The 288,358-nt window shown below is 38.8% G+C and overlaps 3 protein-coding genes and 1 long non-coding RNA gene across 12 annotated transcripts in view; 3 read left to right on the top strand and 1 right to left on the bottom strand.

Moving 5' to 3' along the window:
• kif14l (kinesin family member 14 like) overlaps positions 1-42,996 on the top strand; it is a 55,375-nt gene extending 12,379 nt beyond the window's left edge. For 2 of the 4 annotated variants that reach the window (XM_031891495.1, XM_002938751.5), the window contains exons 6-30: positions 395-447; positions 3,875-3,905; positions 7,746-7,853; positions 8,017-8,133; positions 8,858-8,976; positions 9,785-9,957; positions 10,052-10,199; positions 10,434-10,497; positions 13,982-14,166; positions 16,835-16,937; positions 18,948-19,105; positions 19,477-19,624; positions 20,068-20,169; positions 21,617-21,737; positions 23,021-23,114; positions 25,020-25,155; positions 25,337-25,422; positions 26,907-26,956; positions 27,113-27,295; positions 29,835-30,010; positions 35,453-35,611; positions 36,115-36,249; positions 37,938-38,018; positions 39,374-39,530; positions 40,710-42,996. In XM_031891495.1, the coding sequence (XP_031747355.1) occupies positions 395-447; positions 3,875-3,905; positions 7,746-7,853; positions 8,017-8,133; positions 8,858-8,976; positions 9,785-9,957; positions 10,052-10,199; positions 10,434-10,497; positions 13,982-14,166; positions 16,835-16,937; positions 18,948-19,105; positions 19,477-19,624; positions 20,068-20,169; positions 21,617-21,737; positions 23,021-23,114; positions 25,020-25,155; positions 25,337-25,422; positions 26,907-26,956; positions 27,113-27,295; positions 29,835-30,010; positions 35,453-35,611; positions 36,115-36,249; positions 37,938-38,018; positions 39,374-39,530; positions 40,710-41,116 (3,294 nt within the window). In that variant the 3' untranslated portion in view covers positions 41,117-42,996. The remainder of the gene's footprint in view (positions 1-394; positions 448-3,874; positions 3,906-7,745; positions 7,854-8,016; positions 8,134-8,857; positions 8,977-9,784; positions 9,958-10,051; positions 10,200-10,433; positions 10,498-13,981; positions 14,167-16,834; positions 16,938-18,947; positions 19,106-19,476; positions 19,625-20,067; positions 20,170-21,616; positions 21,738-23,020; positions 23,115-25,019; positions 25,156-25,336; positions 25,423-26,906; positions 26,957-27,112; positions 27,296-29,834; positions 30,011-35,452; positions 35,612-36,114; positions 36,250-37,937; positions 38,019-39,373; positions 39,531-40,709) is intronic. The other 2 variants (XR_001168918.3, XM_018089405.2) reach the window with 2 other exon arrangements.
• A 5,978-nt stretch (positions 42,997-48,974) lies between these two features.
• On the top strand, positions 48,975-140,670 carry adgrd2 (adhesion G protein-coupled receptor D2). 4 transcript variants are annotated; one of them, XM_031891609.1, is made up of 27 exons: positions 48,975-49,218; positions 56,608-56,674; positions 57,066-57,120; positions 58,497-58,589; positions 59,158-59,793; positions 60,993-61,091; positions 61,223-61,311; positions 65,579-65,851; positions 66,629-66,740; positions 67,128-67,247; positions 72,674-72,794; positions 77,075-77,186; positions 78,842-78,900; positions 81,115-81,244; positions 84,057-84,160; positions 84,999-85,101; positions 87,139-87,292; positions 90,073-90,206; positions 93,001-93,116; positions 95,971-96,091; positions 103,644-103,685; positions 105,786-105,839; positions 106,191-106,317; positions 107,194-107,252; positions 116,105-116,135; positions 136,222-136,270; positions 140,388-140,670. In XM_031891609.1, the coding sequence occupies exons 2-26, from the start codon at positions 56,621-56,623 to the stop codon at positions 136,242-136,244; spliced, it is 3,021 nt and encodes a 1,006-aa protein (XP_031747469.1). In that variant the 5' UTR covers positions 48,975-49,218; positions 56,608-56,620; the 3' UTR covers positions 136,245-136,270; positions 140,388-140,670. The 4 variants fall into 4 exon arrangements, with proteins under 4 accessions (XP_031747469.1, XP_012808476.2, XP_031747467.1 ...); XM_012953022.2 differs by having other exon boundaries at positions 58,497-58,715; XM_031891607.1 differs by lacking the exons at positions 136,222-136,270; positions 140,388-140,670 and adding an exon at positions 126,092-126,158 and having other exon boundaries at positions 58,497-58,715.
• Positions 140,671-163,457: 22,787 nt separating this feature from the next.
• Positions 163,458-280,141, bottom strand: nr5a1 (nuclear receptor subfamily 5 group A member 1). 3 transcript variants are annotated; one of them, XM_031890258.1, is made up of 7 exons: positions 279,939-280,141; positions 248,081-248,199; positions 236,913-237,054; positions 224,870-225,516; positions 195,404-195,523; positions 181,717-181,864; positions 163,458-163,931 (listed from the first exon to the last, which is right to left on the bottom strand). In XM_031890258.1, exons 2-7 carry the CDS (start codon positions 248,180-248,182, stop codon positions 163,684-163,686), a joined length of 1,407 nt encoding a protein of 468 aa, XP_031746118.1. In that variant the 5' UTR covers positions 248,183-248,199; positions 279,939-280,141; the 3' UTR covers positions 163,458-163,683.
• Positions 208,393-288,111, top strand: LOC116406769. Its single transcript, XR_004219808.1, has 3 exons — positions 208,393-208,495; positions 208,599-208,795; positions 287,901-288,111. It is a non-coding gene; the product is annotated as an uncharacterized LOC116406769 (long non-coding RNA).
• The last annotated feature ends 247 nt before the right edge of the window (positions 288,112-288,358 follow it).

The raw sequence follows: 288,358 nt of genomic DNA, 5'->3' as shown, positions 1-288,358 counted from the left end.
TTCATCATTATAATTTATTTATGGAACAAGCAAGTTACAGAGCGGTTTACATTAATATATAACAAATGGGGCTTACAGCAATTTCACAAACAAGGATTACGGAATACATGGAACCAATGGGCTCTGCACAAGAGCTTACAGTCTACAAGGGTGGGGGAGCAGTAAGCATAATGATGTTTCAATAAATTGGTCATTCTTTATTGCTGTGTTTTACTACTTATATATATTTATAAATATTTTATATAATGTATACATTTTGATTTTTAGTTATGACACTGTCTTTGGAAACAAATGGCCAAGCACACTAGAGCTGATATATGAAGTCAAAGTATGCCATGATCCTACAGCAGAGTTATGAGCTATAATGATAAAGTGATTTTTATTATTTCTGCAGCTTAAAGTGCGAGAACACCCTACGTTTGGACCCTATGTTGCAGGCCTTTCTACGTAAGTTTACGCAGAGTTTTTTCTGTAATCTATTATCTATTGACACTATGGCAGAGGATTACAAAACAAGAGTAAATTAGAAAGAATGTGGTCAATAATTTCTCTTAGCAGGCCACTCGTGTGGGCACACAAAGTTGGATTCCACCACGCAACACATTGTGATCATACAGTGAACGTGTTGCATGCAGATTTCACAAGTTATCCTTCGTATGCACTTCTAAAGATCAATGGGATTGCTCCATTTAGTTTAAACACATATTACTGGGCTGATATGTCTATTTTTGAAGTCGCTGTTGTATTGAAGTTCTACATGGGAATTGGTGACTTTACATCTAAGGGAGATGAAATAGTTAAAGCTGGTGTGCATATTGTCCCACCAAAAATATGCATGCAGGAGTCACCGGCCACAATGGCTAGTGAACTCAATATTGCAGTAAAAATGGGACCCCTGCCCCTCTTGCCAAATTACATTATAATGTGGGAGCTCTATAGGAATGAGAGGGAAGGAAAATTATGAGAATGACAGGGAAATATTACATGTACTGTAAATAAAAAGGTGCTTTTCAATAGGTGACCAGAAACTGTTAATTCCCTATTAGTAGACAATATCAGAAGGTATCCAACATGCTTCCAACATCTTTGGAAACATGGCTCATACATGGAACAGTATATAAGATGAATAGTGTTTGGTACAACCCCTCTAGTAACATTTGGGAAGAGGACAGATTCTTTTGCTTGATTTTCGGGCTCCATATATGAATGGGGCTGTGTCTAAGGTGTGGTGGCTCCGTGGGAGGGATGCAGCTACACCTTCATTGTGCTCTAAAATGGATTCTTTATTTAGAATGTGGAACTAGTGGTGGATCACATATGCACCCTTAATACCGGTACCTGCTCCTTTATCTGTTCTGGTGCTATAACGCATATCTTAATGTGCCTGGCTAAGATGTTGTATGTCTGTAGCAAGGTGCTAGGATCCAGAAACCATCTAACCCCCTATTCTTATGTTCAGCAGAGAAGATTGACTGTCCTTCTCCAGTGTCCTTGATAACAAATGGGTAACCTATACCAACCACATAAAACTTTCATTATTTAATTATTTTCAGCTACACTGATGCTAATTATTGACTCTGGGAAAGTTATTTTAAAATTATTTGCATGAATAGTACGTTAGGTTACAGGGCTGGCTCACACAGACACCTAAATGTTGCTGAGCTTTCTCTTGCACTTGAAATTCTCCCCCTCCCGACATGTCACTGTAACTTTACATGATAATGGGTGAGATCGCAGTACAGGAGGTGTGATAATTGTACAGTAAAAAGCTGCATACATCTTTTATTGCAACTCCTCCTTCTCTCCTGTCTAAACTGAGCACAGGGCACTGACTTGTGAAATAAGGTTTATAAGCAGATAGGCAAGGCAATAAATGTGGAAGAAACAGCTTCCTTGCCTTCCATGCCTCTTGCTATCACTGTAAATAAAGCTAGCACCTTCCACTGCTCCAGTCATCTGTAATTACTGATTGCTATAAACCACTAATATGTGCGCTTGATGTTGCTACCCCTAAACCTGCAAGAAAAAGTATAAAAAGTAAGTTTATAAAGTATAGGAAAGGTTACTTTATTGTAAAGGAAATAAATAAGAATTTTCTAAATATCACGATGAGGGGATTGTTGAAAGGTTTTCTAGCAATTAGAACAGTTTGGTGAATAAATCAGTACAGGCATGAGATCTGTTATCTAGTATACTTGGGGTTTTCCACATAAGGGGTCTTTTTGTAATTTGGGTCTCCATGTCTTGGAGACTAAAAAATCATTTTAACTTTAAATACGATTTTTGCCTACAGTAAGGATGATATATCTTAGTTGTGTTTTATTAAAAGAAATGTAGTGTTTTCCCATAATTCAGAAATTTCTGGATAACTGGTTTCCGGATAACGAATATTAGAACATAATTTTAACAGTTTTTACCAATCCCATTTTTATATTCTAAATTATTGTAGTTAAGTGAAATGGTAAAGGTATATGGGATTCATTATCCAGAAAGTCTTCTCCCAAAGAATCCATTCTAAGCAAATCTAATAATCATAACAGTTCCTTGGTTCCTTGTACTTGATCTGAATTAAGATATAATTAATCCTTATTGGTGGCAAAACAATCCTATTGGGTTTAATTAATATTTCAATGGTTTTTTTTTTACTGTTTAAAATAATATTGTTTTTTAATATAAGAGTTCAGGGCTTTTGGACCTAAAAGGCTCCCTGGATTAAGTACAAATATGGGATTTGTTATCTGGAAATTAATTACTCAGAAATTTCCAAATTATGGGAATGTCATCTCGGCTTGCAAATTCGGCTTTTAGCAAATAAGGAGATGCAGAAGCGGCACCTAGGAGAAAACTGAACCAGCCCATGGCTAACAAGAGGGCCAGCGATCTATATAACTGGTGGGTGCCTAACATTTTGACACCCCCCCAGAAAAAGACTTTACATGTCCTTTCAGGTAGGGAGATTAAATTATGAAAACCCCTATTCCGGAAAACCCCAAGTCCCAAGATTTCTGGATAATGGGTCCCATACCTGTATATGAAATAGTAACTGTGATTTACAAATTAATTGGTCACAGTTAAGAACATATACACGGATGTGAGAATGGGGATTATCTGGGTCGTGTTTAAGTATAGCAGGGCATTAATAGAACACAATGTGCAGACTATATGGTCCTATGATTTCTAAAGGCAGCCCTTAAGGATGAATTTTGGATAAAGTATCTATTGTTTTCTAATTTATCCCTCTAAATAACATCTGAGTATCCTAATACTGCTATTCAGACACTGGATGTGGCAATTGTGAGTGCACTTAGTCATGAAATAATATGCATATAAGTAAGGCTCCCTAAGTATGTATATATCCAGTTTCCTGCACTAATGTTGCACCCCAAAATGAAGGAAAATGCACAGTAGCTCCATGCCAAGAGGAATTAAAATAACCTACATTTGTAGCCCTACATCTTTACTTGTCTTATGAAACTGAAACTTATAAAAAAAAAAAAAAAATAGTGCCTATTTAAGATATTATTGTTAAATGTGGAATGGAATATGTTTTATGCTATTCTCCAGCCCCCTCTGCATAGTAAAGTAATCTCCTACTAGCAGATGTGTTTTCTTTTTTTATTTTTACTAACACAGTTGTTTCTCTATACTTGATAAAGTTTAAAATAAACAGGTCCCGGGGTGAATTACAGGCATCGCAACTGGATTGGCATCTAAACCATAAAGCAGTTGGTGCAACTGCGCCAGGGGACAGCAAACAGCAGGTTTTTGCTGGAGGGGACAACTACGTTATTTCCCTCTTGGTCTTCAACAACTAAGCAGATGTCCTAGAATTATTATTTTTCCTTCTAGTAATTTTGTCTCTTTATCCTCCCAGGTATGTGATTGCCTCCTTCGCAGATGTGCAGGTACGTTGTGTGGATCCTGAGTGGCCAGCACCATCTGCTGGTGATTTGTATTATCCGTAGAATCACTTTTTAATGGGGCATACAACTTAAATACAATAAGATAATACAGGTAAAGCATAAGGTAACAATTAAGCATAAATACAGAGGAGAACTCTCTGTTAACTATGATATTTCCCATATTGGGCTCTTAGTTCGTAGTACTGCCCTCTTCTGAACTACCCTAATAAGTCTGGATATGGTTGGTACACTGTCATTTTTCCATGTAGCATTGCAGTGATGGTACCGGGATAGGACTTGTAATCTGGAATGCTTGGCATCTGAGTTTTTCTGTAAAAGGGATCTTTCCATAATTTAAGTCAACAGACCTAAAGACTGCTAAAACTCATTAAAACATGAAATAAAACCCAATAGGATTATTTTGCCACGGATATGGATTGATGCAGATTAGTTAGGACCATGTTTTATTAGGAGGAAAATTATTTTTTTTTTAAAAAATTATAATTATTTGCTTAATGAAGTCTATTAAAGACCTTTCTATTAATTGGAACTTTCTGGATAAGGGGTGCCATAACAGATTTTTTTTTTAGGGGGTGCCCCCAATAATATCGGTTTAGCTGCACATTTGCCTAAAATTGTTACACAATTGTTAAACCACCCTTATGCTTACTATTTCATACACACTGTCCAATCCAAATTATATTTCAAGACTGTCTTCAGTCAAAAAAAAAAAAATTAAACATCCAAACACAAAAGGCATATTTACTTTATGGAGCTGTGTTGTGATTTTATGTAATTGTGTAGCCTTGTCTTAAAGTGATACTGACACTAAAAAACTACTATTCAAAATATTAATGTACTTAAAAAGTTCCCTATAGGTCACATTTTTCACTGATAGGTTTGCTTTTGTAAGTATTTGTTACTTGAAGTCCCTAAACCTGACTGTCCCTTCTCAACGGACTCCTGCTGCACAAATATGGCCGCCCCCTCATAGAGGAACATGGGGGATCAGATAGGTAAGGTAAAAGCATTGGGCAATACATTTATGGCAAAATTATTAAGCATATGCAAAGATAGTGTTCTGACAATTGTAAAAAGGGTTCAATTTTTCGTGTCCGTATCTCTTTAATGAAAAACTATACCTCCAGAATAAATACTTAACCAGTACATCCTTTATATCATATTAAGTGGCCTATTAAAAAAATCTTACCAAACAGGAATATATACTCGACACTGATATTCACTAGAAGGCCACATGTTCGACAGCCTGCTCTAGACTAATTGTCACAAGTTCATTGTGTATTACTGGAACCATTAGCGTTCTCTAAGGCTGAAGCCAAAAACGGCTTGGTGAAAATAGCGCCATACGCTCCTGCCTGTGCCTGCACTCCAATGAATGGAATTCGCTCGGGTACAGGCACATGTAGCCGATATTCGCCGAAGATAAAAAGTCTCACGTTTTTTTGGCGGATATCGGCTACATGTGCCTGCACCCGAGCGTATTCCATTCATTTGGGCACAGGGTAGGGTAAGTGTACAGTAGCGGGGCGTATTCCCGGCAAGCGTTTTTCGGCTTGCAGAGAATACGACTGTGTGATATTAGGCTAATTTGTCCACCTTTTTGCCAGAGGAATATCCCTGATTAGCAGTTTCTACTCTGTTTCTGTTTCTACTTTTTGTGCCATCTCGTAAAACTGCACCTTTTTAGCCACCACACCGTTGTTCCCATTTTGGTATATCAGCTGCTATATTGTTGCCAGGGTCTAAATTATCCTAGCAACCAGGCAGTGGTTAGAACAAGATTCTGGTATATGAATAGAGAGGGCCTGCCTGTGCCTGCACCCGAATAAATGGAACACACTCGGATACAGGCACATGTAGCCGATATTCACTGAAGATACAAAGTCTCGTGTTATTTGGCGGATATCGGCTACATATGCCTACACCCGAGCGTATTCCATTCATTCGGGTGCAGGCACAGGGTAGGGTAAGTGTACAGTAGCGGGGCATATTCTCGGCAAGCGTTTTTCGGCTTGCAGAGAATACGACTGTGTGGTATTAGGCTAATTTGGAATATCCCTGATTAGCAGTTTCTACTCTGTTTCTGTTTCTACTTTTCTCGTAAAACTGCACCCTTTTAGCCACCACGCCATTGTCTTCTTCCCAGACCTGGCATTTCCGCTTTTTTGCTTTTAGTTGGCCAGTAATTAAAACTAAGCTGTTATGGACCTTGAACTACTGTTTGTTTGTTTGTTCAGATTTACTTTTTACTTGAATGGTTGCTGCTCAAATGTGCAGCACTATAAATTGCCCAAGCTCCATAAATAATAGATATTGAATTGTAAACGTGTCTATATATTCATCAATTCAAGCTGAAACCTTAATAGATCGAATAGTCTGAAGTTTTATAGGAAGCAGCAAAAGGACCAGAGCCATGGGACTTGGCTTGCTTCTCATCTGTTGTCAAATTGTTCTAAGGCAATGTTGTTCTGGGAGAGCCTGTAGACGGAGTAGCCCACAGAGAGTGGATTAATGTGTCCTGCTTGCCCTGTGCTAGGAAACTGGAATTCCCCGGCTCTGCAGTTGATCTCCACTCTCCTCATTTTGTACTGAATGACAGCCGTGAAGGTTGCTTCCTATGTTAGTAAAAACGTAGCCACGGGCATCCTTCCAGCAGCACCCCATAATGCACTGGACTGGCCATCACACGTTGCTGGAGGGAATCAGGGGATGGGTTGAACTCTTAAAACTTTTAAGAGCCAGAAGGAAAAAAAATACGTGTGACAGATGCCTCAAATGTAACTGGTTGTTAACTCTTAAGGTACTATGTACAGCAAATCTAAATGAAACCCTGTCTGGTGGTATTTGGCCCTTTTCACCAGTGTTCATTTTTTTTTGGGGGGGGGGGCAACTTATATTTTTATTGAAAGGCATCAATAAAAAAAGGTGTTTTATAAAGATGCGCATGTTCATATTATAACACTTTTTTTTTTCAACCAAGATCACGCACATTACAGTAGTAAAGAGTATAAACTCTTAATGAAGAAAATGATTCGAAATATAATATAAAGATAATAAAACACATCTTAATCCACTGTTTGTATTAATGTATTCTACTGTACAGCACTGCGTACAAACGTAACGCTTTATAAATAAAGATATACATACATACATACATACATCTTCTAGGTGTAATTAATTAGAAATGGTTTCTATTATGAATATAGTTGCTGGGTTTTTAAGTGAGTACTAGGTTCTAAGGTATACTTTGGTTTTTCCACAGAGACCAGATTAAAACTAAAAACTAGTAATTAAGGGGTAGTTCATCTTTAAATTAACTCTAAGTATGATGTAGACATTCTGAGACTGTTTGCAACTAACTGGTCTTCATTTTTTATGGTTTCAGTAATTTAGCTATTTGTTTAGCAGCTCTCCATTTTGGTATATCAGCTGCTATATTGTTGCCAGGGTCTAAATTATCCTATCAAACAGGCAGTGGTTTGAACAAGATACTGGTATATGAATAGAAGAGGGCCTGCATAGAAAGATAAAAAATAAAAAGTAACAATAAAATTGTAGCCTCACAGACCAATAGTTTTTGGCTGCTGAGGTCACTGACCCTTATTTGAAAGCTGGAAAGTGGCAAAAGATGATAGCAAATAATTAAAAAACTATAAAATATAATGGAAAACAGTAATATAATGGAAAACAGTTGCAAAGTTGCTAGGAATATTGAGTTTAGGACAGTGTAAACACTATCCTGAAATGGCAGACCCGGTAGAAATGTTCACCCAAAACAAAAGTGTTCCATGCTAGTTCTGCAATCATTTATTTTTCTTCCAGACGTGGCTAGAGCTAGGAAATAAGCAGAGAGCAACGGCAGCTACAGGAATGAATGAGAAGAGCTCACGTTCCCACTCTGTGTTCATTCTGTCTGTTTCACAGACCATGGTAAGACCCATTTTTTTTTTTGACTGCAAGAAAATTTTGTTCATTAAAAAATTATCTTTGATGTCAAATACACAATTGGCATATTGTGCAAAGGCAATGTGAACACATACTTAAGCATCTGAACATCCCTGATATGTAATTGGTTAATATGTCTTGTCTACAGAGAGAGCTACTGGAAGGCGAAGTTCATGATCATACAAGGACAAGCCGTGTTAATCTTGTAGATCTGGCTGGAAGCGAGCGATGTAATTCTGCACAAACTAGTGGTGTCCGACTGAAGGTTAGTCTTACCTGGAACTGGATAATGGTGCAATGCAGAAATAATGTTTGTGGCCAATTATTTTTCTTCTGCACATTGCTTGTCCCTTTTCCAGTCATTACTGCTTCTTTTTTGTTTTAACTTTCTCCTACACCCCTCTTTGCTTCCTGTAACCTTCATTATCCCCACAATAATCATTTGTAAGGCTTACCAACCATGCTTTCATCTATATTTCTGTCCTCTGTCACCCAGCCAAAGCATCTCTGTATATGTGCTGTGTCTGGATAATATTTAATATACAGGATAATGATCTCTCTTGAAAATGTTTATCAATATATATCAATCAGCAATGAATTTTACAATTCTATAAAGGCATTAGTATGTGTTGTATGTAATAATCATGGAATGCAGAGGGACAGAGCTGTCATTGGGGAAGATTCTCCAATCAGGCGGATATTTCACAGATAGGGGCCATCATCAGAGAGACTTAAAGGTGCCACAGGTCGCTCAAGAGGTAGTGCTACTAGTGGGTGACCATGTGTAAATCTTTTTTTCCCCAATCTACTTGGCAGTGCCCATCACCCAGAGATTGAGAAGTGTCTAGTGGGCATACTGCTAATTTCATAGTAGGGTGGCCGTGCTGAGATTTTCTACTATCCTTATAAAATACAGAAGTACCGAAAAGTACCTGTAGAATTTATTTGAAAGTCTTGTCCAACAAAAATAACTGTCTTAATGTCTTTAGGAAGGAGCCAGTATTAACAAGTCTTTGCTGACCCTGGGAAAAGTGATTTCAGCCCTTTCAGAGATGTCAGAAGTTAAAAAAAGAAGCTTCATCCCTTATAGAGATTCTTTGTTGACGTGGTGAGTGTTTTAGCATAGCCAAGGCTGTGCCCACACAGGTTGGTGTATCTTTAGCATACAGCCGTCCGTATATAGATTGAAAAGTGCCTGCTCCTTACCCAGAGCACTCTTGCTTTTTTTATGGTTTTGCTGCCCTTAGTGGTATCTTTATTTATTGCCATCACTGAGTTGTAATATTGTGTGTGAGCTATGCAACATCGTACAGTAGAACAATACATTAATACAACAGGGGGTTATTAAAATAATAAATACAAAGTATAATAATACAAGGTACAGTTGCAATAAGTTAAGAATCGGAGACAAGAGGATGGAGGTCCCTGCCCTGTAGAGCTTACAGTCTAAATGGGAGGGTAACTTACAGACATAAATAGGAGGGTATTAAGTGATGTAGGTTACAGTGTAATATATGTTCTAGTTCCCAGATCAGGTGCTGTGAAAGTGCTTCAATAGGTAGTCTTTGAGCTTAGTTCTAAAAAGACTGAGGGAGGATTCTCTCCGGAGGAAATTGGGGAGGGCATTCCAAATGTAAGGGGCAGAAAGGTTTAAGGCTGGAAACAGCAGTAGTAGTAGGGGGTGCAACCAGGCGGTTCCTCTGTGAGGAGCGGAGGAGTCGGCCAGGATCATATGGAACCGATGCGGTCCCCAATCCGACTAAATTTTTTAACCTGGTTGGCAGGCCCATTGAATCGGTGTATGGCCACCTTTATTCTCCCTCTTTCTTTATCTCTCTTGTTTTCCATTTTTCTTTCTCTTTCATTCTTTCTCTTTTTTTTCCTCTTTCCTTGACACCTCTCTCTCATATATCCAGGCTGCTGAGAGAGAGCCTTGGTGGGAATTCGAAAACAGCCATGATTGCCACAGTCAGCCCAGCAACTGTGAACCTGGAGGAAAGTCTTAGCACCTTACGGTATGCTAGCCAGGCAAGAAACATAATTAATGTGGCCAGGGTAAACGAGGATTCCACTGCTGCACTAATAAGAGGTAACTAGTGGATTGCTTTGCCATTGTCCTCTCGTGTCATGTCCATCACTGTAATTTGGAAAAACTGGTTTCCTTTTTTCATGTCTAATTTCAGAACTTAAGGCAGAGATTGATAAGCTTAAGGCAGCTCAGCAGTGTGTACAGGGCGTGGATCAGGAAACGTATGATGCCAGTTTGCATGAAATCCAGTCTTTGAGGGAGAGACTTTTTATCCAGGAGAAGGAGTTGACCGAGACCCAGAAGTAAGATGGAGTCATTCTTTATTATATTATTTATATGTTGCAAATCAACTCTAGAATATGGCTGTCGATGAACAATGAGGGACTTGAACAGAAAAGTACACTAGGTTGTAATGCTGAACTGATTTTGTAGAATTCCAGTATTCCAATATATCTTCATAGTGCCAAGGATTTAATATAAAAAAAACAAGGTATAATAAGGACAATACACTGCAATACTTTGTCTTTTTCTGGCAGGTCTTGGGAAGAGAAACTTGAACTAGCCAAACAACAAAAAGAAGAAGAAGCCAAAGAACTACAGGTATAAATGATATCTACGACCCTATAATGTGTGCAATAATGATCCGCATGCAAGTTTCCCTTGTATTACTGTCATTAAAAAGCCAATTCTCAGAAACATCTTTCACTTTGTGCTTTGTATCCTTTACCCTGTGCTTTATGTTCTGTATTCTTAAAGGGGTTGTTCTTGAATGTCCAAATCGTTTTAAACCACAACAATGCTCACAGAGTGGTAGAAAATGCATTTTCCATAAAAAAGAGTAAAATGGCCACTATAAGAGCTACTTTGTATACCTGTTAAATCAGTCCTCCTGTCTCTCTGATCAGTTTTCTGAAGGGATGGGAGTGGCCTATTTTGAACCTGACACATTGAAAACTTCCTATATGCTTACATCATCATGTCCAGGCTTTGCTCTTACTTCTTACCTATTGGACCAATTCATTGGTTGCTTGTGCATTATAGCAAGTTGGGTCATTGGTTAATTTCTCCCTTGCAATGTAGTAAATCACCAATCTAACCATTATGTTAGAGTTGCAGCTCTTGGTTTGACATTACTTCCTGTGCCAGACTGGAGACACAGCCAATTGGAGTTAAGTCGCCTGCCAGTACTATGAGTGACATCATACAAGAAAGTAAAAGTGTAGTTTTATGGGGGTCACTTACCCCCCCCCCCAATCCCACGCACAGAGTGAAGGATCAGCAGAGAAATATCTCTTCAGCTGCACATTTGTTTTTTGTTAACTATGTATATGGCAAAGATTGTTGTATTACTGTGAACTGTTAGATTTGTGAATGTTGTACAAAGGTGAACAGCCCCCTTAAGACTATTCCTGCCCTAGGTCAGTCTGATTATAGTTACTGTTTTAGTCACTCATCCGACAGGTAGTCTATGTTTGGTCAGAATCCTCACATCTGCAACATCATCTTGCTGTTTTCTAAAACTGAATTTTGGAAGTCAGAGCAAGGTCTTCTACGTCTAACCCTAGACAAACCTTTCACCCTATAATTTCTCAGGCTGAATAATCAAGAAAGCTACAAATTACAGAGAGGTTATCTCCCGTGGACTCATTTTAATTCAAAATTCAATTCAAAAACTTCTTCTCTTAACCTTCAAAGCCCTCCATTCCTCTGCTCCTCACTACATTTCTTCTCTTGTGTCTCCGTACGTTCCTGGCCGACTCCTTCGTTCCTCGCAGAGCAACTGCTTGGTTGCACCCCTCACTACTACTGCTGTTTCCCGCCTTAAACCTTTCTGCCTTGCTGCCCCTTACATTTGGAATTCCCTCCCTGATTTCCTCCGGAGAGAATCCTCCCTCAGTCTTATTAAGACTAAACTTAAAGACTTCCTTTTGGAGCAATCGCCCAGCACCTGATCTGGGAACTGGCACTTATATTGTATTGTCACCCACTGTGACCTACAGCACTTATATTTGCCTATTTGTGTCTGAGTTACCCTCCCATATAGATTGTAAGCTCTACGGGGCTCCATCCTCTTGTGTCTTTGACTCTTAACTTATTGCAACTGTACCTTGTATTTATTTGTATTTATTGTTATACTTTGTATTTATCTATTATCTTAATAATCCCCTGTCTTAATCTAGTCTATTGTAAAGCGCTGCGTACATATGTAGCGCTTTATAAATATATACTGTGAGGACAGGTTTAAATATAGGTGTTTAAGCGTCAGGCCTACTAGTAAATTTAAGGCCTAAAACTAGCACAAATTACAGTAAAAGTTTAGACATTTAAAATAAGTTGTTTTGTACACTTATGTAAGTTGTTTACAGATAAGGAATGATTAATTGCTATATGCTGAATCATACATCGTCACCCCATGCTATCGAAGGGCCCCAGATGTCCAGAAACTTCTAGTATCACGCGTGGTCAAACGTGAGGAGAAGATTCCCGAATGATGGATAGATAACAGGGGAACATTGGACTCTGATTGGACAATACTTGGGGGCAGTGGGGGCCTTTGGAAATCCCCCACTGAAGGGTATAAAAAGGCATGATACAGTGTAAACAACTTGGAGGTTTTATGCACAATATTCCTTTGTACATTGTCTCCCCATCGATGTAAAAGATTAAATCTCTTCTGATATCTGAAGAACGAAGTCTAGGTGGTGTTCTTGCATTGTTACATAATTGGTGGGCCTTACAGTTGGTGCCGAAACCCGGGATCGAACCAGGGACGTTTAGATTGGAGGGATTAGGGATGCACCAAATCCACTTTTTTGAATTAGACCAAACCCCTGAATCCTTCGTAAAGGATTTGGCTGAATACCGAACCGAATCTGAATCCTAATTAGCATATTAGGTTTTGGAAGGTTTAAATGTTCCATGTTTACGTGACAAAAAGTTACACGATTTTTAGGATTCGGTTCGGCCAGGACCATGGATTCGGCCGAATCCTGCGAAAAAGGATGAATCTTGGCTGAATCCTGTATTTGGTGCATCCCTAATATACTGTATATACATACATACATGCATACATACACATTTTAAAAGATGATTTCCTTTTTTTTGTAATAACAGTGCCATATTGGTTTGTTGGGTTTATTTTAAGTCTAAATTTTTTTTTTTTTAATAGACGTCCAGATTATGGAAAGACCCCATTCCTGTTCTGAAATTATTGATGATGGATTTGTTCACACTACATGCTTTAGCCTGTATTTATGTTGCATCACTACAATCAATCAATTTTTTCTGTGTTTATTTTCCTTCTCTCTATTCATGTCTTTGGTTAAAGAGACTAACCCTTATGGGCTGTTATTAGCGATGAGCAAATTTTTTCGCCAGGCATAGATTCGCAGCAAATTGTTTTGCTAAACTTCAGAGACAATTCACCACGCATCATAAAATAGGCCAACAAACACGTTTTGCGGATTTTTAGTTGTTTCATGAATTTTTTGCTGTTGCACAAATTTTTCGCCGAAGCAAAACAGGGCAGATTCGCTCATCACTAGCGGTTATCCATGCAGTGTATAAATCTTCCTTGGGCTGCATGATCGATTCCCTCTTGTACCCAAATCTCAGTTGTACCCCGTTTTGTATGTAACTGATCTGGTTTCTTCTGCCACGACATCGCTGTGCACAGACGGTTACATAGGGTTGAAAAGACCCATCAAGTAAACCCAGCACACACACAGCATCATCCAGGGTGGATTTCAGCACAGATGAGCAGAAGCATTTTTTTTTTTTTATACCGATATCCACCCAGCTAGACAATAGCCCAATGTAATGCCTGTCACTGCTCAGTGATATTGGGTAAAAGTACTGTAGATTTGTGTTTTCCCCCCAGGATAAATACAGTGAAGAAAACGGCTCATTTAACATGGCCCTTACTGCAGTTTTGAAAATTACATCACCTCATCATAGGCAATGTCTTTAATTCTTATCCTCTTTTTTTCTTTTCATATTTGCAAATGTTTAATTCTATTCAACTTGTTGGATTAGCCAGGCTGTTATTATATAATAATAATTACCTCACTCTCCACTTATTCAGAAAGCTGGCGTTTGTTTTAAAGTTGACAACATGCTTCCAAATCTGGTCAATCTGAATGAGGATCCACAGCTTTCTGAAGTGCTTCTTTATATAATCAAAAAGGGTCAGACTATGGTGGGCAAGCAGCATCCAGGATCTGACCATGAGATACAGCTGACTGGAGCCCTTATAGCTGAAAACCATTGGTAAGTTCTTCATGGGGTGTATTTTAATACATTAATCCGTGGCTCAAATTACCTAAATACTCTGATAGCATCAACTTTAACTACATGTTTTTATACTTTTAAAAATGCAGCATCTAAACGTTTGAGGGTGTCGATGCCTAGTAAACAATAAACTTGGCTATAAGCAGGCAAATTCACCTCCAAAGACTTAGAATTTCAAATACTAGAATATAAGGTATAAACAAAATGAACAGTCTGTTAGCAATTAATTGAGAGTTATAGTAAAATATATTTAACCTTTATTCATGGACCTTTGCTTTAGAAACTAAAATTCCCAAAGATAATGAATGAATGATAATGATAGTATTAGAAATTAAGTGACATCAAAAGGCCTATGTTGGTCTAGTTTTATAGACTATAAGGAAACAGTCAGCAAACTACATGTCAGATCTGCTCCACTAATCTTAAAACAAATACACTATATTCAGTTTATATTTTATTCTTGAGGTGCAGCTTCCCAACCTAATCAAAAACAAAATATCATTTAATTATTTTTAGGGTTAGCGCTTTTTTCACAAAACACTCCACAATATTAAAAATTCCCTTTTCACATTTCTTAACTCTTGCCGAATACAATATTTACTAAGAATAAACTCAGCCAATATAATATTCAACTTTCAAATTCTGGATCAGTAACTCCAATATCTGATTTAAATACAGTAAAGTAGATCAGACGAGTCACATCGTACACCAAACAAAAAACGTGAAGAGCTCGCAGTACAAGGGGGAGATGCCAGTATATTGATTTTATGTAAAAAAGAAAAGATATTTCAATATTTAGTAAGGGTAAAAGGGTCACTGGCTGTGTGTTGCAGCATAATATGCTCTGTATACATACTAAAGCTTAATATTCTTTGGGTCATTAGCCATGTGCTGCACATTTAAGCTCAATATACCTTTGTATATTCACTGCTCGTATTCCCTTTACTATCTTATGCTTAGCATTTTAATATGCTTAGCATTTTAATATATAGTACACTGGATATGGACATAAGGTATTTACCATATTGTGTGTGTTGTGAATGTGTCCTTTATATGCCTGTAATGTAAATCTAGAATACAATACAATTACTGTATTTTTATATATTTTTATAAATTTCAAATTCTGGATCAATTTATTTATTTATATATATATATATATCTGTTCCACTGACGGTCCCTTGTGGATCGAAACGCGTCGATGTGAGTGTGGAGCAATAAAACTTTTTTGATACTTTTGAACAATTGGAGCCGTGAGTGCTTTCTACTGCAGCTATGTATATATATACATATACATATATATACATATATATATATACATATACACATATATATATATATACATACATACATATATATATATATATATATATATATATATATATATATATATATATATATATATATATATATATATATATATATATATATATATACTTTCGGCAGGGATCCTGTGTGGAACTGAAACGAACGTTGGTTCAAATAAACCTCTGATTATTTTTTCTGCAAAACTCTTCAACTGTGTGTGTAAATCCTGTGTGTGCCGTCACTTCTATGCCTGTTTAACCACTTTTTTGCACAGGCACCCAGGTATTGTCACCTTGTATGGTGTGCAGCATATATATATATGGCGATCCTATTGGGATCGAAACGCGTTGATGCGATGAGCTAATAAACAAAAAACTTTTTTTAGTTTTATCTCTATATGCCGTGAGTGCTTTCTATTAATCCATTATATATATATATATATATATATAAATTGATCCAGAATTTGAAATGTAAATATTGGCTGATTTTTATATTAATGAACGTGAAAGGTGGATTTTTAATATATTGTGGAGTATTTTAGAAATAAGTTCTAACCCTAAAAATTAACCCCTAAGTAACAGCAAGCTCAGCTGAGCCAGTAACACCTTTATAGAAACTAGTAAAAAGCTAGACGTGAAAACCCTATTTCCTTTGGCAAAATCCAAAGGACAGCAATGAAAAATTTAATAGAAATAATATGTGAGAAATTTTAGAAACCTATCTGGTAGTTGAAAAATGATTGGAGGTTTTATAGTTTGTACAGGATGCAGTGTATGGGATAAAACACCTTTTAAGCAGGTGTTAAAATGCCTTGTGTGCTTTTTAAATATTTGTCCGGATTGCAAAATGGTTTTTTTTTTTGTTCTTTTTTTTTTTTTACATTTATGACTTTTATTACATTACCCTATTTGTGTCTAAGACCAGACATACATATAAGTGTGGGTAGAGAGGGTCAAATACTCCAAAAAAACAAAAAAAAATATCCATTTAAAGGGATACCCAAATCCAGTCAATATCACTGACCCTGGGCTTTTAAAAGAGCACCTGAAAATTTAGAACTGATACCCACAGGGAGGTAGGGAGCACGCAGCCCATCACTAAATGGTTAATTAAGGGAAAGGATGTAAAAGGGCAATATTTACTGTTTGGCAAGATTTTTTCAATAGGTCACTTAGTTTATATCATTTTATCTGTGGGTTAAGTATTCATTCAGGGGGTATAGTTTTCCTTTAAATACACAGATCCACTGTCCAATGACTGAGGGGACAGAAAAGAGAAAATATGTTCTGAATTAAGTTGTGTTTGCATTTTCACATTGTGCTTATTCTTGTATCTTGCATAGCCTCATCAATAATAAAGCGGGTCAAGTGTCTTTAACCCCATTGCCTGATGCAGAGACCTTTATCAATGGAAACCTTGTTCGAAATCCAATCGTTCTACACCACGTAAGAGACACACGTTCATCAAGTCAACCTTAATGCCTATATACATTATAACCTGCCTAACTGCTAGTTGATCCAGAGGAAGGCAAAACCCCATCTGAAGCCTCTATAATTTGCCGCAGAGGGGAAAAAATCCTTCCTGATTCCAAGATGGCAATCGGACCAGTCCCTGGATCAACTTGTACTGAGAGCTACCTCCCCTACCCCTGTATTCCCTCACTTGTACTGAGAGCTATCTCCCCTACCCCTGTATTCCCTCACTTGTACCGAGAGCTATCTCCCCTACCCCTGTATTCCCTCACTTGTACTGAGAGCTATCTCCCATACCCCTGTATTCCCTCACTTGTACTGAGAGCTATCTCCCATACCCCTGTATTCCCTCACTTGTACTGAGAGCTATCTCCCATAACCCTGTATTCCCTCACTTGTACTGAGAGCTATCTCCCATACCCCTGTATTCCCTCACTTGTACTGAGAGCTATCTCCCCTACCCCTGTATTCCCTCACTTGTACTGAGAGCTATCTCCCCTACCCCTGTATTCCCTCACTTGCTAAAAAGCCATCCAACTTCTTCTTGAAGCTATATAATGTATCGGCCAGTACAATCCCCCTTAAGCACCTCTTCTCCAGTGTACACAACCCTAACTTGGCCAGTCTTGGCTTTCTTCATAACTGAGACTTTCCATACCCTTTACCAGCTTAGTTGCCCTTCTCTGTACCCTCTCTAACCAAATAATATTCAGTTTTAGCACTGGAGACCAAAACTGAACAGCATATTCTGGATGGGGCCTTACCAGCGCTCTGTAAAGGGGAAGAATAACCCCCTCCTCCCGTGAATCTATACCCCTTTTAATACAGCTCAAAACCTTGTTTGCCCTTGCAGCTGCTGCCTGGCATTGCTTGCTACAGCCAAGTTTATTATCTACAAGTCCCCCAGGGGCCTTTTATATTATGGATTTGCCAAGTGCAGTCCCATTAAGGGTATAAGTGGCTGCATATTTTTACAGGTTATTATTTTTACAGGTTATATTATTTTACAGACCTTACATATATCCATGTTAAATCTCATCTGCCACTTAGCCGCCCAGATTGTCAGTTGGTCAAGATCCTGCTGCAGGGATGTCACATCCTGGATAGAATTGACTGGGCTGCAGAGTTTTGTGTCATCTGCAAACACTGATACATTACTCATAATACCCTCCCCTAAGTCATTAATGAACAAATTAAACAAAGTTGGCCCCAGTACAGAACCCTGAGGGACCCCACTGAGAACCTTATTCCAAGTAGAGAATGTACCATTAACAACCACCCTCTGTACCCGATCCTGTAGCCAGTTTCCTATCCATGTGCAAAGTTGTTTTTGTGGGCACAGTATCAAATGCTTTGGCAAAATCCAAATAGATCACATCTACTGCCCTTCCACTGTCCAGCTTCTTCTCATCTAACCTCATCAGAAAAAGCAATCAAATTGGTCCGACATGACCTGTCCTTTATAAAACCATGCTGATTACTGCTCATATTGCCATTCTCTTACTGCTCATAATGCAAAAAAAGGTGGAAAAACTTAAAATAAGGATGCCGCTGAGCATTATGAATGAGTGCATCAAAGACTGTATTGATCAGATATTATCTGGTTTGTGCCACAATTCGGGATTTGCTTTTGTGGATAATGTAGTGTTGAATTTTCGAAGGAGGCATAGGCGAAAGGATTTGTATAAGCTTAGCCTCAATTCCCATTATCACAAACTGGCTTCTAAGCTAAACATTTTACAAGATATATTATAAAGCTACTGATATACAGATTGAGACACAATAAATTGTGCTTTTGAGACCTCAGATCTGTAGAGATCTGCTTGTATGCACCATCAGCTGGTCAAGCAGCTCATTAATATGTGGATGACCAAATGCACACACTATCATTTAGATCATGGACCAGTTAGTTGGGTAGTCCAAATATTGGCTCTTATGTAGCCACCAAGAGATTGCTGTCTGAATATAAACTTTCTTTTTTAGGGAGATAGAGTGATCCTTGGTGGCAACCATTACTTCCGTTTCAACCATCCCACAGAGGTTGACAGTGTTAGGCGTTCTGTGATGCCTCACACAAACCAGGAGGGCCCCAGAGACTTTGAATTTGCCAAAAATGAACTGATTGAGGCACAGACACAGAGGTTTGGATATATATCTTTAAATACAATAGCACTTTTTTTTAATCCAATGATTTTATTCATTGCTCAGCTACAGGTGAAGTAACTGTAACATTCCCATACACGTACAATAATAGTCTTTTTGGCCACTAGTTTTTGCATTTTGCTTCAATTTACTTTACCATTCTAAAATGATATGGCAATGTATTGGGCAACTAAAGGACCTCAATGATTAATTGATTCATATCTTTAGCTGAGTCTTTTGCTTGGAGATCTAATTATGCCTGTAGCATGTTGCCAATATTTTTGACTGTGGCAGATAACCTGTTGTAAATATGCGGTGGCAAAATTAGAAGTCATACCACTTTTTTTTTTTTTCTCTCTCAATTTTTCAGGATTGAAAATGAAATAGAGGATGCAAGACTGCAAGCACAGACTGATATGATGAAGGAACTCCAAGCTGCCAAGGAAATGGCCCAAATGGAGCTCACACAGCAAAAAAATTTGTATGAAAATCGAATCCGCCAGCTTGAAAGAGAACTGGTTAGTCAGGGCTTAAAGTTGGATGGGGGTTATATAGTCTGATGATTTAGCAGCTACCGTGATCATCAGTGCAGGGTAATGGAATCTCGTCCCAAGTAAGAATATAGAAAGATTGACACAACAGAGTTTGGGAAAGATTAATTTTAACGTCGCCTGCCCTGTGCACATAAATTTCAAAGTTTAGGTTATCTATTGCCCTTCTGGAGCCAAAGTTTATTATACTGTTGTAGTAACCCATAACAAGCAGTCAAATATTTGAAAAGTTTGCTAAAAGTCAAAAACTGAGCTAATTGGCTCTTAGCTCACTGGTTGCTAAGGGTTACTGCACAAAATAGGGTAGTGTTTGTAAAGAAACCCTACTATTTTGTGTTCTACATCTAATATGTAGGGGAGGTGATACATCCCTTACGTCATTCTAATATACATTTTGTTTGGAATTACAGGAGGAAGAGCTGGAAAGGAAGAGGAGTATAAAAAGGAGCCTAAAGGAAAGCAGGCCAGCCACTGGCAGGGATCATCTTCCCCCATCTGGACTATATAGCCAGGTATAATTTTACCTGTATTTATCAAATGACAATATACTTGTAGCCCACTTTATAAACAGATGTGGCACTACCTGCTGATATGTCACTATACTTGGCGCTTTCAGGAGTCCTGAGCCCCGCTTACTTTGGGGAACAGCTATTACTTTGTACTTTGGCGTGCCTCCACCCAGGATAGGGATAGACTGAACTATAACTCCCCTCCTGAGACTTAATATACTGCTCCTTTTGTGGGGACTCCCAGCACTCCTGGTACCTTGCCCCCTCCCTGGGGTAGTTGCTTACCAGGCAGGTGGATCCTCCAGGAGAGATACACACACACTGATGTAATGCTGAACAAAGTGTTGTGTTTATTGGCAGAGTGGTAGACAGCTTTGGCATACAGGATACACAGGATATGTCAGGATACTTTCTCTTTCCCTCAGGAGTCCCTCTCTCCTGGGATACCGGTAACACTCCAGCCAAATGACCCTCCCTTTGGGGTTCCCTCCGGTACTTCTCGCCAGAAGCCCCTCTCTAGGGCACTTCCCGGTACTCCCGCCAAGCGGACACCCCGTGGAGACCTCACTCCGGAAATATCACCCGGCTATCCCCCGGATTAGGCAAACTCCTATTCCTCACTCTTGTATCCCTGACTCCAGCTATCAGTGCTGGAAGATCTTAATCTCATCTGCCTCCTGGTGGGGCCAAGCTGCCCAGCTAAATAATCCTGTCTACCACTCCTAGAATGGTCTATAACACACATCTAACTCACTAGACCCAGCCTGTCACTATCCTCTAGCCAGAGGGGTCCCAGGCTTAAGACCTGAAGGCACATGGCTGCACAGCCTTATATATCTGTGTGCACCCTGTGGCCTAACTACTGAACTGCAGGGAAGCTAAATCCCAGTTAACCCTTAGTGCCAAACCAACCAAGGTATCCCACTACCAGAGTGTTACCCTCCCTTGGGGTCTATCCTGGGGGCAACCATCCTAAGGGACCCAAATTTTGGGGAACCCTACATACTGTACATATCACACTGCAACTAGTGATGAGCAAATCTGCCCTGTTTGTTTGTGAAATGCATTTAAGACCATGGGTGGTTTTTACAGTGGGTTTTTTTAAACCCCACAACTGTGAAACCAGGAGAAAAATGTATCTCATCACTAACTACTACTATGTTTGAATCAAAACCGTGTTTGAATAGCATTTTGCCACTTTCCATAACTTTTTTTTCTCTTTACTATTTACTAATGCATAAAGTATTTGACATGGTTAAGCGCCCAGTCTAATTGACCACATGGAATTGCACACACAGCCATGTTTAAAAAATGACATATTGCCATACAAACTCATCTTTAAATAAGCCCCATCCTTGTCAGGATATATTTTTTGTTTGTTTGTTTAAATTGGCTTTTTATAGCAGTTTCTTCTTAGCTGATGTGGTGCATTGTGGGTAACTTCCTGCAGGGTGTTGAAATGGGAATAAAGCACAGCAAATTCATGCAGGTTCTGGAACTGGAGAAGGAGACCCTTGTGAGCCAAGTGGAAAAGATGCAGCAGCAAGGAAAGAAAAGCATTTCTGCGGAAAGTAAGATGCACTTTACTAGACTTGATGGACTTTGGTCTTTTTTCAACCAAACTACTATGTAACTTTGTGTGGTTCCTCTTTTATCTAAAAAATTTATGAAGAAATTCTGCATGTTTTCTGTATATCTATAATTTGATACATTTTCACAATTTTAATGTGACATACTGATTTTTATTAAGTTTGGGAAAGTTTCTAAGCTGAATTTGTAGGGGAATCGTGTATCTTGTAACTACCACAAATGGGTGCTGACCTATACTGCAGTGGTTCTCAACTTTTTCCCCTGAGGTATTTTATGACTATCACAATAAACACCAAGGTTTCACCCATTTCAACTGCAGTTGCATTTCAGGAGTCTGCAACAAGAACAGATATGTAAAATATAGCATGACCGTCGTAGTAAAAGTTTTAACCAGAACAGGAATTTTGTTTTTGGTATGTGTATTAGATCTGTTATCATTGTAATAATAAAACAGTACCTTTTACTTGGTCCCAACTAAGATGATTTTTTTTTAATGGAGGAAAAATAATCCTATTGGGTTTATTTAATGTTTAAATGTATGTATGTATAACTTTATTTATAAAGCGCTACTTATGGACGCAGCGCTGTACAGTGGAATACATTAATATAAACGGGTATTAAAATAGATAAATACAAAGTATTACAATAAGCACAAATAAATACAAGATGCAGTTGCAATAAGTTAAGAGTCAAAGACACAAGAGGATGGAGGTCCCTGCCTCGTTGAGCTTACAGTCTATATGGGAAGGTAACTTACAGACACAAATAGGCTGTAGGTCACAGTGGGTGACACTACAATATAAGTGCTGGGCGAGTGCTCCAAAAGGTAGTCTATTAGTTTGATGATAACTGATTTTAAGTGGACTTAAGACATGGGACAAACCAAGTATCCAAAGCCAGTCATATTTGGACTTTTTTGACAGGCCATATTAAATTAACAAATACCAGTGATACTATTGGTATAACTGGTATGAGGAGTCCTCATGTGAACTGTCACCCCTATATTGGCTTTCACTCCCTCACATGGCATGGCTCTTGTCATTCTGTTAACAGCCAGGGCTTAGATCAGGGCATGGCAGGTTGCAAGACCTTTACACATGGCTGATTTCAGGCCCTAGTGAAGATTGTCCTGCTAGGAATCTGTTTTCTGGTTCTGGCAGAATGATTTTTGAATACCTCGGCCTGCTTTATTAACGCCTACAGGCCTGTATCATGACAGTGTGTTTGTAACACTGCATTTGTTTTTTGTCTTTTCCCTTTTAAGAGCAAGCACAATGGACAGCCTTGCAGCTATCAATTGCTCTGCAAGAAGCCAACACGATCAGCAAAAGTATGAACAAACATACAGTGTTTTCAAGGTGATGTATGAGCAGTTAAATACCATCTGTGCTTCGGGGTGGGTGATTATTCTTTGAAGTTTAGCATGGATTCTTTCTATAGATGGTTTATCTGAACCGCTTAGTCTCCTATTATGTTATGATTAAAAAAATTCTTTCGGATTCATTGCCTTACCTAGGCTGTTTTCTATTCCAAATAAAAAAAACAATTTCCCAGAATTGCAGGAAGGCCACCTCCCATAGAGTCAATTTTAGGCAAATAACTGTACCTTGCATTTGATCCTAAGTGAGCACCAATCCATATTTGTGGATCATATTGTCAGCGGTGTAACTATCGGGATCGCACCCGGGCCTGCTGGAGCCGCGGATGGCAGGACATGGGAAATTTTTGTTCAGAGGACACCAGAGCACGGCCATGGCTTGTTACGCCACTGCATATTGTTTATGCCTAAATGTTTATGTTTATGCCTAAATGTTTTTTCAGTAGACTAAAGACACGGCGATCAAAATTATGGAGAACTGCTTATCCAGAATTCCCCCCAAAAAATAAATCATATACCACTAGTTTCATTGTGCTCATATTGGAACATTTTAAGGAACCCTTGAACATAAGAAAAGAGACATGCGCGTATGCAACTAATATAGTAATATAATAAGACTTCAATCTACCAGTCTCAAAGACTTTTGTAAAGGTAGCCATATACAAACAGATTTTAGCTTCCGTTTTAGCTCCTTCAAGGAGCAGATTATTTTATGGCCAGCCTAAATCCTGAAGATCAGAGCTATATTTAAATAATGCAGATATTAAGAGAGATTTCACAATTCATTTTAATAAGTTATATATACTAATTATATAATTTATAATAAGTTATATATAGTTTCAGAGATGAAAGTGTTGTGCTCTCTGTTCAAATGCACGAACATATTAGAATATATTAGAATATATGTGTGCATAAAAGCGAACAAATATTTTTCAATGATTTTGGTTTGTTGTGCAATATCCTAAGAACCCACTAGAGTGCACTAGAGTTACAAAGGTTTTATATTTAGGCGTGCTCTCTTTCTGTGTGTGTGTGTGTGTGTGTGTATATAGATAGATATAGATATATAGATATAGATAGAGATAGATAGAGATAGAGAGAGATAGAGAGAGATAGAGAGAGATAGAGAGAGATAGAGAGAGATAGAGAGAGATAGAGAGAGATAGAGAGAGATAGAGAGAGATAGAGAGAGATAGAGAGAGATAGAGAGAGATAGAGAGAGATAGAGAGAGATAGAGAGAGATAGAGAGAGATAGAGAGAGATAGATAGATAGATAGATAGATAGATAGAGATAGATATGTAGATATATAGATATATAAAATTTAACTTCAAGTTCAACTTTTTCGTTATTACAGAGAAAAAGAAAATAATATTTTTAAATATTTGAGTGAAATTATTTATTAAAATGGACTCTCTGGGAGATTACCTTCTAGTAATTTGGAGCTTTCTGGATAACTGGTTCCCTGATAATGGATCCCCTACCCCTATGTATGTATAATACACCTACTACTTATCTTTCCATGTGTCCTAGAGCATAAACAAATTTACTTCAATGGGATAGTCATTGTTGTACATATAGATCCAAAATATGGTATAGTCATTGTCGTACATATAGATCCAAACTTATAGGTGCAAATTAACCCCTCTAGTGGCCAATGAGGGGAACAACAGGCTCCTATGATTAAGTGCTGGGTAAGCATGAAATGCTTAGCTAAAGCATAAGCAAGCCTAAAATGCTATTTACAGATAACAAGTTCAAATTAATCTTGCAGGATCCTAGGTTTGCAACATTTGAAAATGACCACACATTTCTTTACAAACAATTTTTTTTTTTTAATATAATTCATAATGTGCTGGGCCCTTTATATATTGGCTGTTTTACAGGTACGACTTGCCTGTGCTGAGCGGAGAAGAACAGGCTGTATATGTCCGAGTCACAAACACAAAACTTGGTATATCTACTATGTGGAGCCAGGGGAAGTTTGAAGAGAAATTGGTGTGCATGAGAGAACTGTACCAAGTGAGCCACCGTACTGCTTATGAATTTGATAGCTTTGGAAGAATTTGTGGCCAAGTTGTTTGTGCTTTTATTTTATTTACTTGGGTTTATGATATTTTGTACAAAGTATCTCCCCCTATTTTAGTAGGCTGGTAAATCAGAGCAGATAAACAATCGTATATCTTTCATGAATGTATTGCAGGGATCCTTTGAAGGCAATGCTGATGATCTGTTTTATGACCCAACGGATACATGGGAAGCTGAATCCAAGCAACCATCACCCAAGAGGTAGTGTTTAGCACCACTTTAATGAACTTCTGTGTTTTCATTCTTGCCATGGAGCTAGGGGCTTTAAACTTTTCTCTCCTCACAAACTTACTCATTTAAACAACTCATTTAAAATCCATCAAATTCACAAATATTATCACAGCCTTCTGAAAGAATTACTATTACAGGTATAGGACCTTTTATCCAGAATGCTCTGGACCTGGATAAGGGATCTTTCCCTATTTTGGATCCCCTTGTTTTAAGTCTTCTAAGAGATCATTCAAACATTAAATAAACCTCCAGGAATCCAGGGATTAATTATATGTTAGTATCAAGCTATAGTTTTATTATTAATAGAAATTAAATGGTATATATGCTCTGCTCAAAGACTTCAATAAATCAAAATAATCAAGTCTTTTATAATAGTAAAAAATAAATGGTACTGTTTGCAAAACCCTCAGTCAAGGGTTGACTAATTATCAGTTTAGGAACAACTTAAATGCAAAAATACCGTCAAGTCAAATTCAAAAAATCTTCATGCCTTATGGGGCATTTACTCATAGGCTAGTGGTCACACCCCATTGCAAACTATTTATATGGGTGGTGACCAATCAAAGTGAATCCCAAAAGGACTACTAATCAGAAATATAAAACTGCAATGAAGTGAATCAGATCTGTGAAACATGTGAAATGTTCTAAATGATAGAACATAATGCACTTAAGCATATATTTATCTATCCAGAAGAACATCAGACCAACCCTCTTTCTTTCTCCTGACAATTTTCTTTACTGGCACATGGTAGGAAACTGACCAGCAGGTGACGCTGTTGTAACAAAATTCATTCATATTAACATTACATATTCTGCTTAATGTCTTTGAATTTTGAAAAAAAAGGATGTAAACTGCAAATATGCAATTATTAGGTTTGCGTTCACTTAAAGGTTCACTTAGCTCGGGTGATCATGGAGTTTCTGGGGCATTGATCAAAATATAATCTTTTACTATGTTATGTCTGATAATTAGCAATGTACATATATAGGCTATTCTAATTGTTTTTCCTACTCTAGTTATAGATCCAATGTGATATGCTTTTGGCCATAAATGAACTATTTCCAGGATTAGGTTCATCTACTTCCCTGTGCATTTCATGTTTATTGGATTGAACTGGCCCATGCCATGAATTGGTGATGATCACATGGTCATTATGTCTCTTCGCCCGTCCAATAAAAGTTATTGTCAAACTTTTCCCATAAAAGCAGTAACAAGGTGAAGGTATATTTGGTATATATGTTGACATTCCAGTAAGGTAGGGTACTACTTCTTGATCCACCGTCACACTTTATATTAAAATTACCTTGTTTTTACACAATACCTGAGCAGTAATTCTACCTTTTTGGGATTCCGGAGTGCCTGCCTGTCTCACTACTTGACACTTAATATGTGCCAATCCATTTTTTTTTTTTTTTAATTTCATTGGCTTTGTACATTTTTTTTTCTTTTCTAGAACAAGAAATTCACTTTCCAGACAAACATCTGGCTTACTACTTGGAAAAGGTATAATGTCAGTGTGCCTTGGCGCCATCCTCATCCTGTAGAATCCTAAAAAGGCTGTCTGTTATTCTAGGTGGCAGACAAAAAGCCCATTGAACTTTATTTATTTTTTTTTTATACATGTTCATTATGGAGTAGTTATTATCAGTTTATTTGCAGTGCCCACAGATGTGGCTGTTTCCAGTGCCACATTCTCCTCTGTCTGCAAGCAGCTGGTAATCTCTGAAGCAGAGTTACTGGGCAAAGAGAAAGATTTTCCAGGGCTCATCCTTCAACTTCTCACACACCTTCATGAAGTCTGGACCTCAACCAATGATGTCTTACTGGGGTATGAGCAGCTGGGTGAGTAAGGACAGCTTCTAAAAACCCTCTTATGAAAAAGTAAGGTAAGACATGTCTGTCTCCATCAACATGACAAATTTTCCATTGAACCAAATAATTATATCAAGTGGGCAAGTGAAGGTGATTGTGTGTGTGTGTGTGTGTATAGTGAATAATGTACACCCTGTTGTAAAATATGAGGATATTAGAAGTCAACAATGAGTTCCATGACTATATAAAGGCTTCAAACCAAAGGCCAAGTGCTTTTATACTCTTGGCTTTTATAATACAAACGTTTCAGTGTCATGTGACAGAAATTACATCACCAAGCACCAGTCAGAACTGATGACATCACTAAGCACCGTTTTTACGTTTGTATTTATCTGATACTGTCTCTTATATGGAATTAACGAGCAAGGTGCTATTTTAAGTGTAATTGTCATGTTTTTCCCTATAATGCAGCATTATTTTCCCAGTATTCTAGCATTATCACAGTTGCAAGGAGACGATGCACATAACATGATCTGCGCAATCTTATCTGATTTAGAAAAATTAACACAACTGCGTGCATTTTTTCACAAATTGAAAGCAATTGCATGGAAGACTCTGCTGTCATTTCCTGTGTTCAGTGTGCAAGTGAGGTCTGCGCACAATTCTTTAGGCCCAAGTGTGCTGCCATGGGCACAAAAAGAATCCTCTAGCTACTGCCCGCTTCAGGGTTGCCCTGGATCAATAGGCTCAGCAGCGTTTGACTCAGAAGTGACACTGAGCGCAACTAAATGGAAGTGCGAGGACCATATTATCAATTTTCCTCCTCATAGAATAGAAGCAAATTTCTTGAGCTACCCCTGGCAAACTGTAATCACCTACCAAAAGTTTTGTATGTCTGTATGACTAAGAAGATTTTCATTTATCCAGGTCATAGTATATATATATATATATATATATATATCTAGTATAGGCAAATGTAAAGCAACTGGACTTTCTAAGTAATGGTTCAGTTTAATGATTATTTAGCAAGTCCAGTTGCTTTAGATTTTACCAATACTAGATACTGTATGTCTGTATGGTTTCCTTTATACTATAGCAAGCCTGATTTGTCTTTTATTGCATGGGAGTAAATTAAGCTTGCAAAGGAGGGGGAGTTGGGGGTAGCTGCCCGGAAGGATGTCAGGAGAATTGGGAAAGATCTGCACCCTGAGCCCTATAAATCTATTATAATGATATTTATCCAAAATCTACTTTTAAAGTGGCCACTTAGACATGAAAAGCTTTTTCAAACTAAACCCAAATTTCCTTTTTTATTAACACATCCATTCCCATTGTAAAGCCATTTAAAAGTAACAGCTGTCATATATTGCCTGCCCGTCTCTATGCCTTAGGCAGGTCAGACAATTACTTTTGCTTTCCATTTACCACTTGCTAGATATTGCTGTGCTCCTTACTTCCCCCCCCCCCACCCTTCCTCACCATCTAATTCTGTAGCCAGTGCATGGGCACATTAGGCATTAGGTCCTCTATTCTGGCACATAAACAAGATTTTGGGGTGATACAAAGCTTGCCTTATGTTCACCTGCCTGCTTGCTGTGATTGGGAGTAACAAGATGTGTGTAATTTATGTAGTTAGTATATAGTAAGTGAAGTTTATTTTGCTCGACCAACACAATAGAAATACATTTGGAATTATTTCTTATAGTGTAAGGTCCCCTTTAATGGTAAAAACATTGTATCCTATATATGCTAACACGTGTTTAGAAGGGATATTTTTAATGTCAAATATTCCATTTTTATATGTGCCTTAGTAGTCCATAAGACCTACCTGCCTAAATGTTAGGCCTGGCCTGGCAGTCTGTGGATTCTGGCAAATGCCAGAGGGGCTGCTGTAAGATGCCATAGTCAGTCACTATTTATTGGGACTGTTTGGACCTCTGTGTACTTGAAATCCCTAGCTAGACCTGGTTATATGAATGGTGCCCTCCTTTCTGTACAGGCATGGCATTTCTGACGGGACTAGTTTTAGGGTATATTACACCTTTTAGTATAAGGGGTCAAGGTGCCCAAACCTCAAAAACACCCTCAGCTCACAGGCAAACATCAAAACAAAATCTCTCAAAATGAGAAAGGCTGGCACTAGAAAAAACTGCACCAGTTAGTCAAAAAGTGGTGCAACTATAAATGTTCATTTTTTTTAATTTATTTTATTTAACTGGTCCAGTTTTTTCTAGTGCCAGCCTTGGTTTTTCATTTTAAGATATTTTGTTTTGGTTTTACTCCAGTCTCACTGTCACTGCAATCTGATCTGAGAAAACTGCAATAAAGTGAGTTCTGGTTCAGTGCATTCTATTGTGGTCATGCCTGCTTTCTCCATAAAGGCCTACATTGGTCCCAGCAAGAGTAACAAGTGCGAACAAGTAATAATTAATATACAAAGTAAACCTTTTCATTTAAAATATTCTTTGAAACCAGTTACTCCCTGACACTGGGATTTAGTTTTCATATTGTTAAAGGTGGTAATGCGAGCATATCTGATATTGGGGTTTTTTTGTTTTTTTTTTTAAAGAATTCGGAGATTTGGCTGTTCAGCCTCACTTAATAAAGGTGTCCACTGCCTTCAGCCGTATGACCACATCAGCCCAGTTCCTTGATGCCTACCCAGAACACCCAGTCCCCTGTCCTCAGCGCCAACTCCTAGATGAACTGAAGAAGCTTGGAGGCAGTATAGCCTTTCTCCTACACGTATGTTTTCTCCCCCAGTTTTTCTTTCTTACAAGAGACTTGCCTCACAGCTCTGAGAAAAGTCATATTGGTTTCCATGGCTGTGAAAGAGTGTGTGTAATAGCAATAAAAAAAGTGAATGGGCTTTTAGGGGCTCTGCTCGTAAATATTTTACATGCTGTGACTCTGAATGAAGATGGGAAAATAGCAGCTAGGGGAATTTATCTAATGAGCTTTTGTTGTTTTCCTTTCTTTAGCACATTTTCTTCCTAATGTTGTAACATTTGCACATCACCACTTGATTAAATGTCCTTGTTACGCCTCAACAATTTTTTTTTTTTTTGCCAAGACTTTGTTTCTGTGTCTGTTATCAACAAATATTATGCCTAACACTTTGCTCTTAAGTGTGTGTTTCATTGTTTTCTCTTAAATATGGTACAAATATGGTTTACTAGTTTTTTCATTAGTTTATTCTTTAACATCAAGAAATAAAAGATATCTTGGGGGGCTGGGGCTTATTGTACACAGAACTCGCACCCTACTAAGTGAATCTGTTCAGTGCTTATTGAGTATCATGTATATTACACCAAGCAAATGTTTTTTGTGTTTTTTTTATTTGGTTTCATTTGGGAAACCCTTACCTAGGACAGTATATATTGATTCTTTTAAGACACAGTTGAGTGTCTGGAATATGTATTAGTAGACCAGTGATCCCCAACCAGTGGCTCATGAGCAATATGTTGCTCACCACCCCATTTGATATCGTTCCCAGTGGTCTAAAAGCAGGTGGCCATTTTTAAAATTCTGGCTTAGGGGCATTTTTTGGAAGAGACAGACAGACAGTTTTACTCTAAGCAGAGCCTCCTGCAGGCTAGCAGTCCACATGGAGCTACCAAATAGCCAATCACACTCCTTATTTGGCATCCCCAGAGAACGTTTTGGTGTGGCTCACCAACACTTAGTACATCTGAGTGTGTCTTACTAGTAAAAAAAGGTTGGGGATCCCTGTAGTAGACTGTATAAAGATGTCACATTGGCAGTAGACTGATTTTTCAGCTTCATAACCTGTATGTCAGCAGAAGACATAAAGTTTAGCACCAAATATTTTATAATATGGTATCATACTGTAGTAAAAAAAAGGGGGAGAAAATAATCGTTGTGAAAATATATAAATTATACATAAAAAGCTGCAGAAAGGTTGTTACAGTCGCTTTATGCAAAAGGAAAATTCCCCATGTGCCAGACTACATTTTCTCAATAAGAATGAGGAGCACTATGGACCACTCTTGGTGGCTAACAAAGCAGGCAGCTTGGGATGAGCTGCTCCGCAATTGATTTCAGTGGTAAGCGACTGGTAGAGGGTAATGGCTGGCTTGACCTTGGGCAGTTGCTCTGAACATTTGAGACAATAGGTTTATTGCTAGGTCACAAAAATCAAAGTGGTTTTGTTCTTGTATGTTACTGTTATGATGTCACAACTGAAGGAATTCTGGGAAGGAAGCCCAAGAATACTCATAAACTTTCTATTTTCGTGGAATACCCTACTGGGTTTTAGAGCAAAGCCAGGGCAGTATGCTAATTGCATTTCCCAAGGTTTTGCAAGGCTACTGGCAATGTAGAGCCAGGAAAGTGGGTCCACTAAAAGACAATTTGGTTGAGGAGAGATGTCCTTATTCGTGTGCAAAGCAGAAGGAATTATAGAAAGTAAACCTAGGATCTCTCCTAAAAGTTCCCATTTATATGGATGTCACGGTTGTAACATTAAAATTTTTAAAAAATGTGAAATGCAGGAAAGTTTAGAAATATTTTTCAGGCAACTTAGATGATTTGCAAATTATTTTTCAGGCACGGTATCCTTTATAAATTTTCTCTTCTCATGCTGATTAGAAAACTTGCATTGCCAGATCAGATCAGCTTACTAATACTGAGCATGACTCCATTGAATTATGGTAACAATATGGTTATGACAGATACAGAAAAGGCAGATGTTCTAAACTTTTTTTTTTTTTCAGTGTGTACAATAGAGGAGCCATTGTGCCAAGACCCACCCAATAGCTGCCATCAGGGTCGGACTGGGCCGCCGGGACACTGGGAAAAATCCCGGTGGGCCCCGGCCCAATCCGACCTTTGCCGGCGCTCCCCCTACTTGACAGTTCCTCCCCGACGCGTTCAATTTATACGCGCTCGGGGAGGACGTCAGGTTAGGGGATGCGGCTGGGGCACCTGCAGGGCCCCTGGGGCGGGAGCCCCGGTGGGCCCTGCACCCCCCAGTCCGACCCTGGCTGCCATGTTGGCTCAGCTTAATCTAGTCAGTGGTTGATGCAGGATATGGTACATAAAAATACACCAGGACCAAAAGGAATATACCCTTGGGTATTGAGAAAGCTAAGTTAAGTTTTAGCCAGTCCTCTGTTTCTGGTATTCTCAGACTCGCTTTCATCTGGTATGGTACCTATGGATTGGTGGAAAGCTGATGTCATTCCTATATTTAAAAAGGATTGGGATCTCAGCCTGACAATAATAGGCCAGTAAGTTTGATATCTCTAGTGGGCAAGTTATTTTAAAATTTTGTGAAGGACGGGCCATGTCAGACAAATTTAATTGCTTTTTATGATGAGGTTAGTAAGCTGGACAGTGGGGATGCAGTAGATGTGATCTATTTGGATTTTGCCAAAGCATTTGATACCGTTCCCCACAAACGACTGCTTTTTAAACTAGGGTCTATTGGTCTTAGTGAAGTTTGCACATGGATTGGATACTGGCTACAAGATGGAGTACAAAGTGGTTATTGGTGCATATTCTGCTTGGGCTAAGGTTCTTAGTGGGGTTCTTCAGGGTTCTTTTTGGGCTTCACTTTTAATTAACTTGTTCATTAACTTAATGGATATTAGAAGTAATCTATCAGTGTTTGCAGATGACACAAAACTCTGCAGCCCGATCAATTATATTCAGGATATGACATCCTTGCAGCAGGATCTTAACAAACTGGCAATCTGGGCAGCTAAGTGGCAGATGAGATTTAATGTGGATAAATGTAAGGTCATGCACCTGGGATGTAAAAATATGCAAGCCCCTTATACCCTTAATGGGACTGCACTAGGCAAATCCATAATGGAGAAGGACCTTGGAGTCCTTGTAGATAATAAACTTGGCTGTAGCAAGCAATGCCAGGCAGCAGCTGCAAGGGCAAACAAGGTTTTGAGCTGTATTAAAAGGGGTATAGATTCACGGGAAGAGGGGGTTATTCTTCCACTTTACAGAGCGCTGGTAAGGCCATGCATCTCTTGCCATGCAGTTTTGGTCTCCAGTGCTCAAATAGGATATTATTGAGTTAGAGGGGTCCAGAGAAGAGTAACTAAGCTGGTAAAGGAAAGTATGGTATTGTAAGCTGGTATGGAAAGTCTCTGTTATGAAAGAGACTGCCCAAGTTGGGGTTGTTTACATTGGAGAAGAGGCACTTAAGGGGTGATATTATAACTATGCATAAATATATAAAGGGATCATATAATAACCTTTCTAATGCTTTATTTACCAGTAGGTCCTTCAGCAGACACAAGGGCACCCATTCCAGTTAGAAGAAAGGAGGTTCCATCTAAATATTCGGAAAGGGTTTTTGACAGTGAGAGCTGTGAAGTTGTGGATTTCTCTCTCTGAATCATTTGTACTGGCTGATACATTATATAGCTTCAAGAAGGGGTTGAATGATTTTAGCAAGTGAGGGAATACAGGGGTAGGGGAGATAGCTCTCAGTACAAGTGAGGGAATACAGGGGTATGGGAGATAGCTCTCAGTACAAGTGAGGGAATACAGGGGTATGGGGGATAGCTCTCAGTACAAGTGAGGGAATACAGGGGTAGGGGAGATAGCTCTCAGTACAAGTGAGGGAATACAGGGGTAGGGGAGATAGCTCTCAGTACAAGTGAGGGAATACAGGGGTAGGGGAGATAGCTCTCAGTACAAGTGAGGGAATACAGGGCTAGGGGAGATAGCTCTCAGTACAAGTGAGGGAATACAGGGGTAGGGGAGATAGCTCCCAGTACAAGTGAGGGAATACAGGGTTATGGGAGATAGCTCTCAGTACAAGTGAGGGAATACAGGGTTATGGGAGATAGCTCTCAGTACAAGTGAGGGAATACAGGGGTATGGGAGATAGCTCTCAGTACAAGTGAGGGAATACAGGGGTAGGGGAGATAGCTCTCAGTACAAGTGAGGGAATACAGGGTTATGGGAGATAGCTCTCAGTACAAGTGAGGGAATACAGGGGTAGGGGACATAGCTCTCAGTACAAGTGAGGGAATACAGGGGTAGGGGACATAGCTCTCAGTACAAGTGAGGGAATACAGGGGTAGGGGACATAGCTCTCAGTACAAGTGAGGGAATACAGGGGTAGGGGACATAGCTCTCAGTACAAGTGAGGGAATACAGGGTTATGGGAGATAGCTCTCAGTACAAGTGAGGGAATACAGGGGTAGGTTAGATAGCTCTCAGTACAAGTGAGGGAATACAGGGGTAGGTTAGATAGCTCTCAGTACAAGTGAGGGAATACAGGGTTATGGGAGATAGCTCTCAGTACAAGTGAGGGAATACAGGGGTAGGTTAGATAGCTCTCAGTACAAGTGAGGGAATACAGGGGTAGGGGAGATAGCTCTCAGTACAAGTGAGGGAATACAGGGGTAGGGGAGATAGCTCTCAGTACAAGTGAGGGAATACAGGGGTAGGGGAGATAGCTCTCAGTACAAGTGAGGGAATACAGGGGTAGGGGAGATAGCTCTCAGTACAAGTGAGGGAATACAGGGGTAGGGGAGATAGCTCTCAGTACAAGTGAGGGAATACAGGGGTAGGGGAGATAGCTCTCAGTACAAGTGAGGGAATACAGGGTTATGGGAGATAGCTCTCAGTACAAGTTGATTCAGGGACTGGTCCGATTGACATTTTGGAGTCAGGGAGAATTATATTTCCCCTCTGCAGCAAATTTAGGCTTCAAAATGGTTTTTTTTTGCCTTCCTCTGGATCAACTAGCAGTTAGGCAGGTTATATATAGGCATAAATGGTTGAACTTGGTTGACTTGTGTCTTTTTTTCAACCTAACTTACTACTACTGTGAGTGAGAAATTCTAAACTGCATACTATTTATGTAAACATAATTTGTTGACACTGTGCTGTTTCTAGCTAAAATGTAAAATATGGTAGGAAACTTACGTGGCTCTCCCAAGCTATAACTTTTGAATAAAGTTCATACAAAAGAATTTTTATGTATTTGGGCAATATAATGCTTCTTCAGTGCTGCAAATGGACTATATGGGTTTAGATTGGACTATGGAGAAAGTCACCTTTTGATGCAGACTTCTGATATGCAGAAGCCAAAAATAACTTTCTCTTATCAAAAGCTGCCACCCGTGGCTGCATCTAAGCGCCAGCTTAAAACTTGCTGCTTATCTGCCAACTGCTCTTTTATGTACACAGGGATGTGAATGTGACATTACCTCAATGATAAAGTCGTCCAAGAAGCAGATTAACCAATCTGTCACTGCCATTGCTGCAAGGCTCGGCCAGCTTTCTGTCTCCCAGCGACTGAATTTTAGTCGAGGCCCGGAGGAAAAATGTGGTATGGAGCATACAGAGGTAAATGTGCAACAGTCTCACTTCTGTATCTCTCATGATATGGAAAAACAGGGTTACAGATGAAACTGCTGAAGGTTCATATTTGAGACAGAGAATATTAGCTGCCCACAACCATACTACCAGCTTAAAGCTATCTTTGATATTTTCTGTAAGAATTGTGGGATCTGGTATGTAACTATCAAGTTTATTGCTCTGGGCTCAGTAATCTAGAAAGGAGTATGTTATTACTTTTAGGGGCACATTTACTAATCCACGAATCCAAATCCCAAATGGGAAAAAATCAGATTGGAAAGAAACATTTTGCGACTTTTTTGTGAATTGTCGCAACTTTTTCGTAGCCGTTACGACTTGCGCGAATTGTCGCGACTTTTTCGTATTGAGCGCTAGTAAACGGCGGGCAAACCTTTCTGATTTTTCCGCGACGGCTACATCTGCGGAATGGTATGTTCATATACATACATACTTAATTCTATTTTACTATTTTTGTTATTTTTATCCCCAAGCTCATTTCTCAAAAGATTACAGAAACTTTTATTGGTGCAGTAGAAGAATCCATTGGGTCCCAAATAGATTTCCATCTCAAAGAGGTTATATCTCTTGAAGAACAGTGCCAGAAGGTATCTGCCGAAAGCCACAAGGTATTGTCCAATAATGTTTTCATTAAGGATGCACCAAATCCAGGATTCGGTTCGGGATTCGGCCAAATCTGCGCTCCTGGCCAAATTGTATCTTTAAAATCATGTGACTTTTTGTCACCTAAACATGAAAGTTGAAAAATTTTTGCCCAGCATGCAGTTCTCTTTCTGCCTTCCTCATCCTAATTTGTGCTTGCAAATTTGGATTCGGTTTGGTATTTGACTGAATCCTTCGCAAAGGATTTGGGGTTTGGCCCCAAAAATAGTTGATTTGGTGCATCCTTTGTTTTTCCATTTATTTGGCTGTTCTCTTTTGTTTGTGGTAATGTTGTTGCTTTGAAACTGTAACGGTAATCCTATACTGCATGAAATAATCTGTTGAAGCTTTATGAAATATTTCTGTAGGATGGTTTAGTATTAGCTTGGGTTTTGTTTAATATATATATACTAAATCATAAACGAAGCATATTTACTACAAATACTGCATTCATGCCTATGCTATACCTTTATTCACTATGCAATGGAGTTTATTAGCTTGATCTAGATATCAATTATTCAAATTTTAGAACACCTGCAGGGGTCTCTTTCTGATCTGTTGACCTACTGCTTACAGATTTCATCATGCTAGTTGTTTCTACATGAAACATATACCCATAATGGAACAGCACCAAATTTTTGGGTAGAAAGGTGACTAATCCTTAGATCTTGCAAGCCAGTTCCATCTGAATAGAATCATTACAGACTGAAGAAGACAATTGTATATTTCATTGGTCGAAACCCATCCTCGGTATTAGTTGTGAATCACAAAATTACACTTTAAAACTAGACAAAGTACAGAGACTGGCATCTATATTTATTACTGACTTTATTTAACAGTACAGTGTGCTTCTATTAAAGTATATTGTGTGCCACCCATTAATTATTTTTTATGGTGCTCTGTTCACTGGCCTTGAAAAGTACAGGCAAGGGATCCCTTATCTGGAAACCTGTTGTCCAGAAAGATCCAAATTACAGAAAGGCCATACATTCAATTATAAGCAAATCTAATTTTTAAAAATAAGTTTCCTTTTTTCCTCAGTAATAATAAAACATTACCTGTACTTGATCCCAACTAAGATATAATTACCCCTTATTGGGGCAGAACAGCCCTATTGGGTTTATTTAATGGTTAAATGATTCCCTTTTCTCTGTAATAATAAAACAGTACCTGTACTTAATCCCTGATAAGATATAATTTATCCTTATTGGAGGCAGAACAGCCCTATTGGGTTTATTTAATGGTTAAATGATTCCCTTTTCTCTGTAATAATAAAACAGTACCTGTACTTGATCCCAACTAAGATATAATTACCCCTTATTGGATGCAAAACAATCCTATTGGGTTTATTCAATATTTAATTGATTTTTAGTAGATTTAAGTTATGGAGATCCAAATTACGGAAAGATTCCCTATCCGGAAAACCCCAAGTCCTGAGCATTCTGGATCACAGGTCCTATACCTGTACATACTTAGACAGAAACGTACACCCTTCTCCCAGGTTCTGCTTATTTATAAAATTATTTTTCTGCTTTATTATAAAAATGTTGATTGCTTTAAACCCAACAATTAATCTACTGTTGTTAGACTTTTGTACTGCCTACTCTTCCAGTGTCAAGCATATTCATTTGTGCCATCCCTGTTTCTCTTACAGCTTGCCGAAGATCTCCGGAAGTCTCTGCTCCCAGTTGGAAACTGTTTAAAAAACTTCCTGAACAAAATTAAGTGGTTTTGGGTAAAAGGCAATTTTAAATATCTAGTACTCTAGATACGAGAATGAGAATATGAGAACACATGGAGGCTTGGTGCTGCTCCTAAGTGCATGTTCCCAAGCCACATATTTTATCTTTTATAAAATTCTGTGCAAGTACATGTATTTTCAGAAATAGGGCAGACATACCTTATAATGCTTATCCCTAAATAGTAGGAAAAAACTGATTTCATAATAAATATTTTATCAGGAAATGGTATTGCTAGCAATGTATTACTGGGCGTTTGAACTATGCAGATCTGTCTCGGTAGGAAGTTTGTTTAGTACCTAACCCCACCAACAGGCCGTTACGCCATTATTTTACGTAAGTTCCAGCGGGAGAAAATGCGTGTAAAAAATGATGCCGATTTTACGCCGTTTTTTACACAACAAAGCCTGGTGATGTGTGGCGAATTTTCTTGCTGGTTTTTACACCGCATAATAAATATGTCCCTCACTGTTAATATCAGTAGCTATATACGTTTACCCAATGTAGGTTTATGTGGTGCTTAAATCATGGAAATTTTTACCAAAGCCTAATCTTAAACGTGATGTCTTAACAAACCTCCCTATAATTCCCCACTACAATGGCAAATTGCAAGTCTTGTGTATAAATAAAGTGGTTTTTCACCTTCAACTTAAATTTTAGTATGTTTGCAGAGATTCTCCTTAATCCAGGTCATCCGATGACTGGCAAACGTCTTCAAGAAAAACACAGGAAGTCAAGTCGATTTGACTTATTACTACAGATTAACTTTCAGTATGTTATAGAATGGCCTATTCTTAGTAACTTTGCAATTGGCCTTCATTTTATATTTTTTATTGTTTTTGAATTGTCGTATTCTACCTTTTTCCGATGGGTGTCACTGACCCCTCAAGCCAAAAAAAAACCTCTTGCTCTGTAAGGCTACAATGTTATTGTCATTTTTCATTACCTATCTTTCTATTCAGACCCTCTCCTATTCATCTTCCAGTCTTTAGTTTAAACCACTACCTGGTTGCTAGGGTAAGCTGTGCCCAAGCAACTAACTGCTGAAATTCTTCACTGAGCTTCTGAACACAACACTAAATAATTCAAAAACCATAAAAAATAAAAACAGACTTTTAATACAGAATCAGAAATAACAATAGACTTTTAATATGATTTTCTACATCATACTAAGAGTTAAGTAAAAGGTAAACCCATATAAAGTATTTACAGTAGAGCAGAGTTGTTGAGGTTTAATAGAAAGGGAGTTGACTTTCTTTATAAGCAAGGAGAACAGTTTGTCACCTGACCTGACCTGTGAGTTTATTTGGTATTCTCGGCAAGTCTCGATTTCACTCATCTTTATTTCCAGGCCCAATACCAGACCCTTAAGGCTGAAAAGACAGAAGATGCCCAAGATCCTGCAATCCATGAGCTCTACTATTTTTATTCAACTATTGCATATCATCTTACTAGCCTTACTGGGGCATGGAAGCAACTCTCTCACAAGGGGCTACAATTCATAGCAGGTAAAATGTTTCTGCTAATGTTGCACCATGTAATACCAGGGGGATGAATAGGCACTAGTTGGATTTGAAACGAGTTCATCTATACGAATAAGATGATTTGTAACAAGAAGAGCTATCTCATGAATCAACATGAATCTAGGTTTGGAATTTAAAAGGGAGCAGCTCTGTTTATTATTATTATTATTTATTATTATTATTAATCATCTTGTATTTATAAAGCGCCAACATATTCCGCAGCAATAAGAGTAACCTATAAAGCAACCAATAACCAGTACAAGAGGTGAAGAGAGCCCTGCCCAAAAGAGCTTACAATCCTATTGATAAATAAACCCTAGTGTTGCATTAATACAATATGGCTTGCCTCTTTGTTGTTTTGTTCCCAGGAAATAAGAGGATATTCTGTGCACCATATATTGGCAGATTAGATTTTCAAACATAGCCGATTATTGAACCAACCATTATTCATAGTATAGGTATAGATTCTATGATCCAGAATGCTTGGGATCTTGGGGTTTCTGAATAAGGGGTCTTCCTGTAATTTAGATCACCATAACTTTAGTCTGCTAAAATTCATTGTTCATTCATTCAATGTTCTTATTGTTTTAACACCAGTATGGATCCATGCTATCAACTACAAGGCACTGTGTTATTATTAAATAGTAAAAGGAATTATTTATTAAGAATTAGAATTATTGGTTTAAATGGACTTTATCTGCGATGGCCTTTATGTAATTTGATGATTTTTGGATAACAGATTTTTAGGTCCTAGCCTGGTTGGTTAGCTGCTATACAGTAAGTGTATGATATTATTAGTATATCAATGGCCAGCTTTTGTTCTTATTGCCCATTCTAGCTAACATGGCTATAATAAAACTGTACCTACCTTTACTTACATGATGTGGGTTTTGGTATATAAGACTGAAAGCAACTCTTAAGGAAAAGAACTTACAGAAAGTTAATTCTACATTTCTTTTTTTTAAATAAAATAATATATTGGAAAATAACCAGACCCTTGGTACAGTTTATTTGGCTTTGTGAATACTGTGCCTAATAGGACATTGGTATATTCCTTTTTTTTTTTTTTTTTTTTTTTTTTTTGACTGCACTGGACGTGGTGCCTGATGATGCAGATAAGGCCTGTAAAACAAACTTATATGGTCACTTTGTTTTGTTTTACAGAAAGAGGTGTGGACTTTACAACAATGAGGACAGATCTGGAGGTGTTTTCCAAAAATGCTCCACTTTTAGCCAAAGCATTTTACTCTCTGTACCAAGATACTGCTGATCAGCATCCTGGCTATGACCTCTCTTTGGTGACAAAGGACTTTGGGACAGCTGTCCATGAGCTGCATTCCTCTGCCAGAGATTTATTGAGGCTTGTGGAGGTGCTAGGGGGGGTTAATTGCTTCAGTTCCGGGATGTTCCTCCCTCCCAACAATAGACAGTTGCCTGGGGGTTCGAAAGCTGACTTGGGATTTCACATTTGGGGGAGAAGTAGAGATTCTGTGCGAGTGGCTGTGGCCAAATGGAATCATGAAGCTCTGCTAAGGGAGAAAATAAATTTAGAAAGAAAAAGGACTGTGTAAATCATCTGCATCACCCTTGTTCAACCCTACTGCAAAGTGGGATGCACTATAATACAAATCTGATTTATGTGATTCCAAAGGCACTCATCATATCCCAATGGCTAATTTATAAATGGCTTAAATAAGCAATTTGCGAGGGTTGCAAAATGTTCCATTGTGCAGGTTTTTCTTTTTATGTCAGGATTTTGCAGACAAGATAACTGCCCATCCTTGGAATGGGCAGAATCAAGTAAATGTAAATTGTTTTGGGGTCTTGCATCTGTTTTGCTCTGCTGTACTTCTTTGTGCTCTATTCCATAATGTAATAATGTAAACAGTTCAAACCTTCTTTGTTGCATTACCTACAAAACTTTCCTTGTGTGACCTATGTTTATACTTGTATGTAAAATGTCTTTTCTTGTGCTTTATACTGTACTTCTATAATGTAATGCAATTGAATAAATTGTCTGGCTCTATATGTATTTGTACTGGGGCAGTATCTGTATTTGGAATGGCAGTGCATTTAGCCCCAGCACCATTATCTTCATGCCTTTCATGCCACCATGCAGTTTATTGAATGGTACTTTTTGGTGTGTTGACGCAACCTGGTTCTGGGTTTTGAATGGACTGCATTAAAGTAATGCATAAATTCATACACCTAAACTATATAAATACCCAATTCTAATTTACCTCATGTTTGTTTTGTGGCAGACTGCACTAAATAAGCTAACAGGTCCTCTATGGTGTAATGCATTGGTTTAGCTCAGGTTTTCTTTGGTGCAACCCCATATGTACTCTGTATTATCTCACAGGTCCTCTATGGTGTAATCCATTGGTTTAGCTCAGGTTTTCTTTGGTGCAACCCCATATATACTCTGTATTATCTCACAGGTTCTCTATGGCTGAACACACTTGGTTACTTACTAAAGGACACATTGGATTGGTTGTCAAGTCCTTTATGTTGCTATGCACTGATTGTTTTTTACAAATCCTCCATGTCACACCTCACAAGTCCACTATGGCATAATTTTATGTAGCGTGCACATACATTTAGAGACATTATAAGTCTCTATGCTAGGTAGAGTTTTCTGGCATGAATAGTATACACTAGGTTAGAATTTAATGTTTTGAAAGTCGATACTTCACTATACTACACTACATTAAGATAATTCACTACACTACATTATGGTGGAATGCACCAGGCATTAGAAAACACTGAATTACTATACAAGCACTTACCTTCTGTGTTGTCTGTAGTGGAATTTGTAGATCCAGTTGTGAATTTACAATACCCTTGACCTTTTGCAATAATTACTACCTTTTTTCATTGCATGTAAACTTGAAACAGTAGAACAGCCTCCAGAGCAGTTTAAAAACAAAATGGGTACGGGCTAGTACTGTTACTAGAAACACTGCCATTGATGTCACTAAACAAATCTTGCACGAATCTCTGCATAGAAAGTGGTTTAGTATATAAATACCCTCCCAAAGCACAAATTTACATTGCTAAATATCGCCATATACAAATGCCGTTTCCATTACTGGTGCTTTTTTCTTTTCACGCTTTATGGAGTTGCTTTCTGTAGATACAGACACATGGTGGTCATTTTCTTTCTTTACTTCATTCAGACACCTGGTTATTGTACTGTAATCATTGTTGTAATCACCACCTTTTATAGCTCATGTCTGTTTAATGATCACAGTTTGGCACCTTTATATAATTCTCCAGCAATTAAAATGTTACTGATGTGGTTTTATGGACAGTAGCTTCAACAGGTTTGCATTATTAAGAACAGATCTTCTGTAGTAGGTCACTTGGGTATATGTGTAAACACAGAGGCTGTGAATAGAAAGCTGGCTATTAACTACAAATGTGTTGAATTAAATGTTCTTGTGTTTTATTTGCCTTTTGTGGTTGCTTTCTTTACCTGTTTCTCCTCCTTGCTAAAGACGGACTAATTGTTATACTGGCAAGAAAATACTGAGGTTCCTTACTATATACAGTATAGGGCAGTATATACTATATGCTTTCAGTGGGAGCAACATGGCAGTTAATAAATAGGCAAAGGTGGCATTGCCCAGGGCCCTCTGGCACGCATTTAACCTGAGAACTTTTGCCAGAAGCATCCTGTAGAAATTTTAATTATATGGAAGAGCTCTACATTATCAATTTGTCATATTTCTGCTCGCAGGGCTGTTGGTTCAGGCTGGCACATCTGGGGATCGTATGTACTTCAGTAAGCGCAGACCATTTCTTCACTGCCTGCTTTACTATATTGAAAGACACATGCTTGAGGGCTATTCTATTACAAATTTCTTGGGGCAGTAAGAGCCCACCAATGAAAAATTGCCCAGGGCCCACTGGTACTTTAAAGCAGGCTGTGGAGCAAGTTTGCTATACAGCGCCCAGTTTGTCATACTACTTTTACATGCTATGTTTAAACAGTTTGTAGTCTGAATCAGAACATTCTTTTGTGCTATCATCTGTTCTGGAGTTGGAAGGTTTGTAAAAGTTGACCACTTTTTGGGCCAGTGGTTCTCCATGTAAGGGATCTTTCTGTTATTTGGATTCCCATACCTTATAGGAACAGTGATTAAAAGTGTTTTAAAGTGATTAAAATATAATGTACTGCTGCCCTGCACTGGTAAAACTGGCATGTTTGCTACAGAAACACTACTATAGATTATATATACAAAGCTGCTGTGTATCAATGGGGGCAGCCATTCAAGCTAGAAGAAAGGGAACAGGTTACATAGCAGATAAGCTCTGGATAATATAATAAGGTTTATCTATTATCTGCTAAGTTACTGCTTCATTCCCTTAAAAATGTCAGTACTCAATTTTTTTTCCATGCAAACCCATGTGGGTGATCTAAATATCATACTCTGGCTTAATCCCCTACTCACCAGATGCATATACACTCACCTAAAGGTTTATTAGGAACACCTGTTCAATTTCTCATTAATGCAATTATCTAATCAACCAATCACATGGCAGTTGCTTCAATGCATTTAGGGCTGTGGTCCTGGTCAAGACAATCTCCTGAACTCCAACTGAATGGGAAAGAAAGGTGATTTAAGCAATTTTGAGCATGGCATGGTTGTTGGTGCCAGACGGGCCGGTCTGAGTATTTCACAATCTGCTCGGTTACTGGGATTTTCACGCACAACCATTTCTAGGGTTTACAAAGGGAAAAACATCCAGTATGCGGCAGTCCTGTGGGCAAAAATGCCTTGTTGATGCTAGAGGTCAGAGAAGGGTATTAGTATGGTGTTCCTAATAATCCTTTAGGTGAGTGTATATAGCCAGGCCAAACATCAATCTTTCATCAGGGACCTTCTGTGTATTCTATATGGATACTAGGGTTGCCACCTTTTTTTTTTTGCCTTGGACAGCCTGGTTTTCAGTAGGGCTGTCCGGTCAAAACTACCCAATTTGGAAAACCAGGCAGGATTCTCGGTGATCGGCCAATAGCCCTACCCCCTGTGATGTCACGCCCGCCTCCCTGCCCGGTGTTCCTGGGCAGGAGAGGTGAATACCCACTGAAAACAAAGTGTACCAAAATAGTGTAATAAAGTTTTAATAAGAAATAAACAGAAACGCAAATGGCACACTCACAAACAGAGATTCATATAAGCATCTCTAAAATCTTGGAAACTTGTCAGATCCTCAACGTGGTACGCCACACTTCCTTGTGAAGTATAAAATCACATATACTGCATGGCTTTTAAAATGGTTAAAAATGGTTTAAAAAATGGTTTAAAAAAGAGGCACCTGCCTAGGGTGTAATGTTGGGGTGGGGGGCGCTAGGCATGTACCTATCCTGCCTTCTCCTAGTCTTGGTTGTCTTTTCCCCAGCGCCACCGATCTGAACTGCCTTCTCCGCCCCCTGCTGTGACCTGTGCATGCGTGCATTCACTCGCACAGGTATGGGCTGGGCATGTTCGTTCTTCGGTTGCGCCATTGCTTGGAGGAGAGGTGACTAGGGTGCCCAACCAGCTTGGCCCACCCCTGGACATAATGAATAATGTGCAAATGCACCTACTGGTCCAGGGGAAGCCTTTAGCTTCCACCAGCAGTAATGTGTGGTTCAACAAAAAGCCTCCCAATCCCCCTCTATTTCTAGACCCCAGCTGGCCTTGGCCATCTTTTCCCCAGCGCCACCGATCTGAACTCTCCTTCACTGCACCCCGCTGTGAACTATGCATGCGTGTGCTTGCTTACATTGGTGGTGGGCTATGCATGTTCGTTCGTCAGTTGCGCCAGTGCATGGAGGGCGAGATGACTGGTTGGGTTGCCTAGGGCGCGCAGCTGGCTTGGCCCACCCCTGGACATAATGAATAGTGTGCAAATGCACCTACTGACCCTGGGGAAGCCTTAAGCTACCACCAGCAGTGATGTGTGGTTCGACAAAAAGCCAATCCCACCTGGCAATTGCCCTCTATAAATAAATATATTTATAGACCCCCCCCCCCCATCTTTGATGTCTAATGGCCCAGTAAGGTCGTGAGTGGGTAGGACAGAAGGGAAACCTTGGCCTGAATCCACCTGCGATCTGCAAATCTTGTATGAATGTCTGCCTGAACCCATCTGACCAGCAGGAAAAAGATGTGGGTTTTAGGTCGGCCGCGCATCACTAACCTGGACCTGGTGGTAGCTCCAGTGTTCCCACAGTCCATTGCATGAATAGGTGCTCTAGGCCTGCACCTAGCAAGTCACATGAAATAATCAAAATGTTACATGCAACTTTTCTGAATTGGACTTAATTGCAGTGGATTTTGGGGAAAACAGCTGCATTATGGTAAAAAAACAGAGCAGTTTGCATACTTGTATTGATAAATTGATCCCTCTAGTTGTATTTGGCACAATAACATGATATAGCCTTTGTATACTTACATACAGTACCGCTCTGATTTGACTTTTGTATATACAGGTCCTTTTCAAAAAATTAGCATATTGTGATAAAGTTCATTATTTTCTGTAATGTACTGATAAACATTAGACTTTCATATATTTTAGATTCATTACACACAACTGAAGTAGTTCAAGCCTTTTCTTGTTTTAATATTGATGATTGTGGCATACAGCTCATGAAAACCCAAAATTCCTATCTCAAAAAATTAGCATATCATGAAAAGGTTCTATTAACCTAATCATCTGAATCAACAAATTAACTCTAAAAACCTGCAAAAGATTCCTGAGGCTTTTAAAAACTCCCAGCCTGGTTCATTACTCAAAACCGCAATCATGGGTAAGACTGCCGACCTGACTGCTGTCCAGAAGGCCATCATTGACACCCTCAAGCAAGAGGGTAAGACCCAAAAAGAAATTTCTGAACAAATAGGCTGTTCCCAGAGTGCTGTATCAAGGCACCTCAGTGGGAAGTCTGTGGGAAGGAAAAAGTGTGGCAGAAAACGCTGCACAACGAGAAGAGGTGACCGGGCCCTGAGGAAGATTGTGGAGAAGGACCGATTCCTGACCTTGGGGGACCTGCGGAAGCAGTGGACTGAGTCTGGAGTAGAAACATCCAGAGCCACCGTGTACAGGCGTGTGCAGGAAATGGGCTACAGGTGCCGCATTCCCCAGGTCAAGCCACTTTTGAACCAGAAACAGCGGCAGAAGCGCCTGACCTTGGCTACAGAGAAGCAGCACTGGACTGTTGCTCAGTGGTCCAAAGTATGTCATTCGGAAATCAAGGTGCCAGAGTCTGGAGGAAGACTGGGGAGAGGGAAATGCCAAAATGCCTGAAGTCCAGTGTCAAGTACCCACAGTCAGTGATGGTCTGGGGTGCCATGTCAGCTGCTGGTGTTGGTCCACTGTGTTTTATCAAGGGCAGGGTCAATGCAGCTAGCTATCAGGAGATTTTGGAGCACTTCATGCTTCCATCTGCTGAAAAGCTTTATGGAGATGAAGATTTCATTTTTCAGCACAACCTGGCACCTGCTCACAGTGCCAAAACCACTGGTAAATGGTTTACTGACCATGGTATTACTGTGCTCAATTGGCCTGCCAACTCTCCTGACCTGAACCCCATAGAGAATCTGTGGGATATTGTGAAGAGAAAGTTGAGAGACACAAGACCCAACACTCTGGATGAGCTTAAGGCCGCTATTGAAGCATCCTGGGCCTCCATAACACCTGAGCAGTGCCACAGGCTGATTGCCTCCATGCCACGCCACATTGAAGCAGTCATTTCTGCAAAAGGATTCCCGACCAAGTATTGAGTGCATAACTGAACATAATTATTTGAAGGTTGACTTTTTTTGTATTAAAAACACTTTTCTTTTATTGGGCGGATGAAATATGCTAATTTTTTGAGATAGGAATTTTGGGTTTTCATGAGCTGTATGCCACAATCATCAATATTAAAACAAGAAAAGGCTTGAACTACTTCAGTTGTGTGTAATGAATCTAAAATATATGAAAGTCTAATGTTTATCAGTACATTACAGAAAATAATGAACTTTATCACAATATGCTAATTTTTTGAAAAGGACCTGTATTGTATACAGGTATGGGATCCATTATCCGGAAACCCGCTATCCAGAAAGCTCTGAATTACAGAAAGCCTTTTTTAAATTGATTTCCTTTTTCTCTGTAATAATAAAACAGTACCTTATATTTGATCCCAACTAAGATATAATTAAATCTTATTGGATGCAAAACAATCCTATTGGGTTTAATTACTGTTTTATTGATTTTTTAGTAGACTTAAGGTATGAAGATCTAAATTACAGAAAGACCCCTTATCTGGAAAACCCTTGGTCCCGAGCAGAGGGACTTATTATCCAGAATGCTCAGGACCTGGGGTTTTCCGGATAAGGGGTCTCTCTGTAATTCAGCTCTCCTACCTTAAGTCTAAAAATGTATTTAAACAGTAATTAAACCCAATAGGATTGTTTTGGCTCCAATAAGGATTAATTATATCTTTGTTGGAATCAAGTAGAAGGTACTGTTTTATTATTACAGAGAAAAGGGAATCATTTAACCATTAAATAAACCCAATAGGACTGTTCTGCCCCAATAAGGGGTAATTATATCTTAGTTGGGATCAAGTACAGGTACTGTTTTATTATTACAGAGAAAAGGGAATTATTTAACCATTAAATAAACCCAATAGGGCTGTTCTGCCCCCAATAAGGGGTAATTATATCTTAGTTGGGATCAAGTACAGGTACTGTTTTATTATTACAGAGAAAAGGGAATCATTTAACCATGAAATAAACCCAATAGGACTGTTCTGCCCCCAATAAGGGGTAATTATATCTTAGTTGGGATCAAGTACAGGTACTGTTTTATTATTACAGAGAAAAGGGAATCATTTAACCATGAAATAAACCCAATAGGGCTGTTCTGCCCCCAATAAGGGGTAATTATATCTTAGTTGGGATCAAGTACAGGTACTGTTTTATTATTACAGAGAAAAGGGAATCATTTAACCATGAAATAAACCCAATAGGGCTGTTCTGCCCCAATAAGGGGTAATTATATCTTAGTTTGGATCAAGTACAGGTACTGTTTTATTATTACAGAGAAAAAGGAAACCATTTTTGAACATTTGAATTATTTGATTAAAATGGAGTCTATGGGAGATGGCCTTTCTGTAATTCGGAACTTTCTGGATAATGGGTTCCCGGATAAGAGGTCCGATACCTGTACTGGCAATATACTAACTGTTGCACGACTACAATTTCTAGCCTTCCCCTAGCAAAAGAAAGATTATTGGAGCTGTTCTAGCTTGCTTACTCCGTCTCACAATGAGTGGGCTGAATAAGAGCCAGAGCAGTTTAAATGCAATTAGTTTGCTGTGGGAGTAAGGTTATAACTGGGTCTTGTATTTTCATCCATGCAGGGAGGGTTAAAGAAGAGCTATAACCCTATGGAATGAAGCCTGCATGGGACAGAGGCCACTCACTGGTTTCCCATGCTGTTCCTTTTAATCAGGCACTGAGCTGCCCTGAAAGAATGCCATTTGCATGACAAATGAGTGAAAAGACAGAGAGAAGGCAGTGTGCTGCTTGGGACCACATGAGCAGGACTGATGGCTTCTAAATATAGGACTTTCACTTCTCTTGAGGTATACTAAGCGCAAAACAGCCCTCCTGAAGGAAACATCCTCAGGGTAAGTTGACTGCACGTTTCCTGAATTTGGTTGAGGTTTCATTTTTATTAAACAGATCACTGTCCTTTAGCAAGAAACCTTATAATTCAGTTCTGCAGTATCCGCTTGTTGCCTTATTTCAGTGCCCAGTGCACAACCAGTTTTTATATTGAATCCATTTCCAAGGCCAATTTTCACATAAAGCAGGACCATTAGACTGTATATTTTATTCATTAATGTGGTAAGCATGTTTAAACTTTCTTTTGTATTTTTTTTTGCAACTGTCAAATGTGCTTTTAATATTGATGGGTTATTTAGAATTCTCGGGATCTGGGGTTTTCTAGATAAGGGGTCTCTCCATAATTTGGATCTCCATACTTTGTATACTAAAAATCATTTAAACATTAGATAAATCCAATAGGATTGCTTTGCCTCCAGAAAGGATTAATTATATATTTGTTAGGATCAAGTATAAGGTACTGTTTTGTTATAGCAGAGAAAAAATTATTTGGAAATACCTCATATATGTGCATAATTATTGGTGTGTCTTTGGGCAATCAGTATGGCAATTTTTAACTGAATAAAGCAAAACTGTACCTCTAAGTATGGTTTTTGGTGCATGATATGCTATGACAATACATAAAATATACTGTTAACCTTACTTTGGGTATGTTTATCATTTTAACAGCAAATAATACATAGTAAAATAGTAAGTTAGGTTAAAAAAAGACATACATTACGTCGATCAAGTTCAACCTTAATGCCTATATATAACCTGCCTAACTGCTAATTGATCCAGAGGGGGAAAAATAATAAATCCTCCCATATGTTGTTGCTTTGTGTACTTTGGAGCAGATTGTTCAGTAGGGTAATAGAGCAGCCCTAGAAAATGTACACTAAATGCAGAACTATTAAGTAATAATAATCGAAAAAATGAGGCACTAAGCCCTCTAGTTACAAACCTCTGTCTAGGCAAGGAATAGTGCACTGAATACCTAATATAAGCCTGCATTAAGTCAGTTTACTGTGTATTCAAATCCAAAGTAATAATGTTGAATTTATAAAACATCCAAAATAGAAGGGGGCATAACTGGCAGAGGGTCGCTTGGGTAAAGCCCACAACTCTGCATGCACAATGCTGCAACCAAAGACTTTGTATGACGTATGCATTCTTCTGTGCTATACATAAAGAAACCCAGGATTGTTTTTAAGGTTAGTGGGACATTAAGAATGCAGTGCTTTGTTGGTTAGCAAACTGCTTAGGCTGTTTATGTAACTGTTTATCTGGTAATGCAGCGTGTGCGTCTTTGCTATTGTGCAAAGTACAATGGCACTTGATTAATGGGAATTTAGTAGGTTTGTGCAGGACAAGAGATCAATATGTGACAGTGATGTAACAGGTCCTCATATATCTAAATAATTGCTCTGTGAACATGGGGGTAGCTTGTTGCAAGCACGCTAGGGGTTTTGGCATGTTCCTAGTGAGACCTGCGGACAGCTGTCCCAGGATTCCTCATCAAGATATATTGGACTAGTTGCTAGGTACCACACATGTGGATGGCCATTAAGAACTGGCTGCATTACGGGAGATTAAATATATATAAACTGTGGCTTTCATGGGAAGTGAAATATGGGCAGAAATAATTCTGTGCCAAGATACTTATTTAACAAGGGCAAAACTAACTTAAGAGTTGCAGTAGAACATTAAGAGACCTTAAATAAATATTTTTTACAGTTTATCTGATACACATTGTAACAATGCACTCAACTGGTTAAAATAAATGGTAAAATAAAATCAAAATAGAATTAACCCCCAAGACAATTGCACACCTCTTATCCAAGAGCTATCCCTCTCAAGCCCCTTTTTGATGGAAACATGTCAAGGTCTCCAATGACAAGGTGTACCACCTTATATCACATGGAGAGGTGGGCAAACTAACATCTCACCCAGTGCTTATTACATCACAACTAATGGAAAAGCATGGAAAAAGTTCCTGGGGGTGCAAATAAGAGCTATAATTGGCTATTAAGTAGACCCTATTTGGACTGGCAGCCTATAGAAGGCTCTGTTTGGCTTTACATTGGGTTTTATGCAACCAAAACTTGCCTCCAAGCCAGAAATGAAAAAATAAGCACCTGCTTTGAGGCCACTGGGAGCAACTTCCATGGGGTTGGTGAGCAACATGTTGCCCCTGAGCCACTGGTTGGGGATCACTGTTCTAGGGTATGGAAATGGCCCATGCATTATGCAAGAATTGTACAATTTGTTTCCGGTAGTCCTATATATGTTGGCACTGCCCTATCAAGTGGAACTCTCACTTCATTACTACATACAGTATACTTTTTAGAAGTGGAAACTGCCCTGTCATTATGCAAGTTGCTTTTCTAGTGATAGTCATTAAAATGTGAAGTAAATTTAAGAAGTTATTTTGTTTTCTCTGCAAGAAGATATACATATAGCTTTGTAATCTATAAGTGGTCACTGTAACATCCCTTTAATTCCAAAATGCAAAGGCCAGTTAGTGTTATTCAAACAAGGTCAAAACAAGGTTTCAGAAACTGATTTTTCTGTCAAGCCTCTTTTTTAAAGGTAAACACAGAGCTGGATTCGATATATTTTTCCATTACCCTTGAAAAAAAAAGCATGTTTGTATCATCCCTTTCTCAGGTCTTTTGTTGCTCTGAAAAAGAAAAGGCATCTGGTTGCTGGGAGATAGGGCTGTCCAGTCCAGCAGCCAGGCGAGATTTATTATTAAAAACAATCAAGCTTTGTTTTTTGTTTTCACATGGGCTCAGTGAGATCTCCCCATATTCTATGAAATGTGGCGTCCTTTTGCTTTTTGTTCTGACTGAACCCTTTAAGATTAACCTATTTTAGAGCTTAAGAGTATTTTTCTTGTAGGTCTAACCCAGGGATGCTCAAACTAGGGATCCAGCCCCCCAGTGTGGGGGCAGGGGTGTTTCGGCCCCTAGTGCCTCCCTGAGGCAGCCTAGGCAATGCTGCTAACACTCGCCCCTCTGTGCTTAGTTTTTTTTGCATTGGAGGGGGCAATGGACCATAGTGTGTGTGAATGTGATAGGGACCTTATATTTTAACCTCCACTAGGGCCGGCTTGATATGAATAATCTCTATAAAGCACTGTGTTAAATGTGTCTTTGCTATATAAATTCCAAAAAATAAAACATTTATTCATAAAGTTGACATGGGGTGCAAGGTGCACTACTGAGGGTAATAAAGCATTGCATAGAAGAGATTTGCATCATAATAATTAGCACTTTGCAGATTTGGTGCACCTAAAGATTCTTGGCCAAAATAAATAAAGTGCAAGGTTAAGATGAAAGGGAGCCCTCTATCTAAAATGTGGTTGAAGCCAGATGTAAAGAACAGGGTCACACTGGGAGGATTGTCAGCCTGCGGATAAGCAAAGGCTAACAATCCATCTGTGCACTTGAAAATTCTTCTCTTTGTGCCTGCACCCAAAAGCACTGAATCCGCTTGTGTGCAGGCACACACAGGTAAGACCTGCCAAAAACAAGAGACTTGGCATTTGTTGGCGGATATCGGCTGTGTGTGCCTCCATCTAGGTGGATTAAATGCTTCCGGGTGCAGGCACAACCTGAAGAATTTTAAAGTGTACTGGCAGATTGTCAGCCTGCGCTTATCCGCAGACTGACGATCTGGCCAGTGTGACCTTGCCTTAAGTCTTTAGTTTTTTAGGGCTCTGTACCTGTACCTGCACCCAAATTGTTTTATGCCAACTGAACCTCCATTTTACATTTTTCAGGGACCAGCAAAAAGGCGTTAAGCCCAAGAAAATGTTAAATCAGGGAAATGCATTATGCATTATATATTGGTGGCACCACTCAAATCAGTGTAAAATTGAGGTTTCACAGGAAGCTAAGGATGAGTAAAGCTCACAAGACTAATCGGCATAGGCTAAGTTATTGGCTTGAATCAGATCAATATGGCCAACTGTATGGGTGGTAAAGCTTTGTTCATTTGGTGATCTCGCCAAAAGGAATGGATCTATCTGTGTAAGGTGAGGTTAATGAAATGTCAATAGCATGCCCACATGAAATTGATACTGATGCATAAAAATACAGACTGGTGCTTTTACCTAATGTGTTAGTTTAACTGTAATACAGTGAAGTAAGCGGTGACCATAAGTGTTGAGGGAATTGACCTAAAAACCTGTGGGACCCCTGAGTTTACCCACTCTTGGGCTGTTTTGGTGCAAGAAGGTAAGTCCTAGGTGCAAGTCCAGGTGGATGACATGTCAAGCTCCCCTCTCCTTCAGTGATGCAGTATTGTGGAAAGGATCGTTTCCTTTGGTGGCTGATCCCACTCATAGGAAGCATCAGAGGGAAGTTGGATTGGGTGATCGTCATAATGTAGAAGAGTTTCCATCTATTAATAAAGCGGGGTACACTAAGACATCTTACTCCACCACTGGGATACACAACTCATAAGGAATAGCAGGGAAACTATTACAGTTAATCTAAAAGAAACATTTTCAGAGTAATGTGATCAAAGTCTTAAGTTTGCCAACATCCCCTCACAACAAATCGGATGTGTGCTTGAATGTATGCATGTATAACTTTATTTATAAAGTGGTACAAGGATACGCAGCAATGTAAAATCTTACATTATATTCAACTACACACAGAGAGGACAAGTGTCATAATAAATACAGGTATGGGATCCCTTATCCGGAAACCCGTTATCCAGAAAGCTCCAAATTACGGACAGCCCGTCTCCCATTGACTCCATTTTAATCAAATAATTAATAATTTTAAAACTGATTTCCTTTTCTCTGTAAGAATAAAACAGTACCTTGTACTTGATCCCAACTAGGATATAATTACCCCTTATTGGGGCAGAACAGCCCTATTGGGTTTATTTAATGGTTAAATGATTCCCTTTTCTCTGTAATAATAAAACAGTACCTGTACTTGATCCCAACTAAGATATAATTACCCCTTATTGGGGCAGAACAGCCCTATTGGGTTTATTTAATGGTTAAATGATTCCCTTTTCTCTGTAATAATAAAACAGTACCTGTACTTGATCCCAACTAAGATATAATTACCCCTTATTGGGGGCAGAACAGCCCTATTGGGTTTATTTCATGGTTAAATGATTCCCTTTTCTCTGTAATAATAAAACAGTACCTGTACTTGATCCCAACTAAGATATAATTACCCCTTATTGGGGGCAGAACAGCCCTATTGGGTTTATTTAATGGTTAAATGATTCCTTTTTCTCTGTAATAATAAAACAGTACCTGTACTTGATCCCAACTAAGATATAATTACCCCTTATTGGGGCAGAACAGCCCTATTGGGTTTATTTAATGGTTAAATGATTCCCTTTTCTCTGTAATAATAAAACAGTACCTGTACTTGATCCCAACTAAGATATAATTAATCCTTCTTGGGGGCAGAACAGCCCTATTGGGTTTATTTAATGGTTAAATGATTCCTTTTTCTCTGTAATAATAAAACAGTACCTTGTAACTGATCCCAACTAAGATATAAATAATCCTTATTGGATGCAAAGCAATCCTATTGGATTTATTCAATGTTTTATTGATTTTATAGTAGACTTAAGGTATGGAGATCCAAATTATGGAAAGACCCCTTATCCGGAATACCCTTGGCCCCAAGAATTCTGAATAACAGGTCCTATACAATAAATAAGTATTAATACAGAGAGATTAAGTGCCCTGTGGTATGAAACACAGTAGCAACCAGCCAGTTAAAACCTGCTGATTTGTTACTATGGGTTAATGAGTATATAGCAAAGCTGCTGAGCATATAGGGAAATGTACAGTATTTTATGTGTGGGGGAGCTTATCGGGTTAACTGGCAGAAAAGGAACCGCTACTCTTGAGAGCGGAACCTGCATGAAACTGATGACAGAGTTGCTGCCACCTGTGTGGAGAGTTTGAGACTCTCTGGTTTCTGTGTGAGACTCTCTAGTCTCTGTGTGTTGAAGAGAGAAGACTGTGCCTGGAGGAAGGCCATGTTTAAGAAAGTGCTGTCAGTAAATACAACTTGGAATGAAGAGTTGATCCCTGGCGGTGAAATTAGTGACCGTGTGCTTACCTTGTGGTGATCCAGTGTCTGTGAGGGGACCTCAGGTAGTCCGGAAGACTACAATCTCAGATGTGAGAGACTGCTATATTTTTCTATTGCCTTGTGAAGAAAAGGCATTTTTTATTTTCCTGTGTGGAATAAAGTGAAGGCAAAGTACTGTTCACTGCATTTTCATGTCGTGTTTCTTCTCTGGATAAGAGAAAGAATGAAATGAAAGGAATCCACTGAATATAATCCTATGACTTTTTAGCAATAGAAAATAGCTAGTAAAGTCATTTTTGTGCCAATAATATAACTGCGGGATTTAATCTGCCACCCCCCCCAATGAAAACTGCATACACCTCTATGTTCAGCATTGGGCACATTTAATTTGTAGTATAAATGTACACGTGCTCCTAAATTAGTGTATAGATGTATAATGGTATAATGTTTTTTTCTCAAATAAGCCTTAATATTTAAATTATATGCATGCACATTTTAGATTTTTTTGGCTATACTATTGGGTCCATTCTGACAAATATATAAAAATTGCTTTTAGTACCAAGCTGATCCAATTGCCATCTTAAAGACAGGAAAGAATTTTTACCCCTCTGAGGCAAATTGGAGAGAATTCAGAAGGTTTGTTTGCCTGGTGCCTGGATCAACTAAGCAGTTTTATATAGACATAAAAGGGGTATCGGACCCCTTATCCGGAAACCCATTATCCAGAAAGTTCAGAATTACGGAAAGGCCATCTCCCATAGACTCCATTTTAATCAAATAATTCACATTTTTAAAAATGGTTTCCTTTTTCTCTGTAATAATAAAACAGTACCTTGTAATTGATCCCAACTAAGGTATAATTAATCCTTATTGGGGCAGAACAGCCCTATTGGGTTTATTAAATGGTTAAATGATTCCCTTTTCTCTGTAATAATAAAACAGTACCTGTACTTGATCCCAACTAAGATATAATTACCCCTTATTGGGGCAGAACAATCCTATTGGGTTTAATTATTGTTTAAATCATTTTTTTTAGCAGACTTAAGGTAGGAGATCCAAATTACGGAAAGACCCCTTATCCAGAAAACCCCAGGGCCCGATCAGTCTGGATAATGGGTCCCGTACCTGAACTAAATGTATGTGTGTCTTTTTTCAACCTAACTTTGTTACTATGTTACACCACTAGTGTATGATCCACTCGGCTGATCCTTCACCGAGTGTGTTTTTTTGAGAAATTGACACCTTGAAACAACATACAAGCCAATGTTATATTTCCAATCCACATTTTTCTGCACAGTACCACCTGACAAATATTCATTGTGTTTTTAGAGACTTTAAGGAAATGAACATATTCTGGGCTCCAGCACCAACATGCTGCTTACTTCCCATCCTATTGGTAAGTGTTTTCTCTTAAACCCTTTGTTACTGCCAGTCTAATTTTCAAGGCATTTTCGGGGAGATTTGTAGCCATTGGTATTGATTTTTTAGATCAGGGCTGTCCAACTTATTTTTAGTTAGCCGGGTGATTATTTCTAATATAGCATGATCGAGGGCTGGATTGAACTGATTATGTCATATAGAGAAGTCTGTGGAGCCTTCAAGCAGACTGAGTAATATAGAAATTATTTGTAGGGCCACATCTGCGTGCGTCCAGTTGGACAGCTGTAATTTTATATGGTTATGTTCCAGATCTTACATATGGTAGGGGAATTTGCAGTTTGCTTGCATGGCTCATAGGCCAACTGTTAATTTATGTAGTCCATTGCCTTGTTTCTTCTCTATCAAAGGTGTGTGGCTGGTATAGCTGCTGGGCAGCACCTGAGATAAATCAGACGCATCAAGGTAGGTATATCTTCTTAAGCTTCTACACATTTTGTCACCCACAAGGGGTCCATATAATTCTGTGTGGAGGTAAGTCCATTATTTGATCTTTCTGCTCTATTGCTATGCTGGCTACAGGTGAGCAATGGAGATCTGCACCTCACTTTCATAAACGAGAGGTGATTGTCAAATGTGGACAACATTTTTTCCCCTATTATAGCCCTGATTCTGCCCACTTGCTCTAGACTTGGGTCTTCATGATCTTATAGCACAAAAATGTGACATGGGACATATTTATCGAAGGGTGAACTTTCACTTATTCACCCATTGATAAATACTCTTTTAATAATACCATAGTAATGAATGGAGTGGCAGAATTTCACTCTGGGGACTGTGGTAAGCTCTAACTATACTCTTTTATAAATATGCCCCATGAAGGTGTTGTTTCAGTGCCTCAATCCATAACACTTCTCAAACGGAAAATATACCCCCCTTCTTTTTTTACATGAGCTCATTCTAAGCTAATGTAGGAAAGTTGCAAAAACAACATCTGAATCCTGCAAAATAAAACATGATACTAATACAAATTATTTACCAACCATTCCTCACTTTGTTCCAATGTGAAGTGATGGATTATGGGACTCAAAGTCCCTCTGCTTTCCATAAGGGGTGGTTCACAGATTCTCTGGAAACTTAAAAGACTTAAGGTGGCCATAGACAGGCCGATTCTAACTGCCCATATCAGTCCCTTAGACTGATTCGGCAGCTTATCAGCCCATGTATGGGCACTAACGATGGGCATGCCCGACCAACATCTCTCAATCGGGCAGGTTTGATTTTTAGTTGGATCAGGAACTGCATCAACTCAATGATGCGGTCCCTGAACCGACAGACGCCTATACCCGTTGTTCTATTTCGATCGTTTGGCCCCAAGGCCAAACGACCGAATTAGCCTGATATCGCCCATCCGTAGGTGGGGATATCGGGAGAAGATCCACTCACTTGGCAACCTCGCTAAGCGAGCGGATCTTAGCATGTATGGCCACCTTTAGATTCTAGAATCCATCACTTCACAATGAAACAAGGGACATTGACCATGGAGTTAAAGTGAGGAAGACTCACTTTGTTTTGATAACATATTTTGATAACTAAATATTTTCTAGATTAGTAATAAGAACTTTTCAGAAAAGCTTGCATACATCCAATCCAATTGTATTCTTTTATAGTTAAATAATATTGAAGAAACCTGTATTACAGTACATACATCTTTGTCCAGACATAACAAATTGATGAACTTGAAAATGCAAACATGAAGTGCATATATGCCAGATCTAAAATATAGTGTAAAGAGGGATAATTTTTTGTCTTTCATTCTTAATAATGTTATGTGGTTTCAGGGTTAGACTCCACTGCTGCTTTCATTGAAACCTCTGAGGGTGTGTATGAGTATGTGAGTCAACCCCTTGACCGGTGGCAGTCTGAGAAGGCATGTGAGTATAAATTTGCTTCTTTGCTGTCTGAGTCAAAAGACGGCCAAAAGATCCCGGAAAAACTTCTGCATTTAAAACAGATTAACTTCCCTATTTGGCTGAAAGAGGACGGGCCAACTGAACCACGTGAGTTCTAAAAATCTTTTTTTGTGGTTTACTGTGCATCTGTTATCTAAGGAAGATTTAGACACACACACACACACAGATATTGTAATGTTGTTATTGTCATTTTATCATAAAAGACCACTCTTTACAATATGCCTTTTTATACGTAGCTCAGCTTAGCTTAGTGCTGCACTGGGTTCAGGGTTGCTGCTCCATCCCTCCATAGTCTAGCACAGCGGTTTGTCAGCAGTCAGGCCCAGACTGGCGATCTGTGGATTCTGTCACATGCCAGAGGGGCTGCTGTAAGATGCCAAAGACAGTCACTGTTTAATGGGCTGATTGGGGCTGTTTGGGCCTCTGCACACTTGAAATGCCAGGGTCTATTTTGAATCCCAGTCCTGGTCTGAGCAGAATACTGTTATTTTAAACACTTCAACTAAATATGTATTATGCTTTATTTCAGGGACCCGGCCACTTACCGTCCTAGTGTTTGAAAACAGGACAGATGTTAAATATGCCAAGTTGCTGGTTGATTTCCCACATCTGCCAGAAATCACAGTATGTGCTTTTATCCAGTGGGAAAATACGTATAAAGATTTTGCCACCGTCTTCTCCTATGCTGTTCCAGGCTTCTTCAATGAATTCCAGTTGCGCGGTATCACTAGTGAGAAAGGATATGTTCAGTTTGCTATCATAGTACATGGGCACCACACACCATACTCCACCTTGTTCCTCAGCGATGGGCAGTGGCATCATGTCTGTGTCACATGGCAAAAACTGAACGGCACTTGGGCATTTTATGCAGATGGAAAAAAAGCTGCCTCAAGTGTGATCTCGACCACCCAGGATATCATTGAGGGAGGATCGTTTATTATTGGCCAAGACCAGGATTCATTTGGTGGAACTTTTAAAGCAAAGGAGTCCTTCAGTGGTAACATCACCAATTTGAATGTTTGGATGAAAGTCCTCAGTGACGAGCAAATAGAAGTGGTCAGATCCTGCAATGTAATAGAGCAGGGTATTATATATAGCTGGAAGTCACACAAGCTTCAAATTGATCCTTCTCTGCTACAAATGGACATTCAGTTTGTTTGCCCAGGTAAGTGTATTTTTTGCCAATGAGAGTGGACAGGGCACTCCATCTGACCATCTATGTAATAATAGTGTATAGGGGCTGTAACCGCCACTCTGGTTACCAGACACAAAAACCTAGCTGGAAGGTGATTAAACTGCTCTAAGGAATGCCAGGCCCTCTTAACCAAAACTATGCTACTTATTCCTGCCATAATGACCATGCTGCCTGATTTTCACAGTGAGATGTATATGAGGTACATGGTACACCATTGTATCGCTGCTTCAATTTACCTTTATGCAAAATTGCTACAAAACATGATCTGAGCTATGCTTTGTTTATTCCCAGTGTTTTTGTAGTCCCGAGTACAAAATGTTTAAAAGCGATAATGGACATATAAAAACACTGGATACAAACTGACAAGCAGAGCCCCATTGGTATGTCCTTGGTTATGTCTGATGGCTGTATTGTTTGTCTTTTTCCATCAATTTTTCAACTGTATTGTTGACTGGGATTCATTTATAAAATATAACCCTCTTGATAGTAAATTAAAAACTTTTAAAGACCTGGGGACTTAATGCAGGTGTTATATTACAAGTGTATAATCTAGAGAGTGACCTAAGTAAATATATAACATAAGAACATAAAAGCCTTTATTATATGTTCTGGGGTTCCAGGCTTTGCTCACAAATAAAATACAATTCTGAAATATTCCTTCCAATGGACTGGGGGCATACAAGCTACACAGTTATTATATGAAGAATTAGTTTTTAGAGATTTGGGACAAAGTGGTATATGCAGGGTGTGGAACATGGAGGACATTACAAATGTCAGTAGTACAAACAGGATCTCAAATAATACAGTCCAGATTAGTAGCCCAACGCGATTCGATGAAGTCCGAATCAAGATGAAACGCGTTGGGCTTCTAATCTGGACTGTATTATTTGAGATGCTGATTGTACTACTGAAATTTGTAAGTGCAATATATTTTATTTAATAATTTTTATCATTGATTTTATACTATGGGAGTGCGCCCCTCTCTTTTCTTTTAATTGTTCACATGGAGGCCATTGTCATATTAACTATAGCATATTGGGTCAGTGATGGCTGCCTCTGAAGTAGTTCTTGGCAGTTTGGGGTGGTGCACCTCTTTTGCAATAGCAAATTAAATTAAATTGCTTTCAACTTTTCATTAATCAAATATGTATGTTCTTGTGTTTTTTAAGGCTCTTCTATGGAATGCCAGATTTTACAAACCAGGGACAGAGCAGTAGATTACACTCCCTGTGAAAATAAATTGCCCTTCATCTGCTACTATACAAACGGTATGTTATGATCAAGAAAGCACGCAGTTCTTTAGTTATGAACCCCTGGTACAATATATATAATGTGATTCAGCAAAATAATATTTAACTATAACAAGCAAATAATTTGATATTTGGTTCTCAACTTTTAGATTTGTATCAGAGACTGAAAAATACCAATAGGGTAAATCGCCAACGAACATTTTCCAGCAGAGTAAATGCAATTGCAAACAGAACTCTGGTAAGTCTATTCATAACTCATTCATAATTTCTTTGTAGTTTAATGCACAGAATGTCCAATATATATTGATAATGGGTGAGTGCAGATGATCTCTTGTTGTTGTCTACATGTATTTTGTGGTCACAGCCTCATTGCACCCCCATCTAATGGTTTAAAATGTAGTGGTTGAGCACAACTTTCCCTTTTTTATTATAGCTCATTCATAATTCATTGTAATCTTTTGGTCACTGGCTTTACTAGGGGTCACAGGGCCCCACAATAAATAAAGAAAAGTAAGTATCTGCAATGGCCCCTCTGCTTGTGGACCACCAGAAGTTTGCAAGATGTCTGTTGTCTTTGTACAGTATGCTTCTAGTTCCCTGTCTGTCTGCTCAATATTGTTGTTGGTGCCAATGAAGAGAAGGCAGTTATTACAACTGGTTAATATTTTTTGTTACATTCTAATCCTTGAAAAGAGATAAAAATAAAAGAGTTAGAATTTGACCTGATCTGACAGATACTAGTGAGAAATGATATGATAAAGATGTTATTGGTTCATGCAAAGAATATGACCCTGTATTAGTAACCCCAGCCAAAGGTTTCTAAAAAAAACAAAATTTTTTAACAAAAAAAAAGTTCTGTGCATATTGATTTATTTAGACCCAATACAAAACACAGGGCCTCATTTACAACGGAGGGTATAGATGCACCTTATAACCATGTTATGTGCAAGCACCCTTTGGAGACACTCTCCATGCCATATTTTACGTTGCGCTACATGCAACAACTGCAGCTCTTGTATTACATATATAACTATAAGGGGCAGATTTACTAATCCATGAATCCGAATCCCGAAAGGGAAAAAATCGTATTGGAAACGAAAATGTTGCGACTTTTTCGCCGCTGTCAAGATTTTTCGTATTTGTCGCGACTTTTTCATTGCCATCGCGACTTTATCGTATTTTGCGCGACTATTTCATCGCCGTCGAAATTTTTTCGTATTAAGCGATAGTAAACGCCGGAAAAACCAATCCGATTTTTTCGAGACAGCGTCAAAAAAGTTGCGGAAAATATACGAAAAAGTTGCGACGGTGACGAAAAAATCGCGGGACATACGGAAAAAGTCACGACGGCGACGAAAAAGTCGCAAAAATACCAGTCATTGCGAAAAAACGCATTCGGATGCCTTCGGACCGTTCGTGGATTAGTAAATCTCCCCCTAAGTGTAAGGCAACCAATGGCAAACCTCCTACCTTATTCATTATTTTGGAACTAATCAGATTCAAGGTGCTTAGCATGGCTTGCATGAAAGATAAGCAGTACCGAAAGTCTAAAGTGCCTGGGTTCTAAGGGGCACACATTTGCACACTATTGCACTCTAGCTCATCATAAATGGGCCCGTGTTGTTTTTTTCAGAGACTGTTACATGGATGTGCATTCAAGAAGTACAGAGCAGTACACCTCCCAACAGTCCACTGGAGAGACTTATTAGACTTCTAGCACATGGTCATTTTGTTTGGCACTGCCCTCAGATGGAGAGCAGTAACAGACAAAACACCCCCTATGCCTATTACCACTATGTACTACTTTGCACAATAGTGAAGGCAAGCTGAACTAAGTGGACATGGTGGTGACAAGTGAACCTCTGCATTAAATGCCCCAGGGTATGTCTGTTTCTGGTTTGTTTGTGTATGGATGAGTACTTTCCTTGTAAACATTAAAAACTGGAAACTGCGCTGTTCTTCACCTGAGGGCTTTGACAGACAAAACGCCCTGACTGTGTATCAGCAGTCTAATAAATTAGTACTTAGCAATAACGTAACTAGTCATCCGCTCACCCCCATTAGTTCAGCCACTGGTACTTAGCTTGGTATAGTAGGGTTTGGCCAAGGATCAATTGTGTAGCCTACCTTGTACCTATTTTCCAGATTGTGTTACTAAAACATTTTGAGTAACTAACACATTTACCCAACCATCCATAAAACTCTAGTGTCATTTCTGAGGGTTTCTGGATTTTAGAATTGCATGCTGTACATTTCTTTTTAGGGTTCTGAATAACAACACCTACTGTACAGCGCTGCGTACATAAGTAGCGCTTTATAAATAAAGATATACATACATACATATGTCAACTGAAAATACTGACTCCACAGATTTTTTTGGTCAAAAGTGGGATATTCTTCATAATATTCATTCTTCAAAATGGTCATGTTTACTGAATGTGAATTAAACTTGTATTCTGCGATAAAAAGAACTGACTGTATATCAGGGCCCCCACTGAAAAAAGGGTTTGTGGCCAACAAATAGTTTTTGTGGTTAATCACCTTTCAGCAAACCCATTTGCCACCTTGTGGATATTTGTTCTTTTAAGTAATGGTGTGGGTAACTGAGAGGAGTGTGTGCACTAGGTAAGCATTGTTAAAGAGGCATGTCTCTCCTGGGCAATGTTTTTTGAATGAAAATGATCTATTTTAGAAATATCTGGCAAGCTGAAGGCTGTTGTAGGGCAGCGATCAGGTTGGATAGTTTTGAATTACTGAAATAATAAAAGTGCATGGTGGTTTTAAGTGCATTTCTAAAGTGGAAATATTTACCTTTAATAATGTTTCCTTTATTTCCTTTCCTTTATTTTTTTTTGTGTGGAGACATAACCCCGTGGGTGTTAAGTGGCTAAGAGAATTTATCAGCCTACTTATTTAGAAAGTAACATTTTAGGACTATAGTGGTGAATAGATGCTATGTTGTCATTATGGTGCCCTATAAAAAGCCTTAATGTGGTCAGGTTACTTTTGTTCTGTGTTCCTATGCAACATTCAGCTACTTTGGCATAAGGCCGCATTTAATAATACAATGAGTACCTATATGCAACCTTCATATAAATTCTTCAGTGTATGAACAAATGTATAAATGCATTCCAAAGCCGTTATTATATTGTTTACTTAAAAGAAAGCCTTGTTTTTGTTTTATTTTTGACGAATAGAGAAAAACTTATTTGGTTTCATCTTTCCACTTAGCAAGGCTGATACTTGTGCCCAAACAACAGTTCCAGACATTAAATATTCCCCATTTTCACAGTAAAAAAAAACGCCCATAGACTCCAATGACCACAAAAGAAAGTTTAAAAAAGTTGCATGGTATGGAAACGTTCTCAGCGAAAATGGCTATTGACTTCAATGCAAATGTTTTCCATTTTACAAATTTTTTGGCAAAGCAAAATGTGATAGATTCGCTCATCACTAAATAATATAAATATACTGTTTTCTAGATATAAAAAGTGTGTAACTGTGCAGAAATCCTTCTTTTTGAGATAGGTAAGAAGGAAACTTTTACCCAGTTATTAGTGTTTTCTAGGAAAATAAAGAGCTAATAAAGATAGTCTCAATGGCTTTTGTCATTCATATTGTGGAAGCACAAAAGATAGGTCTCAAAGTCAGTTGCTTCTCTCTTATAACAATATATAAAAGGCTTCAGTCTTTTTTGGCTCCCCTCTTGGTGAGTAAAATGCTGCCAGCTTGTCCCTGAGGTGTAGCCAGAAATAGTACTAAAACAGCCAACAAGGTTTGTTTATGTATGTTTTATGGTGAGGAAAGTTAGTTGCCAGGAAAGAGTACTAGTGATGAGTAAATCTGTCCCACTTTGCTTTGCTAAAAAATTCATAAAACAGCAAAAGATTGAATTCAATGGACAGTTTTTCGAGGGTACCACGTAACTTTTTTTTTTTTTGCTCAATTGTCTGAGGTGCAGCCTAGTTTGCCCAAGTTGGTGAATAGGCTTGACAATAGCCTTGAAGTAATGTTACTTTGAAAAGGGGTGTATGCTTAAAAAAAAATTCATACACAATACTGATATTTAATATTTTTAGTAGACCCTCTCTGGCACTTCAGCAGTAGAGTTGACGACACCAGGTGGTACAAACTTTAGGAGACATGGCTCAGATGGTTTCCATATTCCCTACTAAGCCATTTAAATCACTATCATAACGTTTTCCACTGAAATTAATGCTGTGACTTAGGAAGCTTTGTGCACCATGTGATGATAGAACAAAGTTGGTTCCCTATTGGTCCATTTCTTTCCTTCTATGCCCACAGTGAGCTGAAGGACCCTGTGCAAAGTGTGCAAATAGTTACTGATAAATCCAGTATGGTGTTGTATCCAAAAGTTTTATTTCCATGGGTCTATAAATATGCAGACAGTATATCATTCAAGGTTCCCATGATGTACATAACATTTCCTGTAGATCCCCGACAAGGCTCTTTTTTGCTGCATAATCTATATATTCCTGTTCCAGATTTCTGAGAATCTTCTAGACGGTGGTGTCCAACAATTAAACGTCTCAGAAGCATCAGCATCTTTGCAGGCTATTGAGAGAGTGATGGAGACAGATGGAAGTCTGGAGGACCCAGCCGATCTTCTCAGTGTCATCCAGTTTCTGAAGGGAGTTGCTGATATCGAAGCAGAAAGTGGCACAGAGGATTTTGAGGAACTGAGTTATCATTTTGTGAAAGTCACTGGGGCCATACTTGAGCAACCGGATGCAATTTTGTGGTCTGAAGTTAACCCAGTATGTGACAAAGACAAACCTTTTTCATTTAACAGTTGAATTTTGCATATCTCTGATTTGAATAGAGTTCTTTCCTTTTCTCTTCAGAAAGTGATACAGTGATTTAATATGTATGTAAATATAGGGTTTGGGCTGGGTAACAAATCAGTGCCACCTTTTTCCACTGTTTTTGAGATATTACATACACAGATATAAAATGAAAATGAGAATCTTTTCTGCTAGAAGAGCATAATCACTTCCCCAGGGCACAGTTCTCTTATACATTCTTGGTAACTCCACTACATTTTGTCACAACGTTGCTGTTGGTTCACTGCAGCACCAAAAGATGAACCAGTGAATTGGGTCATATGTTTTCTCATGGAAGAAGCCTGCTACATATTTTGATATTCCATAGGGCAGTGATCCCCAAGCAGTGGCTCAGGGGCAACATGTTGCTCCCCAACCCCTTGGATGTTGCTCTCAGTGCCCCCAAACCAGGTAGTTATTTTTGAATTCCTTACTTGGGGGCAAGTTTTGGTTGAATAAAAACAAGATTTACTACCAAATAAAGCCTCCTGTAAGCTGATAGTGTGCATAGAGGCTGCCTTATAGCCAATCTTAGCTCTTATTTGTACTTTTATGATGCTTGTGTTGCTCTCCAAGTCTTTTTACATTTGACTGTGGCTCATGAGTAAGAAAGGTTGGGGATCCCTGCCATAGGGTGTAGTCACAGCAAAATGATCACAATCTTCATCCTGCCACGAGAAAGGTGCTGACAAATGAAGTTTTCTGTTTAAGATCATCAGAGGACCCATGACCCTGGTACTTAATGTGGATAAAATGGCCTCCACTCTGTCACGGATTCTATCAGATGAGAAGAAAGAGATTTCTATTCACCACAGGAATATTGGTTAGTTATTCTTCTACTTTCAAAGAAGTGTAAATAGAACAATGTGATCCCCCTATTTAGGGCAAAATATTCAGCAGTCCCTTCTGTTTCTCAAAGAGTACTGGCCTTGCCAGTAGAACAAAGTTCTAGCATGTGATTGTTTGTCACTTTGTCACCATGTTCCTTTGTGTCATTTAAACCATTGTAACTGCCACCTCTGTAAAGTGTAAATTTGTGAGTGCTGGTATGAGACTAGGACTGGTTTGATGCTTTACTTTTGTACAATACCCAGTGGATTAAGTTACTAATTACCGTAATACCATGTTAAGCACAATAATGCTTATAACTGCCAACAAATCGTAATTCATAGGGAAGCTAAACAGTGTATTTCTTGTATTCTTTTTTTAGAAGTTGGAGTGAGACAAGTTGATCTGGATGCCAACAGTCATTTTTACAGGGAGCAGAGCACCAATAAAGTGGATCAAATCACAGTTCCCATGAAAGAACTTAAAGGAATTGCAAAAGGAGGTATGAAAGTTGTATTATACAGGTATCGGACCCCTTATCCGGAAACCCGTTATCCAGAAAGCTCCGAATTACGGAAAGCCCGTCTCCCATAGACTCCATTTTAATCAAATAATTCAGAATTTTTAAACTGATTTCCTTTTTCTCTGTAATAATAAATAAATCCTTATTGGGGGCAGAACAGCCCTATTGGGTTTATTTAATGGTTAAATGATTCCCTTTTCTCTGTAATAATAAAACAGTACCTGTACTTGATCCCAACTAAGATATAATTACCCCTTATTGGAGGCAGAACAGCTGTATTGGGTTTATTTAATGGTTAAATGATTCCCTTTTCTCTGTAATAATAAAACAGTACCTGTTCTTGATCCCAACTAAGATATAATTACCCCTTATTGGGGCAGAACAGCCCTATTGGGTTTATTTAATGGTTAAATGATTCCCTTTTCTCTGTAATAATAAAACAGTACCTGTACTTGATCCCAACTAAGATATAATTACCCCTTATTGGGGGCAGAACAGCCCTATTGGGTTTATTTAATGGTTAAATGATTCCCTTTTTCTCTGTAATAATAAAACAGTACCTTGTAATTGATCCCAACTAAGATATAAATAATCCTTATTGGGGGCAGAACAGCCCTATTGGGTTTATTTAATGGTTAAATGATTTCCTTTTTCTCTGTAATAATAAAACAGTACCTTGTAATTGATCCCAACTAAGATATAAATAATCCTTATTGGATGCAAAACAATCCTATTGAGGTTAATGTTTTATTGATTTTTTAGCAGACTTAGGGGCTGATTTACTTACCAACGAACGGGTCGAAATGAGTCCGATTTAGTTTTTTTCGTAATGATCGGTATTTTGCGATTTTTTCGTATGTTTTGCGATTTTTTCGGATTCTTTACGAATTTTTCGTTACCAATACGATTTTTGCGTAAAAACGCGAGTTTTTCGTATCCATTACGAAAGTTGCGTAAAAAGTTGCGCATTTTTCGTAGCGTTAAAACTTACGCGAAAAGTTGCGCATTTTTCGTAGCGTTAAAACTTACGCGAAAAGTTGCGCATTTTTCGCGTAAGTTTTAACGCTACGAAAAATGCGCAACTTTTTACGCAACTTTCGTAATGGATACGAAAAACTCGCGTTTTTACGCAAAAATCGTATTGGTAACGAAAAATTCGTAAAGAATCCGAAAAAATCGCAAAACATACGAAAAAGTCGCAAAATGTTCGTTTTCAAGTCGGAACTTTTCCAATTCGGGTCGGATTCGTGGGTTAGTAAATCAGCCCCTTAAGGTATGGAGATCCAAATTACAGAAAGATCCCTTATCCGGAATACCCTTGGTCCCGAGCATTCTGGATAATGGGTCCTATACCTGTATTTCTAATAAGATGAAAGGCCATAAAAACCTTGTGATTTTCTATTATATTAATATATATGGCTGTTGCACTGCCTCCCATGTACAGCAGTTCTTTGCTACTTAAACCGTTGGCTGTTAATGATGAGGGAAACATAATGGATCAGTTAGTGGGTCAGGTTAGTCTTATTTAATTTTCTGGGTTCCATTGGGTAAGGCTGTTTAGGGACAATGGCACACAGGGCATTCTGCCATCCATGTTGAAATACAGAGCCATGGATATGACATAACAGTCATATTGTGGAAATTCACAAAAATGCTTGTTGATGTACTTTTGCACAATTATGAAACATGAATGACATACCCATGGCTATTTTGATGCTTGCAAAGACAGAGTATTTTTAGGCGTTTTGTCATACACATTTTAACATGGGCAACAAAATACCCTGTGTGTCAATGCCCTACTTTACTTAAGATGTTGTGTATCGGTTCTAGGACTTAACACCCTTTGACAAAGCTTTGTTTTGTAAATGGTGGGGTCCAGCCTCCAGCTTATTGCCTATACAGCATTGCAGAGTTGGTATTTTAATGGCTAATGCTGTGCATAAGCTTCATGAAATATTTCATGGCATCTTTTGTCTTTTTATCATGGAATTTTCCAGGTAATTTTGATGATTATTCTTTAGGTCTAATAAAAAACACCAATACTGATTTATGTAGCTTGGTTGGGATCAGGTAGCAGGTACTGTTTTATTATTACAGAAAAGAAAATAATTTTACAAAATTTGAAGTAGCTGCTTAAAAGACTCTAAGGGAGAGATCCTTTCTGGGTATCAGGTTATAGGATAAGGTTTTCCATACCTGTAACCTATAAATAAGATTAGCATCAAGCCTTATTATACTGGATGGGCTCCAACAATAAGTACAAAAGAATGGTCTAAATTACAAAATATATGTGGTATAATTTTGCATTTAAATCTGGGCTACATTTCATTCTGCTCAGATGGGCTTATACTAAGACTTTCCCCAGGCCATTTCCATTGCAGATTTATTGCTTTGCAGTTGGAAATTTAGCCCATTTCTTCAACCCTTTTTTAACATTGTCTGGTCTAAAAGAAAACATTACAACTGAACAAAAAGACAAAAAAGAGAGAGCTGTTAGAAATTTCTTCCATTTGGCCCATTTCTTCAGCCCATTTAAACATTTAGACGTCATTCATTATTATGCTGGATGGGCTGGTAAATTATTGGCCTATTGACAACTGTATACATCAAAGAATGTATGCATTATTTTTTGGAGTGTGGGGCTGATTAGTATAAAATATATATTCAGAAAGCTTTCTATATGTACAGGTATGGGACCTGTTATCCAGAATGCTCGGGACCTGGGGTTTTCTGGATAAAGGGATCTTTCCGTAATTTGGAGCTCCATAACTTAAGTCTGCTAAAAATGATTTAAACCCAATAGGATTGTTTTGCCTCCAATAAGAATTAATTATATCTTAGTTGGGATCAAGTACAGGTACTGTTTTATTATTACAGAGAAAAGGGAATCATTTAACCATTAAATAAACCCAATAGGGTTGTTCTGCCCCAATAAGGGGTAATTATATCTTAGTTGGGATCAAGTACAGGTACTGTTTTATTATTACAGAGAAAAGGGAATCATTTAACCATTAAATAAACCCAATAGGGCTGTTCTGCCCCCAATAAGGGGTAATTATATCTTAGTTGGGATCAAGTACAGGTACTGTTTTATTATTACAGAGAAAAGGGAATCATTTAACCATTAAATAAACCCAATAGGGCTGTTCTGCCCCCAATAAGGGGTAATTATATCTTAGTTGGGATCAAGTACAGGTACTGTTTTATTATTACAGAGAAAAGGGAATCATTTAACCATTAAATAAACCCAATAGGGCTGTTCTGCCCCCAATAAGGGGTAATTATATCTTAGTTGGGATCAAGTACAGGTACTGTTTTATTATTACAGAGAAAAGGGAATCATTTAACCATTAAATAAACCCAATAGGGCTGTTCTGCCCCCAATAAGGGGTAATTATATCTTAGTTATTATTACAGAGAAAAGGGAATCATTTTTAAACATTAGAATTATTTGCTTATAATGGAGTCTATGGAAGACAGGCGTTCCGTAATTCAGACCTTTCTGGATAATGGGTTTCTGGATAAGGGATCCCATACCTATGCTAGACTTCCAGTTATAAATACAACAAAAAAACTGTAGTTTAGCACCCATAATAAGTACAAACAGTGGTCTAAATTACAAACAACTTATGGCATAATTTTGCAGTTAAACGTGGGCTACATTTCATTCTGCTCAGCTGGGCTTGGGCACCCTTATACTGTGATTTTCCCTTAGGCCATTTCCATTGCAGATTTATTGCTTTGCTGTTGGAAATTAAGCCCATTTCTTCAACCCTTTTAAACATTGTCTGGTCTAAAAGAAAACATTACAACTGAACAAAAAGACAAAAAAAGAGAGGACCGGTTGTTTCTGGCTTGCATTTAAGCTAGCTGTTTCATGTTACCCATAGCAACGCCAATTAAATTCACATCCAAAACAGCTTTATCATTGGGTCATTAACAACACGGCAGTTAAGATATGCTAGGATAGGGAACGTTACACTGCAATAAATGCAAAAAATACAAATGAAATGAGTATGATAAGAAATGAATGCTGTATTTATTTGTTATGGGCTCAGTACGTGCTACTTCCTGCACTTTATGTGTTAGTAAGTGCAGTATAAAAAGCATTTAACACTCTTTTATTATGAAAAGAAACTTTAATGGTTGTAAGGTGACACCTTTAAAGGCATTATACCAAAGCATTTCAGAGGGAATGTTTATGCTAGTTTTATGTCCATCGTAAAGAGGATGAACACAAATACGTGGTTACTACTGCTTCTTTCTAGCTCATTCCTAACCATCTGCAATGAAGCTTGTATACTCTTCCCATGCTTACATGGGTTTACTCTAGGTGCTCCGAGTATATAGTGCTGCCCCCCTAAAACTGCCCCTAGGCACAGACCCTTAGGTGCCAATATATAAATACTGCCCTGGGCTGTGTATTGTAGGATAAACTGAATATATGGACCAGTTTGTTCCTCGTTAGTTTCCGCATAGCCCAATTGATAACCTAAATGACTGCTCAGATATTGACTTGAAGGAAGGACATGGCAGACGGCTGCAACTACAATATTTTTATGCAATCTGCCAGGCCCTAGTGTAGTGTATCTAGTGTATCTGCTGGACGTTCTGGCAAGTACCAGAGAGATCAGAGTTGTAAAATGTCACAGACAGCCACTACATACTGGCCCTGTGTACTTGTTTAAATAAAGCTTATTTTGAATGCCAGCTTTGGGCAGAGACTCTGATTTCAAATGAAAGCAAAATCTGGTTGAGTTGGGGAAGTATTTGTAGTGGCCAAGGCAAGTTACTTGACATGAGTAACATGAGAAAATGCCATCCAGACTGTCACCCCCGTGGTGAATGGGTTTGCACAGACCCCCAAAGGATGTAACCATTGTGCACAGGACCAAATGAATGGATCAGCCCACCACTTTGGTGGTCAAATTAGGTTGCTCACCTTTAGTCAACTGTTAGTATGACACAGAACATTAATATTCTGAGACAGTCTACAATTGCTTTTGATTATTTATTTTGATTATTTATTTTTTGTGATTTTTCAGTTATTTAGCTTTTTGTTCGACAGCTCTTCACCTTGGAATTTCAGACGCTATAGGGTCTTTTTTACCATAGAAACTAGTGGTTTGAATGAGAGCTTGGAATATAAATAGGAGAAAGAATGAATAGAAAGCTAAGAAAGAAAAAGTAACAATATTAATAATATTGCTCACAGAGCAATAGTTTTTGGCTGCCAGGATCCCCATTTGAAAGCTTGAAGGTTTTGAAGATGAAGGCAAACAATTAAAAAAAACTATAAAAAAATAAATAAGACCAAAATTGCTAAAAGAGGTGATCCGCCCCTTTAACTGCCGTAGAACCAAACTGTTTAAAAATCACCTTGGGATGTTTTTAATTTATTTCAGATGAAGTGGATATTAAAGTGGTGAACACCTGGTTTGATTTTGATGCGTTCCAACATTTATTTGGAGGGAACACCTATAACTTCTTACCTGAAGATTCTGCAGTATCTGATGGAGGAAACAAGTGAGTCTCTTGCTACTGTACCCAGAATAAAATCAGTGTATTAGGGAGAAGGGCTAAACTTCACAGGAGATTTTGATCAGATTTGGTCAGACTTTATCTGTTCTTGTCATGCAAGAGTACACAACACCACGCAGGATTCTACAAAATCTAACCTCCATAGGTTGTAATGTAAAGTTGGATCAGATAAAGTTAGCTATGTGCTTTGTTCCTGCATTTACATCTGACAGTCAATGTATTTTCAGTTTCAAAAAGTCTGTCAGACACCATCAGATTTATCTCATCGTCATTTACACATTTTTGTATCAGTCCCATTACATCTTAACCCATGTAATTATATCCAACTTGTAGGACACATTTTATTGATTCGGCACTCTCCTACAAAAGCTTCCGTGGAGTTTAGCCCTAGATACAAGTTGCTACACAGAAATGACAATTATCTATTGCAATGCATACTATCATCAAATGGCTACAGTGCATGCAGCGTTAATTGTGGTTGCTTTTTAGGAGTGTTTTTAAAATATGGATTATTGAGGAGTAATTTATGAAATCACTTGCTGCAAGTGCTACAGCATAAAGGGGCACATACATACACCCCTTATAATCATTTACAGGACACTTGCAGAAGGAGATTTAAGTACAACTAGCATTTTGCTCTAAATCGAGCTCAAGATGCAGTGCTGCCTGAACAACATAGGCCTATACTCCTTTCCTGGGGCATGCAGAAAGACTTTCCCGGCAAACTGCACACAGCAGCGCCACCCAACTTGTACAGTATGTCTATATGACAAGCAACATAGAAGATGCCTATGTGACACCCCTCAGCCTGATTCCCATGAATGTATTGCTGCTGCCTGTAGGCAGTGCTGTATTCATCCAAACATTGCAGGACTTTGTGAAAAACATGGTGGTTTGTGCTGGTTTTTGGTTTTTTTTTTGCACTTTGCTCTTAGATGTTTGATGGCAGAAAGCTAAAGAGATTGGGTGATGTTTAAGAACTGAAGAACTGAAATTCAAAATAGGCCCTAGAATTTTATATCCACAGGACCAAACAGTCCTCCTCAGGCCCAATAAATAGTGACTGACTGAAGTATTTTACAGCAGCTCCTCTAGTATTTGGCAGAATCTACAGTTTGACAGTCTAGGCCTTGTTAAGAAACATGTTGGAAAGTATTGACAGGGTCGGGCTGGGGGTGCAGGGCCCACCGCAGCTGCCGCCCCAGGGGCCCTGCACTTGCCCCCACTGGCCAAGTCCCCTGCATCCCCAAAGGGCCCCCGCTGTACCCCCTAACCCCCCACTGAGCCTCCCTAACCCCCCGCAGGGGCCCCCACCCGACGTCCCCCCCTGAGTGCATGTAAATTTAACACCGTCAGCCGCAGGAACGCCGGCAAGGGTTGTGTCTGGGCCGCCAGGGTTTTTCCCCTGTGTCCTGGCAGCATAGTCCGACCCTGAGTATTGATGTGGAATTCATGAGTAACAGTGACCAGCTTTAAATTACATAAACATTTTATACAGGGCAGACTTTGGATTTTGATGATGGAGGCAATTATTAAAAGAAGAAGATCAAATGATAAGCAAGAAGGTCAATTTTGTGGACTAAGCAGTCGATATTGGTGGTTGTGTAACCAGGGTATAGCTTACAGCCACAGAAAAAGAAATCAAGACAAGTGTAGAAGATTTTAATAAACAGTTTGGTAGGGCTTTGGCCTGTATCATTGAATTAAAAAGTGGGGTTAGATATGATATTCAGTCAGTGGGCAAAAGGAACAAGATGAATTGTTGAGCATTATTGAAAGGGAGAGAATGAGGTATTGTTTGGGATAATAACGGAGGCATCATCATATATTCAGACTTTGGTTTGTTCAGTTCCAGGTATTCTTGTGCTAACACAACACAAACCTGGAAATGTTCTCAGATTGAAAGTTTAGGCGCAATCAGCATAAAGATGATAATTTTGGTGTAAGACCCTGAAGGAACTCTAAGATTAATTAATAATGTATATGCCATTCCTGAAGCACAGCTAACCTGGCAAGAAAAGGGGCAAGTAAACAGAAAGCTATTGTTTTGAGCTCTAGCACACAGTTACAACAATGACTAGATGTCTAATCCAATAAGAATTTCTGAGGGTACAGCTGGTCTACAGTTGTTGATTGGTTGCCAAACTTGCCATCTCAAAATCCAGCAGATCTTGTCTTAGCTGTGGCATGTCAGGTATATCTATGTTGTAGGCTTTCAATTTTTATTTCAGACACTAGAGGGCACTGTGATACCAAAAAGCAAAGTTAGATTGACTACACTGTAATTTGTAGTTGAAATCCAGTACTATTTGCTAATTTGACCATCAGTAATAAAAGGTTAAACAAACATGTGGAAATAGAATAGAGAACAACATCTGCAATCCCAATGCAAAAATATTATGCCTTGATTCAATTAAAGCCCAAGGTGGAATAACACCAGTTACAATATAAATTGCATTTGTATTACATTAGGGTATATTTACTGAAAAATATCGCACACTACCCTATGATTTATACCCCTATTTACAGCCATGCATAATGAGGTGATTTGATGGCAATTAAGTGGTTGCATCTTCTCACTATGTAGATTCCCTGCAGTCGTAGTTTCCAATAAACTCAATAACAATAAATAAACAATAAACGTTTGCAACAAACTTGATCTGCCTTGATTGCTGGCGCTTATTTATTGTTTCCACCTTTGCATCATCCCATCCTTCTTGGGCACAAGGTGCCAGTCTTTATTCTTCTGGTGCAAGGCTCAAAATTTAGCACCAAGTTGTTGCCAGCACAGTTTTCATGGGAGGTCTTGGAAGGGGGGATGTTGCATTGTGGTAAAAAAAACATGGTGAATTATTCTGGATTTTCCACATTGGGCTCCTTATGATTTAATGAGTGAATTGCTGATTTTCTGGATAAGGGATGTTTCAGTAATTTGGATCACCATACCTTAAAGGTGCCCATACGCGGGCCGACTATAGCTGCCGATATCGGTCCCTTGGACCGATTCGGCAGCTAATCGGCCCGTGTATGGGCAGAACAGAGCTGCCTGGCCGACCGATATCTGGCCTGAAATTGGCCAGATCTCGATCGGCCAGGTTATAAAATCCGGTCGGATCGGGGACCGCATCGGCTCGTTGATGCGGTCCCCGAACCGACTGCCCCATAAACTCAAATGTAATCCGATCGTTTGGCCCCAGGGCCCCAAGTCCCTTGCTACCCGATATCGCCCACCCGTAGGTGGGGATATCGGTGAAGATCTTATAGTGTATGGGCACCTTAAGTCTACTTTAAACATTAATTAAAACCAATTGTTTTGCCTCAAATAAGGATTAATTATAACTTATTCGGGATCAAGTAAAAAAAACAGGCATGGGACCTGTTATCTTGAATGCCCAGGGCCTGCCTTTTACGGATAAGGGATGTTTCAATAATCTGGATCACTATACTTTAATTCCACCAAAAAATAATTTAACAATAAAACTAAACCCAATAGGATTGTTTTGCATCCAATAAGGATTAATTAAATCTTAGTTGGGGGTCAAATATAAGCTATTCTTTTATAATTACAGAGGAAAAGAAAATCATTTGTTAACATTTAAATTATTTGATTAAAAATTCCCATAATTTGGAGAAATCTGGATAACGGGTTTCCAGATAATGAGTCCCATACTCATTTTAAAAATGTAAATTATTTTATAAAATTGGAGCCTGTGGGAGAAGGTCTTCCCGCAATTTAGAGCTTTCTGGATAACAAGTTTACAGGTAACAGTCCCCATAACTCTGTATAGTAAACAAGTTTATTATTATTTTCCCGAATCGACCTTTATAGCACTAAAACTGTGCGCTTAGGTAATTACTCTAAAATCATTTTTTTGTAATTTATCAAGTGTAAAAAAACAAGAAAAACTCAAATACAAAACGTTGCCATGTAAAAGCTGGCAAGGTCATGTAGCAGTCAGTGGGAGCTGTCCTTGTAGAATATTATTTAATTCAGTGTTTTGGAGACAAAAATTCTTATGAGGATTTTAAGTTTTTTGTGTTCTTATTTGTATTTGTTTATAAATGAGTAGACAAAAAACTACCCAAATTACACAAATACAAATATTAATAATTCTAAATTAAACTAAATGCTGGTTGGATATTATAGGCAATTGACTCCCCTCTTTTTGTTTTGCAACCTACTGTGTGAATGTTTGTGTGATGATATTGGAGGCAAAAGTGATTTCATTCAATATAAATGTTTTTCTATCATTACTTTCCCCAAGGTACGTGGGCACCTACCTTGGATCAGCCGTTATTTCTTCCACTGTATTTGTTGGATTCCAAGAAGTCGGCACTTCTGTACAATACCGACTGTGGCAAAGAAGCAAAATACCGGTAAGTAGACACAGCCATAAAATTAAAAAAATGGAACTGGTGAGAGGGTTTGACTAAATATATGAAAAAAGCACACATAACGATTGTAATTGCTAAATAAAAGTATATTCAAGGCCAGTACAGAGACCCTGTACGTTTAATAGTAACGTATGAAGGCACAGCTTACTGTGTGCAATGAATATTCTTTATTTATACTGACATGGGAGCTGTCATGCTTTGTTTCTTTATACATTATGAGGTATTCTATAAAGTTACCTGGGTCTGGCTAAAGCATCTTGTCCCTTTAATGCCAACAGTCCACTGAATAAAGCATTAAACAAAAGGTCTGTAACCTCTTGTTTGATTAAAATCCACATTTTTGTGTAAGTGCTGAGAAACACCAGGGTTTATATTCTGAATCTTCAGTGTGAGTTCTGATGCACTTCAGAGAACATACACATATATCTAATTGCTCCATCGCCAAACAAAAGGCGTGTATTAAGTATGTGTATGGGTTTTAAAGAGGTCAGGTAACAAGGCAGGGAGCTCCATCCAATATTTATAGATGTAAAAGAAACTGTATGACTAGAACAGTCTGCTTCCCTTATAAAAAAAAAAAAAGAATGTTAGAATGTTAACCATTACTAAAAGCATAGTTGCTTTAACACTACTGACAGCAGCAGTTATTGTAACAGGTATTGGATCCCTTATCTGGAGCCCTGGTATTCAGAAAGCTCAGAGAACTGTTCCCAGCTTTGGAGACCATTTTGCAAGATTTGTCATCATGTTATTACCTCGTTTTTTCCAATCCTCCTGCTTTAAGACATGAATCTAAGGGAAGGAGGAGGTGGTAGATTTCTTACTTATCCCCTTTTTAGTCCTCAACCATGTTCCCTTAAATTAGTTTTGACACTTTATGGACTGAAATTAACATTAATGATTAATTATAAAAATGACCAGCAAGCTTCATTTTATGTGTGCGTGAGGATTTTGGTGGGGATTTTGTGACTCAAGATTTTATATTGCTCTTTCCTTTGTGTACCTTTTACCAGGATTGGTAAACCAGAGGTAAAGTGAAAAGATTCCAAGGGGTACTCAGGACACCCTTCTTTCAATTAACAGATAAAAATAGTGATTGTTAAAACAGGTGCCCAGTTTACCAGGTTTACTGCACAACAGCAGGGATGGTATGATCCAGAGTATGGTATGAATGGTATGATCCCAGGTATGGTATAAGCCATATATGTCAAACACAAGGCCCGGGGGTTTTATGTGGCCCTTGGTGAGTGTCTGACCATCCAGCCTGATCAATTTCCATTTTCCTCACATAGTAACTAAGACTAAGGGGTATATTTATCATGCTGTGTAAAAAGTGGAGTGAAGCATTACCAGTAATGTTGCCCAAGGCATCCAATCAGTAATCAGATTTCAATAATAGCAAAGCATCTATTGGCTGCTATGAGCAACATCACCGGTAATGTCTTACTCCACTTTTTACACATTGTGATAAATATACCCCTTAGTATCTTACTAACTATATTAATAAAAAAATTGGCCCGTGACTTAGCCTGTGTTTTAGATTTCGGCCCCCTTATGTGATTGAGTTTGAGACCCCTGGTATAAGCTGATTCTTATTAAAATAATTATTCATTATCCTGGTTTCTCTTGTGTTGCAGAATGATTCTAGAACGCTTGAACAAAGACCTGTGTGTGCATTCTGGAATTTCAGCATCAAGTAAGAAAATGTATAAGGAAATTCTATGTACACCTATGTTTAAAGAAATATGCTGCTATGTTATTAATTCCAGTTAGTATTTTTGCACTGGAAGCCTTTCCTTTTTTACCATCACAGTTGGATGCGAAGCTCATTCAAATGTGAGCTGTGTTTAATTGATCTCCATCCTATCCATCTCTGCTGCCTGAGATCTTAACCAGTAAGCAGGACCTTGCTATGAATTGTGGATGTGGATTTTAAAAACATTGTAATATTCCTTCCAAATATTAAAACATTTAGGGGCACATTCATTAAAGTACGACAGGTCCAATTACAAAAAATCGTGTTTTTTCTAAAGTTTACAATTTTTGCGTATTTTCTGCGATATTTTCATTAATCTGCGCAACTTTTTCATACATTGTGACAATTTCTGCGACAAAATCGTATTTGTCGCAATGAGTGCGAAACTTTCTGATTCATTCAAGCTTTAGTATTGTGACTTGGGCCAGGTTGGAGCTGCAGAGTGCCATAGAGTCTTGTGGGAGGCTTCCAAAATCTTGCACTGAAGGTTCATATTTAGAACGGTTTTCGTGACAATTACGATCGTTCGGATACGAAAATTGCGTAACTTTCGGATCGTACCACAATATTTTTCTTCAAAGCACGACGCAACTTTACGCAAAATTACACACATCAGAAATTCTCATTTAATGCGGATTATCGCAGATCGTACTCTTAATTCGTACTTTATTGAATCTGGACCTTAGTATTCCCAAATTCAAACTTTCATTGCCAGAAGGTATATTCTGTGCAAGTCCTCTTGAAAGTGTCAAGCCTTCAGGGATGGATGAATATGAAAGAGGACTTAAACTAACAAAATACTTATAAGTATTTAAAAATATTAGCAGTTTTAAAATAGTACATACTTCATTATCAGCCACAAATAAAGAAGGTTTCCTGCTCAGGGACTGTATACTGATGGGTCTTCAAGAGGCCAACCCAGGTCATCATATTTTGGGACAGTTTGGACAAGGGTAAATGGCGGTTTGAGTTGTTCATTCCCTCATTTCGTAACTGACACTTTGGCGCAGCAGAGGTCCTATTTATGTAGCATGAGGTCCATGTGAGACTGCTGAATTAACCCAGTTGCAAGTAAGAGGCTAATTTAGAAGGCTGTGCCAACTGGAGGGAAGCAGCTCCTTCAGTCTGATTGCAATTACACCTGTTAGTTCTCTGGCGACTAAGAAGTCTCTACTCAGAGCTCATTAGAGCTGCAACATGCACATTTAATTAAATTTTGAACTACTGGCCCAGTGACCCCCGGGGAGAGCCGCTCAACCAAAATTCCCAATGAACAGCTTTAAACTGCTGATATCTTTTAAAGAGTTCAAATCAGAAAATTAAATCACATTTCAAAAGTAATTAGAAAAGTAAACTAAGGGGAAGATTTACTAATCCACGAATCCGAATCCCGAAAGGGAAAAAATCGTCACGATTTTTCGTATTTGTCACAACAGATTTACTAATCCACGAACGGACCGAAAGCGGCCGAACGCGTTTTTTGTAATGATCGGTATGTTTTGCGTCTTTTTCGGCACCGTTGCGACTTTTCCGTATATACCCCGCGATTTTTTCGTTGCCATCGCGACTTTATTGTATTTTGCACAAATTTTTCGCCGCCGTCCCGATTTTTTCGTATTGAGCGATAGTAAACGGCGGAAAAACCAATCTGACAGCGCCGAAAAAGTCACGGAAAATATACGAAAAGGTCGCAACGGCAACGAAAAAATCGCGGGGTATACGGAAAAGTCGCAACGGCGCCGAAAAAGACGCAAACATACCGATCATTACAAAAAACGCGTTCGCCCGCTTTCGGTCCGTTCGTGGATTAGTAAATCTGCCCCTATGAGTTACATACCCTTTAAGCTATTAGTACACACATAATAGACTGAAGCTCTGTTATGAGCTCAGAAGTACAGGTTACAGGTACAGGTTTAGTACAGCTAAAACAATTAACTATTTATTTCCTTATTGACTCATTTGATTTATACTGTGCCCCACATTTTGCACAGTGCAAATTAATATAAGATACTGCTCACACATTTTGAAGCAAGTGGTGGATCTTGAAAATGATAGACGCAGGAAACAAATCCAATCTAAATATGCACTAATCTAAATCCACTTTCATTAATCCAATCTAAATCCACTTTCATTAATTTTGCCATTTATTTTTAGCCCAGAAAATGGTGGTGGCTGGTCCACCTCTGGGTGCCATATGAAGAAGAGCATCCACCCAGGAGAAACAGTCTGCTTCTGTAACCACACCACTAATTTTGCTGTCCTTCTGCAACTTTATGATGTCCAGGTAAGGGAAGAAAGTTGGTGGCAAAGTAGGTGGTAAATGAGCACAAGATGTCCAAAAAATGTCCAAATAATTTGTTTAGACATCATGGATTTTTTTGGCAGTTTACAGAGAATTTGGTTAACAAAGACCTAGGTGGCATTGTCTTCTGTTAGCTGAACTAATTCTTCCTTTCCTCAGTTTACTTATACAGGTATGGGACCTGTTATTCAGAATGCTCGGGACCTGGGGTTTTCTGGATAAGGGATCTTTCCAGATCTCCACACCTTAAGTCTACTAAAAATGATTTAAATATTAAATAAACCCAATAGGATTGTTCTGCCTCCAATAAGGATTCATTATATCTTAGTTGGGATCAAGTACAGGTACTGTTTTATTATTACAGAGAAAAGGGAATCATTTAACCATTAAATAAACCCAATAGGGCTGTTCTGCCCCCAATAAGGGGTAATTATATCTTAGTTGGGATCAAGTACAGGTACTGTTTTATTATTACAGAGAAAAGGGAATCATTTAACCATTAAATAAACCCAATAGGGCTGTTCTGCCCCCAATAAGGGGTAATTATATCTTAGTTGGGATCAAGTACAGGTACTGTTTTATTATTACAGAGAAAAGGGAATTATTTAACCATTAAATAAACCCAATAGGGCTGTTCTGCCCCCAATAAGGGGTAATTATATCTTAGTTGGGATCAAGTACAGGTACTGTTTTATTATTACAGAGAAAAGGGAATTATTTAACCATTAAATAAACCCAATAGGGCTGTTCTGCCCCCAATAAGGGGTAATTATATCTTAGTTGGGATCAAGTACAGGTACTGTTTTATTATTACAGAGAAAAGGGAATCATTTAACCATTAAATAAACCCAATAGGGCTGTTCTGCCCCCAATAAGGGGTAATTATATCTTAGTTGGGATCAAGTACAGGTACTGTTTTATTATTACAGAGAAAAGGGAATCATTTAACCATTAAATAAACCCAATAGGGCTGTTCTGCCCCCAATAAGGGGTAATTATATCTTAGTTGGGATCAAGTACAGGTAATGTTTTATTATTACAGAGAAAAGGGAATCATTTAACCATTAAATAAACCCAATAGGGCTGTTCTGCCCCCAATAAGGGGTAATTATATCTTAGTTGGGATCAAGTACAAGGTACTGTATTATTATTACAGAGAAAAAAGAAATCATTTTTAAATATTAGAATTATTTGCTTATAATGGAGTCTATGGGAGACAGGCTTTCCGTAATTCGGAGCTTTCTGAATAATTGGTTTCCGGATAAGGGATCCCATACCTGTAACACCAACTTTCTTATTTTCCTCTTCTAAGGTGTTCATTCATAATAACATATATCTGTAGGTATTAAATCATTGCTATGATATCTATTCAGATTTAGTTTTGAGAATATCTAGTAGAGTAATCCCTTCAGAGTGGGATTTCAGGAATATCTATAATAATAGACAGACACTGTCACCAAATGTTACTCCAAATGTCCTTCAGAATGAAAGCCCCAAGACTCTGCTCTGGTTAAACTAGATGATGCCAGGCTTCAAAGTTTGGAAATGTAGATTACAATTAGTAGGCTTTCAGTGACTGTTTAGTAGATACAGGTATAGGACCCATTATCCAGAATGCTCTGGACCAAGGCTATTCCGGATAAGGGGTCTGTACGTAATTATCTCCATACCTTAAGTTGACTAAAAAAATCAATAAAACATTAATTAAACTAATAGGATTGTTTTGCGTCCAATAAGGATTATTTATATCTTAGTTGGAATCAGTTGGGTTCTGTTTCATTACTACAGAGAAAAAATTCTGAATCATTTGATTAAAATGGGGGCTATGGGAGACGGGCTTTCCATAATTCAGAGCTTTCTGGATAACGGGTTTCCAGATAACGGATCCCATACCTGTATTTGGTCTTTTATACTAATGTTCTAGGAACCACACTCATATTGTATATTTTTCTTACAATTATGAACAATAAATAAGGGGATTGGTCAGTAACACAACTCATGAAAACATGGGCATGCTATGAAACATACTCAATTCATTGAGTCAGATGCTAAGGATTCATCTAAATGCTAAAGTTTTTTGTCATAAAGCCTATTCTAAGGGGCTGATTTACTTACCCACGAACGGGTCGAATGGAGTCCGATTGCGTTTTTTTCGTAATGATCGGTATTTTGCGATTTTTTCGTATGTTTTGCGATTTTTTCGGATTCTTTACAAATTTTTCGTTACCAATACGATTTTTGCGTAAAAACGCGAGTTTTCCTATCCATTACGAAAGTTGCGTAAAAAGTTGCGCATTTTTCGTAGCGTTAAAACTTACGCGAAAAGTTGCGCATTTTTCGTAGCGTTAAAACTTACGCGAAAAATGCGCAACTTTTTGCGTAAGTTTTAACGCTACGAAAAATGCGCAACTTTTTACGCAACTTTCGTAATGGATACGAAAAACTCGCGTTTTTACGCAAAAATCGTATTGGTAACGAAAAATTCGTACAGAATCCGAAAAAATCGCAAAACATACGAAAAAGTCGCAAAATGTTCGTTTTCAAGTCGGAACTTTTCCAATTCGGGTCGGATTCGTGGGTTAGTAAATCAGCCCCTAGGTGTTACAATATTACATTTTGATGTATTTATGACTGCTTCAGGAGGCAATGTTAATTGCACAAATAATGAAATGAAATGACTTGTAATGTTGCAGACCATTGTAACCTTCTATATAAAACAACACAGTACATATTTCCCTTGATAAACATACAGACACAGATTTAATTAAGAGATTGTTTATTCCTGTCCACACAGAGAAATCCAGATGAAGAGTGGACTCTAAGGACATTAACATTTATTGGCTGTGGAGTATCTCTGTGTGCTTTGCTGGTGACATTTATTCTCTTTCTAGCGGTTGGGTAAGCCTATATGTTCAAATGGTTATGAAAAGGCCAGGTTCATTTTAAAATCTAATCATTACGCACTTTTAGAAAAGACAGTTAGGGTTGGACTAATTGCATTTAATTTAATGAAAGTCATTGTGGCCCATTACATTTCCTTTACTAGAAGTGTCTCTAATTTGTCAAATAATATAAATGATCTTTATATTTTTTCAGCTTTTGGATCATTAAACACAGCTATTCTGGAAAACTCTATTTCCACTGGCTGATATGTAGCTCTCTTGTTGCCTGGGTTAATGTCCCCTACAACCAGGCAGTAGTTTGAAATACAGAGGGTAGGATGACTATGAGAGGGCATGAATTCAAAAATAAGAACTTAAAAAAAAATGATAATAGTCTAACTCTGCAATCAGTTTGCATTCTGGTTGCTAGCTTCAATGGCTCCATCATCTTGCACAGAAGTATACCTGTCACACCTTATGAAGGGCTCTGTCCTGAAATACTGCATGTTAGATAAAGGCAAGCATCCTTTGCACCTTCCTTTATAGGGTTACTCTCAATTGCCTATTAATAAATTGAGTTAGAAGCAAGCAAGGCCTTTAAAAATCAAGGAGCAGAACAGAAAAACACCCCCACACTCTTACCTTTCCAAGAATACATCTGTCCTTGCCTTGAAAGGGGCATCTGCTTAAAGGAGATTTAAAGTGTGTTTATTCATAGTGGTGTCATATACTGTATGCATGGGTAGCAAAACCTAAGGTTACAGTGGTTGCAGAGGAGAATTTTTTGTTGTTGTTTGCTTTTCTTGCATTTCAACTAATCTTTTTTTACTTCTGACAACATTTCTATGTTTCAGGGTTCCTAAGTCAGAAAGAACGACTGTTCACAAGAACCTGATATTTGCGCTTGCTGCTGCAGAGTCGTTGTTAATGTTCAGTGAACTGGCGAAAAACAATGAGGTACCAAATCAGAATCAGATCATGCAAATAATTACACTTGAGCCTCCACCACATAGAGACTATAAGTGTGTAGGCACTAATCCCCTTTTGATTATGTCCCCCACAACACACACAATGTTTATTCCAACTTTGTACATGCATGCAGAACAGGCAAAGAGCTTTCTTCACATACAAGCAGCAGGTGTTAATTCCACCAAGCAACATGCCTCTGTACACAATTGGTCCCAAGTAATCACACACACACTGCCCTTCCCTCTGTTCCTTCGCCCCTTCCACCTTCAGCCTCCAGTACCTTTCCTCAGGGGGCTCCACACACTGTATCACAGGGCTTAGCCCAATGGTACCAGACTTGCCAGGTGCTCTTGGGTCCCTCTGAACAACCTTGCTATACCCTGAACTAAATACTTCAGCCCTAACTTCTTTCTCCTTGGTGGGGCGCGTGCTGCCTGTACTAACGGGCCATGCTTGCCTCACATACCCTAGCATAAGCTCTTACAAAAACGAACCCTATTTCTAGCTACCCAGCAACACTCACACCTAGGGGCACATTTACTAATCCACGAATCCGAATCACGAATGGGAAAAAATCATATTGGAAACAAAATTTCGGAAGATCGCAAATATCACGAAAATGCTTACGAAAAAATCGTATTAGTCACGCTAATATCGTATTGGCGATCCGAAAGTCACGAAATTTTCGTACCGAACAATTGTAAACAACGGTAAAACCTTTACAATGTTTTTGTGCAAACGTCCGAAAAAGTCGTGCGCCGTACGAAGAAGTCGTGCGCCGTACGAAAAAGTCGTGCGGACGCCCGAAAAAATCGGCGACAATACGCTCGGAGCGTTCGCATGAACGCTCGAGCGTTTGTGCTTTTGTAAATGTGCCCCCTAGTGTCTGCCTTCTTGTTTGCTGTTCCTTCTCTCTCTGGTATCCTCAGGCCCCATTTTGCTGCTACAGATGTTTCCCATTGCCCAAAGGCAGCTGCACCCTGTCCTACTCTCGTTTTTATACCCTCTAACCACATCCGCCAGAACTTCTAGGTGTCTCCCTTCTTTCTAGTGGTCAGGCACTAAAACTACAACTAAATCTACTTTACCTAACTTAACATTATCCAATACTACCACCTAATGGCTAAACATTGCAAGTACCCAAAAATAACTACAATGATCCCACACTAATTTTGGTGAACCCTTTCACCCCTCTTACAAGTAGTCCACAGTGCAGTGGTCTGTGGATAATCTAAGGGTCTTTTTGGCATTATCATGTCTTATTGCATGATAGAATTTCACATTTAGGCCTATAACACAATGCATTAAGTCCCATTTAATGGCTCAGGGGGAACTGCATCAGTCAAAGCATTTTTTTCAGCATATGCTTTCTCTTCAAATGAAAAGTAAATGCTCAGATGAACTGCAATGGACACCACTGAACCAACCATTTACTGTATGTGTAGACCCCAACAAAGATCTCCAGCATTTGTCCATTTGATCTTAAGCAACTGAATGTGTGAAAAGTTGTTTTGACCATTGCAGCCCTCGCAATGTAAGCACCAGTGTTGTTACACTATCACACAAATTACAGGTTTTTCTAAAGCATGTAGAAATGATGCCTTTTTTTTTTTGCTATGGATCATATTGTTCCTCAAGCAATAAGAGGCGACACTTATACAAAAGAACACACTCATCGCACACACTTGATGTGAAGATCCTAAGTACCTGGTATACCACTACTTGAGAAAGGAGACAAATAATTCAAAAACTATGAAAAATTAAAGACCAGAGTTGCTAAGAATACACTATTCAATAACATACTAAAAGTTAGCATAAAGATGAACTACCTCTTTAAACCTTAATCTTGTCATAACCATGAAATTGCTCCATCATTATATTAAATAGCATAAAAATATTAGCATTTGAAAACTTAAGCATTTGAATCATTTAACAGCTCAGGGTCATTACTCGATTGTAAATTCCAGCCTGTGTGCATAAAATAAGTTATACATTATTAAGTGAAAGTGTATCTAATGTCAATAGGTTGTCTGTATCACTGTTACGGCCTCCCTACATTTATTCTTCATGGCTGCCTTTGCTTGGATGCTGGTCGAAGGACTTCTTTTGTGGAGCAAAGTTGTTGCAGTGAACATGAGTGAAGATCGGAGAATGAGGTTTTATTATATCACAGGATGGGGTGAGTCAATTTCCAACCATCATATAATAAGCTTCTTATAGGTAAAATAAGGCTATTAATTCATTTTTTATTATCCTGGCTTTTAATAATAAAAAAACAAGAGTACTTATGTAGGCCTAAAAGATGTGTGTTGACATCTTTGTATGGATATTGTAAATAAACAACTGTTTAACACGTATTACATATTGTGTAGTTGATGAAATTACGAGGAAACTCAGACTGACTGGTGGGTGCCAAAAGTGACAGACTAGGGTGTCTGGGGCACACTGGGGCTGCCACCTTGGAGGGCCACCCATCCTAGTTGCAAACCTACCAAACTGCAGACGTGCCTCCTCCACCCCCCGCCCCCCCATACACATGCTGCGTCATATCGCACACGTTGCTTTCTTTAACTTGCTGCACATTCTTAGGGGTGAGGGCTAAATTGCTGGCGGGGTTCAGGGCTGTGTCAGTGGGGCCTATAAGGGGAGGGTACATGGGTTTTTTACCGGTGTCCAGTCCAACCCTGGGTACCAATATATTAGGCACCCCTCAGTGAATAATATCGCTACTTGTTTTGCCCTGGGCCAGTGCTCACAATATATGTGCAATAGAGTGAAAATTCAAAATATTTACTTTACTGCTCATGTGCAAGTCTGAGCGTGGACCCCTGGGCTAGTGGTGCTCCATTGCTTCCTAAAAGGAGCGCCTGCAAAGAGAAAAAAAAATATATAGTGAATCAATTCCCTGGGGGTGCATAAGATGTTCACACCCACCAATTTCCTTGTACTTTAAAAAGTTCCCCTTTCTGCCCCCCTCAAGTCCATGCCTAACAAAATTTCTTTATAACTCCTGCTTAATCAAAAGCAGCAGCACATCACAATGCTAACATTCCCAGTGTTGTAGCCCCCAACTCTAAATTGACACCAGGCCATGATTTCCCACTTTCCACCAACTCCCTTTGTTGACCCCTTCTTGTTTGACCCATGCCGACATTATAGCAACACATTATCCAGACAAAAACACCCTTTCCACTACTCTTTCAATAGACTTAGGTGTCTCATAGCTGCTCTGGGACAAAATGACTTACCACCAGCCTCACACAAATATTTCCAATGAGCCAAGCACTAACTAAGGTGAATGAAGTGTCCCCTATGTGGGGTCCTATTGGTAGCTTTAAAACGTTTGTTCCAACACCACTTTATCAGAATGAAACATCTGGCTTTTCAATTTTATTTATAAAAAAAAGTTTAGGATCTTTCTGTGGTTCTTTAGTTATTTTGGTGAACTGTGGCCTGCTGATTTATGGTTATATATCTTCACTTATTCCCTTCCCTTGTAGCAGAGCCTCTTAACTATATACAATTGTGCATGAATTAATTCAGCTTGCATGCTGGAACTTCTATTCTGTTTTCATTTAGAGATACAGTATATGTACATTTCTGAGAAGAAATGCTTTACCACAGTTTAATAGAAGATAAAATAGTTATCTATTTTAGTTATTGAGACTTAAACAATAGACCTGGCCATCTCCTTTGAGACATATCTACAAACAAAACTATCCGCAGATCAGATAATAATTTAATATCACAGTAAAAAAAAAAGCCTGGTCAGTTACATTTGATTGCTTACATACCCTTTCTTGCTAGAAAGCCCTCTTATTTTGATCCTTATTAATGATTTACTTAATGTATATGTACTGGGATTTCTGTAATTGGTCAGCCCTTACACTAAAGAAACCCTTGATATGTTGATACCTCATTTTCTTTGCTCTTATTGGATCCTGTTTCTTGTAACAGTGACACCCAGGGAAGTAATGCTACTTGCAGGGCTTTGACAAGGGAGGAGGTGGAGGCTAAAGGTCCCCATACACAGGCTGATTGTAGCTGCCGGTATTGGTCCCTTGGCCGTGTAGGGGCAGAAATGAGGGGCCTGCCCGACCGATATCGGGCATAAAATTGGCCAGATATCGATTGGCCAGGTTAAAAAATTCAGTCGGATTGGGGACCGCATCGGCTCGTTGATGCGGCCCCAAAACCGACTGCCCCATTGCCGCCAATATAATTCAATCGTTTGGCTCCAGGGTCAAAATAGGAAAAAAGACTTGCTCTTCAATCTGAAGTTCTTAGTAGTATGAAGTCCTTGACAAAAGAAACAATGTATAGCAACAGATCTTTGTTCGGGGGAAGGAACCCCATGTTTATAATGCAATCTCTTGCCTAATATTTGTAACCTTGCTGCTATAATTATACTTGTTGCTCTTACTGTATTATTTTATAAGAAATCTTAGCACCTACTAGTTTTCCTTCTAAATGAAGGTCTTTGGCCTTTGTCAAACGATGTACTTATTATAATTTATTATGTTCTTATCATAAAGAGTCCTGAAGGTGAGGTTGCTTCATTTGTATATAATTTATATGAATTGTGGGTTTTCTATGCTCTTTTCTGTGCTTTAATTGATGCAGTGATGGAAGTATTTTCCATGTCATAGAAATTTTTGTACTTTTGTCTACTAGTAATGATGCAATGATGATACCATTGCCAGTGTTAGGCACTCTCCCTTGTAATAATGTAATGGACTTTCTTTTTTTAATGCTCCCGATGACAAAGCTGTGAATGTTTTGTTTTCTGGACAAGACTCTTCATATAATTGAATCATTTGCCTGTAGCTTACGGTCTTTCAATACACTTGACTAGGAACTGAAGCGCATGTCAGTTTAAGGCCACTTCTGCTCTTTCGCTGAATTAATAGGTGCACAGGCATCTTATATTCATGATGGACTTTCTTCTTTCTTTTCCAGGGCTGCCAATCATAATTGTAAGTGTGACCTTGGCAACTTCTTTTAATAAATATGTTGCAGACAGTCACTGCTGGCTGAACGTTCAAACAGACATCATTTGGGCATTCGTGGGCCCAGTTCTCTTCATATTAACGGTATGTATTAGTCACTCAAAGCCTACTCTTCACCATTTATGTTTTTCCTTGGTTGCAAACTGGTGAATCTACATTGCTTTCTAAATTAAAAGGCTTCTTGTTGTACATGCAACCTTGATGCACAAAGGCATATTAAGTATACATTTTAATAACATCAGTCATTAGCTCATGAGTAGAAGTGTGCATTGTGCTCTCTTTCATCATTAGGAGCATTATGTGTGGGTACAATTCTAAGAAACATATGTGTTTCTTCCCATTGAAAAATGGAAAAAATAAAACCCACTTCCTTTCAGAGAAATCATTACAGAAGAATCTAAACAACTTTATTTTCTAATATTCACTCATATCTGGCATTACCATATAGCTTCTGTCCGGAGTCATAATACACAATACAGCGCTCAGAATCATAGGCATTCATTTTAATATCTCAAAGAGATATAACTATGATGCAACCAAACGGTATTCAGGTTCTAAATATGCTAGTGACCTATATAAAATAACTGAAAAGCAATATAGTGTTGGCAACTTATCTTTGGACTCTTCAGGTCACTGTTCAAATCAGCTTGTACATAGTGTATGGGTCATTTATGGTGGCCAAATTCGGTCCTATAAGTCGGAGTCAGCAGTTTACCAGCCCTTGTATGGGGCCCTCAGACAGGCCTTCCCAACCCATATCAGGCCAAAAAAATCAGACATGGTTCAAAAATCCCCTTGAACCATCCCGTTAATGTAATCCAGTCATTTGGGTCAGGGACCGAACAATCAGGTCAATTTGATATCGTCCATGTTAAGGTGGGGGAAATATCTGTTCCCCGCCAAACAAGCGGACCTTTTAGTGTATGACCAGCTTAAAAGTACAGAAACCCAGGTCTGGCTAATCTGCTATCTAGCTTCTGCCAGACACCAGCTGCTTCTTATAAATTTGTGTGGCTTAGGAACATTTGTTTCATATATCAGCACATTATGTTACACACATACATATATTATTATTTGACACAGCAGTGAAACACTGAACATGCCTTTGTAATGACAACATAGTAACATGCAAGTGTAACACTTGTTTGGCTTAGATATAGCAAAACCCAGGATAGTGATAGGTATAGAGCATGTGTTACATGCGACCTTAATGCACAGGAGTGGGCCTCCGCTACATGAGAGGTATTAATGGAGCTGAGGGTGTAGTTGAACTACAACTAGATAAGCTTGTGTGGTGCAGATAGAATATAGACCTTTCAGAAGGGAGTGTTCCGGCTGACTGTGGTCCAGGGGAGAGCTCCTAACACTGGTACCTGGCGGTCCCTAAAGAACGACAACAGAGCCGGGGTAGGCTAAACCCTTTTACAACTCCTGGTTGGGGCTATTAACTGCCCTTTCTAGATAAGCTGACTATGCTCACCACTTCTAGAAGGTGCTATTAATAAATCTGACTGTGCTGGCTTTACCTCGTTCACGGGGCCCTGTCCCCGACTTATCACTAGGGTATGAGGTCCTCTAGGGCACAAAATGGCTTCTGGGCCTATGTCCGGTCCAGGCTCAGTTGGAGCTCTGTCCAGAACACAGCATGCAGCCAAAAGAGGAAGACACTTCCTTGTGCAAGACACTATATAGTCTGCCAAGGGGAGTGGTCAACCTGGGCTAAACCTATAGGGGGTAGCCTAAGAACTGTAACCTGAGTGTAGAGGGCTCTGCCCTATAACAGTACAGATAAGAATAGATAAGGGATAACACCATAGGGAGCTTAACCCTATGGGTCCCTACACAAGTTAGGTTGAAAAAAGACATACGTCCATCAAGTTCAACCTTAATGTTCATATATAACCTGCCTAACTGCTAGTTGATCCAGAGGAAGCCAAAAACCCCATCTGAAGCCTCTCTAATTTGCCGCAGAGGGGAAATAATTCCTTCCTGACTCCAAGATGGCAATCGGACCAGCACTTAGTCACTTTGCCACTTTGAATAGCCACATAAATTCCTTCAGTGTTTTCAGTTTAATGACAAATAGAATTAGGTATATAGGGTTAGGTATATTCAGGTTCCATCCATAAATGGAGAGGCAATGATAGGTTAAGTGGAATGGTAATAGCACCACATGATACCCTGTTTTCAAATTAAGCTGTTCTGTTCTCTTGGTGCCATATTCCAGTCTTTAAAATGAATAGTACTTTTATGTTTTTATGCTTTTATTATTATTATTTTATTATTAACATTTATTTATAAAGCGCCAACATATTGCCTAATTCCACAAGTAGTCCATTGTGAGATAGGGATATGCAGTATAAGTCTAGTTAATGCAGCTAGCGGCATCCCAGACCCCCAGAGCGCCAGAAAGGTCTGTGAGTATTGTATTATTTTATTTATTATTAACATTTATTAATAAAGCGACAACATATTCCGCAGCGCTGTACAATAAGTGGGTTTCATACATTGGACATACAGAGTAACATAAAGCAATCAATAACCGATACAAGAGGTGAAGAGAGCCCTGCCCAAAAGAGCTTACAATCTACAAGGAGAAAGGGTTGAGACACAAGGTGTGGGAATGGGCATGACAGAGTTGTGAGAGGTGAGGCACAGGGTATTGCTTTTAGCAGCACACTGAGGTTATTTTAAACAAGATTAGGGTAAGCTTCTCTAAATAAATGCCTTTTTAAAGATCTTTTGAAGGCAGAGAGATTGGGAGAAAGTCTGATAGTTTGTGGGAGCGAATTCCAGAGAAGGGGGGCAGCCCAAAAGCTTTCCCAAAGAATCTAATCTCTAGAGGTTTCTTAACACTTTATGAATTAATTTTCTGCAGGTAAACACCTTTGTTTTGTTTCGGGTGGTGATGGTGACTATATCCAGTGCCCGCAGGCGCTCTAAGATGCTGACCCCCAACTGCAGCCTAGAGAAGCAGATTGGGATCCAGGTTTGGTAAGTCATCTGATACACACAAAAGTTGATTTAGGAATGCCACATTTAAACATGAAGCAAGGTGCGAAATATGTGTGCAATCTGTCATTTTATACCCACAATGCTGTGTTATTTTCCAGACATCTGTCATAGTTTCAGGCTAGGACAAAGAAGTGTGAATCCAAGTTTGAGCACAATTTACCAATGCAATGGATAATTTGCTCCTGATTTAGTAATTCTACAATTACAGCTGCATTTTATTGCAGTATATCAGTTTATTTCAGTGTGAGTGGTGTTTGCATCATTTCTGGTGTGGTGATGTACGTGGCCTCATAAACAGCATTATAGTGCAAGCCATAACATCTCTTTAAGGCAAGTGTCAGTTCCAGGTCTCCTGTGTCTCCATCTACCCACTACTGTGCACCTTGCTACCAAAAAAGCAAAGTGAATGTAATCAACATTTTGTTGTACGAATAGAGGAGCGCAAGTAGAAGCAAGAACTATAAATGGGGTCTTGCAGGCCTTTGCCTTGCCTCCATTTGTTGTAGTTTTCATCATAGGCTGGGGCAGAGATTCCTACTGAAACAACCAATGAAGTACCGATGAAGGTTGTCTTTGAAAAATCTTCGACTATGTGAACAAAATGTGCTTTAGGCACAGTTTTAGGGGCTGATTTACTAAGACACGAATTCGAATCCGAATTGGAAAAATTCTGATTGTAAAACGAACATTTTGCGACTTTTTCGTATTTTTTGCAATTTTTTCGGCGCCTTTACGACTTTTCGGAAATTGTCGCGACTTTTTCGTTACCAATACGATTTGCGCGAAAAAACGAGTTTTTCGTAGCCATTACGATGCGCTCGTATCTTGTCGCAACTTTTTCGTATTGAGCGCTCGTAAGCGGCGGGCAAAACTTTCAGACTTAGCATGATTTTGGAAGCCTCCCATAGGACTCAATGGCACCCTGCAGCTCCAACCCGGCCCGAGGAAAGTCTCCCATAGGGCTCAATGGCACTCTGCAGCTCCAACCCGGCCCAAGGAAAGTCTCCCATAGGGCTCAATGGCACTCTGCAGCTCCAACCCGGCCCAAGGAAAGTCTCCCATAGGGCTCAATGGCACTCTGCAGCTCCAACCCGGCCCAAGGAAAGTCTCCCATAGGGCTCAATGGCACTCTGCAGCTCCAACCCGGCCCAAGGAAAGTCTCCCATAGGGCTCAATGGCACTCTGCAGCTCCAACCCGGCCCAAGGAAAGTCTCCCATAGGGCTCAATGGCACTCAGCAGCTCCAACCCGGCCCAAGGAAAGTCTCCCATAGGGCTCAATGGCACTCTGCCGCTCCAACCCGGCCCAAGGAAAGCCTCCCATAGGGCTCAATGGCACTCTGCAGCTCCAACCCGGCCCAAGGAAAGTCTCCCATAGGGCTCAATGGCACTCTGCAGCTCCAACCCGGCCCAAGGAAAGTCTCCCATAGGGCTCAATGGCACTCTGCAGCTCCAACCCGGCCCAAGGAAAGTCTCCCATAGGGCTCAATGGCACTCTGCAGCTCCAACCCGGCCCAAGGAAAGTCTCCCATAGGGCTCAATGGCACTCTGCAGCTCCAACCCGGCCCAAGGAAAGTCTCCCATAGGGCTCAATGGCACTCTGCAGCTCCAACCCGGCCCAAGGAAAGTCTCCCATAGGGCTCAATGGCACTCTGCAGCTCCAACCCGGCCCAAGGAAAGTCTCCCATAGGGCTCAATGGCACTCTGCAGCTCCAACCTGGCCCAAGGAAAGTCTCCCATAGGGCTCAATGGCACCCTGCAGCTCCAACCCGGGCCAAGAAAAGTCACCATACTGAAGCTTGAATGAATCCGAATCTTTCGTACTCGGCGCGAAGGCTACGAAAAAGTCGCGACTTTTCGCACAAGTAGTAACGCTACGAAAAAAACCCAGATTTTGCGCAACATTCGGAATGGCAACAAAAATTTTTTTGTATTGAGCAATTGTAAATGGCAGAAAAACCAATCCAATTTTTTCACAACGGCGACGAAAAAGTCGTGGAAAATATACGATAAAGTCGTAATGGCGACGGAAAAATCGCGGGACATACGAAAAAGTTGCGAAGGCGAAGGAAAAGGCGCATAAATACCGATCATTGCGAAAAAATGCGTTCGGACGCTTTCGGTCCGTTCGTGGATTAGTAAATCTAGTAAAATTATTCCAGCATTTAAGGGACATCTACACCTGTGTTCTATGGTATGTATGTGGTTAGGCAGAGAAAGCTAATACAATATTTGTAGTTCAGATTCTCTATTCACCATTGGTTTTATTTTGGCTTTTTTACTTTAAAGTTTTTGTCACTCCGTATTATTATGACTAAAGTTGAGTTCTAAAGCTTTTTTCTGATAGCTATACTCCTGTGTCCTCACTCACCAATATATGGCTTGAAGGTGCACTTTCTTTATAAGCTATTACATTTCTGTGTTAACAATCTGTTATGAGAGAAAGCTGAACTTTAAGTGGCCAAATAATTTCTTTTGTATCTCAATGGTGACTGACTAATCTTGCATGATCTGTTCATGGATGAGCTGGCTTAAGTCAAGTGCTGCTTTTCTATGTTTGAGGAATCTCCTCAACATCTCCACGCAGCTAAGTTGATTTCTAGATCCAGCGCCGCTGTCCCTTCTGGTAACTTCTGCTCTACTAATGTTCTTGACTGCAGCAAGCTCAGACAGAGCCCTTCCAGACAACAAGTCACAAATGTGGTCCTGGACTTGGTTATATTTCAGTAACAACTTGAGAGTTGCTGATTTAAATATCCATCTTTAATCTAATCAAGTTCTTTGTATTCATTTTCATTCATATAATTTAAATAATGAAATATTTACATTTTACAGGGCCACGGCCAAACCCATTGTAGTACTTCTTCCTGTGCTTGGACTGACCTGGTTGTGTGGTGTTTTGGTTCATCTCAGTGTAGTCTGGGCATACGTCTTCATTGCGCTAAACTCATTTCAGGTAAGAAATCCTCTTTTGAATTTTATCCAGACTTACACAAACAAGTCAAAATAATAAAAGTGCATAATATCAAAGAAAAAGTTGCATAGATTCATAGGGTTAATACATATCTAACAAAATAGGTGCCAAGCATCACAAGGGATGCCTACTGACTATGGCCACTGCAAACCAGACACCTATGTCAATGTCAATATAGCAACTCCTTTTACACATTTTAGCACAAAGACACACTTTGTGGACCACTTTTTGAACTTAACCTGTAAAATATATCCTTGTAATATGTCTTTTAAAGTCTTGCAAATGGTACATAGTGATGTCAATTGTTATCATCAGTGCTCATTAATGTCTCATGTCTTTATGTTCCATATCATCTATAAAACCTTTATATGGTCATTAAATTACCTGTTGAAATGACATATCCTTATATTTTACAATAGGTAGTGTATGAAACATTTTCTAATAAGTTTTTAATTATATATATATATATGGCATGGGATCAGCTATCTGGAAGCCTGTTCTCCAGAAAGCTCTGAATTACAGGAATGCCATCTCCCATTTTATTCTTATAATTTAAATTTTAAAAAAATGATTTATTTTTTCTATGTAATAAAAATCCTTTATCAGGAAAACCTTAGGTCCTAAACATTATGAAAAACTGGTCCCATACCTATATAAATATACACAATATATATATAATATACATGGTATGGGATCCCTTATCCGGAAACCCTTTATCCAGAAAGCTCAGAATTACGGATGCCTGTCTCCCATAGACTCCATTTTAATCAAATAATTCTGAATTTTAAAACTGATTTCCTTTTTCTCTGTAATAATAAAACAGAACCTTGTACTTGATCCCAACTAATATAGAAATAATCCTTATTTTATGCAAAACAATCCTATTGGGTTTAATTAATGTTTTATTGATTTTTTAGTAGACTTAAAGTATGGAGATCCAAATTACAGAAAGACCCGTTATCCAGAATACCCTTGGTCCCGAGCATTCTGGATAATGGGTCCTATACCTGTATATATATATATATATATATATATATATATATTCATGCACAAATTTAATGAAAGAGATAACAACTTCCGAGTTATTTTGCACTCTCTTATCTCCTTAGAAAACAAGCCGAACATATTACACAGCTGTGACTGGTCCTGCCTATGTTCTGCACCATTACCAGAGCTTTGGCAGCTTAACAGGAAATGTGTTGTGTAGGAGTAGGCAACGTTTGAAGGCTGAGAGTGCTGTGGTCATGGAAAACATTTCCCAATGTGCCTACCAAAAGGGGCATGGTTTAATTGTTGATGGGATTCATTACTTTGCAGGCTGCAGCTGATTTATTTAGCAGGATTTAGAAAAAAAAAAAAAATCACATAAATCAGTTTGGAAACAAAAGTCAGTTTTCATTTAAAAAAGTAATTAATTTGTGATGTATGGCACCCTTTAACCTGCAGAAGGGCCTATATGTGTGCTATATGTGTGCTCTTCTACTCAAACACAATTTATCAACACAATTTGTCTTATTCAAACCTTTGTGCTATTATAAAGTGCAGTATACCTTTTATTTAAAAAACGCATATTAAAGGTAACCTTGTAGTTCTGTGACCATATAAAGGCACGCAACCTGCTGCCCTGTGCATTTATGTTGACATGTAACTCCTTGGTGACTTCCAATATTCTTCTGGCAGTAAGGCTGATGGCCCATGGGGAGATTAGTTGCCGGAAAGGTGTACAGCATCTTCCTGCAGGAAATTTTGCTCAACTGGAAAATGAAGCGACACGTCTGCCTTTTCAGTGCTGATTCACCTTATTTTTGGTGGAAAGGCATTTTGGTGAGATTTGTCTCCATGGCAGCCAAGATTAACTGGGTGACATGTATCCCCATGGCCCATTATGGAGAGTAGTAGTCAGCACCAAGCCTTGTGATTAGTTAGAAGTAGTGCAGGTTCCCCAATGGCCACTTTCCATCGGCATATCCTGGTACAGAAGAACAGGAACAGCACCTCTTGTCTTTGTAGATTAAAATGCCTTTATTGCGACATTTTTTGGAGGCAAACAACAATAGCAGCAACGTTTCAGGTCACAAGACCTTTTATCAAGCTTGATAAAAGGTCTTGTGACCTGAAACGTTGCTGCTATTGTTGTTTGCCCCAAAAAAATGTCGCAATAAAGGCATTTTAATCTACAAAGACAAGAGGTGCTGTTCCTGTTCCCCATGGCCCATTACCCTAAGGGAATATATTGTTTTCCATGTGTAATATTCTCTTGATATGAAGAGCCACTTTATAAACATATTGGACTTTTTGGTTTATGTCCTCTCCCTTAGTTCCTGGAAAAAGTCAAGGACCTATAAACAAACCATGCACCAGAGTTCCTGCAATAGTTAAAGAAAATAAGCAGTCACTCTAACTTTCATTTGGACCTCATCGTCACACTGATTGGAATGTTCCTTGGAAGACTCTGTTATAGAGGCTTTGTGTTAGTATTATCAGTCTGCTCTAAGAATTATCATGGGTTGCCTTTGTCTATCAGTCTATTCTAAAGGTGGCCGTAAACAGGCCTAAAAAAGCTGCTGACTCAGTCTCTCCAGACCAAAACCGAAGCTTATTGGCCCTTGTGTGAGGCCTAGCAATGGATGAGGACTGTATTAATGTATTTTATTTTACCAGTCCTCCAACTGGTCTTTGTAAGCCCCAATGTGCAGGGCATTAGGCTTATCCGATCATTGACCCTAGGGCCAGTGAGTAAATCTGGTAATGTATGCCCACCTTTACTAGTATAGGTATGGGACCTGTTATTGAGTCCAGGTTAGTTTGCAGTTACTGGAACTCGCTCACCAGCTTTTGAGCCAAAATAGCTAATAAAAATACAAGTTATGCAAAGTCGGTTTAAAAGAATAAGAGCACATCACACATCACAAGCATGTTTATTTTTCAAAGCTTTCAAGATATGAATTTCAGTTTTTTTCTTGACTTTTCAGTCAGATAATAGTGACTCATATGCTCTTGTCTCATAGACTTTTCAACAACAAAATGGCATTAATATGTTTTCCATAGATGTGTTATACAGACAGAGTCACAAGTTAATAAAGACGTGTGTATTCTTTATCTAAGTGGTACTTTAATCATACTATACATCTAACTGCAAAGCCCAAGAGATGAATGCAAATATAAAGAGAAATAAATATTTTTCAGAGCAGAATAAAAATCTCAAGTTATAGTTATTGTTACAGTTAAGGAAAAGGTGTTACATTGCCTGAACTACTACAGTGGGGCCATAACATCATTAATTGTAAATAAAATATTCTTACTTAATGCTTGGCCCACACCTGTAACCCTCTTAGGCTTTTATAACCCCACCCTCACTTTGTTGCATTTTAAAGTGATGGATTATGGGTAGCGAGGGGAACTTCAGACAGGGGGAGGGGAAGTACAAACGGGCTATTAGGGCGAAGACACGAAGGATGGTTGAGGCGACTAATCGCATTGATTTTGCCGCCATAGACTAATGTATAAGTCGTAACTAATAGCAGCTCTATTTGCGACACGCCAATTAGTCACCGCAACCGTGTGTCTTAATCGCCCTGTGTGTCCTTGACCTTATGGTTTCCTTTCAATCTGTGGAATCAGGTATGTCTGTGTGTAATAGCTGAATTAATACACCTCTTCTATATAAACCCAACCAAATGAGCTCATATCTAAAAAGAGGGGGTATGTATTCCCTTTTAAATCAAAGGTGATAGCAATGAAGAACGCATGCTTTAAAGGAACACTATGCCAGTTTTGTATTTATCCTTTGTATTTAGAAGATGGAAATATTAAGAAGTGAATGTTTAACCATTCTCCTTTTGTTTCCCGGCCAAGTTTTTGTTGAATGTGCACATTGCATTTCCAATACCTGCATAGTGCACTCTGTATCACATAACCGCTTCTCTGTCAGGAATTGGCAATCTCCCAGCATGCTATTCACATAATGTGGCACAGCATCTAGAAGCAAATTATTTATAGAAAGAGCACTTGTGTTTTTCCCGAACACTTTCTGTATGTTGTACAGTGGTCAACATGGACTTGCCAACAAAACATACTTAGTTGATGACACTTTTTGTTACTGTTGTTTATGCCTCAGCAAGACTGAATCAATGTTTCACATATTGTGTACTCTTTTATATAGTGAGCGGATCTACACAAAAGAGGTATAGGCCGTCCCTGAACTTAGATGGGTGAATATGCACACTAGTTAATATGTAAGCAGTGGTTTTATTGTATGGCCTGTTCTTTACAGAAGCATATATACATATGCTATGCTGATAAAATAATATAGCACCCATTGAAAAATAAAAATATAAAAAAAAAATCTTATGAGGGAGTTCTGTGACTATCAAGGCACAAGGCTGCATGTCTTGAAAGCCTGAGCACACTTGTAGTTGGACCAGTAATACTTGAGTGGTTGCCATGGGATACTGCCCAGGTTAAAATTTGCATGGTATTATTATAATATGAGTACGAAAGAGTATTGTTTTTCCACCACTGCAGTAAAAATAGACAAGAAATACTCAGAACAGAAATGGATGTTGTGTTTCCTACACAGACACTTTGAAGTCCATTAGCTTTGCCCTTTTTAAAACAGTTCAGTTTTGTTCTTGTAAAGAACATATGCTAACGGCAATTTTCAAATATTCAATCAACTCTGGAAACATACACTTTAAATAAAGTGTCATCCTGCTATAGTAACAGAGAGTAGAGATAAGTAGGGAGCAGACAAAGAACTGTATGGCTAAAAAGCATTGGAAATGCAAGCAGGAATCAAAGCAAAAGATAGCTTTGTGCTGAAAAAGAAGTGTTGTTAAGCTCATAACCCCACCAGCAATTAGCACATGCAAAACAACAGCATATGATTGTTCTGGGTTTTTTTTTTTGTTTTTTTTATGTTCTGTTATGGTTCAAAGTGTGACATAAACACTGACATAACAAGTAACCGAATGACACCCACACTGACAGTTTTCATGAGTTTCGTGAGTTTAGAGCTTAATACATAAAAACACACCCACTATTCATTCCTATGGGAGTTTTAGAAGTCTATTTATCTAATGGTGAATTCTAATTTTCACCCATTGATAAATACGCTTCTAAAAATCCCATAGGAATGAATGGATCATGGGTGAGTTTTTATGTGTTGAGCTCTAAGCTCACATTTTGATAAATTTGCCCCTTAGTGATGTTTGACATTTAACGAGAAACTCATGAAATTACATCATTAATTTATGCCGCACCATCTTTTGTTTATACAATAGAAAAACCTTGTCTGTAAGTTCATTTGGGTTGTAAATACTTCACCTTTCTTAAGTGGGGCTATTCAGATTTTTATGCTGGGACTCCATGATATACGTGGTACGAGGTATAGTGGAATAAGGCAAATATTCTGGCCACATCCACAATTTTACAGGCACATAAATAGTGTAAAGCTACACTTGCCCAAAATGTATTTTTGTAAATTAGAGCAAGTATACTGGCAGTATACTGACATTATACAGTAAGATCAAGGCAGATGACAATATCAGCAGGTGAAAGTGGCAGGTTCTAGCAACCCTGGCACCTTACACATACATAACTTTTTGGGAGAAGTGGGTAGAAGAAGAAGAAGAGCACCCAATCACATTATGCAATAAAATCAGTGTATAGAGCAATATTCCAGAATGCCCCCTCTTATGTCCTCTTACTCCCCCCCCCTCACCCCATTCCCCCTTAATTACCATTAACATTGCCACATTGTCTGGAAAAAATGCCCGACATTCGTCTCTATTACTTTTCTTCCCTTGCTATATATTTGTGCCAGGGCTTTACTTGCCCTGGTTGAGCCTTTGTAGAAAAATCAGGGGTTTGAATCATTGCTCAATTTTAGGTTGACTACCGTATATACTCGAGTATAAGCCGATCCCAATATAAGCCGAGGTACCTAATTTTACCCAAGAAAACTGGAAAAACTTATTGACTCGAGTATAAGCCTAGGGTGGGAAATGCAGCAGCTACTGCTAAGTTTCAATAATCAAAATGAATACCAATAAAATTACATTAATTGAGGCATCAGTGGGGTATATGTTTTTCAAAATTTATTTCAAAGAAAAACAGTAAACTAGCTGTGTAAGCGGAGAAGAGGATCAACAAAAACTGGCAAACTGGCAGCAGACCCAGTCCCTGAGAAGATATAAGGGGAAATAAGTATTGCTAGTGGGAGCCTAGGCCAGGGCACTGGAGGGTCTGGTTGCAGGTGGCCTAATTTGCACACAAAGGACAGAGGGTGGTAGTCTAGAGGGACCCATGGCACCCGACTCGAGTATAAGCCGAGGGTGACTTTTTTCAGCACATTTTGGGTACTCGAGTATATACAGTAAGTCTTTGCATCTGCCATTTCCATCTGTCATGGGAGCTAGTCAACTGGACTAAAACCTTCTTTTATCTTAAATGTTCTTATATCTTTTATCTCAACTGAAAATACTTTCCTTGTACCTAACATTAATCATAAGCAGATCTGTCCCGTTTCGTTTCCCCAGAAAATTTGCGAAACTGCCAAAAGATTTGCAAATTGTGGCTACCTCTCAACTTTTTTTTGATGTGACCGCAACTTATTTGACTTATTTTGACATGACAGCGACTTTTTGCTTTCTCAGTGAATTTTTGCTGCAGTTTCATAAATAAATTTGCTAATGCAGAATTTTGCAGCAGATCCACGCCTAGTGAAACAATTTGCTCATCACTATCCACCATAGAGATTCCTCGAAAATAGAACTGACTATTCACAGAAAGTAGCTGAACATATGCTGTAGGTCTCAGCTATAGCATGTCAATTAAACAAATTCAGAAAAGTACAACACAATAAAGAGGTGCTGGATAAATAGACCTCAGTGTGCATTTTAGAGACTGCAGTATAAATGTATTAGAAAGTTATTTATCTGGCTCCTATAGTATACACAAATTTGGTTATTAAAATACAGTATTTTGCTATGGCTCATCTAAAGAGATTGCAAATGTCTGGTTAAGAGCATTTGAAAACTCTATTATAAGCATGCTTGCTACAATTGTATTGAAAATGTATACATAATATGTTACTCTACCTATTTAAAAATAAAATATAAAACCCTAATTGGCTTTCAAGGCTATCTGGAGAAGCAAATGAACATTAATCTCATAATGTACTCTACCAAGCCTTCAGACTGGATCATACCATTTATGGCTTAAGGCCCCTGTAGAAAGAACAGCTTTACTACCCTCCAGTGAACAGGCATAGATAATAATCATTGATTAATACTATTAAAAAATAGTCCCCACATCATACACACAACCCAAAGTCTTCTACATAGAGCAGATTTCTAAAATTCTAAACAGAGTCAAAGTTGGGACTTTTAAGTGGCTGTTTTGCCCAAACAATTTAACATGAACAAATTGTAGCAATGCCATTGAGATGGCTTGTCTAAATCTGACCCTGCATTTTTATTACTATGGATATATTATCAATTTATTCCTCATACCTTTTTGTTTTGTCTAACAGGGGCTGTATATATTCCTAATCTATGCCATCTACAATAGTGAGGTAAGGTATTTGGTATTTTAATTACTTCTATCAGATGTCTTCCCTTACCCTACCCTCTCTCTAATAAGCTATGTCCCTTAAATAGAGAACATTGTAATAAGATATTCATTTTAAAAAATCCTTGTTATGTTTTTGTTTTCACTTCTGAGTTTTATATCCTTCTTTAATATACGTTTACATGATTTGTAATGTTTTATTTTTCAACTGTTGCCTTTATCTCTTTTCCTTTCTACTCTTAGCTTCCAGCTTGTGCTTCTTTTACACATTTTCTTCCCCTGTTATCTTTTTCTTTGTGTTATTATCTATTATCCCCCTTGGTTTCAGGTTTCAGCTCTTCTGCTTTTTTTTGTTATCCTATTTTGTCTGCTAATGTACAGTATTTTATTCCCAATTACATTATCTCTTATTTCCCTGTTAGGACCATATGTCCTGTGTTCTTCTTTTAGGTTTTTTTTTTCTTTCTATTCTGTCAATCTTTTATCCTGTGGGAAAGGAATATGAAAAATGTACTCACCCCAAGTGATTTTTTTAGCTTCAGTTTTATTAAGCTATTAAAATGGTGCAAAGTTCACAATATATCAACTATGTTAATGAGAAAAAGAAACATAAAGCTCCCCACATGGGATATGTTTAGGGTTGCCACCTGGCCAGTATTTTACTGGCCTGGTTGGTAAAAACTATGTTTGATACCAATGTTATTAAAAGTTGGCAACCATAGATAACCTATTGATCAGCTATTCAGATCCTGTCCAGTCTGACACTTACTATTACATTACATACTATTAAACCCAAAATATATAACATTTTTACACAATTACACACTCCCTATGTGTAATTGTGTATATTGTAAGATTGTGCAGAGTTGAGTATCCTTGTAGCGCTTTATAAAGTTATACATACATACATAAATGGATAAATCAGCTATCATGTAATAAGAGAGTGTTGCATCAAATTTCTTGGTGGAAGCTGGCCATGTAGTACCTGAAAGCAATACCAGGTGTGCCAGATTTTGTGATATTGATCTAGTGTGTCTTCTTTCTCTGCTATCACCCATTCCATACAATTTCTGTTGAACATCTGAAATAATAATTTCCTGGTAGTTTTAGGGCAGTTTGTTGGATATATTTGCAGTAAAGCTATAACCGGGTCTTTGGGTAACTGCTGTTGTATTAATTGTGATCTCATTTGGAAGAGGTCTTGCCAAAAAGTCTTCTGCAGTTCTTGTTCCCTTTGGTGCATATAAGAAAGTTTAGTTTCAGGATATTTGTCTGTAGGTTTAACTGTATATTTTTCAGACAATCTCTCAAATGTTTTGAGAGTAGTGATGAGCGAATCTCACCCATTTCGCTTTGCCTAAAAATTTGCAAAACAACAGCAAAATTTGCGACTTTTTTTGACGCACAAATATTTAGTCTGCAAATTTTCTCTGAAGTTTCATGAAACAATTTCGCCAAGGGCGAAATGTGGAAGTTCGCTGCAAATCTATGCGTGGCGAAAAAATTCGCTCATCACTATTTGAGAGTATTGCAGAGTACAGATCTTTTAGTTGCCTAATTCCACAAGTAGTCCATTGTGAGATAGGGATATGCAGTATAAGTCTAGTTAATGCAGCTAGCGGCATCCCAGACCCCCAGAGCGCCAGAAAGGTCTGTGAGTATTGTATTATTTTATTTATTATTAACATTTATTAATAAAGCGACAACATATTCCGCAGCGCTGTACAATAAGTGGGTTTCATACATTGGACATACAGAGTAACATATAAAGCAATCAATAACCGATACAAGAGGTGAAGAGGGCCCTGCCCAAAAGAGCTTACAATCTACAAGTACTCTTTGGAACTTCATTCTTGGAGGTTCATCTACTCCTGTTTCAAACATGTGTATAAAACAGACTATATATCTATATAAGTAGGAAACCCTAAAGATCTTGCTGTAGAGTCCAACTGACTTCTTACCACTGTTATAAACAAATAAAATATCCATAAGGCTTTGTAAAGGAAGTCTTTCGAATATGTTTTATCACTGCCTATATCCAAAGGGAACCAAATTACTGAATAATGTTTTCTTCTATTTAAAGCAAATGACTTTCTTTCTGTAGGTGCGAAATGCCATTCAAAGAATGAAAGACAAGAAGAAAGCTTTGTCTTTTACGGTGAGTTTCAACAAAAAGGTTGAACTTGATGGATATGTTACTTTTTTCAACCTAATTTACAGTGTTACTGTGTAAAAATATTCAATATATCACAAAAACGTGTCCATACTTTGGGACCGGCATAAGAGCAATAAGGAGTTGGAGTCCTGAGGTTGAACCTATGTAGGAAACTTCTCTAATCAAAAACCTGCCTGCGTGGGCTCTAGCCACAGTCAGTTTCTTGCTCTGCTGGAACTTGATTGGTTGCCTTGAATGGTTGTGTTCCATGCTGATGTAGGTCCCACTTTATATGCTGTCTGGGGACTTTCAGATACCTGATTCCTAACCTTCATTCTAATTCTACTGTTCTAGAACTGTTCAAATCCAACAAACTACGTGTCCAGCCAAAGGAACACTATATGGGAAACCGGGAAATCAAGTCTGACTCCACCTTCAAGTATTTCATCACACCCCCCTCTGAAAAACACAGTAAGCAATGGTAAGTATTTCTACCACTAAGCACAAGTGGGACTAGTGCTGTTTCATAGATAGATACTGTAGCTATCCACTAGTAAGAAAATAATATAAATCAATTTCATATATTTAAAAGACCTTGTACAGTATCTTGTAGACAAATGTCATGCAGCAAACAATACACTCTTTGTATCACTGGGGAGGAGAAACATTATGCTCTGCAAGTTGTTGCTAGATGTGATGTAGAAGACTTATTTTTGTTCCTGCTTATGAAGTTACTACCAACAAGGATCCAATCATCCTGAAGATTATTTTGATGGGGTTAAAAGAGTTTGATGCCCATTAAATGTTCATTATGCCACTGTTAAAGCTTGGAAACTCTCTGTGGCCTAATTCCTAAATTAATAAAATATTAATGTAAGTCTAAGCTACTTTCCTTGACACTATGACCTATAATAAATAATTGCTATCAAAAGCAGTGTCTGTCTATGTACATATTCTACACTCCTGCTCCTGTTCTGACTCCTGAAACAATGTTACAAGCCAGCTGATGAAAGCTGATTAAAAGACCTAGAGCAGCGGTTCTCAACCTTTGGGTTGGGACCCTTTTGGGGGTCGAACAACCCTTTCACAGGGGTCGCCTAAGACCATCGGAAAACACATATTTCCAATGGTCTTAGGAATAATTTTATGGGTGGGGGTCACCACAACATGAGGAACTGTATAAAAGGGTCATGGCATTAGGAAGGTTGAGAACCACTGACCTAGAGGGAACATAAGTCCTTTTATGTTATTTTAAGAGTCAAAGCCAAAGACCAGGGAGGTTTAATCATACTGCTTTGTCTCCAGTTACATTTAGAAATAGTTTTAAAACCACTGAAAATAATATTTTTCTCTTTAGGAAACCTGGTTGCCAAAAACCCTGTTAACATATCTTCCATCTTGTCAACTGACACAACAGTAAGTAGAGAATGGTTCCATGTATAGGGTGGTTCCATTTGTTACGTTTGCACATTCATTTGGGATAAAATCATACATTAACTACTGTGCTGTCTTTATATGTGTTTTTGCTTGCCAGATCAGTAACACTCTGAAATGTAATTAACTGTAATAGTTTCCTAAGTACACTTCATGTTTATATCATATTACCTCTCTATGGTCTCTTTTCCAAGTATGTTAACATCTCAGATTTATCAAAATGTGTGATAGATTGGAAAAAAATTGCAAAAAAATTTTCTTCCAAATGGAATTTGCATTTTTCTGTGTTTAAAAAAGTAGCAGGTTGCGGATCACATGGTTCCTTACAATATGTTTTTTGGGATTGCCCCATAATCCAACCCATCTGGAAGGAAATAGCAAACCTCCTGGGTCGACTATTTTCCCGTGAGGTCCCCTTGGACCGTTCCATAATGCTATTGGGGAAACCATTCCCGAAAATGCGCAACAGTGGTCAAGCGCTAATTAACCAGATACTTACAGCCACCCGATTGGCTATTGCAGTCAAATGGAAAACATCTGCTGCACCCACTGTGACTGAGATAATTAACCGGGTAAATTCCAATAGGAAGTTTGAATATGGAATAGTTACCCTCCATAACAATTTCCCCTAATACCCTGGGACATTTGGGAATTACACGGTCTGGCTACCTAACTTAACTAAGCTTCTGCAGGGGACACCCACCCGCCTATTCCTTTTGATCACAATTTGCCATCTCTGTTGGCCTTCTGCATCAAATACTCGAACAAATCACCCCCATGCCCTATGATCTAGCATCCACCATTTAACCTGAAAACTATGGTTACAGTTTTCGCTTTTTCCTCTTAGAGCTTACATTACTGTTTATTATACTTTGTTTTTCTGGTAAGATTTTTTATAGAAAAAGAAGATATAATACTCATGAATTATCACTGGTAATAATGCTTTATTTTTTTTACTTCTTTTATTGACAATTGGCACTCAACACATGCTTTTATACTATACTGTATTGTGTTCTTTCTGCATTATTGAAAAATAAAATATAAGTTACAAAAAAAAAAAAAGTAGCAGGTCAATGAGAATTATATTGTTCCGTTTATTTTCACATTTTTCCATTAATAAGTCGCGACTTTTCAAGGTTTCAGAAAATACTTTTATTTATACTTATAATTATACAATTATTTGCATTTGTGTTTTTTCAATTATGTTTTTTAAAATTAAGAAAAAAACACAAAATTGATTTTCAGTAAATATCCTGCATAGCCACTGGACAGTTAGGGGCCCAATTGCTAATGTTCAATTTTTCTGCTATTCAACATTCATGCCACAAATGTAAAAATGTTCCATCTAAAGCTGTCAAGGTCATGACGTTGTCCTAGTTGTCTTTAGTTTGTGGTTTTAGAGCTTTTCGGTGGGTTTTTGGTTTGTAAATGCATGAAAGATCTTACAAAAACAAAAAATGTAAGGTGTTCCTTTCATTTTCAGTCTTAATATGCGTTTTTTATATTCGGATCTTTTAATAAATGACTAGACATTTGTGGTTTTAGTGGAAACAAGTTTATTCGTGGTTTCCAAAACCTCTAAAAACACAAAGATCCAAATGCTGATAAATGTGTGGTCAAAACTTTTAGGGTAAGAACCCACAGAGCGAGTTACTTACCCTGGTAGATCTCTGCTATCACGGGCAAGTAACCACTCCGAAAAGGCTTTCCACCACCAACAATAGAAGTCACCTTCGCATCACTTTGATTTCCGAAGTCAAGCGAAGTTGCCTGCAGGAGGAAACATGATTGCGTGATTTAGGATTACTGAAGCGTTGTGAAGGGCTTACAACCGGCGACTTCTGTTGTTGCTGGTGAAAAGCCTTTTCGAGCGGTTACTCACCCACGAAAGCAGAGATTTATCGTGGGCGAGTAACTCCTTGGGTTCTTACCCTAAAATGGTAAATGTAAGGATAACAGACTAAAGAAGGGGGCATTGGTACAAAAAAAAAAAAAAAAGGTTTTCTGTGCAAAATTGTAAAGATTATGAACCACAACCAAAAAGTACAGCAAGAAAATTCCAGACCTTAGACCAGTGATCACCAACCCCTTGGATGTTGCTCTCAGTGCCCCCAAACCAGGGAGTTATTTTTGAATTCCTGACTTGGTGGCAAGTTTTGGTTGAATAAAAACAAGATTTCCTACCAAATAAAGCCTCTGTAAGCTGATAGTGTGCATAGAGGCTGCCTAATAGCCAATCACAGCCTTTATTTGGCACCTCCATGAACGTTTATGATGCTTGTGTTGCTCTCCAAGTCTTTTTACATTTGACTGTGGCTATGATTAAACCAATATTTAATCATAGAAATTATCCTCCCCCTCCAGGGAAAAATAAAAATCATTTTACATACACCTACAGGCTAAATGAAAGCCTCCAGACCACAAAAAATAAGAAGAGCGAAAAGATTTTGAAATTCAGACTTTCTATAGCAAGGCACCTAGGTTGCCAAGGTGATGATGGTGCCTCAAACATAACATCATCCGCATGAAGCAGTCCAGATGTTGTGAGGAAACAATAGCAAAGGGTAATCTTACAGCATAATCTACCAGCAGTTAACCACAACATATAAACCATAAAATCGCACCTTCTGTGTACAAAAGTTTGTTAATGTTTTATTTCCAGAGGTTTAAAGTCACATGATTTTAAAGATTCAGATACCATTTGGCAAATCAATTAGGACTTGGCCAAAATCCTTCAGAAAGTGCTGGCATTTAGCCAAAATCTGAACCAAGCCCTGGATTCAATGCATCCCTAAAAAGAATGAATCAAATGTGATCCCAGGACTGGTCCGATTGGCATCTTGGAGTCAGGAAGGAATTTTTTCCCCTCTGCGGCAAATTAGAGAGGCTTCAGATGGGGTTTTTTGCCTCTTCTTGATCAACTAGCAGTTAGGCAGGTTATAAATAGGCATTAAGGTTGAACGTGATGGATATATGTCTTTTTTCAGCCTAACTTACTATGTTACTATGTAAATAGAAATAACCATTGCCCTCCTCCTTTTTTCCTTGTACTCAAGTCACTCTTTTTTACCTTTAAAATGTTACATTGATATACATAACTATATAGTAATGACAGGTTGGGTCATACCAAAGTCATTGAATACTTCATCTCCTCATCTCCTACCACTTATATTCAGAGTGGACCCATCAGGGCAAATCATTATCAAGTAATCCAATAGGTCACGATGACATGAAAAACAAATATGTGCACGTGGACCAAGTATTTATTTCAATTAGTGCATAGACAGTTATGTACAAGTATGGGATCCCTTATCTGGAAACCTGTTATCCAGAAATCTCCGAATTACGGAATGCCCGTCTCCCATAGACGGGCATTCAGAATTTAAAATTTCCTTTTTCTCTGTAGAAATAAAACACAACCTTGTAATTGATCCCAACTAAGATATAAATAATCCTTATTGGATGCAAAACAATCCTATTGGGTTTAATTAATGTTTTATTGATTTTTTAATAGATTTAAGGAATGGAGATCCAAATTACGGAAAGACCCCTTATCCGGAATACCTTTGGTCCCGAGAATTCTGGATAACAGGTCCTATACCTGTACTAAGCTATGTACAATGGCAACATTTATATCTTACTGTTAGCATTATCATCAATGTTCACACTTTTTTGTGTATTCAGGAATTTTATTCTCTTTAAATTTGCATTAATACACACAGAGCAAAAGGTTTGCCTCAGTTTAATGAATTGGTACTATTTGTTATCCCTTACAGCCTAATTAGGCAACATAAATGGATAAAGTCCAGCATTCGGAATAGAACGTATTTTCTCTTTAAATTTTACAAACCTGTTCAACTTGTAGTTTTCCACCAGCCTAGCCTAGCAGGTTCTAAATCCTATTTCCAGGGAACTCGTTAAGCTAAAAAGACTGCGTTGAAACAATTTTTGCTTTATAAAAAAAACAGGAGGATTTTCGGCAGCGCCTCTATCAATGATTAAATTAATCTTCCAAAAGCTGCCCATGCCACCTACTGCTTAGTTACTCGCTTTGAACATGTGAAACTGACTTAAGAGCTTACAGATTGGGCCGGTGTTGTAGGAGGAACGTAAAATCCCTAAAATATAAAGTTCAGCCAGTCCAAATGCCAAGGTCATGCTGCTTCCTAGCTAGATACAAGCAGCTAATTCCTCCTGTGGTTCTCTGCAGTTTTTCCATATAGAGCACCTTGTACGAGCAGGGTATTTTACTGATGAATTTCTATGTATAGAATAAACAAAGAAATCACATTTCTTCTTATAGCTTCACAGAAATCAAGAAAATATTGCTGGATGTGTAACTGCATACTAGAGGAGTATTAAAGAACCCTTGCCAGCATTTTGCTGATCTGCTATTATAAAAATAAAATGAATATTAACAATTACCAGAAAGTTCAGTAACCATATAAAGACATGTTTCCTTGCAAGTGCTCCTAATGCATATAGAAACCAGAAGTTTCCTATCATCTCCCACACAACAAAGCTGACATCTCAAATAGCAAGAACCTCAGTAGTCAAAACAGCATGTGTTGCCTCCCACCATTTCCCTTTCAATTAATTTACTGGAAATTGAAATTATAGGTAGAGGCAAAATTAAAAGTACAGGTATAGGATACGTTATATGGAAACCCGGTATACAGAAAGTTCCGAATTACTGGCAGCCCATCTCCCATAGACTCCATTATAAGCAAATAATTATAATTTTTAAAAATGATTTCCTTTTTCTCTGTAATAATAAAACAGTACCTTGTACTTGATCCCAACTAAGATATAATTACCCCTTATTGGGGGCAGAACAGCCCTATTGGGTTTATTTAATGGTTAAATGATTCCCTTTTCTCTGTAATAATAAAACAGTACCTGTACTTGATCCCAACTAAGATATAATTACCCCTTATTGGGGGCAGAACAGCCCTATTGGGTTTATTTAATGGTTAAATGATTCCCTTTTCTCTGTAATAATAAAACAGTACCTGTACTTGATCCCAACTAAGATATAATTACCCCTTATTGGGGGCAGAACAGCCCTATTGGGTTTATTTAATGGTTAAATGATTCCCTTTTCTCTGTAATAATAAAACAGTACCTTGTACTTGATCCCAACTAAGGTATAATATATCCTTATTGGAGGAAATTCAATCATATTGGGTTTATTTAATGTTTGAATAATATTTTAGTGGATTTAAGATATGGAGATCCAAATTACAGAAAAATCCCTTATCCAGAAAACCCCAGGTCCCAAGCATTCTGGATAATGGGTTCCATACCTGTACCACTTCATTAACCTGTAAAATGGCATTTCCTTGCACAAATAGGATGCCTATTAAAATCTCCAGAACTAGTGATGAGCGAATCTGTTCCGTTTCGTTTTGTCATAAAATTCGCAAAATGGCACGAATATTTGTGAAATGGCGAAAAAGTTGAGAACCACATTTGTTGCGCAATATTTTTTTGTTGCCCGCATCTTTTTTAGTCGCCCGTGCCCTTTTTGGACGTGACCGCGCCCTTTTTTGATGCGACCGTGCCCAATTTGATGCGTGACAAAAAGTTTTTATGCACAACTAATTTTTCACAGCGAATTTTCACAAAACAATTCACCAATGGCAAGATATGGAAATTCGCTGCGAATCCATGCCTGCCGAAAAAAATTCAGAACATATAACTAGGAGATAAAGGCCCCCAGAGAAAATGAATTGTTCATAGATGCCTTATCAATATCCCATTTGTCACCCTATAACTCCTAGAAGTGTGGTCTGCTCCTGTCATACCTCTGATTTCATAGAATGGACACACACAAAAGTACATAGTGTAGTTACAAAATATATGTTCCACCAGCACCTTTTATTCATGCAATATGTATCTTTAAAAAAAAAAAAAAAACAAGTCAAATATCAGTAAGCTCCAGAAAATATAACAAAGGTTAAAGCTGTATGCTTTCTCTTACACTTGCACACCCAGGGATCGTAAATGATTCCTATAGTTTTAAACAATTTTGTATCATCAGCAAAAACAGAGGTAGTGCGTACAATGTCAACCCCATTAATAAAAAATTGAAAAAGCAAAGAACCAAGGATAGACCCCTGTGGTATTTCACTAATACTGGTCCAGTTAGAAAGTATCCCATTTACCACCACTCTTTGCAGTTCTCTATCCAAGTAAAAAAATTATGTTCTAGGCTATTATTTCTTAATTTAATTAGTAACCTTCTGTTACTAAAGCTGGCCATACACGTGGCGATCTGACGATGTTTTGTGCGACCATCGGTCGCACGAAACATCGTCAGATGTGCCACACACCATTCAGGGCTGAATCGGCAGGTAAGGAGGTAGAAACAATAGGATTTCTACCTCCTTCTGCCGATTCAGCGCTGAAGGGAGATTTTGATCAGGCGCCTTCTATGGCGCCCGATCAAAATTTTCCAACTGGTCGGATCGGCGAGTTGACTGATATCAGCAGCTTCCTGCGATATCGGTCGACTCGCCGACATACCATACACGCACCGAATATCGTACGAAACGAGGTTTCGTACGATATTATCGGTGCGTGTATGGCCACCTTTAGGTAGATAACATCCACTGCCATCCCTGAACACTAAACAGAAGGAGCACAGGTATGTTGCTATTGACAAGAATTCCGTAGTAAGGAAATAAACTTAGGAAAAGAGTATAGTAGTAGGAGTATAGATGGTAAAAAGATGGCTTTCACCTTCAAGTGGGCTAGTCCATTATTGCAATCTATCTCTGAACTAAAACAATAACACTAAAGTGCTCTACTTTACACTGTGTGGAAGGGATTTACAATAAAATCTTATAAGAAGGGATTGCAACAAAGAACCCATCAGAAATGAACAGAGCTCTATACATCTTCCTCCATATTAACCATTACTGATATTTCTGCCATTGTTTTAGTGATGTAGTTCTGTAAACTAGGATGTTTTTTTTCAGATATATTTTCTAATGCAAGTATACCTGCTTCAAAAGATTAGTCTCAATACGAGCAAGTAAGTCAGTAAAGAAGAAACCTTGAAAATTTCTATAGCCATTTTGTGAAGCTGCAGAAATAAGAGGAGCATTCACTCAATGAGCTTGATAGAAATAACTGCCATTTAATATGTTTAAATGCTCAGAATGTTTCTAATTTATTTGTTCCATTGTCATTTCCTCTTTGCTTAAACACATGACAATAGACAATCATTAGATATACATTCAACAAACAGGACATTGTTATTAGTAGCATTGAGTTGACTCAATTTTAGTTGGAAAATATTTCTTTTTTTATATGAATATACATACATACACACTCATCTATGTGTATACCTTCTGTTGAATGTTGCCCTTGATGTTTATTATTTGATCTATTTTATATGTATATTAATAATACTACAGAAGAGAATACATTGTGTAGGGGGGACTATAATAATGCTGAAGATGGAATGAAAATCATCTTCAGTGATTTGGTGTCAGAATGTAGGCTCAGTCTTAGATTAATGAAAGTAAACAAATAAACAGAATTCTGCACAGGTATAGGCTTGGGATCGGATCTGGGGTTTTCTGGATAACAGAAATTCTGAAATGTCTAAATATCATTTTAACATGAAATAAACCAAATGGGATTATTTGTCCACCAATATGGAATCACGCAGCGTACAAGCTACTGTTTTATTATTACAGAGAAAAAGGGAAAATGGCAAATTTATTGCTATTTTGCAATTTTTCAGTAGTTTTGTGAATATTTCTGTGAAGCAAAATGGGACAGAATTGCTCATCACTACTATTGGGTTTATTTAATGTGTAAATGATTTTTGAGGATTCTTTTGACGCGCATCATTTATTTCACGCAACAATTTTTTGGACGTACACGACAATTCCTTTTGATGCAAACGACAATTTTTTGACACGTGCCAGATTCTTCCGCGGCCAATTTTTGTGCCAGTTTCGCAATTGAATCCGCCAATGACAAAAATCACAAATCCATGCCTGGTAAATCATTTTTCTCATCACTAGGGATGGTGCTTTAAATAGTGCATGTAACAGCGCATGACTATATTTAATTGTTTTTCAACAAACATTTTTTTTTTCTACTTGCCACACATATATAAGATGAATCTCAATTTAAAACCTATAACCTCCACAAATCCAACCTCTAGCCCTCTGCTCTCAGAGCACTGGATTATAACATGTCGCTGTCAGACAGACTAATGCCAGAGACCTGGCTGCATTGTGCGAGCACATACATTTTGCAAAGTATGCCTGTACATTAGCTGGAATGCATTTGCTTAATAAATTCAGTGACCTTAACTTGAGACTTTTAAGGAATGCATTTCTAGCTGGCACTATAGAATATCATTGTTAGACAGATACAGTTTGGTTTGTGTTAAAAAGGAGATATTTGTATTGAAATAGCACAATAAGTTATGAGTCTATTGTCCTCTGTGCAACATCAATTAGCTTCAGTAATATTATGAATTCTGTATACCTTATATATATATTTTTTATTTTTTTTTAACATTCTATCACATAGGGATATGTTTTAGGGTCTGTGACCTCACATTGTTTCCATCATACATTTATTGTTAATTTCCAAGTCTTGTGAAAGAAATTAACCTACTGTTTCCTTTGTGATATTTAAGGGAACCAATGCAAGGACAATGTATAGCTACATAGAAAGCTATGTTAGCAGACAAATCCGAGCTCCCATTCTGCAGATATTCATTGCAGCGTTTGCTTTATGTTTGTAAACTACCGCTGATAAAATGGAAATATATTTAAACTCAAATTTTCTTTTTTTTTTTTTAGGTTGTTGAACTTACTGCCTTCAAAACATCAGGTATGTTTCTATAATTTATATAAGATCACAAATTATAGCATGATATGTGTATTTGTTACTATCTATTATCTATCATTATGGCTCATTTACATCCACAAGTGCAGTGAGCAAAGTGCAGTTGTTTCCCACAATGCAGCGTTTATTTTTTTACCAGAATTACAGGGTAATTGTAGTAAAAAGGGGGCAATAAGACCAGTGCAACTGAGGCCATTTGACACAATTAAGGCAACTGCATTTTGTCACAAATCAGATGTAATTAGGGTGAAGACACACAGAGCAACTAGTAGCAGCTGCTTGTCGTGGCTACAGAAATACACAAAGCTGATCATTTACTGATAACTGTCTCTACATGTGTTTTAGCAGAGGCAATTCTCGTATTGTCTATGGCAGGGTTTTTTCTGGCATTTAGTAGCCGTGACAAGTAGCTGCTACTATGTAGCTCTGTGTGTCTTCACCCTTATACAGAAGAATGCCTGCTGTCATTTCTGGTGTTCAACATGCAAGTGACCCCTGTGCCCGATTCTTAAGTGTGCTGTGCTTATTGGCGCTGGGCACAAAGGGAACTCTGGAGCTAACACTTGGTCGGGAGGTGACTGCAGCTTCAGGGTTCTTCTGTGTCAGTAGCTGCAGCAGCACTTGATTTGGAATGGAACGTAGGAAAGAGAGCGTCGCTGAGTGAACCTATATGGAAGTACAAGGAGCACATTCTGACACAAGTACAGGTATAGGACCTGTTATCCAGAATGCTCGGAACCAAGGGTATTCCGAATAAGGGGTCTTTCCGTAATATGGATCTCCATACCTTAAGGGGCACATTTACTAATCCATGAATCCGAATCCCGGAAGGGAAAAAATCGGATTGGAAACGAACATTCTGCGACTTTTTCGTATTTTTTGCGATTTTTTCGTCACCGTCGCGACTTTTCCGCAAATTGTTGCGACTTTTTCGTACTGGGCGTGACAGTACAATTATTTCACGACGGCGCCGGAAAAGTTGCGACAATACACGTAAAAAATGTTACGGCAACGAAAAAGTCGCGACGGCGACGGAAAAAACGCAAAAAAAAGATCATAACGAAAAAAACGCATTCGGACACTTTTCAGACGTTCGTGGATTAGTAAATGTGCCCCTAAGTCTACTAAAAAATCAATAAAACATTAATCAAACCCAATAGGATTGTTTTGCATCCAATAAGGGGTAATTATATCTTAGTTGGGATCAAGTACAGGTACTGTTTTATTATTACAGAGAAAAGGGAATCATTTAACCATTAAATAAACCCAATAGGGCTGTTCTGCCCCAATAAGGGGTAATTATATCTTAGTTGGGATCAAGTACAGGTACTGTTTTATTATTACAGAGAAAAGGGAATCATTTAACCATTAAATAAACCCAATAGGGCTGTTCTGCCCCCAATAAGGGGTAATTATATCTTAGTTGGGATCAAGTACAGGTACTGTTTTATTATTACAGAGAAATGGGAATCATTTAACCATTAAATAAACCCAATAGGGCTGTTCTGCCCCAATAAGGGGTAATTATATCTTAGTTGGGATCAAGTACAGGTACTGTTTTATTATTACAGAGAAAAGGGAATCATTTAACCATTAAATAAACCCAATAGGACTGTTCTGCCCCCAATAAGGGGTAATTATATCTTAGTTGGGATAAAGTACAAGGTACTGTTTTATTATTACAGAGAAAAGGGAATCATTTAACCATTAAATAAACCCAATAGGGCTGTTCTGCCCCCAATAAGGGGTAATTATATCTTAGTTGGGATCAAGTACAAGGTACTGTTTTATTATTACAGAGAAAAGGGAATCATTTAACCATGGAATAAACCCAATAGGGCTGTTCTGCCCCCAATAAGGGGTAATTATATCTTAGTTGGGATCAAGTACAGGTACTGTTTTATTATTACAGAGAAAAGGGAATCATTTAACCATTAAATAAACCCAATAGGGCTGTTCTGCCCCCAATAAGGGGTAATTATATCTTAGTTGGGATCAAGTACAGGTACTGTTTTATTATTACAGAGAAAAGGGAATCATTTAACCATTAAATAAACCCAATAGGGCTGTTCTGCCCCCAATAAGGGGTAATTATATCTTAGTTGGGATCAAGTACAGGTACTGTTTTATTATTACAGAGAAAAGGGAATCATTTAACCATTAAATAAACCCAATAGGGCTGTTCTGCCCCCAATAAGGGGTAATTATATCTTAGTTGGGATCAAGTACAAGGTACTGTTTTATTATTACAGAGAAAAGGGAATCATTTAACCATGGAATAAACCCAATAGGGCTGTTCTGCCCCCAATAAGGGGTAATTATATCTTAGTTGGGATCAAGTACAGGTACTGTTTTATTATTACAGAGAAAAGGGAATCATTTAACCATTAAATAAACCCAATAGGGCTGTTCTGCCCCAAATAAGGGGTAATTATATCTTAGTTGGGATCAAGTACAGGTACTGTTTTATTATTACAGAGAAAAGGGAATCATTTAACCATTAAATAAACCCAATAGGGCTGTTCTGCCCCCAATAAGGGGTAATTATATCTTAGTTGGGATCAAGTACAGGTACTGTTTTATTATTACAGAGAAAAGGGAATCATTTAACCATTAAATAAACCCAATAGGGCTGTTCTGCCCCCAATAAGGGGTAATTATATCTTAGTTGGGATCAAGTACAGGTACTGTTTTATTATTACAGAGAAAAGGGAATCATTTAACCATTAAATAAACCCAATAGGACTGTTCTGCCCCCAATAAGGGGTAATTATATCTTAGTTGGGATCAAGTACAGGTACTGTTTTATTATTACAGAGAAAAGGGAATCATTTAACCATTAAATAAACCCAATAGGACTGTTCTGCCCCCAATAAGGGGTAATTATATCTTAGTTGGGATCAAGTACAGGTACTGTTTTATTATTGCAGAGAAAAAGGAAAATATGTTTAAAATTTTTGAATGATTTAATTCAATTCATTATTTAGTTAAATTGGAGTCTGTGGGAGATAACCTTCCTGTAATTCAGAACCTTCTGAATAATGAATCCCATACCTGTATATACATACATTGCATTTTGTGCATGCTTTTATCAATGAGCTATAAGGTGTTTCCTGTAAATATCAAAAAGAGAATTGCGTTTAACGTTTAATTGGTAAAATGATTTTGGAAACAATGTTAAATTATTTCTTTTTGTGTTTGGAATATGTTCATGATTCATATTTAGTTTTCTGCTGTAGATGAAAAGCTCTTTTCAGTAAAAATGCTAAATCTGTATTACAGCAGCAGCAGCCAATCTACTTAAAAAAGACAAGGGTACAATAGTTTGTAGATTTATTAATAGTGCTTTGTGGCTTCAGATTCATTTATTTACCAGTTGGTGGCACAGAGAAAGATCATTTGCAGAAGTTATTTGTGTGAAATATTAAACACTGCACAAAAGCTGCTACTCCGCTTCTCTGTGTACCTGAATAATTGTTGTTATGAATACAAAATCGTATCTGAATGGTTCATACTAAATAAAAGAAATTAATTTGTGTTCCCTTTTGATTTTTTTTCTTACCGTTTTTGCACTTGGGTTTTCCATAATCTGCTGCTAGAATGAAAAGAGAATCGGCATTATGAATACAGAACCCTGTCTGGTTTTTGTTTTTTTTTCCTTTTCATTGTGTAGTAAAATGAATCTTTTTCTAATTATCAGTTTCTAAAGCCAGCATAGATACTTATCCCACATATATAAACTGGCAATTTTAAAAATCTCCACAATAGAAAAGCAAATGTTATAGATTTACCGTATATACTGGAGTATAAGTCGAGTTTTTCAGCACCCAAAATGTGCTGAAAAAGTCACCCTTGGCTTATACTCGAGTCAGGTGCAATACATAATACAAGGTTTCTAAGACACACAAAGCGGCTGGTTCTCTTTGCTGGAAGAAGCCAGCCGCACAGTGCAAAACTCATCCCCTACCGAGAGAAGAAAAGCAGACGTTCAGATCTGTCTGCTATTCATTGCCTGCTTCTCTCCTGGAAATGGGGGGCCCACCGCCGGTTCCTGCTCCCACCGCCAAACCCACAGACTGCCTTTTCACGCTCTTTTGCGTGCTGCAGTAGTGTCTGGGCGGACGTGACGTCACGTGCCCCTGCAGATAATCCCAGACTCGACTGCCACGGTCCTAGTACTAGATACTGGTATGTATAGATATGTATATATCCTAATTATAGTTGATCATAATTGATTTAAGTTAAACACATATCATGTTTTCCAGTTTTCTTAGGTAAAATTATGTACCTCGGTTTATATTCGGATCGGCTTATACTCGAGTATATACGGTATATATATATATATATATATATATATATATATATCATATCCACATAGCTATATTTATTATAAATAACCCAAGGCTTCAATTTTAATGCTGAAAATGTGTCAAAAGTTGAAACCTCTGAAAGTTTGACCTTAAAATGGATTAGAAATTTCATAACGATTTTTAGTCGTAGTAGCCTGTTCAAGTTAAAATTTCCCTTTCCTTTGTGTTCTTCTTTCTCCTTGAGCCTGTCAATCTCAGGACTTGAGACTTCTTTCTTCCTCTTTAATGCCTTTTCAAACGAACACCTGCAATTTATTATATGACATTCACCTTATGGTGTTCACCTTGTAAAAAATAAATCATTGAACAGAAAATGGATTTGGCCCAAAGAATTGTCCATGCAGATGCCAAAGTAGGTACCCAGACAAAAGGCAAAGAAGCACAGTGTAATAGGCAATGTTATTATTATTTATTTATTTATAAAGCGCCAACATATTCCGCAGCGCTGTACAATAAGTAGGTTTCATACATTGGACATACAGAGTAACATATAAAGCAGGAATTACAGGAATGTGACATTCCGTCCTGACCAGTTGTCCCTACTTAGGTTGAACCAAGATTTTGGTACAGGTATGGGACCCATTATCCAGAATGCTCGGGACCTGGGGTTTTCCGGATAGGGGTCTTTCCGTAATTCGAATCTCCCATCTTAATTCTACTAAAAAAAATGTTTAAACAGTAATTAAACCCAAAAGGATTGTTTTGGTTTCAGTAAGGATTAAGTCTATTATTACAGAGAAAAAGTAAATCATTTTTACAAATATCTAGTATAAATAAATTTAAAGCAACTGGACTTGTTTGGTAATCATTGAAGACGTTTCACTACTCATCTGAGCAGCTTCTTCAGTTCAACTGAAGTTGATCTGAAGAAGCTGCTCGGATGAGTAGTGAAACATCTTCAATGATTACCAAACAAGTCCAGTAGTATAAATTTATTTATACTAGATATACCATGACCTGGATGAATGAAAATCTTCATAGACATTTTTACAAATGTGAATTATTTGATTAAAATGGAGTCTATGGGAGATGGCCTTTCCGTAATTCTGAACTTTCTGGATAATGGTTTCCAGATAAGGGGTCCGATACCTGTAATTATTTACATCAATGTATTCACTGGGAATAACTTTTCCCCTTTATTTCCTTTGGACGTTGAGTCAATATCCTGTGGTAGTTATTTAGCACTTCGCTTGCCTGTCTTGCATGTCTGTTTTATGGAATTTCAGCTTGCCTTGACAAAAGTCCAAAATATAGGAAATACACCGAGGGTCATGTTGTATATGTACTGTATGTTTTGTTAAGAAACAGCAAACTAGAATGAAAACACTTTTTAAATGCACTTTTCAGTATTCTTTGCAGCGTGAAAGCATCTTGATTTTCAATAACAAAATACATTATGCAGTCTATTCCCGAAATTAGGTTTTCTCGGGGGCCACATAATTTCAGGAAAAACTATGGGGCAGATTTATTAATCCACGAATGGACCGAAAGTGTCGAAACGCTTTTTTTCGTAATGATCTGTATTTTTGCGACTTTTTCGTCGCCGTCGCGACTTTTTCGGATGTCCCGCGATTTTTACGGCGCCATTACGACTTTATCGTATATTTTCCGCAACGTTTTCATCGCCGTCGCGAAAAAATCCGATTGGTTTTTCCGCCGTTTACAATTGCTCAATATGAAAAAATTGCGACGGCAACGAAAAAAGTCGCAAAATTTTCGTTTCCAATCTGATTTTTTCCCATTCGGGATTCGGATTCGTGGATTAGTAAATGTGCCCCTTTGTCATTGCTGGAAAACCGTAATTTCCGGGCATGTAAAATCAGCTTTGACTGTATTTCCAAAAATATCTGGACACCTACCTGTCCAGCATTAAGTTCTGGAACAAAGGGGCATGTTCTGAAACTTTGAAATTAGAAAAAAATTGAAAACTTGAAAATTGAGCATTGAAAAAGTTGAATCTCTAAAATGTGATTCCTCCTCTGCTGGATACAATTTGAAGCAGCAGCTAAAGTATTTTTGGTTGGCTTATGGCAGTATATTACATGTGAAATTGGTTATGGTTGCTTATAATTCATGTACAGCAGTGGTTCTCAACCTTCCTAATGCTGCAACCCTTTAATACAGTTCCTCATGTTGTGGTGACCCCCAACCATATAGGAGCAGTGTCTCGGTTCCTATGTGTTTTCCGATGGTCGTAGGCGACCCCTGTGGAAGGGTTGTTCGACCCCCCAAAGGGGTCCCGACCCACAGGTTGAGAACTGCTGATGTACAGCATCCTATGTTGACATCATTTTCCCAACATTCTTAGAAAATTAAAAGAAAAGGATTCATCTTCCTACCTTGTTTAAGAAAATCAAGGTAGGAAAATGCCACAAAAATATGTAGCTGAATAATAATAAATATGCAAACACCTATAGCATGTTGTAAATTATCTAAACAATTTAGGAAACTAGATAAAATAATGTGAAATACAATAAAAAAAAGATACAGACCCAAAAATACCACGACTTAAATTGTTGAAAAGGGTGTTAATAAAAAAGTTAGTGAAATGCAAACAAGAAACAAGTTCCTAGGTAGCCCTATGTGGACTGGCAAACTACAGGTGGCTCTGTTTGGGAGGACAGGTGTTGGACCCCTTATCCGGAAACCCGTTATCCAGAAAGTTTCAAATTACGGACAGGTCATCTCTCATAGACTCCATTTTAATTAAATCATTCACATTTTTAAAAATGGTTTCCTGTTCCTCTGTAATAATAAAACAGTGCCTTCTACTTGATCCCAACTTAAGGTCCCCATACGCGGGCCGATAGAAGCTGCCGATATTGGTCCCTTGGACCGACTCGGCAGCTTATCGGCCCGTGTAGGGGGAGAACCGAGGGGCCCGGCCAACCGATATCTGGCCTGTAATTGGCCAGATATCGATTGGGCAGGTTAGAAAATCCAGTCGGATCGGGGACCACATCGGCTCGTTGATGCGGTCCCCGAACCGACTGGCCCATTGCCGCGTGCAGAATTCGATCGTTGGGCCCTTTGCCTACATGCCTCCCCGATATCCCCACCCGTAGGTGGGGATGGTATCGGGTGAAGATCCGCTCGTTTGGCGATATCGCCAAGCGAGCGGATCTGCCCGTGTATGGCCAGCTTAAGATATAATTAATCATTATAAGTGCATCTGTCCCGTTTCAATTCGGCAATAAATTTGCAATCTTTGAAAAGATTCACACGGCAAAAATTTCGCACTTAAAAAAAAATTGTCGGGTATGTCATTCTTTGACGTGCATGATTTTTTTTGTTGCACGTCATTTTGTCATCCATTTCGCGGAAAATCGCCCATCACTACTTAAGTCTGCTAAATCATTTAAACATTAAATAAACCCAATAAGATTGTTTTGGCATCAATATGGATTTATGCGGCTTAGGTAGGATCAAACACAGTGGCCAGCCAGGTTGTGGGTCACAGACACACTGCCACCTGTAGCACCCCACATTGGTTATAATAGCCCTCCACACAATTATGGTACATTTATACAAATCCTAAAGATTTTTGTGGATCGGGGGCCCAGCAAGAGTTGTATTTTCCCCTGATGTATGTTACATATATATGTTTTCGCTATTTATAAAATCAGGAACTATTGCACCTAATTTTTTCTATTTTATTTTTAAAATGTATTGCCTAAATTTCATTTATCAAAAGGTAAAAGTACAGGTATGGGACCTGTTATCCAGAATGCTTGGGACCTGGGGTTTTCCGGATAAGAGGTCTTTTCGTAATTTAGATCTCCATAACTTAAGTCTGCTAAAAAATCATTTAAATATGGAATAAACCCAATAGGATTGTTTTGCCTCCTGTAAGGATTCATTATATCGTTACAAGTACAAGGTACTGTTTTATTATTACAGAGAAAAAGGAAATCATTTTTAAAAATGTGAATTATTTGATTAAAATGGAGTCTATGGGAGATGGCCTTTCTGTAATTCGGAACTTTCTGGATAATGGGCTTCCAGATAAGGTGTCTGATACCTGTACTAGAAAAGAACAAGATGGAAAGTGTTGAAGTATTAATGTGTGCTTGATACAGATTCATGGCAAAATCCACAGTTTTGCAAGTACAGGTATGGGAACCCTTATCCGGAAACCTGTTATCCAGAAAGCTCCGAATTACGGAAAGCCCGTCTCCCATAGACTCCATTTTAATTAAATAATTCAGAATTTTAAAACTGATTTCCTTTTTCTCTGTAGTAATAAAACAGAACCTTGTAATTGATCCCAACTAAGATATAATTACCCCTTATTGGGGGCAGAACAGCCCTATTGGGTTTATTTAATGGTTAAATGATTCCCTTTTCTCTGTAATAATAAAACAGTACCTGTACTTGATCCCAACTAAGATATAATTACCCCTTATTGGGGGCAGAACAGCCCTATTGGGTTTATTTAATGGTTAAATGATTCCCTTTTCTCTGTAATAATAAAACAGTACCTGTACTTGATCCCAACTAAGATATAAATAATCCTTATTGGGGGCAGAACAGCCCTATTGGGTTTATTTAATGGTTAAATGATTCCTTTTTCTCTGTAATAATAAACAGTACCTTGTAATTGATCCCAACTAAGATATAATTAATCCTTATTGGGTGCAAAACAATCCTGTTGGGTTTAATGAATGTTTTGTTAATTTTTTAGTAGACTTAAGGTATGGAGATCCAAATTACGGAAATACGCTTGGTCCCGAGCATTCTGGAAAATGGGTCCTATACCTGTATCAAAAAATGTTGCCACATGTTTTGTTCCACTGGGGCAAAAGCAGCCTGGTTCCAGCTGATAAAAACACAAGAAAACACACCCTTGACTCCAATTCATTTGGCAAAAGAAAAAATGCAAAAAAATGCCCCTTGACTCCAAAGCATTTGGCAAAATGTCGCTATTTCATGGGTTTTTGCGTGGCAGGCCAGTTTCACTTACCAGTATTAATAACCAGTGAGTAACCTAACCATTGCCTCACTATTAATTACATGCTTCTCTGTCATGTAGTGCCAACTCCACACATAGAATTTAGCCTATAGTTTGAGAAAAAAAATATATTTTAAATATATATATATATATTTATGAAATCAAGTACAACTCTACAACAAATCTGTATCACACAACATTTTCTTTATCAAAAGGTTAAACTACTATGTGTGGGGGAGTAAATGTATTAACGTATTCATAATAATCACTATGGAATAGAAAGAATCCATTCAGAACACACAGGTCACAATAACCCGTGACCCACTGTTTATTATGTGCTTCTTATGTTATTAAACAGTTTCTGAGTTACAATAGAGAAGAATGCCAACAACTCTATTTAAGTGATTTTTCAGGCTGCTCAGGTTAAAGGCCATGCTATCTCTAAATATAAATGAATTTGCCCAGCAATAAGTGCATTATTAGAAATTAATACGCACATCTGGCTTTGTATTGTTAAACATCAAAAAGTTTTTCATACAGTGACTCAGTATTATACTTTTTCAATCTTTTGTTCCTTTAATTTATAAACACTTGAATGCTTTTATGCAATTCCATTATAGATCATGATGTCTACTGATTCCACTCCATTCTATTCTACTTGAGTATAATAAAACCGTGGTGTGACAGGTAATTGGGTTGCGGGAAGCCAATCTGCCACTTAGAAGGCAAACATTGATGTAGTCAGTGGGTTATAGGTGTGTACAAAGTGTGTCCTTGGGCAAGCTGTGTTATGTTTTGACCATTTTAAAAAGCATATTTTTATGTGATGGCGGACTGCTTACAATGTAGGCAAGATGGTCCAAACAGCATCCGAACTACAATGCTGTCAAAATGGTTTCTGCCTTTATGCAATTGTTTACATAGTGCACCATGAACATCAGAAAATGAAAATGCCCTAAGTGCATTTGTAAATAAGAAGTCATTGAGCATTAAGTGCAACATAGGGTGCAAAGTGCAAAAAATGGACACAACCTTGTGGAATGTTTGCTTTGACTTTAACAGTAGAGCAAATCAAATTCCAAATAATCCTTGAAAACTGTTTAGTGTAGAGTAATATAAAGATTAACCTTTATGCTTAGAGCTTCTGAATAATTTTATCAAAAAAAGTCTAGCGAGGAGAAAGAAAACTATATTTTATATCAACCTTGGATAATTTATCCTTCTGGTCTGCCTAGAAATTCTATAATTCATGATACTGGTATTTATACATGATTTTACTTACATGGATATTTACACAGGATATTCTGATCCTTGTTATAAGTATGTATTATCTAAATGCCAGCATTTGCTCTTATTATCACAGTTCGTTAATATGCATGCTTAGAGATAAAAGAGATGCTGCAGCCAGTTAGACAAAAAAGCCCATTCATTAAAGGTACTTGTATCTACGTAGCAACAAAAAGCAAAAGCACTCAGGGCTACAAGGGAAAAACCCTTTAAAAAATTTATTGCGGAGGTGCAACGTTTCGGAGCAAACCTAGCCCCTTTATCAAGCAAGGGGCTAGGTTTGCTCCGAAACGTTGCACCTCCGCAATAAATTTTTTAAAGGGTTTTTCCCTTGTAGCCCTGAGTGCTTTTGCTTTTTGTTGCTTTGCAGTTTTGGGAGGGTGCCGATCCCTCTAGCAGTGTGCACCGGGCGTTCAATTTTGGAGAGCCAGGGTGTGCGGAAACGGTCTCTGTTGTACTTGTATCTACGTGCCATGCTCTTCTTGCTCTTCCTTATAATTGAGCTTAGTGCTGCTGCCTGCCTCCTGTGCCAAACTGTACCCTGTTCTGCCTACTGACACAGGGTAACCCTATAGCTATCAGCAAAATTAACAAGGCAGTAGCTCCAGGGTTCTTACAGTAGCCTATGTCAATAGTAACATAGAAAGTATGGTTGAAAAAGAGACACACATTCCACAAAACCTTTTATGTCCATATAAAAGCTGCCTAACTGCTATTTGATTAAGAGGAAGATGAAAAACCCTTCAGAAGCCTCTCAGAAGATGGCAATCAGACCAGTCCCTGGATCAACTCTGTACTGAGGGCTATTATCAGTAACCCTGTATTTCCTCAGTTGCTTAAAAGTCATCCAGACCCTTCTTGAACCTATATAAAGTATCAGCCAGCACAACTGATTTGGGGAGGGAATGCCACAAGTTCACAGCTCTCACTGTGAAACTGTGAACATTTAGATGGAACTTCCTTTCTTCTAATCGGAATGGGTGCGCTTGTGTCTGCTAGAAGGACCTACTGGTAAATAAAGCATTAGACAGATTATTATATGATCCCTACATATACAGTATAGTTATCATAACCCCCGTAAGCGCCTCTTCTCCAATGTAAACAACAACAACCTGGCCAGTCTTTCTTCATAACTGATTCTTTCCATACCCTTTACTGGCTTAATTGCCCTTCTTTGGACCCTCTCTAATTCAGTAATATCACATTTGAGCACTGGAGGCTGGAAACTGCACGCATATTCTAGATGGGGCCTTACCAGTGCTCTGTGAAGTGGAAGAATGGGCCTCTCCTCCTATGAATCTATGCCCCTTTTTAATACAGCTCAAAACCTTGTTTGCCCTTGCAGTTGCTGATTGGCATTGCTTGCTACAGCCAAGTTTATTATCTACAAGGACTCTACAAGGTCAATAGGCACAGCACAGATGCAGCAAAATAATTAGGCACAGCTCTTACACTCATGCCAGGAATTATGCCAACCAGACATAGAAAACCAGTGCAAGCAAGCACAACTGCGTCAAATTTGCCACATCACTGGCTGCTCATCAGGCAGAAGACCCCTTTTAAACAAAACGCTGTATTGTCGCTGCATATAGGCACATTTTTCCAGGTTGTTTAACTTAAGTCAATTTTCAAATAGTGCTGCAAATGCTCAAGTGCATTTGGATCAGGGCTTTGCACTGAAGGATAGGAACCAGTCAGCAGCTAGGCTGACCTTATAGGGAACTGAAACCTGATTTTGCAAGGCACTTGTCTAGGGCCCACCTATTTTTAGGGTCCCGGTCCTGGCTGTAAAAACTAACTTGGTGTAAATACAAGGCAAATGGATCGTGGATATGATTCGCATTAAATCACTCATGTTGCTGACTGGCTTCCGCTTTTTCTATTTTACCTAATATTCATGCATGCTTGATCTAAGCTGTATCATCATCATTGCACTCGAATGCACAGATAGGGTATGGAGCAGGCCTTCAGGAAAAATAAATAGCAAGGGCGCAGCCAAAAAGTGTGTGTATGTGTGTGGCAGGTAGCGTGCCACAATACTCCACCCTCCAAGCAAACCATTCTCTTTTCAGTCTCTAACTAGCTGAGCATATCTGGCTGCAATCTATTCATTTCTGCAGTGATGTTGCTGGCAAGTCTGGGGTTAATGGGGTTCTCAAGGCCATTTCTGCAGTAATTTTGGCATGAGATACCACAGTCTGTTGTGAAATGTTTGGGCCACAATATGTCAGGGGGTGGGGACCACTGTGTTCTGGTGCACTTTGTGCTTCTAATGCTGTCTGCTCTAAACATGAAAAAGGGTGTATTTTTGTAAAATGAGCTATGTGTTGGTGTGGCCACAAAGCAGCATGGACAGATTTTTTAACTGCACTACACGCGGCATATCATTATTTCTATCTTTTTATTTCCATTCCATTTAGTCTTAATCCAGCTCTGAGGCCAGCACATGTGGGGGAAAACTAGTGGTAGAACTTAAGCAGATTAGGCAGAGGCACCACCATAGGCCTTCTCAGATATGGATCTACCCAAAAGGCTTAAACTTATTGCTGTAAAGATTGTTGCCTAGAGTTGCTTTTTAACAATGTATTAAAGTTTTTTTTAATTTAAAATTTCATATATTTGTTTCTTGCATAAAACTGTCACATGAAAAAGCTAAACAAAAAAATAAAATTGCCATTGCTTGAGATAACCCAAGATAATTCAAATGAATCTTATTCTATTGTGGACATCACCATTACTCGTATGTGTCTAAAATATAAGTGGGGGTTTAAAGTTAAAAACTAGTTCCGTTTTCTATTTCTTTTCTCTTTCTTTTTCCATGTGTATTTTGGTTTTAAAATAATTCTCTTCGTATGTTATGTACTCTTCCACCACAAGGAGGAAGCAAAGAACCTGCAAAACTGTTCTCTACTGAAAGAACCTTTTGTACGAGTAGGAAACCAAATAGATCCACACATGGCATGCTATTTAAAATAATACAAAGCAAATGAGAACAAACAATTTAACATATTTATAGTGTACAGTTGATTATCAGGAATATGCAATATAAATTCCAGCATTCTCTAAGTTATTTAGTTAGTTACACATCTACAATGTGTAGAATGTCTGAATTGCGAGAAAGACACCTTTCAAATATTTCAAAGTGATTTTTCTTTTTCTCTGTACAATAAAAACAGTACAAATATAGGATCTATTATTGATAATGCTTTTAACCTGGGGTGATCCAGATAAGAGGTCTTTCTGTAACTGGGATCTCCATACCTTGTCTACTAACGTTTAAATAATTTAAACATTAATTAAATGCAGAATATCGCTACTATAATGTGATTATAGCAATCTATACACAGCTATATCTGGACCATGGCTCTGGACCATTCTCATTCGCTTTTGGATGGGGGGTAACTATATAGAAATTTGTAGAAGCTGATTGGGGGTTTAATATATACTTGCCATATGGTAAAGCAAATAATTCAGATTTTTAAAAATGATTTCCTTTTTCTCTGTAATAATAAAATGGTGCCTTGTACTTGATGGTAACTAAGCTGCATTTAACCATATTGGTGACAATAAAAATAATAATAATACTATACCTGTTAATAATCAAATGCTGAATTATGAATTGCGTTTCCAGTTTGGCCTTTGGGCACACATCACTCCCCATATCTAACTGACAGCGTTCCATGAATACATGCAGGCTGTATCCTAGTGCCTTACCAATTCCTCAGAGTTAACCTTTTCTCCCTCGTACTTGCACTGAACTATAAATAACTCAAAGTGTTTTTGCTTTATGTTTTATGGCATCCATTTCAAGTTTCCACTTCCCATCAGAGAAATATCCACTTATTGTATGTGAGTTATCGCCCTAGTTAGGCCTATCTGGTTCTAACTCTAAGCTGGCAATTTAAAGGCTGAAGTACATGTGGATATTGTGTATGGGGGGGGCAACAGGAACCTATCCTTATGCTGTCACCTTTACACTTGGGTTCAGGTGGCAGACATGCTATGCAGTTATTTTACTTGTCACCACAGAGTAAATGTATCTGTTAACCCAATAGCTAGATAAATAAGCAGCTGGTCTGTTCTATTTTCTTTTTATTGGTTTATTTTAAAGATATTGACAGTTGTTATGCCCAATGGCATGTAGCAATTGCCACGACTGGTGCAGGTCTAGGTTTTAAATTACCCATCTCTAATCTGAAGTGATGCTGCACTGGCTGGAGTCCACTGACCAGACTGTGATGGTCTCTAAAGGATGGGTGGGTGTATTTTCTACAGCACAGTTCCCTATTATCATTGGATTTTTTCCTACTCAGGTCATGACATCAATCTGGCATTGACCCAATACTTTCAGTAAGATAAATCAAGAAAAGTACTTTATATTATAAAGTGCAAAAGTATGTATAATTTTAGGCACAGTTAGTACTTTGTGTCTTGCTTAAATATAAACATGCTTCCCCATTGTTGTGCCCACACCAGAAGGATTGGGCTGGCGACATCTTTATAGCAGTGATTTGACACGTTCAAAGCCAAAGAGGTCGCTCATCTTCCACTCGAGCAGCATTGTGAAGCATAACTGCCTAACGACCTAGTTTTCTATTGCTTGTGCAATAAAAAGCTCATAGGGTTACACATATGGGGTGAGAAAGCTTTCCCAAATCCCATCAAAAACAGGTAATTGTGCTTCTTTTATATGGACTCCACTTCTCCACCTGCTCCCAGATTTCCCCCATTATCAGTGCTATTTCCTTCAACGTGTCGCCTGGTAAAACAAAAGAAGGCCAAGTTGACAAACACTTTATTGTATGTGCACAGACCGCAGGCCCTGCATTTGTTCTTTTCTTTGCTCTAGGAGAATGTGCATTGTTATCCTTTAGTGACATCTGTATGTGGGTGCTCTGCCTTCATCATACAATGGAATTAGATATATGGAAACCTAAAAGGTATTCAAAAGACTGTAATGCTTAAAAACCTAACTTCTTTTATAAGAGATTTTTTTGTATACAACTGAACTTAAATGTTTGAGCTACATGGGAAAATCATTTTCTCTTCTCTTGACCAGAAATTCTACATATACTTAATGAAGAAATAATCTTCTATATGGGGTACCTTTCTTTAGTAGCATGCCATATAGTAAAAGAAAAATCACCAAAAGAGAATAAGGCTGGTGCATAAATTATTATAAAAGTATGAATGTTGCTGTATTCTTTATATTGTATATAAGGCATAAGGTATATTAAGGCATAACATGGAGAAAAGATATTAAAAAGTGAAGGGATTTAACACTTTGGTTTAACTGTTACAATATATGCTTTTACTGACATAGACAAGAGGGTCTCTGTACTCACTCATTATTAATATATATATATATACATAGTAATACAGGCACACCTAGGCACCAACGTTGCGGAAGTAATGACACTTCCATAGAGCGTCACTACTGCTCTACCCCCTCGCCGGATTTTCAGTGGAAAAAGAAAATATAGGCACTAGTGATGAGTGAATTTTTTCGCCAGGCATGGATTCACAGTGAATTTCCGCATTTCACCATTGGCTTAATTGTTTTGCGAAACTTCCTGAAAATTTTTTTGTTGTTGCGTGTCAAATTGGGCACAGTCTCGTCAAAAGAAGGGCGGCGTTCACGTCAAAAAAGGGCATGGGCGACAAACAAAATTTATCACGGGTGACAAAAAGATTAGACACAAGCGAGAAAAAAATTGCGCGCTGAATGCATTTCGCGAATTTTTCGTTGTTTCGCGAAATTTATGGTGAAGCAAAACGGGACAGATTCGCTCATCACTAATAGGCACCCGTGGTCCGCACCCCTAGGCGCTGGCCCTCGGGTGCCCCATGCTAAATACGGCCCTGCCTATCGATAATGACGGAATAAGCAGCATTATAATCCTACACCCCCCTGGCTATGACTACAAAACACCATTCCATAGAGCAATATGGGATCTGCTTGGTAGCAGATAATCTAAGCTGAAATATGCTGCATATTTACTAAATGGTGCTAAAATTTTTGCAAGGGTTGCTTGTGCCCAAATGTATTTGAAGCATAGTTTTCGTGTATAAATATCACCACTGAATTTTAAACCTTTTGATGGGGGTGCAATGAGGATGAGACCACAACATTCATACAGACAAAGACAAGAGGTCCTGTTTTACTTAACTATATGATTTTTTAACATTTTACCCCTATTTTATATTTTTATTACTAGACAGTAAAGCATGGGATTATTATGTTTAAGGTATACAGTGGAGACAAGTATGACACACAAAAAGCCCAGGTTCTTACAAGATACTAACCGCCACACCCAGTTAGTTTGATTACAGAAATGGCCGAATATTCCTTTTTTGCATAACTTTATAAATGTGCATGTTAAAGTGCTTACATGTTATTTGCCATGTTAGAGGTATATTTCATACCTCTAACGTCTCAACAGCTTATCTAGTGATCAAAAATGTTGGATTTTTTTTGGCTCAGTGACTTATACCCAATTGGATTTACAGCCCCTCCCCCCATTACAAAATTAAGGGAAGTTTGTTGGATTTTGCCAAAAAAAAATGATTTTCTACAAATCATCTCTTAGTCTAACGACATTATCATTAACAGTAATTGTTTTGGTTTGGCCTCCACAAAAACAGTAATTTTATTGCTTAGGTTTCCACAGAAACAGTAATTGTTTTGGTTGACTTGTTTCCCTTTCCTTTCCCTTTTTACTCCCTGAAAAATGTCCTGCACACTCCCATGAACAAACGTTGCTGTTCATTAATAGATATCATGGGGCCAGGAGGAATGCAGAGAGGGTCAACTAGGATTTTAGAAGTAAGGCCTAACACTAAAATGTAATATGCAAACTTGAGCCTTTATTTGCCTGTCCCCTATACGCCTCATTCAGTGTAGGAATAGGGTGTCCGGGGCCAACTGTCAGTGGCACCTCAGGGGGTGAGACGCAGCCTGGGTTGGCAGGGCCCACCAGGTTTTTCCCAGTGTTCCGCTGGCCCAGTCCAACCCTTCCTACATCAGGTCCCTGTTCTTGCATTGATATCTACAATGAGCACCAGATTTTTCATCCAGTAATCAGTGCACAGCACAGGGGGGCACAAGTTCTGGTAGAATGTGCACTTCAGGGTGTGTTCTTCTCCTCCTTAGTGCTATTTAGTTGTAATATTGGTGTGTAGGTGCCATCTTAGTGCATTGTGCCTGAGCTTTCAGAAGGAGCCAGTACTAGTGAGTAGCAAAATTTTTCACCAGGCATGGATTCACAGTGAATCTCCGCATTTCGCCATTGGCGGATTCTTTCCGGAAAACGGTGTGCGTAAAAAAAGGAATTTTGTCACACATGCCTCATTTTTTTTTACGCGTCATCATTTTTTTGCATCACCACTTTAAAGTTTCAAAATTTTTTTTTTGAAGCGAAACCGGACAGATTCGCTCATCGCTAGCCAGTGCTACACATTAGTACTGCTTTCAGGTAACCTATTGATTCTCCTACTCCTGTGTAACTGGAGGAGTCCCAAGCCAGACTTGGATTTCTTACTATTGAGTGCTATTCTGATACCTACTGGGAGCTGCTATATTGCTCCCTTCCCATTGATCTGCCACATGGCTGTGGCACCCTGGGAAATGAAGAATATGGCTAGCTCCATGTGAAAATTTCAAAATTAAATATAAAAAAATCAGTTTGTGTTTTTGAAAAACGGATTTCAATGCAGGATTCTGCTGGAGAAGTGCTATTAACTGATGCGTTTTGAAATAATCATGTTTTCCAAGCTTCTCAACAACTCATATGTTTTGTTCAAACCTAATGCAATTATTTATTGTTCTCTTATTCGTCCAAATCCAAAAATTATGGATTTGGTACATCCCTATTTCTGTCAAAGAACTGATGCACAGATTTGGCTCATCATATGTTGTTGATGTCCCTTCGCGTAGCACAGGGGACTTTTGGCGGACCACCCCCTCCACAACCAAAAGCTAATAGTCTTTTTAATGGAAAAAATTATGCAACTACAAGGGAAAATAGACCTCAAGACAATAACCCATAGCCTGAAGACACTCCCTTTTGGTTGTTGAGTTTCTGGAACTTACCCATAGTGATGACGGGATCTGTCCCGGCAAAAAATTCACGCAACGCATTTGTCGCACGATTTTTTGTTGCACATGTCTTTTTTGTCGCACAATTCTATTTTTTGTCACCCATGTATTTTTTGACGCGACCATGCCCTTTTTTGACGTGCGACAAAATAAATTTCCATGCGATAAATTTTTCCGTGGCAAATTTTTCCGGAACTTTTGCGAAACAATTTGCCAATGGTGAAATGCGGAAATTCGCTGCAAATCCATGCCTGGTGAACAAAATTCGCTCATCACTAATTACCCATGTTACTACTTATTTTAACAGCCTAGGCTTCATCCTGCAATAGTTCTTTCATCACTAGTAAACTGACTCCCTACCTTCAAAGCTTATACACTACCATCTTAATATAAACTGCCACCTTAATATTACTTTGTCTAGTTATATATTAAAGGATTCATGGATTTTTATTGTACAAAGCCTTGAAACTGTCAGTGTCTTCAGGTGTGCAAGTTCTCAAAAAAGAACAGTATAGGACAAGAATCATTTTATGTAGGCCTTCCTTTACCGTCATAGGTAGTGATGAGCGAATCTATCCTGATTCGCTTCGCCATGAAATTCGCGAAACAGCAAGAAAATTCGTGAAATGGCTAAAAATTCATGAAACGTATTTCTTGCACAATTTTTTTTTGTTGCCCAAATTCCATGCAATGAATTTTTACGCTGCAAATTTTAATGGAAGTTTCGCAAAACAATTCGCCAAGGTGAAATGTGGAAATACGCTGCGAATCCATGCCTGCCGAAAAAATTCGCTCATCACTAGTCATAGGCTCGGATGTTGCAAACGCAAATCACTCATAAATCTTGTGAAGTAGGAATAATGAAAGCAGTAGTTTCATTGCTAATTGGCCCTTTTGTGTTAATAACAAAGGGGAAAAGGTATTAAAAAAATGAAACCCACTTACTACACATTTATTCCATCATTTCAGCGATTGATCATTAGAAGCTGTTAAGATTGACGACACACAATTCCTGACTAATACAGATTTCCTGATGTTTTATGAAATTATAAAGGCAAGCCATACTGAAAAACAATAGTTACCTATTTATTTAGTAAATTGTATTTTTATTGATTTTGTATTCTCTGGACCTGAGGTTTCCCATTACTAAATATTTTCTATACCCATCAAAATTCAATTATGTTTTTTTTCTTCTTGTACACCTTTAGCAGAATATAATCTCCTGCCATTCCTAATCTAGGTATAGCGCTATATATCTTTTATTTTCTGTAATCTGTGTCCTTCATATGTTCTAAACTCAATACATGCGTCTTATTGTGCCTGGAAAATTCTAATTAATGTTGTTATTATTCTAAACATTTCCAGAGGAGAGACTTGAATACATGTAGAAGAAAGACTTTCCCTTCCAGATCAGGTCAGGTCACGTACCGACCTTGTATTCCTGAAGTATAGTGTGATTCACCTGCAGGTTGATTGCGTTCTTCACAATTCGCACTTACTGTTAGGTTAATATAGCTTTGGCATTTCGATGTGTAAATTGAATGGATATACAATGTTTTCCGATTATCCATAAAGAAAAGAATGTCATGGTTGACAAGGTAGATAGAGAAAGACGTATTGACTCTATTTGAAATCATCCAGCTGATCCTTTAAAGAAAATCCATTAAAGTTATGCTTGTAATTGAATCGGTCATAATTTATTTACATGCAAAACATTACAGTCCATAAGTCTACTGTTTTTTTAAAATCGGTTTTAGAAAAGAATATTACATTTTAAGTGTTAACTTTTAGTCATATTCTAAGACAATTTGCAATTGGTCTTCATTTGTTTTACTTTTTCTCTCTTCAGTCTGGAATTCAGCAGCTATCTGGTTGCTAGGTTTCAATTTACCTTAGCAACGAGAGAATTATTTTAATGAGAGACTGATAGAGGTATGGGATCCCTTATCCGGAAAACCCATTATCCAGAAAGCTTCGAATTATGGAAAGCCTGTCTCCCATAGACTCCATTTTAATCAAATAATTTAGAATTTTAAAAATGATTTTCTTTTTTCCTGTAATAATAAAACAGTACCTTGTAATTGTTCCCAACTAAGATATAAATAATCCTTATTGGATGCAAAACAATCCTATTGCGTTTAATTAATGTTTTATTGATTTTTTAGTAGACTTAAGGTATGGAGATCCAAATTACAGAAAGATCCCTTATCCAGAATACCCTTGGTCCCGAGCATTCTGGATAACAGGTCCTATACCTGTATATGAAAAGTAGGCAAGGACTAGAAAAAAGTTATAATAAAATTGTAGCCTCATAGAGAAATAGTTTTCTGGTTGGTGGATTTTTCAGTTTTAGTTTAAGTTTTCCAGTGGTTTTTTTTGGGTGGTTTAAGGGTAATTAATTAAGGGAATTTTTGAAGCCAAAAAAATTACTTACAAAAATTGTTAGCACTTGTAGGCAGGGCCGCCATCACTAATCATGGAGCAATTATTATCCCACTCATATTAGGGGCTGCCTTGGTGGCTGATTCTGTTAATGCCTATAAGAGGGGCCTGGATGAATTCTTGAACAAGCATAGTATCCAAGGCTATTGTGATACCGAAATCTACAGTTAGTGTCGATGTTGGTATATATGGTATATGTATGCGAGTGTATAGATTGGTCAGTATGGGTCTGTATGTGAGTGGATAGATAGGTCAGTATGGGTCTGTATGTGAGTGGATAGATAGGTCAGTATGAGTCTGTATGTGAGTGGATAGATGGGTCAGTGTGGGTCTGTATGTGAGTGGATAGATAGGTCAGTATGAGTCTGTATGTGAGTGGATAGATGGGTCAGTGTGGGTCTGTATGTGAGTGGATAGATAGGTTAGTATGTTTCTGTATGTGAGTGGATAGATAGGTCAGTATGGGTCTGTATGTGAGTGGATAGATAGGTCAGTATGGGTCTGTATGTGAGTGTATAGATAGGTCAGTATGGGTCTGTATGTGAGTGGATAGATAGGTCAGTGTGGGTCTGTATGTGAGTGGATAGATAGGTCAGTATGGGTCTGTATGTGAGTGTATAGATAGGTCAGTATGGGTCTGTATGTGAGTGGATAGATAGGTCAGTATGGGTCTGTATGTGAGTGGATAGATAGGTCAGTATGAGTCTGTATGTGAGTGGATAGATGGGTCAGTGTGGGTCTGTATGTGAGTGGATAGATAGGTTAGTATGTTTCTGTATGTGAGTGGATAGATAGGTCAGTATGGGTCTGTATGTGAGTGGATAGATGGGTCAGTGTGGGTCTGTATGTGAGTGGATAGATAGGTCAGTATGGGTCTGTATGTGAGTGGATAGATAGGTCAGTATGGGTCTGTATGTGAGTGTATAGATAGGTCAGTATGGGTCTGTATGTGAGTGGATAGATAGGTCAGTATGGGTCTGTATGTGAGTGGATAGATAGGTCAGTATGAGTCTGTATGTGAGTGGATAGATAGGTCAGTATGGGTCTGTATGTGAGTGGATAGATAGGTCAGTATGGGTCTGTATGTGAGTGTATAGATAGGTCAGTATGGGTCTGTATGTGAGTGGATAGATAGGTCAGTATGGGTCTGTATGTGAGTGGATAGATAGGTCAGTATGAGTCTGTATGTGAGTGGATAGATAGGTCAGTGTGGGTCTGTATGTGAGTGGATAGATAGGTCAGTGTGGGTCTGTATGTGAGTGTATATATAGGTCAGTATGGGTCTGTATGTGAGTGGATAGATAGGTCAGTATGGGTCTGTATGTGAGTGGATGGATAGGTCAGTATGAGTCTGTATGTGAGTGGATAGATAGGTCAGTATGGGTCTGTATGTGAGTGGATAGATAGGTCAGTATGGGTCTGTATGTGAGTGTATAGATAGGTCAGTATGGGTCTGTATGTGAGTGGATAGATAGGTCAGTATGGGTCTGTATGTGAGTGGATAGATAGGTCAGTATGAGTCTGTATGTGAGTGGATAGATAGGTCAGTATGGGTCTGTATGTGAGTGGATAGATAGGTCAGTATGGGTCTGTATGTGAGTGTATAGATAGGTCAGTATGGGTCTGTATGTGAGTGGATAGATAGGTCAGTATGGGTCTGTATGTGAGTGGATAGATAGGTCAGTATGAGTCTGTATGTGAGTGGATAGATAGGTCAGTGTGGGTCTGTATGTGAGTGGATAGATAGGTCAGTGTGGGTCTGTATGTGAGTGTATATATAGGTCAGTATGGGTCTGTATGTGAGTGGATAGATAGGTCAGTATGGGTCTGTATGTGAGTGGATAGATAGGTCAGTATGGGTCTGTATGTGAGTATATAGATAGGTCAGTATGGGTCTGTATGTGAGTGTATATATAGGTCAGTTTGGGTCTGTATGTGAGTGGATAGATAGGTCAGTATGGGTCTGTATGTGAGTGGATGGATAGGTCAGTATGGGTCTGTATGTGAGTGGATAGATAGGTCAGTATGGGTCTGTATGTGAGTGTATAGATAGGTCGGTATGGGTCTGTATGTGAGTGTATAGATAGGTCAGTGTGGGTCTGTATGTGAGTGGATAGATAGGTCAGTATGGGTCTGTATGTGAGTATATAGATAGGTCAGTATGGGTCTGTATGTGAGTGTATAGATAGGTCAGTATGGGTCTGTATGTGAGTGGATAGATAGGTCAGTATGGGTCTGTATGTGAGTGTATATATAGGTCAGTATGGGTCTGTATGTGAGTGTATAGATAGGTCAGTATGGGTCTGTATGTGAGTGTATATATAGGTCAGTATGGGTCTGTATGTGAGTGGATAGATAGGTCAGTATGAGTCTGTATGTGAGTGGATAGATAGGTCAGTATGGGTCTGTATGTGAGTGGATAGATAGGTCAGTATGGGTCTGTATGTGAGTGGATAGATAGGTCAGTATGGGTCTGTATGTGAGTATATAGATAGGTCAGTATGGGTCTGTATGTGAGTGGATAGATAGGTCAGTATGGGTCTGTATGTGAGTGGATAGATAGGTCAGTATGGGTCTGTATGTGAGTGGATAGATAGGTCAGTGTGGGTCTGTATGTGAGTGGATAGATAGGTCAGTGTGGGTCTGTATGTGAGTGGATAGATAGGTCAGTATGGGTCTGTATGTGAGTGGATAGATAGGTCAGTGTGGGTCTGTATGTGAGTGGATAGATAGGTCAGTGTGGGTCTGTATGTGAGTGGATAGATAGGTCAGTATGGGTCTGTATGTGAGTGTATAGATTGGTAAGTATAGGCTGTGTGTGCTGGGTTTACATGATGGACTCTGGCCTTTTTTCAACCCTATGTAACTATGTAGCTATGTAACTTCTTACATGCTTAGTTTTTATTCTTCTTTAATCTAGAAACATTGCATAGTAAAACATGTTTAATTACATTAAAACAAAGCCAATACCGCAGAATTTGTGTTTTTGGTATCTTTTTAATATTGATTGTTAAAGGTACTTTTCTATAATATTTATTGTTGGGACTTTTAACACAGGACAATAACCTTTTAAATTATTTTTCAAATAGGCATTTGAGTCGCATGGAAACAGTTGCTGATTATGTACAAAGCAGACTGAAGAAGGACGTATGTTACAAGAGATGCATCAAGAACCATGGGGTCCATTCAACGCTGTCCATGACCAAAGTGCTGAAATGCTTATTAGAAGTGTCTTTACTCTTTGTGAATGGGTTTCCAAGTAGATCTTCATAGAAAATACAGTTCACTAGAGATTCTGGTACCAGCAGTTATTTGCTGAATGTCAAGCTGTTACTGTATATAGATGTTTTTAAATAAAATGCTTTTAAATTATGATAGAGTCTGACTCAATAGAACAGAGTTTTCAAGCAGGTTAAAACTATTAACATTTATAAATTAGGGAATGTACTTGCAGAAGCCAATTTATATAAAAAATATAAAACAAGCCAAAAACTGAATCTGATTTTTACTTCATTATGGACCTATACAGGTATGGGATCCCTTATCTGGAAACCCATTATCCAGAAAGTTCCAAATTACGGAAAGGCCCATCCCTCATAGACTCCATTATAAGAAAGTAATTCTAATTTTTAAAAATGATTTCCTTTTTCTCTGTAATAATAAAACAGTACCTGTACTTGATCCCAACTAAGATATAATTACCCCTTATTGGGGGCAGAACAGCCCTATTGGGTTTATTTAATGGTTAAATGATTCCCTTTTCTCTGTAATAATAAAACAGTACCTGTACTTGATCCCAACTAAAATATAATTACCCCTTATTGGGGGCAGAACAGCCCTATTGGGTTTATTTAATGGTTAAATGATTCCCTTTTCTCTGTAATAATAAAACAGTACCTGTACTTGATCCCAACTAAGATATAATTACCCCTTATTGGGGCAGAACAGCCCTATTGGGTTTATTTAATGGTTAAATGATTCCCTTTTCTCTGTAATAATAAAACAGTACCTGTACTTGATCCCAACTAAGATATAATTACCCCTTATTGGGGGCAGAACAGCCCTATTGGGTTTATTTAATGGTTAAATGATTCCCTTTTCTCTGTAATAATAAAACAGTACCTGTACTTGATCCCAACTAAGGTATAATTACCCCTTATTGGGGGCAGAACAATTCTTTTGGGTTTATTCAATATTTAATTGAATTTTAGCAGACTTAAGTTATAGAGATCCAAATTACAGAAAACCCCAGGTCCTGAGCATTTTGGATAACAGGTCCCATACCTGTATCAGGAAAGAGATGGTTCTTATAGCAGAACCCCATTTACTTTTTGCATCTATGTGAGAATGTAAAAGTTGATCCCAGACAAGTTCCCAATAGAAATAAAAGGGTGGCTGAAGCCTAGCAAAGCTCTGATGCCTGTGTGAATATAGAATGTCATTGTTAAAATGGGCGAGGGCAGCTGCATTCATGGATTACAAATACTTCAATGTAAACTGTTGCTTAGCCTCATAGTATTTCTTTCTTCCCTTCTATTGAACAGTTAATTACTTTATTTCACCTCAGTTTATGTTCGAAACATGTACAGTCCGGGTGTTAACGTTTTGGAACTTTAATGGATTTCAGACATTGAACCATAAGTGTTCTATGGTGCGGAAAATCACTCCCACGCACATATTTTGCCTGTACTGCAATTTAAGATAAAGCGCTTTTTCCATATTTTATACAGTGAAAAGGAATGGCCATTAGGTAATGCATCTTTTTGAAGGCAGAGGCATACTCAAAGCACAACTTTGCCCACAGATATTGTATACATTTTTTGAATCTCTTTTCAAGATGGAATTTAAATTGTCTCACTTGTTGCTAGGGCCATTCAACTGAGAAGCTGCAAAAAACATAAATAATAAACAATAAAAAAATACTTTTTTTTTTTTAAATTAAGTTAAAACTAAAATTGCCCATGTTGGCTCCTGAAGCTTTATATTGAAACCACCTGGCATTGCCGGTTTTGTCTGATCTTTACCAAAGTCTAGGGAAGGTGTTTCCACCTTGGTGTGACATTAGCCGGTGTGGTTCATTTTCAGGGTAACTTTTTATAAGTAAAATAGCCTATTAGCAACTTTTCAACTGGTCTTCATTTTTTTTTTATAGTTTTTGCCTTCCTCTTACAACTCTTTCCAATTTTGGGGTGGCAGCCAAAAAACTATTGCTCTGTGAGGCTACAATTTTATTGTTATTGTTGTTTTTTGTTACTTATCTTTACATTTAGGCCCCTATTCATATCCCTGTCTCTCTTTCAAAACAATGGTAGGTTATACTGAACTCTAGCAATCACATAACCGCTGAAATTTCAAATAGGAGAGTAGCTGAAAACAAAGCTAAATAATTCAAAAACCGCAAATACAAAATGACGACCAATTGAAAATTGTCACAGAATAGTATTCTCTACATCAGTGTTTTTCAACCTTTTTTGGGCAAAGGCACACTTGTTTCATGAAAAAAATCACGAGGCACACCACCATTAGAAAATGTTAAAAAATTTAACTCTGTGCCCAGCAGCAGTGCCCCCCTAGTACACTGGTGCCCAGCAGCAGTGCCCCCCTAGTACATTGGTGCCTAGCAGCAGTGCCCCCCTAGTACATTGGTGCCAAGAGCAGTGCCCCCCTAGTACATTGGTGCCCAGCAGCAGTGCCCCCCTAGTACATTGGTGCCAAGAGCAGTGCCCCCCTAGTACATTGGTGCCCAGCAGCAGTGCCCCCCAGTACATTGGTGCCAAGAGCCAGCCCCCCTAGTACATTGGTGCCCAGCAGCAGTGCCCCCATAAGTCAGTGTGCCCCGTGGCCCCCCCTAATACATTGGTGCCCAGCAGCATTTTACTTCTGCTCTTCGGCGGCTTCAGCAGCATCTTCCCCTCACGCGCGCCGCCTCTGCACTTCTGCCTACACGCGACCGCACACAGGCCCTTTTATAACGTTGCGCCCCGTGCGTACTGACACACGGGGCGCAACCAATGACAGGGCCCGGGTTTTATTAAAGGGGGCCCGAGCTACTAAGAAAAACTGTAGCACCGCCGGGCCCCCTTTGAAAGTAAAAATTGCGGCGCTGCCTACGGCACACCAGTCAACATCTCACAGCACACTAGTGTGCCACGGAACAGCGGTTGAAAAACGCTGCTCTACATCATACTAAAAGTGAATTTAAACTTTAACAACTCCTTTAAGATGGACATATAGGGGCTAATAAAATCTGCCAATTTTGCCCTTTCAGACTGAGTTGGCATCTTATTATAGTTATGGGAGATAGCTCTTAGTACAAGTTGATCCAGGGACTGGTCCGATTGCCATCTTGGAGTCAGGAAGGATTTTTTTCCCCTCTGCGGCAAATTAGAGAGGTTTCAGATGGGTTTTTTGCCTCCTCTGGATCAACTAGCAGTTAGGCAGGTTATATATAGGCATTATGGTTGAACGTGATGGACGTATGTCTTTTTTCAACCCAACTTACTATGTTACTATGTTATTGGGCAATATATTGTGGCAGCTAGTGATGAGCGAATTTTTTTGCCAGGCATGGATTTGTGGCGAATTTCGAAAATTCGATGCAGAAAAATTTCGTAGCATGGAAACTTGTTTTGTTGCGCGTCAAATTGGGCGTGGGCACGTAAGAAAGGCGTGGTCGAGTCAAATTGGGCGTGGTCGCAAAAAAAAAAGGGCGGACGACAATCAAATAGACGCGGGCGAAAAAAAAAAATAGACGTAGGCCACAAAAAAATCATGCGACAAATGCGTTTTGCATATTTTTCACTGTTTCGCAAATTTTATGGCGAAGCAAAATGGGATCGATTCGCTTATCACTAGTGGCAGCCAATAGGCCTACCCAACTGATATCTGGCTGAAGATTGGCAAGCTATCAAAGGAGCGGGTTAGATTTTCCCATCAGATCAAAGACCACATCTGTGCATTGATGTTGCCCTTGTCCCAATGCCCTACATTAGCAGCAATTAATAATTATGATCCAAAAATTGGCTAGAGAGCAAGGTCGCCGAACGAGCAGATCTTCACATGTATGGCCACCATTAGTACACCACTTTTTACATCAAATAAATATTTCATGGCATTTCAGTGTTTAAAGAGATATGCCACATCTTTCAGTGTTTAACGAGATATGCCACATCTTTGATCTTGGAATTTAGCAGTCTAAGTCTGCCTGTTTACTGGCTCTTACCAAAAGGAATCTTTGCTGATAGGTATCAACCACCAACTTACCCTGCACCTCCCACCCCTATGTTATAAAACATTTTTACTTTGTAATTGAAAGGATTTTCCTTTAATTACTAACTGGTAATGGAGAAAGCAATTGCAAATTGCACAGGGAGCCATTTAGATTTCTTGCATGATGTAAACCTGAGATCTGTCTCTACTGTGAATCACAAATGTTCAGCTTATGGTTTAATTGCTTTTAACCACTCAACACTGTCACATAATTTGTTGTGGATAATACTTAGCCACATTTAATTACGAGCTGAAAAGTTTGCACTTAACTGAACTGACAATTTCACACAAAGATGTCACAGAGGAGGTCAATACTGCACAATGAAAATAAAGCTCTGGTGGAGGATTCAGTGCTTTATAGCCATCAGAGATTTGATAGGATCAAAAATGTGGCATGAGGTTAGTGTTATCCTGACTATTGTGGCTTCCATTAATCCTTCTACATATGCCAAACAACATGGCAAACATTATTACTATGATTGGGATTCAAACGCATTCCAGTTCAAGCACCACCACCTTTACAGGCAAACCTTAAAACCTTCAAATATATATAATTCGCAGTAACCAATAAGACCCTTCCGCTTATGTACATAATAGCTGTTACCATAGAGACTCAACAAGAAATATCAAAGGCTATTTGAGATACAAATAGCACTGGCGTATAGCAATCTTTAAACTACAGATTAATACTTTAACTTAATACATACTCCATCTCCACCTCACATCCCAATGACATGCCAAGACTGTAGCACCCTACCTACCGTTTCAATTACCGGAAATATTAAAGTTCTACCAGAACCCATAACCCTGATAACAGCACAACTGGATGGTGGAGGACAGGTGGAGACCTTTATTAGTCAGTCCATAACAGAAAATAAATTAACATTTGAATGAAACACAGAATTCATAACTTGCTTCTAAACTTCAGTCAGTTCATCCTTACCTTCAGTAGGCTGCCATCTTCCACCTTGTGCCCACATCAAGATTATCGAGTTATATATATATAGAGTTCTATAAAGTTCTATAGAGTTCTATAAAATCCTTTTGTTAATTACATAAGAACTTGGAAGAAATTGGAACGAATTCAAAATGTAACATATTCTTGGTCATTCCTTGATGAATTGAAGAATTCTACCCAAAGGTAGATCCAAAAACCTCTGGAAGCTGCGCTGCTGTAGAGCTCTCCCACTGCGGTTGGGAAACATTTTTAAATCTTTGCTCTCAATTGCTAACGTTCCACTATTCTACTCTTCATCTATCATAATAAGCAGTGCAAACTTTTCACAAAAATTGTTCATCATAATATCTCCACTGCCTTATTCACTGAGTATTGGTGAAATTCCCACCTACTGTAGCTGCCTACATGTGCAGGGCCAGTTCTGCTACAAGGCAAGGTAAGAGCTTTTCTTTAGGCAAAGCCCCCTTACAGGTAACATTAAGTATATTTTAGTTCAGGAGAGCACAATAGCCCTCTCTATTTGGGATGCACCAGAATTCATTTTGGGATTTGGTGGAAATCTCAAATCTGAAAATAGGCTTTGGCTTTGGTCCATGGTCCAGTTTTCAGCCAAATCTTTTTGTTGAGCATTCAGCATTTGAGCGAATCAAAAATGAGGGATTTGATTGTCGTGGCAACCATCCTAGAGGGAAAACATGCTTATTTGCTTTTTCCATTGTTGAACCCAACTCAATATATGTATATATTTATATGTGTGTATGTTTGTTTGTCTGTGTTTATATATTTCTATTTTGTTTGCATCTCTCAATGCCTTTGAATCATGCAGTTTGGTCTCCTTGGCAACTGTGTGGTTATGTGTGTGTCCCTAGATGGCTCTAGGAGATAGAATTCTCATTTACTCTGTAATGTAACAAAAACCAGATACTAGGTTCTCACATGGTCCCTAGCGATGCAAAGCTCTCTTTTGTATATTACCCACATGAATTTCTCAAACTTGGTGTACTTACTCTATAATGTATTGGTATTCTGGTAAATGCTTAATATTTTGATATAATTTTTTTATGAATGCCCCGGACCTGGGGTCTTCCGAATAAGGGTCTTTTTGTATTTTGGATCTCCATACTTGACTCCAAATACCATTTAAACATTAAATAAACTCAGTAGGATTGTTTTGCCTCCAATAAGCATTAATTACATCTTAGTTGGAATGAAGTTTATGGTATTGTTTTATTATTACAAAGAAAAAGCTATTTTTTTCAACTTTCTGAAAATAGATAAAGAGATAATCATTTGTAAAAATTTTAATTTTTTGCTTACAATAGAGTCTGTAAATCAGAGCTTTTTAGATAATGAATCCTATACCTGTAATGAATCTGAACCCTGTATGTCATAAAAGTACACCATTGGCAATGTATGATATTCGGTGTGTGTATGGTGGCTCAAAGAGCCTACCAATATCACAGAAGGCTGCGGATATCAGTTGACTCGTCAAACAGTCAGGTTAAAAGATTTTAATTGAGCGCCATTGAAGGCCCCCAAGCAAAATCTACGTTTAGGGCTGAATCGCCAGGTGGAGGTAGAATTTCTATTGTTTCTACCTCTATATCTGACGATTCAGCCCTGAACATCAGTGGCACGAAAGACTGGAATTGCTATGTGTGTGGCCTCCTTAAAAGTGAGGTAGGTACATTAGGCTGATAATTTATTTGCTGTCCAAGAAATTCTTAGCTGAATGATGGTCATGATGTTTCCTTAGATAATGAGTAATGGGTAGTGATGAGCGAATCTGTTCCATTTCGCTTTGCCGAAAAATTCGTGAAGCTTTCAAAAGATCCGCGAAACGGCGAAAATGTCGTGCAGCAAAAAAAAATGTCGTCCGCGGCTATTCTTTTGTCGCCCGCGGCTATTATTTTGTCGCCCGCAGCTATTATTTTGTCACCCGCGGCTACTATTTTGTCGCACGGCTATTCTTTTGTCGCACGGCTATTCTTTTGTCGCCCGCGGCTATTCTTTTGTCGCCCGCGGCTATTATTTTGTCATGCGGCTATTCTTTTGATGCCCGCGACTATTCTTTTCTTATGCTGGCGACAATTTTGTGACATGCGGCTAATTTTTCCGCGGCAAATTTTTTCATCCATTTCAATCGGCCAATGGCGAAACGCGGAAATTCGCCGCGAATCCATGCCTGGCGAAACATTTCGCCCATCACTAGTAATGGGGTGGCCCTGACCAAAGGTTGGACCTCCAGTAGGAGATTGAACTGGAAAAGTATGACGACCACAGGCCAAGGGATTGGAATTATACTTTATGTAATGTTTATCACAAGAATTACACCACCATGTTTTGCAATGAGAAGTTTGCAAGAGCAATTGGGAGCTTAGCCAACGTTATGTTAAAACTTTGGTACGGACTCTGGGAATTGTACTATACCTGCCAACCGGACATTCTTGATTTATTAATTCATGGTACTTGTCTAAAAGTGGGTTGGGTTTTAGATACATTGGAACAGGTCACAGCATCAAAATGGACAGGGTGTTTGCCAGTCAGTTCTACATGTGGAAGCCTGTACAGGTATGGGATCCCTTATCCGGAAACCCGTTATCCAGAAAGTTCAGAATTACAGAAAGGCTGTCTCTCATAGACTACATTATAAGTAAATAATTCTAGTTTTTAAAATTGATTTCCCTTTTCTCTGTAATAATAAAACAGTACCTTGTACTTGATCCCAACTAAGATATAATTACCCCTTATTGGGGCAGAACAGCCCTATTGGGTTTATTTAATGGTTAAATGATTCCCTTTTCTCTGTAATAATAAAACAGTACCTGTACTTGATCCCAACTAAGATATAATTACCCCTTATTGGGGGCAGAACAGCCCTATTGGGTTTATTTAATGGTTAAATGATTCCCTTTTCTCTGTAATAATAAAACAGTACCTGTACTTGATCCCAACTAAGATATAATTCATCCTTATTGGAGGCAAAACAATCCTATTGGGTTTATTCCATATTTAAATGATTTTTGGTAGACTTAAGTTATGGAGATCCAAATTATGGAAAGATCCCTTATCCGGAAAACCCCAGGTCCCATACCTGTACTACCTTTACTACTTCAAATCCAGTGTTTTGAGTAAAATGTGCTCGTGTTTTCTTGTTAATGACAGCTAATGATGAGCAGTCCTTTGTCAGCATTCACAGGGAGGATGGGTAGAAGCAGGGCATTTTACAGTCAAGTGCTGAATACATGAAAGATGATTTTCTTTGCCGCCAGAAACCAATGTGAAAAATGCATACGAGTTTAAAAAAAATGGGAGACTGATTAAGACCTTGACTGCAAACCCATTCCTGCAAAGATGCTTTGTATGGATATTAAAAAGATTCTGCCAGATTTATAACAGTCATGAATGAAAAACAATAAGCAATTCAGATAATCAAAAGCATTTCCCAACTGCGCCTTTTACTGTTTGGCAGAAACTACTATTTGTACTAACCCTGTCACTGCTGCTCATGGCGTGTAATATGAAAGAGATGGGAAATATTGGGCAATCTATTCGTTGGCCAAATGGTCAAAAAAACAAGAACAAGGTTAATGAAATTATGTTAAAAACATTGTTCTAATTCCCAATTTAGGACAAAAAAAAAAAGAAATTGTTTTCTCAGTTTAGAATAATTTCACTAAGGGTTTTCAGACTTCCTCATGATAAACAAAAGAGAATGAATATGGCTGTATGTGTAGATTGGCTTGTATACTTTATTTTTACAGCCTAATATGAATGTAGGTATATCTTTATTTTTAAAGCGCTACTTACTGTATATACCCAGCGCTGTACAGTAGAATAGATTAATACAATAAAATAATAATAGATAGATACAAAGTATAACAATAAATACAAATAAATACAAGGTACGGTTTCAATAAGTTAAGAGTCAAAGAGACAAGAGGATGGAGGTCCCTGCCCCGTAGAGCTTACAATCTAAATGGGAGGGTAACTTACAGACACAAATAGGCAAATATAAGTGCTGTAGGTCAGTGGGTGACACTACAATATAAGTGCTAGTTTCCAGATCAGGTGCTGGGTGAGTGCTCCAAGACGGAGTCTTTAAGTTTAGTTTTAAAAAGACTAAAGGAGGATTCTCTCTGGAGGAAATTAGGGAGGGAATTCCAAATGTAAGGGGCAGCAAGGCAGAAAGGTTTAAGGTGGGAAACGGAAATAGTAGTGGGGGGCGCAACCAAGCAGTTGGTCTGAGAGGAGCGGAGGAGTCGGCCAGGAACATATGGAAACACAAGAGGAGAGATGTAGTGAGGCACAGCGGAATGGAGGGCTTTGAAGGTTACAAGAAGGAGTTTCTTTGTTTAATGCTAAGAAATGATAGGGACTTTAGCAGCGGAGGGGCCTGAACTCTCCTGGATGAGAGGAGGAGAATTCTAGCAGCGGTATTTAATACAGACTATAGGGGGTAGACATGGAATTCACCCCTCATATGCAAACCTATTCTTAGGCTGGTGTGAGGAACAACATATTTTTAATGACAATAATATTTTCTATGACCACATACAATACTATGGTCGCTTTATAGATGATATTATTCTAATTTGGTCAGGCACTAATGAACAATTCACAAACTTCATTACATCACTCTAAACACTAATAATTGTAATTTCAAATTCACTTCAGAATTTAATGATAATGCAATCAATTATTTAGATGTCACTCTATCCACTAACAATGGACTCATTACTTATACAGGTATAGAACCTGTTATCCAGAATGCTCTGGACCAGGGGCTTTCTGGATAAGGGGTCTTTCCGTAATTTGGATCTCCATAACTTAAGTCTGCTAAGAAATCAATAAAACAGTAATTAAACCCAATAGGATTATTTTGCATCCAATAAGGATTAATTATATCTTAGTTGGGATCAAATACAGGTACTGTTTTATTATTACAGAGAAAAAGAAAAATCCTTTTTCAAAATATGAATTATTTTATTAAATGGAGTCTATGGGAGACAGGCTTTCTGTAATTCGGAGCTTTCTGGATATCGGGTTTCCGGATAAGGGATCCCATACCTGTACTGTTTTTTGTAAAAATTGCTCTGCAAATACTTTACTAAATGCAACACCTTGCCATCCTCAACATCTTGTATACAACATTCCATATAGTCCGTTTTTACGCCTTAGGCGCATTTGTTCAATTGAGACTGCAAAATCGAATCTAAAAACGACTCCAAAATCTTGTATTTTAACATTCAGTCCTCAATACAATGCAATAAAGAAAACAATTTATCGAAATCTAACTATCCTAAAAACGGATCCTACCTTGAGACACATTCTAAATGATGGATACAATTTTGTCAGGAGGACAGCAACTCTGGGTAATAAATAGTGATGAGCAAAATGGTGAAAAATTTGTGAAACGCATTTGTCCCATGATTTCTTTTGTCGCCCACACTTTTTTGACGCGACCACTGCCTTTTTTACGTGACCACGCCCAATTTGACACACAACAAAAAAATTTCCGTGCACCAAATTTTTGTAAGTTTTGCAAAAGAATTCGGCAACGCCGAAATGCGGAAATTCGCTGCAAATCCATGCCTGCCGAAAAATATTCTCCTAGCCTCATTCAATCTAATACACAAACTCATACATGGCTGTCTACTAACAGAATGTATAAATGTGGATCTAGACAATGTATTACTTGCAATTTTATTTTGGAAACTTGATCTTTTACTTCGTCTAATACTGGTAAAACTTACCAAATAAACATTATAATATTGTAATACCAAATATGTAATCAACTTACTTACATGTACAAAATATAACAAAGAGTACGTAGGTCAAACTAGTAGAAAACTCAAGGAAAGCATTTGAGAACACATTTTGAACATTACAAATGAAAAATGCAATACGAGCAAAACATTTCTCAGAATGCTCTAATAGATCTCTTTCATACCTGACAGTTATAGGCATAGATAAAATCTTTCCAAATCCTCGAGGTGGAGATATCACCAATACTTTGATTAAAAAATAAGCAAAATGGATTTTTTTACCTTCACACTGGACAACCAGATGGTTTAAACTATGATTATGTATGATTCAGGTCTGAGTATGCAATAGCAATAACCTTTCTGTTTTTATCTGAAACACACTTTAATCATTACTTATCTATTATCATTTATTAAAAATGTGCCTAATTGCGGATACCATTTACTAAATACTGTGCCTAATGGTGGTTACTTCTCCTATATATAGATATCCTACATACCTAGCTTTTTTAACCTAATCACAGAGAATGCCTAATTAATGTCAATTAATTCTTTATTGACTCTGCATTGTTATTGGTCAACTTTCGTTCAATATGGTTGGCCATTTGATCTTTAAATATTGTGTGTTAAATATTGTAAACTGTTATTTAGCTTATGATTAAGTACGCTTTGGTACGAAACGTGTAAGGCTGCCTTCTTGCTTTTAATGTATGGATAAACTTTGGGAGACATGGGAGTTATGAAGGCCAGTTAGTAGCAGGTTATAGTATTATATGCAAGTGGGTGCTACTAGACTGCTGTTATTGGTTAAAGGAGAGGGAAAGGTACAATCCTTCGGGGGGTAAAAAAATAAGGCAGCCCCAAGTCATTGTAATCACTTGCATGAACCCTGGGCAGTGCTTCTGTTAGCAGGAAACTGGATCAGCCTGGGGTACATACGAGCGAGGGATCCTCTTCCTGCTTCTTCCTTTGTGCCAGGTGCGCATGTGCTGAACTTTAACAAAAAAGTCAGCTTTTTCACTCTCCTGTTTTTTGAAGAAAGAAGAAGGGACGAAGAAGATCACTCACTTGCATCTATCCCAGGCCAGTGCAGTTTTCTGCTAATAGGAGCACCAGCCCGGGGTATCAGGTAAGTGATTACAATCCCTGGGAGGGTGTATAACATTTGGAACCCCCCAGTGATTCAAGCTTTCCTTACCCTTTAAGCCCCCCCCCCCCCAGCATGCACACATGCAAGATCTAACTTGAAGCTGTTTCCACCCCCTTCTTCCCACAACTACAGCAAAAACTGGGGCATACACTGGATCCTTTCGGAGCTCCACTCTCTACATAGTGAATGAGATCTCAAGGTACAATAATAAATAATATATGGTGCTGGTATTCAGGACGGACTGGGCCGTCGGGCGTCGGGACACCAAGAAAAAGCCTGGTGGGTCCCAGCCCTAGTGGGCCCCGACAGCCCAGACCCGACCCTTGCTTGATCTCCCCTGGGTGGCGGTGTTCTTCCCCTGATGGGTTAAACTTACATGCACTCAGGGGCGGACGTTGGGCGGGGCCTCTGCAGTGGGGGGGTTGCAGCGGGGGCCCCAAGGGGGTGTGGGGGACCAGCCACCGGGGCAGCTGGGGCGGCAGTCCAGGTGGGCCCTGCACCCCCCAGTCCGAACCTGAGCATGGTAGGAGGGGGAGGACTGGTTCCTTTCCTATATTGCAGTATCTAGATTGCCACGGGCTCCCCTGCACAGCCTGGCAAAGGAGGCAGCAGGACGTGGAACACAAACTCTAATTTCTTTGCATTTTGCTGTATGACACTAAAATGTACCATATTTAATAGGGAAAAAAGCCTGCTATTACTAAAACACAGGCTGCTTGAATTTACTCTGAGAGTTGCTGTCCGTTGTTTTTGCTATTTAAGTGATCTCCCATACAGCACTGAAAGATTATGTGGTACTGCATCCCTCTGCACCACAATCCGACATCAAGGAACTGAACCTTAAGAGAGTTGTACTCTGCTGCAAGATGAGCCAGTAATACATTTATAGTCGCTTGAGGGGGGGAATACAAAGTAAATATAAATTTACTTACATTAATATTTCTATGAAGAAAATAATATGAAACCATGGAAAATTGTTACCCAAATTTCTGAAAATGCATAAAATGCATTGAAGTCAAATGTCTATTTTTCTTGGGGGAAAATGCATTGGAGTCAATGGGCATTTTTTGTCCATGCCAAATTCACTGGAGTCAACAGTTGTTTTCTTCGTTCCAAAAAGACATTTTATTTTCTGCTGAAGCAAAATGCTAGGTGAAATTTTAGTGCAGATTTGCAAAAACATTTGCTACTCAGAAATCACAATTTTCAGCACCAATCTGTATGAGGCGAAAAAAATGTCCTCATCCCTTGGTGCAAACAAAAAACACATATACAGGTATAGGACCTGTTATCCAGAATGCTTGGGACCTGGGGTTTTCCGGATAAGGGGTCTTTCTGTAATTTGGATCTCCATAACTTAAGTCTACTAAAAATCATTTAAATACTGAATAAACCCAATAGGATTTTTTGCCACCAATAAGGATTCATTATATCTTAGTTGGGATCAAGTACAGGTACTGTTTTATTATTACTGAGAAAAGGGAATCATTTAACCATTAAATAAACCCAATAGGGCTGTTCTGCCCCCAATAAGGGGTAATTATATCTTAGTTGGGATCAAGTACAGGTACTGTTTTATTATTACAGAGAAAAGGGAATCATTTAACCATTAAATAAACCCAATAGGGCTGTTCTGCCCCCAATAAGGGGTAATTATATCTTAGTTGGGATCAAGTACAGGTACTGTTTTATTATTACAGAGAAAAAGGAAATAATTTTTCAAACGTTATTTGCTGATATGGGTCTATGGGAGATGGCCTTTCCGTAATTTGGAACATTCAGGATAATGGGTTTCCAGATAAGGAATCCCATACCTGTACTGCCATAAACACCAGTGTTTTTTTGCCCAGAATTCCAGAGTAATAGGAGGCGCCACGAGATAATGTAAGCCACAACTTGATCTTGTCTCCATTTGTTAATCTGGCAGAATTTGCAGCAGTTCTCCCATTGTTAATGAGAGTGCAAATGTCATTTCTGTTGCGCTGTTGTGTGCAGTCCTGTAACAGCTTTAGTGTCTGATTCATTATGTGCATCAGTTGTGTGTGGGTGCAGAACACAAAGGCACGTTTTAACTACATCTTGTATATTGCCTATACAGGTATGGGATGTGTTATCCAGAATGCTCAGGACCTGTGATTTTCTGGATATGGGGTCTTTCTGTAATTTGGATCTCCAAGTCTACTATAAAATCATTGAACCATTTAATTAAAATTAAAATGTCTTGCTTCCAATAAGGATTAATTATACCTTTATTATTACAAAGAAGAAGGAAATTATTTTTTAAATATGAATTGTTTAATTAAAATGGAGTCTATAGTAAATGGCGTTCCTGTAATTCAAAGCTTTCTGGATAGTGGGTTTCCAGATAATGCTTTTATTTGTGTATTTGTGTATTTCTACTGTATTTATAGCTTAGATTGCTAGATTAATTGTTCTATTGTTATTTTGCCCTTTTTCACCCTATGTTCCGTCACCTCATGTTCTAAATGTTCTTCAGGGTTTATTTTGGCACCCAAAATGCATTTAATTATTTGATATCAGAATAGAGTTAATATCTACTCTTTCAGAGCAAGGAAAGAGATCAAAAGTGTATTTTTTAAATTACATTTTATTGTCAATAAAACATTTTTTAAATTTCTTAAACATTTCACCCAGTTAAACACACCCACCGTCACGATTTAGCTAAACAGGAAAATAAAGTTAAATTTCACTTCACTGCAAACAGCAGAGACTTTAAAAACAGAAGGTTAACAAAGCTTTACAAAATGAAACATGTAGGGCTGAACCATTATCTGGTACAGGGGGGTTATTTGTGGAAAGATTCCGACAACAGATCAGAGCTTTATTTTGTAGGGAAAAATGCATTCGGCACAAGCAAAATAAATGTATGGCTTCCTTAAAAGTGGTCAATACCTTAATAATACCATAATGAGACAGAGGTATTCCTATCAAACGTGGCAAATGGCCATCAACAAAGAGTCCATCAACTTGCCAGACTATTACAACTTGAACTGAATTTATGATGAGCCCTACATGACCACCAAAGCTTGTCCATTCTTCTTATTCTCCTGACCCACATAGTCCTAAGAGTCGAGCAGACTGTTCACTGGTCCTGTAACTCATACCAACCAAACAAATGTGGTTTTGGATCGGCTTTGTGCAGATTGCAGCACCTATAGGTGCAAGGCACCCCTGTCCTTAATACCTACCAGAGGGGATTTGTATAATTCTATATTCTCCATCTTGACTTATGTTTAGTAAGACAAGACTTGATCAGACAAAATGACTGAATCATTTATCAACACTGACCAAATTTGCAGTAACCCATGGCAATCAATCAAATTGTTGCATTTATTATTCTAACTGCAGTTGTGTTATGTGTTACTGCCCATGGGCAAATTTGCCCAGTGTTTATAAAAAAAACTCTAAGGGGCCTATTTATAATGCTGTGTAAAAAATGGCGAGAAAATTTGCCGCACACTGGAACTTAACAGGGTAAAACCGGGCGTTCAGACAGCGAAATTCTCCATTCATTTTACACAGCTTCTTGCACCATTGTTTTAGCGAATAGCAAAATAAATATGCCCCTAAGGGGCGATTTCGGGAAATCGCCGAAAAAGACTTGCGAGTCTTTTTCTGCGATTTGCGCGAAATCGCGCCGCCGCATCTGCCATCCCGCCAGCGACTTACATATTCGCCGGTGGGATGGCAGGGGGAAGGCAACTCGGGGAGATTAGTCGCCCGCGAGCAGGGAGTTTTGCCGCGGGCGACTAATCTCCCCGTGTACCAGAGCCCTAAGTGTTATAGCAGTTAGGACCTATCTCCACAAATCTATGAATCTAAAAAAGATATGTTAAGTAAATTTGTTCCAGCAATAAAGTTAACACTGATTTACTACTGAGCAGAATATCAGCATCAATTGCATTATCAGCAAGTTCAACTACATTTGCAAACATAACCTCTTCCTTTTTAAATCCCATGAAGAATTTTCCAAAGTAATTTGGGAAATATTTGGAAATTTGCTGACTATGTATTTGACAAAATAATGAATTCCCTGTTTTTCAATATTGGTATGTGATCTCTTATCTGGATAAAAATATTGTTTAAAGAAGCAATATTTCATTTTTGAATAATTTGCTCTTTAATAATAATACAGGTCCTTGCCCTTAACTAATCCAGCATAAATCCTTGTAGTAATATTAGTAATATGATGTTTTTGGTTTTTTTTTTTTAAATATGGAAATGCTATATATAAGTATGGAACCCATTATTAGAAGGACCGGGGGAAGGGGGCTGACAACTTGGTGAAAAAAGAGTTTTTACAGAATTGATAGTTTCAGAAAATAAAGGCTCAGCCAAAATATAGTCTATCCTATCTAACTTTACCATCTGGGTCAGGAGGAAGGAGGCAGCAATGATACAACTTGCTACCAAATAATCTATGGAGCAGATTTTCCCAGATTTTAAGGGTGAATTGCAGTCTCCCAGCATCAGGAACACCAGTTAAAGTCATGCCTGTAGCAATAGTTTCTATCTAGAATGAATTGAGTTCAAAATATTTTAGTTTATAGATCCTTTACCTGTATATTTATTACACATATGAATTTAAATTGTTGAATAATTTTTAGCCAGTCCAAGTTTGTTTTAAAAATGCACAGATTAAACCTCTAGGACAGGGTCTACAGACTTTTTTTTTACCCATGAGCCACATTCAAAAGTAAAATGAGTCGGGGAGCAACATAAGCATGAAAAAAGTTCCTGGGGTGCCAAATTAAAGCTATTAATAGCTAGGTGGCAGCCCCTATATGGACTGGCAGTCTACAGGAGGCTCTGTTTGGCAGCACATCTGGTTTTTATGCATCCAAAATGTGCCTCAAAGCCAGGAATTCAAACATAAGGACCTGCTTTGGGCAGCACCGGATTTGAGTTCCGGGCGCCCAGTGGCCACCCCATTTGCTGCCCCTCCCCCACCTTTGCACGCATTCCATTTTTACTGTGATATGGAGCACTGGGGAGAGGATGCGCTGAAGATTTTTGCTCATCCCGTCCCCAGTGCTCCATATGTGAACAAATTTTACTTGTGGCTGGGTGAAATGCCACCCCTAAATTTATGCTGCCCTAGTCCTGGGCCTTTGTGGCCTTGCCACAAATCCAGGCCTGGCTTTGAGGCCACTGGGATCAACATCCAAAGGGTTGGTGAGCAACATGTTGCTCATGGGCCACTGGTTGGGGATCACTGCTCTAGGCTATAGAATAGGATAGATAGGATAGCACAGGAATCCCCAACATTTTATACCCGTGAGCCACATTCAAATGGAAAAAGTGCTGGGAGCAACACCAGCAGGTTCCTGGGGGTGACAATATGAGCTATAATTGGCTACTTAATAGCCCCTATGTGGAATGGCAGCCTACAGAAGACTCTGGCATTATACTTGGTTTTATGCAACCAAAAATAAGCACCTGCTTTGAGGCCACTGGGAGCCACATCCAAGCGGTTGAGGAGCAACATGTTGCTCACAAGCCACTGGTTGGGGAATACTGGGATAGCATATAGAAGGGTGGGATTTTGGTTGAGCTGTTTCTGTTCTACATCTACATCTATTTTGTTATTAAGCGAAGCTGACTCTGACCAAATTCTGGGTATAGCAGTGGGGCTGGAACTCAAAATATCTCTGCACAAAGCCAGTATATATAATTTATATAGGATCAATTCAAAACTGGGACTCATATATAAACAAGTTTGTGTAGCCAGTGATGGCATCTGCCACCCACTAGTAAATATGGACAGTGGACAATAACAAAAAACAACATACTGCGGTTCTCAAGCTGAGTTTTCTGTTGGCAACCATACAAAGCATATATGGGGCTTAATCCTATTAAACCCATCTTTAGCCCCATAGAAAATACAAGAAAAGCTTGCCTTTTTCTTATATAGAAACAACCTTACAGTAATACACTCCAAAAGGTTTAAAATAAAAAGTAGGATAACCACTGTTCAAAGCCCAAAGTGTGCGAAGCCCTTTTATAATCTGTATATTAACACACACTTATCAAAAGAGAACAAAGCCAGAGTAGGCTTCAGATTTGGTTCACATAACAAGGGTGAAATGGGACAGCCAAGTTATATTCTGTGTGCTCTGTATCAGAAGGATATATTATATATTATAATATATAATACTTCACAAATACTTGAAAAATTTTGGTGGATTTAGAACTATTTTTGTGTTAAAAGTCAGTTTGGGACCTGGGGTTTCCTGGATAAGGGATATTTCCTTAATTTGAATCTCCATCCTTTGTCTACTAATAAAATAAACATTAAATAAACCCAATAGATTTGTTTTGCCTCCAATAAGGTTTAATTATATCTTAGTTGGGATCAAGTACAGGTACTGTTTTATTATTACAGAGAAAAGGGAATCATTTAACCATTAAATAAACCCAATAGGACTATTCTGCCCCCAATAAGGGGTAATTATATCTTAGTTGGGATCAAGTACAGGTACTGTTTTATTATTACAGAGAAAAGGGAATCATTTAACCATTAAATAAACCCAATAGGGCTGTTCTGCCCCCAATAAGGGGTAATTATATCTTAGTTGGGATCAAATACAGGTACTGTTTTATTATTACAGAGAAAAGGGAATCATTTAACCATTAAATAAACCCAATAGGGCTGCTCTGCCCCCAATAAGGGGTAATTATATCTTAGTTGGGATCAAATACAGGTACTGTTTTATTATTACAGAGAAAAGGGAATCATTTAACCATTAAATAAACCCAATAGGACTGTTCTGCCCCCAATAAGGGGTAATTATATCTTAGTTGGGATCAAGTACAGGTACTGTTTTATTATTACAGAGAAAAGGGAATCATTTAACCATTAAATAAACCCAATAGGGCTGTTCTGCCCCCAATAAGGGGTAATTATATCTTAGTTGGGATCAAGTACAGGTACTGTTTTATTATTACAGAGAAAAGGGAATCATTTAACCATTAAATAAACCCAATAGGACTGTTCTGCCCCCAATAAGGGGTAATTATATCTTAGTTGGGATCAAGTACATGTTCTTTTTTATTATTACAGAGAAAAGGGAATCATTTAACCATTAAATAAACCCAATAGGGCTGTTCTGCCCCCAATAAGGGGTAATTATATCTTAGTTGGGATCAAGTACAGGTACTGTTTTATTATTACAGAGAAAAGGGAATCATTTAACCATTAAATAAACCCAATAGGACTGTTCTGCCCCCAATAAGGGGTAATTATATCTTAGTTGGGATCAAGTACAGGTACTGTTTTATTATTACAGAGAAAAGGGAATCATTTAACCATTAAATAAACCCAATAGGGCTGTTCTGACCACAATAAGGGGTAATTATATCTTAGTTGAGATCAAGTACAAGGTACTGTTTTATTATTACAGAAAAAATTGATTTTTTTTTTTTTTAAATTTAAATTATTTGATTAAACTGGAGTCTACGGGAGACGGCCTTCCCATAATTGGGAGCTTTCTAGGTACCAAACATTTGCCCACTTTTGATCACTTGTCAGAGTTTCCCTCTGAAAGGAAAGTACTGGGAAATGCCCTTCCTATTACTTTCAGTGGGCAGCGGTGACAGGTGATCAAAGATCTTTTGACCAAAGTGGTATTCCCTGAGTGCATTGCAGCCATCAATACACCATATTTATTTGCCATTGGCTTCACAAAAAACTAATAACTTAATGATTTTTATTTTAATTATTGATCACTTTTTGGCTATTAAGTAAACTGATATTTGGCATCTTTGTTATCTGAAAATTTGAAGGAACATCAGTAAGAATTCTACTTAATGAAACCAGAAGAACTCAAACAGCCCTGGCAGTATATTTTCAGGAGGTTTCCACAACCACAGCCATATACAGAGAATGCTTTTTCTATTGTAAACTGTAGGAGATGTCAGAAATCACCAAGGCGTTTGATGACTATAGAAAGGCATAAGGACACAGGTCAACCAGTGCTTTTATAAAGGTCATGTTAGTCCAAAGTGGCTTATCATCTTAATGATATTAAATTATAATTATTGGCATTCAGCCCCTCTGAATGCAGTACTGTATTCAGGACAAGGGACAGGAGTGTGACCCTTCTTTAATTATGTCTATGGGAATTTTTTATAGGAATATCGAAATGTTCAAATTTGAACAAACTCCACAAAATAAAATCATGTGAACAGAAATGCGTCACCTTAAGGTGTGGACCACATTAAAGTCACGTGACACTGAGGGTTGAGATTCAGTTTGACTTAATACAAAGGGGCAATTTTATAGATAATATTTAATTTCCAGAACTTGCACACATTTCCACATTTATTCTCGAATTCTCAAATAGGTTCATCTTGATCCCATTTTGTTAAAGAGGAAAAAACACAAACGTTTCTGTTTTGAATGCTAAAAAGAAACACTTCCGTAGCAATCCGCAATGCTTTAGACAGCAAGATTTTTCTTTTCCCCCATCACAAAGTTCTAAAAGTATCCAGATAAGTAAAGCAATTGTGTTTTTTTTGCCGCAACTGTTCAAAAACAAAAATAATTTTAGACAATTTTCTTGAATCGTGACAAAAAAACTTCTGAATTACAGGAAGGCCGTCTCCCATAGACTTCATTATAAGCAAAACATTCAAATTTCCTTTTTTCTCTGGGTCCCTAGAGCACTGTGGATAACGGGTCCAGTACCCTTCCAACTACATTTTATTTATTACTGGTAATTGACTATGTTTTTAATCTAAATATACTGGTAATTAGACCACTTAGACGTTAAATGTTTAAAAGGGGGTAAATATCTTATGGATTGAATAAAAGTTTCCATTGATGGCTCTGAATTTCAGGATATAGCAGCAGGTATACCACACTCATCATAACTGCCTGTACACACACCCAGCTGTGTTTTTGGGTTGAAAATTGTATGTGCCCATTTACCAAGGTAACCAATTCAACCATGTTTCATACCTGTAACTCTTCTTGAGAAGAGACTTCCAAAACCCAACTGACTTTACAATATGACAAGTGGTTGTTATATAAAACTGTTTCCGGAGTAATTATTTTAATACATTTTTTTCTTTTCAAGGGTTCATGTGGATGGGCAAGGCAAGGCTGCTGTCAGGAATCATGGGGGCCAATACTATCAAGTTAGCAGAGCCCTCCCCACAGGGTAACCCAATATTTAACCCATTGGTCCCCTGGGCCCCTGGGAAGGGGGCTCTGCTTACAAGTACACTGGGGTGCAGAATCCATTGTACCATAAACCCATTCCACTACAGTGCTGCCCATTATGCCAGAATTCAATCTATGAACTCCTCACCCATTTGTGACACACAGAACACACTTGTATGTCTCTTGAGGCCCCCTTCTGTACCTCTTTTAACCTCCCTGACGAAGGGCATCAAGGTATAAGCTGCAAAAGCTGGAGGCGAGTATTTTTCCCTACAATGAACCCAGACCCTGTTTTTGGAAATGCTGCATTTTTGAAGGGGCAACAAGGATTTGGGTGTACCCCTGCACAAACCTTCTTTGTAATTCTTCCAATAAGGAACAAATATGGGTTTCCCTTGCACCATGGAGTACTCTGCTCTTTGCACCAGATTCTCTATCCAGTGCAAGGTGCAGGAAGCAGTTTGTGCTACCAGAGGTGAAGGTGTAAGTGCTTGGTTTGGCACTTCCGCATTTACAACTTATTTGTAAGTCTAGCATCTGCCATTTTTTTCTGAAGCAAACAATGCAATCATGCTGCAAGTCACAGACTGATTTCCCTACCCCACACATCCTTTGCCCTGCCAACCAGCATGACTGAGTTGTTTACAGCAGCTAAAAAATCAGATTGAGGTAGGTCACTGAAAAAAATGGAAAAATGATATCTCAAAAATTACGAATAATACAAAATATTGGACAAATAACTCCCATTTTGGTTGTATATAGCTACAGCAATTCATTGATCAGATTAAATTTTTTAAAAAAAAAACAAAATCGGATGCAAAAGAAAATACAGGTATGGGACCTATTATCCAGAATGCTTGGGACCTGGAGGTTTCTGGATAAGAGCTCTTTCCATAATTTGGATCTCCATACCTTAAGGCTACTAAAAAATTGTTTAAACATGAAATAAACCCAATAGGGCTGTTCTGCCTCCAATAAGGGGTAATTATATCTTAGTTGGGATCAAGTACAAGGTACTGTTTTATTATTATAGAGAAAAGGGAATCATTTAACCATTAAATAAACCCAATAGGGCTGTTCTGCCCCCAATAAGGGGTAATTATATCTTAGTTGGGATCAAGTACAGGTACTGTTTTATTATTACAGAGAAAAGGGAATCATTTAACCATTAAATAAACCCAATAGGGCTGTTCTGCCCCTAATAAGGGGTAATTATATCTTAGTTGGGATCAAGTACAGGTACTGTTTTATTATTACAGAGAAAAGGGAATCATTTAACCATTAAATAAACCCAATAGGGCTGTTCTGCCCCCAATAAGGGGTAATTATATCTTAGTTGGGATCAAGTACAGGTACTGTTTTATTATTACAGAGAAAAGGGAATCATTTAACCATTAAATAAACCCAATAGGGCTGTTCTGCCCCCAATAAGGGGTAATTATATCTTAGTTGGGATCAAGTACAAGGTACTGTTTTATTATTACAGAGAAAAAGGAAATTAATTTTAAAAAGTAGACTTATTTGATGAAAATGGAGTCTATGGAAGATGAGCTTTCTGGATAACGGGTTGCCGGATAATGGATCCCATACCTGTATTAAGGGAATCAGCAAGTCAATTTGTCTGTTTGGCCTTTTGTGAATATGAGTTCTTCTTACTTTGTAAATATGAAATTATTTTGCAATTATTCAGAATGGGACACCAATGTGCACAAACTGCATTCTTAAAGAATGCCCATATAGCAGTAAGATCCCTCTGTATACTGTCCCCCCATGCCATAAACCATTTAGATTGTTATGTCTCAAAAGCGAGGAAAAAAATAAAAATGAATATTAAAAGGTAATCACATATATATAATAACACTCAGTAAAGAGCCACAGTTATATTAAAATAAATCTGAAACTTTCCAATACTATAGGTTAAATACATCACCAAGATTTTTTTTTATGGACAGGCAGCATTGAAAAACCAAAAAAAAAAAAAAGAATGTCTTCATTTGGTTTGCTGGCTTTAAACCATCTTCAGAAGGCTATTAAAGTCACTTCTCGATGATACTGCTCAAGCCCGCTTGGCGTGAAGCATTTCAATTAGCAAGTTGTTGCAGGGGACTTCCCCACTAAGGTGCTTATGGTACAGGTACTCCTCGGCTTGCATGCTGATCGAGCGGATTTCGGCTAACCTTAGCAAGAGCGAGCGGTACTTGTCCGTACAGTGAGGATAGTGGCACATTGTGTATTCCAGAAGGGCAGTACTGACTTTCTCCTGGGCACTCTTTGCTAGGCTGTGGTTTTCCAGAAACTTTTCGTCTGTAGGGCAAAAAACAGAACATAACATCATGAAATTTCAAAAAAACAAAGGATGGTTGAAGGCAGAGTGATGGGAATGCATCAGATTTTGCTAGATAGGATAATGCATATACATAATGCTCTCGATTTTATAAAGTTAATGTTATAGGGGGTGATAACAAGTAGTGATGGGCGAAATGTTTCGCCAGGCATGGATTCGCGGCCATTGGCGGATTGTTTCGCGAAATGGATGAAAAAAATCGCTGTGGAAAAATTTGCAGAGTGTCCAAAAATTGTCGCCCGCAACAAAAGAATAGCCGCACGACAAAAAAATAGCCATGGCCGACAAAAAGAATAGCCACACAACAAAAGAATAGCAATGGGTGTCAAAAGAATAGCCTTGCGACAAAAAAATAGCCGTGGGCGACAATTTTTTTTGACGCGCAACATTTTAGCAGTTTTGCGAATTTTTCGCCGTTTCACGAATCTTTTCAAAGATTCGCAAATTTTTTCACGGGACAGATTCGCTCATCACTAATAACAAGTTCTATACAGGTATGGGATCCCTTATCTGGAAACCCATTATCCAGAAAGCTCCAAATTACCGAAAGCCTGTCTCCCATAGACTCCATTTTAATCAAATAATTCAGAATTCTAGAACTGATTTCCTTTTTCTCTGTAGTAATAAAACAGTACCTGTACTTGATCCCAACTAAGATATAATTACCCCTTATTGGGGGCAGAACAGCCCTATTGGGTTTATTTAATGGTTAAATGATTCCCTTTTCTCTGTAATAATAAAACAGTACCTGTACTTGATCCCAACTAAGATATAATTACCCCTTATTGGGGGCAGAACAGCCCTATTGGGTTTATTTAATGGTTAAATGATTCCCTTTTCTCTGTAATAATAAAACAGTACCTGTACTTGATCCCAACTAAGATATAATTACCCCTTATTGGGGGCAGAACAGCCCTATTGGGTTTATTTAATGGTTAAATGATTCCCTTTTCTCTGTAATAATAAAACAGTACCTGTACTTGATCCCAACTAAGATATAATTACCCCTTATTGGGGGCAGAACAGCCCTATTGGGTTTATTTAATGGTTAAATGATTCCCTTTTCTCTGTAATAATAAAACAGTACCTTGTAATTGATCCCAACTAATATATAAATAATCCTTATTGGATGCAAAACAATCCTATTGGGTTTAATTAATGGTTTATTGATTTTTTTAGTAGACTTAAGGTATGGAGATCCAAATTACGGAAAGACCCCTTATCCGGAATACCCTTGGTCCCCAGCATTCTGGATAACGTGTCCTATACCTGTATTATAGATCTTTTTCATATAGAAAGTGTCACATTTGTGCTTTTCCTATTGCACATGACAGTTGAGTTTTCACTTTTGCTTTGTAAACATTACGGTGCCCTATTACGCTGTAGGTTGGCCCTCTGAGCTGCTACCCTTGTGACTGGCTACACATTGTTTCTTCACTCACTGAAGACTTATTATCAGAACCAAAACACAGTGGCATAATTAGATGTTACTGGGGCCCCACAGCAAATTCAGCTTAGGACCTTAAAGCTCCAAAACATTAAGTTGACTTATTTGACAACAATATATTGAAATAACAAGGGATGCAAAAAACCCACTTTTTTGGGTTTGCCCGAACCTCCGAACCCACCCAGCAGGATCGGCCGAATCCTGAACCAAATCCTAATAAGGATCGGAAGTGGTCAAAAATCTCGGCGGAAAAAAAATTTCACTGCCCATTTAACCCTTTCCAAATTCTAATTAGCATATGCTCATTTATGCTATGTATTATGATAATTTAATTAGAATTTGGATTTGATTCGGCTGGGACCACAGAACAGGCCAAAATCGAATCCTTAAAAAAACGCCGGGATTCGGCTGAATCCCGAACCGAATCCAGGATTTGGTGTATCCCTAGAAATAACTAGGGCCTCTCTAGGCCCTCTACACTGCTGACCCCTAGGCCCTAAAAAGTTTTCTTATTCTACCACAATATATCAAAACAAAGTAATTGTTACTTGATGTTTCTAAACCTGACTGTTTTGCCAACTCAATTGAAAATGACTATTTTTTTTTTTTTTGAAATGTACAAAGATCTTCCTGGAGCAACATTCCAAGGTATTACTTCCTGGAAGATCTTTGTACAAGTCATTCTAAATTGAGAAAGCTAATTGGATGACTGGTAAAAGGTCTTCAAGAAAAAAACACAGCAAGTTCAGTTGATTTGTCTTATTACTACAGATTTGGTAAACTGACTTATTTGACCACAATATACTGAAATTACTCGATAATTAGGACCCAGGAAGTCCTCTACACTCCTGGACCATAGGGCCACAAAATATTGCCAAGTTAACTTTGATATATTGAAATTAGTCCTCGCAAAGCCCTCTATGCTATTGGGGGTCCCTGGCACCCACAGGCTCTGTTTCCTCTGTATTTACGCTCCTGAAAACATATTACAATAGAAGCTCACACAGTAGACTAGCTTGCCTACAACTGGAGAAGTGCTCTGTTTACTGCGCTGATTCTGGCCCAGTTATTGTCCATAAAAGGGCAGTATATCAGTGTTAACAGAGGTTTACTTTATCCACAACACAGTATATAGATAATACAATAATGCAGGTATGAGAAATTGCTTTATATATGATATATACTGTATATATATATATATATATATATATATATATATATAGTGAGAGAGAGTGAGAGATATAGAAGTGAGTGGGAGAGATAGAAGCAGTTGTTATCTAACATTTCTAGAAGAGAGTGATTTATCAGAAAACATCTGAGATCTCTGTTCTCTGTGATCCACATAGTAACAAACAGAACACTTCTGTGCCCCCTTTAATTACAAAGCCACCTAGCATTTCAGCTATTTATTGGATATACAGTAATCTTAAAGTGGAAAATGTCTGGGGGTGGTGGTAGTTGTAGTCTAATCACAAAGGAAATACTCCCTGTAACAGATGGCTCAGAGAACGTACAGGTGGCAAGCAGCTCAAGCAATCTCATGTAATACTGTCATTATGACACATGAAAAACATATACAAAACTATTAATCATATTTTCTCATCTATTTTTTCCTAATCAGTTGTCCTTGACAATTAATAAACATACAGTGATACAGCTGGCTTTCTCTTCTGCCCAGCTTGATATCATAAGAAAACCTATATTCCAATTGTTCAGACTGTGGGATCCAACGTTTAATTATTATTTACTATAACACTGTTTTGTCCTATTACCTGTGTATACTGATTCTTCTCTTACCCACCCAATTGTAATCAACATGACCTTAAAGGAGACATATTGGATAAATGTAAAAAACATAATTTTGTGGGCAATTATGAATAATACATGGTGCTGGGTTCACATTGGTCTAAAATTGAATACTGTTAAAATGCAAAAACTGTAAAAAATGGCCCCTTTATTGGAGCTCCATATAGATTCTATCAGATCTGAACAGTCCCTGCCAGAAGCACCTACAGTGCCTGTACTGAGAGCCGCCGGCTCCCCTGCACATCCAGAGAATTCAGCCGATGGAACAGATGGGCAGGACTAGTGGGGTTTTGGGGGAATTTCTTAATAAATCGGTCTGAAACACAACTTTTTTAAGCACAATCCTTCTATACCAAGGTCGATTGCAGGCTCATATTGCATTGCATATTGCAAGTTAAAAGTAATTTTTCCGCCTGACCTGGTTGATGTGCCTCCAGAGTGATGTCACTTCCGCCCAGCAGTGACATCACATCTGGTTTTCTGGATCCCCTGTGTCTGGATAAAGGTACAGGTAGCATAGGTAGGGTCTAGGCAGAGAAATGGGTCTAAGTCAGGTTGTGAGTCAGCAGGCAGGACTACCTTCAACTTCCCAGAGATCAAAGAACATACAGGAAGCTCAGGGTCACTGACTAGCAAAGCAGACTCCTGTGTTTGCAACATGACCCCCTTTTTTTTGTTTTATAAAATAGTCAGCATTTATGTTGAAAAAACAGTGAACGATTATAAAGAATTTACAAGAAAGAACCACAGAAATAAAATAAGTACAATGTAAAGATCTGTAGGATAATAAACAGGTGTTCAAATAATCTTTAAACCATCTAATTTCTCGGCCCGGCCTTGGTGGGCCCCAGTGGCCCAGACCCAACCCTATTGTCACTTCCTCTTGCCTCCAATGTCCTCCCCTGACGCGATTCACATACGCGTGTTCACGGGAAGGACGTCAGACAGGGGGACACGCCCAGAGGAGGCACCTTGGGGGGTGTGGGGCCCCTGGGGCGGTAGCCCCGGTTGGTTCTGTACACCCCCAGTCCGACCCTCAGAATTCCTTGTGTTAAGCATAATAGAAAATAGACATTTTTGCTTTCATTCTTTTGATTTGGGGGGTCTCATCTTGGAACAACAGAGACACCAAAGACCTCTCAATCTGAATTTTCTTATATTCATTTTTCTATTAATTTATTAATGTTGTAGTTAATACTTCTATTTAAAAGGCTATAAAAAATGTCTTTGTTTTTTCTAATCAACATTAACATTATGCAAAAAGTTTTTTTTACAATTTCATGAGGCCTAAAGTTAACTCCATTCCCTTATGTGTACCCTCTCATATGCTCTGCAAAGTGCCCACTGAACACTGATTTATTCAAAATTTCTCCATAAACCCTACTAGTCCCGCCCAACTATTCCATTTCCTGCTGGCACTTTCCAATGCTGTGCAGGGGAACTGAACAGATTTCCACATAGTGATGCAGAATGTATCACTTTCTAAAAAACATTTCTACTGCTCCAGTGTTAGCAACCAGTGCACCAGCCTTGCAGATGCTTGCCATTGTAATGTAAGGCTTTTCCGTAGATGCTAGCCCAACAGAAAACCCATGACACTGCCAAATAGTTCTTGTGGTCCAGAGTCAGTTGGCCGTATAGTATATTTGGAGATTTTCTTTCCACTATAACAATACAACTGCTCCCATCATATTTTGGATAGTGGACTGCCCTTGACTTCATCTACTGAAATTATATATTAAAAAATGACATGTGTATTGTGAATAAAATAAGCACAACATATAGCTCTGTGCCAAGGCAGATAAAAGGGCCAACAGCTGAAACAAAAGATACAGATGAGAATTATCTTTATTGCAGGAAAATACTGATAAATTCACTGTCTGGGGAGAACAAAGACAATCTCAGTTTCCATCAGCTCAAATTGGCCAATTTTCATATAAGGATTTTATTTTCGAAATATTGTTGTTAATCCATGTTGACGGCAAGTGTTATGCCATAAGCACAATATATTTCTGAAGGATTGTGCAGTAGATGTGTTTAGATAATGCAAAGCTGTGCAATAATGTGGTAGTAGCTTACGCTAAGGTAAAAGCACAATTTATTGACAATGTTTACAATGATTCTTGCTTGCTCAAGGCAGCAAATCTAATTTCTCATATTAAAGTCATGTGGCCCAACACCTTACCCAGCAGTTCAGTACGTTTTTCCCATGTTATGCTGAAACCTTTTGAGAAATAAAAGCTGAACCTCTTTCCTTTTCTGCGTTTATTTCATAATAACCAGAAAGACATTGCATTGATGAAAGACAAAGTAGTACGCAGGGCTCAATCCGCAGTCGTTGTCTAACTCACCTGATTCTCAGAGGAACTATTCAGCATTTAATTGAATATCTGAATAATCTTTTCATTCTGCCGAGCCATAAAGAATGTTGGCTAAATAACATTGACTCACTTCATATTGAAGCAGCATAGCAGTTGGCCGTTTCACAATGAAGCCCATCACACATACAGACGTGCCTCAGATTATTTCTATGCCCTCAAGTGTTCTCCACATTCAGAACTGCTTTTGTTTAGAAGAAGCTGTTGATAACTTGGAAATGGTTAAGGGAATGTGCTGGCTTATAAAAAGCCCTATTTCCCCTTCTGCACTGACTGCTCGGTGAATGCAAGATATGAAATCGAATGACAGGTCAACCCATTAAGGCTCTATTAAGTCCTTCTGCTGAATGAATGCTTACCTGGGCGATCGTCATAAATATTGCTGTTTTGAGAAGCTCTGATATTAATTAAAACACTTTACCTGCTTAGAGGAGAAATCTATTTAACGGCAGCACAAATAGAACCCTCTCCAGTCAATGCCTCGGCTTTGCTTGTGTGGGAAATGTTGAAATACTGTCGATCAAAGCAATTGCATCGTGAACGTGAGATAAAACCCAGTTCAGCACAGCTGAGCCTCAATCCAGGCATGAATGCCCAGGGGGGCGAGAAGGAATATTAGTAATATTAGTACTAGCGAAAAATAGATGCATCACAAATAATTACTAGAGAACATTTTAAGAACAAATATACCCTATTTGTATAACACAGGTCATTCTACACTAAGAATCGTATGTGAAATATGTATTTAATATTATTAGCCTATGCTGTCATTGTCTTAGACTGCTTGTATAAACCCCTTCTCAAGAAGCAAATGGGCATAATCTGAAATCATTGGGTAATGACCAGTGAAACAGCGCCATAAGTGGAACGAACTTGGGCCTAAGTGGGGGAACACTGTAGAAGTCATTTACAAAGGTAAGTATTGGAGTACTAAGGAGCATAAAAATGATCCCCTTAGTGTTCATTTACTAAGCACTTATGTCTAGGACATTGCTGCATCCTGCACTGAATTAAAAAGCCAGTGTGAGGTGCAGATCATGGCGCTGGTGGGTGCTAGGCAGCCCTGACCTTACCGTCTGTACTTAGCACCTCATGCCTCCTGGCGCTCCCTAACTTGCGTGTCTAAATGATGAAGGATGGGGGAGTCACACCTGCTTCGCCAGCCCACCCATCATGAACACCAGCAGCACTGTATTCATGAAGAGGCGCAGGTCTCAAGCAATGACCTGAGCACACAGTGCAAAGATATTATGCTTTCTAGTAGGGATGCACCAAACCCCGTTTTTTGGGTTCGTCCGAACCCCCAAACCCACCCCGATGGATTTGACCGAATACCGAACCAAATCGGGAAGGGATAAAAAATCTTTTTCCCCCCTAACATTTAACCCTTCCGAATGCTAATTAGCATTTGCTAATTCAGGCTAATTCGGATTCGGTTTGACCAGGACCGTGGATTCGCCGAAACCGAACCCTGCAAAAAAGGCCGAATACCGAACCGAATCCTGGATTTGGTGCATCCCTACTTTCTAGAACTAATATAGACAGTTTCAAAATGCAGACAAAGGGGATCATTAATCAAAGGTGAAGATTAATATTCCGGTTCAATCACAGTTAAACTTCAAGGTTTTGAGGTTTTTTACATATAAAACTCATTTTCTTGTGTCCTTCTGCCTGTGTTTTCCAGCAGAAGAATTTGGGAGCTGCTGAGACTCATTAAAAACAATGAGCACATCAGCATTTGTATGGAATTTTTTTTTTTTTATTGCTCCACACACGAGAATTCTCAAGAGTTCTGAAGAGTTCTTGAGGTCTATGGGAGCCTTGCTCAATGCAAGGAAAATATTTTCTGTAATGTTATGTTTTCAAACTTGAAACAAATTCAAACAACAAATGACAAATACCCAAGAACTAGAAAAATGGAGCAGTGTGAGATATTTTTCATGCATGTGATGCAGAGAGAAGAATTTTGCTAAATATGTTTTTAAAAGATTCATTTGCAAAATGGCACAGGACAAAGTTTAAACCAATAAATAGGTGCCTTTCTGGTTTATTGCATTCCAAATATTAAAATGAAGCATTTGATTTTTTGCTATGGCTTACCCCACTAGGGCAAACCTTGTTGCTACAAATTGTCCAACAAATTGGTCCATTTGGTGTTTGGGTGGCTCATCATGATGCAATAAAATTTCCTCCAACAATGTCAGTTCCAAGGTAAAATATATCTCTAACCCAAATGATAAGGAACAAAAACAATTCTTTGGTTTAAAGGGGTCTCTGAGTGGTGGTTCACCTTTAAGTTAACTTTTTGCAGGATGTACTGTTTTTAGCAGATTTTCAATTGGTCTTCATTTTTCATAAATTTCTGATTTTTGCATTCCACTGCCTGACCACGGCAGTCAAAAAACAATGGCTTTGTGGGGCTTCATATATGCTATAATTTTATTAAATATCTATTAAGGCCTCTTCTATTCATATTCCAGTCTCACATTCAATCCACTGTATGGCAGCTGTGTGTCTAATCAATCCTCATTATGTAAAGATTTGTTTTAACCCTACTTTGTAAAAAGGACCCATGCTGTAAAGCCCTGCAGATGATACCCACAAAAAATGTGATGGTTGGAATTTACAGAGGCAGATACAGTTTACAAGATCTCCAGGTTGTGGGTCCTAAAGCAGTTTTTTTGCCTCATTTGCCACATTTCCCCTACCCTCGGATAATGTCACTTATGGGTTTTTAATGATGTCACTTCTGGTTTTATGGTGGCCACTGGGGAGCAGGTCAGATGCAAATAAAGTGGGTGATCTACCTGATTAGACCAGCAGGTCTCTGTTGGCAGTTGCTTAACTTGCAGGATCCTTTTAGGTTTTACCCTTCAATAATTCTAGCCCCCAAAAATGAAAATAAATTGGTAATTAGGAAGGAAAGAATTAAATGAAAATAAAATATATTTTGGAAAAAAACAGATGGTAAAATGGTTCACTTGAGTAACACAGGAAAATCTGAGCAAGAAAATACAAACATTTTTTTTAAAGAAGCCAGAATATTTTGTTTCAGAGTGCTTATCATGATCAGCTGATTTGTGATAACAGTGTTGTCAGGAAATCTGAGACGTTATTTTCTAACCAAGACTATGGCTAATTAGTAGCAGAGACAGGTCTGAATCACCACTTTACCCATCAATGCTGGATTGGAAAATAGGTCATTGTAACATTCTCTTAAGGGTATCACCTAAAAAAAAGTATATGCATTGATTCAAGATAAAAATTTCACCCTTGAGTACATCTTGCTGTTTTGGTGTTATGTAGTAACGTGGGCAAAATTTGCTACCTCTCCCCAGCTGATCACTTTTGACTCCCCACAAGTCTTTCAAATCCCACCAACACCACTGCCACCGCTAACTGCTCCTAAGCCCCCTCTGCCACAGCATGCCTCCATTCCAGTGAATCATTTAACTCACTGCCTCCATTCCAGTTTGCGTCCCTTACCCTGTTATGCTCCAGCCAGTTGCCTAAGCTTCCTCCCCTAGTTCTGGTCCTGTTGAAAGCACTGGTCTGTGTTTGTCAATACCATACCTATGTATGAGTATTGAATCCATGCAACTAACCTGCATGGAAGTCTGAACATGCTAGCAATCTGATCATTTAAGTAGAAGATGAAATTCAGTGTTTGGGGCTTAATGAAGAAGAACCTAGTGCCCATAAACCCAACCAGGTCCTTTATATTTAAGGAATGAAGCCCAAAAATACAATGATAAAAGAGGTTGGGGATTACAAATCAAATTACTGGTCTATAGATTTTACTACAAAAATCTGGGTCAGCTTTTATCTTATCTATAAAAAGTCTAGTAAAGGACAAGAAAAACTGATTTTTTAGTATGTTAGACGCCCCTCCCTTACCCACTAAATTCCATTGCTAAGTTTTTTTCCCAGAATGGTGCTCCTTAGAGCAAAATTATTCCCTGGCCTGGATGAAAAAAGCAGTGCAGTGCCTCCATCTTTCTAACGTTTCCCAGGCATTCCTACTGAAGTCTTAAGGTGGCCATACATGGTACGATTCACTCATTTGGCCAAACAGCTAATCTTTCCCCCAAAATGCCTACCTTGGGTGGTTGATATTGGGCTAATGCAATTATTTGGCCCAATGGCCAAACAATCGCATTACAATGAAGGGGTTACGATATCGGTCAAGATGCCAAATTGGTATGAAGGACCCAAATCAGCAGCTTAAATCTGCCTGTGTCTGGCCACCTTTAGACCTCCAAAGTGTAGTAAAGTAAAATCTCTTTTAATATCATCATTTTCACATGTTACATGTTATCAACTACAATGCCCTATATTTGTTTCAGGGCAGATGGCTGCTATACACTTCCTTGTGTACAGTGGCACTATGCATCTACTCATTCGACCACAAATACTGGGAGGAGGTAGGATTGAACAAGAGTGGGTGCTGAGCGAACTCAAATTGACTGGCATTTAACACACTGAAATTCACAAAGCTGACCCATGCACATAAAAAAATGACAGAAATGTATCACATGTATTTTGTCTTGTCTACATAATATAATCAAGTTTAGTTCCCCAATATCCTCTTTATACACTATTTTCCATAACTGTCTCTCTCTCTACCCCTCCTTATGCCCCTTATCCCGGTCCACCTCTTGCTATTTTGTCTGAGCAGCAAGTAGATGTGTGCAATAGACTAAGCAGGGCAGCCCAGAGACTGCGTGGCGATGAGAACTATCTGTTTCCCCTAGAGTGACAGCTCTAATGGACCTATGTGACGTACATTCTTCAGGTTATCTCCCGGTCTTATTCCAAGACCAGTATCAACATTGCTGTTATGCCGACACTGTATCTGTGGTTCCCCTGCTCTATGAGATTTGGATGGGGAACGGCAAACACTGTCTATTTTGGAACAAAAGTTCAACATTTGTGTTTTAGCAGCAAAAACAACATGTTACGCAGAAATGGAAGGTTTGTTAAAAAGATATTAGCAGATTTGACAGTTTGGGGGATAAGCACATTATTAATATGAATATAAACACAAGCTCCTTGTACTTCTGTATAGCTGCAGTAGGTACCAGTGCGCCTGTCTCATCCCCTCTGAATCAAGCACAACAGTGCCTATTGATGCTGGAGAATCTCCACTTTGAACATGGTGGTAATTCCAGGCAGTTTCAGACTGGGGTGGTCTGGGCCCACTAGGGCTGCCAACTCCCGCAACAGCATACAGTTTACATACTCCCTCTTCCTTAATTGCAGCTGTGATCTAGGAGATCACTTGCATCTGGGCTGGCTGGGCCAGGGGGACCTGTGAGGGCTGGGGCCTACTGGAGTTTTTTTTCCCACCAGCCCAGGATTCCCTTAAAGGACAATGAAAGGTTAATATAAATTAAAAGTAAGTCTAAAGGCATTCTTTTTAAGTACTTACTGCATATCTAAATTCGCAGATCCCTGCTTGCTTCTCTGAGATATGGTGCTGGCAGCCTACAGCAGTGTGAAGCCTACAGTGACATCACTGAAATCTCTCTCCCCTTCCTGTAGGTGCCAGCGGCAGCCTTCCTATTCTCTGAGCATGAGTGTAACTTGATCCTATCTGCTGTTCTGAGCTACACATGCCCACCAGCCAATCAGAAGCGGATCTGGCAGAGGGGAGTGGGGGAGGGAATGAAACACATGTGCAGTATGAAGCAAGGAGGGAAAGGAAGGGAGAATACCATTTTAGAGATGGCTGCCTGTTCTAGAAAATGTGAAGTAAGTGTGACTGAGTAAATATTTGATTAGGTGAGCCAAAAGTGTGGCGTTTTTACTAAACAATAGGAGGACTATTGGGCAGTATGCTTTTTACATTTTGACTTGCATTCTCCTTTAAAGTTCTGCACCAATAAACACAGGAGATTTGTGGCCAAAGAATCACATGCAAACAGGTCACAAAGGCCCGGGCCTAGGGCGGCACGAATTTAGGGGCACCCGGAGTGCTGCATGCTAATGCCATTTTAAGTTTGAGTGCCGCAAGTGAACCCATCTTCACTATGAACATTGTAGCCTCAAGGTCAACCAGATTTTCATTCTAACTTTTATTTTAAATGTCTTATCTTTCCATTGAGGCACTCTCCTATTACTGTTCCATTCTGTCCTACAATCTGCTGCTTGGTTGCTAGGTTTATTAAAATCCAAACTCAAGAAAACAGGGAAGTGGTTACTACATACAGTAAATGTATAGCAATGATGGAAAACTGGTGTCTTATTATACTTAGTATACTTATTGATGTACCCTAGCTTTCGACTGTCTGACCCTAGCTCTGAGATGGCGAGGGAGCTTGGTAACTGTAAATAGTAACTGTCGTGTTGCAATTTGGAACTATTTCCAAAGGTTGCCTGTCTCCTAGAGAATAGTTACCAAACCAACATTAAACATGGAGCAGCAACTGGCAATGTACACAATATAGGCAAAAGTATCCGGACACCTTCATGTCCAACAGCTCATTCCCAAAATATAAAGTTGGTCCTCCCTTTGCTGCTATAACAACTAGTGATGAGTAAATTTTTTCGGCAGGCACGGATTTGCAGCGAATTTCCGCATTTCGCCATTGGCAAATAGTTTTGCGAAACTCCTGTGAAAATTCATCGTGGAAAAATTCGTTGCATGGATTTTTTGTTGGGCGCGGTCGCATAAAAGAGGGTGTGGTATGTCAATGTGGACGCGGTGTCTTAAAAGCTCTTGCGATAACATGGGTGTGATTTAAAGTAGGTGTGGTTAAAAGGGGAGTGGTTAAAACTGGCTTCCGTTATCGGCCCCACAAAAGTTGGACAGCACTGCTCTAGAAGATCTAAGGCTGTGACCTTTACACCACACCAGACAGCCTTAAAATTGCACATGATTATGTTAGGTCTCTTTTCCTCTGAGCCCTGCAAAAAAAACCTATACTCCGTTCAACTAGTTTTTGTAGTGAAACTGAGGACAGTTTATATTACTGAGTGTTCCAACTGAGGGCATCTCATTTTAGACAATGTCCATATACATTTGACCACACAGTGTACCTTCACAAAACCATGTAACTATCGCCTGATTTACAGCAAATGAAGCCCCTGTTTTACTTGGTAAAGGTTCGTATAAAGAAGTGATATTTTATCCTTTTGGAAGACAGTATTCCTTTAAAAGCAGTTTTTAGTTTCAGATATCTTTTTTTGCTTCTGTTACTGAAGCTTAATTTCCTATTAATTTGTGTTGTTTGCCATGTTTGTGATAAAATCGCAAGTTAATATCCAATGACTTTGTTGGAGCTAATTAACTTTTAGTGAGTGAGCTATCACATACTGTCTGCACCTTCAGTTTAGACTCCACGTTGTAATCAGCTTTCTGTACTCCCACAGAATCAGAGAGATAAAGCCAGGCCATTTTTTCCATCTCATGCAGTTTGCCAGTATATTGAGATTTATTGGATAGAGAGGTCTCATATTAATATAACTATAGGGGAAATCAGACTGACAATAATAGTGGAACATCCAGGCAGACTAAAGGAGTCTTTTACTATGACTGTGGACAAAAGTGCTAAAGCATTAAGGCACACAAAGGGGCCCAGGGTCTGGCTACACTATGCAGTGCCAGCAGGCCCAAGTAACCCTTGTCCTCACCAGGACAGGACCAAGGTACCCCTGTCCTTACTTTTTGCAGAAGGAAAGTACTAAGCTCCATTGTGGGTTGTACTACCCACTGCAATTCAGAGTTGCAGGGCAGAGTGCAAAAAAAATGTCAGTTTGTTTCCATTTTTTGCACTTTGCACCCTGATGTGCACTTTGACCCCTTATATCTGGAACCTGTACCAGTCCCACTGCTAGGCTTTCCACTTTACTATGGTTGTGTCACGGTCGGCACCCTAAACCAGAACTGATGCCAAGTTCCCTGGTCTCGGCTCGGCTTCACCAGTATTGTGACCGCCTTTGGCTTCGGGAGGAGCCCTCAGCTACTCGGATGCCACCTGGACTTAACGAGAGGAACAAGGTGAGGAGTTCTGGCAAGCAAAGGGGCACGACTATAGATAAAGTCAGTTAGGCCGAAGATCACGGTACAAATAGGGTTAAGCAAGTTCGTCGGCAGACAGGCTGGGTCGAGGCAGGCGGAAAACAGGGATCGTCAGACAGGCAAGGGTCAACCAGATAATCAAGCAGCGGGGTTAGGCAAAATCGGAGTCAAAAGTACAAGCCGGAGTCAGGTTACGGATTTCAGAATAGTCAGGAACAGGCCGGGTCAAAACAGGAGAATTACTAGCAGGAATACAGGAACAGGAACGCACAAGGCGCGCGCACTTAGGAAGGAGCCGGCGCAGAGGGAGAACGGCACGGCGGGCGTCCCCGCCGATGGCAGCTCGGCGGGGTAAGTGTTCTTTTATTACAGGTTGCCACCTTTTATTCTGCATAGGTTTGGACAGACAACTCAATAGGCAGTAGTGTGTGGGTCGGGAAAAACTCAACCGGCACCCTAACCCTAAAACCCAAAATTTTGCAATTGTAGGACTCATATGAGCTAATTCTGTGCACTACTTCTGCTTGGTTCCAAGACAGGTAATATTTTGCCAGTCTGACCCACATCCCAACCTAAACCCTTAATGATCCCCCCGATTTTCAATGGAACCTTTCTGACCTGGGAATTTCAGGTCAACCCGCACATTACTAAGGCCGGTGACACATGAGGAGATTAGTTGCCCCACGATTAATCTCCTCTAGCAGTGGTGACTAATCTCCTTGAATGCTTTCCTACCAGAGAGAATGTAAAATGCTGGTAGGAAAAAATAAGTGTCACTTTGGCTTTCCAAAGTTTTCCTAATGGCGATTTACATTCTTGCCGGTAGGAAAGCATTCAAAGAGGTTAAGGAGCCCATACACCTTCAGATCCGCTTGCTTGGCGATGTCGCCAAGTGAGCTGATCTTCTCCTGATATCCCCACCTACGGGTGGGCAATATCGGGAGAATCCAGGCTAATTCGATCATTTGGCCCCAAACGGTATAGGCAAAGTCGGCCCGGGACCGCATCAACGAGCTGATGCGGTTCCCGATCCGACTAGATTTTTTAACCTGACGATTAATATCTGGCCGTTTTCAAGGTCGGGCAGGCCCATCGGTAGTGCCCATACACGGGCCGATTAGCTTCTGAATCGGTATAAGTCACCACCGCTAAGAAGAGGTTAATCGTGGGGCAACTAATTTTCTTGTGTGTTATCAACCTAATAGTAAGGGATTGCCCAGACAGGCAGCTTTGAACCAGATAGCCTGAGTAAATACCAGGCAGGTTACAAACCTACACTTCACCCTTTTTAAAACAGGACATATATTGAATACAATAAGCTGCAAGTTGGATGCATATTGCAGCCTGAACTTGAAAATTTTTGAATAAAATGTTTAAAAACATTCCCATACATTAAACTTGCTTTTGCCTTTGTCCTTTCTAATTCTCTGCCCTGGTGGCTCAGAATTTTTAAACATTGTAGCATATCCGAGCTGATCAGGTCTGCAGTGCACAAAGGGCCATAAAAATGCAGTTTTCGATTGCAAATACATTTACAAATCATAACAAATGTATATTTAAATGTTGTCTAAAATAATATTTCAATGAAAATTACATTTTGGGGTTTGCATTGAAATCTGGTACAGTGATGTGATTGCTATCCAGAAAGCTACAAACTCAGGGAAGATCATCTCCCATAGACTCCATTTTCATTTCAACATTTTGAACTATATTCCTATTTTATATGTAAGAACATAAAAGTACCTTGTACTTGACCCCGGTTAGGATGTAAGTAATCCTTATTGGAGGCAAAATAATCCTACTGGGTTTATTTAATATTTAAATGATTATTTAGAAGACATTCTGGATAACAAATCCCATACCTGTACTTGGTGCAAAGTACAGCACTGGATTTCAAATTGCAGCACGGTCCTTACTGCTTGGCATAGGGCAGACTGAAATTTGTGTGTCTGAATGACGTGTAAGTTAGGGGGTGCGACGTCTAATTACCACCCCTAACCCGGCTCTCATGAATACATTATTGACTAATAAAAGCAGCACTGTAGTTATAGGTCGAATGCAGGTTTGAGAGTGAGAAAACCTACACCAATTTTTTAAAATGCAAAGCAGAGCACAAAGTACAAAAGCCCAGACAGACCGTTTCCGGCACTTGGTGAATTACCTCCACTTCCTTTCTATACATATATATACTGAACATTCCTTATTATACACACTACTTACTATACTTACTTGCTCACTATAGTAACTATATATTCCTTACTATACACACTATCCTAGTTTCAGCACCTTTGCAGAAAAAAAAGATGAGATTTTTTTTTATCTTCTCAATGCATACATTTTCTGGGGCTCTGCAAATTGTGGAGGCTTTTCCTGCCTGTTGCACCCCACAACAAGTGTTCCCAGTATGATTGTCAGCACTGTAGAGCATCCACACACAAATTAGCATTTTTCATATAGTATAAATAAAAGATAATAAATAATAAAGATAATACAAACATAAATGCTTGCAAATAAAAAGGCAATTACAGACGCCAGCATGCATTTTATTTGCTTTTCAATTGGTTTTAATCACAGCCCTTTTCATAATAATGATCTCACTTGTTATATCCATCAGCGAGTTCAGTTTATTCACCCACCGCTGAATAGGAAGGGAAATCAAGGGCAATAATGGAAGGCTAATGTGTTCATTTATAGGCAGGTTATTCAATTTAGTTATTAGGAATAAAATAGGCATTTCCTATTGAGGGGATGATAAAGGCATAGAATACCAGCAGAGGTGCAACCAAAAACCAAGCTCCCCTTTGAGTCAGGGGGGGAATGAGTGAGATTTGCTATTATTAAGTATAGGCCCCCGAATATGCACTGACTTTCATTTTATATTCAGTACAAGGTATCACAAGGAAGAGGGCGTCTGACTGACCATCATTTGTATGTACAGTTGCAACACAGAAATTATGTAAGTACTTGCAATAAAAAAATCTGGGTATCATCATAGCCTTTTGAGTATGCAAATAAAGGCAATATATTACACCTTGTAAATGTTGTATTCTGATATGTTTATTGTTAAACGATCCCAATTGTAACACAAACACTTGATATCTTCCACCACAGCAGGGGCGTAAACAAAAGTAGTTGTCAAGGCATGCCATGGACATGGGCAAAAATCACCTAGATTTGGTTCCAAACTCCACCCTTTTGCAGCAGTGCAGGCTCCCTGATTTGACCACTCTTCTTGCAGGACTTTTGCCTGTACCTCCGATAGTAATATATAGCACAGTGTGCTATTTATATTAAGGCTAGGCCTAAGGTTGCCACCGTGCTATTGTTTCACAGGCCTAGCTACTAAATTATACATTTTCACCATCGCTCTGCACCTGGCCTTCCTCAGTTATGGCTAGTTTTCGGCTTGCCAAAAATACGCTGCATATGCTACATGTGGCATTAGCCTAAGTCCCTGACTCGTTCAAGTTCCTGTTACCCTTACCACCCTGCTACTACCTGCTAATACCTCCACTTGATTCACCCCAAATGTCATTGTCCATTATGTCTCTGCTCCCCTGGCATCCCTATATGTGATTGTGATATGCACAAAGCACAAAAAAGATAAGCACAAAGAACAGAAATTTACAATGGAGCAGTCCTGTTTCTGGACACTATAAACAAAAGAGAAGGAACCTGCGGTCAGTAATAACTCTACAATTACAGGTATGGGACCCATTATCCAGAATGGGATCCAGATAAGGGATCTTTCCATATTCGGATCTCCTACCTTAAGTCTACTAAAAAAATTATTTGAACAGTAATTAAACACAATAGGATGGGTTTGGCTCCAATAAGGATTAATTATATCTTAGTTGGGATCAAGTACAAGTTACTGTTTTATTATTACAGAGAAAAAGGAAACCATTTTTATAAATATGAATCTATGGGAGATGGCCTTTCTGTAATTCGAAACTTTCTTGATAATGGGTTTCCGGATAAGGGGTCCGATACCTGTACTACATTTTTACCACTTTCTCCTTGCCAGTTGCCATATGGCTCATCACAAGCAACATTACAGCCTTAACAACATGAGTCTGTCTTCTACTTACCCAGGCTAAACAGTATGAGGAATTTCAGGCACACAAACTCTTGTCTGTCCACCTGCAGAGAATGTAGGAAAATCACCAGTTCCTGCGCTCTTAGAATCAAGTTGTTTAGAGTGGAACCAGCTTGGGATGATATAGCAGACACCTCAATCTGAAAAAAAGGGAAAAATGATTAACAAGTTGGCAGCAAAAAAAACCCCTAAACCCGCTATTATTATTCATGACGCATTCTGCAACATTCTAAAGGGATTATATAGCAAATAATGTACTCCCTATTGTAAAATATCAGGATATTATTAGTCACAGAGGAGTTCTATGACCATATAAAAGCCAAAGGTTAAGTGCTTTTATACAGGTCATGGAACTACAACGTGACTTATAATATCCTTATATTTTACAATAGGTGGTACATTATTTAATATATTACACAAGTTTCACTGAGTCATGTGACAGAAATGACATCACTGAGCACTGATTAAAACTGATGGCATCATCAAGCACCATTAATAAGGATATAATTTACAGGATAATTACGGATCTTGTTTATTATAAGGATATAAGTCATCAAGGTGTTCCATGAACATATAAAGGCACAAGGCCAAAGGTCGAGTGCTTTTATATAGGACATGGAACCCCAAAGTGTCTTCTAAAATCATATTTTTCAACAGAGGGTACTTTATTTAAAATAATACAGTTTCAGTGAGTCATGTTACATGACTAAGCAGTGATTACAACATCAATAAGCACCATTTATAAGGATATAATTTACAGAACATTCATGGCTCTTTTGTATTATATATTTAGACCCCAGTTTAGCTTTCATTCTAAGGTCCCTATCACGTTCCCACATACTATGGGCAGTTAAATCATGAGTCAATAAACCTGTTTGTGTGTTTTTAAAGTGTGGGATGCTGTTGTAACATTAAAAAGGCAAATATAATTGATTTATGTTTGTGAAGATTCTCATTCATCAACTGGACTTGCTGCGTTTTTTCTTGAAGACGTTTCATTTCTGAAATTAGTTGGACAGTTGATTTGACTTATTACTACAGATATCATTTATTTATAATAATTTACTATTGATTTACAATTATAATAGTTTTCTCTATAAATATAAGAAGTGTGCCAGCGCGCCTTTAATCTTTATATCTACATTTATAGTGCAGTGCGCCAAGGGGCAACACGTTACGGCTCATTTATGTCTGCAAGTGCAGTGAGCAAAGAGCAAGAGCATTTTTGCCATGTTTTCCTAGAATTCAGGCATCATTGCATAGTACCCAGTGCACTAACATCAGTTGCTATGGGTCTTTGGACCCACTTCAATTTGCGTACTGCCCAAACAGATCTATAGAAGATGCAGTTGCTCTAGCACTACACTCTGCTTTACTACACCTGGAGATCCCAACATATACGTACACATGCTGTTCCTAGAATACAGTTCTGCTGTCAATACTAGAAATCCACACAAACTTTAGCAACAAGCAACACTTATTCTGCCCCAGCACCTCTGTAACTGGATTCTTGATTTTCTAACTAACATACCACAGTTTATCAAGGTTGGGAACTGCATGTCCACTACAATCTTAACCAGTACAGGCAAACAATAACGATGCTGTCTTAAGCTGGCCATACACGCACCGATAATATCGTACGAAACCTAATTTCGTACGATATTCGGTGCGTGTATGGCAAGTCGGCGAGTCGACCGATATCACAGGAGGCTGCTGATATCGGTCGACTCGCCGATCGGGCCAGTTTAAAGATTTTGATCGGGCGCCATAGAAGGTGCCTGAGCAAAATCTGCCGTCAGGGCTGAATCGGCAGAAGGAGGTAGAAATCCTATTGTTTCTACCTCCTTATCTGCCGTTTCAGCCCTGAACGGTTAGTGGCTGATTGAACGATGGTCGCACGAAAGATCCCAAATCGCCACGTGTGTGGCCACCTTTAGTCCAGGGGCGGGCCAAGCCGACCGGGCGCCCTAGGCAACCCGGTCGGCCACCTCGCCCCTGCACCTTCCTCATTCGCCCCCCCCCCTTTGGCGCGCATGCGCAGTTGAACGCGGGGGGCGGGGTTTGCGTTGCGATTCATCATTTCCCCCAACAAGCGGCGGGGGCAATGACTAAAGAGCGCGGACTAGGGGTAGGCAGGAGAGGCTGCCTGGGGCCCCCCAATCATTGCGCCCTAGGCAGCTGCCTCTTCTGCCTACCCCTAGTTCCGGCCCTGCTTTAGTCTCCAGCTTTTCTTCCTATACACTACTGATTGCTTATCTTCTGTGGATAACTGCAAAGTCTTCAAGTATGCAGATGATACAACAGTCCTTGGCCTCATTTAGAACAATGGTGAAACAGGTTATAGACAGCTAGTGTATGATATTATCAAGTACAGCAGGAAACATGACCTGGTTCTCAACACGAAAATGAAAGAGATGATTATAGGTTTCAGAAAACGACTGTATCCAGATGAACTGCTACAACTTAAAGATGTAAAAATTGAGCAGGTTGAGAGTATCAAATGTTCAGGTCTACATATCGCAAATCCTTTAAAATGGACTGAAAACACTAAAGCCACAATCCAATGAACCCAGGTCACAGGAAAATATATAACCACTAGCACTCATTTCACTCATAAACTCTCTGCACTGTTCATATATTCTAATATATATCTGTACTCACTGTACTCTAGTATTATTAATGTATGAATGTACTCTGTACCTTGGTAGCACACTCAGCACTCACAGCACTTTACCATTGTACTTGTAATTATGCATCACATTGTAAAAGTATAGCTGAACATTACACTGTAAAATATAAATGCGTCTTACTGCCTTATGCTGCACAATAATTCCTATATTCTTTTAGTACAAATGGCAATAAATTCCTACTTGACTTGACTTGAAATCCAGGGTTCCCTGACCTGTATTACTCTGCCTGCAGCCTTGCACCATTATACGCTCACAGAACTCTTCAGTGACATCTCATTTCCTTATAAATACAGAGACATGACCTTTATATCTCGTATTCAGTTTTGCCTGGAACGCCCTTTGTGTTTTACTATAGGGGCTTATCATTTCCTTTACATGGCATAATAACAAGAACACTAATGAGAGTAACTGTTGTAGGCAAACATTTTCCAGGTACATGTATGGGACCTGTTATCCAGAATGCTTGGGACCTGAGGTTTTCCGGACAAGGGATCTTTCCGTAATTTGGATCTCCATAACTTAAGTCTGTTAAAAACAATTTAAATATTAAATAAACCCAATAGGATTGTTTTGCCTCCAATAAGGATTAATTGTATCTTAGTTGGGATCAAGTACAGGTACTGTTTTATTATTACAGAGAAAAGGGAATCATTTAACCATTAAATAAACCCAATAGGGCTGTTCTGCCCCAATAAGGGGTAATTATATCTTAGTTGGGATCAAGTACAGGTACTGTTTTATTATTACAGAGAAAAGGGAATCATTTAACCATTAAATAAACCCAATAGGGCTGTTCTGCCCCCAATAAGGGGTAATTATATCTTAGTTGGGATCAAGTACAGGTACTGTTTTATTATTACAGAGAAAAGGGAATCATTTAACCATTAAATAAACCCAATAGGGCTGTTCTGCCCCCAATAAGGGGTAATTATATCTTAGTTGGGATCAAGTACAAGGTACTGTTTTATTATTACAGAGAAAAGGGAATCATTTAACCATTAAATAAACCCAATAGGGCTGTTCTGCCCCCAATAAGGGGTAATTATATCTTAGTTGGGATCAAGTACAAAGTATTGTTTTATTATTACAGAGAAAAGGGAATCATTTAACCATTAAATAAACCCAATAGGGCTGTTCTGCCCCCAATAAGGGGTAATTATATCTTAGTTGGGATCAAGTACAAGGTACTGTTTTATTATTACAGAGAAAAAGGAAATCATTTTTAAAAATTAGAATGATTTGCTTATGATGGTGTCATGGGAGATGGCCTTTCTGTAATTCGGAACTTTCTGGATAACGGGTTTCCGGATAAGGGATCCCATACCTGCACATATTTCATTACACCGGTAAGTTCATCTTCATTCTGATATTTAAAGTAATTGCGAATGAAAGAATTGTGCACTGAACAGAAAACATTTCATATACACTGAAGGGGAAATGGCCTCAATGTGGCATTGCACCCTCTTGTTCAGCATCATTGCATGTGCTGAATATATTTTTTGCCTATTCTTTCAATCACAATCTTTGTTTTAACTGAGGATTTTAAATGACTTGCAAACTCAATCTACTATTAAGTACACTGCACACACAATTCACCTGCCTTATCAACAAAACAGTTACAACAAAAGGTTGATGGAAGGCAGTTGATTATATAGAGCTCATTCTGTGTAGGAAACTAATTCACCTTCTTACGGGGAAAATAGTAAGTCTCAAAGAATAACAATTCTAATATTAAATAATAATGTGCATTTTTTTAAACTGAAACACAATAAATTCTATTTATAGATATGTTCTAATGTTGTTACTGGAAAAAATGTGTGACTTTAGGTTACTATAGGTTAACTTTAAATGTACATTAATATTTTGAAGAGTAGTTTTTTTAGTGTCAGTATCACTTTAAGGAGGAGTTGGAGAGAGCGCAGAGATATGCAACTAGATTGGTGAAAGGAATGGAAGAATGAAACTATAAGGTAAGCCTGGTAGCAGGGGTGGGATGTGATTACTCTTTAGCACATTAAAGGAACAGTAACACTAAAAAATAAAAATGTTTTAAAATAATTAAAATGTAATGTACTGTTGCCCTGCACTGGTAAAAGTTTTGTGTTTGCTTCAGAAAGACTACTGTAGTTAATAGAAATAGCTGTTGTGTAGCCATGGGGGCAGCCATTTAAATTAAAAAAAGGAGAAAAGACACAGGTTACATAAAAAGATAACAGATAAACTGTGTAGAATACAATGGTAATCTATGCTACTTATCTGTTATCTGCTTAGTAACCTGTGCCTTTTCTCCTTTTTTTCAATTTAAATGGCTGCCCCCATGGCTACACAGCAGGGTATTTATATAAACTGTAGTAGTGTTTATGAAGCAAACACACAGCTTTTACCAGTGCAGGGCAATAGTACATAATATATTAATTATATTTATACACTTTCATTTTTTGGTGTTACTGTTCCTTTAAAGAGAGATAGCATGCAAACTTTTTTCCTATAGAAAAATAAGTGCACCAATGGCCTCCCCTTTAGACTTCAGAAGGATCTGAACTTCCAGTTAAAGAAGCATAGGTGGTTCCTCACAGCTAGGGCAGTGAGGTTGTGAAATGCCCTATACAATAAGTGTAGATATCAGTATATATATATATATGTTAGTGTGTAGGTAGGTTGGTATGAATGTGTGTATGTGTGCGCACTGGGGGTCATTTGGAAGGGTTGAAATTGAAGGAGTTTGGTTTTTTTCAAGTTAACTATGTAATTATGTTATGTTATTTCTCTAGCCACAAGCAATATGATAAAGAATAGCTATGTGCGATAGTCCAGATACAAACACACTAGGAAAAGTGTAAATTCCCTTTGGAGAATTGTTTGCAAGTACATTTTGTTCAGTTAAAGAGTTTATAAATTAAGGATACTTTCCCATACATGCTTTTTCTAAGCAAGGAATATAAATAAGCACATACATTACTGAGTGTACAAAATATTTCTTCTCTAGTAAATGTAACCCATGTTTTAATGGGTCTAAGTGGGACATCCAAAAGTAGTTAGGCACTCAAAAACCATGAAGGTCACTTTTATTGGAACAACATCTGTATTGTTGTATGCGTTCCATGCGCTATGAGCACTTAGTCATAGTGCTAACATTTTTGGTGTGGTTTTTGAGTGCCTAACTCCCTTTTTGATTTTTGATGTAAATGGCCCATGCTGCTAAATTATTATTCACAAAACTATTTTTTTCCTACTGACATACTAGGGTTGATTCACTAAGGCGCGTTAAAAGGAGTGTTATTTATAGCATGCGTTAAAAATGTTATTGTATCTTATTTTTGGGGACTTAACGCACGATTCACTAAAAGGATACTTGCGTTAATTTAAACACGCACTAATTAACGCAGCTTGCACAAATTGTTGCCCTGTGCGAAAAAACGCACGCCATTGTAGCCATACACGCCATTACTTTCAGAAATCTAGGGCCAACACATACTTGAATAAATCACACTGCAAAGTCCTTATTGTGTTGCCAAAAGCTCATGAACTGTACTTTTCTATAATTACCGCCTGCCCCAAGTAGGTGTTCATTTTCGCACAGACTAATGCGATATTTAGCGCATCTATGTGTTAGTATTATTTCTGCATGAGAATTAACGCAATGCGTTGAAAGTAACGTCTTGCGATCATGTGTTATTTAGCTCATGCGATATGCGACTTAACGCACGTGATAATACTTTAGCGAATCATGTGGGGTTTTTTTGCGTCAATTTTAATGCAAAAAAGCATGCGATAATGCTTATCGCACTTTAGTGAATCAACCCTACTGTGTTTTACATTTTTACTAAGTGGAACAGTAGATGAATGGGAAGGGAATTTCCTTTGTATGTCATGTCTGTTGTAATGCTGGCAAACCCAAGAGCCTAGAAAATTAAAAACAGGTGAGAGTTTGGAAAGTGTCTGAAGGGAGACAAATGATGGGGCAGACCCTTAACCAGAAACAAGAGAAAGAAATTAAACAGCATTGCACAAAACAACACTCAAACGACACAGCACACCACTGCACAGCTTGAATTTAAACCACACCTGCTCCTGTAATGATCAAATTGATCATTGTGCAGGCAATTCATATGTATGGGCAAATTTAAAGGTGAGATGAGCATTACCATCCATCTCTGTTACCCAGACTTTGATCCCTGGGCAATGTCCCTGAATGCTACCACTCCCTGTGGGAATCTTAATATCTTCAAGTCTATCCAAAATGAGTCTACTGCTTGACAAAAATTTCAGTCATTATGTGAATTAGCATCGTAGTGAAACCTTTCCCTGCCTTTCTGCACTTACAACTTCTACCTGAAATCTGTAATGATGAATGTAATAAAAAGGAAGAAGTGATCCGCACCCATGCTTTTTCCTTTTTTTTTTACTGTGTGTGTAGATATTCACACAGCCACAGAGTCCATTCTATAAGTCAACCACAGAGAACGAAAGTAGAGAAAGGGGAGAACCATAGGAGAAAGGAGTAGATGTTCAAAACATCAAGCAGAGTGGAGAAGCAGGTACAGGAGAAAAGAATAAAATAGATGAGAAAAAGAGATGGCAGAACAGTAAGGAGTGAGAAGTGGAGAGCAGTTAGCAAATAAAGACTAATTCAATTGTGCTGAGAATGAGAGAATAGGATAGAATAACAAAGAGGAAAACTAGAAGAGAAAGGGGAAATAACAGTAGACTGAAATAAATGGAGAGAAGATAACCTTCTATGCATATAATGTATGTTGAAGTCTGACCCATGGGTTGAAACTGGGATCCCAATCCCAAAAAACAGCAGCAGCCAACAACATTATTATGCTTCAGATTCTGGGAAAATGAAACTGGACTTTTTATTTTTATATTTATAATGTGACATGCTCTGGGGTAATTAAACATTACGTTGGTACTGCATACTACTCTATATTCTGGGTAATCAAACTTCTACTTCTTCTGGGGAAATTAAACTTAATGGTGGCCCTGCATACTGCAATGTGTTCTGAAAACATTGACATGAATTTGGCACAGCTTTGTGTTCTGGGTGTAGTCTACATGAGGGTGGAACTACCTTTATACTGCAATGTGTCCTGGGAACTGGCACTCCAGTGATATTGATATATTTGTAAAATATTCATATGACAAATGTTACTAATAAAATAAGAGGACGAAATATGTGTTTGTGGTTAAGTTGGGTGTGGTCAGTTTTCATTTTGAGTAATCTGGTAAGTTTAGGTCAATTAATTTATAAATTGAACTCATTAAATACCAATTTGAAGAACAGCTAATGCAGATATAGAAAGAATAGGACAGATCAGAAGTAAGAGTCTAATGGTAGGAAAGAATGGCTGCGGTTTTATTTTTACCTTAGCAGTATATATTTATAAGTTCAAACAAAGATTTACATTTTAAAATAAATTAAGTTAAAGTTAACTCACAGCATCCAACCAAATGTTTGGTTTGCATATTCGACAACTAAAGACTACCTGCTGATTGGTTGCTATTGCTAACTGGGCAGAACTAACATTTACCCATGCTACTACATATAACCCTTAAAATCAACAGCCCTCTAGCATACAGTAGTGCAGAAGGGTGTTTTGCTTTACCCTAAGCACTCCTTAAATGGCTGCCCCTGTACTGATGGTGACAGTGTATCTATGAGGGAATGAGTTAAACCTTCATACATTTTCCCACTAAGTTTGCTCCTGTGAATTTGGCTGGTTGCAATTGAAAACTCATATTTTTCACAGACGGTTCTCACAGATTTTTCTGTAAATACAGATGGGGGATGTGTCTCCTTTCCTGAGAATCAGAGTGCTCCTCGTCATTCTGTTCCCCCTATTGAGGGCCGGTGAAAGACTGACAACGCCCTCCCTGCTTGTATTTGTTGGACAATTTGGATCTCTCCACAAGATCATTGTTTCTGGCTTTTGTGTAAAAACAATTTTGAAACACAAGCAAAAAAAAAAAATCTAAATAGGAGGCATCTGCCTGAGCAGGTCGGCATGTACCCAATAGACATGTCTGCAAGGGCCAGACTTAAGAACTGTGACTAAGGGATTCATCTGTCATCCCTAGGCTGTCTGTACCCACAGCCCTTGCTCATTACAGAGAGAGCAATACAGAATTGCGTCCAAATATACCCATTTCCAGTTTAGGGTGGAAGTGTTTCTGTTTGTTGTCATTTTCCTTCTACAGCGCCACAGGTGAAAAATATGCAAGATTATTAGTGGCAGTGTCAAACCATCATGGAATAGGATAAAAAAAACAAGTCAGATTAATCAATTCCATACTAAAATAGGTACTAATGAGTAATTCATTAGTGGGGTGGTCAAAAATGGGCTGGGAAAAGAGTATTAGGGTGTTAAAGGAATACTGTCATGATTTTTATGGTGTACTTATTATTTCTATATTACATAGCAAATAATTCACTCTACCATTTAAAATGTTATTCTTGAACAAACAAACAATTTTTTTAGTTTTAATATTAGTGTGTAGGCAGCATTCTCATTGTGCATTTTGCTGTCTGAGTTTTCAGAGCTTTCAGAAAGCTATTGTTTCTCCTACTCCCATGTACCTGGAGGAGTCCCAGGCAGGACTTGGATTTCTTACTAAGGTCACATGGTTATGGCTAGCCCCATGTGAAATCTCAACATTAAATATAAAAAAATCTGTTTGTGTTTTTGAAAAACAGATTTAAATGCAGTATTCTGTTGGAGAAGCTCTTTTAACTTATGCGCTTTAAAAAAAACATGTTTTCTCTTTAAAGTATTAAACAATGAGTTATTAATCCAGGGATTAACATACATTGTGCCTTTTAATCATGAAAAATGTTTGTTGTTTGTAATAATTATGCATTGCACTCATGTTAAATAAGAGGGTATATTGCCCATCGAAACATAAATGTTATTCTATTTGTAATATTACAAGGGTGTATTCTTCACCTTTATTTACTGCAACTACAGTATATACAGTATGTGCCTTTCCATTTTTGCCTTTCCAAACCATGGTGAACTCTGCTGCCTCTCCTATTATCCCTCCTCAATAGTTTTTCTTCTACTACTTTGTCACTGGCATAGTTACCAGGAAACAGGGGCTTTAAATGCCCAGGGGGTTGCAAATTTCCCTGGACCCATCGGTCTAGTTCCCTAACTGTAATTATAATGCCTCCTCTACCTTTATAAATTGCAGTGGTTCCTCTACTTTTCATAAACATCCATCATTCACCCATAAATTCCAAAAACTTTCACTAACACTATAAATCATGCTCTGGTGAATGCTAAATGTTTGTAAATTATCTCTTCTCATTCACTCAAGGCTGCAGCAATTCATTTGTTCTCATCCTCTCTTCCTTCCATTCCCTCTCTTATCATTAGATTTTTCCTCAGTACTCTGAATGTTCACTTAAAACCCATAATTTCAGAGGAGCCTACAAATTTTCATCTGCATCTTCATTCCACCCTTCTTTCTCCAGCTACACACTCCAAATCACACTTTTCCTATACTCCTCAAATTTAGACCCAACTCCCACCCTCCTACTTTTGCCACACAAGCTGCTAAATATGCAATGAATTCACTGGTTACTGGTAAGTCCATTTAACAAGGTTAAATTGACTCTTATGAAAATGGCATATAACAAAACCATTAGCAATAGTATAACAAAAGGTTGGTGTACCTGGCATGCCCATGTTTCCATCAGCCTCATCTTTATGCTGCATACAGTGTAGTGCTATAGGTACTACAGTATACATATGTTCTGGGATTGCCCGGTGATGCAAGAGTCAAAACTGGACATGTGTTATTATTAACCCCAGCACTAGCTCTCCTACATGTGTTATCATCAGACTTGACTTGGGGAAGGGGAAAGCCTTTCTCACCCACCACCTATTCTTTGTGACCACAACCCTCATTGTCTTCTCCTGGATATCGACCTCTGTTCCCACACCTTATCAGACCCTGAAAAAAGGGGAAAAGAATATGCTAATGGAGGAGGACCTGGATACTAATGCATTACATAGGTCCTGCAACAACTCATTGTGAATGGCCTAGCGCAGAGCCCAATATATAGAGATGAGTCGGCAACTATCTTTACCCTCTGGAGACCCTCCAGTGCCCTGAGGACCCATATCACCAATCAGAAGACCTACCGTGTGAGGGTGCTAGTCCAACACCTACTAACACTCTTCCCTGACCCCTTCCTACCCCCAGGGAACAGTGAAATATTACTTTGTACTCTGTAATGCATACTGATTTTTTTTGTGCAGTCTGTTGTGCTTAATCCCTCTAATGTAAAATTCAATAAAGATCTATTTCAACAAAATACCTGCAACCAATCCCCAAAAGGTTCTTAAAAGGAAGAAGTGGAGTGCCCTGCAGGGTAGATTATGCATTGTGCTGTTCATATTGTAAGTGTATTTTCTTATGGTATATGACCTGCCTCAGACTCCTTGTAGTTACCCCCCCCCCCAAGTATTAGTTAGGGCAGTGATCCCCAACCAACGGTTCGTGGGCAACATGTTGCTCCCCAACCCCTTGGATGTTTCTCCCAGTGACCTCAAAGCAGGTGCTTATTTTTAAAATCCTGGATTGGATGCAAGTTTTGGTTGCATAAAACCCAGTTGTCCTGCCAAGCAGAGCAACCTGTAGGCAGCCAGTCCACATAGCAGCTACCAAATAGCCAATCACAGCCTTTATTTTGCACCCTTATAAAACATTTTCATGCTTGTGTTGCTCCCCAACTCTTTTTACATTTGAGTGCGGCTCATGGGTAAAAAAAAAGGTTGGGGATCCCTGAGTTAGAGTATAAAAGCAGAAAATTAGCATTTAATTTGGCATAATACAATGTTTTTATTAACAATTCATTAACATCCATCTCCATCAAAATTGTGCTATATAAATGTTCTTTTTAATTTGTCAATGGTATTCAGATTCAGTAGTGGCAGCTGTAAAGTCGGTTTTCTATACACTGGCTAAGAAGCCACGTTCTTTTATTCAGCAAATTTTACCTTGACAAGGGGAAGTAACTATTACATACTGATTTGAAGCAGACTATTCTGTTCATTTCAGGTTTTGAAGAGATGACCTCCAAAGCTTACTTGAAAATAGACTGTATGTTGCAACTGTAAAGGGAAAATACCACTGGATTTTTTTTTTTATACCAGAATAGTAATTCTTTTTCTGAACTATAATATGTTAGTCTGCAAAAAATCACATTTTTGTTAAACAAACTGGTAACAAATAAATCTCTCAATCACAATTCCATATAGCAATGATTATAAACCTGTCACCTCTCAAAGGTATTATGCGATAGGGACATGGAAAGAGAAACACTGATCATAGGGTTCATTCATGAATGCAGTGAAAGTGTTCCTTCCATAAAATTGGTGCTCTTTTTTCCCCCAGCATGCCAAGCAGATGACTAAAGCTGGCCATACACGCACCGATACTATCGTACGAAACCTCGTTTCGTACAATATTCGGTGCGTGTATGGCATGTCGGCGAGTCGACCGATATCGCAGGAAGCTGCTGATATAGGACGACTCGCCGATCGCCCAGGTTAGAAAATTTTGATCGGGCGCCATAGAAGGCGCCTGACCAAAATCTGCCGTCAGGGCTGAATCGGCAGAAGGAGGTAGAAATCCTATTGTTTCTACCTCCTTATCTGCTGTTTCAGCCCTGACTGTGTGTGGCGGATCTGCCGATGTTTCGTGCGAACCATCGTTAGATCGCCACGTGTATGGCCAGCTTAAGCTTTATGTTCTGCAGCACCATTTGTGCAATGGGTGGCTTTAAGGTGGATGATAGGCTTTACCTGTAGTTCATGCCTTGTATTTCTGCTTGCTATTCATTCTGAGGGTGAGATCTTTACCATCCTTGAACTGGCCATACATGATGGCCAATTTCAGGCTGAACTGATCATTTGGTCCTCGGGCCAAACAATCAGATCACAACAACAGCAATGCAGGCCATCAAGGTGATGACTGCATCGCCCAATGTCGTCCTCACCTAATGAGATTTTTAAACTTGCCCAATTGATAATTGACAGATTTGTTTGGACAGATGTATGTTGGGGGAGAGCCATAGGAGAGGCAGCTTAAATTTGCCTGTGTTTGGTATAGAATTGACTATCTATAATACTTAGGACCTGAGTTTTTCCAGATAAGAGATCTCTCCGTAATTTGTATCTCTATAGTTTAAGTCTTCTAAAAAATCATTTAAACATTTAATAAACCCTCCAATATGGATTTATTATATCTTAGATGGGATCAGGTACAAAGCAAATTTTTTTCAAATTTAAATTATAAGATTAAAATTGAGTTCATAGGAGGTGGTCTTCCCATTTGGAGATTTCTGGATAATGGGTCCTGTGTAAGGAATCCTGGACCCAAAGCAGTGTGCAACATTTCTACTTACTCATATGCTCTCCAAGCCTCCAACAGTCTCATGAAACTCACCTTTTCACTCAAGCCTATAACCTAAACCCCCCAAACATTCACTAACCACTGGTTTTCACCTCTCACTCCGCACTTACTGTGACTTTACACACCTACATGAACTCTAACGCCATGTTAGTTATGCTGACTTCTGTCTCAGCCCTCCCTTTTAGAATGTAAGCTCTTGCGAGCAGGGCCCTCCCCCTAGTATCTTCGATCCTCATCCAATGTAACTGCAAACCATTTTTGTGAATTGTTTATATGTACATGTTAACTGTTCTGTCTTTTGTACCCCTCTATTCTGTAACGCTCTGCGTAAATTAATGGCGCTATATAAATAATAATAATAATATATGGTTAAAGTATTTAACATTCAAGATGCCAATGCTAGACTATCAACATATGAATCATGAGGCCCTGTATCAAAATAAATCATTATGTGTTCCTCTACACAACACAAGCTTTAAAGGCATTCCTATTTTCATTTAAAGTCAAACCTTCATACACTGGATCTTGTAGTCGCATTTTGATTATTGTGTTACTGTGGATTACCTCTTGGCCAGTTACTAGAAGGATGCTATTCTCCTTGCTGTGTTGCATCTGCCTGTAAATATGGTCAAACACCAAGAGTTCACTCCAGCAGTTCTGCAGCAAGATCATCTGGTCACTGACCTAAGAGAGAAGAAGACAATAACTCATAAACCAGATCTCAACCCAGCATTGCACTTTTTGGGATGCAAGAGTTTAGACAAATACTGTAGGGTTATTGGAATAATAATTCAGAAAAGCCAGAGTGATTTGGTGGGCTAGTATTGCCTAACACCTGAAATTAGTCATTTTTAACCTTGCTTAAGGATTTATGGGTAAACTCACTTAAGGATTTATGGCCTTATTTTTTAAAGTTGGAAGTTTAAATCTGTAGACAGCTTCTCCTAATCTTGTTAGATCTTGGAACATATTTTATGAGGGTAGGATATAGAGAGCAACCAAACAGAAGAACCAGAGACGTTAGGGTACAGGGTTCAGTGGAAGGATTCTTGCTTTTTCACTCCTTCTAGCCCACCTTATTCTAGCCTCTCTGTTTATTAGTCATATTCCTTATATGCTGAAACCCAACAAGATCTAAAAAGCTATGTGCAAGCTTTATGACTACATTTTAAACATGTATCTGTATTATTAAAAATACCAGTTCTGGATGCATATTTGGTCACTGGGATTTAGATTAGTATTTTTTATGTCTTGGCCTATAATTCCTAAGTTGATATCATTAGATGTGTGAATACCTTCCATTTTAAAAAGCGTTCTACTATATATAGGTATAGATATAAACAGGTAGAGAGCAACTTCCACCAAAGATGACATTTATTTATCTTTATAAAACGTCAAAAAAGTGTTAGGTGTTTTAAAGGTGATGTATCATGGAAATCAAATATCAATATATAAATAACATATAGCTTTGCTTTTTATTATAGCTCTTTTGAATTCCAGCATATATGTGTCAAAGATAGTGATTTAAACCTTTTCAATCCCAGCAAAGCATTATGTGTTCATGGAATGCTTGGCCATTCACAGGCATATGTATGATGGTAAAGGTTTTCCAAACCTTTAGTTCTCTATCACCTGAGATTAAGTTACATAGTAAGTTAGGTTAAAAAAAAAACACACATCCATCAAGTTCAACCTTTTATGCCTATATACAGTATAACCTGCCTAACTGCTAGTTGATTCAGAGGAAGGCAAAAAAACCCTTTCTGAAGTCTCTCCACGTAGGGGAAAAAATTCCTTCCTGACTCCAAGATGGTAATCGGACCAGTCCCTGGATCAACTTGTACTATGAACTATCTTCCATAACACTGTATTTCCTTTCCACACTTGCTAAAAAGCCATCCAACCCCTTCTTGAAGCTATCTAATGTATCAGCCAATACGATTAGTTCAGGGAATGAATTCCAGAACTTCGCAGTTCGCACAATAAAAACCCTTTCTGAACATTTAGATGGAACCTCCTTTCTTCTAATTGGAATGGGCGACCTTGTGTCTGCTGGAAGGACCTACTTACTGGTGCCTTTTCTCCAGTGTAAACATCCCCAACTTGGCTAGTCTTTCCCCATAACTGAGACTTTCCATACCTCTTAGTAGTGATGATCGAAAATTTTCAGCAGGCGTGGATTTGCGGCAAATTTCTGTATTTCGTCATAGGAGGATTTTGTTTGCAAAACGGGCAGAAAAATTTGGCGCAGAATTTTTCTGCATTTTGCAAACCTTTTCAAAGACTCACAAATGTTTTTGGCGAAATGGGACAGATTCACTCATTACTACCTCTTACCAGTTAGTTGCCCTTCTCTGGACCCTCTCTAACTGAATAATATCACATTGGAGACCAAAACTGCACAGCATATTCTATTAGGGTTGCACCAAATTGAGAATTTGGTTTTGGACATCAGAGCCTGTAAAGAAGAATACTTCCAGCTATCTCCCCTGGTTGGAGCAAAGAAGCTGCTCTTCCTAGCTATAACTGACTATGTCACAATCCTACAATGTGCTATACCAAAAATATCCTGCACTTACTATATCCTCGTTCATGGTTCATGCTACCCGACTTCACTAGAAATGATGGCTTTCCCTTGGACCAAGCACTTCTGGGCCATTTGGATCCCAGACTTCCTAAAGCTCATCCACACAGGTGAACTGATGAAGGCCAAGAGGGTAGATCCAGCCCTAACCAAACACTATATTAAAGTGTGGCAGGAAGTGGTCATACCTATGGGTCAATAAAGTACAATATGGTAAATAGGAAAAATAGATACATGGGCTTCTGCCCAGTAACAATGTAAATAAGGAAAGCAGGGTTTAAAACTATAGGGATTGTTAACCCTATAGCATGGGTACCCAGACTTTGTCACCCTGTGATCTACTCTTGCCACCTGGCCTCCATCATGACATCTACCACAGTTAATATTGTGCAACATTTATCATTTGGCGAAATAAGCAAGAAAATGTATCAATCAATCTTTAACAAATACACATAGCAATATATAAATGCAATGCCAAATTCCCATTTAATAACCACATAACATTATTCAAGTGCCAACTTCACGTTTAATGTGAAAGGATTGTAGTCGTTTTTACTTCCCTTCTTCATGGCCCACTTTGTAATCTGCACACAGAAACATAATTAAAGTGGGAACAAATATATACGGTGGCCTGGTGGGGCAATCTTCTATACTGGGATGAAACTACAAAGACGGATGACTTGAGCAGCCACACTGAAAAGCTCCAGTATGCTTTAAAGTGATCTAGTGGTAGACCGCAATCTACCTTTTGGGCAACCCTGCCCTATAGGTCTCCACAGACCCTTTATACCAGTGTCATAGATTCTACAATGCACTACAAAAAAAAGAATCAAAAAGGATTTTATTGGTAATAGGTCTGCCATATGTTTAAGATTTTTGGATAATGGTTTTCCAAATAAAAGAGTCCATGTATGAGTGTATGCAGTAAAAAGACCTTTTACTAAACACAGATTGATAATCTTTTCTGACATAATACTATTGCTGAGAAGTACTGTTATGACAGAATGGCGTTTTCTATCACATTATTCCCACATAATATACAATGTGAATAACCTTGTAAAGTAACAATAGAACTCCGAGAATATGACTATTGTGATATACAGGCACCAAGAACAATACACTTTGTTTCAGTCCCGTAACACAAGGATTCACAAAGTTCCAAAGCAGCTCAGTAGAACAGATTGTTTTATTCAATACTGTCCAGTACTACCAGTCATAAATTTGGTAAAACATAACAAACCAAAAAAAAATGAAAACCAACACAATGAACATACAGTTGATTAAAAATAAAAATATTAGGAGTCACCAAGAAGTTCCATGACCATTTTAAGGTAGACGTGTGCAGTTGGTCAGTTTTAAAAACCAGAGGCAGTGCCCCTGGAAGTTTAGTACTGTGGGTAACCATTTATAACAAAGTTACAGATATAGCCAAGTATCTCCTTAACAGTAACCCTAAAATAGCCAAACCAATACAGCAAATAGACCTATTAAGCCAAATCTTACTCCAAATGGCCTTCAGACTCATCTCTATCCACTACATTGTGGAAAGCCTCACAGTTGGGGAAGCACTGTTCACAATTCATTTGCTAATTCATACTTTATATATAATTTGACTGTTTATTTTATTTGAATGTACACATTTTGCAATCACTTCTTTACATCTATATGGCTATTGGCACAGATGGTTTGTGTCACCTCAACTTCAATAAAAACTACTGAGTTTCTTTGGAAGTGTAGTAGGCACCAAATTTACAGAGACCAATAATTTAATAGGTTGTTACTGGCATGAAACAAAGGGTTAAACCTGAAGTGTCAATTTTTATACTCAGCGTGCGTGGGCAGCCACGATGTAACTTTCTAGAGTAAGAAAGATTTACCAAAATGGTGGGGCTAGTTCCCTAGAAAGGCCAACTGAGGTGAATAGATGGGCCCAGAATAAAAGAGCTACTCCAACATCCCTATAGCTTAGCAAGCTAAAGGTTAAAGAGAAATTAATTTAAGAAACCCGGGGCAAGTGGTGCTATAAAGGCAGTCCTTAGACTGATTATTCAGGAATTGGTTTCATATATTTAAGTATAATTTCCTGCAGCACTGCAATATTGTTCTGATAATGGACATGTTAAATATTTTATTTGTAGTAGCTAAGAAATTAAAGGATGATAGAAAGTCACTGCGCCCTATCTAGTTACACCAATGATAAACAGCACAAGGGTTTTATTGTATACTGTAAACCTAAGAAAGTATTTTAACAGGATTGGTTGAAACCTTACAGTGGGGCTGGCATCTCAATGGGGATTTCAACCTTAACTTGCCAAACAAGGGGCAAGTTAAGGTGGCCAAACACGTAAAGATCCGCTTGCCTGGTGAGGTCGCCAAGTGCAGGGGCGGGCCAAGCCGACCGGGCACCCTAGGCAACCCGGTCGGCCAACTCCGCCCACCTCCCCGCCCCCCCCCCAAAAGCGGTGCAATTCCATCGGTCATTGCCTCCACCGCTAATGTTAAGCAGCGGAGGCAATGACAAAGTAGCACTAGGGGTAGGCAGGAGAGGCTCCTGCCTGGCGCCCCTCAATCGTTGTGCCCTAGGCAGCTGCCTCTTCTGCCTACCCCTAGTTCCGGCCCTGGCCAAGCGAGCGGATCTTCTCCTGATATCCCCACCTACGGGTGGCGACTGTAATGGGCGCAGTTGATTCGGGGACCGCATCAATGAGCCGATGCGAATTTTTAACCTGCCCGATCGATATCTGGGCGATTTCAGGCCACATATCAGTCAGGCAGGCCCATCGTTGCTGCCCCTACACAGGCCGATAAGCTGCCAAATCAGCCCGAACTTAGGTTGGCAGAAAAGGCATGTGCCTGGAGCACAACAGAGTGGGGTGCTAGGCACGTACCTCTTCTGACACCTATTGCTAGTCCAGGCCCTATGGGGGGGCAAAGAGGCCGGCCACTAATTTACTATGTACAGAAAAGGGTGCAATCTGCTCTGCACATTAAATATGCCAACGGAACAGAGACCTGCATTCACCCTTGAAAAGAGTGATGTCTGCATTTGGCAGTGCTGTAGTCAGAGGGCTTCCTGCCCCCATAGTTATAAGTTAGGGAGCACGAGTGGAGTGATTTCTCAATAAGCACTTAGGGGCACACTTTTGCTTTCTTTAGTGCCCTTGAACTTACTAAAGTCTTTATAGTAAACAATTTCCAAGGTATTCATTTGTATTTATTTCTATTCCTACAGAACATCAGCACATCTCTATTTTATGCTCAGGCGCCAAAAATGAATATATGTGAGTAAAATTCCAGTGACCCCAATTGAGCAGAAGTTCAGAATTAAAGGATTGTATTTTTCTTTCATTTGGATTTCTCACCATATTCTCAGAAGTACTATTTATGCGTGGCTTTTATTGTGCTTAGTGCATTCAAATAAAAGGCTGCAACCACTTGACTCTTCACATCACCTCATATGTTAAGACTCACTTTACCGTACTTGCTGCACAAGACATGATGTGCTTAAATACTTTTTTTATTATTACTAAAAGACTTCAAAATATCTTACACAGAAAAGTACTTTCATCTTTTAGTTTTAAAGGAGAACTAAAGCTTAACTTAAGAAATAGGCTAGAAATGTTGTACATAGGGCACATTTACTAAAATCCGATTTTTTTTCTGGGCTTAAAACACAATATGGTAAAAATTCGGATTAACCACGCTAATTTCTGAAGTTCTAAAATGTCTCGACAATGCTTTCATCTTTTGTATGAAAATACCGCAATTGCATTCCGAAAATCAATTTTTGTGCCAAAAAATTCGTTAATACCTGGTGATCAAACCTGGTAAAAAGATAGTCCCGAGTAAAGTGTAACCAAAGCGTTAACAAATTCCAAAATGTTGTATTCTTTGCGCAAAGTATGATTTTTTGTGGAAATTTAACGAAATGTTCTATAAGTTAGAAAAAATACGAAATTCGCTTAGTAAATGTGCCCCATGTGTTGGGTTTCTGTACCAGCCCTAGGCAACCATAACCCTTTAGTAGGGATGATCTGTGCCTTTAAAGATGCCCCCAATAGCCCCCATCTTCTTTTTTGCTCATTCCCTGCATATGCTCTGCTGTCAGTTACTGAGCTTAGGGACCGATGCACAATATATTATATATAGAATATAAATCTCACAATATAAAGTTTTATAAGGAATATGATTAGTAATTCATTTGGATTCACATAACATAACACTAGTGCTCTGAAACCAGTGCAATTAGCATCAGAATTTAATAATCAGACCTGTAACATTAGTTTATGTGACAGGCCACCCCAGTGTTGGACTGGGACCCCAGGGGCCCACCAGAAAACCTTAGACCCTAGGCCCACTCTCCAAACTATTTTTCCTCCTTTCCTCACCCAACCTCTTTATTTTCCTAGTCTTTTTTATTTACATGCTAGCATCTATTCTTCCATCTACTTCTCCTCTTTGTTCCCATTCAGAAATAGGGAATGACCATGAAGTAGGCCAAATGGTCAGGAGCAGGGGGGCCCACTGACACCTGGGCGCTCCGGGATTTTTCCTGGTATTCTGGTGGGCCAGTCCGACACTGGGCCACCCTCATTTTCTGCTTTATAATTTGCATCGACCACTAAGTTTAGCTTCTCAAAAGCTGTTTAGAGCACATTGATAATGTGCACTGTCACGGACAGTCCTAACAGAATCCAAGATGTGGAGCTCCTGTGACAATTGTAAAGACCTATATCATTACTACTATAGTGGTGCTAAAACTTTTGGCTAGTGCAGTTAGTTTAGTACAGGTATGGGATCCCTTATCCGGAAACCCGTTATCCAGAAAGCTCTGAATTACGGAATGCCCGCCTCCCATAGACTCCATTTTAATCAAATAATTCAGAATTTTAAAACTGATTTCCCTTTTCTCTGTAGTAATAAAACAGTACCTTGTAATTGATCCCAACTAAGATACAAATAATCCTTATTGGATGCAAAACCATCCTATTGGATTTGATTGCAGTTTTATTGATTCTTTGGTAGACTTAAGGTATGGAGATCCAAATTACGGAAAGACCCCTTATCCGGAATACCCTTGGTCCCGAGCATTCTGGATAACGGGTCCTATACCTGTATATAAAATATGGCATTTCTAGCCGTATTCATTTTTAAGGTTTAGTTCTCCTTTAAACAAAAGAAAGCCAATGTTTGTGGCTTTCCTTAGGTTGGACATTGCATCCCACTGTGCTCAAGTATAAGGTCAATATGTACTGTACAGGTATGGGATCCCTTATCCGGAAACCCATTATCCAGAAAGCTCCGAATTAAGGAATGCCCCTCTCCCATAGACTCCATTTTAATCAAATAATTCAGAATTTTAAAACTGATTTCCTTTTTCTCTGTAATAATAAAACAGTACCTTGTACTTGATCCCAACTAAGATAATCCTAAATAATCCTTATTGGATGCAAAACAGTCCTATTGGGTTTAATTAATGTTTTATTTATTCTTTAGTAGATTTAAGGTATGGAGATCCAAATTACGGAAAGACCCCTTATCCGTAATACCCTTGGTCCCAAGCATTCTGGATAACGGGTCCTAAACCTGTATATGTGCACAGTGTGACAAGTAAATCTTACACATTGACCTTATAGTTGAGCACAGTGGGCTACCGTACACTGGGACAATATACCTTGCTGCACACAGCATAAGGTATTGCTAGTATAACTGCACATACCGACTTTGTAAGAGTAAGAGTGATGCTGCTGGAGTGTTTAGAGCCACACTGCATCTCTTAGTACGCGACTTTGTAAAACTACGCAATAGGAGTGGAAGGCGCAATTGATAGGAGGAGCCTATTATCCCACTGCTAGAACTGTTTACTGTAGAGTTATAAGACTGTGATCTGTGATAATATATGACCCACCTCAGAGTGGCCTCCATTGGGACCGGGCATCCTCTAGCTTTATGCATTTTATAACATGTACTGGAGGAAACCTTGATTAAATCGATGTCGATTTCCATCTAATTGAACTTTAAAAACTTTGCTAACACAGAACAATTCAGCTATGTAAAGCTTGTAAGAAATAAGGTTGCCCAGTTTGGTTGGAGAGCTCCAATTTTGTGCTAAATATTAGGTCTGAGTTAGGTGGGATGCTTCCTGGTATCAGTTTTTTAACATACTTTTTTACTGTATTGTACAAAATGATATGTTAAAGGTGCTGGGAAATGTATGGCACAAATAAAGGATAGTGGTTTTATTTTTCAACATATTAGAGTGCCCCAAGTCTATGGAGTTCAAGTGTTTTTTTTGCATGTGATAGAAATCTCCTGTGTCCATATATTAACTACACTCTGCTATAATCAATTTCCTATACAGGTATGGAACCCCTTATCCAGAATGCTCATGACCAAGGGTAATCTGGATAAGGGGTCTTTCCGTAATTTGGATCTCCATAACTAAAGTGTACTAAAAAATCAATAAAACATTAATTAAACCAAATAGGATTGTTTTTCATCCAATTAGGATTAATTATAAGGTACTGGAATCAATTACAAGGTACTGTTTTATTATTACAAGGAAATCAGTTTTAAAATTCTGAATTATTTGATTCAAATGGAGTCTATGGGAGACAGGCTTTCTGTAATTCGGAGCTTTCTGGATAACGGCTTTCCAGATAAGGGATCCCATACCCATACTGTACCCTAAGATGCTCCAAGATAATGATCCCTTGTACACTGCAATGCCTTTGCTGGCATAGTTAAAGGGGCTGTCCACCTTTGAGTTAACTTTTACTATAATGTAGAGAGTAATATTCTCAGACAATTTGCAATTGGTCTTCATTATTTATTATTTGTAGTTTTTTTTTATTATTTTGCTTTTTGTTCAGCAGCTCTCCAGCTTGGCGTTTCAGCAGCTGTTTGGTTGCTAGGATTCAAATTACCTTAGCAAGTGTGTAGTTTGAATGAAAGACTGATATATGAATAGGAGAGGACCTGAATAGAAAAATAATTATTATAAAGTAACAATAACAGTTAAACTGTAGCCTCACAGAGCTACAGATTTTCGGCTCAGGGGTCAGTGACCTCCCATTTGAAATCTGAAAGAGAGTTAGAAGATGAAGGCAAATAATTCAAAAACTATGAAACACAAATAATGAAGACTAATTGAAAAGTTGCTTATAACATACAAAACGTAAAAGTTAACTTAAAGGTGAACCACCCCTTTACTAGGCCTAAATTACATCAGACCACACTCTGTAAGTTTTATAAGGGTATACACAATAGGAGGATTGTGGGAATTGAAAAGGTTGGTTGTGGCCAGTCAGCCTGAACAATGAAAGTTTACTGCAAGCTGATGGGCAAATAACTGCATTACACAAATACAAAGGGAAACTTTACAAATGAGGGTATATCACTTCTTTAACTGTAGGCAGCGGAAATGAGCAAGCTGCTACTAATGACTTCCTTCGCAGAAGTCCTAGCAATGCTCTCTCAAGCCTTCTTACAAATAACTTTCATTGGTTCCAAAATACAATTACGGAATTCTGGGTTCTATAAGTAACCCAAACAAGTAGGCTTGCCATTTTAGAATGCTGAGAAAACTTGTGAATTTGCCCTTGTATCTTACTGCCATTGAAAATAACAGCAAATGATTTCCTTGTTCCAATGACGGATGGACCAAGACACATGGCAGATTAGGGGTTTGCTTCCTCTGGCCGTGGAATACAATAAATTACAGGGCCACGGTGTGACCTGTTAGAAGTTCTGTTGGGTAAAGGTTTAAGCGCCAAGATAGATTAATTGCTACTGGAAAACATTTTGTCTCAGAGTTGCTTGGTAGCGTGACAGACAATTCATTCCGACTAAGGAATGATATGGAAATCCAGTCCTTGAGAGACAGACACATGTGAACGATAAATTGATTGATGGGTTAAATTGCTATGGCTGGAAAAATATTTTCTGACTGGAAAAATATTGAATGCAGAATGAGAAAAAGAGGAAAGAAAGAAAGGTTACTGTCTCCTTAATATTAGCAACATTCTCATGCTAAAGGTTAATTAGCACCAATTCAAGCACAGTTGTATAGCTGCTTAGAACCAGTGCCATCAGCAGCATGCATTAACATATACAGGTATGGGACCTGTTATCCGGAAACCCGTTATCCATAAAGTTCCAAATTACGGGACGGCCATCTCCCATAGACTCCATTATAATCAAATAATATACATTTTTAAAAATTATTTCTTTTTCTCTGTAATAATAAAACAGTACCTTGTCCCAACTTAGGGGCATATTTATCATGCTGTGTAAAAAACGGAGAGAAAATTCGCCACACATTGCCAGGCTTCGCCGTGTAAAAATGGCATAAAAACGGCGTAAAATCTGCGTAATTTTTTACGCGTTTTTTCTTCCACCGGAACTTAATGAAAATAACGGTGTAATATCTAGCGTTCAGACGGCGATCTTTTCCATTTATTTTACACAGCTTTTTACTCCGTTTTTTCGGCGAATTAGTTTTACACAGCATAATAAATACGCCCCTTAGATATACTTGATCTTTGCTGGAAGTGAAACAATCCTGTTGGGTTTATTTAATGTTTAAATTATTTTTTTTACTAGACTTAAAATATAAAAAAGTTCCAAATTACAGAAAGACCCCTTATCCGGAAAACCCCAGGTCCCGAGCATTCTGGATAATAGGTGCCATATCTGTATTTTATCAGTCATGCGTAGCCATATTCTGCTATTGAACAAAATCCTGCAATGATTTCCTTCTTTTTGCTGCTATAGGAGACCTGTGTCTCCACCATACGGTAGAGCAGGTACACTATCATTTTTATATAATATGAACTTCAAATAATAATGCAGATTGTTTGGTCTCTGAGCTGCTGGTGGTTTGCCACTTATGTGTGGCAATCTGAGAAGAACTTCCTTTGGCTTTCTGAGCACTTCCTCTGAAGCCTTTCTTCCTGTCTGCTTCTCTTCCAGCACTTCCTCTGCAGGCCTCCTCCCCCCCTTCCCTGCAGAGAATCAACACAGAGGGTGGGACGGGTGTTCACAGCATCCCTTCTCATAAAACATATGGATTTTATATTAAGCTTATTAAGTTATTAACGGGATGAGGAGAAATCCCTAATCATGTGACTTCACAAGCATGTTGGTAGTCGAACCTGCCACTTGAGTGAAGGCAAACATCATATTGATTACTGCAGCCGGGCTAATTGTGCCTTTTATTGTACAGTGCTGTGGAATATCAGGTTCATGTGAGCAGCACATACAGAAAGTGAGTAGGGACTTTCTTCCTGCTCTTGCTGATCTCCATGTTCTGATACATGGTGCTGCTTAGGGACCCGCTGTGCCTGGGACGCCTGACAACTCACAGCACCTTCCAGTTGTCTTAAGTTCCTTCCTGAGTGTTTCAAGCCGGTTAGGCTGATGCCAGACTGAGCTTATGATGTATATTTTCGGCAAGCCAAAAATGAATGCAGGCACATGTAGCCGATATCCACCAAAGATACGAAGTCTTGCGTTTTTTGGCAGATATCGGCTAAATGTGCCTGCACCTGAACGTATCTTATTCATTCGGGTGCAGGCACAAGGTAGGCAATTTTTACAGTAGCAGGGCATATTCTTGGCAAGCGTTTTTTGTGTGGCATCAGCCTTACCTGGCAACTGGAGTGCACATATGCCGAGCAGTACAGGCACTGTATTATCAAGACTACAGGCAGTTCAGCGGTGCGGTGTGGGCATGGGGAACCCTCGCTACCCCATTAAGCTTTCTCCTACCCTGCCATATGATGTCCCCTGGGCAGGAATAGCTGGCACAGACAATATAGCGGGATTCAGCACTTGTGGGGGACTGCTGGTGGGACTCAGCAGCTGGGTAGCATCTTGTGTTCCAGGTCCATGAGTTCACTATGAACCAGGGCAGGGGGCTGGATCGCTGGGATTCAGTAACAGTAAAGTGGGCCTCATGGGAAAGGGCTGATTAAGTAAAGTAGGAACCCCACAGTGTGCTGTTCAAGGGGAGGAGGTGCAAGCTACAAGAGGGGGGGGGGTGTGAGAGGCAAGTAGGGATGCAAGCGGAAAGAGGGGGTGCCTAGGGGCGCAGAAACTTTAAATCTGGCCCTGCCTGGACAGAAGCATATTCCTATAGTGAAGCTCTCATATATGAGCAGAACTATGACTCTGGCAGTAACAGCATTTAGACCCAAATGCCCGTGTAGAGCCCAGCGATGTTTCAGCAGAACAACAGCAGCGACAAAGCCTTAATGAAACAATATATCTGCCATGCTCAATCTGTTTTCTGGTGGAAAACATACGTTCAAAATTCAGTTGTGGTCATAAAGGTCACGCTTCTTGGTGACTGTGTCAGAAACTTCATTAAATGTTAAGCACTCACTGAATTGGGCTTTGATATACATCCCCTCTAAGACAAGTCACAATCACGTGATGTTTAGATTTAAGTTTCAGCAGGTTATGTGAGTACTAAAGAGAACTAGTGATAAGCATGAAATAATAAGCTGAATCGTTATCCACTGAAAGTAAACTCTTACTTAAGTCTCTGTCTATTAAACTAGTTTAAACATTGCTTTGTCACCAATATGGATCAATGCTGCTTAGTTACCACCAAGTACAAGCTACTGTTTTATTACAGAGAAAAATGAAATCATTTTCAATTATTAGGTAAAAACGGAGTCTATGGACATAGCATTCCTATAATCCTAAGCTTTCTGGATAAGGGGCTTTCAAATGAGTGATGCCATACCTGTATTATTACTCTGACTCCATCACTCACTGGTAGTCCAGTGTTCTTTTCTCATAGGGCTGGCAAGGATGGTACTGGTGACTGTGAGCTCAAAGTAGGGTACTACAACATGCCAGCAAGGTGCCAATGTTTCTATGGTAAACTACTAACTCACCCTATGTTTGCTGCCCATTTTAACTTGCCAAAACTCAAACTACATAGATTCTAATGTGCTGCATAGGTTGAGGATCCTGACTTTGATTACCTGATTGTTAGCAGCTGGTCAGACAGGCAGACAGGCAGGGGTATGGTCTACCCTCAGTTACTCACAGAGTAGCAGGTAGATTATTATGTACTTTCCTAGCAGAGTCTGTACAGTCTTACTCTCTCACTCTGATTTATAGATATGTTTACATGGACTCTCTCTCTCTGCTTGCTTGCAGTTGGTACTTTTGGGACTGCTGTGCTTTACTGCTACTGCAAGCTTGCCTTGACCTCCAGCCTGATGATCATACATTTGTTTCATTCCCAATAGCAACATAAAGCACGGTGGACTATGTTGCAGCTAAGCCTATGTGCCTTTTGGGTGCCACTGCTGATTACTTGGCTTCCCCTTGCATTCCAGATAAACTGTCATCTGGTAAGTGAATATCTTTATGCTGATAGTATTATTTATTGCCCTTGGCTGATTCTTTAAAGGGATTCTGTAATGATTTTTATGGGGTACTTTTTATTTCTAAATTGCACTGTTTGCACAGCAAATAATTTACATTTTACAATTGTATTCTTGAACGAACCAAATATTTTTAGGGGAAAGGGAGGGGGTGATATAACTCAGTAAAAAGTGACTGAAGTTTATCAGGGAACAAGTCACATGGTTGTGGCACCCTGGAAAATGAAGAATTGGGCTAGCCCCATGTGTAATTTCAAAATTAAATATTACAAAATCTATTTGTGCTTTTGAAAACAGATTTCTATGCAGAATTCTGCTGGAGATGCTCACTATTAACTGATGTATTTAAAAAAAAAAAAAAAAACATGATAGTATTCCTTTAACAGCTACTTCTGAGCTCTTATAGTAACATAGCAACATAGTAAGTTAGGTTGAGAAAAGACATGCCCATCAAGTTTAACCTATATATAACCTGCCTAACTGCTAGTTGATTCCTTCCTGACTCCAAGATGGCAATCGGACCAGTCCCTGGATCAACTTGTACTAAGAGCTATCTCCCCTACCCCTGTATTCCCTCACTTGTACTGAGAGCTATCTCCCATACCCCTGTATTCCCTCACTTGTACTGAGAGCTATCTCCCATACCCCTGTATTCCCTCACTTGTACTGAGAGCTATCTCCCATAACCCTGTATTCCCTCACTTGTACTGAGAGCTATCTCCCATACCCCTGTATTCCCTCACTTGTACTGAGAGCTATCTCCCATACCCCTGTATTCCCTCACTTGTACTGAGAGCTATCTCCCATACCCCTGTATTCCCTCACTTGTACTGAGAGCTATCTCCCCTACCCCTGTATTCCCTCACTTGTACTGAGAGCTATCTCCCCTACCCCTGTATTCCCTCACTTGTACTGAGAGCTATCTCCCCTACCCCTGTATTCCCTCACTTGTACTGAGAGCTATCTCCCATACCCCTGTATTCCCTCACTTGTACTGAGAGCTATCTCCCATACCCCTGTATTCCCTCACTTGTACTGAGAGCTATCTCCCCTACCCCTGTATTCCCTCACTTGTACTGAGAGCTATCTCCCCTACCCCTGTATTCCCTCACTTGTACTGAGAGCTATCTCCCCTACCCCTGTATTCCCTCACTTGTACTGAGAGCTATCCCCCCTACCCCTGTATTCCCTCACTTGTACTGAGAGCTATCCCCCCTACCCCTGTATTCCCTCACTTGTACTGAGAGCTATCTCCCCTACCCCTGTATTCCCTCACTTGTACTGAGAGCTATCTCCCATAACCCTGTATTCCCTCACTTGTACTGAGAGCTATCCCCCCTACCCCTGTATTCCCTCACTTGTACTGAGAGCTATCTCCCCTACCCCTGTATTCCCTCACTTGTACTGAGAGCTATCTCCCCTACCCCTGTATTCCCTCACTTGTACTGAGAGCTATCTCCCATACCCCTGTATTCCCTCACTTGTACTGAGAGCTATCCCCCCTACCCCTGTATTCCCTCACTTGTACTGAGAGCTATCTCCCCTACCCCTGTATTCCCTCACTTGTACTGAGAGCTATCTCCCATAACCCTGTATTCCCTCACTTGTACTGAGAGCTATCTCCCATAACCCTGTATTCCCTCACTTGTACTGAGAGCTATCTCCCCTACCCCTGTATTCCCTCACTTGTACTGAGAGCTATCCCCCCCTACCCCTGTATTCCCTCACTTGTACTGAGAGCTATCTCCCATAACCCTGTATTCCCTCACTTGTACTGAGAGCTATCTCCCATAACCCTGTATTCCCTCACTTGTACTGAGAGCTATCCCCCCTACCCCTGTATTCCCTCACTTGTACTGAGAGCTATCTCCCATAACCCTGTATTCCCTCACTTGTACTGAGAGCTATCTCCCATACCCCTGTATTCCCTGACTTGTACTGAGAGCTATCTCCCCTACCCCTGTATTCCCTCACTTGTACTGAGAGCTATCTCCCCTACCCCTGTATTCCCTCACTTGTACTAAGAGCTATCTCCCATAACCCTGTATTCCCTCACTTGTACTGAGAGCTATCCCCCATACCCCTGTATTCCCTCACTTGTACTGAGAGCTATCTCCCCTACCCCTGTATTCCCTCACTTGTACTAAGAGCTATCTCCCATAACCCTGTATTCCCTCACTTGTACTGAGAGCTATCTCCCCTACCCCTGTATTCCCTCACTTGTACTGAGAGCTATCTCCCATAACCCTGTATTCCCTCACTTGTACTGAGAGCTATCTCCCATACCCCTGTATTCCCTCACTTGTACTGAGAGCTATCTCCCATACCCCTGTATTCCCTCACTTGTACTGAGAGTTATCTCCCATACCCCTGTATTCCCTCACTTGTACTGAGAGCTATCTCCCATACCCCTGTATTCCCTCACTTGTACTGAGAGTTATCTCCCATACCCCTGTATTCCCTCACTTGTACTGAGAGTTATCTCCCCTACCCCTGTATTCCCTCACTTGTACTGAGAGTTATCTCCCATAACCCTGTATTCCCTCACTTGTACTGAGAGCTATCTCCCATACCCCTGTATTCCCTCACTTGTACTGAGAGCTATCTCCCATAACCCTGTATTCCCTCACTTGTACTGAGAGCTATCTCCCATACCCCTGTATTCCCTCACTTGTACTGAGAGTTATCTCCCATAACCCTGTATTCCCTCACTTGTACTAAGAGCTATCTCCCATACCCCTGTATTCCCTCACTTGTACTGAGAGCTATCTCCCCTACCCCTGTATTCCCTCACTTGTACTGAGAGCTATCTCCCCTACCCCTGTATTCCCTCACTTGTACTGAGAGTTATCTCCCATAACCCTGTATTCCCTCACTTGTACTGAGAGTTATCTCCCATAACCCTGTATTCCCTCACTTGTACTGAGAGCTATCTCCCATAACCCTGTATTCCCTCACTTGTACTGAGAGCTATCCCCCTACCCCTGTATTCCCTCACTTGTACTGAGAGTTATCTCCCATAACCCTGTATTCCCTCACTTGTACTGAGAGCTATCTCCCATAACCCTGTATTCCCTCACTTGTACTGAGAGCTATCTCCCAAACCTTGTTTGCCCTTGCAGCTGCTGCCTGGCATTGCTTGCTACAGCCAAGTTTATTATCTACAAGGACTCCAAGGTCCTTTCCATTATGAATTTAAGGGTATAAGTGGCTGCATATTTTTACATCTAAGGTGCATGACCTTACATTTATCAACATTAAAACACATCTGACACTTAGCCGTCCAGGTTGGCAGTTTGGATGCCACATCCAGGATGGAATTAATTAATTAAGAGTTTTTTGTCATCTGCAAACACTGATACATTACTTACCATACCTTCCACTAAGTCATTAATGAACAAGTTAAATAAAGGTGGACCTAGTACAGGGACTCCACTCAGGCCTGAATTTGTGGCGAGCCTGGGGCAGCATGCCACCCCGCCGCAACAATATTTTTAAATTTGGCTACCATATGGAGCAATGGGGACCTCTCCCCACTGTTTGCGTATGCCCACTCGCGACAGAGAGGGGGGGTGGTGTTCGGGCATGCGCTCGTTGGGAAGGGGGACAACCAACGGGGGGCAGCCTCGGGGTGCTTGAAAGACAAATCCAGCGCTGACTCCACTGAGAACCTTACTCCACGTAGAGAATGTACCATTAACAACCACCCTCTGTACCCGATCCTTTAACCAGTTTCCTATCCATGTGCAAAAAACTTCACTAAGAAGCTAGTCTGTTGAGACCTTAGTTTAGAGAGAAGTCACTTGTGGGCCACTGTATCAAACGCTTTGACAAAATCCAAATTGAGCATATCTACTGCACACCCACTGTCCAGATTCTAACTAACCTCATCATAAAAAGCAATTAAATTTGTCTGACATGACCTTTTCTTCATAAAGCTATGTTGGTTACTAGCATGCGTTATCTGGAAACCTGTTATCCATAAAGCTTTGAATTACGAGACAGCCATCTAAAACAGACTCAATTTAAATCAAATAATTCAAATTTTTCATTATTTCTTTTTTTATCTGTAATAATAACAGTATTTAACCTTATTAATAATTATTATTCATTTAATAAAATACAATTCATTGAAGAATAAAGGGGAAGGTAAGGTCTAATCACTGGGGGGTGCCAAAGTATTAGGAGCCCCCCCAGTGACTGATACTCTGGGCCGGTGCTCCTGTTAGCAGATAACCACACTGCCCAGGGTACCTGTGAGCTAGTGATCCTCTTCCTTCTTCTGCCTTCGAACTGCTTGCGCATGCGCAGTAGAGTGAAAAGTTGAACTTAAACAAGAAAGTTGGCTTTTTCACTCTACTGTGCATACGCCGGCCCTGGCATTCCGAAGACAGACAAGTGAAGGAAGAGGATCGCTCGGTCCTATGAACCCCGGGCCGGTGCAGTTTTCTGCCAACAGGAGTACCAGCCCAGGGTATCAGGTAAGTCATTACAATCATTGAGGGCTCAACAAATTTAACAGTGAAACTAACAATCATTTATTGGCTGAAATTTTCAACAAAAAATTAAAAAAACAAATCATACTATACCAAACGACAAACAGGTGCTTCCCAGTGCTTCATGGTACCCATACTCTTTGAGATATTGATAATATGGGAAATGTATTGTTTTTATTAAAACAAGAAGGAGTTTTATAGAAATATGTTATTGTTGATGGTTTTAAGAACTATTTATTGTCTGATACAATAAATTGAACTATTATGCACTACTACGCACTTTAGATGATAAATATGAGATATGCACTTTAGGTGGTAAATATGAGACATTTATGTATCTGAAGCTTTTATTAGAAAATGTTGGTATTAATGGTATTAATATCAGAAAGACTAAAGTGATTAAATTAAAATATTTGAGATATATATATATATATATATATATATATATAAGATAAGGTGTATGATTTCATGAAATTATTAGGGGATAGATCACCAAGACATGAGAAATAAATAATATAATATTTATTTTAGGTTTTTCACTTTTTATTTGCCCTTAAAATTTGACGACACAATTTGGTATAATGTGTGTTATTCATGTTTTATGCTGGATGCAGGGATTTACATAGGGCCCTGTGGAGTGCATATTGTATAATTTGGTTTATACTTTGGTTTATTATGTTCTCAATATAGGATATTATTGTAGCCCTGCATGCTGTATAACATATAGATAGAAAGTATATAAAGGATGTGATATGTGACTGCCACACCTCCTCTGATGAAGCACCCAATGGTGCAAAACACATAAGGGGGGCGGAGTATGGGTATCATGAAGCACTGGGAAGCACCCCCAGGTCCCGAGCATTCTGGATAACATGTCCTATACCTGTAGTAGTAATGGTGTTTATAAAAGCTACCCACAGTAGTCCACATCTTCCAACATCAAACCCTCTACAAGTGTTGATAACAAGTGATGGGCAAAAAAATTTGCCAGGCATGGATTTGCAGCAAATTTCCGTGCTTCACCATTGCCAGATTTTTTCGCAAAACAGGCGACAAAATTCGCAGCAGGAAAATTTGCTGCATGTCCAAAAATTGTCACTCACCTCAAAAAGAATTTCAAATCTTTCGGCGAAACAACACAGATCAACACTCATCAATATTGTTCTATTTCAGTTACATTTTTTATGTCAAAATTCCTCTTTCTTCCTAGTACATTCTCTTTAGAATATATTGATATTTTAGATATGCAGGACCTCAGCTATCAAACATTGTATATATAGAAGGTGGATGAAATTATGAAGTGGCTTTATAGTGCAGAGTAAGTAACAGGCCTGCTTCCCCCAAGACGTTCTGCAGCGCATCTGAGACCTTTTTTCACTGAATCCCTATAACTAAACATATGAACCCCACACAATACCCTTATGTCCAGTTGCCAGCACACCCCAGAATGCCCAATTCAGAATACAGCAATCAACAGCACTTGAACTGAGGGCTAAATCGAAGTCAGCAGCAGAGTCTGGCATGCAGAAGGGCAATTTGTTCCCAGAGCCCAACATATGGTTACATGATGATAAGTGTTTGCCATCTGCTTCCTACACTAGTACTCAAGCACAGAAAGGTGTCAAGTGGCTAAAACAAAATGGGCCATTGAGTTTCTGTGTGTTCAGTGTGAATGCAACAATTACCTAATTGCACCGCATGCTTCCAGAGGAGCTCTCCCTGCATTGGATAGTACTGGAGCACCTAATTCAACGTTCTGGTCCATTGTTTAGGGCCTAAACTCGAACTAAAAATTTTATAGACAGAAAAGATGGAGATGTTCCATACAGTGAAACTGTGGAAAAATCATCTTTTCATTTTATCCTTTACTATAAAGATATTTCCCTGCTTACCATTTTTTTAAAAAAAATATGCAATTCATAGAATATGATAATCGGGACAATGTTGGTTTGTGTCTATGGTTTTCATAGTGATAGTTCAGTAATTCTAATTGTACTATGTATGTGTAGAGTACATTGTTTACAGTTCTGTACACTTCCTGGAAATTGTGTAGACATTGTTTGTTTCTTGTGACTTGGGTATCACTGTGTGAACATTGAATTTTCAAACCTCATTGCTGGCTAGAGATAGGGCAAAGTATGGCACTAGTAGTTGCATTACTATATCTCTCAGAATCTATGAAGAGAGGACCACTCCAGGGCAGTATACACTGCCGAGTGAAACCAGCCAACAGTAATAGCTTTTAGAATACCCCCTCTTAGCTATGTTTTTAGTAACTTCTGCCTATTTTCGCAATTGTGGAGTACAACTAGAACCAGAATAGGACCTGGCAACCCACCCAGGTTATCAGTAAATCATCCAGATTCATATATATTTATTAGATGGTGAGCTGGGTGCTTGATGGGGTGTAATGGGGTGAATTTGCGAAGAATTTGGCCAGCACAACAGGTACAATGCAAGCGGGGCTTTCCCCTGCATGTTTTTTTCAAGTGAAGCAACATCATACCTGCTTGATGAAGGGGTATGTCTCTGGCCCGAAATAAACACACAGGGGTAAGCCCCACTTGCAGTATTTGAGGGTGCCGACCCTTTAGAGCAGTGATCCCCAACAAGTGGCTTGGGGGCAACATGTTGCTCACCAACCCCTTGGATGTTGCTCTCAGTGCCCCCAAAGCAAGTAGCTGATAGTGTGCATAGAGGCTACCTAATAGCCAATCGTAGCCCTTATTTGGCACCTCCATGAACTTTTATGATGCTTGTGTTGCTCTTGACTGCGGCTCACGAGAGGAGAGGAGGATTACCCTTAATCAAAATATCCACAGGAGTACTAAAGCTTCTATACCAAGTCCATATCAAAAGGGAATCTTTCCAAGTTTTTTTGTTTGTTTTTAACCAGCCCTTTGTTATAATTATCTTGGGTGACACAGCACCGAAAATTGCTACGTGTGCAATTGCCCTAAATACTAAATAATATAAATACTGTATACTAATACTAAATATTAAAGGTGCACCATGTTTAAATAACATTGAAAACATTACACAGAATATCTACGCAAAACCAACTTCATGTGGCCTAGTTACCCTCACAGATATAATTATACTGGCACCTCATATTAATCAGCTCTCTGCTCTCCCTGTATCTGAAGTTTACAGCAAACTGCATAGTCAGTCTGGCTCCATGGATAATGATGTGCCATCCATCCATTTTGTGTCACATATTGTTAGCTTTTCCCTGAGACGTATATCAATGCCATATTTCCTTCACTCTCAAGGTGGCTGGTAAATTGTAACCTCTGATTAACAAAAGGTTTGCAGAATGGCAGCTCATAAATCCAACACAGCACATTCACAGCAATACAGATAGAAAAGAACAGAAACTTGTAAAGCTAAAAATCAAGCTCATTTAAAGGAACAATGTCCCTCCAAATTATCTTTTGTTATAACATGTAGATATATTTTGAAACAGGTATAGGACAGGTAACCTAAAATGCTTTGGAACTGGGGGTTTTCGAATAAGATTATTTTCTGTATTTGGAGAAGGAATTGTATAATCAAATGATACCCCGGGCTGGTGCTCCTGCTAGCGAAAAATGGGGGCACTTCTGTGCGAGCACCGAGGAGCAATTGTCTTCCTGTTGTGCAGCAGAGTGAAGTATAATGCAGTAGAGTGAAAATCTGAACTTTAACCAAAAAGCCAGCTATAAAAAGTTAGCAATTGCCACTCTGTGGAATTTCCCTGGAACTGGGGTATCAGGTAAGCTGTTATGATTACAATGATTATAACCTTCATTGTACTATAAAAAATATAATTGTTACCAGTGTGGAAGCTTAGTTTCCGTCAAGCATTAGGCACTGTTTTATTAGAGAGAGAGAAAAAAATGTCTCAACATAATAAGACTAGTTTGCTTAATAGGACATATGAAAGGTGGCATTCCTGTATTTTAGAGCTTCCTGGATAATGGTTTTCACATAATAGATCTTAAACAGTGCTTGTATTTGTCTTTTTACCATTGCCAATCTTTCCACCCGGAAATGTAAAATGATTTCTGGTTGTTAGCAAAAACTAGTTCAAGATAAAAACACAGAGCAGAAATGGTTGTCATTTAAAATGATATTAAATCATTACTGTTCTCAATTCATTCCATTAATAAGAAAAAGTAGAAGTGTTAAGAATCACCCTATGTGGCTTAACTCTGAGGTAAAGAAGTTAATAGGGAGAAAAAGGAAAGCTTTTAAGAAATATAAGTCAGAGGGGACAGTAGATGCGTTTAATGAATATAAACACTATAACAAGTGTTGTAAAACAGCAATCCGGAAGGCAAAGATAGAAAATGAGGAGCGCATCGCGGCCGAGGCCAAGACTAACCCCAAAAAGTTTTTTAAGTATATTAATAGTAAAAAGATGCAGGTTGAGGGTGTGGCCCCATTGAGTTATAATAACAATATGGTTACAGCGGATACAGAAAAGGCAGATGTGCTTAACCAGTTCTTTTCTTCTGTGTATACAGTAGAGGAGCCAGTGGGCCAAGTCCCACCCAATAGCTGCACTGTTGCCTCAGCTCCATCTACACAGTGGTTGGCACAGGATATGGTGCTTAAAGGGTTACACACGATAAATGTAAACAAGGCACCTGGGCCAGATGGAATACACCCTCGGGTACTGAGAGAGCTAGGGGCAGAATTACAGTGGCCCTTGTTTCTGATATTCTCAGACTCTCTTTCATCAGGTATGGTACCTAGGGATTGGAAGAAGGCGAATGTCATTCCCATATTTAAAAAGGGAGTAAGATCTCAGCCTGGCAATTATAGGCCTGTGAGTTTGACATCCGTGGTGGGCAAGTTATTTGAAGGCTTGTTAAGGGATCACATTCAAAATTATGTAGTGGAGAATGGCATTATGAGCAGTAATCAGCATGGCTTTATGAAGGACAGGTCATGTCAGACCAATTTAATTGCTTTTTATGATGTGGTAAGTAAGAAGCTGGACAGTGGGGATGCAGTAGATATCATCTATTTGGATTTTGCCAAAGCATTTGATACCGTTCCCCACAAACGACTGCTTTCTAAGCTAAGGTCTATTGGTCTTAGTGAAGTCGTTTGCACATGGATAGAAAACTGGCTACAGGATCGGGTACAGAGGGTGGTTGTTAATGGCACGTTCTCTACTTGGAGTAAGGTTCTCAGTGGGGTCCCTCAGGGTTCTGTACTGGGTCCACTTTTGTTTAACTTGTTCATAAATGACTTAGGGGAGGGTATTATGAGTAATGTATCAGTGTTTGCAGATGACACAAAACTCTGCAGACCAGTCAATTCTATCCAGGATGTGACATCCCTGCAGCAGGATCTTGACCAACTGGCAATCTGGGCAGCTAAGTGGCAGATGAGATTTAATGTGGATAAATGTAAGGTCATGCACCTGGGATGTAAAAATATGCAAGCCCCGTATACCCTTAATGGGACTGCACTAGGCAAATCCATAATGGAGAAGGACCTTGGAGTCCTTGTAGATAATAAACTTGGCTGTAGCAAGCAATGCCAGGCAGCAGCTGCAAGGGCAAACAAGGTTTTGAGCTGTATTAAAAGGGCTATAGATTCACGGGAGGAGGGGGTTATTCTTCCCCTTTACAGAGCGCTGGTAAGGCCCCATCTAGAATATGCTGTTCAGTTTTGGTCTCCAGTGCTCAAACGGGACATTACTGAGTTAGAGAGGGTCCAGAGAAGGGCAACTAAGCTGGTAAAGGGTATGGAAAGTCTCAGTTATGAAGAAAGACTGGCCAAGTTGGGTCTGTTTACACTGGAGAAGAGGCGCTTAAGAGGTGACATGATAACTATGTATAAATATATAAAGGGATCATATAATAACCTTTCTAATGTTTTATTTACCAGTAGGTCCTTCCAACGGACACGAGGGCACCCACTTCGTTTAGAAGAAGGGAGGTTCCATTTAAACATTCGGAAAGGATTTTTTACAGTGAGAGCTGTGAAGTTCTGGAATTCCCTCCCCGAATCAGTCGTGCTGGCTGATACATTATATAACTTTAAGAAGGGGCTGGATGGATTCTTAGCAAGTGAGGGAATACAGGGTTATGGGAGATAGCTCTTAGTACTAGTTGATCCAGGGACTGGTCCGATTGCCATCTTGGAGTCAGGAAGGAATTTTTTCCCCTCTGCGGCAAATTAGAGAGGCTTCAGATGGGGTTTTTTGCCTTCCTCTGGATCAACTAGTAGTTAGGCAGGTTATATATAGGCATTATGGTTGAACTTGATGGACGTATGTCTTTTTTCAACCCAACTTACTATGTTACTATGTTACTATGTAAGACATCCAAAAAGTAAACACTGCTCTCTTAAAGAAGGATAAGTGCCAGTTTGGTGCCCTCCTTGCATAAGGCTACCTGTGTCAGCACAGCTTGCACGGCCTGTAATGTTCATCTTTTACACTGACATTCAAAGCACTGCCTAGTTCCTATGGAAAGAGAGATGTGAAGAACTGTAAAACAAAATCTGAAATCAGTTCCTTAAAGGGGATGTAAACCCTGCTGCGCTGTACTGTTCAACCAAACTTTACTTTTACTACTACCAAACTGCTACTTTTACTGGGATACCAGGAAAACTCCTGGTGGGCCCAGGTGTCAGTGGGCCCTCCTGCTCACCCAACCATTTGCCTTGTATGCCTATACCATGATCATTATTCTATATGAGAAGAAACAAAAGAAATGGAGGAAAGGATCAATAATAGTATGAAAAAAGTAATTAGGAGACTAAATAAAGTGAGTGAATAGAGAAGGGGAGAGTGGGCCTAAGGTTTTCTGGTGGGCCCTTGGCACCTCCGTCCAACACTGGTTGCTGGACTACAAATCCCAGAATAATTTAAAATATAATGAAGGGTGAGGCACGATGGGAGCTGAAGACCAGCAACATCATGGTTGCATTCTCATTCTCAATTCTTCTGAATTTATAATTAAGAGTTCTCATTGGTAAATTTTCTTGCATCCAATAATCCTTCATTTAATAAGTAATATTGGGCAGAACTATATCAAATGCTTTAGCACAATCTATGATATTCTCAACTTTTCAGGGTCTAAGCTTTTTCCTCACCTCATTTTTTATAAGTAAGTTTTATAAAAATGATGCCATTATTCAAAAGTGATCATTTGGGATGATTTTTGAATAACGGAACCATTTTTACTAAACCCAACCATGCTACTGATCTGCTTATTCAACTAACAAGGAAATCAATCATGGGTCCTGCCACTTCTGGGTCAACCACTGATGTTCCGCAGGGGCAAGCCAGATATTCTGTAATTCTGTGGGCCCCAATGACTAAATGCTTTCAGTTTTGTGTTTTGATACCCTTAAATACCAAATCCAAAGCATTAAAATGTTTTAATTCAAACAGAATCACAATAGGAAAGAGGACAATGAAAATATATATTATATACGTGAAAATCTCTTTGTAGAGTCTAAACAAGTGGACTTGTGAATGTAATGGGCCAATTATTTCTCATGTTTGAGGGACAGATTACATTAAAATGATGAGGTCATACAGTAAAGTCTGTGGAGTCAATGAGCTGATTGGGGGGGGCATAAAAATCCTTTGGATTACCTGTGTCTATCCTGTAGCTTACCTTCCCAGCAGCCTTTGCCAGTGCAGTCCACTGCATGAGAGAAAGCTGAGAGTTTTCTTCAGTACAGCTGAGTGTAAATCCTAACATTTTAAAGCTTAAGGATAATACTGTCTCCATGAACATGAAGATGGTAACTGCATCTTTAAGATACAGAGAATTTAAAATACAGAGAATTCTCTACTATTCAGCCCAAAAGCTGACTGGATGAGAAAATGTAGAGGAACAGCACAAAGCTTTACTTCTGTTCAACAAAGGGAAATAAACGTCTGCACAATTCCCAGGACTGTCCTTCTGCAATGTGTCTGTATGTGGCTGCTATTGATTGTGTGTGGCTAGAATGGGGTCATCTGCAATCTCTCATAGTCCCATTTATCTGTTATATCTCTTGGGTGCTCACAAAACTAGATAATGCTTTGACACCTGGCCCCCGTATTTGATAATAAATCCTAAATCATCACCTGAAAGCTAATAAACAGAATTGTTTTGTCAGGGCTCTTGTGACCTTATATGTCTGGCTAAACTACCTGTGTATCTCAGTAGGTGTTTCTATCAAAGGGAGCAAATACAAAAATGGAACAAAATAACAAAATGAAAATTCTATAAGTCTAATATAAGGAGGCTTCTTAGGGTCTATTTTAAAGGGACAAAACAGAGTAGAATTGTTCAATAATACATTCTACTCATACACAAACATTTATTTGCCTGTTGATATAGACCCGTGATCCCCAACCAGTGGCTCAGGGGCAACATGTTGGTCACCAACCCCTTGGATGTTGCTCTCAGTGCCCCCAAACCAGGTTGTTCTTTTTAAATTCCTGACTTGGGGGCAAGTTTTGGCTGAATAAAAACAAGATTTACTACCAAATAAAGCCTCCTGTAAGCTGATAGTGTGCACAGAGGCTGCCTAATAGCCAATCTTATTTGGCACCTCCATGAACTTTTATGATGCTTGTGTTGCTCTCCAAGTTTTTTTACATTTGACTGTGGCTAACTAGTAAGAAAGGTTGGGGATCCCTGATATAGACAGTGCACAGGTTAGGGGAGGAAACACCTTAATGCGCACCTACCAGGCCTTCCATTGTACTCCCTATTAGTACTGTACCCTTAAGGGAACTGTAGACACATACAATCTGTGTATGTACTACCCTTAAGGGTTCAATTGCCAGGGAATTCCCTACCACTCAAATGAACTGAAGAAGCCACTTGAATGAGTGGTGAAACAACCAGTTACTTTAGATTTAATTCTACTAGATAATGTATATCATGACGTGGATGAAAGATAATCTTCATAGACATACAAAAAATTGTAAGGCGTTATAAGTTAATTTGTAATTATAAGTTTAATTTGTTTTCCTATTTAAATCTTACTGTGGAAGAACTAGGATCTAGTAGGTTCTAAAAAATAGGCCAGTGTTTTTGGCCCAAAGACCAACAGCTTTAAATTGCCTTCCCTTGGGATTATTACCAGATTCCAAAGAGGGCACACATTGGGCTATTGGCAACAGGCTTCTTACAAAAGGGAATGGTCTAAAGATCTTTAAAGGGCACTGTATCTAAATGTTGAATTGTTTTTGTTCACTAATTAAGCTGCAGTAATCGATAAATGAAAATATACCCCGTTACAAAAACATATCCACAACATTACTATAAAGACAGGCCTGCTAGTTCATGGTCCATAAGAACACGGTACTTTCTCTTATAAGAGAACTTTCTCTACTAATCCTGGAACTGAAGGACCAAAAGAAAAAGGATGCATTGTTAGAGCTTCATCTAGGCACAAAATAAAACATACAGACAGGATGAAGGAGAAAGCCCAGAAACATCAAAATCATTGGCAGATTATCTGCCCATGTTTCATGTATGGGTTCCTCAGTACATTACCCTGCAGGTGCATCAGATCATATAGTAGGACTGAGATGGAAGTGGCCCAGCAGAAAACCCAGGACCATGGGCCCACTTTCAAGACTTTAATTCCTCCTCTCCTCTCTCAAACTCTTTATTATCCTAGTCTCTTTTTCTCTACATACTATACTCTATTTGTCCATCTATCAAGCTTCCTTGTTCCCATACAGAAATAGGGAATGGCCATGAAATAGGCTTAATAGTTAGAAGCAAGAGGGCCCACTGACACCTTGGCCCACAGGGAGTTTTCCTGGTGGGCCAGTCCGACACTGGTTTGATGCCTAATAATGGCTTGTAGTTAGGCTTCATCTTCCATTCAGACTCACTGTAAACATTGTGCGTCATTTACTAAACAAGTTGATAAGTGATATTTGGGCAACCTGTTGGCAAAAACCTTCAAGGAACTGAATTTGTGTAATTTTGGCCAAATCAAACTGTGGACTTGTCATCAATACTGGCCTATGCATGGCAATATGGCCCATCATTGTAACAGTGTTGGTGAGGATATTTTGATACCTTTACTTTACCAGATTATTCCCCAAGGGGAAATCATGAGCATAAAATTCAGGTATTAACCAATGACACTAGGTGCTGCCAAGCTTCCTCCGGCTTGATTGTAAGGAATAAACCCCTCTAAGCTTAGTAAAAGTGTCTGTAAAACATCTGAAGCAACAAGTCATATGGGAACAGAGTGTTACGTACTATGTATTACAATGAAAGTAAACTCGACCTCTTTCAAGAGGCACAAATAAAACCGAGAAAAAGTAAAACGCTCAGTGGTTGCCAGTATAAATAAGGTTTACTGGATGCAGGAGGAGGGAGAGATTAAAAACTGCAATTAGTTCCATCTCTTAACCTTTTCCTTCTATAGATATTTTATTGGCTTATCTTGGATTTTTATTGTTGTGCGTGAATCTGCAGGTTTGTGATCTTGCAATTGCTTTGTCCACATTCCTATTGTTTTGTCTACTATTTCTACACTTAATTCTCTAGTTGTAAACTACAATTCCCAGCATGCAGTTAGAGACTGCCCCTTACAGAAAATGTGTAATACTATTGAAATATTTTGGAGAGATGCACACTGGAGCTGCAGAAGGGGATAGAGTTGGCTTTTTCTGTGCCATGTTGCCCTGGAAATCAATTTTTCTAATGATGGGCCCCACTCTTGATCTAGAGAGATATGTCTGGCTCTTCTACATTTATTAAGATAATATACATTCTGAAAATGCATGAAAAGATGACCATACAATAGATCAGTAGATCACCCAATAGATCCGCTGTTGGGTAGGTTTTAAAATCCTGCCAGGACCTCACCAGTGCTTTCATTTGGTCCTTATCTGAGTACCGTATAATACGTTCTTTGGCCCCTAGGCAAACAACCATATAAATGCAATATGGCACATTGCCTGGATGGTGAAATCATGTTAGGAAACCCAAGCTAACAGATGCCGTTTAGCGTTAATCTATGCATAAACAGACCAGTTGACATCAATTAGCATAGAGTTAAAATCTCAGATGAGGAGAAAGAAGCTATCATACATGCTTTTATCACAGAATCAGCGTTCAGGCAAAACTATCATTTGGCCTCAAATTGCAACCCTCCCCAACCAGAACACTACCTGTTTTTGCTGCCAGAAAATCTGCCACATCACTATGACACTTTGGACTACATTATTTGGTGAATAGGCCACTATTCTGCCCTCTTTTAGTTCTATATATATATAAATGTGCCACATGTTACCTTATTCATGTTCATTTGAACTGCTTTTCTTATTTCTTTTTCCAAAAGCTTCTAGCCATTCACTAACAAACAGTCACATGAGCAACTGGCTGTTGCTAAGGAACTAAAATCCATAAGGTGGCAAATATGTTAACCTATCCATTAAAATGAAAAGGAATTGTTAAAAGAAAAACTAGTGATTTTTGACTTATGGAACTTTGGTGCCTGCAGTCTGTATCTATACTAGTTAACAAAACAATACCTAATAAAATATTTAAAACCGTAAATAATTTACCTCTAGCTCCTTAAAGTAAATACAGCTCCGTGCCCACTCTACAATGGAGAATAGAGTCTGATCAGCCATCTTACACATCAGGCCAAACATATTGAGCTTTTCATGCCGACCTTTGCTCTGTTCCTGCTGTAGACAAGATAGTATCCGGGCCTTTACTTGAGACTCATCGGGCTCCAGTTGAAGCAGCTTAAGGATCACCTCAGGGATATCTGGTGGAGAGCTGCTGGGGTAGGCCTCAGGATACACATAGGTTCCCACTGTGGTGGGATCATGGATATTTGTGTAGTGATCAGGGTATTCAGATTTAATAGTACGGCTTTGGAAGTTGGAGTATTGATAGCTTGACAGAGGCGTATGGTTGGGCATAGTCATTCCAAGCGGTGGGGGTCCGTAAGGCCCTCTGTCATATTCAACAGGTGTCATTGGGGCAGGGTTAGGAGGGAGGTTTTTAGTCACAGGGTGGATAGTGTGGATGTTGGTAGAGACAGCATAGTCACTGTGAGCTGGGGACACTATCTGTGGGACAGTCTCTAGTTTTATACCATTCGCACGGATCAAGGCTTTCTTCTGTTGTTTTAATGCTCGGTCTCTTTTATACATTGGTCCAAACTTGTTGCGCCCTCCCCTCATACGGTCAGCACGAACAGCTGTACAAAACAACAAAAACAATTGACTTTATTAATAGCCCATTTACCCAGCATTAGCATTCTGTATATATTATGAATGACAGTTACAATACTCATTAATTATTGGATCATCTACATTATATCACAGGGGGAACTAATGTTTTAATTGCTTATAGTATATTTTCTTGTGGTTGCTATGGATTATAACTCTAGTACTGAGAAATTCTTCACTGGTTTAGTTATTGAAAACTTCCCTAAAATATGTTTTGATTGTAATTGCATGACTAGTGTAAGCATTAACCCTTTTTAACTTTACTGCATTTTCAGTTTTACATTGCTCGTTTGTGTTCATATTCATTGTTCTTGGTTTGTGGATTTAGAGAAAAAAAATAGTTTTTTAAATTTACTTTTAGATTCTATGCTCTTTGGGCGGGGCCCCCTTCCCCCGTCTTGTATGGTTGTTGGTTGCTTTCTATGTAACTCCATATGTTCAATGTATAAACTCATTTATTATACAATACTGCAGAATATGTTGGCAATTTAAAAATACATGATAATAATAATTTACCCACTTTGACTTTGCCAGAATGTGTACTTTTCAAAGTTATATATATAGTTCTCTAGGGGCCAACTTACCTCTAGAGACCTTTTTGGCCCTGCAGTGTAAAGTATTATTTCAGATGAGTAAGTATTGCACTGCTGTGGGTTTTTAGGAAAATTGGTATGGCTGCCCTTAGAAGACAAGGGGTTTTTCAATTTAATTACATTTGTGCACGTACACCACATTTTAGAAATCATTTACAATAGCAAGTGCAGTTGAATGGTTTTTAAATGGTTTTTAAATTGGTCAGCTGTGCAAAACATCCCGTTTATTAAAGTTACTTCATACCTCAGGTTGTAAATTTAGCACAGGTTTACCTATTGAGCAGATGAACCCTGGAATTACCACCAATTCAAATTTATATTTGTACACTTTAGGGGTCATTCATATAGCACGCAGGCTGCTAAATTAGCCAAATTCGGGTGCATGAAGTATCTAGTGACTGCAGGCACAGCACTGCACTTTTGATGGTGCAATCATTGGGACTGTAAAAAAAATAATTATTTGTGACATGGTTTCTATAAATCTCTACAGTGACCAATGAAATGTGCTTAAATTCAGACTAAGCACAAACATTTGCTAACAGAGTAGTATATTGCAGATTCTGAACTTTTCAGTTCTGTTACAGCATCCACTGGCTGTTTGGGTTAATCTGTTGTACACTGCTGCAGAAAATGTTGACACTTTACACATATGTGACAGTAATAACACTGTGCCAGGGCTTAAAGTGATACTGACACTAAAAACTACTTTAAAATATTAATGTACATTAAAAGTTTGTGTTGATCGTTTTTTACTAATAGGGCTGATTTTGTAAGTAATTGCTACTTGAAGTTTCTGACTGTTTTACCAACCTGACTGTCCCTTCTCAGCCTGTCAGTTATAGCTTCTAATGCTAATGGACCCCTGCTGCACAAATATGGCCACCCCCTCATACAAGAACATGGGGGATCAGATAGGTAATGTAAAAACATTTGACAAATACTTTCAAGGCAAAATTATAAATGGAATGCAAAATCATTGTTATGATGGATGTAAAAACTGGTTTAATTTTCGATATCAGTATCTCTTTAACCCTTTAAATGGGAGGCCGTGGCAGCTGGGTTAAGTTGCTAAATGTGGATTGAGGAATGTGTCACTGTGTGTGTGGGAGTGCCGCACTTATCTGCCAAGCAATGCAGAGGAAAATTCTCTGAGGCTCTAGATCCTGAAGTAGGGGGGAAGGAGGGTGATGGGCCAGAAGGCTGGAGTGGGGAAATTAGAATAGCCACACAGGAAGGGGAGAGACCTCAAACAGCAGGACCTGAAGTTAGTAACAATCAGAGCAGTTTAAAGCTGGAAGAAATCTGGAAGAAATCTGTTTTCTTCCCTTACTCCAAATGTAGTTTTAATATCAAACAGGATTTAGGACTATTTCAGAATAATGCAATAGACCTTGCTATGCCATATTTCCCACCAGGAAAACTGATGCCTGCAGGAACTGTATAGTATAAATGCTTCCTCCCTGAAGCAAAAAATATTAAACGTATATAACAATATACAGGTATAGGACCCATTATCCAGAATGCTCGGGACCAAGGGTATTCCGGATAAGGGGTCTTTCCGTAATTTGGATCTCACTACCTTAAGTCTACCAAAAAATCAATAAGATATTAATTAAACCCAATAGGATTGTTTTGCATCCAATAAGGATTAATTTTATCTTAGTTGGAATCAATTACAAGGTTCTGTTTTATTTCTACATAGAAAAAGGAAATCAGTTTTAAAATTCTGAATTATTTGATTAAAATGGAGTCTATGGGAGACAGGCTTTCCGTAATTCGGAGCTTTCTGGATAACGGGTTTCCGTATAAGGGGTCCGATACCTGTATAATGAAGACATATACCAATAACAATAAATGTTGTTAATTATTTCAACAGAAGTACAGGTAAACCCAATAGGATGGTTTAGACATCCTACTGGTTGTAAGCTCTATGGGGCAGGGACCTCCTTCCTACTGTGTCTCATACCACATGGCACTTACTTCCTGTGTATTTATACTTATTTATTGTATGTATTATGACACTTGTCCTCCCTGTGTGTAATTTTGTATACTGTAAGATTGTACCCTTGTGGCGCTTTCTTAATAAAGTTAGACATACATACATACATACATACATTATGAATTCAGCTTAGTTACCACCAATTGCACGGTACTGTTTTATTAATACAGCTAAGGGAAATACTTTTTAAAAAGCAGAATTATTTTCTATGGGAGATGGCCTTCCAAAAATCATCCCCTCCACCCAAATATATTAGAAAAAAGTATCAATTAAAAAAAAATCATCAAAGGGTAAACAGTCAACATTCTACACCAGCCAATTCAGTTGTCATATACTGGTATAGTTTCACCCTTTTGTTTCTATATAGCGTGTATATAGTGAGGCAACATGAATACCTTGGTCCTAGCTGTATTTTGTTCAGAGTATTCAGGGTATTCTAGTAAGTAATCAGAGCAATGACTTCATCTTGCAATCAACTAGAAGCCGCTGGCTTAGCCCTGGCACATTTTCTGGCATATAAGAAGAAACCAGAGGCAGGCAACAGGCTTTTGAACAGCCTTTTTTGTTGTACAGGTATCGAACCCCTTATCCAGAAACCCATTATCCAGAAAGTTCCGAATTACAGAAAGGCCATCTCCCATAGACTCCATTTTAATCAAATAATTCACATTTTTAGAAATGGTTTCCTTTTTCTCTGTAATAGTAAAACAGTACCTTGTATTCCATCCCAACAAAGATATAATTAATCATTATTAGAGCCAAAACCATCCTATTGGGTTTAATTCAGGGGGCTCAAACTCAATTTACCTGGGGGCCGCAGGAGGCAAAGTCAGGATGAGGCTGGGCCGCATAAGGGATTTCACAAAAAATTGGCTTTCAAGGGATAATGCAAGGCACGGCGGGCGGGAGCTGCTGATTGCGGAAATGACGTTATGCCATCATAACCTCCTTAGCAGCTAATTGTGCACACAGAACGTCTTCCCATAATAACTGTTATGATGGCATAACGTCATTTCCGCAATCAGCAGCTCCCGCCCGCCGTGCCTAGCATTATCCCTTGAATCGCAATAAAAATCGTGATCCATTCATTGCTTTTGAGAAGGCGTTGGTGCGGGCCACAAAATATTGTACCGAGGGCCGCAAATGGCCCGCTGTCAGCGGGGACCTCCGGCACCCACGGGAGAGGTGAAGTCAGGATCAAGGAGGAAGGCCGCTTCCAGCGAGTCCGAGCGAAGTACAGATGCAGGATAATCCAATAGAGAGGTCAGGTTCAGGCAAAGGTCACTAAAGGCAGGCAGCAAGGTTCAAGGTCAGGAACAGGCAAATAAACAGCAACAGGAAGCAGATAAGAATATTAGAGACCCAGGAACACAATAGGTATGTTGAGCTATACTCGGGCATTGAACCTGGGTCTCTGGCGTCCTTTTAAGTTTGAATTTGGCGCCATAGCGCGTGACGTCATCGCGCCGGCGTCCCTGCGCCCACGTGGAGCCCTGGGCGCCGCCATCTTGGATTCGCCGCGCCGGGAGGAAGGACGCCGCCGCACAGGAGCAGGTAGGGAGCGTCGCCGATTCATGACAGTACCCCCCCCCCCACGGGGGGCCACTGGACCACTAGGCCGAGGCTTCTGAGGAAATTGATCATGGAATGCCTTCACAAGACGAGGAGCATGTACATCAGAGTCTTTCTCCCAGGAGCATTCCTCAGGGCCGAATCCCTTCCATTGGACGAGGTATTGGAGTGACCCCCTGGAGAGCCTAGAATCTAGAATCTTCTCAACTTCGTACTCTTGCTGACCATCCACGAGGACGGCAGAAGGAGGGGACTGAGCAGAGGAGAAGTGATTGAGCACCACTGGTTTCAACAGGGAGACGTGGAACACGTTAGGAATCCGCATCTCTGGGGGAAGTTGTAGCCGGACTGCTACGGGATTGATCACCTCGGAGATGGAGAAGGGACCCAGGAACTTGGGACCCAGTTTCGGAGATGGTACCTTCAAGCGGATATTCCTGGAAGAAAGCCAGACTTTTTCACCAACCTTGTATGGAGGGGAAGGCTTTCTCCGACGATCAGCGAAGGTCTTGTGTACCAAGGAACTCTTTTCCAAATTAGACTTGGTGGCAGCCCAGATAACAGACATGTGAGCCGCCAGGTCATCTGCAGCGGGAACTTCGGAGAGAAGCAAATCTTGAGGGAAGGCCAAAGGATGTTGACCATACACCGACAAGAAAGGAGATCTTCCAGTGGAGGAGTGACTGGCATTGTTGTGAGCGAACTCTGCCCACGGGAGTAAATCCGACCAGTCGTCTTGGCAAAGGGAAACATGGTTTCGCAGAAACTGTTCAAGAGCTTGGTTTACACGCTCTGCTGCCCCATTGGTCTGAGGATGATAGGCCGAGGAGAACTGGAGAGATACTCCCAGAGACTTGCACAAGGAGCGCCAAAATCTGGAAACAAACTGGGACCCTCTATCGGAGACAATTTCCACAGGGAAACCATGTAAACGAAAGATATGCTGTATGAAGAGATGAGCCAGTTCCACAGCCGAGGGGAGTTTCCTCAAGGGTATGAAGTGTGCCATCTTGCTGAAGCGGTCTATCACTACCCAAATGACAGTGTTACCACAGGAGGGCGGCAGCTCCACAATGAAGTCCATACCCAAATGCGTCCATGGGCGAGAGGGTATTGGCAATGGATGCAGAAGACCGCAGGGTCGAGAGTGGCTGGCTTTAGTGGTGGCACATACTGTACAAGCTGCGACAAAGTCTCGGACATCCTTGCGGATGGTCGGCCACCAAACTAGGCGTCGAAGAAGCTCAAGAGTTTTTTCAGAACCCGGATGGCCAGCTTGTTTGGAGCTATGAGTCTGCTGGAGAATAGGAAGGCGTAACTCGGGAGGTACAAATGCCATTCCTATCGGAGTATCGGAAGGAGCGGCAGACTGGCTTAGCAAAATTTGTTCAGCAAATTGGGGCAATACAGAGGCAATGATCCTGAAAGGAGGAATGATAGGCTCTTGCTCTATAGGTAGACGATCTTCGGGGGAGAAACTTCGAGACAGAGCGTCTGCCTTCCGATTTTTAGTCCCAGGACGATACGTCAGGACAAAATTGAAACGGGAGAAGAACAGCGACCACCTCGCCTGACGGGGATTCTGTCTTTTGAGAGACTGAAGAAATTCTAGGTTCTTATGATCAGTATAGATCGTGACTGGATGAGATGCTCCCTCTAAGAGGTGTCGCCATTCCTCGAGGGCGAGTTTGACAGCCAGGAGTTCACGATTCCCAATGTCGTAATTCTGCTCGGCGGAGGAAAACTTCTTGGAGAAGTATGCACATGGATGGAGCTTACCATCAGCAGAATGTCTCTGGGAAAGGATAGCACCTGCTCCTACATCAGAGGCGTCGACTTCAATAAAGAAGGGTAAAAGAGGCTCAGGGTGTCGAAGAACAGAGGCCGAAATGAAGGCATCCTTCAGGGACTGGAAGGCTTCAAGGGCCACAGGAGGCCAACAATTGGGTCTCCCTCCTTTGCGGATGAGGGAAAGGATAGGAGCAATGCGGGAAGAAAAGTCTTTAATGAATTGGCGATAATAGTTCGCAAATCCTATAAACCTCTGGATTGCTTTGGTACTCTGGGGAAGTGGCCACTTCTGGATAGCAGATACTTTGGCAGGATCCATTTCGAAGCCCCTAGACGAGATAATGTAGCCCAGGAAGGAGATCTTTGGTACTTCGAAAGTGCATTTCTCCAACTTGGCGAAAAGGAAATTTTCTCTAAGGCGAGAAAGGGCTTCTTTGACTTGGGAGCGATGGGTCTCCAAATCTTGAGAGAAGATGAGGATGTCATCCAGGTACACGACAACAGACTTCCCCAGGAGGTCCCGAAAAATATCGTTAACGAACTCTTGGAAGACGGCTGGAGCGTTGCAGAGGCCGAAGGGCATCACGAGGTACTCGTAATGCCCATCACGGGTATTGAAAGCCGTCTTCCACTCATCGCCCTCTCGGATCCTGATGAGATTATAGGCCCCGCGGAGATCCAACTTAGAGAAAATCTTGGCCCCTTTAAGTTGGTCAAAAAGTTCAGAAATAAGGGGTAATGGATATCTGTTCTTAACAGTTATTTTATTGAGACCCCGGTAGTCAATACAGGGGCGGAGTCCACCGTCCTTCTTTTCAACAAAAAAGAAGCCAGCTCCTGCTGGGGAGGTAGAAGGACGGATAAATCCACGCTGGAGATTCTCAGAGATATACTCCTTCATGGCAGCCGTCTCTGCAGGGGATAAAGGATAGGTCCGCCCACGGGGTGGCATGGTTCCAGGAAGGAGATCAATAGGGCAGTCATACCGCCGATGCGGGGGAAGAAACTCTGCTGACTTTTTACAAAAAACATCAGAGAAGTCCCTGTAGACGGAGGGGAGAGCTGAAAAACTCGTGGAGGAGACTGTAACCCGCTGGAGTGGCTGAGGAATTAAACAATGTCTTTGGCAGTACTGACTCCAACGGGAGATTTGACCCGATGACCAGTCAATGGAGGGGTTATGGAGTCGTAGCCATGGCAACCCCAGCACAACAGGAGACGAAGGACATGGGATGATCAGGAATGACATCTTTTCCAGATGTAATGCTCCAATCTGGACAGATAGTTCACCGGTGGTTAAAGTGATGGTGTCCGTGGAGAGAGGTCTGTCATCGATGGCGAAGACCCGAATAGAAGGAGTCACTGGAAAGAGGGAAATGCCAACCTTTTTTGCGAATGCCAAGTCCATAAAGTTTCCTGCCGCTCCGGAATCAAGGAAGGCTGAGACTGGAATTGCCTGGGAGGACAACCGGATCTGCACAGGAACATGAAATTGGTGAGATTGTTCCACTGACTTAGGAACAATACTACCAGCAAAAGAAACAACAGTCTTACTTGAAGCAGGAGTATTCCCCAGCTTGACAGGGCAGGAAACCGCTAAGTGGGATTGTCCGCCGCAGTACAGACATAGGCCGGAAAGGCGTCTCCGAAGCTTCTCTTGTGCGGATAGTCGAGCCTTCCCAAGTTGCATGGGTTCCTCCGAAGAGGAAGTGGTAAACTGCGGAGAAGGCGGGGGTATCATAGGGTTCTGGAAGCGCGGAGCCAGGACTGGATGAGACTTTTTACTCCGCTCTTTATCAGCCTGATGTTCTTTAAGGCGAGTGTCCACCTTAATAGCGAGAGCAATCAAATCTTCAAGGGAGTCAGGTAGATCTCTGGATACCAGGTCATCCTTCAGACGGGACGATAGGCCTTGGTAGAAGACTGCCTTATACGCCTCTTCATTCCAGGAAGTTTCCGCCATGAGGGTTCTAAAGTCTATGGCATACTCACTGGCACCGAGACTGCCCTGTCGGATTTGCAGCAGGCGTGAAGAGGCAGTAGCGACCCGACCAGGGGCATCAAAGATGGTTCTGAACATCTGTAGAAATTCCTTCACATCAAATGTCAGGGGTGACTGGCTCTCCCAGAGAGAAGTTGCCCATTCCAGTGGTTTGCCCTCCAGACGAGACATAACGTAGCCCACCTTTGCTCGCTCACAGGAGAATTGGGAAGGTTGGAACTCAAACTGAATCTGGCATTGAGTCACGAATCCCCTGCAGGCCTGCGGATTGCCACTGTAGCGCGGAGGAGGAGGTATTCGTGGCTCACGAGCTGACGACATTGCTGGCAGAGGAACCACCACAGCAGGAGGAATTTCCGCGACAGCGGGAGTAGCGGGCAAACGGGACAAAATGGAATCAAGTACTTGCCCAATTCTGACTTGCTGGGATTCATATGCCTCCATACGGGACGCCAGTCCGCGAAGGGCTCTTCCGACGTCCGGTACCGCTTCCTCGGGATCCATGGCCCGAGTATAATGTCAGCGGGGACCTCCGGCACCCACGGGAGAGGTGAAGTCAGGATCAAGGAGGAAGGCCGCTTCCAGCGAGTCCGAGCGAAGTACAGATGCAGGATAATCCAATAGAGAGGTCAGGTTCAGGCAAAGGTCACTAAAGGCAGGCAGCAAGGTTCAAGGTCAGGAACAGGCAAATAAACAGCAACAGGAAGCAGATAAGAATATTAGAGACCCAGGAACACAATAGGTATGTTGAGCTATACTCGGGCATTGAACCTGGGTCTCTGGCGTCCTTTTAAGTTTGAATTTGGCGCCATAGCGCGTGACGTCATCGCGCCGGCGTCCCTGCGCCCACGTGGAGCCCTGGGCGCCGCCATCTTGGATTCGCCGCGCCGGGAGGAAGGACGCCGCCGCACAGGAGCAGGTAGGGAGCGTCGCCGATTCATGACACCCGCGGGCCGCGAGTTTGAGACCCCTGGTTTAATTAATGTTTAAATCATTTTTTTTATTAGACTTATGGTAGAGGATCCAAATTACAGGAAAACCTCTTATCCGGAAACCCCCAGGTCCCGAGCATTCTGGATAATGAGTCTGATTCATGTAGTTGTTGATTTTGCTTTAGTTTTTTTTTTATATTATTTATTTCTTTTGTTATTTTTGATTATCTGATTTTTTTCCTTATTGCAATGGGTTAACATTTTCCTTCCGCAAAATAAAAAAAAAATTGGTATGTCTCACTAACAGAATTCTGTAAAACAGCAGATTTCTGCATCCAGAAGCGAATACATTTTGAGCACGCAAGAATTTTCAAGGTCACTCATATTTTAAGACTTCCAAAGCACAGAAAATGCTAAATGAAGAACCAAGGGACCCATAGGTAGCTCTGAATTATATCTTCTTTCCCTGAGAAATGTTCTCACATAGTAACAAAGCTTATGTGTACATATAAAATACATACACGTTCTTAAAAATGATTTGCTTCTTCCCTGTAATATTACTAAGATAAAATTCATCCTTATAGGGTTAAATTAATGTTTAGATGATTTTTAGAAGACTTCAGGTAAAGATCCCTTATCTGGAAGACCCCAGGTCCCCAGCATCCTGGCAATCTGGATAACAGGTTCTATACGTGTGTGTATATATATATATATATATATATATATATATATATATACATAATATTTTGTTATGTCCTTATTAATACATTGTATTTAATAATTGCTCTTACTGTAAGCATAGTGATAGAAGCAAGCTATTTGGCTCTTGCTATATAGGCAATCCAATTATTTTAGTGGGGAAAATACCCTTATTCGGAAAATCCCAGGTCATAAGCATTCTTTATAATACGACCTATACCTGTGGGATGTTTATGAAGTAGTTATTAGGGTCAAATCATTTGCGTAAACTATTTTGTAGCCTGTAAGGCAACACATTAATTACAGGAAATTACAGATCCTCTGTGTCAATTAAAAGTAAATATCTCAGCCCTTGTTGCATATAGAAATGTAGCAAGTTTAGGCAAGTCTCAATTGTATGGGTTTTTATTATGTGTCCATATTGCCAGCAAGTTTTTAAAATCTCCTGCATGACAAATTTCATATCCTATATGGCTGACTAGAAGTGAGGCAGAATTGTATCTAGCAATCACAAAACACATTGCAAATGTAATAAGTAGTAAAATGCCTGGGTAACAGTGACCATAAAATTTGTCTTTTGTATACATTAGACACTTGATTTCAGGAAAGCAGTCTTTGCACTTAGAAAATTACTGCATTGGGTCAACAAGTAAACATTTCTTATTGTCCTCATTTGTTTTTAATCAAGAATCTGCTATGAAGCCATAACACTTATATACATCCATGCCATGAGAAAAAAAATGCAATACAGGTATCGGACCCCTTATCCGGAAACCCGTTATCCAGAAAGCTCCGAATTACGGAAAGCCCGTCTCCCATAGACTCCATTATAAGCAAATAATTCAGAATTTTAAAACTGATTTCCTTTTTTTATGTAGAAATAAGACAGAACCTTGTAATTTATCCCAACTAAGATATAAATAATCCTTATTGGATGCAAAACAATCCTATTGGGTTTAATTAATGTTTTATTAATTTTTTAGTAGACTTAAGGTATGGAGATCCAAATTATGGAAAGACCCCTTATCCGGAATACCCTTGGTCCCGAGCATTCTGGATAATGGGTCCTATACCTGTATACATATTTCCAATTGCAATTACATCCCTAGTGCTGCTATATCTAATGGTAGCATTTAACAGCTTATGTTGAATTACTGATATTGCCAGCTTCAAGGTTCGTTTTGTTCTTTTAAGGTGTAATTGTGCATCTGATTTGTGTACAATGGCACAAGGTCCTGTAACTTGGATTATCATGTTTGATTTTGACTGTAGGAACATGTTGAAGATGTTTATACTCATACATGATATGTATATAATGTGTAGGTATTCATATAGTGTTGTGTAATGGAATTCTTCTAAAAAAATTGCATCAATAAAGGACAGAATTGTTTGTGAATTGCTGACAATAAATTGATTGTTTTGTAATGCATGAGAAGGCCTTGAAATAATTTGCTTTAAACAATCAGAAGGGAAACTCTACCCTCACACTGGAAGGGATACATAGGGCGATAGTACCAACCTTGAAGTACAAGGGCCCACTGACAGTGAACATTCAAGCTTCCAAAGTTGTATTTTCTTATAAAATGTTTGCCCAGTCCTACCAGTGATATTACTTTGTGCTTATAAAGTCTGCTGATCAGTACCTCGGCAAGCCCAGTAAGCACCTGAGCTGATAGAACGACTATGGTTAAAACTGATATACACAAGTGTTGGTTTATAATACTCAATAAACTGACCTTGTCTGTGAAAAAAAAAGTAAAAACTTTCAGGGACTTACCTTCCAGTCTCATCCCTACGTTGAGACATTTCTGAAAGCGACAGTATGGACATCTCTTCCTTTGGGTCTTGTCTATTTTGCAGCTCTGGTTCTCTGTGCAAGTATAGCGCTTGTTGTTCTGGACAGTTCTCTTAAAGAAACCCTAGGATGGCACGGAAGAAGGCAAAGTGATCAAAAACTGAAAAAGCAAGCAAAATCATTACGGGCTCCAAAAAACAGTCTCCTAATAGAATGGCATGACTGAGGCTATCTTCGTGCCACTATATTTAACCACCAACTAAACCTCTAGAGACCAAAGGCCCGCTATACCTACATTATTCCTTTTTTTATATATCTAATTGAAATATTAAGGGGCTCATTTACTAACGTTCATATTGCTTTTAGCTAGATTTTTTTGCCATTTTTTTTGCCATTTATTAGGTATCAAAACCACAGAAAACACAAACACAAAACATGTAGAAGTCAATGGGAGTTGTCCTAGGCAAACTGTAATAATCTCTAATTAAATCGCAGTGTTAGATGTTTTGGGGTTTTTTTTTCGTTTGTAAGTCCACGAAGATTCATAGGAAATAGGTTTTTGTTTTATTTTCATTTTCCTTCCACAATTTAATTCATTTGTGCTTTTTCAATTTGGATCTTTTAATAAATGACTAGACATTCATGGTTTTAGTGAAAATGGGTTTATTTGTAGTTTTAAAAACCTGTAAAACCACAAAAATCTGAATGTTTCTTCATGCCTCCATGTGTGAAACAAATAATTGTTTAATGGTATCTATGTTAGTAGCTCAGCTTCCAGTTCCAGTTCCATTCATATCATTTGGGAAATGGTGTCTCGGCTGATGGCACTTTCAGTCAGGAGATAATCTGGGAAACCCAAAATGAGCATTCTCAAGAGCCTGGTGTCTGCCATAGGCAGCTATGTCTCCTATTCAAATAAACGGGTTCCAATGTGCTTTATATATAATGAAAACGTATTTTGTTTTTCATTTGTCTAGATATGTGCATTGGAGTTGTATAAGGTGTTGCATATAGTGGTACAAGCAAATCACCTTAACAAATTCTAAAACAAACCATTAAATATATATTTTTTTATAAACCAAAAGTATATTTTTGTAATAACAGTATTCACCTAATGTAATTTTCCTCCCATAACACTTCCCACACAATGTTTCACGGTTAACCTCTTGCTTTTGCTTTGTGCCGAAAGGCTTCCTGACAATAGGTTCATCCTTTTGTTTGCCTCACACATAGTTCCCATACTGCATTTAATGAAATCCTACCCGCATTATCCTAATTGCATTATTTTTCGACATATTATGTTTCGATTGTCAAAAAAAAAAAATGAAGCTTTGGATAAAAATGCACGGGGAGTTATTATTTTACAGTCAAGAAGGTTTCATGGTTGCAACTCTCAGGTAGCAGCTCTTTAAACAATAATCCGCGCGAACAATGGGATTCGTTGTCTATTATGTGACACGGCAAACCCTTCCCCCCAAGAGTAGGTTTGAAAGGGTATTCTTTAATGGCCAGTATTTACAGAACAGTGTTTAAGGGAACACAATTCCATACAATCTAACAAAAGCTTTGTCAGATCAGAATTAAAGATAATTTTCAAGGCCGCCAATGCCACACACCCCTAAAAATAGTTAAAGGTTGTATTTTGCATGCATTTGTGAATATTATATTGATTTATGTTTACCTTGGAAAACATGGGGGGCCTGGGTTATTAACCCACTCCTGAAGTAGGCCCTGCCAAGTGGATACCATGCCCCTGGTCAGTCAGGCCATACACCATTATGCACTAACACAACTGGATAACAATACTGTTCATGTAAGAAGCTCAGCCCCTTTTGTGATACAATCATTTGGACAATCTTCTCTGATCAGGAGCTATTAAAACCACATTGCCATACATGATACTTTAATGTGGCTATATATAGCGGATGTGAGTTCTACCCACTGCAGGGTCCAGAGTGGACAAGTAATTTTAAAATATCTTATTTTGCTGGGGGGAAAAAAATTCTAGCAATGTATCAGAATGGGCGCATAAGGTTTATCAAAAGCCAAATACAGGAATTAAATCTATCATTACGAAAGCTTGGGGCCTGCGCTTTTTTAGATAAGGGATCATCATACCTTAAGTCTGCAAAAAATATTTACAAATGAAATGGGATTTTTTTTACATCAAATATGGATTTATGCAGCTTAGTTACCATTAGTGATGAGCGAATCTGTGCAGTCTGTGAAAAATTTGCTTACAGCGAAAATGTCACATGACGTGCATAATTTTTTTGACGCGGGCGACAATTGCGCCAATGGCGCAATGCAGAAATTTGCCGCTAATCCATGCCTGCCAAATTATTTTGCCCATTACTAGTTACCATAAAGTACAAGATATTCTTTTATTACTCCTATAATTCAGAGCTTTCTGGATAATGGGTAGTAAATTTGCCTCAAACCTCCCCCATCTACATGTATTTGCTCCTTTTCTTATTGGAAATTTTCAGTTGATTATAGTTGTCTTTGCAGTCTTAGCAAAACTTGCAATGAAATATAATAATAGAAATCACTCATTTCATTGCCAGCGGTATTCAGTTTATGGCTGACAAACTCCCTTTTACTTTTTCGGTGGTGACATTGGAAGGCCATAAAATTAAGTCAGCCTTTCAGTCTCTATACACAGCCTATCCTTCCTCAAGGTTAATGTGACCGATGAAACACTAGAAATTCTAAAACTTTCTGTCATAAAATGCTTGTAGTTCCCCGTGGATGGCAACCCCTTACATCTAAAGAAGCTAGTGCATTCAAGTGACACAGTTTTATACTTTCAAGGACATGACACGTGAGGCATTTTTGTTGCCAATACCTGCTCATAGACAGAGTGTTTTTTTTTTTTCTTTTACCATTAGGAGCGACTAATTAAAAACAATTTCAGAATAGACTATTTCTGGTGTCCCAGAACCAGTGCCAGGTATTGTACCCCAGAACACATAACAGCGCCAACTGCATGCCTAATGCCTCCAAGAACATACTGCAGGGTAAATGTAGAGCCAGTTCCAAGTATAATACCCCAAAACATATGACATGTTAAATGCAATAAAAATGTAATGTACAGTATAATGTCCTCAGAACAAAAGGAATGATAATTGCAGTGCTAGGTCCATTGGAATGTTCATATTATGATCCTCTGAAAACACACATGGATTTATACATAAAATGCCAATTCCATGCATTATATATTGTTTGTTATAGGAAACGTATTGGTGTTGGTTTGGGGGCTTAGCCTCTTAAAGGCTTAATTACAATCTGCCTATGTACCTGCTGCATTTTCAGGCTCTAATAATAGGTACTGGACAACCTTTGGCACTTTTGTTAGGGGTGCTGTTTTGCTGCTACAAACAGTAGCCACAGCCCACAGTATCAGAAAGAATGTATTTGTATTCCAGCATAACAGTGGCTCGGTAGTTATTGCTTGCTACCTTGAACCTGGGTTTGATAAAACAAGTAGTAGTAGTAGCAGCAACTGAAAAGGTTGAAGGGATTCTTAGAAAGTGGGACCATACACCCGTTAATCCCATTGACACTCATCATACTTTTGTCAGCCAGTATGGTGCCAAGAGCACAAATATAGAAAATGTTAAGTAACACTCTATGGGGCACATTTATCAGAGTACGATTGAGTCCGAATACAAAAAATTTGTAATTCGTACTTTGCGACAATTTGCCCAACAATTTGCGCAACAAAATTGTATTTGGCACGTTGAGTACGAAAGTTTTGGATTCATTAAAGCTTTGTTATGGTGACTTTCCTTGGGCCAGGTTGGATCTGCAGAGTGCCATTGAGTCTTATGGGAGGCTTCCAAAATTATGCACAGAAGGATCAAACGCCATTACGATATTGTCGTGACTATTACAATTTTTTTGTAAGCATTTTCGTGACATTTCCGATCATCAGAAATTATCGTATTTAATCCGTACTTTGATGAATGTGCCCCCAAGTCTTTCAGAGATTGATCCCCCTAAGAGGGCAACCCAACAGTTTCTTGGTAAACCAAAAGTGGATGCGCATGCTTGCCTTAACTTAACACACCACACACCACACAAGGCACATCTATTAAATGTTTTGCCACTTGTGATTCTGACGGTGTGGTATATCTAGTTATTTTGGCATGAGGAAGGATTTCTTACCCACCTTTTTGACCTTTGTCTGGATGATGTACAAAATAGGAATTATATGAGCAAAAAGGTTGAACTTGAAGCTTGTCCCTAACTTTCCAAGTATGAAGCTTCCATGTGTTTTCATGAGTTTCCTCTAAGTGCTCTGGGTTTCTCATGGATAAGAATCTATGGATAGATGGACTGGTTGCTTCTAATGAGCCTAATGAACTATAGATTGTGTATAATATGTGTATAGGCCCCTGCAGTAGAGAAATTACCTTGAGTTCAGCAGGGTAGGGGAACTAAGGTGAATTATTATAAATTCTCTGTACTTCTAAGTAACGGCGGTGGTGGTGATCATGAAGATGATGATGATAACAATGCAAACATTTTTCTCAGCTGCTCTAAAGCCTAAAATCTATTCTCAAATGCAGATTAGAAGCATTGATAAGTGCTCTCCAAGTCTAATGTACTGTAGGTTACAGCAGTAAATGTTATTTACATATAATATACCTATTCCATTCAGAATGATAATAAAGGATGATGTATTGATAAACGCACTTATGAGACTGAGCCGAGTGACCTCTTGGTCTAGCATACAATAATCACTTGTATTGGGACAAAAACATCCACTTGGGAGTAGTGTGGGAAGATCTGCCTTGTATCAATCTCAGATATGAATCACATTCTTAAAAGTTATCATAATGAATCCTCCTGAACACTGACCCCTCTGCTCTGCACCATTTTCCCACCTCTCTTTATCCATGAACAGAAATAATGTACTTTACCAGTACAAGCACACTCAAGTATTAAGGTCTTTGTGGTAATACACAGAAGTAGATGTGTGCATGTATATTGCTTTTCTATTGAAGTGCAAGAATAAACATGCTGTATTAATTAAGTATTAAATAGTCAAAGGGAATAAGAGTGCAAAAAGGCAAAGGTTAAGTGAGAGAAATATATGTTCCAGTATTTTTTATGGTATAGTTTGTAAATATTGGAGAGATGTATAGGCTCCACTTCACTGCATGTGTTTGTACACACACACAGTAATGAAAAAAGTAAGGTTATAGAGATGCAGAATAAAAGGTGGTCAAACACGTTGCAATCTTCTCCCGATATGCCCATCTAGGGCCAAATGATCTAATGAAAATGGTGGGCATTTCCGACAATTTTTGACCAGATGTCCTTGAGTATGCCAGTCATTAATGCCCATAAATCAGCAGCTGAAATCTGCCTGTGTATTGCCACCTTAAGCCAGGCAGATTGAGATTAGATCAGTGGGGAAGACACGTGTACAGAGAGGACTTACAGAGAGAAGTTAAAGACTGGTAAATAAGATATGCGTGCCAATAACAAGCCAAGCCAGTATAAAAATATGGACAATTTAGGCAGAGAAAGACAATGCAATAGAGAAACAGATTGACAGATGTATTTAAAAAGTATAAAGAGATAAGGGGTTACAAATACAGACTTATAGGTAGACCAGTAAATGGATCTGCTCACCTGGAGATAGCTAGGTGGACTGAGAGCTATAGATGGGGGGAAGGAATCATGAGATGTATAGATGAGTTCAAGGTACAGGAACAGCATAATTATGTTATATGTTTTAAGCATAATGTATTGTTATCTTGCTCTGGTAAAAATGTTGTGTTTGCATTAGAAGCACTACTATAATTTATATAGATAAGCTGCTATATAGCCATGGCAGTAGCCATTTAAGTTGAGATAGGGTGAAAAGTCATAGCATAACATATAGCACTTAAGGTCTGTAGAACACAATGAATTTTCTTCTTACTCTTCTTAACTTTTAGTATTTTATATAATATCCTAATCCTAGCAACTTTGTAATTGGTCTTTAGTATTTGTTCGTTTGCTTTCAAATGGGGGTCACTGACCCCAGCAGCCAAAAACAAATGCTCTTTGAGGCTACAGTTTTATTGTTATTGTTACTTTTTATTACTTATCTTCCTATTCAGACCCACTCCCATTTATATTCCAGTCTCTCATTCAAACAACTGCCTGGTTGCTAAGGTAAACAAGACCCTAGCAACTAGATAGCTGCTAAAATTCCAAACTGGAGAGTTTGGGGAAAAAAAAGCTCAATAACTAAAAAAAACACACTCTTAAAGTTACCAGAAATGGCTTTTTGCCAGCCTTTGTAACTTTAGGGGTGCTACCACCAGAGGTGAGTTTCTCAATTCTCCACGTGGCAGCAGTGTCCCTGGTAGATAGACTGACATAAACTATATTAGATGGATGAAAGTGACTTCTCATGGCCTTTTGATAAATATTCCCCTTAAATGGATGTATAGATAGATGATAGATAGATATATAGATAGATGATAGATAGATAGATAGGAATGGACACAGAAAATTAGGCAGACAGCCCTACATGCATTGATATGGATGAATGGATAGATATGTAGCTAGATAGACTGACAAGCAAGACCAATTTATCAATTTTCTAATTTGAGTTAAAAAAAAAAAACATTTTAGAACTTTAGCTGCATATTTAAGGGAATTACGAAGAGCAGGTCACATTTATTCATGGGGGAAAAAAGGTGTATTTATTTCCACTTTCTTATATAGCGCTGACACATTTCTGCAGCATTTTTCAAAGATTCTACATCATTCACATTGACCCTGCACCAGTAAAGCGTATAACCTACCACAATCACATACACTAGGGCCAATTAGGAGCCTGTATTATTTTGGGGTGTGGGAGGAAATCATAAAAACTAACACATGGTCCCTTAGACTGAATCAGGGATAAACAGAAAGTCATTAGTAGAAATGTAGATTTATGTATGGATACAGATAGATCAAATACATGATTAGATTTAGATTTTCTGTTGAGGTAGACCTATATGTACATAAATACTGAGCAGTTTGACTATATGCAGATGGAAGGAATGAGAAAATCTAAGGTTCAGGTGTTGATGAATAGATGTAGGTAGCTATGTAATGTACATATATAGAAGAGCAAAGGTAAACGACCAGCAGATAAATGGATTCTGGAAGTTTACAGACAGACACAGGCAGATAAATACTTCGGGGTACATTAATCAAAAGATGAAAATAAAAAGTTGAAAGTTTGCCACAGGTTACACAAGGGGAACTCTATTAACTTGTATAGGATCTTTCTGTGCATTTGTATGAAAGAATGAACTCCTATTCAATATCAATCAATAGATCTCTGCATAACAGTTCACATCAATAGAACAATCTTTGGCATATAAATAGATAACAAAAATGTGCAGCTAAAGAGAGATATTCACCTCAGAATCTTCCCTCTGCTGATCCTTCAGTTCTACACCGACTCTGTGCTTGGGGGGGGGGGTCAGTGACCCCAATAAACACTACAATTGCTTTTTTGCTTCCTTATATTATGCCACGCATAGTACTGGCTATTGGCTGTGTCTCCAGTCAGCCTGACACTGCGCCCTATGCTTGTGACAGAGTGCTGCAAATCTAACATAACAGTATGTGAGATTTATGCTAGCCTGTTTGCCTATGCCATTGCAAGGGAGAAATTAACCAATGACCTTTCAATTTATATAACTGGCTAGAGTGCACAAGCAACCAATGAACTGGTCCAAGAGGAAAAAAGTAAGGGCAAAACCTGGACGTGATGATGTAAACATGTAGGAAGTTCTCAGTGTGTCCGAGAAAAATGGATTTTCTTATAGGATTTTCTTAGAGCATTGTTGGTGGTTTTAGAAAATTTGGACACTAATAGTAAACAAGCCCTTTAAATCTTGATAATTTTGCTCTTCACACAGTGTACTTTACCACATTAATCTCTCAAATAACATCAAAAGGGCCACTGGAGATCCATTCAGTGCAGTCAATTTTTGTTTTCTTTTATTAGAGATGCATAGCACTTCATGTTTTGGACCACACGAGTCCTTCTTCTGGTGTAATATATAGGACAAACCTCATGACTGGAAAGAGTGAGGATTGGGGAACACAAAAGATCTATCTCTGCATATGACCCTAAGAATAAAAAGACAGCAGCAGGAAGGCAGTTGCTCCTAAACATAATGCTGAATGGTCTTACATGCTCAAGTGGTGATCCATGGAGGCAATAGAAAACAGCTATTACTTGAAGCAATAAAGCAAGATGGGCAAAACTGTTAAATACCATAGAACTACTGAGAAGCTTGGAGGTTGAAATTCTTTCTATTTTCTAGATGATTTTGTACATTTGTATGATTAAAGTTCTGTTTCCTGATTTATTCTATTTTCTTTCACAAATGGACTTTGAGCCTACCTTGATACACTATAGACTATATTACTAAAGGATAACTAGTATGGTAGGACCCTCCATTTATTGCTGTAATGTGAAAGATTTACTAATGTATGTATGAATCTGATCAGTGGCATTCCTTAATCTGGCTGGGCCCCCTGCAAAAGATCTTCAAGGGGGGCCAGCATGCACACAGAAGACAAACCCTCCCTCTCTCTTTACCCACCCACTTGCTCATTTGCTGCCTACCGCACATAAGTAACCAAAGTTTCATCTGCAAAGAGGGCTGGGAAGGGGAAATAGCCTACAGCAGACTCTGTGGTCTGGGCCCCCTTTGACTACAGGGCTTGCTGTATGGTAGTTTTGCCACTAAATCTGATACTGTATGAGTAAATAGGGTAGATTAACCAAGGTAATGCCATTTGTGAGGATAGTGCACACACCTGGCCACTAGAAGGAGCTGGTGTTGTGGGTCACATGATGTGGTGTGAGGGTGATATGTGGATTTAAGGGATTTTAAAGTCCCTGTTCTGTAAATTGCACCAGAGGAAGGACCCAAGTGGCCCAAACATGTAGTTCTATGAATTTCTAATTAAACAAAAATAAGTACTGCACTGATTGGCTCTGCAGTGGATCGTAGCAGTGTTTATATGAAATCCATGTTCACATTTTGATAAATATGCCCCTAAAATCATATACCAGTAAAGAGGGAGAGGTGGAGTTCTTCTCTGCCAAACAGCGGAAAGCTTTATTTTTGCTAATTAATAAATGTGCTCCACAGACAGAGCTAAATAAAAGAAAGATTTATACGGTGTAGGTTGAGATTTGTAAGTGTAAACAGAGTATGTATAAATAATCTGCAAGATGTACACATACACTTGGGGTATATTTATTTGTTTACCAAAGTGAGAAGAGACCGTTCAGCGGGAGAGAATTCCAAAGCTCTATTCACTTATATACGATCATTCAAAATCTCATCTGGTGAACTGTGGCAAACTGCCTGTTCTCCCCTTTGATAAATATGTCCTTCACATAAAAATACTCTGACATACAGTTGCCATAAAAAATTTCCAAATACTTGTTCTGACCTTGTGTAATTTATGTTTTTTTTTTCTTGAAATAGCCGATCTTGTGTGTTTCCTTCTACTGCGCCTGGCTATTCTGTGCTCATTATGCTGTTGTCCATTTTTGCCCCATAACGACAGAAAGATCTGCCAGACTTTTAGATTGTAAGCTGTAATGCACAGAGCTCCCCCTTACCCAGGTATTGGTCAATATTTGTATATATATATAATCTGTATGATTGATGTAGACACCCTTCTATTGTACAGTGCTGCTAAATATGTTAGGGTTTTATAAATACAGGTATGGGATCTATTATCTGGAATGCTTGGGTTTTTTCAGATAAGGGATCTTTCTGTAATTTGGATCACCAAATTTGAAGGTATGAAAGGGGCCCACTATATTCACTTTCTGAATGCACTCACAGCTCAGAAAACCTAAAATTCATATGAACATTTAAATAAAGTCAATAGGATTGTTTTGCCACCAATATGGACTTCTGCTGATTAGTTGGGATCAAGTACAAGGTAGGTACTGTTTAATTTTTAAAGAGAAAAAAGAAATTATTTTTTAAAAATGAGAATTATTTACGTAAAATTGACTCTATGGGAGATGGCCTTCTCGTAATTTGGAGCTTTCTGGTAATGCGTTTGCCTAATAAAGGGTTCCCATACCTCTACACCTATAAAATATCAGCATATCAAAGATAGACTTCCCATACTTCTGAGCTTACTGGATAAGGAATCCCATACCTGTAATTATTAATAATGATTACAGAATTAAAACACATTCAGTATGTCTTACTCCCCCATGATATAGTATTTGGAGAGTTCCACCTTTGGGGATATTCAGAGTTGTATAATGAAAAGAGTCATAAAAAAAATTGAACAAAAAAAAAAATATATATATATATAGTTAGTTAGTATTTAGGTCAGCACTCATGTATCTAGGTGAAAGCTTGCCTGGGTGCAATCCTTGCTTGTATACAAATAAACACATCAAGGAAGTGATTTGAGTAAAAACGTTTTGGCTTGATCCCTAGCCTTGACAAATAATATATATATATATATATATATATATATATATATATATATATATATATATATATATATATATATATTATGTATGTATATATGTACCTGTGGGTGTGTAATAATCCTGAGGAGTTTGGCACAACAAAGGACTCAAGTAATCATTATTGAAATCATTATTGAAAATGTATTAAATGCTTCATACACCATCAAAAAATGTGTGTGTGTATGTATAAATATATATATATATATATATATATATATATATATATATATATATATATATATATATATATATACAGTATATGTGTGCACATTTGCCTAATAGTTGTCAAATCCCATTTTCACACAAGACCACAACATTCTGAGAGATATCACATTTTTTATTTGTATATGTAAAGCCCTTTCCCTGCTTAACAAAGGGAATCTGCCCCTTGCTTCCAAGCATAGGGCAATAGGATAAGCTTTATGTCGTTCAGATCTGATATATCTTTTATATATGAAATATTTTATAATTTGCCATTTACATTATTCGGGACAGGTTCTCCGAAAAACAACAGCAAGAAAGGCCCTGATTTCTTATCATTAGTAGTATATAACGAACTGTACAGGTGCGACTGGCCGCCAACCCATCCCTATTGTCGCAGCGACCCTTTTCCCCTTACCTTGCAGCTCTCGCAAGTCAACAGTCCATAGTGATATCCGGATACTTTGTCCCCGCACACAGGACACAGCTCGTCCAAATCTTCATCATAATTGTAATCCATCCCCTGACTCTGGCTCCCTGTGTGTGCGACAGATAGAGACAACGGGCCATCAGCTTGTCCGTCCGGCTCCTGCTGCATCATCACTTATTAAAGGGGTACACCCTCATATTCGTCTAAGGCATACATCCCTTGTCAATCACTACTTGTGCAGCTTGGAACAGGGCAAACTATGTGTGTGTGTGTGTATGTATTATACATACATACATACATACATACATACAAACATGGGAATATATATTATACAATCGATTAATAATAAACAACCTCTTCTTTTGTCCTTAAAACATTTTACAAATCAAAGAGAACGTTTTCTTTAATATAAAAAAAATCCCAATTTTCATTTTGGCATTCCAAAGCTTGCTTAATTCAAATTATTCCACGAAACTATCGCCGACGAATGCATTTTAGAAGTGTGTCTATATCATCTACACAGGAGAATCATGTTAAATGCTAAGCTAAATGAAATGCACATTTTCGTCATGTCTGATATGGATTTTTTTTATTTATAGTATGGTTGAAATTTAAAAAAATGAATGTATATATCTAACTATAATAGTAATATGTATATTTTCATCTGTCTGAAATCTGCGTATTTAACCTTTAAATCAAAATCCGAGATAAAATACTAAATCGTTAAGATGCGCAGACGAATGCAATTTCTGAAATGCAGTTTTTACCAAATAGCGCAAACTGATGGACACATATATCCATTAAGTGATACAATGTAAACTGCAAAAATATTTCAATTTGATGGTAGCAAAGTCAATGTTCAATGAACACTTTGTATTCGTCCTGAAGGGAAAGTTGATCTAAATGGAAACCTTGAAATGTATCCATTAAAAAACAATTTAATCTTTGTATGCATACAGTTGATTATATATTTTAGTTTGGCCGAGTGCGGTACAATATAGTGAATCTGTCTTGCATGTGTACATTTATTTATTTCATATAAATAATATATATGCGTTATACTATAATTAGTTTAATTTGTCAGGGTAGGTAGATAAAATTGCCACCCATATCCTGAATTACTGGGTGCTGACTATTCCCCACTGTGACCACTTTAGGAAAGACAAATAACAATAAATAGTGCTTCATTATTAACACCCTGCTGGTATAGAAGTTTGGCATTGCATCCATTTTCGAAATAAAGCAATAATATCCAACGTAATATTATCCAGTCGCATATAAATGTCTGTGTGGGTAGAAGGGTGCCTATAGGTTGTATGCAGTATCTCATATCTGCTATTGCAACACAAAATGAATATGACCAATTGTGTCTAGCTAATCAGTCATATACCAGAGTATATTTATAATTAGTATGCGCTAATAATTATAATAAATGCGTCCACTACAGTAAAGCAAGAAGGCGCTGTTCCTTACCACTGTAATTTGGCAGGTTGTGATGATCTTGGCCAGTTCTGCAGTTCAGCTCCACTTTGGAAAGCATATAAAGGGGGACCAATCTGTTATACAAATCTCTGGCTGCAGTAAGGAACCAACGTGCTGCCTTCTTCTCTCACACCCAGAGACACACCAAGGTTCACCATGTGTATTAGGCTTCAGTTTCCTATTTACACCTTCTGCCTCAATCCGTATTGGAGGAAAGGAGTTTAATGGATATGAGCAGCAACCAGTGCTTGCCTTGGCCCCGCCCACGCTTCGGGACATTTAAACAGCAGTGACAGCCGGTTTCCTATGGGTGTGGGCAGGGAGGGGGCTAGGCTGCTGCGCGGCTGCTGATTGGCTGTGATGCTGGCCAGTAGGGGACGATCTATATTACTCAGTTTGACTTGCGCCGCGGTTAACCCTCGATTCCCAGCTTCCTAGCGCAAAATCTGCGCTTGATTTGGTGCCTATAAAATAGGTTTGATTATGTTCAGCAGTATGAAAGGTGCTCTATGCGTGGTTGCACTTGCAATGCTAAGCTGCCCAGGTTTTTACTTGTAAAATACAGTTTAACAGATGCAGTGAACGCAAAGATGCAGCCAAATCTGTGCAACATACTGGGATGAAATAATACAGGGGTCAGGTTATGATGAGAGCACCTCTTCTGCATAAATAAATGTACATGGGTTTTGTGTTTAAAGGCGCTGGTAAATGAAAAACATTGACTAATGAAATAAAATGTAATTCTATCTTACTTACCAACATACATATATTACATTTTTTTTATTGGTATCAAATTTGTTTGCAAATGTAACAGCAAGTGAAAGCAATATCTGTCTGTCTCTCTTTGTCTCTGCACTCCTGGTTCTGACCCTTCAAACAAAGTAGTAGAATCTGTTATCTTTTCAGTGCATTGAATGCTTCTTCACAGGTCTGTCAGCAGGCTTTTACATTGTTCCAAAAGTCAAAACCACCAGAGAATAGCAAGGGGAAAGACAGACACTGCTTTCAATAGCAGTTACATCTACTAATCTTTTATACAACCTTTTTAACATTTTTAATGGCTGTGTATTGGACAATGGACTAGAATTGTGTTTTCTTTCATTAAACATCGTTTTATTTTAGGGTTTGCATTTGAAGGTATGAAAGGGGCCCACTATATTCACTTTCTGAATGCACTCACAGCTCAGAAAACTCAGAAAGCAGGCAAATAGTACTTTCATTTGTTCTAAATACAAAAAAATAATCCAGCACCATACAAAAAAAACTAAATATATAAAATCCTTGAACATTCCATTAAACGGCTGTAAAAACAGGTTGTTCGCGTTAAAGCGTTTCGGGTGTGATAGGTAACTTTATTACACAAAGTAGAAAGAACAGATGAAATATATTGCTTATCCGTATTATTATATTTCTCCGGTGTTTTATACATTTATGAGAAATGCAGACTAAAGCACAATTAGAGCATTACAAAGGTACAGGTTTGTATCATACCCAGTATTGTCCCACTAAATAACAATTGAGTCTCTCTCCTATCTCTATTTAATCTATCTATTTATCTATCTATCTATCTATCTATCTATCTATCTATCTATCTATCTATCTATCTATCTATCATCTATCTATCATCTACATCTATCTATCATCTATCTATCATCTATCTATATCTATCTATCTATCTATCTATCTATCTATCTATCTATCTATCTATCATCTATCTATCTATATCTATCTATATCTATCTATATCTATCTATCTCATCTATCTATCTATCTATCTATCTATCTATCTATATCTATCTCTATCTATCTATCTATCTATCTATCTATCATCTATCTATCTATCTATCTATCCATCAATCTATCTATCTATCTGTCTATCGTGTATAGTATAGTAAAGTTTTACAGTGTCTTTAGAGTGTCCCCATATGTGTGTTTGTGTGTACACATAAAATGTAAGATGAAGTAAACATGAATGTTTGTGTTACTGAATTAAATACATCCATGCCATTCCCCAGATATCGGTTTCTTTGTTATTCGTTATAGCCTTTTTAATTTAGTTTCTGTACTTTTTGTTTGCTATGAAGCTGATAAATTAGTACTGGACTTAAAACGCTTTCGGTGTATATTTTACAACAGATACTAGCTTCACAAGAAATATTGCACAATAACAGATCTATTTTTGTAGGTATTATACAGTTTTAGTCTGGTGCCAAGATTAAATCGTTGCGTTTATATATCCATAAATCAATATATACGGACTCACTTTATGTCCACAATCATATACACATACAGAATAGAATCGTTATAAATATATATATATAGAGAGAGAGAGAGCGAAATCTATCACATATAATCTCCCATAAATATGATGTGTGTGTCTGTATTTATGTGCGTGTTCGTTTTCTTTGCAGTCTGAAGAAAACACTGTAATAGTCCAAATGATAAATCCACTACTATAAAATCCCATTGCAGAAACGGCGGATCCAAACCTCTTATTCACGCCCAAATACAGTGCAAAAGAAATAACCATATGTGAGTTCTTTTATTTCTTTTCGCATACAATTACAAACAATGTATAGTCTTTAAATAGCCATTTAACTGTCATATGTGGTCGAAGAACAGAGGGGCTTTTAGGATTCATTTAAATCTAATTGAGCCCAAACGAAAATCTTTTATTTTAAAACTCTTGGCCCTTCTGTTGGTTGGTATTCTTTGCTTGCTCTGGCTTTCACTTCTCACACAATATGGCCAGGAAAATTTTATTCAGCTACAATCTGTACTATAATGAGATATAAAATACTCAAGCCCTGGGACTGATGGCGAATTTTTAATATGACAAAACAAGCTTTGAAAATAGATTTTTTTTTTTTTTTAAAAAAAAGGGTCGCTCGAGTAGACAGACCTTGTGGGAAGCTTTCAGAAAGCCACGTCTTTCTTGCTAAATCAGAGAGCAGAGCGCAAAAACATTTTATGATTTCAAGCTGTTCCGAATTTAAAACGATTAAACAAAAAAAAGAGACAAGGGTAGATAAAATGAAAAGAAACAGACAACTTCCTCAGTCCGCTGCCAGTACAGCCACAGGCTAAAACTCACAGCACTGAACTGCAGCCTCCCTACCATGCCCACTTATGGATTTCGTTTAAAACTGTTCTATCTTTTTGAAGAATTAAATCCCAGAACAAAAATGTAAAACTGGAATGTAAATGCTGGATGAAGTCGGAAAAGGTAAGGGCTTAAATTAGATAATATAACACTTGTTTTGTGAATATAAAATACATAGTTCATTTGTGAGTGTATATATATATATTATAGAAAAACAATTGTATACTTTTGCAATTGTTTTTTCATTTTAAAACACTGCTCTAGATTATTAGGAGCCATGAGGATAATATTAAAGTACAAATTTTGAGCTTAACTTGTATTCAAATGATAAAGATATTCGTTTGGCGCTGAATACATTGTAAATGCAGGTATTTACTTATTTTCCTAAAATGTAGAGGAATCTGTAATAAAATAACTTACCTTAAACAAAATCTCAAAATTCCACTTAGACGGTCATGGGAGCATCAAAATGAATCAGAAAGGATACAGAACTGAGAATAAAGCACACAAAGGGGCTCCAATGGGTAAACAAAATGAAGTTTGTGTTAGCAAACTGCAGGTGCAGAGTCTGGCAGATGTTGTGGGAGATCAGCTCTAAGGGAGGGATGAAATATTAAATTCCCAGAGCAATAGCTTGGACTGAATGGGATTTCTGGAAACATTTGCTGTGCCCTCCTAAATGTTTTGTTATCTCTCTCTTTTATTTCAGTTTGTTTATCACTTATTCACTCATGGTGATCTCCAAACTTGCATGGTCCAGGTTTTAGATTTATATATATAAATCTAATATATATATATATATTTGATTATTTTTTTTTAACCCATGGTGAAATTAAAAAAAAAAAAATCACAAAGAAAAAAAATAAATCAAGAAAAATATGGATGAATGTGAAATGTAACCTTTGACAGGTGATATATATACCCCCAAGAGGCAGCTTTACTAATTTTTGTGATCTATTTAAATAAAAAACAGTGTTAAAAAATCTATATTGTCAGCTCACTTGAATGCTTCATATGGGCTTGTCTTTAGTTGCTGAAGTTTTTTCTATTTATATCTTAATGATTTTTTTATTTGATAAATCTTGAAAATTCAAGTTTAAAAATGTTAAATATAATTGCCCCTATTTTTTAAAATTATGGGGAAAACGTCATCAAATTTTAATTATAAGTATTTGGCCAAATCCTGCAAAAAATGCTGACATATATCGGCAGGGTCTGTGCAGTTCTGGGTTGGCCCATGACCTGTATACATAGTAAACTGAACCATCATTAAAACTCACCCATGTTCTTTTCATTCCTATCGGATTTTGTAGAAGGGAATTTATCAGTGGGTGAACGTTTGAACTCACCTTTTGATAAATAAGCTTCTAAAAATTCCATAGGAATGAATAGAATGTGGGTGAGTTTTTATGTACAGGTATAGGACCCATTATCCAGAATGCTTGGGACCAAGGGTATTCCGGATAAAGGGTCTTTCCGTAATTTGGATCTCCATACCTTAAGTCTGCTAAAAAATCAATAAAACGTTAATTAACCCCAATAGGATTTTTTTGGCTCCAATAAGGATTAATTATATCTTAGTTGGGATCAATTACAAGGTACTGTTTTATTATTATAGAGAAAAGGGAATCATTTAACCATGAAATAAACCCAATAGGGCTGTTCTGCCCCCAATAAGGGGTAATTATATCTTAGTTGGGATCAAGTACAGGTACTGTTTTATTATTATAGAGAAAAGGGAATCATTTAACCATGAAATAAACCCAATAGGGCTGTTCTGCCCCCAATAAGGATTAATTATATCTTAGTTGGGATCAATTACAAGGTACTGTTTTATTATTACAGAGAAAAAGGAAATCCGTTTTAAAATTCTTAATTATTTGATTAAAATGGAGTCTATGGGAGATGGGCATTCCGTAATTCGGAGCTTTCTGGATAACGGTTTCCGGATAAGTTATCTGATACCTGTATTAAGCTCTAAACTCACATTTTGATCAATCTGCCCCTTAACTTGGCTGGCTAGACACCTAATAGAACTGGGGTGGGACCTTCTTGACTGACATCTGTTAGGACTCATTCACATCATTTGGGCTTTCTGTATATTTCTGCTGGATAAGGGCCAGATAAGAATTCCCCCTCCCCCCTACTGTTTAACTTTTTATCCTAAAATCCCTTCCAAGCATCCCAGATAACCATACCTTTACAGTCAAGGGTGCATATATATCAAAATGTGAGATAAGAGCTCACCACGGAAAGCTTCGCCCACTTTTTCTTCATTCCTATGGGTTTTTTAGAAGTGTATTTATCAAATAGTGAACTCACCCATTAATAGATACGCTTCTACATGTACCATAAAATAATAAATAGAAAGTGGGTGAATGTTTCTGTACTGAGCTTACATCTTACATATTGATAAATCTGCCCCTAAAGGTGACTAAATGAGTTAAGATCCACTCATTTGATGACCTCGCCAAAGGATTGGATCTTCAATCGATATGTCCACCTAAGGATAGAGGGATAATTACAGTGTCAGGGGCTGTCGGGCTGAGGACCACATAATTAGCTGGTACGGTCTCCAATCCAACAAGAGAATCATACCTGCTCAATCGATACCAGGATGATTTTCATCCAGATATCGATTGGTTGACCCATTGGGGACATGGGTAGATAAGCTGCCAACTCTGTCTAAAGGACTTAAATCTGCCCGTGGATGGCCACCTCAAGTATTAAATACTAACTTCCTCTCCACTAACATAGATGCATACAGTATATATATATACTGCATAGTAATATATTTATATTTGTATATTTGTATATAAATATACACCCTGCCCTAACACAAACATAGAGCAAATATGTACATGTTGTACAAAGCAGAGCATAACAGGAACATACCTGAGGAAGAGCATTGGTCGTGCTTGAAACGTTGGAATGTTCAAACCCCTGTGTGTGCGGCTCTCTTTCTATTTTATATATATATATATATATATATATATATATATATATATATATAATGTAAAACAGGCAGGCACCAAATCCTCATTAATATATGATATTCAGATGTGAGCACAATCTATAGAACTGCATTTTCTTTCATTAGAATTGTGTTGCCTTCAATTTTGCAGTGTTTCAAACCTATATGACATCAAGTTACAGTACTAAGATCTGTAGATAAGATGCACATATGTAGTAATATAAATACAAAATGTAGCAATGGGAATAGGAAGGTTTATTCAGTGGATGTTTCTCTCCCCCTTGTCCCCTCCCCTCTGGAAATGTTTCAAATGGGAAAAAATGACCTTCTGCCAATAGACTAAAAATTATACCTACAGGGTGAATATTCTCCTTGTCTTACCAAAGTTTGTGTCAGTGTCTCACATGAATTTGTATGGTGATGTTGCACATTTAATTTGAATCCTTATTGCACCATTGTGAGTGTAATGTGCTGATCTTTTGCTGGTTTAAATACTTAATACATAATTATGTCAGTGTATTTTCCCCTTATAGTAAAGAGTATTGATGAGTGAATTTATAATAATGAATTTATATATGAATTTATAATGGGTAAAATGTGCTGCTGAATTTACTCAATAAAGCATGTGGGATATTAGCATGCTTTCTCTTTATACAGGAATGGCTCCCTTAACCAGAAACCAGATATCCAGAAAGCTCCAAGGGTACATCTCCCATGGAGTCCATTTAAAGAAAATAATTTTTTAAAAAAAAAATATTATTGGTGGCTTAGGGTGATGTCCTATAGGGAAATTATCTGCTACTGAGGGCGACTAATCTCCCCAAAATTCGCAAAACGTGGGTGTCGTGCACTTATTATGCCACACACTACTTTTTTTACGCAACAGCAACAGCAACGCACACCAATTTTTTTTCGCTACAGTTTTGCAAAAGAATTCGCCAATGGCGAATTCCGCTGCAAATCCATGCCTGCCGAAAAAATTCACTCATCAATACTCTACTTAAATAGGCATATTCTCAATGTTTCACAGTCATGTAATTATGAAGTTAATTTGCCAAACTTTGTTGTACTCACATTTTAGTAAACTGCTAATGTCATATGGAATTTTAATTTCTGATTAAAGATTGTCAAAGCTGACATTTCGCACCTAGTAAATATGCTCCATAGATAAGGGGATTTTCCATAATTCGGATCTCCTAACTTAAGTCTACTATAAAAAATTATTTAAACAGTAATTAAACCCAATAGGACTGTTCTGCCCCCAATAAGGGGTAATTATATCTTAGTTGGGATCAAGTACAGGTACTGTTTTATTATTACAGAGAAAAGGGAATCATTTAACCATTAAATAAACCCAATAGGGCTGTTCTGCCCCCAATAAGGGGTAATTATATCTTAGTTGGGATCAAGTTCAGGTACTGTTTTATTATTACAGAGAAAATATATAAAAATGTGAATTATTTGATTAAAATAGGGTCTATGGGAGATGGCCTTTTCCATAATTCGAAACTTTCTGGATAATGGGTTTCGGGATAAGGTGTCTGGTACCTGTACATGATTTTATTTGACCATCTACATTTTACAGTTTACCAGTTTCTCTCTCCCTTGGCCCACTAGTAGTTTAAATTGGCCCTATTGGCATGTACCTTCCTGACAGAAATGTCAGAACTCACCTATAACAATTTAACTATTTACTGTTGCAATTTGATTTGGTATCAGCAGCCAATGGAATAATGTTATAATTTAGTGGCACGAGATGTGGCATTCAATATATGCTACAAAGAATAAAGGAAGAGAGGTGTGGAAAATGACGACTTATTGTACATGGGCAAATGGTCTCCCTAAGAAAATAATACTTTTTGCCAACCTGGTGGCAACAAACTGAACTTTTTTTTGCATTTTCCTCAGAAAAATACTGAAAAGAGACTATGCTAAATGAAGTGCAATATTTTCTTATTAGCCTTTATCTCTGATAATGCAAATTGTTTTGTGGCTAATTAAAAAAACTACAAGTAGATATAACCAATATTTGAGGCAGCCTCTGTGACTTTTGTAACAATGCAGCAGAAGCCATCTGACCTCCCACGTTGTTTCAGGAGTCAGAATTCACATGGAAAGGAGAAATACTGCCTTCAGTTGTGGTTACATTTACAAATAATTTAATTGGACATTTATTAATGAATGTATGCTAGGGAGTTGCTGGGAATTACAGTCTTTGTTTAGGCAAAGTGTATTTGGGTTTGAAACTCCTAAGTAAGGATCCATAGCTAGAGACTGTGAAAGTAGTGATGGTTTTACTGAATCATTTTGCTCTTGATAAATGTCTTTTTGGTAGCCTTTCTATACTGGATCTGAAGGTAGCGCTGCTGCAAATAGGGGCAGGTTTATTAAAATGTGTGTTTAATGATTAATACAAAAAAACTCACACACCTTCTTTTCATTCCTATGTGATTTTAGAAATGTATTTCTCAATGGACCGATTCGGCAGCTTATCGGCTCATGTAGGGGCAGGAACAAGGGGCCTGGCCTGAAATTGGCCAGGTATCGGTCGGGCAGGTTAAAAGATTTAGTCGGCTCGTTGATGAGGTCCCCGAACCGACTGCCCCATTGCTGCTATTATAATCCGATCGATTGGCCCCAGGGCCAAACGATCGAATTAGCCTACATGTTCCCCAATATCGCCCACCCGTAGGTGTATGGGCACCTTTTGATAAATGCGCTTCTAAAAATCCCATATGAAGGAATAGAGTGTGGGTGAGTTTTTATGTATTAAGCTTTAAACTCACATTTTGATAAATCTAACCCTACGTATATTCACCCCATTCAGAGTTATACACTACAGCTTCTGAACAGTTGTAATTTACCTAGGGATTTCCTTACAGCATTGGACTGGGGTGTACAGGGCCCCCAGTTGTAAGCTGATGCCACAATCTGCCCCCCCGCCCTTAAGTACCTAATGCTTTTCCATTGTGCCCATGATCAGGGAAGGCACATGATGACTGGGGCCCACCAAGTTTTTCCCAGTGTCCCACCAGCCCAGTCCAACTTTGAATTACTATTCTGTTAAGTGTCTGTCTCAAACACACCTTTAATCCTAAAGAAATTTCCAGCTAACAAACTTAAAGTGGCCATAAATGGGCCGATTTCAGCTGCCGATATTTGGCAGCTTTTCTGCCCATATATAGGCACCAATGATGGGCATCCCCGACCTGAATCTGACTTGAAATCGGCCAGATCTCGATCGAGCAGGTTTGATTTTTCAGTTGGATCAGGGACCACATCTGCTCGTTGACATGTTCCCCGAACCATCTGCCCCTATGCTCATCGTTTTCATTTGATAGTTTGGCGCTAGGGCCAAACAATCAAATTAGCCCGATATCGGCCACCCATAGGTGGGTATAGTGGGAGAAGATCTGCTTGCTTGGCAAGCTCGCCAAACGAGCGGATCTAACAGTGTATACCCACCTTTAATTCTGAACCAGTTCCAGAGTCACAAAGCTGACTCTTAAGCCTCTGAGTATAAAATTAGTGTAAAAGCAGCATAGAAACCCAGTTTCCAGATGCATTGTTAAGGCATAGTTTTCCATTGATATTAAATGCAATAAAGATACATTTTATTTAAAATTACACTGACGTTTTTATGCAAAATCTTCAAGTAATATATAATAACTAATGGTATCTATGAATTGTATGATAGTGTAGACAGATTATCAGACAACTGCATTGTGTAATATACATTCCTTTCTTCATATATGTATTGCTCATAAATATAGAGATATGGGTTCTCTTATCTAGAATGCTTGGGACCTGGGCTTTTTTCCAGATAAGGGGTTTTTGGGTCACCATTCCTTAAGGCTAGTAATGGGATTCCAGCTATTTATATTATACCTGTACACATTGTGCGCACTCAGCACAAATGCAGAATCCTATGCAGAAAGCAATACAGAATAAGAGGTAATGGCACAATCTAATAAGATGAGGTGAGGTAGCAATAATATATCCGCCTACGCTTTACCATGATACATGATAGTAGAATATTCAATGTCTCAATTTAGTTCAGTAGCCACATAACCTCACAAGGCCACATACTCTGCAGATCACAGGGTTTAGAGGCCATTCATCTCTGTTTATGGTATTGTGCTGGGCATGGCAATACAGAGGGTTATATTAAAGAATAAACCAAGCATATGCTTTAGAAAATACATAGTAGAGCCAAAGAACAACATAGGGAAAACATCAAATGTGACAAAGAATTTTTTTGCAATGAGGGTGATAACCAAAAATTCATACAGACCAGGGATGACTTCTATGTAGTTGGACAGCTTGAATATTTTGCAAAATATGGACAGCCAAATCCTGTTTTGTAAAAGGTAAAAGGCATTTCTTAGTAGCTTAATGCACAGAATAGCTTAATGCCCTTAATGTATTGATAATGGAAGAGTGCAGAGGGCCTCTTTTCTTTGTCTATATGAATTTTGTGGCCAAACCCTCATTGCATCCCCACCTAAAGGTTTAAAGTTTAGTAGCGAGCACAACTTTCCCCTTTTGCTGTGGTTAATACAGGACAGTGCCTGGCTCCTTGCTATAGCTTGAATATATATGTCCCCTTTAAGACCTGTTGAGTGCTATACATACCTAGTGTATATTTTATAAGCACCCAGGCACTTGTTTTTTAAGTGTAGAGTGCTCCTTCCAGGATGTTTATATATAAACACAAACATACAGTATATATAAAACAAGTCCTAAAAGTAGATGAAGAAAAGCTAGTTAAATAAATGAAACAAAACTTATTATAATTGGTCATGTATCTATTGATAAAAATGATCCAATAACAAGTATGCATGTGGTAAAAGTAATTGAATTGTGCTCTCAGTATTTGGCATGACCCTCTAGTGCAGCAATAACTACAACTAAATGGTTGCGGTAACTGTTGATCGGTCCTGCCCATCAACTCAGAGGAATTTTAACCCATTCCTCTATATAGAACAGCTTCAGCTCTTGGATATTTGTGGGTCTCCTTATATGAACCACTCACTCGCTTTAGGCCTTTTCACAGCATTTTAGTTGAATTAAGGTCAGGGCTTGGACTTGGCCATTCAAGAACATTCACTTTATTCTTCTGAAATCATTCTTTTGCAGAACAACTTGTGTGTTTAGGATTGTTATCTTGTTGCATGACCCACTGTCTTTTGAGATTCAGCTCATGGACAGATTTTCCTTTAGAATTCTCTAAAGGCCCAGATGTCCAGGCCCAGATGCAGCAAAACAGGCCCAAGCCAGAGTACTCCCACTACCATGTTTCACATATAGGATAAGGTTCTTATGCTGGAATGCAGTGGGTTTTTTTCCCTCCTGATATAACGCCCCTTATTTAAGCCAAAAAGTTTTATTTTGGCTTCATCTGTTCACAAAATTTTCTTTCAGTATCCTTCTGGTTTATCCACATGGTCTTTAGCAAACTGTAGGCCTGGGGTCCTTAACCTTTCTCACTTGTGAGCTACAATCAAATGTAAAAAGACTTGGAGAGCAACACAAGCATCATAAAAGTTCATGGAGGTGCCAAATAAGGGCTAAGATTGGCTATTAGGTAGCCTCTATGCACACTATCAGCTTACAGGGGCTTTATTTGGTAGTTAATCTCGTTTTTATTCAACCAAAACTTGCCACCAAGTCAGGAATTCAAAAATAACTACCTGGTTTGGGGGCACTGAGAGCAACATCCAAGGGGTTGGTGAGTAACATGTTGCTCACAAGCCACTAGTTGGGGATCACTTCTTTAGACAGTCAGCAATATTTTTGGGGTAGAGCAGGGGCTTTCTCCTTGCTACCCTGCCTTACACACCATTGCTGTTCAGTGTTCTTCTAATGGTGGACTCATGAACATCAACAATTGCCAATGTGAGACAGCCCTTTAGTTGCTTAGAAGTTAACCTGGGTTCCTTTGTAACCACATGGACTATTAGACACCTTGCAGTTGGAGTTATCTTTAATGGTCGACCACTTCTGGGTAGGGTAACAACGGTCTTGAATTTCCTCTATTTGTGCATAATCTGTCTGGCTGTTGATTGGTGGAGTCCAAACTCTTTAGATTTAGGGGCACATTTACTAATCCGCGAACGTCCGAAAAGCGTCCGAATGCGTTTTTTTTTTAATGATCGGTATTTTGCGATTTTTTTGTAAATTGTCACGACTTTTTCGTAGCCGTTACGACTTGCGCGAATTGTCGCGACTTTTCCGTAGCCGTCGCGTTGAGTACGAAAGTTTCGGATTCATTCAAGCTTCAGTATCGTGACTTTCCTTTGGCCAGGTTGGAGCTGCAGAGTGCCATTGAGTCCTATGGGAGACTTTCCTTGGGCCGGGTTGGAGCTGCAGAGTGCTATTGAGCCCTATGGGAGACTTTCCTTGGGCCAGGTTGGAGCTGCAGAGTGCCATTGAGCCCTGTGGGAGACTTTCCTTGGGCCGGGTTGGAGCTGCAGAGTGCCATTGAGCCCTATGGGAGACTTTCCTTGGGCCGGGTTGGAGCTGCAGAGTGCCATTGAGCCCTATGGGAGACTTTCCTTGGGCCAGGTTGGAGCTGCAGAGTGCCATTGAGCCCTATGGGAGACTTTCCTTGGGCCAGGTTGGAGCTGCAGAGTGCCATTGAGCCCTATGGGAGACTTTCCTTGGGCCAGGTTGGAGCTGCAGAGTGCCATTGAGCCCTATGGGAGACTTTCCTTGGGCCAGGTTGGAGCTGCAGAGTGCCATTGAGCCCTATGGGAGACTTTCCTTGGGCCGGGTTGGAGCTGCAGAGTGCCATTGAGCCCTATGGGAGACTTTCCTTGGGCCGGGTTGGAGCTGCAGAGTGCCATTGAGTCCTATGGGAGGCTTCCAAAATCATGCAAAGTCTGAAAGGTTTGCCCGCCGTTTACGAGCGCTCAATACGAAAAAGTCGCGACAATTTACGCAAGTCGTAACGGCTACGAAAAAGTCGCAACAATTTACGAAAAAGTTGTAACGGCGACGAAAAAAAACGCAAAAAATACGAAAAAGTCGCAAAATGTTCGTTTCCAATCCAAATTTTTCCCATTTGGATTCGTGGATTAGTAAATGTGCCTCATAGTCTTGTAACCTTTTCCAGCTTTATGGGCATCAGCAACTTTTTTTTTCTGAGGTCCTTGAGCCATGATACAAATCCACAAATGTGTTGTATGTGTGATTAGGCTTTGCTGGTACCCTGTTCTTTAAATAAAACAGGGTCACTCACACTGATTTCACCTTCAAATTATATAATAATCCTATGGATTCAGTTACTTTTGCCACACGCAAATATGTAATTGGATCATAGGTTTTCTTCATCTACTTTTAGGACTTGTTCTAAAATCAGATAATGTTTTACGTCAAATATAAAAATATAGAAAATTTTAAAGGGTACACAAACTTTCGAGAACCACTGTATATAACGAAGAAATATGTTTAATTGTAAGTGTGTGTTTGTAAGTCTGTGTTTCCTGAATAGTTGTTATTAAAGATGGCAAAGTATTGAGCACATTGTGTTCACAGAACATTCTCTTTCTGCATGTTTGCATTTACATGAATAGGAATGAGCTAACTCGTTGCCTTGGCGGAGACATTCTCCGTTGGGTTTCAGTATAGCAGCCTCATCTACTTAGGCTAACTATTTTATCAAAGACAATGGAGAAATTCTTTATGGAAGCAATTACTATGGAAGCTCCATTTATGAGGACTAATGCAAACATATTAATAAGAGATGATCTGACCACGTGTTTACTGTAAATTTTCTGGGAAATAAATGCAAGATAAAGAAACAAAAAAAAGACCCATTCACTTTAGAGCACTAACTGTTCCTATGCTAATGAGTAGGATTGTATGTTGCAAGTATGGAATTCTATTGTCAAGAAAGTGCTGAAACACAACATTGCCATCTCCCAAGCACCCAACAATGCAAATAGTGAACTAATAATCCATTTGGATCACAACAATTGTAAGGAAAAAAAATGTATATTTGTGCAAAAAGCATTATAAAACATAAGCTAGAGTACCATTTGGAAGCATGTTTATACCAATAAATAAATTAAATGCATATCTATTGCATTATTCATGTTTAAATGTTTTATTAGCATTAAAGGTGTCCTGCTCCAATTAGAACAAAAGGATGTATGGAACTGCCCCCATCGGTCGCATGAAACATCGTCAGATCCGCCACTAACCGTTCAGGGCTGAAACAGCAGATAAGGAGGTAGAAACAATAGGATTTCTACCTCCTTCTGCCGATTCAGCCCTGACGGCAGATTTTGGTCAGGCGCCTTCTATGGCGCCCGATCAAAATTTTCTAACCTGGCCGATCGGCGAGTCGACCGATTTCAGGAGCCTCCTGCGATATCGGTCGACTCGCCGACATGCCATACACGCACCGAATATCGGTGCGTGTATGGCCAGCTTTACGCTCAATGGGAATCATGGGAAAACACCAGGTTATTGAAAAATTAAATTTGCTGCTGTTTTTTCATCTTCCTCTGGACCAAGTGATGGGGAGATTTTTGGAAGTTTTGACTCTTGATGGCAAAGAAAATTGGTGCAAAAAAACACTGGCTCTAATTTTTAATTTTGATTTATCAAAGAATTCAAATAATAACATTTGGCAGTTAATAACCTGCCGAGTCAATGCAATGTGTATTTTCAACTTTCAAACCATTTTAGCTTTTGCAATTTAAAAAAAACAAATCTACTGACTCAATATAGACCTATGGTTCAAGGCGATTTTTGTTTGCTGAAAAGTTTTTTCCCCCACAAATGAACATGATCAGCTTCTTCCTGCTTAGGCTTTTTCGTAATTATACTACCGATTGTGAAAAAAAGAAATAGCGATTGTGATTTATCTCAGTCAAGTTCTTTTTCTCAGGTTTTTCACAATCCTATTTGCAAAAAAACCCCCAAAATTGTACATTGATAAATGGGCCTTCCCATCTTAGAGCAAATATTTTAAAAAGATTGAGTGTCAAAGGCCATCACAAATATTACCATCACAACTGATCAAATCCTTCATTAAGCTTAAGGAACAGTGTACAGTCTATACAGGTATAGAACCCGTTATCCAGAATGCTACTAAAATATCAATAAAGCATTATTTAAACCCAATAGGATTGTTTTGTATCCCATAAAGATTATTGTGGGGATTATCTTAGTTGGGATCAATTACAAGGTACTGTTTTATTATTACAGAGAAAAAGGAAATCAGTTTTAAAATTTTGCATTATTTCATTAAAATGGAGTCTATGGGAGATGGCTTTCTGTAATTTGGAGCTTTCTGGATAATGGATTTCCAGATAAGGGATCCCATACATGTACTGACATTTTTCTAAAAATAAAACTAAAAATATATCCTTTCCTTTCTTTAATTTTCTTTTCTTTTTTATTAAAGAATTTGTATTTTCTTGGTTTCTTACCAAGAATTACAGAAGCTCTGTAATTACCAAGTTTTATAGGGGAAGGAAAATTAGGCACCCCCCCCCCCCAATGAATAAATTCACTTATCTGATACCCCAGACTGGTGCCTCCTGTTTGCAAAAAATTGCACCTGCTTGGGGTACTTCTGTGTGAACATCACAGAATGATCTTCTTGGCGGGTGTATATGTGCAGTGAAACGCCATACAAGGGCCGGAAATAGGGGTAGGCAAAAAGGGGCAACAATTGGGGGGCGCCAAGTAGGAACCTCTCCTGCCTACCCCTAGCTGTGCTCCCTTCTCATTGCCCCCGCCGGTTGTTGTTATGTGGTGGAGGCAATGAGGTGGCCAACTGGGTTGCCTAGGGCACCAGGTTGGCTTGGACCGCCCCTGAGCCATACACTGGGGTAACAAAAGGAAGAAGAATACAAATCGCTCTGTGGTACCCCAGGCAGTGTAGTTTTTTGCTAACAAGTCTGGGGTATCAAGTAAGTTATTATAATAATTGGGGGTGCCTAACATTTGGTACCTCCAGTTATTTTAACTTTGCTTCTCCTTTATTTGCGTTAATGAGCTCTATATAAACATCCCCCATTTGTTGTGGCTATTGTGGCTTACAGAAAAGCAGTGGGTTTATGTGTGCATTGGAAATCTGATAAACTACCTTTCAAGGAACAGGAAGTCAAAAACATGGAGTAGTTCGGATTCTCTGTTTGCTTTGTTTGGTTGAAGAAAAAACAGAAAGCATTGATATGTGAGCTGAAAACAATAGACAATAAGTATGTTCAGCAAAAGCCCTGTTTATTGAACTAATGTGAAACACAGTATTCTGTCTGAAATTTGCATTGTTAGAGGGATATTATCATCAAAATAACCCAAGGCCAGACCAGATACAGTAAATGAAGTTTATTAAGTGTGTATGGCTCATGATCTATTGAATCATTGAACTAATGTAATAACATTATTTTTTTCAAATTTTATTCTGGAATGCTCCAAATACATTGCTTTTGACAAATAACATTGTGGGCATTTTTAGACTGGAAATTTCCAGGTTATATGGGATATTATACCACTGTCTGCTAATAAACATTGCTGAAATCAGTAGATATTTTCCTATTTTAAGACCCACGATTTAAAAATTGCTTTAAGATGAGGAAATACCCCATTTATTGATTAGAGCCCAATAGGTCTATACATCTGGGAAAAAATATCTTTTCAGATGTAGTGAATAATGTCCCACCATTGTAAGGGGTCTTTAATGTTGAAAAAAAATCATTTAAACATGAATTAAGCCCACTAAGGTTGTTTTGCCTCTAATAAGGATTAATTATATCTTAGTTGGGATCAAGTACAGGTACTGTTTTATTATTACAGAGAAAAGGGAATCATTTAACCATTAAATAAACCCAATAGGGCTGTTCTGCCCCCAATAAGGGGTAATTATATCTTAGTTGGGATCAAGTACAGGTACTGTTTTATTATTACAGAGAAAAGGGAATCATTTAACCATTAAATAAACCCAATAGGGCTGTTCTGCCCCCAATAAGGGGTAATTATATCTTAGTTGGGATCAAGTACAGGTACTATTTTATTATTACAGAGAAAAGGGAATCATTTAACCATTAAATAAACCCAATAGGGCTGTTCTGCCCCCAATAAGGGGTAATTATATCTTAGTTGGGATCAAGTACAGGTACTGTTTTATTATTACAGAGAAAACTGAAATCCTAAATTTTTAAAATGTTAAATATTTTATTAACATAGAGTCTATGGAATATGGACTTCCCTTCATTTTTTTCTGGATTGTGGGATTTCAGATAACAGATCCCATAGCTATATATTATAAGTGACTGAGGAGTTCCATGACCATGTAAAAGCACAAGCCCAAGTGCTTTTATAAAGGTCATGAAACTCCAAAGTGATGTCTAATATCCTCATATTTTACAACAGGGGGTACATCATTATAATGCACAAGTTTAAGTGAGTCATGTGATAGAAATGTCATCAATAAGCACCAATTATAACTGATGACATCACTAAGCTCATACGGAATGAATTTACAGGATAATCGTGGCTCTTGTTTATTATATAGTTATACAGCTATGGGACCTGTTATCCAGAATGCTATGGGTTTTCCGGATAAGGGATCTTTCCATACTTTGGATCTCTATCTGCTAAAAATCATTTAAATATTGAATAAACCCAATAGGATTGTTTTGCCTCCAATAAGGATTAATTATATCTCAGCTGGGATCAAGTACAGGTACTGTTTTATTATTACAGAGAAAAGGGAATCATTTAACCATTAAATAAACCCAATAGGGCTGTTCTGACCCCAATAAGGGGTAATTATATCTTAGTTGGGATCAAGTACAGGTACTGTTTTATTATTACAGAGAAAAGGGAATCATTTAACCATTAAATAAACCCAATAGGGCTGGTCTGCCCCCAATAAGGGGTAATTATATCTTAGTTGGGATCAAGTACAGGTACTGTTTTATTATTACAGAGAAAAGGGAATCATTTAACCATTAAATAAACCCAATAGGGCTGGTCTGCCCCCAATAAGGGGTAATTATATCTTAGTTGGGATCAAGTACAGGTACTGTTTTATTATTACAGAGAAAAGGGAATCATTTAACCATTAAATAAACCCAATAGGGCTGGTCTGTCCCCAATAAGGGGTAATTATATCTTAGTTGGGATCAAGTACAGGTACTGTTTTATTATTACAGAGAAAAGGGAATCATTTAACCATTAAATAAACCCAATAGGGCTGTTCTGCCCCCAATAAGGGGTAATTATATCTTAGTTGGGATCAAGTACAGGTACTGTTTTATTAGTACAGAGAAAAAGGAAATCATTTTTAAAAATTAGAATTATTTGCTTATAATAGAGTCTATGGGAGATGGCCATTCCATAATTTGGAACTTTCTGGATAACGGGTTTCTGGATAAGGGATCCCATACCTGTAATATAATTGCCTTAACCAGAATATGGACTTTTTGTACCATTTTTGCACCATTGAAGAAGATAAGACAGGAATGCAGGTTAAAGAGTTTGCTTCTTGTTTTCAACCTCAAGTACTTTGCAGCTATCTGAGTTGTGTATTAGCAAGGGACAATATATCAGTATATTGACTCTGCATCTAATCTCCTAGGGGTAAATATTGTTTGTAGTTTTTCTCAATTTAAAAAAAAGAAAAAAAAAACGCCCGTAAATATACACAAGAATATTTTTTTTGAAACCTTGAATAATCACGATTTAGCAAAGAAAAGGAAAAAGAAAAAACTGCTAAATCGGCCTTCCCTTGTATATCTGAGATCGACAGAAAGATATCATGACATGTGGAACAGGATTCGTGGCTTAATGTTATGATTTTAAATCACAACATTAACCTTAACACCCTTAAAACATAGCAGGTATCCTGCACAAAATGCACACTTTTACATTTCCATGGTGAAATCTTCTTTGTGTGCGCACACAGGCCAGGGCGTGTCTCTCCATGCACGTACAGCAAGGATCGCATGGGAGAGCCTTCGCCTGTGTTTCTATGCAGAAGATCGAGAAATATTTTAGTGTGCCATTGGCTTTATACAGTTAAGGGCCACTAATACTCTTGGCTGTCAAAGGAATCTGTTGAGCTGAAGCCTGTCTAGCAGCATAATAACCCAGAAACCAAAAAAATGAAGCTCTTTTGGGCAGGGCCCTCTTTAACTGTTGTATTGGTTATTGGCCGCATTGCAAATCTGTATGTTCAGTGTATGTGCCCTTTTATTGTACAGTGCTGCAGAATATGTTGGCAATTATACATTTGATAATCTAAATTGCAAAGTGGAGAGGATCACTCTGAATAAGTTTATATCAATTAATATATTTGGGTTTAGTTCAAACATATTGTGTAAAAAATGAGACTGTACCAGTGTATTATACACTCTTAAATATATAACATGCCCAAAAAAAGTTGCAGTTAGGAAAAATTTCTTTAAAATCCCTGCTAGTCCCACCAATCTGTTCCACTTACTGCTGACTCCTTTCCCAGGCTGTGTAGGTTGAGTGGTGCAGCACTTAGGATAGGAAGGATAGACACAAACAGCAGCTATGTGGACCTGATAGGGAACTGAAGCCTTTGCTTGTGTCACTGCAGGGCTGTGATTGGCTATCCTCCTCCTACTGTGCTTCTGGCAGCAGAACATGCTCATCCCTCACATGGGCAGGGTCTGTAGCAAATCTTATAGGGAGCTCCAATAAAGGGGCCATTTATAAAGATAATGATTATTTTTAGTGATGGGCGAAATGTTTCGCCAGGCATGGATTCACGGCGAATTTCCGCTTTTCGCCATTGGCGGATTGTTTTGCGAAACGGATGAAAAAATTTGCCGTGGAAAAATTTGCCGCACGTCCAAAAATTGTCGCCGGCGTCAAAAAAGAATTGTCGTGGGCGTCAAAAGAATAGGCGCGCGTCAAAAGAATAGGCGCGCGACGAAATAATAGCCGCGGGCGACGAAGCAATAGCCACGCGACAAAGTAATAGCCGCGTGCAATGAAACAATAGACACGCGACGAAACAATAGCCGCGTGCGACAAAACAATAGCCACGGGCGACGAAACAATAGCCGCACGACAAAATAATAGCTGCGGGCGACGAAACAATAGCCGCGCGACAAAATAATAGCCGCGGGCGACAATTTTTTTTTGTTGCACGACATTTTCCCCGTTTCACGAATTTTTCGCCGTTTCGCGGATCTTTTTAAAGATTCGCAAATTTTTCGGCGAAGCGAAACTCTGCAACTCTGCCTCTGAACTGCCAGTTTCAACTGAGGTATAATTGCTTTTATTCAGGGAATAATATACTTCCTGCTGTAACATACAGAATATTTTAAAACATTAGAGGAGTTCAGTGACAATGAAACAGGTCTAAACATGTCAAGGAGCTCCAATGTGACTTATTATATATTCATTTTTTAAAGGAACTACATTGTTTTATTACATGTATGTCACGGTAATTTGCAGCATCTCTGAGCACTGTTTCTAAGGATGTGTTTTGTTTCAAGGTTTAAATAACACCAGGTCTACATATTAACATTTATGTTCAGCAACAACTGTAGAATTATGGAGTTTAGTATTGTAGCACGGTGGATGTTGGTACAATGCCAGTCGTTGCTACAAACTCTGTGTTTCCCCACAGTATTCTAGTTTTCTCCCATACCCCAAAACCGTTCAGAAAGAATTATTGGCTTATATAAAAACTGATCCTAGGATTTGCAACAGGAAATTAGATTGAAAGCTCCACTGGCACAAACACACTCTGTAAAGCACTAAACATATTGACGCTACAAAGAATAGCAAATAATTATAATAAATAAATAGTAATTGATAAATCAAAACAAGGCCAGTGGGACTCTTTGCTATTTATTGCTTCTTGTAACTAACAGGTTATCTAAACACTTAAAAACAAACATTTTTTTTGGCTTTGTATCCCTGTATCCTGCTGAACCATGTCACTGAAGTGTGTAACTCACTGAACCATATCACTGAAATGTGCATTTTGTTAGTGCTTAGCAATATCATTTACATTACAGAATAGGTATAATTAGGGAAAAATGCTATTATTCAGATGGAAATCATGTAGATTTAATGGATCGCATTTGCCTGATTTAATGTGACCATACACAGGCAGATTTCAGTTGCTTATTTGAATCCTTCAGACCTATTCTGCAGCTTATCTGCCTCTGTATGGGGACCCCCAGTGGAGCCCCCTGACCGATATCTGGGTGAAAACTGGCCAGGTGTTGGTCAGGCAGGTTTGATTTTTCTATCAGATTGGTGACCACATGGCTCATTGACCGCTTCTATACCTGACATTGTAAACTGATTGTTTGCCCCTGGGGCCAAACAATTGAATCACCCACTTTAGGTGGGCATATTGTGAAACAGGCTCATTTAGTGACCTTGCAGATCTTAATGTGTATGGCCACATTAAATAAGGTTTGTAGCAGAAGTTTCTTTTATTTCATGCATAGCTGATTAACCAATATTTTATCTTTAGGGAGCCCTAACATTCCAGGGGGAAAAGGAAAAGAGACATGAATTATGCAACAATAGCCACCTCAATCAATACAAAGTTTGTATGAGGTCTACTAACCAATAGCAACCAGATGAGATGTTGGCTTTCAAACAGCAGAACATTAAATGATACCTGGTCAGGGTCTGACTGGCCCACCCGTGTACTGGAAGAACACCTGTTGGACCCCACCATCCTGAGCACACTGGCAGGCTCCATGGGCACTAGTTGCATGACCGCTGGAGCCAGTATTTATGGTGAGCGGTGGGCCCTTAGATGTATTGCTAGACCTCATACAAACTTTGGGGATTTAATTACATTGCCCCATTAGAACTTTAATGTGCATTTTATTCTGTCAAAAAACCAGGGCCAGTCATGCCATGAGGCAGGATAAGAACCTTGCCTCTGGTAATGGTAAGAGGCCACTCATGCTTGGTAGTTATCTAGATTACTTCAAGGAATATTCAAGGCATTTGGTCTACTTCCTGATCGATGCCTGAACCAGTGTCACAGAATTATTTTGAAACTGATCCTTTACAACTAAATAACATAAACTGCACCTAATTCATCTACATGGAATTTGTTCCATGTTTACTTTGTTGATGTTTTCTCTCAGTAACCATGGCCCTCTTTGATCACCCAAACATGACTCTACTAGACTTTTATAACACTTACCCTAAAACACAGGCAGCTGCCATATGTCAAGTCCCTACTGAAGCCTCAGCTCCACTAATGTATTATTTTTTTTTACTTCTAAGCTATCTCCCCCATGTACCAGATTGAAAAAGATGCTCCAGTTTAAAAATGTCAACTGTAGGCTGTGAAAATCCATCATGGTTCCACTACGGTTGCTATACTACAAACACTAGGGATTATTTTCAGCAAAAGGATGATGTTGTGAGTGTTTGGCAAAAACTAAAGGGCTATTGACTGGCCAACAGATGTATCTCATGACGGGCCCCACTGATATATATTTTGGTTTGGGGTTTGCATTATTTGGTTGTTCCACTTACCATTCTTGCAACAATCTAGAAGATATAATAGTAATATTGTAGAAGAAATATTAATAAGCAGCGTGATGAGCATGGCAATAGATGCAGAGTCCTGAGATGTGGCAAGGTTGTTACTGTTAAAGCAAACCATGCTCCCTAAGTTCCCTTAAATAATATCTTAGATTCCTGCAATGGATCTATCAAGATAGTAAGCATTCAACAAGGACATAATTCAATTGTATTTGGTTGGCGCATCAGAAAAACAGTGGGTTCTCTATAGAAATACAGAACAAAATATTAAAAGACATACTATGTTTATATATTTACAGGAGTGCAGAAAGTCATTAAAATAGTTCTTATGGCTCTGTATATAAACTGGTATATTAATTTCAGATTAAGATAAAAGGCAAGAGATTCCCTCTTTATAGGTCCCTGGTAAGGCCTCACCTTGAGTATGCAGTGCAGTTTTGGGCTCCAGTCCTTAAGAAGGATATTAATGAGCTGGAGAAAGTGCAGAGACTGCAACTAAACTGGTAAAGGGGATGGAAGATTTGAGCTATGAGGTGAGACTGTCAGGGTTGGGGTTGTTTTCTCTGGAAAAGAGGCGCTTGCAAGGGGACATGATTACTCTGTACAAGTACATTAGAGGGGATTATAGGCAGATAGGGGGTGTTCTTTTTCACAGTGAGGGCAGCGAGGTTGGGGAATGCCCTTCCTAGTGATGTTGTGATGGCAGATTCTGTTAATGCCTTTAAGAGGGGCCTGGATGATTTCTTAAGCATAGTATCCAAGGCTATTATGATACTAAAAATGTATAGATAGGTCAGTATGGGTCTGTATGTGAGTGGATAGATAGGTCAGTATGGGTCTGTATGTGAGTGGATAGATAGGTCAGTATGGGTCTGTATGTGAGTAGATAGATAGGTCAGTATGAGTCTGTATGTGAGTGGATAGACAGGTCAGTATGGGTCTGTATGTGAGTGGATAGATAGGTCAGTGTGGGTCTGTATGTGAGTGGATAGATAGGTCAGTATGGGTCTGTATGTGAGTGGATAGATAGGTCAGTATGGGTCTCTATGTGAGTGGATAGATAGGTCAGTATGGGTCTGTATGTGAGTGGATAGATAGGTCAGTATGGGTCTGTATGTGAGTGGATAGATAGGTCAGTATGGGTCTGTATGTGAGTGGATAGATAGGTCAGTATGGGTCTGTATGTGAGTGGATAGATAGGTCAGTATGGGTCTTTATGTGAGTGGATAGATAGGTCAGTATGGGTCTGTATGTGAGTGGATAGATAGGTCAGTATGGGTCTTTATGTGAGTGGATAGATAGGTCAGTATGAGTCTGTATGTGAGTGGATAGATAGGTCAGTATGGGTCTGTATGTGAGTGGATAGATAGGTCAGTGTGGGTCTGTATGTGAGTGGATAGATAGGTCAGTATGGGTCTGTATGTGAGTGGATAGATAGGTCAGTATGGGTCTCTATGTGAGTGGATAGATAGGTCAGTATGGGTCTGTATGTGAGTGGATAGATAGGTCAGTATGGGTCTGTATGTGAGTGGATAGATAGGTCAGTATGAGTCTGTATGTGAGTGGATAGATAGGTCAGTATGGGTCTGTATGTGAGTGGATAGATAGGTCAGTATGGGTCTGTATGTGAGTGGATAGATAGGTCAGTATGGGTCTGTATGTGAGTGGATAGATAGGTCAGTATGGGTCTTTATGTGAGTGGATAGATAGGTCAGTATGGGTCTGTATGTGAGTGGATAGATAGGTCAGTATGGGTCTTTATGTGAGTGGATAGATAGGTCAGTATGAGTCTGTATGTGAGTGGATAGATAGGTCAGTATGGGTCTGTATGTGAGTGGATAGATAGGTCAGTATGGGTCTGTATGTGAGTGTATAGATAGGTCAGTATGGGTCTGTATGTGAGGGGATAGATAGGTCAGTATGGGTCTTTATGTGAGGGGATAGATAGGTCAGTATGGGTCTGTATGTGAGTGGATAGATAGGTCAGTATGGGTCTGTATGTGAGTATATAGATAGGTCAGTATGGGTCTCTATGTGAGGGGATAGATAGGTCAGTATGGGTCTTTATGTGAGTATATAGATAGGTCAGTATGGGTCTGTATGTGAGTGGATAGATAGGTCAGTATGGGTCTGTATGTGAGTGGATAGATAGGTCAGTATGGGTCTCTATGTGAGTGGATAGATAGGTCAGTATGGGTCTGTATGTGAGTGGATAGATAGGTCGGTATGGGTCTGTATGTGAGTGGATAGATAGGTCAGTATGGGTCTGTATGTGAGTGGATAGATAGGTCAGTATGGGTCTGTATGTGAGTGTATAGATTGGTCAGTATGGGTCTGTATGTGAGTGGATAGATAGGTCAGTATGGGTCTGTATGTGAGTGGATAGATAGGTCGGTATGGGTCTGTATGTGAGTGGATAGATAGGTCAGTGTGGGTCTGTATGTGAGTGTATAGATTGGTCAGTATGGGTCTGTATGTGAGTGGATAGATAGGTCAGTATGGGTCTGTATGTGAGTGGATAGAAAGGTCGGTATGGGTCTGTATGTGAGTGGATAGATAGGTCAGTGTGGGTCTGTATGTGAGTGGATAGATAGGTCAGTATGGGTCTGTATGTGAGTGGATAGATAGGTCAGTATGGGTCTGTATGTGAGTGGATAGATAGGTCAGTATGGGTCTGTATGTGAGTGTATAGATTGGTCAGTATGGGTCTGTATGTGAGTGGATAGATTGGTCAGTATAGGTTTGTGTGTGCTGGGTTTACTTGGAAGGGTTGAACTTGATGAACTTTTTTTCAACCTTATGTAACTATGTATTAATGTACTCCGGAGTCTGCAGTTACTAAAGATTCTAAACCAAAGCATAACATCTAGGGTCAGGGCCTGCAAAAATACTGATGCCCAGGAAGGCCTAATGGAAACAAAGAATGTGATCTTTCCCTATATAAGAAAAAGATACAGGCCTATAAATAGTCTTAGGAGCAGTGATCAAGGGATATGAGTTCATAGAGGCGTGAGATATTGGTAGTGATTAGGGGACATGGGTATTGGCGGCAATAAAAAGGTTGGGATGCCAGACCAAAGTTTGATTCCTGAGGCCTTGGTACCCTTGCTATGCCACACTCCTATTTACTGAATGAATTAAAATATTTTAATCTTAAACTAAAATTAAGATTACGATACAATTTAGTAACATGTTGCAAGACAAAATGTGACATTTTAAAATACTTCTTATATATATATATATATATATATATATATATATATATATATATTTGTATTCTTGGAGATACCTTTCATTCCATTCAATATACTTTTCGCCGTAAGGTTTCTGAATGTTGTGTGGTGGACCAGTGGGTTGTATAGAAAGAAGCAAAACTGAAACAATTAGCAACAGCTGAACCTATCCTTGACATTTCAAGACTATTTTAAAAGATAAAAAGAGGGCAAGTGTTCTAAGTTAGGGGGGCAACTGTGACAAGATAAAACTGCATTCTGTTTTTTGCTTCTGACATTGTAAAGCAAAATTGAAATGTGTATTCAATTTACCTTTCTGACCGTGACCCCTTAACGTGATGCAGCCACCCATATCAGCCAAGAGCAGCAATTAAAATATTCCGATTCTTGCATAGCTTTGCAGAAAGGCTAGGAGAAAGGAATAGTTTCTCCAAAATCCTCAATGTGCACAAAGTGCATTTTTATGGTTCCTCCTGGTAAACATCATCAGTATTCTTCTCTGTTTAAATTGCAAGCAAAGGATACTTTCTATTAACTGTGGAGCTTATTTGCCAAATTATGATTTCATATACCAGAAGAATTTAGGTGGCAGATGATACGTTTAAATACACCTATAGAAATAGCTAAAAAAAAAAAAAAAAGGTAATAAAAGCAATAGAGGTATGAAAAAGGGATCTTTCTGTAATTCGGATCTCCTGCTAAAAAAACTCATTTACAAAACTCATTTACACATTAAATAAATCCAATAGGATTGTTTTGCTACCAATAACAATTCATTATATCTTAGTTGGATAAAAAGTACAAGGTGCTGTTTTATTATTACAGAGAAAAAAGGAAATCAATTTTAAAAATGTGAAATATTTGATTAAAATGGAGTCTATGGGAGATGGACTTTCCATAATTTGGAACTTTCTGTAAAATGAGTTTCCAGATAAGTCCAATACCTGTAATTGGTAATTATTCCTTATCTGTTTGGGCCCTAATAGTAATTGGTTAAACATAAGATGTGGTCATGCAATGGAATAATATTATTATTATTTTGGTGTATATTCTGCAAATAGAGGCTTTTGTCGCTTGGCATACTTGCCTTCCCACCCCCAACCACCAAATAAAAATGGCATAAATAAATGCTGAACTTGCTGCAGGCTTTAAGGGGTGGTCCACATTTAATTTAACTTTTAACTTTTTCCGGATAAGGGGTCTTTCTCTAATTCGGATCTCCTACCTTAATTCTAAAAACATATTTGAAACAGTAATTAAACCCAATAGGATTGTTTTGGCTCAAATAAGGATTAATTATATCTTAGTTGGGATTAAGTACAAGGTACTGTTTTATTATTACAGAGAAAAAGAAAATGCATTATAAAAATCTGAATTATTTGATTAAAATGGAGTCTGTGGGAGATTTCCGTACTTTCTGGATAATGGGTTTCCGGATAAGGGGTCTGATACCTGTATTACTTTTTATAACTTTTTTTTCTATTCAGTCTTAGTCATAAATCAGTAATCATAAAGTAATTTGGAACCTAGCAACCAGATAGCTGTTATAACTCCAAACTGGAGAGTTGCTAAACAATTATTTAAATAATTAAAATGGGTGCTTCACCCTTGAGTTTTTTAGTATGTTATATAATGCCCTATTCCTGGTAACTTTGCAACTGGTTTTCATTGTGTATTAGTTTTTTTTTTAATATACACACTATATTTATTTTTTCTTTTACATTATCATAGAGAAAACAACACTCAAGGGTAGGCCGCAACACGTATCCCTTCATGAATACAAAATTTTATAGAAAAATAAAGAAGTTATTGTGTGAAATACAACAAAAGTCAAATCAATAGAGGATATTTTGCAACAGAACATAACGCAGTTCTCAAAGCATACATAGAGGTAAAGTGCCATAAAACTTTATTGTGAAGATTTGCGGCAGAAGGCCACAGGGGCATGTTTTTGTTTCTCCCTTAACGGTCTCTGTAGCTGAATGCAGCATTCCTGCAGATTGCCAAAAGCAATGAAATATGCATTGTGCTTATTATATTCCGATTTAATAATAATAAATAATAATAAACTCATACCCTTTCTATTCATTACCATGGGATATTAAGAAGTGTATTTATCATATGGTGAACACTATGTACCCATTGCTAAATACATAAATACACTTCTAAAAATCCCATCTGTCCCTCAATGTTAATGTTAAGGTGAACAAGCCTTTTGAGCTTTTTTTTTAATTTAAAAAAAGAATTTAATTAATGTAACTGTTATTAATGATAATTATATACAGGTCTATCATCCGGAATGCTTGGGACCTGGGGTTTTCTGGATAAGGGACCTTTCCTTTATTTAGATATTCACACCTTGAGTCTATTAAATATTTAATTAACCCAGTAGGAGTGTTTTGCCACCAATATGGATTCATGCAGCTTAGTTCCCATAAAGTACAAGGCACTGTTTTATTATTATTATTATTATTATTTATTATTATTATTATTATTATTATTATTAAAACCATTTAAAAAAAAATAGAATTATTTGCTTAAAATGATCTCGATAGAAGATGGCCTTTCTGTAATTTCTAGATAAGGAGTCTGTACAGCTATAAAATAAATATTTCATATATCTGTTTGTCTTTGCACACACTGAAACATACAAAACACATGAGATTAAATGCTGAATGCAGTTACTTAATGTATAATTCCCAAACCATACAACCATAGTGTGAATGTGATAGGGAACCTAAGATCCACTGGGGCAAAGACTGATGTAAATTATGTATCTCTGCAATGCACAACAAAAATGTAGGTTCTTTAACAATAATTAAGTCTGCATTAAATATATGGAACCTGTTATCCAGAATGTTTGGGAACTGGGGTCTCAAATCTACTAGAAAATCATTTAACTGTGGAATAAACCCAATAGGATTGTTTTGCCACCAATAAGGATACATGCAGCTTAGTTTTATTATTACAGAGAAAAAGGAAATTGTTTTTAAACATGTTAATTATTTAATTAAATTGGAGTCTATGGGAGAATGGCCTTCCATAATTAAGGGCTTTCTGGATTATGGGTTTTCAGATAACCAACCCAACACCTGTCATTTTTTTTTTTCAGATAGGCAACATATTTTATTTTCCCTGTACAGTATTTTATAACGTTCTGTAAATCTATTCATATACAGGTATGGAACCCCTTATCCCGAAACCCGTTATCCAGAAAGTTCCAAATTACTGAAAGCCCAGCTCCCATAGACTCCATTTTAATCAAATAATTCAGATTTTAAAAAATGATTCCCTTTTCTCTGTAATTATAAAACAGTAACTTGTACTTGATCCCAACTAAGATATAATTACCCCTTATTGGGGGCAGAACAGCCCTATTGGGTTTATTTAATGGTTAAATGATTCCCTTTTTTCTGTAATAATAAAACAGTACCTGTACTTGATCCCAACTAAGATATAATTACCCCTTATTGGGGGCAGAACAGCCCTATTGGGTTTATTTAATGGTTAAATGGTTCCCTTTTCTCTGTAATAATAAAACAGTACCTGTACTTGATCCCAACTAAGATATAATTACCCCTTATTGGGGGCAGAACAGCCCTATTGGGTTTATTTAATGGTTAAATGATTCCCTTTTCTCTGTAATAATAAAACAGTACCTGTACTGGATCCCAACTAAGATATAATTAATCCTTATTAGAGCCCAAACCATCCTATTTGGGTTAATTACTGTTTAAATAATTGCCCCCCTAAGTCTTTCAGTTCTATAGTAACATAAGATGTGTGTGTATATTTTCATTTGATTTTTTTATGTTGAACATTTTATGCTGCAGCACTTATTTTGCTTTCTTTAGTCAGATTTTATTTTAAAAATGTTAAATTTGAATTTGGTGTACTTTTACAACAACGTAGCATAGTGCTACTTACCCTGACCTTATGTCTCAGCCCTCCCTTTTAGAATGTAAGCTCTTGCGAGCAGGGCCCTCCCCCTAGTGTCTCCGATCCACATCCAATGTAACTGCAAACCATTTTTATAAATTGTTTATATGTACATGTTAACTGTTCTGTCTTTTGTATCCATTTAGTCTGTAAAGCGATGCGTAAATTGATGGTGCTATATAAATAATAATAATATTGTGGGAGAAATTTTCAGATGATTTATAATTGAAATCGCTATTGGAGAATCATTGGTGTAACGCAGTTCTCCAACGCCCAGGCTATCCAGCATTTAATTTACAAAGGAAGTTGACAATAAAATGGAGTCTGGTCAAAAAGCATCTGTTATTGTAGTTCATTTTGTAACCCAGAACACAGTTACCCAGTATGTTACTGTCCCGGCTTCCAAAAACTTCCAATCGCATTTGCAACATCGACAAAAGATAGATTACACTAATTTAAACAGAGAAACCAAAAAGCACGTTGAAAAAAAAACCCACTAGAATAAAGAATTAAAGCGTCACATTTATGCAAAGATACGTCAACCTGCAAAATTCAGATAGGAATTTCAAATAAAATGTATTTTACTTACTTATACGTTGCTCTTTTTCTTCTGAGTTTGAGACTGTTTGTCAGCCTGAAGACGTTTTCTTATCGCTTATGAAGTGAAACTCCCAAGCAGTGAACCTTGAATACAATATTTTTTAACTGTGGTTGTCCCACCCTGCAAAAAAGGCAGATAGGCTTTTGATTTACAGCATGGAAGGGGATTCTGCGGCGCACTTTGGGTTCTATTAATTGTGAGTCAGTGTCTGCAGCTTGGATCCCTTCTTTATAACAAAAGAGTAAAACAATTCTAAATTATTAGCCCTATTGGCCTCTTGGAACACGTGATCTCATTTGAAGGGGGGGCTGATATAAAGTATCAGTTTGAGCTTGTTTTACATGCAGGAAAAAGTCAAACATTTGGTTTGGTGATAGAGAAATTAAACCAGTCAAGATTAAAAGGAAAGCAAGAATTTCTAGTATGTCCTACTTAAAGGGGTTGTTGTAGAGAGTGAGACTCTGAAACAATGTGCATTCGGTGACTATGAAGGCTTTCATTCATGCAAGTCATGGTATATCTAGTACAGATATGGGATCCCTTATCCGGAAACCCATTATCCAGAAAGCTCCGAATTACAGAGGAAGGCCATCTCCCATAGACTCCATTTTAATCAAACAATTCAAACTTTTAAAACTGATTCCCTTTTTCTCTGTAATAATAAAACAGTACCTGTACTTGATCCCAACTAAGATATAATTACCCCTTATTGGGGGCAGAACAGCCCTATTGGGTTTATTTAATGGTTAAATGATTCCCTTTTCTCTGTAATAATAAAACAGTACCTGTACTTGATCCCAACTAAGATATAATTACCCCTTATTGGGGGCAGAACAGCCCTATTGGGTTTATTTAATGGTTAAATGATTCCCTTTTCTCTGTAATAATAAAACAGTACCTGTACTTGATCCCAACTAAGATATAATTACCCCTTATTGGGGGCAGAACAGCCCTATTGGGTTTATTTAATGGTTAAATGATTCCCTTTTCTCTGTAATAATAAAACAGTACCTGTACTTGATCCCAACTAAGATATAATTACCCCTTATTGGATGCAAAACAATCTTATTGGGTTTAATTTATGGTTTATTGATTTTTTTAGTAGACTTAAGATCCAAATTACAGAAAGACCCCTTATCCGGAATATCCTTGGTCCCAAGCATTCTGGATAACGGGTCTTAAATCTGTAGCAACTGGACTCAAATGATTAAAAGTAACAATAGCTATGAAATAACAGCCTCATAAAGCAGTAGTTTTTTGGCTGCTGTGGTCAGTGACCCCCATTTTTGAAAACTGGAAAAAGTCAGAAGAGGAAAACAAATAATTTCAAAAAAATAATGACAAGTTTTGAAAAGGACTTAAATTAAAGATGAACCATCTCTTTAATACATATGGATAAATATCTGTCATGTGCACTACTGGAACTTTTAATCCAGATTGGGTTCTCACAACAGAGACAGTAGAACCAGAGACTCTTAGACGTGAAACTTGTAGGAACTAAAGGCTCAGCCACAGGACATTATTCCTTGTAAAGGTGCATTTGTTGTGCCAGTCCTTCAAATGTCAATCGCCATGTATATATTATATATCTTATTATTGATAAGGCTCGGCACATATCAAAGTAAGGCATATTTAGTGGCAATCTCCCTTTGACCCTACTTGATATCCTGATTAGTGATGAGCGAATCTGGCCCGTTTCGCTTCACCGAAAAATTTGCAAATCACAAAATGGTGAAAAATTTGTGAAACGCCGAAAATGCCGCACATCAAAAAAAAATTTGCCCGCGACTATTCTCTTGTCGCCCGCGGCTATTCTTTTGTCGTGCAGCTATTCTTTTGTCGCCCGACTATTCTTTTGTCGCCTGCGGCTATTCTTTTGTCGCCCGCGGCTATTCTTTTGACGCCCGCGGCTATTCTTTTGACGCCCGCGACTATTCTTTTTTGACACACGACTATTCTTTTTTGACGCGCGACTATTCTTTTTTGACGCGGGCGACAATTTTTGGACGTGCGTCAAATTTTCCGCAAAACAATCCACCAATGGATTCACCGCGAATCCATGCCTAGCAAAACATTTCGCCCATCACTCATCCTGATGTCTTTAGTTAGCATTTGTATGCAAAAAAAATCACTTCCTCAAGGTTTGTGTGGCAGAAAAAAGATATCTTAATTCAGTAAGTTGTAAGTTCTTGTTTTATAGCGCTAAATGAAGTTAGGAACCCTTGTAAAATGACCTGTGTTCTTATATTTAAGCGATTCTCCATTCTGTTGTTATTGCCCCTTCCTCAGTTATCCTCTCTCCAACAACAACTCAACATTGCCCACTATATATACAGTTTGAAGCCAAAAGGTTGGGATACCAGGGAAATTCCCGGTGGGCCCTGATCCTGCCAGGCCCCATTCACTGCCTTTTGCAATACAACTCCCTGCCACTGATGACAGTCTGTAATCCCTTTTCATTCTTCTGGGTCCAGCCGACCAATCACCTGCCTATTGCCAGGTGTTTGCCCGCCCCCCTGCTGGGCTGAGATGAATATTGTTCAAGATGGCCACGCATTCCACTGTGGAATGAGCGGCCATCTTTAATTTTTATGCTGGACCTGCCTCTCTGTCTGCTTCCCATGTCCTTCCTTGTGTCCCAGCCGAACGGCCTGCTAGACCTGAGGGCCCCTATGAATGTTATGTCCAATTAAGAATGAGAGAGGTAAGATGTAAGATGAAGAGGAGAGAAGAGAAAGGTGAGATAAGAAGAGACGGTGAAAATATGAAAGTCAGAGAGTTAATATGGAGAGCGGAAGGAAAGAATAGAGGTGTAAGAATATGAAAGCATGGGAGAAGTGTCCAGAAAAGAGCATAGGGAGAATATGACAGAGGAGAAGGGAAGTAGAAACATAGAAAAGGGAAAGTGGGAGACAAAACAGAAGCAAGAAAAGCATATAGGAAGAAGGAGAGAGAACAAATGCAGATAAGAAGTGAGGAGAGTGTAGGAGGGCTGAGAGGAAGGCAAGCAGGAAGGAAGGTCGGTTTATATTTGTCTCTGTAAAAATGTTTTTTATTATTTATTGTACTGTGAGAAATAGAAACAGGAATAATTTTTGTGTCTTTATTTAAAAAATTATTTTAAACAATTAGTTAATTATATTAAGAACCTACAGTATTAGTAGACTGCCAATGTGCAGTGAATATAAAATCCCCACTTGCCCTTGCCACAGGGGTATCTCTCATGAAATGTGTCATTGCTGTTATATGAATTTAATATGTGGTAATATTTAAAAAATAAGAAAGATTTTAATGTATGTTAACAAATACTGAAGGCCTCACTAAAACCTTTTTATATGTTGCAGATGATAAATGTGTAATTTAGTTGCAGCAGTGCTCCATACCTTAATAACCTGTGCCTCATGAAAGCTAGAAATAACCTTTAAAGTTTACACTTGTACCCAACTAATCCAATGAAACATATTACTTCAGAACATGAATGTTATTGCATGTAAATTGCATGAAAATTAATTCCATTCATTGCAACCCTGCGGTCTGGTTTTTCTCAAAGGATCCCCTAAAGATAGGTGGTTAGTTAGGTTAGGTTAACCCAGCTGAATGTGGTGATCTTATATGTCTGGAGTAAATATGTTCATTGTCCAATCTCACTGGTGTGTCTGAGGTTAATATGTTAGTTATCCATTTTCTGCAGTGACTTTACTGGCATGTCTAAGGCTAATGTGTTCATAATCCATTGCTACAATGATCTTATTGGCATGTCTAAGGTTAATGTGTTCATTATCCATTGCTACAATGATCTTACTGGCATGTATAGGGTTAATGTGTTCATGCTTTATTTTCTGCAGTGATCTTACTGGTATGTCTGAATAATGGTTAAAGGGTCTGGCAAAGGATCTAAAAAGGTTGCAGTAAGAACGGTGTATTTTTGGGATCCGCAAGCCTCACTTCCACTTGACCTTGAAACAGCTCTGCTCGTCTGTATATATAGTAATGGGTGGGTGGCGGTCACAGCAGCATTTGCACTTATGTGATTAGTGGGCCCCTGATGTGAAGTTTTCTGGTGGGCCCCAGGTACCCCAGTCCGACACTGAATAGAGGCCTATATCAGTATGTTTTCACGCGGTATCTATTTCTATGTGGGTAGATAATAAACATAGTCTAACGGAGTATACGCAGGTCAGTCTCTGGTAGTGTATATTACGCAAAACGCCTTTCCCTACCGCACGGCACATGCCCCTGCCTGCTCAACCTCTACAATATGTTCAAACTACCCGCAGCTTTCCAGCCCCACCTGCTTTAAACACCATTCACCCCAATGCTAGTCCCATTCGGTTATAGCGCCTGACACGCGTTTCGCCCATATTGGGCTTTGACATAATTTGCACACCATTTAAGTCTCATGAGTTTCTGTTTATTAAATTGTTTTTCCCTAAATGCTTTGCACAGTGCTGTGGAATACTTTGGCACCGTATAAAAAAAACTACAGTATACCCTGACTTAAAATTGTACGGGGGACTGCATCAAAACTGCATAAATTCAGGGGAAACATACAATCCAACAATGGAAAAACTCAGTTTGCCTGTATGGGACAGGGGAAAATGATGTCAGTTCCAGGAAAACGCTAAATCTGGGAGTGTAACATGAGGGTTCAATTGTATAATAATAATAATAATGAAAATTCTCTGAAACCTTAACAACAAAACCTTCCTCAAGCCATAGGTGTCCTTTAAACCCTGAAATGCATTTATAATGGTGCCATGGAATGCAAGGGTTTGTTGCATTTAAAATTTCACATTCTAGATGATGTCCTTATGAATGCATCATACATGACTTGTTTTCTATGAAGGACAAATGTATATGCTTTTTATAATGTAGGGAGTTGGACTGTGGTGTTGCTGTAGTAAATACATTTAAATTAGAACCTGATTTTATGTTACATAGTTACATAGGGTTGAAAAAAGACCAAAAGTCCATTAAGTTCAACCCTTCCAAGTAAACCCAGCACACACAAACCCATACTGACCTTTCTGTACACTCACATACATAAACAATATATAACAACATCAATACTAACTGTAGATTTTAGTATCACAATAGACTATACTTGTTCAAGAACTCATCCAGGCCTCTTATAGGCATTAACAGAATCTGCCATTACCACATCACTAGGAAGGGCATTCCCCAACCTCACTGCCCTCACTGTGAAAAACCACCTACACTGCTACAAATTAAAGTTCCTTTCCTCTAATCTGAAGGGGGCGGCCTTTGGTGCGTTAATCGGTTTTATGGAAAAAAAACACCCCCTGTCTGCCTATAATCCCCTCTAATGTTGTGCAGAGTAATCATGTTCCCTCACAAGCGCCTTTTTTCCCAAAGAAAACAACCCCAACCTTCACGGTCTCATAGTTAAATCTCCCATCCCCTTAACCAGTTTAGTTGCAGTCTCTGCACTCTCTCCAGCTCATTAATATCCTTCTTAAGGACTGGAGCCCAAAACTGCACTGCATACTCAAGGTGAGGCCTTACCAGGGACCTATAAAGGGGCAAAATTATGTTTTCCTTTCTTTATTATTAGTGATGACCAATTTTTTTCGCCAGGCATAGATTTGCAGCAAATTTCCACATTTCGCCATTGGCGAATTGTTTCGTGAAATGTTTGTGAAAATTTGCCACGGAAAAATTCATTGCGCGGAAATTTTTTTGTTGTTGCGTGTCAAATTGCCCATATTAGCCTCAAAATGGCCTCCGGTCGCATAAAAAAAGCGCGGGCAACAAAAAAACATTGAACCTCATTTTCCATTTTGCTGCCCAGTTTTCAAATGTTGTAGCACAAAAAGCACTGGAAAATGAGACTAGCCCTTTAAAAAATCTTTATTGCAGAGATGCGAGGTGCAAGTCCCGTTTTCAGCTCTGAGTGCCAGTGCTTTTTGTGCTATTTGGATTTTTGGGAGGGTGTCTATCCCGCCAGCAGTGTGCACCGAGCATTAAATTGTTTTGGAGAGCCAAGGGTGGGCAAGGACGGTCTTCTGTTCGTTTATGAGTCAGTTTTCCAATTTTGTCACATTGCTTTGCAAAGTGGCAGCATCATTCATTGAACAATTTTTGCACAATTTAGTATCGTCAGCAAAAAAATAGAAACAGTACTTTAAGCCCACCTCCAGGTCATTAATAAACAAGTTAAAAAGCAAAGGACCAAGGACTGACCCCTGCGGTACTCCACTAACAACACTGGTCCAATTAGAAAATGTTCTATTTACCACCACTCTTTGTAATCTGTCCTTCAGCCAGTTTTCTATCCAATTACAAATATTATGTTTTAGGCCAATATTCCTCAATTTGATCATTAACTTTCTTTGAGGTACTGTATCAAACGCTTTAGCAAAGTAGATGAAATTCACTGCCATTCCAGCATCGAGGTTCCTGCTCACCTCCTCATAAAAGGCAATTAAATTAGTCTGGCAAGATCTGTTACGCATAAAACCATGCTGGCACAAACTTATAGTATTGTGATTTGCAGTGTATTCAAGTACCCTATCCCTTATTTCCCCTTCAAAAAGCTTTCCTACTACTGATGTCAGACCTACAGGCCTATAGTTTTAAGGCTGAAAATGGGATCCCTTTTTAAATGACGGCACCACATTCCAGTCTCTCAGCACCATGCCAGACCTCAATGAATCCTGAAAAATTAAGTGAAGAGGTTTGGCAATCACAGGGTTAAGCTCGTTTAATACCCTGGGATAAATAGAATCTGGTCCTGGACCTTTGTTTACCTTTATATGTTCAAGTCTCTTTTGAACTTCCTCCTGAGTGACCCATGCGTCAGTAGTTATATTACACCCATAGTCTGGGTGTCTAAGTAGCAGCTAAGATTCCATGTAGATAAATGTCAGGTTATGCAACTGTAATTTTGCTCTTAATAGGACTAGTGGTGACTTGAGGCCTTTCTGACGACCTGCCTGATCAATATGTGGCTAAAATTAAGGCAGGTATCTATCTGACAGTTTAGAAAATCTACTTGGCTGAGAACTGCACCATTGTATTGATGTGCTTTTATCCCAACTGGTCTCCAAAGGCTCATAGAACAATCTAACGGTGCACCTGCACCAATCTCTGCTCTAGTAAAGAAAATCTATTTCTTTTAAAATTAAATTACTCCTATAATTTTTCAAAAATTGACTTGTTAAACTCACATTTTTAGTTTGAATGTTGAAATTATACCTCCAATTGACTTTTATAGAAGCTCACCAGGTTTTAGCTGGCAAATATTTTCGTTTGAATTTTCAAAAGTTTATCAATCCATTAATCGTGAAAATTTGCGTTTGGAAAACTTGACTTCAAATAATTTTTTTTTACAAATTGCAGAAAAAAACATGATCTCAGGGGCCATTTCCAATGCCCCATATAGTGTGCAAAACACAAAAAAGGCTCAATCTAAAATAATTTTTTGTACTGTGACCACTGCATGGGGCATTGTGCAATTAGCTGCAGACCTCTGCACTCTCTTTCAGAGACCTGTGCACTAAATGGAAAGCTGTGTGTGTTAGGCAGTGATCCATTGAATAGAGGTGGACATGGGGTGGCACATAGGTGCCCCCCTTCCGTGCCCAACCCACTACAGTAGATGTGAATGGTATTGGGTGGAAGGATGCAAGGACTGCATTGGGCCCCTGTGCTCATAAGACCATTCTGGCACTATTTTCTACATTGAGCACCAGGTTTTTCAGTGCAGGGGGCTAAAGTGCTAAGGAAAGAGGTAGGCTCTTGTGCCCCTTTATGCTCTTGCACTTGCCCCCCCCCCCACCAAGGGTCAAAAATTACCCCTTTTGAGTTTTAGTAAATCAGCCACAACCTGATTTTATAATGTCCACTGCAAGTACACTATGTATAATGACCGCCCCTAATTTGTGACTGTTAAAATGTTTTTCATTGAACTTGGTTTAAATGTTTCAGGATACTGAAGTATGTGCCACAAGAGTGGATGCAGATTTGAAGAGTATGAAAATGTTTCTTGTGTCAGAAGGCATGAACAATAAGCTTTCTGATGATTTCAGTAAGATTTAAGGTAAGAAAATGTAGATTAACACTTTAACACATGGTTATTTTTTTGCCATTTATGAAAACATCAATTCAAAAATGTGCCCGTTGCTAAAAGCTTGATAGCTTAAAGGGATTTTGTCATGATTTTTATGGTGTGCTCTTTATTTCTAATTTACACTGTTAACATAGCAATCACTCTAACTAGTATTTACTCTACTATTTAAAATGTTATTCTAGAACCAACAATTGTATTTCTTTTAGTTGTAATACTGATGTGTAGGCACCATCTCAGTGCATTGTGCCTGAGTCTGAGCTTTCAGAAGGAGCCAGCGCTACACATTAGAACTGCCTTCATGTAACTTGTAACCTAT

The sequence above is a fragment of the Xenopus tropicalis genome, chromosome 8 (genome assembly GCF_000004195.4).
Source record: "Xenopus tropicalis strain Nigerian chromosome 8, UCB_Xtro_10.0, whole genome shotgun sequence".
In the NCBI taxonomy this organism is placed as follows: Eukaryota; Metazoa; Chordata; class Amphibia; order Anura; family Pipidae; genus Xenopus; species Xenopus tropicalis.
This window is presented reverse-complemented; position numbering and strand designations above follow the sequence as displayed.

What these genes read in the sequence shown, in the direction of transcription:
- adgrd2 (XM_012953022.2), top strand. Translation starts at nt 56,621, where the DNA reads ATGAACATATTCTGGGCTCCAGCACCAACATGCTGCTTACTTCCCATC. An exon ending in TTCTGGAATTTCAGCATCAA is followed by an intron (nt 78,901 to 81,114) that starts GTAAGAAAATGT and finishes ATTTATTTTTAG; the next exon opens with CCCAGAAAATGGTGGTGGCT. An exon ending in TACTGCCTTCAAAACATCAG is followed by an intron (nt 116,136 to 136,221) that starts GTATGTTTCTAT and finishes AAACATTTCCAG; the next exon opens with AGGAGAGACTTGAATACATG.
- nr5a1 (XM_031890257.1), bottom strand. Translation starts at nt 249,632, where the DNA reads ATGCTTTCCAAAGTGGAGCTGAACTGCAGAACTGGCCAAGATCATCAC. An exon ending in TTTACTTTAAGGAGCTAGAG is followed by an intron (nt 195,524 to 224,869) that starts GTAAATTATTTA and finishes CTTCTCTCTTAG; the next exon opens with GTCAGTGACCAGATGATCTT. An exon ending in TTCTAGTAACTGGCCAAGAG is followed by an intron (nt 181,865 to 195,403) that starts GTAATCCACAGT and finishes CCTTTTTTTCAG; the next exon opens with ATTGAGGTGTCTGCTATATC.